This window comes from Salmo salar, chromosome ssa15 (genome assembly GCF_905237065.1).
Source record: "Salmo salar chromosome ssa15, Ssal_v3.1, whole genome shotgun sequence".
Classification (NCBI taxonomy): domain Eukaryota; kingdom Metazoa; phylum Chordata; class Actinopteri; order Salmoniformes; family Salmonidae; genus Salmo; species Salmo salar.
In genome coordinates this window covers 18623348-18911705 of record NC_059456.1, presented here as the reverse complement: position 1 = coordinate 18911705, position 288358 = coordinate 18623348, and the positions used below count along the sequence as shown (strand labels likewise).

The 288358-nt window shown below is 43.7% G+C and overlaps 6 protein-coding genes, 1 long non-coding RNA gene and 1 other non-coding gene across 20 annotated transcripts in view; 6 read left to right on the top strand and 2 right to left on the bottom strand.

Moving 5' to 3' along the window:
• LOC123727231 (uncharacterized) overlaps positions 1-48 on the top strand; it is a 4407-nt gene extending 4359 nt beyond the window's left edge. Inside the window, exon 2 of the long non-coding RNA XR_006759131.1 lies at positions 1-48. This exon is cut by the window's left edge and continues 431 nt beyond it. This is a non-coding gene — a long non-coding RNA (uncharacterized lncRNA).
• Positions 49-7728: 7680 nt separating this feature from the next.
• Positions 7729-34159, top strand: LOC106571016 (translation initiation factor eIF-2B subunit delta). Of its 2 annotated transcripts, XM_014143638.2 has the most exons (14): positions 7729-7862; positions 8842-8879; positions 9031-9193; positions 9427-9645; positions 12056-12138; positions 14146-14172; positions 16264-16355; positions 18875-18989; positions 26088-26164; positions 30178-30280; positions 30397-30524; positions 31588-31765; positions 32866-33046; positions 33361-34159. In XM_014143638.2, exons 1-14 carry the CDS (start codon positions 7841-7843, stop codon positions 33564-33566), a joined length of 1632 nt encoding a protein of 543 aa, XP_013999113.1. In that variant the 5' UTR covers positions 7729-7840; the 3' UTR covers positions 33567-34159. The 2 variants fall into 2 exon arrangements, with proteins under 2 accessions (XP_013999113.1, XP_013999116.1); XM_014143641.2 differs by lacking the exon at positions 14146-14172 and having other exon boundaries at positions 7731-7862.
• Positions 34160-35863: 1704 nt separating this feature from the next.
• apr3 (Apoptosis-related protein 3) lies at positions 35864-48462 on the bottom strand. The gene is given in 7 exon segments (NM_001141009.1): positions 35864-36229; positions 36462-36562; positions 37302-37423; positions 37592-37663; positions 37759-37827; positions 38118-38254; positions 48281-48462. Coding segments are annotated over 7 exon segments (699 nt in total). The 5' UTR covers positions 48374-48462; the 3' UTR covers positions 35864-36124.
• Positions 48463-57375: 8913 nt separating this feature from the next.
• LOC106571015 (sorting nexin-17) lies at positions 57376-121725 on the top strand. Of its 9 annotated transcripts, none has more exons than XR_006759129.1 (15): positions 57378-57974; positions 80120-80194; positions 85925-86042; positions 94156-94220; positions 96384-96494; positions 97409-97499; positions 103590-103677; positions 107221-107290; positions 109529-109621; positions 110544-110747; positions 116577-116679; positions 117577-117756; positions 117866-117943; positions 118318-118392; positions 118947-118988. XR_006759129.1 is itself a non-coding variant. In XM_045695520.1 (15 exons), exons 1-15 carry the CDS (start codon positions 57915-57917, stop codon positions 119528-119530), a joined length of 1452 nt encoding a protein of 483 aa, XP_045551476.1. In that variant the 5' UTR covers positions 57383-57914; the 3' UTR covers positions 119531-121725. The 9 variants fall into 9 exon arrangements, 6 of the variants coding, with proteins under 6 accessions (XP_045551478.1, XP_045551476.1, XP_045551477.1 ...); XR_006759128.1 differs by lacking the exon at positions 116577-116679 and adding an exon at positions 119429-121725 and having other exon boundaries at positions 57380-57974; positions 117577-117763; XM_045695520.1 differs by lacking the exon at positions 116577-116679 and adding an exon at positions 119429-121725 and having other exon boundaries at positions 57383-57974.
• Positions 67096-67171, top strand: trnap-ugg (transfer RNA proline (anticodon UGG)). The gene has a single exon. It is a non-coding gene; the product is annotated as a tRNA-Pro (tRNA).
• A 4575-nt stretch (positions 121726-126300) lies between the features above and the next one.
• On the bottom strand, positions 126301-148537 carry LOC106571014 (zinc finger protein 513). Of its 2 annotated transcripts, none has more exons than XM_014143635.2 (5): positions 148412-148537; positions 147567-147704; positions 145439-145576; positions 130755-131552; positions 126301-127746 (listed from the first exon to the last, which is right to left on the bottom strand). In XM_014143635.2, exons 2-5 carry the CDS (start codon positions 147604-147606, stop codon positions 126821-126823), a joined length of 1902 nt encoding a protein of 633 aa, XP_013999110.2. In that variant the 5' UTR covers positions 147607-147704; positions 148412-148537; the 3' UTR covers positions 126301-126820. The 2 variants fall into 2 exon arrangements, with proteins under 2 accessions (XP_013999110.2, XP_013999111.2); XM_014143636.2 differs by lacking the exon at positions 148412-148537 and adding an exon at positions 147873-148296.
• A 404-nt stretch (positions 148538-148941) lies between these two features.
• On the top strand, positions 148942-213278 carry LOC106571013 (E3 ubiquitin-protein ligase RNF19A). Of its 3 annotated transcripts, none has more exons than XM_045695518.1 (10): positions 148942-149229; positions 162148-162455; positions 165479-165981; positions 170304-170509; positions 173727-173874; positions 189460-189622; positions 189992-190106; positions 202246-202377; positions 210915-211170; positions 212304-213278. In XM_045695518.1, the coding sequence occupies exons 2-10, from the start codon at positions 162303-162305 to the stop codon at positions 212608-212610; spliced, it is 1983 nt and encodes a 660-aa protein (XP_045551474.1). In that variant the 5' UTR covers positions 148942-149229; positions 162148-162302; the 3' UTR covers positions 212611-213278. The 3 variants fall into 3 exon arrangements, with proteins under 3 accessions (XP_045551474.1, XP_045551475.1, XP_013999108.1); XM_014143633.2 differs by having other exon boundaries at positions 148944-149229; positions 210894-211170; XM_045695519.1 differs by lacking the exon at positions 202246-202377 and having other exon boundaries at positions 210894-211170.
• A 7901-nt stretch (positions 213279-221179) lies between these two features.
• arh (Low density lipoprotein receptor adapter protein 1) lies at positions 221180-287958 on the top strand. Its single transcript, NM_001146411.1, is given in 4 exon segments — positions 221180-221422; positions 275211-275353; positions 280381-280493; positions 287313-287958. Coding segments are annotated over 4 exon segments (465 nt in total). The 5' UTR covers positions 221180-221337; the 3' UTR covers positions 287437-287958.
• Positions 287959-288358: the final 400 nt, after the last annotated feature.

The following is a 288358-nucleotide window of genomic DNA, read 5'->3' as shown; positions in this document are numbered from 1 at the left end:
ATTTTTATGTTGTGTTTCAAAAATAAAGAATTAAAGATGTGACCGTGATTTTATCTCTGTCATATTTACATTGGGTTGCTGTGCTATAAGTTGCTGGGTATTAGCCAAGGAATGAAACTATTACATTCCCTGTATTAACCAAGGAATGAAACTATTACATTCCCTGTATTAACCAAGGAATTAAACTATTACATTCCCTGTATTAACCAAGGGATAAAACTATTACATTCCCTGTATTAACCAAGGAATTAAACTATTACATTCCCTGTATTAACCAAGGAATGAAACTATTACATTCCCTGTATTAACCAAGGGATAAAACTATTACATTCCCTGTATTAACCAAGGAATTAAACTATTACATTCCCTGTATTAACCAAGGAATGAAACTATCAAATTCCCTGTATTAACCAAGGAATGAAACTATTACATTCCCTGTATTAACCAAGGAATGAAACTATTACATTCCCTGTATTAACCAAGGGATGAAACTATCAAATTCCCTGTATTAACCAAGGAATGAAACTATTAAATTCCCTGTATTAACCAAGGAATGAAACTATTAAATTCCCTGTATTAACCAAGGAATGAAACTATCAAATTCCCTGTATTAACCAAGGGATGAAACTATCAAATTCCCTGTATTAACCAAGGGATAAAACTATTACATTCCCTGTATTAACCAAGGGATAAAACTATTACATTCCCTGTATTAACCAAGGGATAAAACTATTACATTCCCTGTATTAACCAAGGGATAAAACTATTACATTCCCTGTATTAACCAAGGGATGAAACTATCAAATTCCCTGTATTAACCAAGGAATTAAACTATCAAATTCCCTGTATTAACCAAGGAATGAAACTATTACATTCCCTGTATTAACCAAGGAATGAAACTATTAAATTCCCTGTATTAACCAAGGAATGAAACTATTAAATTCCCTGTATTAACCAAGGAATGAAACTATTACATTCCCTGTATTAACCAAGGGATAAAACTATTAAATTCCCTGTATTAACCAAGGAATGAAACTATCAAATTCCCTGTATTAACCAAGGAATGAAACTATTACATTCCCTGTATTAACCAAGGAATTAAACTATTACATTCCCTGTATTAACCAAGGGATAAAACTATTAAATTCCCTGTATTAACCAAGGAATGAAACTATTACATTCCCTGTATTAACCAAGGGATAAAACCATTCAATTCCCTGTATTAACCAAGGGATGAAACTATTAAATTTCCATTTCAACGTAGGGCCTACATTAGCTAAAAATATAACTCCAATGTTGCCAGTAATGTTAAATTCTTAGCTATGCCTAATTAAACACATGATCCAGTACTTTGGCAACTAGTAAGTATTTTATAAATCTCCCGCTTTGGGCTGGATGTGTCAATGTGTACTTCCTGCATGCATAATCTATGAGCAGAATTAGTGTTTTACCTCAATTAACCATGAAATCCCTAGTTTGAAGGGGACTGTTTCTGGAAGATGTGCTGTGCCCTCCCAAAGCCCCCTAGTAATTTGAGTTCCAGCCAATAAGATTCAGCCCCCTCACCATTTGAGTGACAGCTAGCCAGAATCCCTCACAGCAGAGGGAGAGAGCTGCGAGCAGTGAGTGTTGCACATATGGGATGTAGGACGGAATTTTCGGGGACCACTTTAGCACTACTTTTAGGAACTGTTGGCTAAAAAGTAAACCAAAGTACCGGATAATCCCTTTAACACAAGCCTCCAGTCACCAAGATGTTTGTCATTGGATAATAGAAGGTTTGCTCATAACATGATAATATTGTCATAGTTTGACTTAAATTTGCGACCATCGCATATGCTTCTACATTTTTGCTCTACGCAGTAGAAACATTTTCACCCGGGTAATACATCGAATGGCAACAATTATATTTGTTACGTTTGTGGTTTCATGTCCAGTGCTCTCCGGCTGTTGTTACATTTGTGCTGTTGTGATCCTCGCTATATAAGTCGTGTTACAAGTTCCATCAAGTGGGTTAACCCTATTTGTTTGCCTTTTACGCCAGCACCCCGGGTTTGCTTCCCTGCCCCACCGTTTGCTAAATTGGTGTCAGAAGAGGCCATTCGGGAACGCATGGCCCGAATGTGTGAAGGGGCTGAGTAGTCGAAGCTAGGGGATGTGCCTTCCCATTTGGAGGGGGACAGTGTAGCGATCCTTGCTATATGAGCCATATTATTGATTGCCTACGGAGCTGTGAAGGGAACGGCACCTCCATACCTTCAGGCTCTGATCAGGCCCTACACCCAAACAAGGGCACTGCGTTCATCCACCTCTGGCCTGCTGGCCCCCCTACTTCTGAGGAAGCACAGTTCCCGCTCAGCCCAGTCAAAACTGTTCGCTGCTCTGGCACCCCAATGGTGGAACAAGCTCCCTCACGACGCCAGGACAGCGGAGTCAATCACCACCTTCCGGAGACACCTGAAACCCCACCTCTTTAAGGAATACCTAGGATAGGATAAAGTAATCCTTCTAACCACCCCCCCCACCTTATAAGATTTAGATGCACTATTGTAAAGTGGTTGTTCCACTGGATATCATAAGGTGAATGCACCAATTTGTAAGTCGCTCTGGATAAGAGCGTCTGCTAAATGACTTAAATGTAATGTAATGTAAATGTAAATATTACAATTCCCACCAAGTTGACAAGATAAATAGGGTGGTTGCCTTTCACGCGAACCAGGTTCACTTCCCTGCACAGTTGTTCGCTACAGTATCATATTTACAGTGTGAGAAATGTTGTAACATTTCACTATATAAAGTCTACACCTAAGTCCAGTTTGGGTAAAAAGTGAAGGAGGCTTTTATATTTTTCTAAATCGTCTCCTATTGGTCAGATTTTGGCAATTTATTTACCAATCACGGTTTGTGTTGTATTCCCATTGTGATTGGTCCCTGAATTTTGAAATAAAAGCCTGTTTCAGGTGTCCATTCTCCAAAAAAACTGACGAAGGCTGAGGGTTTTACTTTAACCTCTACGGGATCGTCGTCGTCGTCGTTGTCCACCCACCCCACAACGCGGGACGGTTGAGCTAATGTGCGCTAATGTGATTAGCATGAAACTGGAATAATACATTGTGGCCTTTCTCTTGCATTTAAAAAAATGTAAATAAAATGTTTTTTTTCTTTGTATTATCTTTTACCAGATCTATTGTGTTATATTCTCCTACATTAATTTCACATTTCCACAAACTTCAAAGTGTTTCCTTTCAAATGGTATCAAGAATATGGATATCCTTGCTTCAGGTCCTGAGCTACAGGCAGTTAGATTTGGGTATGTCATTTTAGGATATTTTTTTTTTTTTAAAAGGGTCCGATCCTTAAGAGGATTTATACAATCAAGACCTCATCTGAGAGAACCATGAGTACGTGGAAGTCCGATGACTGACACTATATTTTTTTTATTCTAAAGAACAAGCCTTCAACATAGTCCAAAGGCCAGCAGATGGTGATATTGAGTTCATCTTACCGTCCAAATGCATTGTATACAGCCGGCAATACACTCGTATCCCCCGTCCTAAAACCTTCTCCATTCAGGCTGCAATTCGATTTCATCCTTAACTGGATTTAATGGCAAGAAGGCAGAAAACAAATGGGGACAATGTGCTTTCCTTATGAAACACCATTTTCCTCCACCATGCTAAAGTGGCTAAATGCTAATCCCGGGATGTTGCATATCATGTGAATGTGGGGTGCACCCTCAGGAAATAGCATTCTTAGGGGTTAGCCATTCTAGCATATTTAAACCCATTTTTTCCAGCCTAAAAAAAGTTAAGGATGAAATCGAATTGAAGCCTGAATGGAGAATATTTTAGGCAATGTGCAAATTACGGGGGCTCAGTTCCCTTGAATGAGACGCTATCTCTCCTAAATGCAACAAAAGTCCAACTTTGAGGGGGGGGTGACGATCGTCAAAAGGAGTAGACCAAGGTGCAGCGTGGAAAGTGCTCATATTTATTGTAATTGAGAACACTCAAACAACGTTCACGTTCTGCATGCTTACTGAGCTGACAAAAACAAGATCCCACACAGAAGGAGGGCAAAAGGGCTGCCTAAGTATGATTCCCAATCAGAGACAACGATAGACAGCTGCCTCTGATTGGAAACCATACCCAGCCAATCAAAGAAGAAAAACAACATAGAAATATGACACATAGAATGCCCACCCCATGTCACACCCTGACCTAACCAAACAGAGAAAAACTTATCTTCTCTAAATACTGCTAATTTAGCCATTTCCTTGTTGGTTTAAAATGTATATGTTTTACAGTGGTGTATATGAAAATAAAAACTAATATCCCCACCTCTCTGTCATGGTTTAAGTTTAAACCATTTCTTTCTATGTGGTGGCGCTGTCCAATCAGTACTGCTGAATTTCAGCCTCAGCTAAGCTCCTTTGAGCATAGATTTTCCTTTGTGCTTCCTAATTTTTGCTATTTGTTTGCCATGCGTCCTTGATAAAAAATTTTTTTTAAATGCATTACATTTATTAATTGATTTATCATTGTTTTGCTTTTCCAAGTCAGCTGTTTAAAGCGCTCATTGCTTTGTTTTCCAGGTGCACCGTGGGTATTGGTGTTCTCCGTGTCATCCGTGACCAGAAGTAGTAGACCATTTATTTAGCTTTATTATTTACTTTCTTTCCTGGTCAGCTGAGGATGGTTGACAATATCACTAGACAACTAGCCTACATCTAGCCATACAATCCATCCAACAAGTAGGCTATACGTTAATGACAGTAGGCCAATAAAGTGACTCATTCAAATAGAAGAGATTAATGTTCGGTTAGAAGGATTCGATTTTGCAGTGGCCTAGGCTTACATTGTGGATTTGTGTTCCCACGAGAACTGTTTTCACGGCAAAACAAAATGAAATATTACGTAGGCATAGTTACACTTACAGTGCATAGCCAAGATCCATGATTTGAAGAGGGTGCCTTTCCTGCAGTCAAATGATCAAATCGCCCTCTAGTGGCCTCATGGGTGGAATGTTATCAATATTTTTGGGGGGCCGAAAACCCACTGCTTCTATTTCAAACGGTTTTGTAATATTTCAGTCTTCTGTGATGTACAGCGCATTCTGAAAGTATTCAGATCCCTTGACATTTTGTTGCGTTACAGCCTTACTCTAAAATGGATTAAATATATTTTTTCTAATCAATCTATACACAATACCCAATTAAAGACAAAGTGAAAACAGGTTTTTAGAATGTTTTATTTTATTATTAAAAATAAAAAACAGACATACCTTGTTTTCATAAGTATTCAGCCCCTTTGCTATGACACTCGAAATTGAGCTCAGGTGCATCCTGTTTACATTGATCATCCTTGAGATGTTTCAACAGCTAGATTGTAGTCCACCTGTGTTAAATTTAAATGATTGGACATGATTAAGAAAGTCACACACCTGTCTATATAAGGTCCCCCAGTCGACAGTGCATGTCAGAGCAAAAACCAAGCCATGAGGTCGAAGGAATAATCCGTAGAGCTCAGAGACAGGATTGTGTCGAGGCACAGATCTGGGGAAGGGTACCAAAACATTTCTGCAGCATTGAAGGTCCAAGAACATAGTGGCCTCCATCATTCTTAAATGGAAGAAGTTTGGAACCACCAAGACTCTTCCTAGAGCTGACCACCCAGCCAAACTGAGCAATAGAGGGAGAAGGGCCTTGCAAAAGGACAACCATCTCTGCACCAAACAGGCCTTTATGGTAGAATGGCCAGATGGAAGCCACTCCTCAGTAAAAGGTACATGACAGCCTGCTTGGAGTTTGCCAGAAATAACCTAAAACTTTCCGACCATCAGAAACAAGATTCTCTGGTCTGATGAAACCAAGATTGAACTCTTTGTCCTGAAAGCCAAGCGTCACTGTCACACTGTATAATGATAGGAGGCAGGCACAGGAATATGTCATTGGGGGGTTTATTTCTCCACTGAAAATAAAGTATGTCATGAAAACGACGGGGACGAAGCCCAAAACAAACACGTGTGTGTGTGTGTGTGTGTGTGTGTGTGTGTGTGTGTGTGTGTGTGTGTGTGTGTGTGTGTGTGTAACCCAAACAAAAGAGTGAGGTGAAAACCGCTAAATAATGCGCAGGACGAGACCTGTAATAACAAGTGCACAATAACACGTAGCACGAAAGCCGATAAAACAGAGCATAGGTACTGACAAGACCAATGGACATGGTAACAATAACCGACAATGACAATGAGGAACACATACTAATCAGGGGAAATGGGAACCAGGTGTGCGTAATGGGACAAGACAGTCCGGGGTTGGTGGTAATGAATCCAGTTCAGCGACGCCTAGAAGGCCGCTGACGTAGACCTCCAGAGCTGGTGAACGGAATGAGCATCAGTACCAGGGGGATCCGTGACAGTCACGTCTGGAGGAAACCTGCCACCATCCATACGGTGAAGCATGGTGGTGACAGCATCAAGCTGTGGGAATGATTTTCAGCGGCAGGGACTGGGAGACTAGTCAGGTTTGATGGACAGTTGAACGGAGAGATCCTTGATGAAAACCTGCTCTAGAGCACTCAGGACTGCAGACTGGGGTAAAAGTTTACCTTCCAACAGGAAAACAACCCTAAGCACACAGCCAAGACAACACAGGAATGGTTTCAAGACAAGTCGGGGCAGCAGGTAGCCTAGTGGTTAGAGTGTTGGGCCAGTAACCGAAAGGTTGCTAGTTTGAATCCCCGCACTGACAAGGTAAAAAGCTGTCATTCTGCTCCTGAACAAGGCAGTTAACCCACTGTTCCTAGGCCGTCATTGTAAATAAGAATTTGTTCTTAACTGACTTGCCTAGTTAAATAAAGGTTTAAAAAATATATTATTATAAAAAGTCTCTGAATGTTGTTAAGTGGCCCAGCCAGAGCCTGGACTTAAACAGGATTGAACATCTCTGGAGAGACCTGAAAATAGCTGTGCAGTGATGCTCCCCATCCAACCTGACAGAACTTGAGAGGATCTGCAGAGAAGAATGGGAAAAGCTCCCCAAATACAGGTGTGCCAAGCTTGTAGCGTCATACCCAAGAGGACTCGAGGCTGTAATCTCTGCCAAAGGTGCATCAACAAAGTACTGAGTAAAGAGTCTGAATACTTATGTAAATCTCATATTTCAGTTGTGTAAAATTGCCTTGGCTGAGGGTAGGCTATCAACAGTGGTGTAGGCCTATTGGAGGATAAACGTAAGTAAACGTTGTTTACCCACCTTTTTCAGAAAAATGCGTTGAAAGTAGTGAGTGTTACTTTTATTTATTTAGAGACCGGAAATCTGAGTTTACCCAGCATTTTTTTTTTTACCACTACATCACTGGGTACCGGTAGACCTATTTAAAGTTCATGGTAATGCACATTGCAGGGCCGGAGCCAAAACTGGCCTTTTTTTCATTGGTGTTATACTAAAGACCACCTTTGTCCAAGAGAGATTTACTCACGGTAATTCTACACAAAACAATAGCCCTTACTTATTAAGTGTTTCTAAAATCCCCTATGGGATAAAATGAATGGTGGGAAAACGATTGGAACCATTTCTCTGTTTTACCGCTAGGTTTTAAGGGTATTATAACTCATACTGTGGTACTCTATTGCCGGCTGCATACAATGCATTTGGACGATAAGATGAACTTAATACCCCCATCTGCTGGCTTTTGGGGCTCCCCTCAACAAATACCTCATTTGTAGGCACTTCGGAGCCTCGTTTATCTACAATCGCAAGAGGGCACTGTGAGTTTTCTGCCAGCCCAGTTCTGACACGTTTCCATTGCCTTGTTAACTTCCTGCTGAAGTTACCGTAAACATGGCGGACTGTAGAGAAACAGGTGAGTCTGAAATGACAGCTGTCAACATACTTTAAATAAAAAAAACACTATAGTTACAGCTCTGACTACAATATCACGGAGTAAACTAACGTGGCAGCTCGTCTGCGGTGAATGTTGTTCAGGTACAGCAGAGTAACGTTAGCGATGGGTGATGGGCTGGTAGCTAACGTTAGCCTGCGAAGTGATGGGCTGGTAGCTAACGTTAGCCTGCTAGCTAATGTTAGCCTGCGAAGTGATGGGCTAGTAGCTAACGTTAGCCTGCTAGCTAATGTTAGCCTGCTAGCTAACGTTAGCCTGCGAAGTGATGGGCTGGTAACTAACGTTAGCCTGCGAAGTGATGGGCTGGTAGCTAACGTTAGCCTGCGAAGTGATGGGCTGGTAGCTAACGTTAGCCTGCGAAGTGATGGGCTGGTAGCTAACGTTAGCCTGCGAGGTGATGGGCTGGTAGCTAGCGTTAGCCTGCTAGCTAACGTTAGCCTGCGAAGTGATGGGCTGCTAGCTAACGTTATTCATAGTGTGGCTTCGCTGTTGCATCATTCATATTGGTTGTTACTTGAACCAACATAGCTAAATACGTTTTTACTCGTTGACTAGTTTTAGGCTGGGTTTCTGTACAGCACTTTTTGACATCAGCTGATCTAAGAAGTGCTTTATAAATACATCTGATTGATTGATTGATTGATTGATTTGTTTATGCACACTAACGTTAGATACCCGAGCCAGTTAACGTTAGTAGCTAGCTAACTAGCCTGGCTGGTGTATATTTAGCCATGTAACGTTAGTAGCTAGCTAACTAGCCTGGCTGGTGTATATTTAGCCATGTAACGTTAGTAGCTAGCTAACTAACCTGTCTGATGTCTATCTTTAGCCAGTTAAAGCTAGATAGTTAGCTACCTACCTGGCTAGTTAGCTAGCAAGACCGCACTGTCAGCTGGATGCAAATACAACTTCGTCGTTATCACGACACTGTGTGTTACAGATGGACCTGAGAAGAAAGATGAAATCGTACGCGCTAAAGTAAGTATCCTTCTAAACCAAAAGTTACTCAGTCTTTCCAAAATGACAACAAAAAATGAAAATGGACATTATTGTCCATACCATATGGTCCACTGTCCCAACGCGCTAACCAGCTTTTCTTCCTGTCATTAAAATCCACATCATTTTTTAGAATGAAGGGAAGGAGTTGACCAAAGAGGAGAAGCAACGGCTGAGGAAAGAGAAGAAACAACAGAAGAAACAGAAAGATGAGAAGGGCCCGTCAGAAAGAGCGAAGGAAAAGAAACCTGTCGCTGCATCACAACCTGTAGCAACACAACCCCCGACACAGAAAGGTGTTCTAGCCATGGTTCCATAATGTAACCTCCATGCTATAGCCTTCTCTTCTACTGTTGACATCATGTCTTAAATGTTCCGCTTGTGCTCTGATTGTATCATTTTATATCTTTAGAAAAACAAATACCAGTAGTTGTTTACTAGTGCTAGCTTTGTCATTGGTCCATTTACCTATGAATCCTATCCAGCATCCACTTCATTGGTCAATGCACCTGTCTGTCTCTGTCCCCAGCTCCCACAGTGTTACCTGCCTCTGCACCAATGCCTGTGCCTGCCTCAGGTGCTCCCTCCCACTCCTCTCCTGCGCCCTCCCCAGCAGACAAGCCAGCCAAAAGCAGAGCTGAGCAGAAGGCAGAGAGGAGAGCAAGGCAGGAAGCTGATAGAGCCTCTAAACAACAGAGCTGCTCGTCCAGCAGCAAGACCAAGGCCCCTCCAAGTGAACTAAACCCAGGTACAACACAACATCTGCTGGTGGATCTGTGGAGCACCTTGTTGACTTGTGATATGATATATCTTATTGTCCTAGAGGGTAAATTACTTGGACAATTAAAGAGTGCTGCTGCTTTCATAGACATGCATACAATCAACCTATAATAACCCTCCCATTACCCCCTCCCCTCATCACACACCCTCCCCTCATCACACACCCCTCCCCTCATCACACACCCCTCCCCTCATCACACACCCTCCCCTCATCACACCCCCTCCCCTCATCACACACCCCTCCCCTCATCACACACCCCTCCCCTCATCACACACCCCTCCCCTCATCACACACCCCTCCCCTCATCACACACCCCTCCCCTCATCATACCCCCCTCCCCTCATCACACACCCTCCCCTCATCACACACCCCTCCCCTCATCACACACCCCTCCCCTCATCACACACCCCCTCCCCTCATCACACACCCCTCCCCTCATCATACCCCCCTCCCCTCATCACACACCCCTCCCCTCATCACACACCCCTCCCCTCATCACACACCCCTCCCCTCATCACACACCCCTCCCCTCATCACACACCCCTCCCCTCATCATACCCCCTCCCCTCATCACACACCCCTCCCCTCATCACACACCCCTCCCCTCATCATACCCCCCTCCCCTCATCACACACCCCTCCCCTCATCATACCCCCCTCCCCTCATCACACACCCCTCCCCTCATCACACACCCCTCCCCTCATCATACCCCCTCCCCTCATCACACACCCTCCCCTCATCATAACCCCTCCCCTCATCACACACCCCTCCCCTCATCACACACACCCCTCCCCTCATCACACACCCCTCCCCTCATCACACACCCCTCCCCTCATCACACACCCCTCCCCTCATCACACACCCTCCCCTCATCACACACCCCTCCCCTCATCACACACCCCTCCCCTCATCACACACCCTCCCCTCATCACACACCCCTCCCCTCATCATACCCCCCTCCCCTCATCACACACCCCTCCCCTCATCACACACCCTCCCCTCCATCATACCCCCCCTCCCCTCATCACACCCCCCTCCCCTCCATCACACACCCCTCCCCTCCATCACACCCCCCTCCCCTCATCACACACCACTCCCCTCATCACACTCCCCTCTCCTCCATCACACCCCCCTCCCCTCCATCACACTCCCCTCCCCTCCATCACACCCCCTCCCCTCATCACACCCTCCCCCCAATCACCCCTCCTCATCTTAACCCCTCCATACTTCCCCATACACACAAAAGTGAATGAGTTGATGCCAGGACAGGTTGTGACTAGGGGACAGTTCCACATGATGAAGACCTACAGGACAGGTTGTGACTAGGGGACAGTTCCACATGATGAAGACCTACAGGACAGGTTGTGACTAGGGGACAGTTCCACATGATGAAGACCTACAGGACAGGCTGTGACTAGGGGACAGTTCCACATGATGAAGGTCTACAGGACAGGCTGTGACTAGGGGACAGTTCCACATGATGAAGGTCTACAGGACAGGCTGTGACTAGGGGACAGTTCCACATGATGAAGACCTACAGGACAGGCTGTGACTAGGGGACAGTTCCACATGATGAAGACCTACAGGACAGGCTGTGACTAGGGGACAGTTCCACATGATGAAGACCTACAGGACAGGTTGTGACTAGGGGACAGTTCCACATGATGAAGGCCTACAGGACAGGTTGTGACTAGGGGACAGTTCCACATGATGAAGGCCTACAGGACAGGCTGTGACTAGGGGACAGTTCCACGTGATGAAGACCTACAGGACAGGTTGTGACTAGGGGACAGTTCCACATGATGAAGGTCTACAGGACAGGTTGTGACTAGGGGACAGTTCCACATGATGAAGACCTACAGGACAGGTTGTGACTAGGGGACAGTTCCACATGATGAAGGCCTACAGGACAGGCTGTGACTAGGGGACAGTTCCACATGATGAAGGCCTACAGGACAGGTTGTGACTAGGGGACAGTTCCACATGATGAAGGCCTACAGGACAGGCTGTGACTAGGGGACAGTTCCACGTGATGAAGACCTACAGGACAGGTTGTGACTAGGGGACAGTTCCACATGATGAAGGCCTACAGGACAGGTTGTGACTAGGGGACAGTTCCACATGATGAAGGCCTACAGGACAGGTTGTGACTAGGGGACAGTTCCACATGATGAAGGCCTACAGGACAGGTTGTGACTAGGGGACAGTTCCACATGATGAAGGCCTACAGGACAGGCTCCAGTCCATTCGTCTCCCTAATCTTCCTCTGACTTCCTTTAAGGGTATCCCCTATTGAAAAACACATTGGACTTTTACAAGGTGATATATTGAAGTAGTAAGTCTCATGTATTCAAAGATTGCTTCCTGTCCTTGTTAGTGGTGAAGAGACTTCCGGAACATGTCCAAGTGGACGACCCTGCAGTGGTGAAAAAACTGGCCAAGAAGTTGGAAAGACAACAGGTTTGTGGCAATGTTATTGACATTATACAATATGCTGCTGTCTGTCCTCAAGGTATTGCTTGACTAACAGATGCTCCTATCCAAAATGACTTACAGGAGTAATTAAGGTTAAGTGCCTTGCTCACATTCAGATTTTTTTGTTGTTGTTGTTGCCCTAGTTGGGTCAGGGATTTGAATCAGCAACCTTTCGGGTTAGTGACCCAACGCTCTCAACCGCTAGGCTGTCTGCCACCCCTAACTTGCTAGTACCAACTGAAATTCGTCATCTCAGTACAGATTTACATTGTCAGTGTTTCCCCTGGATTCATTTCCAGCCAAGGCGTTACACCACCCCACATCAACATCCAGTGTGTTTTTATAACCAGCGTTTTATAAAGCTATATAATGGTATGGGGGAAACATTTGTATTAGTTATACATGAAAATATAAACTCAGCAAAAAAAAGAAACGTCCTCTTTTTCAGGACCATGTCTTTCAAAGACAATTGGTAAAAAATCTAAATAACTTTACAGATCTTCATTGTAAAGGGTTTAAACACTGTTTCCCTATGTTTGTTCAATGAACCATAAACAATTAATGAACATGCACCTGTGGAACGGTCGTTAAGACACTAACAGCTTACAGACGGTAGGCAATTAAGGTCACAGTTATGAAAACTTCGGACACTAAAGAGGCCTTTCTACTGACTCTGAAAAACACCAAAAGAAAGATGCCCAGGGTCCCTGCTCATTTGCATGAACGTGCCTTAGGCATGCTGCAAGGAGGCATGATGACTGCAGATGTGGCCAGGGCAATAAATTGCAATGTCCGTACTGTGAGACGCCTAAGACAGCGCTACAGGGAGACAGGATGGACAGCTGATCGTCCTCGCAGTGGCAGACCACGTGTAACAACACCTGCACAGGATCGGTACATCCGAACATCACACCTGCGGGACAAGTACAGGATGGCAACAACTGCCCGAGTTACACCAGGAACGCACAATCCCTCCATCAGTGCTCAGACTGTCTGCAATAGGCTGGGAGAGGCTGCACTGAGGGCTTGTAGGCCTGTTGTAAGGCAGGTCCTCACCAGACATCACCGGCAACAACGTTGCCTATGGGCCAAACCCACCGTCGCTGGACCAGACAGGACTGGCAAAAAGTGCTCTTCACTGACGAGTCGTGGTTTTGTTTCACCAGGGGTGATGGTCGGATTCGCCTTTATCATCGAAGGAATGAGCGTTACACCGAGGCCTGTACTCTGGAGCGGGATCGATTTGGAGGTGGAGGGTCCGTCATGGTCTGGGGCGGTGTGTCACAGCATCATCGGACTGAGCTTGTTGTCATTGCAGGCAATCTCAACGCTGTGCATTACAGGGAAGACATCCTCCTCCCTCATGTGGTACCCTTCCTGCAGGCTCATCCTGACATGACCCTCCAGCATGACAATGCCACCAGCCATACTGCTCGTTCTGTGCTTGATTTCCTGCAAGACAGGAATGTCAGTGTTCTGCCATGGCTAGCGAAGAGCCCGGATCTCAATCTCATTGAGCACGTCTGGGACCTGTTGGATCGGAGGGTGAGGGCTAGGGCCATTTCCCCCCAGAAATGTCTGAGAACTTGCAGGTGTCTTGGTGGAAAAGTGGGGTAACATCTCACAGCAATAACTGGCAAATCTGGTGCAGTCCATGAGGAGGAGATGCACTGCAGTACTTAATGCAGCTGGTGGCCACACCAGATACTGACTGTTACTTTTGATTTTGAACCCCCCTTTGCTCAGGGATATATTATTCCATTTATATTAGTCACATGTCTGTGGAACTTGTTCAGTTTGTCTGTTGTTGAATCTTGTTATGTTCATACAAATATTTACACATGTTAAGTTTGCTGAAAATAAACGCAATTGACAGTGAGAGAGGATGTTTCTTTTATTTGCTGATTTTATAAGGATATAACAAGCAGTAAGCTAAACTTCACAGCACTAACTACCTGTGCTTCTATTCTGTGCATCGCATTTTTTTTTCAGACGCGACCGCACGGCGCCACTATAAAGGTACTTGGTCTCAAGGTTCACTTTGTGTGAGGTTAAGGTTTGATTTTTACCGTCTGTTTTTACCGTTTTGTTTTGGTCAAGGCTGTTAAATGTCGTCAGCACCCGTCATCTTACCTACCTTCCTGAGATAATGACACTGGTGTGTCTGTCTTTATACTTGACAGTAGAAAGAGAAAGAGAGAGAGAGAAAAACATGTTGATACATGAATCCAGGGTGCTGTACAACACTGTTCCAGTAGGTAGTGCTGTACAGCACTGTTCCAGTAGGTGGTGCTGTACAGCACTGTTCCAGTAGGTGGTGCTGTACAACACTGTTCCAGTAGGTGGTGCTGTACAGCACTATTCCAGTAGGTGGCGCTGTACAACATTGTTCCAGTAGGTGGCGCTGTACAACATTGTTCCAGTAGGTGGCGCTGTACAACACTGTTCCAGTAGGTGGCGCTGTATGGCACTGTTCCAGTAGGTGGCGCTGTACGACACTGTAGATGTTCCAGTATTTTCTTGTTTTGTGATTAGCTCTGCTGCCTTACAGCACACAGTCTGCTTGCTGTGCAGGATTTGATATGTTGTACATTTTATTGTAGAGACGGTGCAATCGGAAAGGATTCACAACCTTTTACTTATTCCATATTTTGTTGTGTTACAATTAAAATTTATTTAATTTCAATCTACACAATGTCAATCTACACAAAATACTCTTGTCAAAGTGGAAAAAAAACTCTTAACATTTAAAAAAAAAAAAAAAAAAATGTGAATAATAAAACACTAATATATATTGATTAGATAAGTGTTCAACCCCCTGAGTCAATACATGTTAGAATCACCTTTGGCAGCAAGTACAGCTTTGAGAGCTTTGCACATCTGGCTGGAACAATATCATCAAAAGAAAATTCAAGCTCTGTAAAGTTGGCTGTTAATCATTGCTGCACAGCCATTTTCAAGTCTTGCAACAAAAAAAATTCAAGTTGATTTTAAGTCAAACTATAACGAGGCCACTCAGGAAGATTAAATGTCATCTTGGTAAGCAACTCCAGTGTAGATTTGTTCAGCTGAAAGGTGAATTTGTCTCCCAGTGTCTGTTGGAAAGCAGACTGAACTAGGATTTTGCCTGTGCTTAGCTCTATTCCGTTTCTTTTTATCACCCCCCAAAAAACTCCCCAGTCCTTGGCGATGACAAGCATACACATAACATGATGCAGCCACCACCATGCTTGAAAATATGGAGAGTGATACTAAGTGATGTGTTGGATTGGATTTCCCCCTAACATAATGCTTTTTATTCAGGATATACAGTTAAATTCTTTGCCACATGTTTTGCAGTTTTACTTTAGTGCCTTATTGCAAACCGGATACATGTTTTGGAATATTTGTATTCTGTAAAGGCTTCCTTCTTTTCACTCTGTCATTTAGGTTAGTATTATGGAGTAACTACAATGTTGTTGATCCATCTTCAGTTTTCTCCTATCACAACCATTAAACTCTGTAACTGTTTTAAAAGTCACCATTGGCCTCATGGTGAAATCCCTGAGGAGTTTCCTTCCTCTCTGGTAACTGAGTTAGGAAGGACGCCTTTGTCTTTGTAGTGACTGGGTGTACTGATACCACCATCTAAAGTGTAATTAATAACTTCCCCATGCTCAAAGGGATATTAGGTAGGCTGTCATTGTAAATACGAATTTGTTCTTAACTGACTTGCCTAGTTAAATAAAGGTTAAATAAATAAAAAAAATATATAAATACATATATTCTGTTGGTAAACCTCCCTGCACGATGGAGGGACCTTACAGTTATCTGTATGTGGGGTACGAAGATGAGGTAGTCATTACAAAAATCCTGTCAAACACTATTATTGCACACAGTGAGTCCATGCTATTTATTATGTGACAAAGGGGTTTGAAACTTATTGACTCAAGACATTTCAGCTTTTCATTTTTAATTCATTTGTAAACATTTAAAAAAAAAAAAACATTATTCCACTTTTGACATTATGGGGTATTGTGTGTAGGCCAGAGACGCAAACAAAATGTGGAACAAGTCAAGGGATGTGAATATTTTCTGTATGATATATTTGTGTGTGTGTGTGTGTTTCAGATCCCCCTACGATCTGACTATGGCTACAAAGTCAGCCTGTTCTCTCACCTGCACCAGTACAGCCGCAAAGCCCCGCTCACCCAGCAACTCAGGTAACTACCTACCTGCCCCTACCCAGAGCACCCCTCACCCAGCAACTCAGGTAACTACCTACCTGCCCCTACCCAGAGCCCCCCTCACCCAGCAACTCAGGTAACTACCTACCTTCCCCTAACCAGAGCCCCCCTCACCCAGCAACTCAGGTAACTACCTACCTGCCCCTACCCAGAGCTCCCCTCACCCAGCAACTCAGGTAACTACCTACCTGCCCCTACCCAGAGCCCCCCTCACACAGCAACTCAGGTAACTACCTACCTTCCCCTACCCAGAGCTCCCCTCACCCAGCAACTCAGGTAACTACCTACCTGCCCCTACCCAGAGCCCCCCTCACCCAGCAACTCAGGTAACTACCTACCTTCCCCTACCCAGAGCTCCCCTCACCCAGCAACTCAGGTAACTACCTACCTTCCCCTACCCAGAGCTCCCCTCACCCAGCAACTCAGGTAACTACCTACCTGCCCCTACCCAGAGCCCCGCTCACCAAGCAACTCAGGTAACTACCTACCTTCCCCTACCCAGAGCCCCGCTCACCCAGCAACTCAGGTAACTACCTACCTGCCCCTACCCAGAGCCCCGCTCACCCAGCAACTCGGGTAACTACCTACCTTCCCCTACCCAGAGCCCCCCTCACCCAGCAACTCAGGTAACTACCTACCTGCCCCTACCCAGAGCCCCCCTCACCCAGCAACTCAGGTAACTACCTACCTGCCCCTACCCAGAGCACCCCTCACCCAGCAACTCAGGTAACTACCTACCTGGCCCTACCCAGAGCCCCCCTCACCCAGCAACTCAGGTAACCACCTACCTGCCCCTACCCAGAGCCCCCCTCACTCAGGTAACTACCTACCTGCCCCTACCCAGAGCACCCCTCACCCAGCAACTCAGGTAACTACCTACCTGCCCCTACCCAGAGCCCCGCTCACCCAGCAGCTCAGGTAACTACCTACCTGGCCCTACCCAGAGCCCCCCTCACCCAGCAACTCGGGTAACCACCTACCTGCCCCTACCCAGAGCACCCCTCACCCAGCAACTCAGGTAACTACCTACCTGCCCCTACCCAGAGCCCGCTCACCCAGCAACTCAGGTAACTACCTACCTGCCCCTACCCAGAGCCCCCCTCACCCAGCAACTCAGGTAACTACCTACCTGCCCCTACCCAGAGCCCCGCTCACCCAGCAACTCAGGTAACTACCTACCTGCCCCTACCCAGAGCCCCCCTCACCCAGCAACTCAGGTAACTACCTACCTGGCCCTACCCAGAGCACCCCTCACCCAGCAACTCAGGTAACTACCTACCTGCCCCTACCCAGAGCCCCCCTCACCCAGCAACTCAGGTAACTACCTACCTGCCCCCTTCTAGCTTCTAGTTGGCACGTTGGGGTTTTTGTCTCAACCATCTGAAGTTGAAGCTGAGCCAATCAAGAGGACTTGGGCGAGGAGAACAAATCTCTAGCACTCCTCTCCGGCTCACCCCCCTGTAGTCATAGTACTGATTTCCTACAGCTGGATGGCAGCTCTCCGCTCCGGCTCACCCCCCTGTAGTCATAGTACTGATTTCCTACAGCTGGATGGCAGCTCTCCGCTCCGGCTCACCCCCCTGTAGTCATAGTACTGATTTCCTACAGCTGGATGGCAGCTCTCCGCTCCGGCTCACCCCCTGTAGTCATAGTACTGATTTCCTACAGCTGGATGGCAGCTCTCCGCTCCGGCTCGCCCCCCTGTAGTCATAGTACTGATTTCCTACAGCTGGATGGCAGCTCTCCGCTCCGGCTCTCCCCCCTGTAGTCATAGTACTGATTTCCTACAGCTGGATGGCAGCTCTCCGCTCCGGCTCTCCCCCCTGTAGTCATAGTACTGATTTCCTACAGCTGGATGGCAGCTCTCCGCTCCGGCTCTCCCCCCTGTAGTCATAGTACTGATTTCCACATAAAGACGCCTATTAATTAGAATAATCATTACCTCTAAATTGAATTTAGAAAATGTGAAAGTGTCATTGAGACCACCTCCAAGTCATTTATGAACAAACACCAGACTGCTGTGTTGGCTACAGCTAAACGCTAAATGCTCCAACTTCCTGAGGGGAAAGTTGACTGCCCCCCCCCTCCAGACCTCCCTATTCCCCAAAGCTCGGCCTACATCAGCACCACCTCGTCAGAATACCTTAGGGAGAACTCTGGGGTGTATTCAATCCGCAAATATGTTGCAAAACGTTTCTTAAACGGAAGCAAACTGAGCATAATGTGGAGGCCTGCTCTTAGACTTACCTGAATTTGTCAAATAGAAGTTTGTTTTAGTTGCAAAACGTTCCTGTTTGGATGATTTACTGATGATAGTTGCTTCTAACACTACATACATACATACATACATACATACATACATACATACATACATACATACATACATACATACATACATACATACATACATACATACATACATACATACATACATACATACATACACTGATAGCTTGTACCTTTTTGATGGTATCTGTAATTGTTCTGTCCGTCAGTATTCCCTCGACAGTGATCCACCCTTCCATTGTGCGGTTGGGTCTGCAGTACTCCCAGGGTATCGTGGTGGGATCCAACGCTCGCTCTGTAGCCCTGCTCCACGCCTTCAAACAGGTACAGTACTACTGACCCCAGGCCTGCTCTTTGTTCTAATCCGCCTCGACTCTATATCTGAAGTAGCCAAACGGGTACAGTACTACTGACCCCAGGCCTGCTCTTTGTTCTAATCCGCCTCGACTGTATATCTGAAGTAGCCAAACGGGTACAGTACTACTGACCCCAGGCCTGCTCTTAGTTCTAATCCGCCTCGACTGTATATCTGAAGTAGCCAAACGGGTACAGTACTACTGACCTCAGGCCTGCTCTTAGTTCTAATCCGCCTCGACTGTATATCTGAAGTAGCCAAACGGGTACAGTACTACTGACCCCAGGCCTGCTCTTAGTTCTAATCCGCCTCGACTGTATATCTGAAGTAGCCAAACGGGTACAGTACTACTGACCTCAGGCCTGCTCTTAGTTCTAATCCGCCTCGACTGTATATCTGAAGTAGCCAAACGGGTACAGTACTACTGACCCCAGGCCTGCTCTTAGTTCTAATCCGCCTCGACTGTATATCTGAAGTAGCCAAACGGGTACAGTACTACTGACCTCAGGCCTGCTCTTAGTTCTAATCCGCCTCGACTGTATATCTGAAGTAGCCAAACGGGTACAGTACTACTGACCCCAGGCCTGCTCTTAGTTCTAATCCGCCTCGACTGTATATCTGAAGTAGCCAAACGGGTACAGTACTACTGACCCCAGGCCTGCTCTTAGTTCTAATCCGCCTCGACTGTATATCTGAAGTAGCCAAACGGGTACAGTACTACTGACCCCAGGCCTGCTCTTAGTTCTAATCCGCCTCGACTGTATATCTGAAGTAGCCAAACGGGTACAGTACTACTGACCCCAGGCCTGCTCTTAGTTCTAATCCGCCTCGACTGTATATCTGAAGTAGCCAAACGGGTACAGTACTACTGACCTCAGGCCTGCTCTTAGTTCTAATCCGCCTCGACTGTATATCTGAAGTAACTTCCTCCCTTCGTTCTTTTCTTCCTTATAAGCTGGTTACTGACATTTTAAATGGTCTTACAAGTCAATTCACTGTTTTACCACTTTGGTCGTGATCCCTGTAACTTCCTCTCTGTCCCGTCCATACAGGTGATTAGGGACTATACTACTGTAACTTCCTCTCTGTCCCGTCCATACAGGTGATTAGGGACTATACTACTGTAACTTCCTCTCTGTCCCGTCCATACAGGTGATTAGGGACTATACTACTGTAACTTCCTCTCTGTCCCGTCCATACAGGTGATTAGGGACTATACTACTGTAACTTCCTCTCTCTGTCCCGTCCATACAGGTGATTAGGGACTATACTACTGTAACTTCCTCTCTCTGTCCCGTCCATACAGGTGATTAGGGACTATACTACTGTAACTTCCTCTCTGTCCCGTCCATACAGGTGATTAGGGACTATACTACTGTAACTTCCTCTCTGTCCCGTCCATACAGGTGATTAGGGACTATACTACTGTAACTTCCTCTCTCTGTCCCGTCCATACAGGTGATTAGGGACTATACTACTGTAACTTCCTCTCTGTCCCGTCCATACAGGTGATTAGGGACTATACTACTGTAACTTTCTCTCTCTGTCCCGTCCATACAGGTGATTAGGGACTATACTACTGTAACTTCCTCTCTCTGTCCCGTCCATACAGGTGATTAGGGACTATACTACTGTAACTTCCTCTCTGTCCCGTCCATACAGGTGATTAGGGACTATACTACTGTAACTTCCTCTCTCTGTCCCGTCCATACAGGTGATTAGGGACTATACTACTGTAACTTCCTCTCTCTGTCCCGTCCATACAGGTGATTAGGGACTATACTACTGTAACTTCCTCTCTCTGTCCCGTCCATACAGGTGATTAGGGACTATACTACTGTAACTTCCTCTCTCTGTCCCGTCCATACAGGTGATTAGGGACTATACTACTGTAACTTCCTCTCTGTCCCGTCCATACAGGTGATTAGGGACTATACTACTGTAACTTCCTCTCTGTCCCGTCCATACAGGTGATTAGGGACTATACTACTGTAACTTCCTCTCTCTGTCCCGTCCATACAGGTGATTAGGGACTATACTACTGTAACTTCCTCTCTCTGTCCCGTCCATACAGGTGATTAGGGACTATACTACTGTAACTTCCTCTCTGTCCCGTCCATACAGGTGATTAGGGACTATACTACTGTAACTTCCTCTCTGTCCCGTCCATACAGGTGATTAGGGACTATACTACTGTAACTTCCTCTCTGTCCCGTCCATACAGGTGATTAGGGACTATACTACTGTAACTTCCTCTCTCTGTCCCGTCCATACAGGTGATTAGGGACTATACTACTGTAACTTCCTCTCTGTCCCGTCCATACAGGTGATTAGGGACTATACTACTGTAACTTCCTCTCTGTCCCGTCCATACAGGTGATTAGGGACTATACTACTGTAACTTCTCTCTCTGTCCCGTCCATACAGGTGATTAGGGACTATACTACTGTAACTTCCTCTCTCTGTCCCGTCCATACAGGTGATTAGGGACTATACTACTGTAACTTCCTCTCTGTCCCGTCCATACAGGTGATTAGGGACTATACTACTGTAACTTCCTCTCTGTCCCGTCCATACAGGTGATTAGGGACTATACTACTGTAACTTCCTCTCTCTGTCCCGTCCATACAGGTGATTAGGGACTATACTACTGTAACTTCCTCTCTCTGTCCCGTCCATACAGGTGATTAGGGACTATACTACTGTAACTTCCTCTCTGTCCCGTCCATACAGGTGATTAGGGACTATACTACTGTAACTTCCTCTCTGTCCCGTCCATACAGGTGATTAGGGACTATACTACTGTAACTTCCTCTCTCTGTCCCGTCCATACAGGTGATTAGGGACTATACTACTGTAACTTCCTCTCTCTGTCCCGTCCATACAGGTGATTAGGGACTATACTACTGTAACTTCCTCTCTGTCCCGTCCATACAGGTGATTAGGGACTATACTACTGTAACTTCCTCTCTCTGTCCCGTCCATACAGGTGATTAGGGACTATACTACTGTAACTTCCTCTCTGTCCCGTCCATACAGGTGATTAGGGACTATACTACTGTAACTTCCTCTCTCTGTCCCGTCCATACAGGTGATTAGGGACTATACTACTGTAACTTCCTCTCTCTGTCCCGTCCATACAGGTGATTAGGGACTATACTACTGTAACTTCCTCTCTCTGTCCCGTCCATACAGGTGATTAGGGACTATACTACTGTAACTTCCTCTCTCTGTCCCGTCCATACAGGTGATTAGGGACTATACTACTGTAACTTCCTCTCTCTGTCCCGTCCATACAGGTGATTAGGGACTATACTACTGTAACTTCCTCTCTGTCCCGTCCATACAGGTGATTAGGGACTATACTACTGTAACTTCCTCTCTGTCCCGTCCATACAGGTGATTAGGGACTATACTACTGTAACTTCCTCTCTGTCCCGTCCATACAGGTGATTAGGGACTATACTACTGTAACTTCCTCTCTGTCCCGTCCATACAGGTGATTAGGGACTATACTACTGTAACTTCCTCTCTGTCCCGTCCATACAGGTGATTAGGGACTATACTACTGTAACTTCCTCTCTGTCCCGTCCATACAGGTGATTAGGGACTATACTACTGTAACTTCCTCTCTCTGTCCCGTCCATACAGGTGATTAGGGACTATACTACTGTAACTTCCTCTCTCTGTCCCGTCCATACAGGTGATTAGGGACTATACTACTGTAACTTCCTCTCTGTCCCGTCCATACAGGTGATTAGGGACTATACTACTGTAACTTCCTCTCTCTGTCCCGTCCATACAGGTGATTAGGGACTATACTACTGTAACTTCCTCTCTCTGTCCCGTCCATACAGGTGATTAGGGACTATACTACTGTAACTTCCTCTCTGTCCCGTCCATACAGGTGATTAGGGACTATACTACTGTAACTTCCTCTCTGTCCCGTCCATACAGGTGATTAGGGACTATACTACTGTAACTTCCTCTCTCTGTCCCGTCCATACAGGTGATTAGGGACTATACTACTGTAACTTCCTCTCTCTGTCCCGTCCATACAGGTGATTAGGGACTATACTACTGTAACTTCCTCTCTCTGTCCCGTCCATACAGGTGATTAGGGACTATACTACTGTAACTTCCTCTCTGTCTTGTCCATACAGGTGATTAGGGACTATACTACTGTAACTTCCTCTCTCTGTCCCGTCCATACAGGTGATTAGGGACTATACTACTGTAACTTCCTCTCTCTGTCCCGTCCATACAGGTGATTAGGGACTATACTACTGTAACTTCCTCTCTCTGTCCCGTCCATACAGGTGATTAGGGACTATACTACTGTAACTTCCTCTCTGTCCCGTCCATACAGGTGATTAGGGACTATACTACTGTAACTTCCTCTCTCTGTCCCGTCCATACAGGTGATTAGGGACTATACTACTGTAACTTCCTCTCTCTGTCCCGTCCATACAGGTGATTAGGGACTATACTACTGTAACTTCCTCTCTGTCCCGTCCATACAGGTGATTAGGGACTATACTACTGTAACTTCCTCTCTGTCCCGTCCATACAGGTGATTAGGGACTATACTACTGTAACTTCCTCTCTCTGTCCCGTCCATACAGGTGATTAGGGACTATACTACTGTAACTTCCTCTCTGTCCCGTCCATACAGGTGATTAGGGACTATACTACTGTAACTTCCTCTCTGTCCCGTCCATACAGGTGATTAGGGACTATACTACTGTAACTTCCTCTCTCTGTCCCGTCCATACAGGTGATTAGGGACTATACTACTGTAACTTCCTCTCTGTCCCGTCCATACAGGTGATTAGGGACTATACTACTGTAACTTCCTCTCTCTGTCCCGTCCATACAGGTGATTAGGGACTATACTACTGTAACTTCCTCTCTCTGTCCCGTCCATACAGGTGATTAGGGACTATACTACTGTAACTTCCTCTCTCTGTCCCGTCCATACAGGTGATTAGGGACTATACTACTGTAACTTCCTCTCTCTGTCCCGTCCATACAGGTGATTAGGGACTATACTACTGTAACTTCCTCTCTCTGTCCCGTCCATACAGGTGATTAGGGACTATACTACTGTAACTTCCTCTCTGTCCCGTCCATACAGGTGATTAGGGACTATACTACTGTAACTTCCTCTCTGTCCCGTCCATACAGGTGATTAGGGACTATACTACTGTAACTTCCTCTCTCTGTCCCGTCCATACAGGTGATTAGGGACTATACTACTGTAACTTCCTCTCTCTGTCCCGTCCATACAGGTGATTAGGGACTATACTACTGTAACTTCCTCTCTGTCCCGTCCATACAGGTGATTAGGGACTATACTACTGTAACTTCCTCTCTGTCCCGTCCATACAGGTGATTAGGGACTATACTACTGTAACTTCCTCTCTGTCCCGTCCATACAGGTGATTAGGGACTATACTACTGTAACTTCCTCTCTGTCCCGTCCATACAGGTGATTAGGGACTATACTACTGTAACTTCCTCTCTGTCCCGTCCATACAGGTGATTAGGGACTATACTACTGTAACTTCCTCTCTCTGTCCCGTCCATACAGGTGATTAGGGACTATACTACTGTAACTTCCTCTCTCTGTCCCGTCCATACAGGTGATTAGGGACTATACTACTGTAACTTCCTCTCTCTGTCCCGTCCATACAGGTGATTAGGGACTATACTACTGTAACTTCCTCTCTCTGTCCCCTCCATACAGGTGATTAGGGACTATACTACTGTAACTTCCTCTCTGTCCCGTCCATACAGGTGATTAGGGACTATACTACTGTAACTTCCTCTCTGTCCCGTCCATACAGGTGATTAGGGACTATACTACTGTAACTTCCTCTCTGTCCCGTCCATACAGGTGATTAGGGACTATACTACTGTAACTTCCTCTCTGTCCCGTCCATACAGGTGATTAGGGACTATACTACTGTAACTTCCTCTCTGTCCCGTCCATACAGGTGATTAGGGACTATACTACTGTAACTTCCTCTCTCTGTCCCGTCCATACAGGTGATTAGGGACTATACTACTGTAACTTCCTCTCTGTCCCGTCCATACAGGTGATTAGGGACTATACTACTGTAACTTCCTCTCTCTGTCCCGTCCATATAGGTGATTAGGGACTATACTACTGTAACTTCCTCTCTCTGTCCCGTCCATACAGGTGATTAGGGACTATACTACTGTAACTTCCTCTCTCTGTCCCGTCCATACAGGTGATTAGGGACTATACTACTGTAACTTCCTCTCTGTCCCGTCCATACAGGTGATTAGGGACTATACTACTGTAACTTCCTCTCTGTCCCGTCCATACAGGTGATTAGGGACTATACTACTGTAACTTCCTCTCTCTGTCCCGTCCATACAGGTGATTAGGGACTATACTACTGTAACTTCCTCTCTGTCCCGTCCATACAGGTGATTAGGGACTATACTACTGTAACTTCCTCTCTGTCCCGTCCATACAGGTGATTAGGGACTATACTACTGTAACTTCCTCTCTCTGTCCCGTCCATACAGGTGATTAGGGACTATACTACTGTAACTTCCTCTCTCTGTCCCGTCCATACAGGTGATTAGGGACTATACTACTGTAACTTCCTCTCTGTCCCGTCCATACAGGTGATTAGGGACTATACTACTGTAACTTCCTCTCTGTCCCGTCCATACAGGTGATTAGGGACTATACTACTGTAACTTCCTCTCTGTCCCGTCCATACAGGTGATTAGGGACTATACTACTGTAACTTCCTCTCTCTGTCCCGTCCATACAGGTGATTAGGGACTATACTACTGTAACTTCCTCTCTGTCCCGTCCATACAGGTGATTAGGGACTATACTACTGTAACTTCCTCTCTCTGTCCCGTCCATACAGGTGATTAGGGACTATACTACTGTAACTTCCTCTCTGTCCCGTCCATACAGGTGATTAGGGACTATACTACTGTAACTTCCTCTCTGTCCCGTCCATATAGGTGATTAGGGACTATACTACTGTAACTTCCTCTCTGTCCCGTCCATACAGGTGATTAGGGACTATACTACTCCTCCTAATGAAGAGCTGGCCAGAGACCTGGTCAACAAGCTCAAGCCCTATATCAGGTACAGAATCTACGGTCCTTTTCTCAAATCATCATCTCCAGGGCTCCACATTAACCTTCTCTTGTCCAGGACAAGTTTAAAAAATATATATATATGATGTACATTGTACATGCGGCATTTAGCGCAAGTGGTTAGAGCGTTGGACTAGTAACCGAAAGGTTGCAAGATCGAATCCCTGAGCTGACAAGGTAAAAATCTGTTGTTCTGCCCCTAAACAAGGCAGTTAACCCACTGTTCCTAAGCCGTCATTGTAAATAAGAATTTGTTCTTAACTGACTTGCCTAGTTAAATAAAGGTTAAATAAATGTAAAAAAAATAATATAATGCACATAAATAAATAAGACTATAGGTTAAAGTAAAGGTGATATGCATATTGTCTATAGCCTCATGTCCAACCGATGAGGGAATAGCCAGAAAATGTATCAAACTTGAATGAGACTTTTAATTAGATAAATATTGGCTAAACGCTAGTCATGTTTGACAAATATAATGAAGGATAATTAACATTAATGTCTTAACATTATGTCGACGTACTTGAGGCACGGTTTGTTCAGATCAAATACACAAGACCGGAGAATGCACATCACCCACCTTGAATCTGAGCAGAGGCGGTCAGCATTTTCAAACTATTTAACCATAAACTTAATTGTTTAAAACATGGATGTTTTATGTCATTTTATGAAGCATGGCTTGCCTTGTTTCAAAGTAGCCTAGCCAAAATACAACCACAGAAGTGTTGAAGGATTTTTTTTATAAACACTTAATATCCCATTGAAACCAGCATTTCTCTAAATGTTCTTTTGCTTTTCAAATCAACATTTATTTTATTGTCCAGCAGCCAAAGGCACAATCCCAGTCATATTAGTAAACCATGCTAGTCTATTGATAATCCCAGTCATATTAGTAAACCATGCTAGTCTATTGATAATCCCAGTCATATTAGTAAACCATGCTAGTCTATTGATAATCCCAGTCATATTAGTAAACCGTGCTAGTCTATTGATAATCCCAGTCATATTAGTAAACCGTGCTAGTCTATTGATAATCCCAGTCATATTAGTAAACCGTGCTAGTCTATTGATAATCCCAGTCATATTATTAAACCATTTCGGGCGACAGGTAGCCTAGTGGTTAGAGTGTTGGACTAGTAACCGAAAGGTTGCAAGATCGAATCCCCGAGCTGACAAGGTACAAATCTGTCATTCTGCCCCTGAACAAGGCAGTTAACCCACTGTTCCTAGGTCATCATTGAAAATAAGAATTTGTTCTTAACTGACTTGCCTAGTTAAATAAAGGTAAAATAATTTAAAAAAATCAAAAATGATAATCCTGGTCTTATTAGTAAACCGTGCTAGTCTATTGATAATCCCAGTGTCGTGTCTTTGGGGTACCATTAAACTGAAGACATGTTTATCAATTAACTCCCTGTAATTATTATCACGCGATCAAACTGATTCATCGTTTAATTGTAATTAACTAGGAGATCGGGGCACCAAGGAAAATATTCAGATTACAAAGTTATAATTTTCCTAATATAACTTTCCTATATTATAACATTATATATTATATTCTATTATAGTATAGGCCGATTATCTTCTGGTTTAAATGGTGTATTTTACCTCGCGTCCAGTCTCATTCCAAACGTCGTAAATTGTTGTATCTGCACGAACCCAGTCTTTACTAAGAGTCATCCATACATCAATTGTCTTAAAATCATTTATTTACTAAACTAATTAATTCACAGAAAGTATACAAACAGTAATTATCATCACAAAGAATTGGTAGAGTAATGTGCCCTAGTGGGCTAAAACAGGCATGGCTGGTCTGTTAGACAATGGGTCATAAAGGGCAGCTGAGAAGACCCTACAGAGTTCATTAATATTAACAATTGACAATTGAACGCTCACTCATTCGAGAACAATTGCAATCAATATATATTTACGCTCAGTGTGTCGTCGGGATCCTTGTTGGAGCGTCGTTCTGATGGAGAGTTCTTTCTTTCTCTCCCTCTCTCTCTCTCTCTCTCTCTCTCTCTCTCTCTCTCTCTCTCTCTCTCTCTCTCTCTCTCTCTCTCTCTCTCTCTCTCTCTCTCTCTCTCTCGGTTAGATGGATCTTTCAAAGCGACATTCATTAATGTCGTCATAGAATGGATGTTTCGTTGGTCTTCGCGTTCAATGATATAATTTACTTAGCTGCAGACTAATAATTAATATCAAAGACTTGTTCTTATTCTGTCGGTATCGATAGTCTAAAAGTTAACCACGTGGTATAGTTCACTTTCAGTAGAGTACTTGGATGGTCAACCTATTGGCCAACTCGCAATGGAGTGGAGGCCGGGTCTGAAGAAAGTAGATCAGGCTATGGTTTTATAGTGAACATGTCACATGACACCTGGTCCTGTCTGTGTCCCTGGGGCGTGCCGATGACTGAGTTAAGCTTGGTACAGAAATATAATTCTATCACATTAACATCAGTACATAGCATCTCAATGTATTACAAATAGCTTTATCCTTATTAATACATTCTATACAACCATGTGGATGCAAGTCTCAAGGCTGAGGCTATTATATAAACCGTTTTATGGTAATATGGCTATATTGTCTCTTCTGAGTATCACAAAATTGTACCAAGCGGACCAGTTCGTAGCTGGATTCTTCACCAATCTTCCATACCTTCTCCAGAACACAAATGTCATTCGGTTCCCCAATTCTTTGAGTTGGAAGAATTTCCTGTGTCTCTCTATGGGACCCCTCTGTGTCTCAACTGGGCCATGTGGTTGTAAGATTCTCCTCTGGAATTTTACAACCCTTTCACACAGGGCCTGGGTGGGGGGAGGTAGGTTGGGGGATGGTGCAAGGGGGAGGGGGTCAACTGTCCTCCCTGTACTCAAAGAGGCCAACGTCATGACACCAGTCATATTAGTAAACCGTGCTAGTCTATTGATAATCCCAGTCATATTAGTAAACCGTGCTAGTCTATTGATAATCCCAGTCATATTAGTAAACCGTGCTAGTCTATTGATAATCCCAGTCATATTAGTAAACCGTGCTAGTCTATTGATAATCCCAGTCATATTAGTAAACCGTGCTAGTCTATTGATAATCCCAGTCATATTAGTAAACCATGCTAGTCTATTGATAATCCCAGTCATATTTGTAAACCGTGCTAGTCTATTGATAATCCCAGTCATATTAGTAAACCGTGCTAGTCTATTGATGCATCTTTAGATCTCACCTCTTAATTTCAAACAGATATTTTAATCTATGTCACATGAAACTGCTTGCATGTTTGAGAACGGTGTTTTCCCTGTAATTGCATTTTGGAACATTTGTGCGTAGCTTACAGCCATGTTAACCTTTTTATAATATGAGGTAATAAAACTTGATCAACATTTTAAGATAAATGTTCTGATCTGTTGCATCAGCCTCATTTGCTTTTAAAAAAAAATGTTTTAATGTACAGTGGTTGTATGAATTGTGGATCTGTCGTCCCAGAATTGTTCCAGTCTGTTTTGAACCATAGACGTATTTTTCTATTGTCCCCGGGACAACGGGATGCCCTTAATTTCGATCCCTGGAGGGAATTTATTTTATAAAAACATAAAAAGTATTTGGTTGTAATTGTAATATTGCAATATTTTATAGGCTACCAAGGGGGGCCAATCATCCTCCAGGAGAGCCTTAAAGGGGCAGTGTTTGTATTTTGAAACAGGCTTGACTATGCAGAGAAGCCATAAGACAGAGTGTAGCCTACATTTCTGTCTGATTCTGTGGTAAAAAGATAGTCGAGCATTTTGTTTTTGTAAAGTGGTTCCTTGCGTCATACAATGATGGAAAACTGGTGTTACAGACCGTTGTTTTGGGGGGGGGGGACAAATTACTTGAGCTTTTGTCATACTTGTCCTGTGGACAAATGGCTACAAAAGTTAACGTCAAACCCTGATTTAATATGAAGCTGATTGAAGAAATCATGCCAAACATTTTGTGTATTTTACTTTGTTTTTGTTTTTGCAGTTTTCTCAATCAATGTCGCCCCTTGTCGGCGAGTATGGGCAACGCAATCAAGTACATCAAGAAAGAAATCTCCAATATTCCTAGTCAGTTCAAAGAAGAGGAGGTGAGTTTCAGAATACAGTTTCAATTCTGTGTGTTAAAAGGTCAGTTTCAGTTTCTGGTCACATTTTAACTCATGTCCATTTTTATGGCAACAACCATTTTCTCTCTCTTTTCTAGGCGAAGACCAAACTGCAGACGTGTATAGACCGTTACATAGATGAAAACGTAGTTCTGGCAGCCAAGGCGATCTCTAAATGCGCCATAGAGAAGATCAGTGACGGAGACGTCATTCTAGTTTATGGATGGTGAGATCTAACGTCTGTCAGTAGCCTTCCATTTTATCTGACAGAACATGGAAGTGGATAGGTTGCCACACTACCACCCAGCCACTCTGCATGAAGCACAGAGAAGCTCTCCCTGTAACCATCCCTTTTGCTTGAATTGATTCCTATCTTCTCAGATCTACAAGAGGGGTGTAAGGGGTCAATTTGGAACTAAGAAGTAACTGAGAAAGACGTGTTCCAGTCAAGAGGCCTGAGTCTCTTGGGGTAATGGCTAAGGTTGGACTGAGTCAGTCGGTCTCTTGGGGTAATGGCTAAGGTTGGACTGAGTCAGTCGGTCTCTTGGGGTAATGGCTAAGGTTGGACTGAGTCAGTCGGTCTCTTGGGGTAATGGCTAAGGTTGGACTGAGTCAGTCGGTCTCTTGGGGTAATGGCTAAGGTTGGACTGAGTCAGTCGGTCTCTTGGGGTCAGTCGGTCTCTTGGGGTAATGGCTAAGGTTGGACTGACAGTCACAGGGACGCGGGTTCAGGTCCTGGTCGGAATACCCCCCCCCCCCCCAAATTCACTACAACATGTAATTGTCCTGTCTCTCTCCTCGTTAAACCTATCCAATCCTCTCAGCTTTACAGTAGTGCCTAGAGTGTGGGGGTCTGTTTACAATCCAGTAGTGATCATGTCCCTTCTCCTCCGCTGTAGCTGATCTGAGATCAGGCTAGGTGTCAGTAAGGAAGGCATCCGTTATTGAGATCTCATGTCCCTTCTCCCCCGCTGTAGCTGATCTGAGACCAGGCTAGGTGTCAATAAGGAAGGCATCAGTTATTGAGATCTCATGTCCCTTCTCCCCCTCTGTAGCTGATCTGAGACCAGGCTAGGTGTCAATAAGGAAGGCATCAGTTATTGAGATCTCATGTCCCTTCTCCCCCTCTGTAGCTGATCTGAGACCAGGCTAGGTGTCAATAAGGAAGGCATCAGTTATTGAGATCTCATGTCCCTTCTCCCCCTCTGTAGCTGATCTGAGACCAGGCTAGGTGTCAATAAGGAAGGCATCAGTTATTGAGATCTCATGTCCCTTCTCCCCCTCTGTAGCTCGTCCCTGGTGAACCACATCCTTTGCGAGGCATATGATAAGAGCAGGAAGTTCCGTGTGATCGTTGTGGACAGCCGGCCTCGTCTGGAGGGAAGGGAGGCTCTGAGACGCCTCGTACAGAGAGGCATCAGCTGCACCTACGTCCTCATCTCTGCCCTCTCATACATACTACCTGAGGTAACCTAGTGCTCATCTCTCATACATACTACCTGAGGTAACCTAGTGCTCATCTCTTCCCTCTCATACATACTACCTGAGGTAACCTAGTCCTCATCTTTCATACATACTACCTGAGGTAACCTAGTCCTCATCTCTCATACATACTTCCTGAGGTAACCTAGTCCTCATCTCTCATACATACTACCTGAGGTAACCTAGTCCTCATCTCTCATACATACTACCTGAGGTAACCTAGTCCTCATCTCTCATACATACTACCTGAGGTAACCTAGTCCTCATCTCTCATACATACTACCTGAGGTAACCTAGTCCTCATCTCTCATACATACTACCTGAGGTAACCTAGTCCTCATCTCTCATACATACTACCTGAGGTAACCTAGTCCTCATCTCTCATACATACTACCTGAGGTAACCTAGTCCTCATCTCTCATACATACTACCTGAGGTAACCTAGTCCTCATCTCTCATACATACTACCTGAGGTAACCTAGTCCTCATCTCTCATACATACTACCTGAGGTAACCTAGTCCTCATCTCTCATACATACTACCTGAGGTAACCTAGTCCTCATCTCTCATACATACTACCTGAGGTAACCTAGTCCTCATCTCTCATACATACTACCTGAGGTAACCTAGTCCTCATCTCTCATACATACTACCTGAGGTAACCTAGTCCTCATCTCTCATACATACTACCTGAGGTAACCTAGTGCTCATCTCTCATACATACTACCTGAGGTAACCTAGTGCTCATCTCTCATACATACTACCTGAGGTAACCTAGTGCTCATCTCTGCCCTCTCATACATACGACCTGAGGTAATTCCAAAACAGATGACCGCGCCTTGGGGGACTGGAGGTGTCATTGCACTGTGGAATTTAGAATGTAGGCTTTTGGATGTTTTAGACATGAGTTGATTTAATCGCAAATGTTGTTGACCTCTTGTAGAAAATCCAAACAGTGATTTATATTTTTCCTCCAATGCTTCTCAGTTTAACCCTCTTTCTTCCCTGTCCTTTTTTTTGTTGTTGTAACAAATCTCCAATATATTTAATGTCTATGTGTAATCATTAAACTCCCCCTCTCCCAGGTATCTAAGGTGTTCCTGGGTGCCCATGCTCTGCTGGCTAATGGCTACGTGATGTCTCGTGTGGGCACATCTCAGATAGCTTTGGTAGCCAGGACCTTCAACGTGCCAGTTCTGGTCTGCTGTGAGACATACAAGTTCTGCGAGAGAGTGCAAACTGACTCCTTCGTCTCAAACGAGCTTGGTAATGTGGGAGTTATTTGGCCTCGTTGACTTTATTACGACATGTAAAGAGCTAGCGTATGGGGTTATCTTTCTGGAGATAATGAAGTAATCTACTTTATGTAAAGCAAGTCATTTCCATTCTGCTTCTAGTCAACACCGATAAGGATGTGCAAATGTGATTTTAACTTCGATAGACAAACTTATCCACATTTTAAATTCTATTCTACTTCTAAACTGACTAGAATTGAAACAGCATTGACACAAACTGTAGTAAGCATTAGCAGTAAGACTTTCACTAAACCTCGCCTTCGACCAATCACTTTCTTTCCTCAGATGACCCCGATGACCTGATGGTGACCCGGAAGGGGAAGACCCAGCTGGAGAACTGGCATGATGTCAGCTCCCTGGGGTTGTTGAATCTGGTCTACGACGTAACGCCACCAGATTTTGTTGACCTGGTCATCACAGACCTGGGCATGATCCCCTGTACCTCTGTTCCTGTTGTACTCCGGGTCAAAAACTTGGAAAGAGGGGAGTAGGGGATGACGTGGGAGGTCTGATACAGACAGATGTCGCAGACTTGTTCTGACTGTGTTCTAGAAGAAGTGCTTGTCTGGCAAGTTATAGGCTGTCTCAAATGGCATCCTATTCCCTATATAGTGCACTACATTAGAACAGGGCCCTATGGCACCCTATTCCCTATATAGTGCACTACATTAGAACAGGGCCCTATGGCACCCTATTCCCTATATAGTACACTACTTTTGACCAGGGCCGTAAGGCTCCAGGGCCCATAGGTCTCTGGTCATCTGGTCAAAAATAGTGCATTACAAAATGCCAACCCTATATAAAGCACTATGTTCCAATGTCCAGTCTAGCATCCGGCTTACAATGCATAGATTCTACCTGATAAATTGCTTCATTCTTAGTAGCATGCCAGTGTGGATGTTGGAACGGGGCTTTAGACACAGTCTCTCCCTGCCTCAGTCTTTCTACATGCTAGGCTACACCCACTGTGATGTCTGGCCCAAGTCAGATGACAGAAGTGCCAAACAGCGAGTTTGCTCTGCGCATACATTCACACCTGTGCTTTTGGCATTAAATAAATGTACATCTGAAATGGCTTTTTAAACAGAGTTCCTGTGTGTTTTTTGGTAAGGCCTGAAGCTGGTAAGGGGATCAGAGTGTGGGGAAGTGGGCCTGAAGCTGGTAAGGGGCCAGAGTGTGGGGAAGTGGGCCAGAGTGTGGGGAAGTGGGCCTGAAGCTGGTAAGGGGCCAGAGTGTGGGGAAGTGGGCCTGAAGCTGGTAAGGGGCCAGAGTGTGGGGAAGTGGGCCTGAAGCTGGTAAGGGGCCAGAGTGTGGGGAAGTGGACCTGAAGCTGGTAAGGGGCCAGAGTGTGGGGAAGTGGGAACAGCACTTTACATGTTGCATTTATATTTTTGTTCAGTGTATGTTGTCAGTATCATAATAAATATATATATATATCAGTATATCATGTCTATACTAAATAAAAATATAAACGCAACAATTTCAAAGTTCATATAAGGAAATCGGTCAATTGAAATGTATGAATTAGACCCTAATCTATGAGTTCCACATGACTGGGCAGGTGAGGGGCGCAGCCAATCAGAATGAGTTTTTCACCACAAAAAGGCTTTAATACAGACAGAAATACTCCTGTTTCATCAGCTGTCCGGGTGGCTGGTCTCAGACAATCCCGCAGGCGAAGAAGCCGGATGTGGAGGTCCTGGGATGGCGTGGTTATACATGATCTGTGGTTGTGAGACCAGTTGGACGTACTGCCATCTTCTCTAAAATGACGTTGGATGCGGCTTATGGTAGAGAAATTATCATTAAATTCTCTGGCAACAGCTTTGGTGGACATTCCTGCAGTCAGCATGCCAATTGCACACTCCCTCAAAAGTTGAGACATCTGTGGCATTGTGTTGTGTGACAACTGCATATTTGAGTGGCCTTTTATTGTCCCCAGCACAAGGTGCACCTGTGTAACGATCATGCTGTTTAATCAGCTTCTTGATATGCCACACCTGTCAGGTGGATGGATTATCTTGGCAAAAGAGAAATGCTCACTGACAGGGATGTAAACAAATGTATGCACAACATTTGAGAGAAATAAGCTTTTTGGTGCGTTCGGAAAATTTCTGGGATCTTTTATTTCAGCTCATGAAACATGGGACAAAACACTTTACATTTTCTTTTTATATTTTAGTTCAATAGACAGTATATTGTCAGTATATCATATCTATATTGTCAGTATATAATATCTGCTTTAATCCAAGATTAAATACAAAAGGCAACCAACAGCAAAAATGTATTATTATTATATGAACAATCTGAACATACAACAGTCCAACATCTGCAGTACTCTCTGCAAACAATGTTTTGCTCATGTATAACGTAATTAATTAATAACGTAATTATAACTATAACGTAATTAATTAATCAATATCTTCATATGTCAGTTTTCCTAAAAATGAGGGGGGGGGGCTAATGCAACTTTATACTGCATATTATTGCTTCTACTACAATTAATGCTTCATTGATCAAGTTTAAGGGCCAGTTTCCCGGACACAGATTGACCGTAGTGCTGAACTAAAAAAACATGCTCGATGGAGAATCTCTATTGAAATAGATGTTTTAGTCCTGTACGAGAGGCTTTAGTCTATGTCTGGGGAAACTGGCCCCAGGCATCTTAGTAAACTTTTTATAGACATGATGTGGCACATACTGTAGGCTATAAAGTGAATGTATTGTCTTGCAACACAATCTCTTAGATACCATGTTGGTCTAGGGAATTTTTTTTTTTTTAAATTTTGAAGGCTACAACAAATTGCAACATCTGTGTCGATAAAACAAAGATTTAACAACCCCGTCAAAACAGATGATTAAAACTAGAAAGGTCCATTGCATGATACAACCGTCGCCATAGAATACACTGACTTTCCACGCTAAAGTCAGTTTTAAAATGTTCACATATTTTCCCCCTGTCTCTTCATGTCAGCATCACTGGAAAACAAGTGTTTTCCAACCATAGAGTCCCAGGGCCAGGCCTCAGACCAGGGGAGTGGGTACAAACTCAGACAGATTTCACCTTGCGTCTCTGGGTGACCCATAGCAGGATGGAGACCAAGACTGTAGAGGCTCCTAGAAGCCCGAACACCTTGACTATAGGGAATTTCCCCTGTCAACAACAGAGACGGACAACAACAATATGTTACCATAGCACTTAAAACAACCAAAACCACATTGTGGTGTGTTTGAAAGGCTGCGAGTTCCCTCGGCAATTAATGAACGTTCATTCCTGTCTTCAACAATCAGAGATTGGATATGATATGATATGTTGTTGATGATAAAGTTAAAGCCATATTGTCTTGACAAAACTAATACATGGATGATGTGGTGAACTGACTGACCTCTCGAAGACACTTGTATCCATGGAAGTCGTCTATACAGCTACACTCAAAGAAGCCCGGACCGTACGCTGCACAGAGGGAGTTCTCAGGGCAATTCAACGCTGTAGAAAGGGGGGGGGATACCTAGTCAGTTGTACAAATGAATGCATTCAACTGAAATGTGTCTTCAACATTTAACCCAGCCCCTCTGAATCAGGGGGGGGGTGCTGCCTTAATCGACATCGGGGAACATTGGGTTAAATGTCTTGCTCAGAAGCAATGTTATCGGGGAAAAAGCATAGTCTCTATGATACTTTATAAACCGATATTATGACAGTAATGCCGCAATGCCAACTATAATACTGATGGCAGATCACTGTATTCAGAATCACAGCTAAGTTGACGCGGACATTTTAATTTCCCAAAGTGAGTTTAAAGAGGGCAATCTGTAATTGGCACATACATTTTTGAACTTCTTAAATTAATGACATATAGCACACTGATTATTGAAGAATATAACTTATAAATGCCTCATTAGCTTTGTTCAACTTTGGCCGTCATTAGAACAAAATATATGCATTTTTTAACCTCCATTGATAGTAAACAAAGTAATTGCAAACAAACACTGTATTGCCTCAAAATGTGGTTAAAACTATAATTTGATATCATGGATGGTCAGTCATTCCATCCATAGCTTTGTCTATGAATTTGAGAGTGGTTACATTTCCCCAGCCCTATCCTTCTATTTACCAAAACAGTAGTGGGGTGTTCACTTTGTTTTTTGTCCTTTAAACTACATTAAACTTTATTAAACACAACAACAAGGATCATGCAACAACAAAAAACTTGACAGTGACTTACACAGATGTCCAGTCTGGTTGCAGATGTCCTTCTGTCCTTCACAGTGACGTGTCTCTCCTTTGACCTCCACTTTATCCCATGACGCATTGCCTCCTGGACAGGCCAGGTTGACAGGCAGAAACCTAACAGAAAGGAGATAGGCTCATTAAAATGTGTGAATTCTATTCTAATAAAGAACTGATTTGACATTCAAATATGTGTGAATTCTATTCTAATAAGGAACTGATTGGACATTAAAATGTGCATTGCAAGGTTGGACTTGGTAACACAGCTCAGTGAGTTGTACTTACAGGTTATCCAACTGGATGAAGCCTTGAAACAGTGAATTGTTCAGTTGAACTATGGGGTTCAGTGAGATATCTCTGTGGAAGAACAGAGAAAGTACCACAGGCTATAGAAAAATAGGAACAAACTGATCATGTTTGTAGCCTAAATGTAAACGGTCTGTTTAACATACATCATTGCAGCTGTTGATGCCTCTTGGAGGTCCTCGACATGACTTAGAGAACAGTTTGATAGGTCCAACCTGAGTGTGAAAACAGAGTGGGATAAATAACGTTTTTAGGGAAATAAACAACATAATGTAACATAATGACAATAAGACATTGGCTACAAGACAAGTAATCAGTTGGTATATTTTACTAAACAATTGTTACATGTTATTATAGTTGTTGAATGTTCCTAAATGGGTTATTACATCAAGTGAACAATCATTGAGTATGTTGTCCTATGGGCAATTCACTGGGACCACCAGGTTATCAACTGCCCAAAGGTTACAAAACAACGCCTGGTGTTGTCAACAACACAACTTCCTACCCGATGATGTAGTCCGCATTGCTGGTGTTTTCCTTTCGCAGCAGGCAGCAGCATCCGTCAATCAAACCCGCAGACGCGGAACAGAACTGACCCAGAGCGGTGCTATTCTGCACTGTTCCGTTGCAGAGGTGGCATACCTGTTTGTTCAGCAGAAATTTACAACGCCTTTATCAACATCAACAACTTTCTTCAACAACTGATTAAGAAGAAGAAAAAAAACTATAATTTCAATCCACAAATCTCTGTCAATGTATCAGGCAGGCAGGCTAGCAGCAGACAAGTTATTTATACCCCGTTTACATCGTAACGTATTTCATTACGCCGTAGGTAATCTTCACGGAGTCCTGCACCGCTTCTGAACCGACACGTGTAGTGTTTGTAATATGGAGGAGAGGCTGTGTTTTTTTTTATTTAACTAGGCAAGTCAGTTATGAACAAATTCTTATTTACAATGACGGCCTAGGAACACTGGGTTTAACTGCCTTGTTCAGGGGCAGAACAACAGATTTGTACCTTGTCAGCTCAGGGATTCAATCCACCAACCTTTCGGTTACTGGTCCAACGCTCTAACCACTAGGCTACCTGTCGCCCCCGTGTCTCGTCAGAGATCGCATTTATTTCGGGAGATTTGCAAAATATGACCTTTTCATTCAAGATAGGATAAATATATTGTTTCAGGTGATAATAAAAACGTGTTTTGTTTGGTTACATTTTCCTCAACTTGTTTCTCTAACTTTATAGCAAGTCAAGCTAGCTTACACTGCCAAGCTAAAAGCTAGGCTAGGTTGAAAGTACAACTGTAGATAGCTAAAAGCTAGGCTAGGTTGAAGATACCACTGTAGCTAGCTAAAAGCTAGGCTAGGTTGAAGATACCACTGTAGCTAGCTAAAAGCTAGGCTAGGTTGAAGATACCACTGTAGCTAGCTAAAAGCTAGGCTAGGTTGAAGATACCACTGTAGCTAGCTAAAAGTTAGGCTAGGTTGAAGTTACCACTGTAGCAAGCTAAAAGCTAGGCTAGGTTGAAGATACCACTGTAGCTAGCTGAAAGCTAGGCTAGGTTGAAGATACCACTGTAGCTAGCTAAAAGCTAGGCTAGGTTGAATATACCACTGTAGCTAGCTAAAAGCTAGGCTAGGTTGAAAATACCACTGTAGCTAGCTAAAAGCTAGGCTAGGTTGAAGATACCACTGTAGCTAGCTAAAAGCTAGGTTAGGTTGAAAATACCACTGTAGCAAGCTAAAAGCTAGGCTAGGTTGAGGATACCACTGTAGCTAGCTAAAAGCTAGGCTAGGTTGAAAATACCACTAGCTAGTGACCTCCACCTAATAGTTATCATCAAAAACAAACACCATTACCCTCACCAACTTAAACGGAAGGCAACAGTCGTATAAATATATTGGCTTAACAGCCTTTGTGTATTATTTAACATTACCAGTAGTGTGGTGTGGGGGTAAAATCACTTGGGAAGCCCAGCCAGAATATTTATTGATTTAGAACCATGGAGAATTTACCGCAAGTCGCAAAGAAAACAGGAGCTGCCTCCACTATTCCAGCACCATTTCAACTTCAACATTTCAACATCATCAAATCACTTATTTTTATTTATTTTATTTCACCTTTATTTAACCAGGTAGGCAAGTTGAGAACAAGTTCTCATTTACAATTGCGACCTGGCCAAGATAAAGCAAAGCAGTTCGACAACATACAAAAACACAGAGTTACACATGGAGTAAAACAACATACAATCAATGATGCAGTAGAATAAAAAAAAAAAATAATAATAATAATTAAAAAAAAAAAAAAATAAAATAAAAAATAAAAAAAATAAGACTATATACAATGTGAGCAAATGATGTGAGATAAGGGAGGTAAAGGCAAAAAAAGTGCCATGGTAGCAAAGTAAATAAAGTATAGCAAGAAAAACACTGGAATGGTAGATTTGTAGTTTGAAGAAAGTTCAAAGATAAAATATAAATAATATGGTGCAAAGGAGCAAAATAAATAAAATAAATAAATACAGTAGGGGAAGAGGTAGTAGTTTGGGCTAAATTATAGATGGGCTATGTACAGGTGCAGTGATCTGTGAGCTGCTCTGACAGCTGGTGCTTAAAGCTAGTGAGGGAGATAAGTGTTTCCAGTTTCAGAGATTTTTGTAGTTCGTTCCAGTCATTGGCAGCAGAGAACTGGAAGGAGAGACGACCAAAGGAGGAGTTGGCTTTAGGGGTGACCAGAGAGATATACCTGCTGCTTATGCTTCGTCTAATACAGTGACAACTAAAAAGATACCGAAAACAATTTAGTCCAATCATCATAAGCTAAATACGATGTGGCTGTCCATGGTTCTGATTTCGGTGTGTGTGTGTGCGTGCAAGTAAAAAAACATGTTGACTCACCCTACTTGTAGAGAAAGGCCAATGCCATCCTCCTCACTTTCATGTTGACGAAACGGTCTATGACTCTGTCATACATTACATTTTATTATAGTATTTGTTGTCCGTGGCTACCTGGCTAAAATGCTTGCTCGCTAGCCTAACTTCCATTCATGGGCAACGTTAGCTAGTTAACGTTAGCCTTCTACATCTAGCTACATATTGAACTTCCATCCTCTCAGGCCAGAGGCACAATGTATGAATTAATGGTTAGATCAGAATTGCCATTATAATCATTGGCCAGTACGGAGAACTAGGTAAAACTACAAGTCAAAATCCCTTTCTCCATTCATGGCTAATTTAGAAAAGGGCCAATTTTAGCTAGCCACCAGAGGTCAATAACACAATGAGATGCAACAATTTAAGTTGTTTCTGTCAATGACGTAAGCTCTCGATGCGATGTGATAGGAGTGAAGCCAAACCCAAACTGGCTTCCCTTGACAAATTTTTTTGGGGTGTGTCACGACCATTCACAGTTGAGTTCACTCACTTTAGCTCAACGCTGATTGGCTATTTTATACTTTTTTTATCAAGGGAGGCAAAATACTCACTGGCTTCCCTTGCATTCAATTATCAGGGGCAGCAAACAATGTCATACTTTTTTGGGCCAGACATCATCGAATAGATGGCCTACACATACAGAGACAGAGGGGCGCTGTTTCGCTCGCTTTCTTCGGTAAGATACATTCAGCCTCTTGGATATTGAAGGAAAATTATGAAACATAGAGAGACGAAAGATAAATCATTTTCTTTTTTCTTGGTAAATTTTTTGGGGAAGCCTGGCTTCACTTGGCACCCATGAATATATGTCACTGAACACAACTATTCAAATAGTACTTATAGGAATTCATCAGGATTTTCAAGGTGCTAGATATCCCATAAAGCCACCACCAAAAACACATATTTTCATCTAGATCTTCTACTGAAGATGACATAAAGTTTTTAAAATGTCAAAGTATGTGGCATCCGCATCACAACGGAGCCTTCTTCGGGGCGTTGCGATTCCACTCCGTTGTGGACGTCCCCATTGAAATTGTCAAGGGTGAGCATACCCTTGACCGAGCCAGACCCGGTCCCCTGGTGCGAACACCGGGGACTCACTGCGGTGATGGTCTGTGCTGGTCTTTTGGCGCAGCACAGCCTGCTGGAGCTGACCATGGGCGGCTTCCCATGTCTCCTCCGCGCGCCTGAACCAATTGTCCACCGCAGGAGCCTCGGTCTGACTCTGATGCCACGGTGCCAGAACCGGCTGGTACCCCAACACACACTGAAAGGGGGAGAGGTTAGTGGAGGAGTGGAGGAGCGAGTTCTGGGCCATCTCTGCCCTGGGCACGAACGCCGCCCACTCCCCCGGCCGGTCCTGGCAATAGGACCGCAGAAACCTTCCCACATCCTGGTTCACTCTTTCCACCTGCCCATTACTCTCGGAGTGAAAACCTGAGGTGAGGCTGATCGAGACCTCCAGACGTTCCATGAACGCCCTTCTGACTCTCGAAGTGAACTGGGGACCTCGATCAGGCACTATATCCTCAGGCACCCCGTAGTGTCGGAAGACGTGTGTAAACAGGGCCTCCGCAGTCTGTAGGGCCGTAGAGAGAACAGGCAGAGGGAGGAGACGACAGGACTTAGAGAAACAATCCACAACAACCAGGATCGTGGTGTTTCCATGTGAGGGAGGAAGATCCGTCAGAAAATCCACCGACAGGTGTGACCAAGGCCGTTGTGGAACGGGTAAGGGGTGTAGCTTCCCTCTGGGCAGGTGCCTAGGAGCCTTACACTGGGCGCACACCGAGCAGGAGGAAACATAAACCCTCACGTCCTTAGACAAGGTGGGCCACCAGTACTTCCCAGTCAGACAGCGCACCGTCCGACCGATCCCCAGATGACCAGAGGAGGGTGACGTGTGGGCCCAATAGATCAACTGGTCATGGACAGCAGACGGAACGTACAGACACCCGACAGGACACTGGAGGGGAGCGGGCTCTGTACGCAACGCCTGCTAAATTTTACATTACATTACATTTAAGTCATTTAGCAGACGCTCTTATCCAGAGCGACTTACAAATTGGTGCATTCACCTTATGATATCCAGTGGAACAACCACTTTACAATAGTGCATCTAAATCTTTTAAGGGGGGGTTAGAAGGATTACTTTATCCTATCCTAGGTATTCCTTAAAGAGGTGGGGTTTCAGGTGTCTCCGGAAGGTGGTGATTGACTCCGCTGTCCTGGCGTCGTGAGGGAGCTTGTTCCACCATTGGGGTGCCAGAGCAGCGAACAGTTTTGACTGGGCTGAGCGGGAACTGTGCTTCCTCAGAGGTAGGGGGGGCCAGCAGTCCAGAGGTGGATGAACGCAGTGCCCTTGTTTGGGTGTAGGGCCTGATCAGAGCCTGAAGGTATGGAGGTGCCGTTCCCTTCACAGCTCTGTAGGCAATCACCATGGTCTTGTAGCGGATGCGAGCTTCAACTGGAAGCCAGTGGAGAGAGCGGAGGAGCGGGGTGACGTGAGAGAATTTGGGAAGGTTGAACACCAGACGGGCTGCGGCGTTCTGGATGAGTTGTAGGGGTTTAATGGCACAGGCAGGGAGCCCAGCCAACAGCGAGTTGCAGTAATCCAGACGGGAGATGACAAGTGCCTGGATTAGGACCTGCGCCGCTTCCTGTGTGAGGCAGGGTCGTACTCTGCGAATGTTGTAGAGCATGAACCTACAGGATCGGGTCACCGCCTTGATGTTAGTGGAAAACGACAGGGTGTTGTCCAGGATCACGCCAAGGTTCTTAGCACTCTGGGAGGAGGACACAAGGGAGTTGTCAACCGTGATGGCGAGATCATGGAACGGGCAGTCCTTCCCCGGGAGGAAGAGCAGCTCCGTCTTGCCGAGGTTCAGCTTGAGGTGGTGATCCGTCATCCACACTGATATGTCTGACAGACATGCAGAGATGCGATTCGCCGCCTGGTTATCAGAAGGGGGAAAGGAGAAGATTAATTGTGTGTCGTCTGCATAGCAATGATAGGAGAGACCATGTGAGGATATGACAGAGCCAAGTGACTTGGTGTATAGCGAGAATAGGAGAGGGCCTAGAACAGAGCCCTGGGGGACACCAGTGGTGAGAGCGCATGGTGCGGAGACAGATTCTCGCCACGCCACCTGGTAGGAGCGACCTGTCAGGTAGGACGCAATCCAAGCGTGGGCCGCGCCGGAGATGCCCAACTCGGAGAGGGTGGAGAGGAGGATCTGATGGTTCACAGTATCAAAGGCAGCAGATAGGTCTAGAAGGATGAGAGCAGAGGAGAGAGAGTTAGCTTTAGCAGTGCGGAGAGCCTCCGTGACACAGAGAAGAGCAGTCTCAGTTGAATGCCCAGTCTTGAAACCTGACTGATTAGGATCAAGAAGGTCATTCTGAGAGAGATAGCAGGAGAGCTGGCCAAGGACGGCACGTTCAAGAGTTTTGGAGAGAAAAGAAAGAAGGGATACTGGTCTGTAGTTGTTGACATCGGAGGGATGTCCGCGTCCAGCTCCCACACGACCGGCGGTACCAGGCAGGAAGCCAGGAGTATGGGAGTCTGATCCATGGGCCGTTCCTTTGTGTCATACAGCCGGGACAGTGTGTCTGCCTTCATATTCTGGGAACCTGTTCTGTAGGACAGGGTAAACACAAAACGGGTAAAGAACATGGCCCACCTTGCCTGATGAGGATTCAGTCTCCTCGCTGCCCGGATGTACTCCAGGTTGCAGTGGTCAGTCCAGATGAGGAAAGGGTGTTTAGCCCCCTCAAGCCAATGTCTCCACGCCTTCAAAGCTTTAACCACAGCCAACAACTCCTGGTCCCCCACATCATAGTTCCGCTCCGCCGGGCTGAGCTTCTTTGAGAAGAAAGCACAGGGGCGGAGCTTTGGTGGCGTGCCCGAGTACTGAGAGAGCACGGCTCATATCCCAGCCTCGGACGCGTCCACCTCCACTATGAACGGCAAATCTGGATGGGCCAGCACGGGAGCCGAGGTAAACAGAGCTCTTAGGTGCCCAAAAGCCCTGTCCACCTCAACCGACCACTGCAGACGTACAGGACCCCCCTTCAGCAGTGAGGTAATGGGAGCAGCCACCTGGCCCGGATAAATCTCGGGGTGGTTATTAGGCAACCCCTAAAATTCGGTCACTCTCCATCTCCACCCCTGATGTGGAAATGCGGTACCCTAGGAAGGAGACGGCCTGCTGGAAGAACAGGCATTTCTCAGCCTTGATGTACAGGTCATGCTCCAACAGTCGACCAAGTACCCTGCGCACCAAGGACACATGCTCGGCGCGTGTAGCGGAGTATATCAGAATGTCATCGATATACACCACTACACCCTGCCCGTGCAGGTCCCTGAAAATCTTGTCTACAAAGGATTGGAAGACTGATGGAGCATTCATCAACCCGTACGGCATGATGAGGTACTCATAATGCCCTGAGGTGGTACTAAACGCCGTCTTCCACTCGTCTCCCTCCCAGATACACACCAGGTTGTACGTGCTCCTGAGATCCAGTTTGGTGAAAAAGCATGCCCTGTGCATTGACTCAATCACGGTGGTGATAAGAGGTAGCAGGTAACTGTACCTCACCGTGATTTGATTTAGACCTCGATAATCAATGCACGGCGCAGACCTCCATCCTTCTTCTTCACAAAAAAGAAACTCGAGGAGGCAGGTGAAGTGGAGGACCGAATGTACCCCTTAATGTACCGCTTGCGACAGGTGATACACGTGACTCCTGGGAAGTGCAGCGTCTACCAGGAGATTTATCACACAATCCCCCCGTCGATGGGCTGGTAATTGAGTCGCCTTCTTTTTACAGAAGGCGAGAGCCAAATCGGCATATTCTGGGGGGATGCGCACGGTGGAGACCTGGTCTGGACTTTCCACCGTGGTAGCACCAACGGAAACTCCTACACACCTCCCCGAACACTCTCGCGACCACCCCATGAGAGCCCGCTGTTGCCATGAAATGGTGGGGTCATGACGAGCTAACCAGGGAAGGCCTAGTACCACGGGAAACGCAGGAGAGTCAATGAGGAAGAGACTGATTCTTTCCTGGTGACCACCCTGCATCACCATGGCCAGGGAGATAGTGGCTTCCCTGATTAGCCCGGACCCTAATGGTCGACTATCCAGAGCGTGTACCGCGTGTAACCACAGGAATAATGGGGATCCCTAAACTAAGGGCGAGCGCTCTGTCGATAAAATTCCCAGCTGCGCCTGAATCGACGAGCGCCTTATGCTGGGAATGCGGGGAAAACTCAGGAAAACAAACAGGTACAAACAGTTGGACAACTGAGGACTCTGGATGAGAGTGGTGCAGACTCACCTGGGGTGACGCCAGAGTGCCCTGCCTGCTGCCTCGACTCCCAGAGGGACCAACCTGGCACCGACCGGCAATGTGCCCTCTGCGGCCACAGATGGTGCACGTGAAAGCCCCTCCTCCAGCCTCCCTACGCACGGCCCCTCCTAACTCCATGGGCACGTGAGCGGGGGTGCTGGAAGATGGAACCGACAGAGCCCTCTCTGGACGTCCGCGGGTGACTAGCAGGTTATCCAACCGGATGGTAGATCCACCAGTTGGTCAAAAGTGATGGTGGCATCCCTGCAGGCCAACTCCCGTCGGACGTCCTCGCGCAGGCTGCATCGGTAGTGGTCGATAAGGTCCCTGTTGTTTCATCCTGCTCCGGCGGCCAAGGTCCGGAATTCCAGGGTGAACTCCTGGGCGCTCCTCGTCCCCTGCCTCAAGTGGAAGAGCCGTTCCCCCGCCACTCTACCTTCGGGCGGATGGTTGAAGACGGCCCCGAAGCGGCGGGTGAACTCCTCGAAGTGGTCCAACACCGCGTCTCCTTCTCCCCACACGGCTTTTGCCCACTCCAGAGCTCTCCCCAAGTGGCATGAGATGAGAGCGGACACCCTCTCCCTTCCCGAGGGAGCTGGGTGAACGGTGGCCAGGTATAGGTCCAGCTGTAATAGGAACCCTTGGCACCGTGCTGCCGTCCCATCATACTCCCTGGGAAGGGAGAGACGCATGCCACTGGGACTGGATCCAGGAGGGACGGGTAGAGGTAACCCCGGTTGCGCTGGTCGAGGTGCTGGAGAGACTTCCTGTCTTTCCCAGCGGTCCATGGTCTGGACAACGCGATCCATCATGGCACCGAGATGTTGTAGCATTGCCGAGTGTTCCTGGACGCGTTCCTCGACTCCTCTGACCGGGGTACCTGCTCCTGCTGACTCCATGGGTGGTGTGATATTCTGTCAAGGGTGTGCGTACTGGTAGCGAAGTCAGGTGCAGGAGAACAGAGATTTGTGAACAGGCGCACACTTTATTGAGGCAGGAGAAACCAACAGACAGACGCAACTGCGTCAAAACCTCCAGCCAATTGGCAAAAGTGCAAAACGCGCAAACAGTCACAATATTTATGTTCAAACAAATAAACATACTTCGTGAAACACCACGGAATATACGAACACCAGGCTGGCGAGTCAACAAATGACACGTAACACAAACAATATCACACAAAGACATGGAATAAATACATGCAGTGTGATTGGGGAATGTAAACCAGGTGTGCAGGGAACAAGACAAAACAAATGGATCAATGAAAAATGGAGCAGCGATGGCTAGAAAGCAGGTGACGTCGACCGCCGAACACCACCCGAACAAGGAGAGGAGACGACTTCAGCGGAAGTTGTGACAGAAATTCATGACATCTGGCATAACATGCTTATGTGTAACGTGAACAAGGCGCCGGATATCATCCATGTCGATGGGGACGTCCACAACAGAGTGGAATCACACCGCCCGCTTGTGGTTGAAGGATCTGTGTGCGAGATGGATGCCACTTTACGACATTTTCAGTCCAGGCAGAGTCCGTAGAAGAACAGGAGGTTACCAAACCACAGAAGAAGATGAAAATATGTGGTTTTCGGTGTTGGCTTTATGGGATAGCTAGTAACTTGTAAACAATTACCGATTCATATAAGTGCCATTTTAATAGTCATGTTAAATAATACACATTGGCTGTTAAGCCAATTTGATTATATGACTTTTGCCTCCCGTTTTAGTTTATTGTGACTCTAATGTCGTTTGTTTTTTATGCTAATTATAAGGTTGAGGTGGCTAGCTACAGTGGTATCTTCAACCTAGCCTAGCTTTTAGCTCAGCACTGTAAGCTAGCTTGACTTGCTATAAAGTTAAGAGAAACAAGTTGAGGAAAAAGTAACTAAACAAATCATGTTTTTATTATCACCGGAAACAATATATTTATCCGGTCTTGAAAGAAAAGGTCATATTTTGGTCATAAATCTCCCAAACTAAATGCGATCTATGACGAGACAGGCTCTTCTCCATGTTGCGGTTACAAACACTGCAGATGTCCCCTCACTAGTGGGGCAAGACGATGACCGTACCGCCTAATGAAATATGTCAAGATGTAAACGGGTTAATAACAACAATGAGTGTAGCCAAGTAGCATAGTAATTACAATGTAACAATACAATGTAACACATCCGAGTGTATAAACAATGTAACAACTGTACTCTTGAGTGTAGCAGCAGCTACAATGTAACAACACTTCTGAGTGTTGCCTTCTAGCAGCAGTTACAATGTAACAACACTTCTGAGTGTTGCCTTCTAGCAGCAGCTACAATGTAAATAACCGGTTATGGCGAGCTGCGCAGCATTCCTGTATAGCATGGAGCTGAAGCAGACCCTTACCTGTAACTCAGTCAGTTGATAACTCCCATATAAATATAAATGAATGATTAATAAGACCCCTGCTGCATTCTGCTGGCTGGATCCAGCTGTCATTTTTGAACGCGATAGTCATATGATCAATACAAGATAAACATGTAAGCGACTAAAATCACTGCCGCTTCACTCGCATGTCTCCTTGTTTCGTTTCCTTTGTATCACTGTCTGATCTCTACAAGACCTGGATTGGTTAAATCACAGTATGGTAACGTGGGGACATCCGGTATTGCTAGTTCTATTATCAGGTTATCAATCTTTTCACATGAATTAATTACAAATTGTACGACTGAGACGAGGGAAAAAGAAAGAAACCCCCATCCGTGTTTGAAAGCAGCCAGTGCTTCATAGCATTTCAAATTGTGAGACATTTTTGCACAGTCCAGCCTATATAGAGGATCTCATATTCAAAATATTGTACACCAATATGAAATGTGTTGCATTATTCATTGGCCATATTTATTTCTGTCTTGCCTTCAAAACAAAGAAAATGGACAGGCCTACCTGGCCAAAATACCTAATTTCATTTTTTTTTCCTCTCACAATTTCATTTATAGTAATGATGTTATAAAGAAAACATTTTCAAGTTGATTTTGGAAGTTCGCCAGATGACCGTGCTCCAATTCACGGTCACTTGACCATCCCGACACTCTGAAATATACCATTACAGCAGAGGGGTCAGAAGACGATGAGAAATAATATACGTAAGTGATTTGCAGCTGTTGTTAGAAAACATAATATATAGCCTATGTTATGTATGTCTTGTCTACAGACTAAAATACATGTATGTTATTCGTGGAAATTCCTAGAAAAAAATGTGGCACATAGTTGTTTTGTAATGTTTAAAATAAATGCGGTCCCCTCTACTAAAAATGGTTTGGGCCAGAGGACTGTCGCAACGCTTCTTGAAGAGCGATTTGATACATGTTTGTTACATTGTTGCTTAACGGCTACAATGTAGTCCGTTTTCTTGGGATTTGTATCACATTTGGTCTGTTTCCTGAACTGCTTGCTCCGCCAACCAATGAAACCTATTTTTGGATAACTTCAAGACGCAGAAAGAGGCAACAAATATAACACACCAGTGCTTGTTTCCCCTGTTTTCCCTCTCTCTCAATCATACCAGTGTGTCGAGCACAACATTACCGTGAGCAACAGTAGTGGAATCAGCGGTTCGCCTTCAAAATCAAAGTCCCCCATTGAAACTGACGCAAACGGATAAAAATAGTGGTGTCATGCAACAATTGGACTAAATCATGCTAAAACAAGCTTTGAATGTAGTTACATATTCAACAAAAAGACAATTATTAGTTAATTTGACCAAAAAAATGTAAAGTGTTTCATGAGCTGAAATAAAAGATCCCAGAAATGTTCCATATGCACAAAAAGCTTATTTCTCTAAAATATTGTGAACAAATGTGTTTACATCCCTGTTAGTGAGCATTTCTTCTTTGCCAAGATAATCCATCCACCTGACAGGTGTGGCATGTCAAGAAGCTGATTAAACAGCATGATCATGACTGACTCGCCTAGTTAAATAAAGGTAAGAAAATAACAATAAAAAAGTACACAGGTGCACCTTGTGCTGGGGACAATAAAAGGCCACTCTAAAATGTGTAGTTTTGTCACACAGCCATTGATGTCTCAAGTTTTGAGGGAGCATGCAATTGGCATGCTGAATGCAGGAATGTTTACCAGAGCTGTTGCCAGAGAATTTAATGTTCATTTCTCCACCATAAGCTGCCTCCAACGTCGTTTTAGAGAATTTGGCGGTACGTCCAACCAGCCTTGGAACTGCAGACCACGTGTCACCACACCAGCCCAGGACCTCCACATCTGGCTTATTTTTAAAATATTTGTTATATTTTATTTAACCTTTATTTAACTAGGCAAGTCAGTTAAGAACAAATTCTTATTTACAATGATGGCCTACCCTGGCCAAAACCCAACCCGGACAACACTGGGCCAATTGTGTGCCGCCCTATCGGACTCCCAATCACGTCCGGTTGTGTTACAGCCTGGAATCGAACCAGGGTCTGTAGTGACGCCTCTAGCACTGAGATGCTAGAGGCTGTGCCACTGGGGAGCCCCAATTGACTGATTTCCATATATGAACTGTAACTCAGTAAAATCGCTGAAATTGTTCCATGTTGCGTTTATATTTTTGTTCAGTATAGTTTTATTAATCTAAATAAAATTAGGCGTGTTGGAAGGTGTAGCCTGGACTCCGACTTGCAGACTGAAGTAGAACAGCAAAGTTATTTTTAATCTGAGTTTTATTCATAATAAAAATATATTTCACTGCCTGTAGATGTAAAAATGACTGTATGGATGAGTTAAACCAACAGCTTGTATTTGGAAACGTACAAACATTTCCAATAGCTACACTCACTGAATACTGGAGGGATTCTAGATCTTTCTGTGCATCAGGTTTATTAAACTGGACCTCCGGTTTTATGGTTCTTGCATGGGTTGTTATTCAGGAAAACTATTTTGGATTTCTTAGCAGGTGGACCTTGAGAAGACCTACGGAGGAGCTTAGGTGGCCGGTTTGTTTTCTGCTATGTTTCTATCATGTGTCTGCCATGTTTCCACCATGTTTCTGTCATGTTTCCGCCATGTTTCTGCCATGTTTCTGCCATGTTTCTGTCATGTTTCTGCCATGTTTCCGCCATGTTTCTGTCATGTTTCCGTCATGTTTCTGTCATGTTTCCGTCATGTTTCTGTCATGTTTCTGCCATGTTTCCGTCATGTTTCCGCCATGTTTCCGTCATGTTTCTGCCATGTTTCTGCCATGTTTCTGCCATGTTTCCGTCATGTTTCTGCCATGTTTCTGCCATGTTTCCGTCATGATTCTGCCATGTTTCTGCCATGTTTTCGTCATGTTTCTGCCATGTTTCTGCCATGTTTTTGCCATGTTTCCGTCATGATTCTGCCATATTTCTGCCATGTTTCCGTCATGTTTCTGCAATGTTTCTGCCATGTTTCTGCCATGTTTCTGCAATGTTTCTGCCATGTTTCCGTCATGATTCTGCCATGTTTCTGCCATGTTTCCGTCATGATTCTGCTATGTTTCTGCCATGTTTCCGTCATGATTCTGCCATGTTTCTGTCATGTTTCCGTCATGATTCTGCCATGTTTGTGGCTGTGTAAATAGTTTTTTTGATAGCTTCTTCTGGATCTGATCTATGTTTTTAATATTCATAGTATAACATCTTAGTATTTTTAAACATCGCCTCACTCACTGCTGTGCTTTTTTTGATTCTGACTTGATTTTGAAGGATACTGACGAGAATCTCTGTAAATGTCCTGTCATAAAGTCAAACCATATTGGGATTACAGGAAGGAAATTAGTTTATAAACTTTTGTCCACAGTACTGTTTTTTTTTTTTTTTATCAGTGCAATGAACAATGTCTTCGAGGGCCTGCTTCCTGATTTTTTTCAAAACACTCACTGAATGGTGATTTAGCTTTTTCCTCAAGTGCTTAAGTCCTCCTCGGAGTTATCAGACTCCAAAACATCCATGTTGTCTTGTTTTTCCTCTGGAATTGAGTTCAATTTGTCTATTTGACTCTGTGGTTTATCTAAGCTGACCTTCACCAATATTAAGTTACTTATTTTGATTTTTTATTTATTTTTTATTTCACCTTTATTTAACCAGGTAGGCAAGTTGAGAACAAGTTCTCATTTCCAATTGCGACCTGGCCAAGAATAAAGCAAAGCAGTTCGACACATACAACAACACAGAGTTACACATGGAGTAAAACAAAACATACAGTCAATAATACAGTAGAAAAATAAGTCTATATACAATGTGAGCAAATGAGGTGAGATAAGGGAGGTAAAGGCAATACTATGTAATAGGTACTTATGCTATCAAGAACTATGCAAATATCATACACAATGGATTTAATGTCATCTTGAATTGGTAGAGTTCAACAGTAAACTGAAAATGTACACGCCCATCTTATACCTTATATCATCCTTACCTCTGTACTGTGACTTACAAAGTTCACTAGCCTGCCGTATTAAATGACTTGTACATGCCCGTGTAGAGAAATATAGATCTGTTTTAGTGGCCACTCCAGTAACTATTTTCCAACAGTGCTGCAATTAATGTCTTCACTGTGTCCCTAGTAAAGACTTTCATACCTGCTATGGATCTACCAATAGTGCAGGTTATGTGTTGCTGGGAAACACTTCCTTCTCTTTCTATTGCATTCAGAAATTGCTCAACTGTGTGTGTGTGTGTTCCTCAGTCAGCATAAATACCACAGGAATACAATATATTGGGTTTAGATTAAGTAGAAACTGCAATTTCATATAGCCAAACATTTTTGTTGTTCACTTTAGATGTGATTTTACCACCCAGGGGTGCAACTTTCACTAGCGATGTTGGTGTCATGTCCCTCCCAAATTCTGAAATTGCATTTTTTGTCCTACCCAGTTTTATCATTGCAATGTGATACAAAAAACCCCAGCAAATGGTGTGCTTTAGGACCATGCGGATGCCTCAGAGTGGTCAGCTGAATTTAGGACCAAAGGCTGTCAGGCAAAGCTTCTGGAAGGATGGCTGGACCAGCGCAAAAGAGCATAGCTCAGTGTGTATGTGTTGCGCTCTTTCACCAAGTTGTAAAAGCAAGCAGAGCAGAAAACTGGCTACTCTTTAGTTTACTGATGTACAGTACCAGTCAAAAGTTTGGACACATCTACTGATTCCAGGGGTTTTCTTTATTTTTACTATGTTCTACATTGTAGTATTATAGTGACGACATCAAAACTATGAAATAACACATATGGAATCATGTAGTAACCAAAAAAGTGTTAAACAAATCAAAATGTATTTTATATTTGAGATTCTTCAAAGTAGCCACCCTCTTGGTATTCTCTCAACCAGCTTCATGAGGTAGTCACCTGGAAATTAATTTGTGGAAATTCTTTCCTTCTTAATGTGTTTGAGCCAATCATTTGTGTTGTGACAAGGTAGGGCTGGTATACAGAAGATAGCCCTATTTGGTAAAAGACCAAGTCCATATTATGGCAAGAACAGCTCAAATAAGCAGTCCATCATTACTTTAAGACAGGGATGGGCAACTCCAGTCCTCGACGTCCTGATTGGTGTCACACTTTTTCTACATCCTTAGCAAACACAGCTGATTCATCAAATTGCATTCTAAACTGAAGATCAGGATTAGGTGATTATTGGAGTCAGGTGTGTCAGCTGGTGCTGGGGTAAAACTGTGACACCAATCAAGCCCTCGAGGACTGTAATTGCCCACCCCTGCTTTAAGACATGAAGGTCAGTCAGTACAGAACATTTAAGACCTTTGAAAGTTTCTTCAAGTGCAGTCACAAAAACCATCAAGCTCTATGATGAAACTGGCTCTCATGAGGACCGCCACAGATAAGGAATACCCAGAGTTACCTCTGCTGTAGAGGATAAGTTTATTAGAACAACCAGCCTCAAATTGCAGCCCAACTAAATGCTTCACAGAGTTTAAGTAACAGACACATTTCAACATCAACTGTTCAGAGGAGATTGCGTGAATCAGGCCTTCATGGTCGAATTGCTGCAAAGAAACCACTACTAAAGGACACCAATAATAAGAAGAGACTTGCTTGGGCCAAGAAAAATAACCAATGGACATTAGACCCGGGGAAATCTGTCTTTTGGACTGATGAGTCCAAATTTGAGATTTTTGATTCCAACAGCCATGTCTTTGTGAGACGCAGAGTGTGGTTCCCACTGTGAAGCATGGAGGAGGAGGTGTGATGGTGCTTTTCTGGTGACACTGTCAGTGATTTATTTAGAATTCAAGGCACACTTAACCAGCATGGCTACCACAGCATTCTGCAGCGATACGCCATCCCATCTGGTTTGCGCTTAGTGGGACTTTTTGTTTTTCAACAGGACATTGACCCAACACACCTCCAGGCTATGTAAGGGCTATTTGACCAAGAAGGAGAGTGATGGAGTGCTGCCTCAGATGACCTGGCCTCCACAATCACCCGACCTCAACCCAATTGAGATGGTTTGGGATGAGTTGGACCGCAGAGTGAAGGAAAAGCAGCCAACAAGTGCTCAGCATATGTTGGAACTCCTTCAAGACTGTTGGAAAAGCATTCCTCATGAAATCTGTTGAGAGAATTCCAAGAGTGTGCAAAGTAGTCATCAAGGCAAAGGATGGCTACTTTGATCAATCTAAAATCTATTTTGATTTCTAAAACACATTTTTGGTTACTACATGATTCCATATGTGTTGTTTCATAGTTCTGATGTCGTCACTATTATTCTACAATGTAGACAATAGTAAAAAAATTAAGCCTTGAATGAGTAGGTGTGTCTAAACTTTTGGCTGGTGCTGTATATTGGTAAAAGTCACCTTGTCTGAGAGAGATTTCCATGGTTATCAAAACATCACACCAGGGTAATTCTACACGAAACACAGCCCTTATTTTTTATTTATTTTTCTAAAATCCTCTATGGGGAAAAATGAATGGTGGAAAAAATTATTGGAACCATTTCCCTGTTTGACCGTTAGGTTTTATGGGTATTATGACACTGTGGGGCTATATTAGTCTCATAGGTGAAACAGTGCATGAGGATGGCCTGGAAATAGCAGATTAAAACCCCATCAAAATATGTTGATGTACACTGCATGGCCATAAGTATGTGGACACGCCTTTAAATTAGTGGAAATTAGAGGCTATTTCAGCCACACTTGTTTTTATTTATTTATTTTACCTTTATTTATACAGGTTTTTCTCATTGAGATAACATCTCTTTTCCAAGAGAGACCTGGTCCAATAGCAGCAAGGGGAACAAAATTTCAGACAAAACAACTTACATACACTAACACAACATTAAACAAAACTATAACACACATACAGTACAACAATTACATATTACGTTAAAAACACGAAAGTCTTGACTAAAAACAGTTGTCCTATAGACAGCTACACTCTTCTATAATATATACATCGATCAGGTGTTTGAACTTCACCAACGAAACTAGATCATCACATTTTAAAATGTTCAGGATAGATTTCCAGGACCACGGAGCTGAGTAACTAAAACAATTTCTACCATGACCTGTTCTAATTTTTGGTACTGCTAGAAGCAAATGAGAATGGGACCGTAATTTATATTTATTTACCAATCTGACTAAAAAAGAACAGAGATAAAATAGCATTTTACCCAATATGGCCTTATAAATCAGTGTATACCAGTGTTTAAGCCTACTCAAGTCAATGACGACCAGCCAACAGCGCTGTAGAGATCACAATGATGTGTTATATTTTTTTGATTTGTAATGAACCTGAGGGCTGCATGATACACTGAATCAAGTGCTCTCAGGGTAGTGGTTGAGGCCTGCATATATATATATATAACATCACTACAATCTAAAACCGCCAGTAATGTACATCGTACCAGCTCCTTCCTGGTCTCAAAAGAAAAACAAGCCTTATGCTGACAGGTGTATAAAATGAACACACAGCCATGCAGTCTCCATAGACAAACATTGTCAGTAGAATGACCCGTACTGAGATTTTCAACATGGCTCCACCATAGGATGCCATCTCCCCAACAAGTCAGTTCGTCAAATTTCTTCCCTGCTAGAGCTGCCAACTGTAAGAGCTGTTATTGTGAAGTGGAAACGTCTTGGAGTAACAACGGCTCAGACACAAAGTGGTAGGCTACACGAGCTCACAGAACGGGACTGCCGAGTGCTGAAGCGCGTAGCGTGTAAAAATCATCTGTCCTCGGTTTCCATTACTCAGCCGCACACAAGCCTAAGATCAGCATCATCTGGAGTGGTGTAGAGCTCGCCATCATTGGACTCTGGAGAAGTGGAAACGCATTCTCTGGAGTGATGAATCACGCTTCACCATCTGGCAGTCCAATGGATGAATCTGGGTTTGGCGGATGCCAGGAGCACGCTACCTGCCCCAATGCATAGTGCCAACTGTAAAGTTTGGTGGAGGAGGAATAATGGTCTGGGGCTGTTTTTCATGATTCGGGCCTCTTAGTTCCAGTGAAAGGAAATCTTAACGCTACAACATACAATGACATTCTAGACGATTCTGTGCTTCCAACTTTGTGGCAACAGTTTGGGGAAGGCCCTTTCCTGTTTCAGAATACCAAGGCCCCCGTGCACAAAGCGAGGTCCATACAGAAAGGGTTTGTCGAGATTGGTGTGGAAGAACTTGACTGGCCTGCACAGAGCCCCGACCTCAACCCCATCTTTGGGATGAATTGGAATGCCGACTGCGAGCCAGGCCTAATCGCCCCACATCAGTGCACGACCTCATTAATGCTCATGTGGCTGAATGGAAGCAAGTCCCCACGGCAATGTTCCAACATCTAGTGGAAAGGCTTCCCAGAAGAGTGGAGGCTGTTATAGCAGCAAAGGGGGGACTGACTCTATGTTAATGCCCATGATTTTGGAATGAGATACTTTTGACCATATAGTGTGTGTCGATTAAGTGTGTATAGAGTACACTTCTGGATAAACATAATTCAGTTTTTCCTCCAGGTGTTCTTCAAATTTATTCAATGTTGCCAACTAGCTAGCTTACGACACAACTTTCATTCAATCAGAAATCTTGCTGCTGGGAGCCAGCAGACCATTCAAACCATTTTTGCAGACCATTCAAACCATTTCTGCAGACCATTCAAACCATTTTTGCAAATACAAAATTCAACAGACCTCTAAAAGAGGCGTGACAGCAACTTAATAATGGCGGTATGGCAACGCGAGACTACTGAATAGGCTGCCCCATTTCATGCCCCCAATGCAATTCACATGCATCCACAGTGCGATTTCAACTGATTTTAACTTTTTTGAGGGTGCAGCCTACTCCACTTTTATTAACTAATAATTGTATTTCGTTGAATTTAACCACATTCCAACCTGGTTTATCATTATCTAGTCCAAATGATGGCATGTTTCCACTATTTGTTTATCCGTTTGTATCAGTTTCAATAGGGGCCTTTTATTTTGAAGGCGAGCCGCCAGTTCCACCTACTGTTGTTCACGGTAATGTTGTTCACGACACACACACCTCAGACGTTTATACAATTTAGGGAAGTGACGGGGGTTGTCAGAAGCTAACTGCGCCCTTTCATCCGAAAGTTCTAATGAGAAAGCAAATGAATGGAATCGTCGGTACGGATTGAGAACGGATCGTTATAACAGGGTCAACGGTAACGGGGACTGGTTTTGGACCTCCACACACAGTCGACGAATAAATAGCTATTTAAAAAAAAAAATTTTTACAGCCAACAATGAATGTGCAATTACCTTCATCTGCAACATGGCTGCTAGGAGGACGCTAGTGGGAAAAGTTTAGAGTACTGACGTGGGACAAGTTTATACTAATCCAGTCCGGTGCAGCAGAAACTGTTGGATAAACAAAACAAATATTTTTCTTCTTCTTTCTATCGCCTCGGATTGAACAAACGAACGGAACACTGGATTACCGAGTAAATGCAGAGGAGTGCAAGACCACTTTGGCAATAGACTTTACCTTGTAGATTTGTGGTGAACCTTTTCATCCAAACTAGCGGACCTGTCGTCCAGTGGGCCATCATCTAAAATGCATTTCTCCATTCCCGAAACGGAGGTTCGTTCGGGAGAAAATGGATCAACATATGTGGTGAGTTCCGAGTTATTTTACTGCAGATTCCCAGCATGTGAAATCCATTCCAGTGATTTTAATTCTTCCTTTTATTATTTAAAATCACCCCCATCAGACTCTTGTGATATGACTTTAGAGGTTGGTCCGGTTACTAGTAAACAATTTGACAGGACTTTCACTGTCTGTCATAATACCTCACAAGGCATTGCCATTTTGTCATACAATGTAAGTTAACCCCCTTATTCCTTGGGGGGAATCATACATGATTGACACTTCCAGGCAATACATTGTGGATCAGTAGGCATCGATCCACATCAATATAAAGTTACCCTGTAATAAAATCATATTGGGACTGCAATATCATTTCCCAATGCCGATAGAAAACCACAGCAATTCCATCATAGGTGATTATTGGACAATAGGTGGCAATGCGTCACACTGTAAGAATACTGTCTCTGAATGCCAGGTGTTGCTATCACAACAAACCCATTTGGCACCGTTTTATAGATCTTATCTTTCAAGGCAAATATCTTACAAGTTTTATTAGTTATATGTACAGGATACACGTGGTATATACACTGTTCAACCAAATGCATACTTGCAGGTTCCTTCTCCACAATGCAACAATAATAAGAAATAATACAAGCTAAGAATACAAAACATAAAGTAAATGTCTCAGAATAGAACAAACATTTAATATATATATATATTAATACAATACAGGAAGGCACAATTTATTGTCCAATATTTACATGTGTTTTGGTTGAAGATGGACGGCAAGTGTTTCAATTGTGCAGTATTTAGCAATCACAATAAGAGGTGTGTGTGTGTGTGTGTGTGTGTGTGTGTTAAGGTGCAGAGAGTCAGAGCAGGTGGTCAGTCCAGTTCAAGTGTTAGACAGCTGTCTAATGGCTTGTAGATAGAAACTGTCTCCGAGTCAGTTTCTATCAAACCTCTTGGTCTGGTACCGTCTGCCTGACGGTCAGGGGGTGAACAGCTCGTGGCTGAGGTGTGTGGGGTCCTTGATGATGCTGCGGGCCTTCTTCGGGCACTGTTTCAACTAGATGTCCTGGATTGACAGGAGCGTGTGAAATGGCTAGTTAGTTAGCGGTGGTGCGCGCTAATAGCGTTTCTATCGGGTGACGTCACTCGCTCTGAGACCTTGAAGTGGTTGTTCCCCTTGCTCTGCAAGGGCCGCGGCTTTTGTGGCGCGATGGGTAACGATGCTTCGTGGGTGTCAGTTGTTGATGTGTGCAGAGGGTCCCTGGTTCAAGCCCAGGTTGGGGCGAGGAGAGGGACTGAAGCTACACTGTTACATGTGGTCCCAGTGAGGTACTGGGCTGTCTTCACCACCCGCTGGAGGGCCTTGCGGTTGTGGACGGAGAAAGTCTCGTACCAGGCCGTGATGCAACCGGTCAGGATGCTCTCGATGGTGCAGTGGACCTGTATTTGGAGAGGACCCGGGGTGGCATGCCAAATTTCTTCAGCCGCCTTAGGATGTAGAGACTCTGCTGCTCCCTTTTGACCAGAGTGGTTGTGATGTCGGTCCGTGTCAAGTCCTCAGTGAGTCCTCAGTCCTCAGGACGCAGAGGAACTTAAAACTGCTGACTCTCTCTACTGTCGTCCTGTTGATTTGGATCGGGGTGTGTTCCCTCTGCTTCCTGAAGTCAACAATCAACTCCTTACTTTTGCTGACGTTGAGGGAGAGGTTGTTGTCCTGGCAACATGTTGAAGGTGTGTTCTGACCAAGTGCTATGTCAGTGCAATGAACTACACTAAGGAGGTTGTGAAATGTTTTGTTCTTTCAAGTCCTATTTAAACCGAAATATTTTAGGAACACCCAGCCCCCCTACAGTACACCCAGCCCCCCTACAGTACACCCAGCCTCCCTACAGTGCACCCAGCCCCTACAGTGCACCCAGCCTCCCTACAGTGCACCCAGCCTCCCTACAGTGCACCCAGCCTCCCTACAGTGCACCCAGCCACACCCAGCCTCCCTACAGTGCACCCAGCCTCCCTACAGTGCACCCAGCCTCCCTACAGTGCACCCAGCCCACCCAGCCCCCCTACAGTACACCCAGCCCCCCCTACAGTACACCCAGCCCCCCCTACAGTACACCCAGCCCCCCCTACAGTACACCCAGCCCCCCTACAGTACACCCAGCCCTCCTACAGTTTACCCAGCCCCCCTACAGTACACCCAGCCACACCCAGCCCCCCTACAGTGCACCCAGCCCCCCTACAGTGCACCCAGCCACACCCAGCCTCCCTACAGTGCACCCAGCCACACCCAGCCCCCCTTACAGTGCACCCAGCCCCCCTACAGTGCACCCAGCCCCCCTACAGTGCACCCAGCCCCCCTACAGTGCACCCAGCCCCCTACAGTACACCCAGCCTCCCTACAGTACATCCAGCCCCCTACAGTACACCCAGCCACACCCAGCCCCCCTACAGTACACCCAGCCCCCCTACAGTACACCCAGCCCCCCTACAGTGCACCCAGCCTCCCTACAGTACACCCAGCCACACCCAGCCTCCCTACAGTGCACCCAGCCACACCCAGCCTCCCTACAGTGCACCCAGCCACACCCAGCCTCCCTACCGTACACCCAGCCCCCCTACAGTACACCCAGTCCCCCTACAGTGCACCCAGCCCCCTACAGTGCACCCAGCCCCCCTACAGTGCACCCAGCCCCCTACAGTACACCCAGCCACACCCAGCCCCCCTACAGTACACCCAGCCACACCCAGCCCCCCCTACAGTACACCCAGCCCCCCTACAGTACACCCAGCCCCCCCTACAGTATACCCAGCCACACCCAGCCCCCTACAGTACACCCAGCCCCCCTACAGTACACCCAGCCACACCCAGCCTCCCTACAGTAGCCACACCCAGCCTCCCTACAGTGCACCCAGCCACACCCAGCCTCCCTACAGTGCACCCAGCCCCCTACAGTGCACCCAGCCCCCCTACAGAACACCCAGCCCCCCTACAGTACACCCAGCCCCCCTACAGTACACCCAGCCCCCCTACAGTGCACCCAGCCCCCCCTACAGTACACCCAGCCACACCCAGCCCCCCTACAGTGCACCCAGCCCCCCTACAGTACACCCAGCCCCCCTACAGTACACCCAGCCCCCCTACAGTACACCCAGCCCCCCCTACAGTACACCCAGCCACACCCAGCCTCCCTACAGTGCACCCAGCCACACCCAGCCTCCCTACAGTACACCCAGCCACACCCAGCCTCCCTACAGTGCACCCAGCCACACCCAGCCTCCCTACAGTGCACCCAGCCCCCCTACAGTACACCCAGCCCCCTACAGTACACCCAGCCCCCCCTACAGTACACCCAGCCCCCTACAGTACACCCAGTCCCCCTACAGTGCACCCAGCCCCCTACAGTACACCCAGCCACACCCAGCCCCCCTACAGTGCACCCAGCGCCCCTACAGTGCACCCAGCCCCCCTACAGTGCACCCAGCCCCCCTACAGTACACCCAGCCTCCCTACAGTACACCCAGCCTCCCTACAGTACACCCAGCCACACCCAGCCTCCCTACAGTACACCCAGCCTCCCTACAGTACACCCAGCCACACCCAGCCCCCCTACAGTACACCCAGCCTCCCTACAGTACACCCAGCCTCCCTACAGTACACCCAGACCCCCTACAGTACACCCAGCCTCCCTACAGTGCACCCAGCCCCCTACAGTGCACCCAGCCCCCCTACAGTACACCCATCCCCCCTACAGTACACCCAGCCCCCCCTACAGTACACCCAGCCCCCCTACGGTACACCCAGCCCCCCCTACGGTACACCCAGCCCCCCCTACAGTACACCCAGCCCCCCTACAGTACACCCAGCCACACCCATCCTCCCTACAGTACACCCAGCCCCCCCTACAGTACACCCAGCCACACCCGGTACACCCAGCCTCCCCTACGGTACACCCAGCCCCCCTACGGTACACCCAGCCCCCCTACGGTACACCCAGCCTCCCTACAGTACACCCAGCCCCAGACAGTCTATGCTCACTCATCTAGAATGATGTAAAAATGCTCAGTGTTGCTGGACAAAGTATAGCTTAGCTTAGTTATATGGCCCTGTGAGCTCCTTGCTTGACCACAGAGTACAATGTCACCTTTTATTTGAAAGCAGATTACGTGAGCAGTTAAATCCCCTCTCAGATCTGAGGTTTGTCACCAAGATATGACAATCTGACCTGTTTTTCAACTTTAAAAGCATCACCAGGTGTTGCCACTTGGTTTGCCGCCCAAGCTCACAGAACAGGACCGCCGAGTGCTGAAACGGGTAGAGTGTAAAAGTCCTCTGTCCTCGGTTGCAACACTCACTACTGAGTTCCAAACTGCCTCTGGAAGCAACGTCAGCACAATAACTGTTCGCCGGGAGCTTCATGAAATGGGTTTCCGTGGCCGAGCAGCCGCACACAAGCCTAAGATCACCATGCGCAATGCCAAGCGTCGGCTGGAGTTGGACTCTGGAGTGATGAATCACGCTTCACCATCTGGCAGTCCGACGGACAAATCTGGGTTTGACGGACACCAAGTGAACGCTACCTGCCCCAATGCATAGTGCCAAATGTAAAGTTTGGTGGAGGAGGAATAATGGTCTGGGGCTGTTTTTCATGGTTCGGGCCTCTTAGTTCCAGTGAAGGGAAATCTTAACGCTACAGCATACAATGACATTCTAGACAATTCTGTTCTTCCAACTTTGTGGCAACCGTTTGGGGAAGGCCCCTTTCCTGTTTCAGCATTACTTATACCTCTGTGCACAAAGCAAGGTCAGTACAGAAATTTGTTTGTTGAGATTGATGTGGAAGAACTTGACTGTCCTGCACAGAGCCCTGACCTCAACCCCATCGAACACCTTTGGGATGAATTGGAACGCCAACTGCAAGCCAGGCCTAATCGCCCAACATCAGTGCCCAACCTCACGAATGCTGGTGGCTGAATGGTAGCAAGTCCCCGTAGGCATGTTCCAACATCTAGTGGAAATCCTTCCCAGAAGAGTGGAGGCTGTTATAGCAGCAAAGGGGGGACCAACTCCGTATTAATGCCCATGATTTTGGAATGAGATGTTCGATGAGCAGGTGTCCACATACTTTTGGTCATGTAGGGTACATCGCTCATACTGATATTTCTTCATTTCTTTCTTTTTATTTTGGGGGATTTGTCTGTGTATTGCTAGATATTAATACTGGAGCTAGAAACACAAGTATTTCCCTGCACCTGCAATAACATCTGCAAAATACTACTGTGTGTACACGTCAAATGCAATTTTATTTGATTTTGAGTGACTGCCTCTACACAGTCCGTATCAAACACAGGCTCAGATGTAGCCTGCAGCAAAATGTGCCGGTGTCTTGCTGTCTGTCTGACAACTTGGCTGAGGAGGATTCATAGTAGAGGTCACTCGATGACTCTTGCAGCCAATGAGACGAACACTATAAGTACACTATAATATCTACAGTGAATTCGGGGAAAGTATTCAAACCCCTTGACTTTTTCCACATTTTGTTACTTAACAGCCTTATTCTAAAATGTATTAAATAAAACATTATCCTCATCGTTCTACACACAATACCCCATAATGACATCACAATACCCCATAATGACATCACAATACCCCATAATGACAAAGCGAAAACAGGTTTTGAGAGATTTTTGCAAAATGTAAAAAAAGTGTTATATAAGCTATTTACATAAGTATTCAGACCCCTTTGTTATGAGACTCAATTGAGCTCAGGTGCATCCTGTTTCCATTGATCATCCTTGATGTTTCTACAACTTGATTGGAGTCCACCTGTGGTAAATTCAATTGATTGGACATGATTTGGAAAGGCACACACCTGTTTTATATAAGGTCCAACAGTTGACAGTACATGTCAGAGCAAAAACCAAGCCATGAGGTTGAAGGAATTGTCCGCAGAGCTCCAAGACAGCATTATGTCGGCACAGATCTGGGGAAGGGCACCAAAAAAAATCTGCAGCATTGAAGGTCCCCAAGAACACAGTGGCCTCCATCATTCTTAAATGGATGAAGTTTGGAACAACCAAGACTCTTCCTAGAGCTGGCCACCCGGCCAAACTGAGCAATCGGGGGAGAAGAGTTCCTCTGTTGAGATGGGAGAACCTTCCAGAAGGACAACCATCTCTGCAGCACTCCACCAATTAGGACTTTATGGTCGAGTTGCCAGACCGAAGCCACTCATCTGTAAAGTGTTTGGGAATGTTTTTCAGCGGCAGGGACTGGGAGACAAGTCAGGATCGAGGCAAAGATGAACGAAGCAAAATACAGATCCTTGATGAAAACCTGCTCCAGAGCGCTCAGGACCTCAGACTGGGGTGAAGGTTCACCTTCCAACAGGACAACGACCCTAAGCACACAGCCAAGACAACACAGGAGTGGCTTCGGGACAAGTCTCTGAATGTCCTTGAGTGTCCCGGCCAGAGCCCAGACTTGAACCCGATCGAACATCTCTGGAGAGACCTGGAAATAGCTGTGCAGCAACGCTCCCCATCCAACCTGACAGAGCTTGAGAGGATCTGCAGAGAAGAATGGGAGATACTCCCCAAATACAGGTGTGACAAGCTAGAAGCGTCTTACCAAAGACTCAAGGCTGTAATCGCTGCCAAAGATACTTCAACAAAGTACTGAGTTAAGGGTCTGAATACTTTATGTAAATGAATGGAATCAAAATATATTTATTTTGATTCCATTCATGTTGTCAATACGAAAAGTGACACATCCTCTCCAACCTGGCATTAATTAATTTGTTGAGTTAATATTTATAAGTAATAACTTGAAATAATAATGAAATGCCATGGTAACCAAGTGTAATGTCTAGTTTTCAAATACATTTTTTTTATTATTAAGAAGCTTATCCATGTAAACAACTAGTCACAGCACCACAGCTAGTAGTCGCCGCAGCCCCACAGCTAGTAGTCGCCGCAGCCCCACAGCTAGTAGTCGCCGCAGCCCCACAGCTAGTAGTCGCCGCAGCCCCACAGCTAGTAGTCGCCGCAGCCCCACAGCTAGTAGTCGCCGCAGCACTACTGGGCTACGTTCCCAATTGCACCCTATTCCCTACATAGTGCACTACATTTGACTAGAGTGCACTGTGTAGGGAATAGGGTGGTTATGGGCCCTAGTCTAAAGTAGTGCACTAGGTAGGGAATAGGGTGACATGGATTAGGCCAGCGCTGTATCTTAACGCAGAGGGACTGTCTGTGTACCTTGGAGCCGTAGCAGAGTCTGAACCCCATCAGACAGCACAGGGACTTTAGGAAAACTATGTCTGCCTTTCAAATGGTGGAATTCTTTTGGCCTTCTCTCACTTCCTGTGGGCTCGGAATAGACAACATACTTCCTGTCTATTAAATATGGGCTCTATATGTGCAGGCTGGTATTAGAGGTGACAACGTGTGTGTGTGTGTGTGTGTGTGTGTGTGTGTGTGTGTGTGTGCAGTAATTGATAGTCTGTCTTGTTTAGTTGGTGCTTTGGTATCATCTGCTGGGTATGCCCTGGGTTTATTACTGTGAGGTTCCACTGGGTATGCCCTGGGTTTATTACTGTGAGCTTCCACTGGGTATGTCCTGGGTTTATTACTGTGAGGTTCCACTGGGTATGCCCTGGGTTTATTACTGTGAGCTTTCACTGGGTATGCCCTGGGTTTATTACTGTGAGCTTCCACTGGGTATGCCCTGGGTTTATTACTGTGAGCTTCCACTGGGTATGTCCTGGGTTTATTACTGTGAGCTTCCACTGGGTATGTCCTGGGTTTATTACTGTGAGCTTCCACTGGGTATGTCCTGGGTTTATTACTGTGAGCTTCCACTGGGTATGTCCTGGGTTTAGTACTGTGAGCTTCCACTGGGTATGTCCTGGGTTTATTACTGTGAGCTTCCACTGGGTATGTCCTGGGTTTATTACTGAGATTCCACTGGGTATGTCCTGGGTTTATTACTGTGAGCTTCCACTGGGTATGCCCTGGGTTTATTACTGTGAGCTTCCACTGGGTATGCCCTGTGTATTGTTACATACAAGTACTTCCCAATCCAATGTGAATCCCTGGGAATGTCCTTTGATCTAGGGTATAGTCCAATAAACTCATTCTCAGAACTTGTTCCACGTGACTTTGTTCCAAGAAGCATCAAGTGAACTCATTGTGCGCTTAAATGAGTTGTTATTGCCACAATTGGCTTGCATGTGTTGAGAAACTTTGAAGACTGCAGTTCCCATGAACCTCTAGCCCTGGAACTCTCTCGTCCCGAACGTGTGCAGAATGATTTCCAAAGGTCCAAACCTCTACATTTTCATAATTTAGAAAGCATCTGAATTAATCTCTGTTCTTTGGAGCAAACTATGCATCTCCCATGTCTCTTTATGGACTGAAAACTACCCTGAGATATGTATCAACAACTGTCTTTTCACTTTAATCATGCTTTACGTTAATGAAGAGGCATACATTTTAATGAAAACGCTTCCATTTAATGTAAGACCCAATCACTTTTTGGGACTTATCAATTCAGTTATTCAATTCACTTATCTATTCAATTCACTTATTCAATTCACTTATTCAATTCACTTATTCAATTCACTTATTCAATTCACTTATTCAATTCACTTATTCAATTCACTTATTCAATTCACTTATCAATTCATGATATCTACCCATTTGATTCTTAAAGAAACCTTAACTTAGAAGTGCCCCGTGAGTTCAGTTCAACTGTCGTACCCTGGCAGAAGCCAAAATAGAAGCTTGTTTGTTTTCATTTACATTGTTTACAAACACTGTAGCTACAGAACGAGGTTAAAACTACAATAGAATGGATGGTCAGTCCTTGCATCCATAGCCCTGTCTATGAGTTTCAGAGTGGTTACATTTCTCAATCTCTATCCATCAGCTTTTTACTGGAATGGTGGGCGGGGAGTAGCCTACGCTTTATTGTTTCTACTGCTGATTGCTGCTTTAAAGGCCACGTTTCAAGTTTAAATTTGCCAATATAAATAAACTATACACCCCTTTTGTAGATAGCTTTATTTATTTGTTTTCTTTAGCAGCGTGTGCTAGTAAGTCACCCCCCCCCACCCCCAAGTGCATGACTTAGCCTGGTCCCGTGTGGCTCAGTTGGTAGAGCATGGTGTTTGGAACGCCAGGGTTGTGGGTTCGATTCCCACGGGGGGCCAGTACGGGGAAAAAAATGTAATGTATGCATTCACTACAGTAAGCCGCTCTGGATAAGAGCGTCTGCTAAATGACTAAAATGTAAATGTAAAAATGTTAGCCTGGGATATTGCCTGTGACGTTGGTTCAGGTGAAGTCTATGGAGCTGACTGGGGACAACCATCTGATGAAGACTATGGAGCTGACTGGGGACAACCATCTGATGAAGACTATGGAGCTGACTGGGGACAACCATCTGATGAAGACTATGGAGCTGACTGGGGACAACCATCTGATGAAGACTATGGAGCTGACTGGGGACAACCATCTGATGAAGACTATGGAGCTGACTGGGGACATCCATCCATCTGGTGAAGACTATGGAGCTGACTGGGGACAACCATCCATCTGGTGAAGACTATGGAGCTGACTGGGGACAACCATCTGATGAAGACGATGGAGCTGACTGGGGACAACCATCTGATGAAGACGATGGAGCTGACTGGGGACAACCATCTGGGGAAGACTATGGAGCTGACTGGGGACATCCATCCATCTGGTGAAGACTATGGAGCTGACTGGGGACAACCATCTGATGAAGACGATGGAGCTGACTGGGGACATCCAACCATCTGGGGAAGACTATGGAGCTGACTGGGGACATCCATCCATCTGGTGAAGACTATGGAGCTGACTGGGGACATCCATCCATCTGGTGAAGACTATGGAGCTGACTGGGGACATCCATCCATCTGGTGAAGACTATGGAGCTGACTGGGGACAACCATCTGATGAAGACGATGGAGCTGACTGGGGACAACCATCTGGGGAAGACTATGGAGCTGACTGGGGACAACCATCTGATGAAGATGAAGGTTCTACAAACGAGTAGCTATTACTTCTCAGCCTGAAGTCCTTGAATAAAACTAACGTGATCTGCTTGAATTTAAAATGTTCTACATGTACATGAGTTGTGTTGGTAAAAAATAACAACCTCAATTTGACATTGCTAGCTGGCTTCTGACTTATTCATGCTACTTTTATTAGCAACTGGCAAGCTGTATCAGGCAGCTTTTAGATGCTAAGCTATCCATCTGATTTGATTGTTAAAATGTCATTAGCTAGCAAGCTAGCTTGAAACTGGTGGGAGAAGTTAGCGAAGATGGTGAACGTTACCTGTCTAAGTAGACTGTAATTGTTTTTTTTTTTTTAAATGCCCCTCTTGATTTCACTGCAAATAGGCTGTGTTGTTTTGGTATAATTTGGCTGAATAGGCTTGTGAACATTTACATTCAGTGTTTCATTAGTTCAGTCCAATCAATCAAATTTCAAATGTATTTATAAAGCCATTCTTACATCAGCTGATGTCCACAAAGTGCTGTACAGAAACCCAGCCTAAAACCCCAAACAGCAAGCAATGCAGGTGTAGAAGCACAGTGGCTAGGAAAAACCTCCATAGAAAGGCCAGAACCTAGGAAGAAACCTAGAGAAGAAACAGGCTATGAGGGGTGGCCAGTCTTCTTCTGGCTGTGCCGGTTGGAGATTATAACAGAACATGGCCAAGATGTTCAAATGTTCATAGATGACCAGCATGGTCAGATAATAATAATCACAGTGGTTGTAGAGGGTGCAACAGGTCAGCACCTCAGGAGTAAATGTCAGTTGGCTTTTCATAGCCGATCATTGAGAGTATCTCTACCGCTCCTGCTGTCTCTAGAGAGTTGAAAACAGCAGGTCTGGGACAGATAGCACGTCCAGTGAACAGGTCAGGGTTCCATAGCCGCAGGCAGAACAGTTGAAACTGGAGCAGCAGCACGGCCAGGTGGACTGGGGACAGCAAGGAGTCATCAGGCCAGTTAGTCCTGAGGCATGGTCCTAGGGCTCAGGTCCTCCGAGAGAGAGAATTAGAGAGAGCATACTTAAATTCACACAGGACACCGGATAAGACAGGAGAAATACTCTAGATATAACAGACTGACCCTAGCCCCCCAACATAAACTACTGCAGCATAAATACGGGAGGCTGATTAGTTAACTACATTACTGACTGACTAGACAAATTGTCTTCATGTTTTTGTTTCATTTCAGATGAAGAGAGCATTAGATCACTAGAAAGCAGCAGGCAGACAGGCAGACAGACCAGGGCAGCAGGCAGACAGACCAGGGCCCGTATTTACAAAGCATCTGAGTAGGAGTACTGATTATTATTTATTTATTTATTTTAGGATCAGTTTTGACTTCTATATCACAATGAATATGATTACATTGACAAGAGGGTGCTGGTCCTAGATCACAAGTCCTACTCTGGAGAGCGTTGTGAATACGGCCCGGGAAGAAAGCTGTTGCCCTACACCTTGCACAGCAGTCTTTCACCACAGGACCCTAGAGGTAGTACAGTCAATGCTTATGAACTGAATATCTGTATGTGAATTTCCATATCAATGACATTTAACAAAAGGGTTGAATTGTTCAGAAACGTGTGCGGTGAACATGGCTTTGGTGATGAAAGGTACATCATATATTTGTCATCCCCCCCCCCCCCTAGCAGGCCACTGCGTGCTGTGACATGGGCTTGGATGGTGACACATCATCTTCAAGCTTCCTGTCTGAATACTGGGGGACTTCAGGGGTTCTGGTAGCAAGGGCCTTACCTGAGAGTACAGCAACAATCTCTCTGTTTCACAGCCATTCTGTCAACATGTACTGTATGTAACCACTAAGTCATACAAACTGCTACGGACGCAAGCACTGACTTATATTCAAATTGGTGAATGCAATGGTAGCTAGTTAACCTAACAGCTAATAAATATGCCCGCCTTCCTTCCTTCCTGTCTTCCTTCCTGTCTTCCTTCCTGTCTTCCTTCCTGTCTTCCTTCCTGTCTTCCTTCCTGTCTTCCTTCCTGTCTTCCTTCCTGTCTTCCTTCCTGTCTTCCTTCCTGTCTTCCTTCCTGCCTTCCTGCCTTCCTGCCTTCCTTCCTGCCTTCCTTCCTTCCTTCCTGTCTTCCTTCCTTCCTGTCTTCCTTCCTTCCTGTCTTCCTTCCTTCCTTCCTTCCTTCCTTCCTTCCTTCCTTCCTTCCTGTCTTTCTTCCTTCCTTCCTGTCTTTCTTCCTGTCTTCCTGTCTTCCTGTCTTCCTTTCTTCCTGTCTTTCTTCCTTCCTGTCTTTCTTCCTTCCTGTCTTTCTTCCTGTCTTTCTTCCTTCCTTCCTGTCTTCCTTCCTTCCTGTCTTCCTTCCTGCCTTCCTTCCTGCCTTCCTTCCTTCCTGCCTTCCTTCCTTCCTGTCTTCCTTCCTTCCTGTCTTCCTTCCTTCCTTCCTGTCTTTCTTCCTTCCTGTCTTTCTTCCTTCCTGTCTTTCTTCCTTCCTGTCTTCCTTCCTTCCTTCCTTCCTTCCTTCCTTCCTTCCTTCCTTCCTTCCTTCCTTCCTTCCTTCCTTCCTTCCTTCCTTCCCACTGTCGTGTCTTTGGCTATGCCGGATTAAGTGATATGACATGCTAACCTATAAAATTCTTTCTCTAATTAATATTACCTGATTAAGCTAGAAAGTCGGGGCACCACGGAATAACGTTTATAGAGCCGTTATCTTCCGAATAAACTCTTAAAATACTTAGTAATATTTTACATCGATAGCAGTCAATATTAACCCTTATCTTATTTTCAGTCTCATAATGAAAGTTGTAAATTCTTGGCTATCTTCACGAACCCTGGCTAACAAGTTGAATCAGCAATACAAAATTGGGTTTAATTATTTATTTACTAAATACCTAAACTAATCACACAGAATTACAAATACACCGAATACAAATGATGTCATACATGACGGCTGGTTACACAAAGGAAAGGGGGTTGGGCTTGAATGAAAGAGCGGGAAGACTTAGGAACAAAGAAACAGCAGCTATGCTATCGTAAATACATTATCTTATGCATTCTAAATTACCGCCCATTTGGAAAAGGAAAATGCAATAAATATTTACTCTGAGCTGCGCTTCGGTAGATTGGTCGTAGATGCTGGCCGGGTTGGCCAACAGATCTTCTTGTAAACTCGGAAGAATGTCTCTGGTGGTAAATTGGATACGTGGTGGTATCTTCGTCCGTCTGTTAGACTGGATCCGTCGTCCGTCCTTTCCTAGCCCCCGTCTACAGCGGCCGCTGCTAACTCAACGGCTAGGAAGTATCACTTCTGTAGTGAATAAGCTCAAAGTTCATACCATTCGCCACCAAAGCTCACGCCGAGGTTGGCTTAGTTCTGTTCTTGACATGTGTGTCCTTCTAACATAGAGGCTGCAGACCTCACGTACTGGAACAACCTGGTTATCTTTTCATCAAAGGCTTATATAGTGGAGAGGGGGGGAAGGATGTGTTTCATCGTTTATAACCCCTCCTCTTCACAGGGGTGGGCCACTGATCAAGCAGGGCACTTTCCTTATGAAAACCCAATTCTCTCATTTGGAAGCTAAAATTACATTTAATCTCCTAACAAACAATTCCAATATCAAACATTTCAATTGCATAACAATTCCATGTTACTCTGATAACTAGAGGGTGTATACTTTCTCAGGTACAGTTTATGTCGTCCTGTCATCAGTCATAATGTCTCAGATAACAACGAACTTTACATACATACTCATTACATTCCCAAGCATATTTCCAACTGGTTTTATTACCAAAATATGGTTCCTTTTCCCCATTTGTTTGATGTTCCCAGACTCTCTATATTTAACACAGGCTATTCAAGTCCTTCAGTAGGGTCAGAGAGGGGAAGGGAGAAAGGTATTTATGGGGGGGGTCATAAACCTTACCCACAGGCCAACGTCATGACACCACCTTCCTGCCTTCCTTCCTTCCTTCCTGTCTTCCTTCCTTCCGTCCTGTCTTCCTTCCTTCCTTCCCGCCTTCCTTCCTTCCCGCCTTCCTTCCTTCCTTCCTGCCTGCCTGGTGCCATTTAAGACACTTGTCTTTTTTGTCTTCTGTCATAATTATTCCTTACTCATGCTTCCTGCCTGTGTGAACATTTTTTTGTTCTACAAGTGCATCTTTCGCTATTCTTTCATTCTACAGTATGCTTCTCTTGTCCTGTGATTGACCCCTGTGTTTAGATTTTGGTACATTCCTGTTCCAGTTGACCATGTTTAGCCTGGAGGAAGCAACCACCTGCATCCTTAAAGTTGGGGGTCATTATCAGAAACGAGTTGTTTAGACAGATGACATGGCATCTTGTTGACTGGTCATATTCATACCAGTGAATGAACAGACTGACGGACAGACGGACTAACAGACAGACACATGGATGGACAGAGAGACGGAATCTCTGTATCACATCCGGCCGTGATTGGGAGTCCCATAGGGTGGCGCACAATTGGCCCAGCGTCGTCCAGGTTTGGCCGGTGTAGGCCATCATTGTAAATAAGAATTTGTTCTTAACTGACTTGCCTAGTTACATTTTTTGAAATAAATCTTATGCTTATTATTTTTGTCTATAGTTGAGTCTATAATGCTTTCTGAAGACAGTCATTCAGTCAATCAATCAAATGTATTTATAAAGCCCTTTTTACATCAGCTGATGTCACAAAGTGCTGTACAGAAACCCAGCCTAAAACCCCAAACAGCAAGCAATGCAGGTGTAGAAGCACGGTGGCTAGGAAAAACTCCCTAGAAAGGCAGGAACCTAGGAAGAAACCTAGAGAGGAACCAGGCTATGAGGGGTGGCCAGTCTTCTTCTGGCTGTGCCGGGTGGAGATTGTAACAGAACATGGCCAAAATGTTCAAATGTTCATAGATGACCAGCAGGGTCAAATAATAATAATCACAGTGGTTGTAGAAGGTGCCACAGGTCAGCACCTCAGGAGTAAATGTCTGTTGGATTTTCATAGCCGATCATTCAGAGTCCAAAACAGCGGGTCTGGGACAAGGTAGCACGTCCAGTGAACAGGTCAGGGTTCCATAGCCACAGGTAGAACAGTTGAAACTGGAGCAGCAACACAACCAGGTGGACTGGGGACAGCAAGGAGTCATCAGGCCAGGTAGTCCTGAGGCATGGTACTAGGGCTCAGGTCCTCGCCCCCAGACACAAACTATTGCAGCAAAAATACTGGAGGTTGAGACACGAGGGAGATACTGTGGCCCTGTCCGAAGATACCCCAGGATATAACCCCACCCACTTTGCCAAAGCACAGCCCCCACACCACTAGAGGGATATCTTCAACCACCAACCTACTACCTGAGACAAGGCAGAGTATAGCCCACGAAGATCTCCCCCTCGGCATGAACCCGAGGGGTGTGCCAAGCCGGACAGGAAGATCACGTCGGTGACTCAACCCACTCAAGTGATGCACCCCTCCTAGGGACGACATGGAAGAGCACCAGTAAGCCAGTGTAATAGGGTTAGAGGCAGAGAATCCCTGTGGAGAGAGGGGAACCGGCCAGGCAGAGACAGCAAGGGCGGTTCGTTGCTCCAGAGCCTTTCCGTTCACCTTCACACCCCTGGGCCAGACTACACTCAATCATAGGACCTACTGAAGAGATGAGTGTTCAATATAGACTTAAAGGTCGAGACCGAGTCTGCATCTCTCACATGGATAGGCAGACAATGCCATAAAAAATTTAGCTCTATTGGAGAAAGCCCAACATCCAGCTGTTTGTTTAGAAATTCTAGGGACAATTAGGAGGCCTGCGTCTTGTGACTGTATCGTACGTGTAGGTATGTACGGCAGGACCAAATCGGAAAGGTAGGTAGGAGCAAGCCCAAGTAATGCTTTGTAGGTTAGCAGTAAAACCTTGAAATCAGCCCTTGCCTTAACAGGAAGCCAGTGTAGAGAGGCCAGCACTGGAGTAATATGATCACGTTTTTTTGGTTCTAGTCAAGATTCTAGCAGCCGTGTTTAGCACTAACTGAAGTTTATTTTGTGATTTATCCCGGTAGCCGGAGAGTAGAACATTGCAGTAGTCCAATCTAGATGTGACAAAAGCATTTTTTTCTGCATTTTTGGACAGAAAGTTTCAGATTTTTGCAATGTTACCAATATGGGAAAAAAGCTGTCCTTGAAATATTCATGATATGTTCGTCAAAAGAGAGATCAGGGTCCAGAGTAACACCGAGGTCCTTCAGTTTTATTTGAGATTACTTGTACAACCATCAAGATTAATTGTCAGATCCAACAGAAGATCTTTGTTTCTTGGGACCTAGAACTAGCATCTCTGTTTTTGTCTGAGCTTAAAAGTAAAACATTTGCTGCCATTCACTTCCTTATGTCTGAAACACAGGCTTCTAGTGAGGGCAGCTTTTAGTGAGTTTGGTACACATCCGGTGGATAGAGAGACGTTTATTATGTTCAACATAGGAGGACCAAGAACAGGAAGCAGCTCTTTCAGTAGTTTAGTTGGAATAGGGTCCAGTATGCAGCTTGAAGGTTTAGAGGCCAAAACTATTTTCATCAATGTGTCAAGAGTTATAGTATTAAACTTCAGTGTCTCCCTTGATCCTAGGTCCTGACAGTGTTGTGCAGATTCAGGACAACTGAGCTTTGGAGAAATACGCAATAATTTGCTTTCTAATGATGATGATCTTTTCATCAAAGAAGTTCATGAATTTATTACTGCTGAAGTGAAAGCCATCCTCTGCTGCTTTTTAGTTAGCTTTGCGACAGTATCAAAAATACATTTTGGATTGTTCTTATTCTCCTCAATTAAGTTGGAAAAATAGGATAATTGAGCAGCAAGTGAGGGCTCTTCGATATTGCACGGTACTGTCTTTCCAAGCTAGTCGGAAGACTTCCAGTTTGGTGTGGCGCCATTTCTGTTCCAATTTTCTGGAAGCTTGCTTCAGGGCTCGGGTATTTTCTGTATACCAGGGAGCTAGTTTCTTACGACAAATGTTTTTTGGTTTTTAGGGGTGCGACTGCATCTAGCGTATTACGCAAGGTTAAGTTTAGTTTCTCAGTTAGGTGGTTAACTGATTTTTGTACTCTGGCGTCCTTGGGTAGGTGGAGGGAGTCTGGAAGGGCATCTAGGAATCTTTGGGTTGTCCGAGAATTTATAGCACGGCTTTTGATGATCCTTGGTTGGGGTCTGAGCAGATTATTTGTTGCCATTGCAAACGTAATAAAATGGTGGTCCGATAGTCCAGGATTATGAGGAAAAACCATTTAAGATCCACAACATTTATTCAACGGTTCAAAACTAGGTCCAGAGTATGACTGTGGCAGTGAGTAGGTCCAGAGACATGTTGGACAAAACCCACTGAGTCGATGATGGCTCCGAAAGCCTTTTGGAGTGGGTCTGTGGACTTTTCCGTGTGAATATTAAAGTCACCAAAAAGGTGAATGTTATCTGCCATGACTACAAGGTCCGATAGGAATTCAGGGAACTCCGTGAGGAACGCTGTATACGGCCCAGGAGGCCTGTAAACAGTAGCTATAAAAAGTGATTAGGCTGCATAGATTTCATGACTAGAAGCTCAAAACGATGAAAACGTAGTCTTTTTTTCCCATTTTGTTTTTTTGTAAATTGAAATTTGCTATCGTAAATGTTAGCAACACCTCCGCCTTTGCGGGATACGCGGGGGATATAGTCACTAGTGTAACCAGGAGGAGAGGCCTCATTTAACACAGTAAATTCATCAGGCTTAAGCCATGTTTCAGTCAGGCCAATCACATCAAGATTATTATCAGTGATTAGTTCATTGACTACAACTGCCTTGGAAGTGAGGGATCTAACATTAAGTAGCCCTATTTTGAGACGTGAGGTATCACAATCTCTTTCAATAATGACAGAAATGGAGGTCTTTATTCCAGTGAGATTGTTAAGGTGAACACCGCCATGTTTAGTTTTGCCCAACCTAGTCTAGGCCTAGATCATATGCTTTCTGAAGACAGTCTAGGCCTATACGAGATGCTTTCTGAAGACAGTCTAGGCCTAGATCATATGCTTTCTGAAGACAGTCTAGGCCTAGATCATATGCTTTCTGAAGACAGTCTAGGCCTAGATCATATGCTTTCTGAAGACAGTCTAGGCCTATACGAGATGCTTTCTGAAGACAGTCTAGGCCTATGCGAGATGCTTTCTGAAGACAGTCTAGGCCTATACGAGATGCTTTCTGAAGACAGTCTAGGCCTATACGAGATGCTTTCTGAAGACAGTCTAGGTAGTTCCAGGTCCCTCAAGGCCAACAATAGAACCACTTTATTTTGATAACCAGGCAGACTGAAGTCAAACTTGAAGTAACTTCCCCTGAGGTCACAGAAGTCTGTTTGTCATTTTCTACACAGTATACAGTAGTTCTGGACTGTTGTTGAATTGACACATTGCCAGATGCTCTGTCTGCAACTCTGTATAGAGTTCCTCTGATGTGTTGTATTAATAAAGAAACGTAGATCATATCTATGTCTGATTTTAAAGTAGGGCTGATGCAAGATTGTGTCATAAGTTGGTGTGGTGTTGAACTCGTGGACAGAACACGGATTTCCTCCTACAAAAACAGTTTTTATCAGTTAGGCTTAGGGGTCCATTGCTGGCTGTAAAACAGTAGAGGGGGAGAGGCAAACCTGGCTCTCAGAAGACAGCCTATGTGCACACTGCCCACAAAAGGAGGTGGAAACTGAGCTGTACTTCCCAACCCCCTGCCAAATGTGTGACCATATTAGAGAGACATATTTCCCCGAGATTACACAGACCCACAAAGAATTAGAAAACAAACCCAATTTAGATTAACTCCCATATCTATTGGGTGAAATACCAGTGTGACATCACAGCAGCAAGATGTGTGACCCATATTTATGTTTATTTATTTTCCCTTTTGTACTTGAACTATTTTCACATAATATGACATTTGAAATGTCTTTATTCTTTTGGTACTTCTGTGAGTGTAATGTTTACTGTTTATTTCACTTTTGTTTGATCTATTTCACTTGCTTTGGCATTGTAAACATGTTTCCCATGCCAATAAAGCCCTTAAATTTAATTGAGTTGAGAGAGAGAGACGGGGGTTGGCTGTGTGCCTGTTGAGGAGAGAGGGAGAGAGACGGGGGTTGGCTGTGTGCCTGTTGAGGAGAGAGAGAGACGGGGGTTGGCTGTGTGTCTGTTGAGGAGAGAGAGAGACGGGGGTTGGCTGTGTGTCTGTTGAGGAGAGAGAGAGACGGGGGTTGGCTGTGTGTCTGTTGAGGAGAGGGAGAGACGGGGGTTGGCTGTGTGTCTGTTGAGGAGAGAGAGAGACGGGGGTTGGCTGTGTGTCTGTTGAGGAGAGAGAGAGACGGGGGGTTGGCTGTGTGTCTGTTGAGGAGAGAGAGAGACGGGGGGTTGGCTGTGTGTCTGTTGAGGAGAGAGAGAGACGGGGGTTGGCTGTGTGTCTGTTGAGGAGAGGGAGAGACGGGGGTTGGCTGTGTGTCTGTTGAGGAGAGAGAGAGACTGGGGTTGGCTGTGTGTTTTATCATACCAAACCCCTCAGTGTTCCAAGAAGAAATGTAATTTTAATGAAGCCTTTCACAATGGAAAACAGTGGTTCACGTTAGCTTTGCCTGCGATTGGGCTCTACATCGGACACCACTGATTGGCTTTTGTTGATTCCAAACATTACTGTTGCGTAGGAGGAGCCTGGTAGCTCTAGTCAAAACAAACCGGGCAGTTGAGCCAACAAGTTAACACCATTCATGACTTTAAATCCCCAACAGTGTGTTATTGGGTCACTGCATAACACAAGAAACATCTGTGGGTAAAATACCTTTATGTTAGTCTGTGCAATGTATTCCCAGAGCAGAGCAACACTTAATTAATGTAGTTTGTGTCCGAAATGGCACCCTATTCCACATACTGTATAATGCAGACCCTGCTATAATTAATAATAACCATATGGGCCCTGGTCTAAAGTAGTGCACTATATAGGGAATAGGGCTCTGGTCTATAGTAGTGCACTATATAGGGAATAGGGCTCTGGTCTATAGTAGTGCACTATATAGGGAATAGGGCTCTGGTCTAAAGTAGTGCACTATATAGGGAATAGGGCTCTGGTCTAAAGTAGTGCACTATATAGGGAATAGGGCCCTGGTCTATAGTAGTGCACTATATAGGGAATAGGGCTCTGGTCTATAGTAGTGCACTATATAGGGAATAGGGCTCTGGTCTATAGTAGTGCACTATATAGGGAATAGGGCTCTGGTCTAAAGTAGTGCACTATATAGGGAATAGGGCTCTGGTCTAAAGTAGTGCACTATATAGGGAATAGGGCCCTGGTCTATAGTAGTGCACTATATAGGGAATAGGGCTCTGGTCTAAAGTAGTGCACTATATAGGGAATAGGGCCCTGGTCTATAGTAGTGCACTATATAGGGAATAGGGCCCTGGTCTATAGTAGTGCACTATATAGGGAATAGGGCTCTGGTCTATAGTAGTGCACTATATAGGGAATAGGGCTCTGGTCTATAGTAGTGCACTATATAGGGAATAGGGCCCTGGTCTAAAGTAGTGCACTATATATCGAATAGGGCCCTGGTCTAAAGTAATGCACTATATATCGAATAGGGCCCTGGTCTAAAGTAGTGCACTATATATTGAATAGGGCCCTGGTCTAAAGTAGTGCACTATATAGGGAATAGCGCTCTGGTCTATAGTAGTGCACTATATAGGGAATAGGGCCCTGGTCTAAAGTAGTGCACTATATAGGGAATAGGGCTCTGGTCTATAGTAGTACCACTATATAGGGAATAGGGCTCTGGTCTAAAGTAGTGCACTATATAGTGAATAGGGCTCTGGTCTAAAGTAGTGCACTATATAGGGAATAGGACTCTGGTCTAAAGTAGTGCACTATATAGGGAATAGGGCTCTGGTCTAAAGTAGTGCACTATATAGGGAATAGGGCTCTGGTCTGAAGTAGTGTACTACATAGGGAATAGGGCTCTGGTCTAAAGTAGTGCACTATATAGGGAATAGGGCTCTGGTCTAAAGTAGTGCACTATATAGGGCTCTGGTCTGAAGTAGTGCACTAAATCAAATCAAATGCTATTGGTCACATACACATGGTTAGCAGATGTTAATGTGAGTGTAGCGAAATGCTTGTGCTTCTAGTTCCGACAGTGTAGTAATATCTAACAATTCCCCAACAACTACCTAATACACACAAATCTAAAGGGGTGAATGAGAATATGTACGTATAAATATATGGATGAGTGATGGCCGAGCAGCATAGGCAAGGTACAATAGAGGGTATAAAATACAGTATATTCATATGAGTAATGTAAGAGATGTAAAACTTATTGAAGTGGAATTGTTTAAAGTGACTAGTGATCCGTTTATTAAAGTGTCCAGTGATTGAGTCTCCATGTAGGCAGCAGCCTCTCTGTGTTAGTGATGTCTGTTTATCAGTCTGATGGCCTGGAGATAGAAGCTGTTTATCAGTCTGATGGCCTGGAGATAGAAGCTGTTTATCAGTCTGATGGCCTGGAGATAGAAGCTGTTTATCAGTCTGATGGCCTTGAGATAGAAGCTGTTTAGCAGTCTGATGGCCTGGAGATAGAAGCTGTTTAGCAGTCTGATGGCCTGGAGATAGAAGCTGTTCTTCAGTGTTTCGGTCCCAGCTTTGATGTACCTGTAATAGGGTGCCATTTCGGGAAGCTCCCTAGTTTCCGTGATGAAAATTGAACACCGTGTGAGCCGAGTAGCACTAAATAATACCCTTTTAGACGGACCTTACGGTGTGTTATAAAATAAAATCTGGCCATGATTTTTAGAACCCAATTTTTCTATCTCCCGTGCACATGCCGTTTTATTTTAATAAATCCATTGAATATAGGATACACCCTCGCAAAGTAATTCATTCTTAATTTGTTTTTTGAAGGCAGGTCCTAAGAAACATTATAAGACTAATTAAAAAAATGTATTTTCAAAAAATGAACAGAATGACATTTTGAGTTTTATTCATCTTACTGGTCTGTGCAGCCTATATGCTAGAGATTAAGTGCCCAGTAAAGAATTTATTCTCATCTCTTCTACAGGCCTTCAACATCCATGTGAATAGTGTTCTGCACTGTCAGGTACGCTATAGCCAGCTGCTTGGCCTACACCAACAGGTAAGATGACAACATCCATGCATTGCTTTCAGAAAGTATTCAGACCGCTTGACTTTAAAAAAAAATATATATATATTTACGTTTTACTAAAATGGATTAAAAATATATATTTCTCATCAATCTACACACAATACCAATAATGACAAAGCAAAAACAGATTTGTAGAACTTTTTGCACAAAAACAAACTGAAATATCACATTTACATAAGTATTCAGACCCTTTACTCAGTACTTTGTTGAAGCACCTTTGGCAGCGATTACAGCCTTGCATCTTCTTGGGTATGACACTACAAGCATGGTACACCTGTATTTGGGGACTTTCTCCCATTCTTCTCTGGAGATCCTCTCAAGCTCTGTCAGGTTGGATGGGGAGCGTCGCTGCACAGCTATTTTCAGGTCTCTCCAGAGATGTTCAATCAGGTTCAAGTCCGGGCTCTGGCTGAGCCACTCAAGGACATTCAGAGACTTGTCCCGAAGCCACTCCTGTGTTGTCTTGGCTGTGTGCTTAGGGTCGTTGTCCTGTTGCAAGGGGAACCTTTGCCCCAGTCTGAGGTCCTGAGCGCTCTGGAGCAGGTTTTCATCAAGGATCTCTCTGTATTTTGCTCCGTTCATCTTTGCCTCGATCCTGACTAGTCTTCCAGTCCCTGCCGCTGAAAAACATCCCTACAGCTTGATGCTGCCACCACCATGCTTCACCGTAGGGATGGTGCCAGGTTTCTTCCAGAAAAAAACGCTTAGCTTTCAGGCCAAAGATTTCAATCTTGGTTTCATCAGACCAGAGTCTTGTTTCTCATGGTCTGAAAGTCTTTAGGTGCCTTTTGGAAAACTCCAAGCGTGCTGTCATGTGCCTTTTACTGAGGAGTGGCTTCTGTCTGGCCACTCTGCCATAAAGGTCTGATTGGTGGAGTGCTGCAGAAATGGTTGTCCTTCTGGAAGGTTCTCCCATCTCCACAGAGGAACTCTGGAGCTCTGTCAGTGACCATCGGGTTCTTGGTCACCTCCCTGACCAAGGCCCTTCTCCCCTGATTGTTCCGTTTGGCCGGGCGGCCAGCTCTAGGAAGAGTCTTGGTGGTTCCAAAACTTCATCCATTTAAGAATGATGGATGCCACTGTGTTCTTGGCGACCTTCAATACTCTGGAAATGTTTTAGTACCCTTCCCCAGATCTGTGCCTCGACACAATCCAGCTCTACGGACAATTCCTTCAACCTCATGGCTTGGTTTTTGCTCTGACATGCACTGTCAACTGGGGGACCTTATATAGACAGGTGGGTGCCTCTCCAAATCATGTCCAATCAATTCAATTTACCACAGGTGGACTCCAATCACATTGTAGAAACATCTCAAAGATGATCAATGGAAACAGGATGCACCTGAGCTCAATTTTTGAGTACCATAGCAAAGGGTCTGAATACTTATGTAAATAAGGTATTTGTTTTTTATTTTGAATAAATTTGCAAACATTTCTAAAAAAAAAAATGTCATTATGGTGTACTTTGTATAGATTGCCGAGGAAATAGTTTTATTGAATCCATTTTAGAATAAGGCTGTAACGTAACACAATGTGAGAAAAGTCTGAATACTTTCCCAAGGCATTATGTGCAGATTCAAAACAAATTGGTGATCAAGAATATGGAGTTTACTTTTCTCACCAGCAATGGAGAATCAAGCAACAATTACTAGCATATGCCTACTGGTCTTTTGGTATGTCAAAATTGCTTGATATTGACAAATTTGCTTATGAAGCTTGCATTTTGAAATCGTTGTTAAAATTAGTTATTACATTATCAACATGTGTTTTAGACATTTAAAAATGAGAAGGGCTGTCCTGTAGCCTCAATAAATAAACAACGATCTGTAGTTGAACATAACCGGGCTGTAACACAACCGTCCGTGATCTGGAGTCCCATAGGACGGCGCACAATTGACCCAGCGTCGTCCGGGTTAGGGGAGGGTTTGGCCGGGGTAGGCAGTCATTGTAAAATTAGAATCTGATCTTAACCTGTCTGGGCGACAGCCAGTGGAATCGCGTGGCGCGAAATACAAATACCTCAAAAATGCTATAACTTCAATTTCTCAAACATATGACTATTTTACACCATTTTAAAGACAAGACTCTCGTTAATCTAACCACATTGTCCGATTTCAAAAAGGCTTTACAGCGAAAGCAAAACATTAGATTATGTCAGGAGAGTACCCTGCCAAAAATAATCACACAGCCATTTTCAAAGCAAGCATATATGTCACAAAAACCAAAACCACAGCTAAATGCAGCACTAACCTTTGATGATCTTCATCAGATGACACTCCTAGGACATTAGGTTAAACAATACATGCATGTTTTGTTCAATCAAGTTCATATTTATATCAAAAACCAGCTTTTTACATTAGCATGTGATGTTCAGAACTAGCATACCCACCGCAAACTTCTGGAGAATTTACAAAATTACTCATGATTAACGTTCACAAAATACATAATTATTTTAAGAATTATAGATACAGAACTCCTTTATGCAATCGCGGTGTCAGATTTTAAAATAGCTTTTCGGTGAAAGCACATTTTGCAATATTCTGAGTACATAGCCTGGCCATCACGGCTAGCTATTTTGACACCCACCAAGTTTGGCCCTCACCAAACTCAGAATTACTATTAGAAAAATTGGATTACCTTTGCTGTTCTTTGTCAGAATGCACTCCCAGGACTTCTACTTCAACAACAAATGTTGTTTTGGTTCCAAATAATCCATAGTTATATCCAAATACCTCCGTTTTGTTCGTGCGTTCAGGTCACAATCCGAAGGGTGGCGCGCGAGCACATTTCGTGACAAAGAATTTCAAAATATTCCATAACCGTACTTCGAAGCATGTCAAACGCTGTTTAAAATAAATGTTTATGCGATGATTTTTCTCGTAAAATAGCGATAATATTCCAACCGGGCGACGTTGTATTCATTCAAAGACTGAAAGAAAAAAATTTAGAATTCTCATGAACACGCATCTCCAGTGTCACTGTTCCATGGCTGACCACTCACAAATTCTCCTGCTGTTCTTCACCCAGAGACAGCAGACACCCCATTACACTTTCTGGCGCCTTCTGAGAGCCAATGGAAGCCTTAGAAAATGTCACATTACAGCAGAGATGCTGTATTTTTCGATAGAGATGCTCCAGAAGGACAACAAATTGTCAGACAGGGCACTTTCTGTATGGAATCGTCTCAGGTTTTGGCCTGCCATATGAGTTCTGTTATACTCACAGACACCATTCAAACAGTTTTAGAAACTTTTGTGTTTTCTATCCAAATCTACTAATTATATGCATATTCTCGTTTCTGGGCAAGAGTAGTAACCAGTTTAAATCGCGTACGTTTTTTATCCGGCCGTGCAAATACTGCCCCCTAGCCCCAACAGGTTAACAGATTTGCCTAGTTAAATAAAGGTTAAATAAAATAACTTGAGACTTGACTTGCTCTTAGAATACACGACTTGGACTCGACTCGAGACTCAACCTGTTCTACTTGGGACTCGACTCGAGACATGGACCATGTGACTTGAGACTTGCTTGTGACTCGAATAACAGTGACTTCTGTGTCTATGCCAGCCCATATATTTTTCCCAGCCTCATCTGTAGTGTAGTCACGGTGTAGTCACGGGGGGTAGTCACGGTGTAGTCACTAAACCCATGAGCACAAACCCCTTCCTAAGGGAATGTTCTTACAGGTGCTGGTGAAACTACTGGGTTGTTAAATGGAGTGTTATTGGTAGTGACAGCTGAGCAGAAAGCCCGTGGGACTTTGTAGCTTCATCTACATTTTAGAGGGCCAATAATTCTAATCTATCACAGAGGTTGTATCCCTAATAGCATTCTGGTTGTATTCCACTGTGTTGGAGAGAGGTTTCCATTTCAGATGCCGCCAGTGTAGGAGAGAGGTTGCCATTTCAGATGCAGCCAGTGTAGGAGAGAGGTTGCCATTTCAGACGCAGCCAGTGTAGGAGAGAGGTTGCCATTTCAGACGCAGCCAGTGTAGGAGAGAGGTTGCCATTTCAGACACAGCCAGTGTAGGAGAGAGGTTACCATTTCAGACGCAGCCAGTGTAGGAGAGGTTGCCTGTGGATACTGAGCGTGTATCCAGCACAGCACCCTAGTCTGCTTCTTCCTCTACACCATCATTACATTACGTAGAAATTAAAAGTACCTTGCTGCTTTTCACTACGATTCTGTTCCAAATGACTACCTATTCCCTTTAAAGTGCACTACTTTTGACCAGGGCCTATAGGGTAGGACCCATAGGGCTCTGGTTAAAAGTAGATAACAGGGTGCCATTTGGGACACAGACTATATTCTGTCTTTGAAAACAGATCTGAATTAAAACACCAGTTTGTTCTTGGGGTCCGACAGGCCTTTAGTTGAAAAATGTTGTTTAAAGCCTGAGATCTTCTGATGATGAAGTCCCTGAGTTCAACAGGAATGAGTGAGTGTGAGATGCTTTTAAGGAGCTAAATCAACTCAGCCTGGCTAGACAGTAGAAACAAGACGTCTGCTGCCTGGCTGTGTTTTACATGGAAACTATCCACATATCTACCGGACTGACTGGCTTTGAAATAAACCTGTGATTCATTCTCAAACTGCACATAAGTTATACCAAGTTTTCCAAAGAGCTTCAGATGAGGGAACCACTTGTATCCATGTTTTCTGGCTTAACTTTGGCCTGGGGGAACCCTTTTGTGTCCATGTTTTCCTCTCAACCCATTACTCCTATTATAAAGACTGAATAAAATGTTTAGAATTGAACTTTTTTAAGTAACCAACTATTTAAAGATATTGTAGCAGGCACTACATTGTTCACATACTCTTTCTTTATCTTGGGACTGAAATCTGGGTCCAGCGACTGTCAAACCAAACCTTTTGAGTAGGTGTTAGTTGTTACATTACCCTCTGCCTTTTGGGAGAGCTTGTCCACACACTTCTCTATACCAAGTCCCTCATGGACACACCTCTCCAATGGCCTGACGGGGCGACATCCCACTTCAGACACCAATGTAGCGAATTTAGGGGTAGCCCCGACCGGGACTCAAACCCAGGTCCAGCGATTGTCAAGCCAACGCCTTAACCGTTACGCCAAGAGGTCTGAACTGTTTTGGCTAGGTTGCAAGGTGTTGGGTTCAAGGAAGAGTTTATTTTTTATTTTTTTTCAACAAAATAATTGAAGCTGGTGTTGGTGTTTCCTTTATTTTGGCAGTTACCTGTAGCAGCAGGCTACACGGAGAATGGAACAGCTGGATGTGGGGAAACATCTCGAGTCGCACAAAACAGAATATAACAGTTCGGAATGTCAATGTCATTATGTGTACAACATCTAAAAACCTGTATCACTATACTGAGATCTTTGCCATTTCTAAACGGACGTATTTGGGTGTTTTTAAACAAAAATCTTTGTTAATGTTTTTTTTCAGGGCCCCCGTAGTACACAAGTGATTTGCTGTTTCTAAAAGAAAAATGTGAAATCACATAAAAGGAGTCTGGACCTTTTTCTAACATGCCATTTACAACAAAAATATAGATTTGGTTGTAAAAAAATAATTTCTCCTTAAAGGTTGCTACTATATGATCTGTATCAGAGTAGTTCAAACTATTATTATTATTATTATTAATATAACATGCTCAATCTTTTTCAGACTAGTCCTTTCTTCCCATTGTCTTCAGACCTTGAACTTGTTTTTATTTTCCTCCCAGATAAAGAAAGAGTATGGGAACAACGTGGTACCTGCTTTCCCCCCAAAGAAGATATTCACGCTGACGCCGGCTGAGGTGGAGCAGAGACGAGAACAGCTGGAGAAATACATGCAAGCTGGTGAGATCACATTTTCAGTTCTGGGTCCTGTATTTGAGGTTAGGGTCAATTCCATTGCAATTCACTTAATTCAGAAGATGAATTGAAATTCCAATTCCAGTATTGTTATTTTCTACACGGGTGTTATGAATTTTCATTCAAATCTAATTTAACTCGACTAAATTGAACTAGAAGTGACCTCCATCTTTCCCATGGGGAGGAGGGTATAGTAGAAAAGGCAGTAGCCGACTCATTAAAGGGCAGTGTAGTAGAACAGGCAGTAGCCGACTCATTATAGGGCAGTGTAGTAGAACAGGCAGTAGTCGACTCATTAAAGGGCAGTGTAGTAGAACAGGCAGTAGTCGACTCATTAAAGGGCAGTGTAGTAGAACAGGCAGTAGCCGACTCATTAAAGGGCAGTGTAGTAGAACAGGCAGTAGCCGACTCATTAAAGGGCAGTATAGTAGAACAGGCAGTAGTCGACTCATTAAAGGGCAGTGTAGTAGAACAGGCAGTAGCCGACTCATTAAAGGGCAGTGTAGTAGAACAGGCAGTAGCCGACTCATTAAAGGGCAGTGTAGTAGAACAGGCAGTAGCCGACTCATTAAAGGGCAGTGTAGTAGAACAGGCAGTAGTCGACTCATTAAAGGGCAGTGTAGTAGAACAGGCAGTAGCCGACTCATTAAAGGGCAGTGTAGTAGAACAGGCAGTAGTCGACTCATTAAAGGGCAGTGTAGTAGAACAGGCAGTAGCCGACTCATTAAAGGGCAGTGTAGTAGAACAGGCAGTAGCCGACTCATTAAAGGGCAGTGTAGTAGAACAGGCAGTAGCCGACTCATTAAAGGGCAGTGTAGTAGAACAGGCAGTAGTCGACTCATTAAGGGGCAGTGTAGTAGAACAGGCAGTAGCCGACTCGATAAGGGGCAGTGTAGTAGAACAGGCAGTAGCCGACTCGATAAGGGGCAGTGTAGTAGAACAGGCAGTAGCCGACTCGATAAGGGGCAGTGTAGTAGAACAGGCAGTAGCCGACTCGATAGGGGCAGTGTAGTAGAACAGGCAGTAGCCGACTCGATAAGGGGCAGTGTAGTAGAACAGGCAGTAGCCGACTCGATAAGGGGCAGTGTAGTAGAACAGGCAGTAGCCGACTCGATAAGGGGCAGTGTAGTAGAACAGGCAGTAGCCGACTCGATAAGGGGCAGTGTAGTAGAACAGGCAGTAGCCGACTCATGACCAGAATGACCAATCCATGTAGCAGAATACCTTGTTAGCCTCTGTCTACTTTAGCCTATTGTGGTATTGGTGTGGGCAGTAGCGTACAGGCTCTGACTGGACCGCACACACTAGGTTTGGACGGTATCCATATCGTCCCGGGATTTATGCATAAAAGCCCATTGGGCGTCTATTACCAGAATGCTAACAAAAATAGCACAAGTAATAGCAAATTTCCTTGCAGACTGCTAGCTAAATATGCTAACGAGCGCGAACTCATTGCAAAGACCGGCAATCCAGCTCATAAAGATATACAGTGTGCAAGAAAAAGTATGAACTCTTTGGAATTACCTGGATTTCTGCATAAATTGGTCATAAAATTTGATCTGATGTTCATATAGGTCACAACAATAGACAAACGCAGTCTGCTTAAACTAATATCACACAAACAATTATACGTTTTCATGTCTTTATTGAACACATCGTGTAAACATTCACAGAGCAGGGTGGGAAAAGGATGTGAACCCTTGGATTTAATTACTGGTTGACCATCCTTTGGCAGCAATAACCTCAACCAAACATTTTCTGTAGTTGCGGATCAGACCTGCACAACGGTCAGGAGGAATTTTGGACCATTCCTCTTTACAAAACTGTTTCAGTTCAGCAATATTCTTGGGGTGTCTGGTGTGAACTGCTCTTGAGGTCATGCAACAGCATTTTAAATCGAGTTGAGGTCAGGACTGGGCCACGTTTGAAGGCGTATTTTCTTCTGTTGAAGACATTCTTTTGTTGCTTTACTTCTGTGTTTTGGGTTGTTGTCCTGTTGCATCACCCAACTTCTGTTGAGCTTCAATTGGCGGACAGATAGCCTAACATTCTCCTGTAAAATGTCTTGATAAACTTGGGAATTCATTTTTCCGTCGACGATAACAAGCTGTCCAGGCCCTGAGGCAGCAAAGCAGCCCCAAACCATGATGCTCCCTCCACCATACTTTATAGTTGGGATGTCGTTTTGATGTTGGTGTGCTGAGTCTTTTCTCCACATAGTGTTGTGTGTTCCTTCCAAACAACTCAACTTTAGTTTCATCTGTCCACAGAATATTTTGCCAGTAGCGCTGTGGAACATCCAGATGCTCTTTTGCAAACTTCAGACGTGCAGCAATGTTTTTTTGGACAGCAGTGGCTTCTTACGTGGTGTCCTCCCATGAACACCATTCTTGTTTAGTGTTTTACGTATCGTAGACTCATCAACAGAGATGTTAGCATGTTCCAGAGATTTCTGTAAGTCTTTAGCTGACACTAGGATTCTTCTTAACCTCATTGAGCATTCTGCACTGTGCTCTTGCAGTCATCTTTGCAGGATGGCCACTCCTAGGGAGAGTAGCAACAGTGCTGAACTTTCTCCATTTATAGACAATTTGTCTTACCGTGAACTGATGAACATCAAGGCTTTTAGAGATACTTTTGAAACCCTTTCCAACTTTATACATGTCAACAATTCTTAATCTTAGGTCTTCTGAGATCTCTTTTGTTCGAGGCATGGTTCACATCAGGCAATGCTTCTTGTGAATAGCAAACTCAAATTTTGTGATTTTTTTATAGTGCAGGGCATTGTTGTGACTAAAATGAAGATCAGATCAAATTTGATGACTAATGTATGCATAAATCCTGGTAATTCCAAAGGGTTTACATACTTTTTCTTGCCACTGTACATCCAGTGCATTCGGAAATTATTCAGACCCTTTGACTCCACAGACTTATTCTAAAATGTATTAAATTGTTTTTGCCCTTATCAATCTACACACAATACCCCATAACGACAATGCAAAAACAGGTTTTTAGACATTTTTGCAAATGTATTTAAAATAAAAACTAAAATATTTCATAAGTCTTCAGTCCCTTTACTCAGTACTTTGTTGAAGCACCTTTTGGCAGTGATTACAGCCTCAAGTCTTTTTGGGTATGAAGCTGGAAGCTTGGCACACCTGTGTTTGGGGAATTTCTCCCATTCTTCTCTGCAGACCCTCTCAAGCTCTGTCAGGTTGGAGGGGGAGCGTTGCTGCACAGCTATTTCCAGGTCTCTCCAGAGATGTTAGATCGGGTTCAAGTCCGGGCTCTGGCTGGGCCACTTAAGGACATTCAGAGACTTATCCTGAAGCCACTCTTGCGTTGTCTTGACTGTGTGCTTAGGGTTGTTGTCCTGTTGGAAGGTGAACCTCCGCCCCAGTCTGAGGTCCTCAACACTCTGTCGCAGGCTTTTATTAAGGATCTCGCTGTACTTTGCTCCGTTCATCTTTCCCTCTATCCTGACTAGTCTCCCAGTTCCTGCTGCTGGAAAAACATCCCCACAGCATGATGCTGCCACCACCATGCTTCACTGTAGGGATGGTGCCAGGTTTCCTCTAGACGTGACACTTGGCATTCAGGCCAAAGATTTCGATCTTGGTTTCATCAGATCAGAGAATCTTGTCTCTCATGCTCTGAGTCCTTTAGGTGCATTTTGGCATTTTGGCTGTCATGTGCCTTTTACTGAGGAGTGGCTTCCGTCTGGCCACTCTACCATAAAGGCCTGCTTGGTGGAGTGCTGCAGATATGGTTGTCGTTCTGGAAGGTTCTTCCATCTCCACAGAGGAACACTTGAGCTCTGTCAGTGACCAAGACCTCCCTGACCAAGACCCTTCTCCCTGATTGCTCAGTTTGGCCGAGCGGCCAGCTGTAGGAAGAGTCTTGGTGGTTCCAAAACTTCATCCATTTAACAGTGAGTGGCCAGAGTGTTCCGGTGGTAGAAAAGTACCCAATTCTCATTCTTGAGTAAAAGTAAAGGTACCTTAATAGAAAATGACTCAAGTGAAAGTCACGCAGTAAAATACTACTTGAGTAAAAGTCTAAAATAATTTGTTTTTAAATATATTTAAGTATCAAATTGTAAAAGTATAAATAATGTATAATTCCTTATATTAAGCAAACCAGGTGGCACCTTTTTTTCTTGTTTTAAAAATGTATGGATAGCCAGGGGCACACTCCAACACTCAGACATCATTTACAGATAGCCAGGGGCACACTCCAACACTCAGACATCATTTACAGATAGCCAGGGGCACACTCCAACACTCAGACATCATTTACAGATAGCCAGGGGCACACTCCAACACTCAGACATCATTTACAGATAGTCAGGGGACACACTCCAACACTCAGACATCATTTACAGATAGTCAGGGGCACACTCCAACACTCAGACATCATTTACAGATAGTCAGGGGACACACTCCAACACTCAGACATCATTTACAGATAGTCAGGGACACACTCCAACACTCAGACATCATTTACAGATAGCCAGGGGCACACTCCAACACTCAGACATCATTTACAGATAGTCAGGGGACACACTCCAACACTCAGACATCATTTACAGATAGCCAGGGGCACACTCCAACACTCAGACATTAATTACAAAGAAAGCATTTGTGTTTAGTGAGTCCTCCAGATCAGAGGCAGTAGGGATGACCAGGGATGTTCTCTGTTTAGTGAGTCCTTCAGATCAGGGCCAGTAGGGATGACTAGGGATGTTCTCTGTTTAGTGAGTCCTCCAGATCAGAGGCAGTAGGGATGACCAGGGATGTTCTCTGTTTAGTGAGTCCTCCAGATCAGAGGCAGTAGGGATGACCAGGGATGTTCTCTGTTTAGTGAGTCCTCCAGATCAGAGGCAGTAGGGATGACCAGGGATGTTCTCTGTTTAGTGAGTCCTCCAGATCAGAGGCAGTAGGGATGACCAGGGATGTTCTCTGTTTAGTGAGTCCTTCAGATCAGGGCCAGTAGGGATGACCAGGGATGTTCTCTGTTTAGTGAGTCCTCCAGATCAGAGGCAGTAGGGATGACTAGAGATGTTCTCTTGATAAGTTTATGAATTTGACCATTTTTCTGTCCTGCTAAGCTTTCAAAATGTAACTAGTACTTTTGGGTGACAGGGAAAACGTATGGAGTAAAAAGTACATTATTTTCTTCAGGAATGTAGTGAAGTAAAAGTAGTTAAAAATATTAATAGTAAATTACAGATACCCCCAAAAACGACTTTAATACTTTAAAGTATTTTTACTTAAGTACTTTACACCACTGCTGTGTTCTTGGGGACCTTCAATGCTGCAGAAATGTTTTAGCACGCTTCCCCAGATCTGGGCCTCAACACAATCCTGTCCCGGATCTCTACAGACGGTTCCTTCTACCTCATGGCTTGGTTTTTGCTCTGACATGTACTGTCAACTGTTGGACCTTGTATAAACAGGTGTGTGCCTTTCCAAATCATGTCCAATAAATTTACCACAGGTGGATTCCAATCAAGTTGTAGAAACATCAAGGATGATCAATGTAAACAGGATGCACCTGAGCTCAATTTCAAGTCTCATAGCAAAGGGTCTGAATACTTATGTAAATAAGGTATTTCAGTTTTTTATTTTTAATACCTTTGCAAAAATGTCAAACTGTTTTCGCTTTGTCATTATAGGGTATTGTGATGACATTATGGGGTATTGTGATGTCATTATGGGGTATTGTGTGTAGATGGATGAGGATAATGTTTTACTTAATCCATTTTAGAAAGCTGTTACGTAACAAAATGTGGAAAAAGAGAAGGGGTCTGAATACTTTCCAAATGACCTGCTTATAGGTATGAGCTAGCGAATGTAATGTTTGGTGATGTTGGACATTTTACAAGAGAATGTGAATCAGAGACATTGTTCAAATGAACTAAGTTTTGACGCATGCTTATCTGACGCATGCTTGTCTGAAGGAAGAACAGTTATTTCTCCCATTGTGCTATTTACAAACAAACATATGACTGGCTCAACTGTTCTGGGGAACTACGGTAAGCTTCATAATGTGACAGGTCAAATGAAGAACGTGATCTGGTTCAACGGTATTGAGGGTATTGGGGGGGGGGAAAAAACCATACCCATGACTATTTCCAAATACCCCGGTATAGAGTATACCGCCTAACACACGCACACACTGAGCACGATAGTAGTCGAGGCTAAGGCCTCTTGGCTGTTGTCCTGACTACCAGAGATCCTTTCTGTTCTCTTCAGATCCATTCATAATGTTATCAGCACTAATAATCTGAAAGTTTGATACATTTGTTTTGGTGAAATAAGCAGCCAGAGATACTGTCCAGGATTGAGCACAGCCAAAGTTTCAGCGCTCCCTCAGTTGGTCCTTGTCGGGAACATTTTATTTTCTTTGTCAGCTAATTCCTCAAGTTACAGGTCCAAGGGGATGGTAGGCTATGTCCGTCCCACACCCACCACCAAGCCTCAGCTTTGGCCAGACACTTCCCCAAGCAGGTCAAAGGTGAACTGAGGCCATGTACACACTGCCACGCACGCACACACAGAGCAACATACAAAGAGAAGAACTGAATTAAATTTATCTGGCAGCGGTGTTGAGCATTTTGTTTTAATCTTCTGAAAGTTACCACAGAACAAACTGAGCCTTGTTGAGGCATATCATTAGTCTGTAAACACACACACACACACACACACACACACACCGAGTCTTCCTGCCTGACCGACCGCTTGCTGGGAGGATGGTACATGATGGTTTTAACATGGTTATGGAAAATCTACCGCCTCAAAACACAATCTGTTCTCCCTCGTCCCCGAACACTGTGTGTGTGTGAGACATGGGCTCAATCCACCACAGGAATTATGTCTGTCTCTGTCTGTGTCTGTGTGTGCCCTTTTTAAGGGCACTTTTAATTGAGTGTACACTCTACTTAGGGGTGAGTATTACAGCACCCGCCCACATACTGCGCTTTCATTGCGCCGTACAATACAATCAACCTAAGCTTTGTAAATGGACGACACGAAAATAAGTCACTGTAGAGATTAACTGGTTAAGTAAATAAGCCGCTGTAGAGATTGCCTGGTTAAGTAAATAAGCCGCTGTAGAGATTCACTGGTTAAGTAAATAAGCCGCTGTAGAGATTGCCTGGTTAAGTAAATAAGCCGCTGTAGAGATTGCCTGGTTAAGTAAATAAGCCGCTGTAGAGATTCACTGGTTAAGTAAATAAGCCGCTGTAGAGATTCACTGGTTAAGTAAATAAGCCGCTGTAGAGATTCACTGGTTAAGTAAATAAGCCGCTGTAGAGATTCACTGGTTAAGTAAATAAGCCGCTGTAGAGATTCACTGGTTAAGTAAATAAGCCGCTGTAGAGATTGCCTGGTTAAGTAAATAAGCCGCTGTAGAGATTGCCTGGTTAAGTAAATACGCCGCTGTAGAGATTGCCTGGTTAAGTAAATACGGCGCTGTAGAGATTGCCTGGTTAAGTAAATAAGCCGCTGTAGAGATTGCCTGGTTAGTCACATCTGGAGATGTCAGGTTGAATTGGCTCCTGCTCTTTGATGATTTACAGATTGTTGAAGCCACGTCAGAAGACCTTCTCGGCTCATTGTAGATATATCCTACTACTACAGACTGATGAGGTCCATGTAGATATATCCTACTACTACAGACTGATGAGGTCCATGTAGCTATATCCTACTACTACAGACTGATGAGGTCCATGTAGATATATCCTACTACTACAGACTGATGAGGTCCATGTAGCTATATCCTACTACTACAGACTGATGAGGTCCATGTAGCTATATCCTACTACTACAGACTGATGAGGTCCATGTAGATATATCCTACTACTACAGACTGATGAGGTCCATGTAGATATATCCTACTACTACAGACTGATGAGGTCCATGTAGATATATCCTACTACTACAGACTGATGAGGTCCATGTAGATATATCCTACTACTACAGACTGATGAGGTCCATGTAGATATATCCTACTACTACAGACTGATGAGTTACAAATGTAAGCGTTGATGTGGCCCTCTAACATCTCTCTCATCTTCTCTCTCTCTCCACCACAGTACGACAGGACCCCATGCTCGGAGCCAGTGAGGTGTTCAACAGCTTTCTAAGGAAAGCCCAGCAGGTTGGTAGTGGAGCTAGTTAGCATGTCTTCCACCCTGGCTGTGTAGCTAGCATGTCTTCCACCCTGGCTGTGTAGCTAGCATGTCTTCCACCCTGGCTGTGTAGCTAGCATGTCTTCCAGCCTGGCTGTGTAGCTAGCATGTCTTCCAGCCTGGCTGTGTAGCTAGCATGTCTTCCAGCCTGGCTGTGTAGCTAGCATGTCTTCCAGCCTGGCTGTGTAGCTAGCATGTCTTCCAGCCTGGCTGTGTAGCTAGCATGTCTTCCAGCCTGGCTGTGTAGCTAGCATGTCTTCCAGCCTGGCTGTGTAGCTAGCATGTCTTCCAGCCTGGCTGTGTAATTGTTGTGTAGCTTAGCATGTCTTCCACCCTAGCTGTGTAATTGTTGTGTAGCTTAGCATGTCTTCCACTCTGTGTTTTGTTCTACATAGGCTTTCTCATCCGTGTGTGTGTGTGTGTGTGTGTGTGTGTGTGGTGCGGGTGTGTCAGTTCTGTTCTACGTAGAATGTGTCTCATCAGGAGGTGTGGCGTGTTGTGCATCAGTTGTTCTATATAGGCAGATTCCTCAGCAAGCTGCTGCTGCTCTGTGATTCAGTGTGTTGTGTCTCTGCTCTGCGATTCAGTGTGTTGTCTCTGCTCTGCGATTCAGTGTGTTGTCTCTGCTCTGCGATTCAGTGTGTTGTCTCTGCTCTGCGATTCAGTGTGTTGTGTCTCTGCTCTGCGATTCAGTGTGTTGTGTCTCTGCTCTGTGATTCAGTGTGTTGTGTCTCTGAGCCTGCGGTAATACGTTCAGCCACGGTGGGACTTTGAGGTGGTAGTTTCTGATGCGTCTTGACATTGAGATCCAGCATTTAAAAGAATGCTACTGATTTGGTCCAATGAACTGAAATGTGTGAGACACATCAGAGAGGAAGAGGTGAAGTGAGGATGACTGGGCCCAAAATCTGTCTCGTTTAGCAAGTGGCTTACCAAGCCAGAAGTGTTTGTACAGAGGTAAATGAGAGAGTTGAATTTTAACAAAAAAATTATGACTTATTTGCTCCGTGTAGTTTGCTTGATCTAATAGAACAGGGTTCTATAACATACCTAGTAGTAAACCTGTCATTGTCCAATAGGAGACCCAGCAGTAAACCTGTCATTGTCCTATAGGAGACCTAGTAGTAAACCTGTCATTGTCCAATAGGAGGCCCAACAGTAAACCTGTCATTGTCCAATAGGAGACCCAGTAGTAAACCTGTCATTGTCCAATAGGAGGCCCAACAGTAAACCTGTCATTGTCCAATAGGAGGCCCAACAGTAAACCTGTCATTGTCCAATAGGAGGCCCAACAGTAAACCTGTCATTGTCCAATAGGAGACCCAGTAGTAAACCTGTCATTGTCCAATAGGAGACCCAGTAGTATACCTGTCATTGTCCAATAGGAGACCCAGCAGTAAACCTGTCATTGTCCTATAGGAGACCCAGCAGTAAACCTGTCATTGTCCTATAGGAGACCCAGCAGTAAACCTGTCATTGTCCAATAGGAGACCCAGCAGTAAACCTGTCATTGTCCAATAGGAGACCCAGCAGTAAACCTGTCATTGTCCAATAGGACACCCAGCAGTAAACCTGTCATTGTCCAATAGGAGGCCCAACAGTAAACCTGTCATTGTCCAATAGGAGACCCAGCAGTAACCTGTCATTGTCCAATAGGAGACCCAGCAGTAAACCTGTCATTGTCCAATAGGAGACCCAGTAGTAAACCAGTCATTGTCCAATAGGAGACCCAGTAGTAAACCTGTCATTGTCCAATAGGAGGCCCAACAGTAAACCTGTCATTGTCCAATAGGAGGCCCAACAGTAAACCTGTCATTGTCCAATAGGAGGCCCAACAGTAAACCTGTCATTGTCCAATAGGAGGCCCAACAGTAAACCTGTCATTGTCCAATAGGAGACCCAGTAGTAAACCTGTCATTGTCCAATAGGAGACCCAGTAGTAAACCTGTCATTGTCCAATAGGAGACCCAGTAGTAAACCTGTCATTGTCCAATAGGAGACCCAGCAGTAAACCTGTCATTGTCCAATAGGACACCCAGCAGTAAACCTGTCATTGTCCAATAGGACACCCAGCAGTAAACCTGTCATTGTCCAATAGGAGGCCCAGCAGTAAACCTGTCATTGTCCTATAGGAGACCCAGCAGATTCCAACAGAAGAGGTACCTCTGGAGATCTACCTGTCTAAGAGGCAGAAGGTCACAGTCAACATCCTGACCTCGGACCAGACAGAAGACGTCCTCGAGGTAAGCTGTATGTGTGTTTGCCAGCCAGGACACATGCTGATTTAAAACGCTCTTCATTTTCGGTTCAGTTTTATTATCACCATATTATCGTGGAAATTATGAGTGACAATAATTGATCTATAAATCCACAACACTAATGTTCAGTTGGTGTCCTACAAGGAATATCAGTGTTAGGAAACCTGCAGGGAGAGGGATGAAATGGAACCAGAGAATGTTTGCCAGAACCGGAGAACCAGAGAATGTTTGCCAGAACCAGAGAATGTTTTCCAGCACCAGAGAACCAGAGAATGTTTTCCAGCACCAGAGAACCAGAGAATGTTTTCCAGCACCAGAGAATGTTTGCCAGCACCAGAGAATGTTTTCCAGCACCAGAGAACCAGAGAATGTTTTCCAGCACCAGAGAACCAGAGAATGTTTTCCAGCACCAGAGAACCAGAGAATGTTTGCCAGCACCAGAGAACCAGAGAATGTTTGCCAGCACCAGAGAATGTTTGCCAGCACCAGAGAATGTTTGCCAGAACCAGAGAATGTTTGCCAGCACCAGAGAACCAGAGAATGTTTGCCAGCACCAGAGAATCCATCCATTCTTGACACTAGTTGACCCATAAGTGAATGCAGTACATTCTATCAGATAGAAAGATAGAAGTTGTAACGCCACACAAACAGCTGCTCTTTGTTCCTGTAACTACTACAACTGTAAACTAGTCTGGTGTTCTTCATAAACTGTTACCACCAGAAGGACCATAGACCTCTCTCTCTCTCTCTCTGGGATATTTCAATAGGTTCAAGGCTGTATAACTGTCAGTGAATAAAATATTTGTTTGTTTTATGAGTCAGAGGAAATAGGAGTTGTGGATTCATTCAACCACAGAAAAAGATGACAGAAGATGATCTGTCTGTCTTCTGATTTGCAGGCTGTTGCGTCGAAGCTGGACCTTCCAGATGACCTTGCTGGTTACTTCAGTCTCTTCCTGGTTCGGGAAGGAGTGGACGGGGGCTTAACGTGTAAGCACTGACTTTTAACCTTCGGCCCTTAACCCTTAACCATCCCATAACCATATCGAGGACAGTTGGGAATGAAATATATTGATAATTTCTGAGAGGTTATCATATATGACAGATATTGTTTTGATAGACCGCTCGAGGGACTTGTTTTGACAGACCGCTCGAGGGACTTGTTTTGACAGACACGAGGCCGAACCAATATATCATGACCTTGAATGCTCCTTAGCCAATCAGCCTGAACTATCGGTCCTATAAAATCATCACATGATGTCCTTGAATTGACATCGTTTGTTGACGGTCTCTCTAGTGTCTCCTGTTGTTGACGGTCTCTCTAGTGTCTCCTGTTGTCGACGGTCTCTCTAGTGTCTCCTGTTGTCGACGGTCTCTCTAGTGTCTCCTGTTGTTGACGGTCTCTCTAGTGTCTCCAGTTGTTGACAGTCTCTCTAGTGTCTGCTGTTGTTGACGGTCTCTCTAGTGTCTGCTGTTGTTGACGGTCTCTCTAGTGTCTCCTGTTGTTGACGGTCTCTCTAGTGTCTCCTGTTGTTGACGGTCTCTCTAGTGTCTCCTGTTGTTGACGGTCTCTCTAGTGTCTCCTGTTGTTGACGGTCTCTCTAGTGTCTCCTGTTGTTGACGGTCTCTCTAGTGTCTCCTGTTGTTGACGGTCTCTCTAGTGTCTCCTGTTGTTGACGGTCTCTCTAGTGTCTGCTGTTGTTGACGGTCTCTCTAGTGTCTCCTGTTGTTGACGGTCTCTCTAGTGTCTCCTGTTGTTGACGGTCTCTCCTGTTGTTGACGGTCTGTCCTGTTGTTGACGGTCTCTCCTGTTGTTGACGGTCTCTCCTGTTGTTGACGGTCTCTCCTGTTGTTGACGGTCTCTCTAGTGTCTCCTGTTGTTGATGGTCTCTCTAGTGTCTCCTGTTGTCGACGGTCTCTCTAGTGTCTCCTGTTGTCGACGGTCTCTCTAGTGTCTCCTGTTGTCGACGGTCTCTCTAGTGTCTCCTGTTGTCGACGGTCTCTCTAGTGTCTCCTGTTGTCGACGGTCTCTCTAGTGTCTCCTGTTGTCGACGGTCTCTCTAGTGTCTCCTGTTGTCGACGGTCTCTCTAGTGTCTCCTGTTGTTGACGGTCTCTCTAGTGTCTGCTGTTGTTGACGGTCTCTCTAGTGTCTCCTGTTGTTGACGGTCTCTCTAGTGTCTCCTGTTGTTGACGGTCTCTCTAGTGTCTCCTGTTGTTGAAGGTCTCTCTAGTGTCTGCTGTTGTTGACGGTCTCTCTAGTGTCTCCTGTTGTTGACGGTCTCTCCTGTTGTTGACGGTCTCTCTAGTGTCTCCTGTTGTTGACGGTCTCTTCAGTGTCTCCTGTTGTTGACGGTCTCTCCTGTTGTTGACGGTCTGTCCTGTTGTTGACGGTCTCTCCTGTTGTTGACGGTCTCTCCGGTTGTTGAAAGTCTCTCTAGTGTCTCCTGTTGTTGACGGTCTCTCTAGTGTCTCCTGTTGTTGATGGTCTCTCTAGTGTCTCCTGTTGTTGACGGTCTCTCTAGTGTCTCCTGTTGTTGACGGTCTCTCTAGTGTCTCCTGTTGTTGACGGTCTCTCCTGTTGTTGACGGTCTCTCTAGTGTCTCCTGTTGTTGACAGTCTCTCTAGTGTCTGCTGTTGTTGACGGTCTCTCCTGTTGTTGACGGTCTCTCTAGTGTCTCCTGTTGTTGACAGTCTCTCTAGTGTCTGCTGTTGTTGACGGTCTCTCTAGTGTCTCCTGTTGTTGACGGTCTCTCTAGTGTCTGCTGTTGTTGACAGTCTCTCTAGTGTCTGCTGTTGTTGACGGTCTCTCCTGTTGTTGACAGTCTCTCTAGTGTCTGCTGTTGTTGACGGTCTCTCTAGTGTCTGCTGTTGTTGACGGTCTCTCTAGTGTCTGCTGTTGTTGACGGTCTCTCTAGTGTCTGCTGTTGTTGACGGTCTCTCTAGTGTCTGCTGTTGTTGACAGTCTCTCTAGTGTCTCCTGTTGTTGACGGTCTCTCTAGTGTCTCCTGTTGTTGACGGTCTCTCTAGTGTCTGCTGTTGTTGACGGTCTCTCTAGTGTCTGCTGTTGTTGACGGTCTATCTAGTGTCTGCTGTTGTTGACGGTCTCTCTAGTGTCTCCTGTTGTTGACGGTCTCTCTAGTGTCTCCTGTTGTTGACGGTCTCTCTAGTGTCTCCTGTTGTTGACGGTCTCTCTAGTGTCTCCTGTTGTTGACGGTCTCTCTAGTGTCTCCTGTTGTTGACGGTCTCTCTAGTGTCTCCTGTTGTTGACGGTCTCTCTAGTGTCTCCTGTTGACGACGGTCTCTCTAGTGTCTGCTGTTGTTGACGGTCTCTCTAGTGTCTCCTGTTGTTGACGGTCTCTAGCAAACCCCCGAGATGAATATGAGTTGTTTTTCCCGAGGCAGCCGATAGTCCATGAGCACCCATGGATAGGCTAATGAATTGTCTAAAACCAAGTGGTCCTCTGTTACTCGTCCTCATCAATATATAAAAACAGATACGTCACTTACACTTAGTAGTAGTAAACACGTTAGGCTTCTGATTATGGGCTGGCATTTCAATAGATATCTAGCTAGCTAGCTAGCCTAACGTTTAGCCTAATAATAGCTAGTGAGTTGAGAGCTAGCTAGTTAACAACTGGCTAGCTAGCTAGAGATGTTACAGCAACCCACAATCAGATTTATTTTCCTGTTGTACAAAGTTAGCTTTTTGGATGGCATCCTTTAACAGAATAGACATCTTTTGCTAAGCCTTCCAGACACTGAGTGGAAAACAGAATGATAGCTGGCTAGCAGATTAGCTAGACAAGTAACACATTGACGTTACCTGAAGTGAAATGTTGCCAGACCTTCATAGCAGTGATCACGTTGCCATGTTGTCCTGATTCAACGAAACCCAACAACACAGCACTCAACCCTTAGCTACCCATAGGAGCTAAAGTTAGCTAGATAAACTTGTTGTTGTAGCTTTACGGCAGACGAGACGCTTTGTGGCGTATTTCTGCCTTTCACAGGTCGGAGTGGAAATTACACATTTGGGACACAGAAAGAGGGGAGAGGGGAAAGGGGGGCTAGCTACAACTTGTTAACGGTGCTCACTGAAATCAGTAACAACAAACTCGCGCCACGCAACAGGAAGTGGTCAGGGGCCAAGATTCAACATAGCCACATTTCAGGAATTTTACTAAACAAAAAACGTCTGTAAGGGGACTAACACACTTAAATGGAAAGGAACTATGCGGGGAACTATGCGGGGAACTATGCAAGGCAATGAAGGCCTACAAATGAAGGCATGGACATGTTAGTTTGTTTTTTGCTGATTTTGTTCCTAAAATCTCCCACTCGGAAAGGAATTGAGGAGTTGACGTGGCACCAGTGCAAAAGATTAGCTAATCACTTGGACTGTGTCCCAAATGGGGCACCCTATTCCCTATACACACCTATGGGCCCTGTTTTAAAAGTAGTGCACTACATAGGGGAATAGGGTGCCATTTGGGACTTAACCTAATTACCTTGATAACTGAATGAGTGAGATTTAGTGAGAGAGCTGCCAAACCTCCTTCCTCTGTTGGCTCCGTCCAGTGGGGCCCTGTCTCCTTCCTATTTTCCCTCTTCTTCCTGCTAAACCCTCTTTCTCTCACACTCAAACAACACCAACAGAAGAAAGATTGCCTCTGTCGATAGAATCCACCTATTTCTGTTGGAATCGAACTGGGCTGGCAGGGTTCTGCTGAATGAAGGAATGGGTAGAACTATTGAATATGGGCACGTTTCCCTAAAGATTTATTTCATGTCCGTTTCAAGGCTCCCAGAGGAACTGTTCTGTTCTGAACTCTCCAAGCTATATAAACCAATAGTCCTGTTCTGAACTCTCCAAGCTATATAAACCAATAGTCCTGTTCTGAACTCTCCAAGCTATATAAACCAATAGTCCTGTTCTGAACTCTCCAAGCTATATAAACCAATAGTCCTGTTCTGAACTCTCCAAGCTATATAAACCAATAGTCCTGTTCTGAACTCTCCAAGCTATATAAACCAATAGTCCTGTTCTGATCTCTCCAAGCTATATAAACCAATAGTCCTGTTCTGAACTCTCCAAGCTATATAAACCAATAGCCCTGTTCTGAACTCTCCAAGCTATATAAACCAATAGCCCTGTTCTGAACTCTCCAAGCTATATAAACCAATAGTCCTGTTCTGTTCTGAACTCTCCAAGCTATATAAACCAATAGCCCTGTTCTGAACTCTCCAAGCTATATAAACCAATAGTCCTGTTCTGAACTCTCCAAGCTATATAAACCAATAGTCCTGTTCTGATCTGAACTCTCCAAGCTATATAAACCAATAGTCCTGTTCTGAACTCTCCAAGCTATATAAACCAATAGTCCTGTTCTGATCTGAACTCTCCAAGCTATATAAACCAATAGTCCTGTTCTGATCTGAACTCTCCAAGCTATATAAACCAATAGTCCTGTTCTGAACTCTCCAAGCTATATAAACCAATAGTCCTGTTCTGATCTGAACTCTCCAAGCTATATAAACCAATAGTCCTGTTCTGATCTGAACTCTCCAAGCTATATAAACCAATAGTCCTGTTCTGATCTGAACTCTCCAAGCTATATAAACCAATAGTCCTATTCTGATCTGAACTCTCCAAGCTATATAAACCAATAGTCCTGTTCTGAACTCTCCAAGCTATATAAACCAATAGTTGTGATCTGAACTCTCCAAGCTATATAAACCAATAGTCCTGTTCTGATCTGAACTCTCCAAGATTTACAAACCAACAATTACCGTGAGACTGGCAGTCTGTTTTGCATGACATTAACCGGCTGACAATATGTAATGACCGCCACAGTCCTAAATGTAGCTGGTATTGCTAAAAGGGAACTGGACAGAACTCAACAGCAGGCTGTGTCCCAAATGGCACTGTTTTCCCTATATTTTGCACTACTTTTGACCAGAGCCCTATGGGCCACTATGTAGGGAATAGGGTGCCCATTTAGGATGCATGCTACTCTCTCCAGACAGCTGCTGTGATCTCCCTGTTCCCCCTGGAGAGTAAGTCTCAACGAAACAGCTGCAGTTAGTACACTCACACAGACACATGGTTACTGGACCCTGCTGGGTTCTGTCCAGATGGACTGTCCTCATCTCTCTCTGTTACTGGACCCTGCTGGGTTCTGTCCAGGTGGACTGTCCTCATCTCTCTCTGTTACTGGACCCTGCTGGGTTCTGTCCAGATGGACTGTCCTCATCTCTCTCTGTTACTGGACCCTACTGGGTTCTGTCCAGATGGACTGTCCTCATCTCTCTCTGTTACTGGACCCTGCTGGGTTCTGTCCAGGTGGACTGTCCTCATCTCTCTCTGTTACTGGACCCTGCTGGGTTCTGTCCAGGTGGACTGTCCTCATCTCTCTCTGTTACTGGACCCTGCTGGGTTCTGTCCAGATGGACTGTCCTCATCTCTCTCTGTTACTGGACACTGCTGGGTTCTGTCCAGATGGACTGTCCTCATCTCTCTCTGTTACTGGACCCTACTGGGTTCTGTCCAGATGGACTGTCCTCATCTCTCTCTGTTTGTTTTCATCTTTGTTGTTATCTAAATCAGATCAGGCTGTACTGCTCAGCCCTCCTTTTGACTCACTCTCTCCTTCTCCCTCTTCTCTCCTCTCTCTTTTTTGTCCTCTCTTCCTCTTTCTCTCGCTCTCCTCTCTTTCTCTCTCCTTCTTCCTCTCTCTCTCCTCCTCTCTTCCTCTTTCTCTCTCACGCTCTCTCCCTCTCTCTCCCTCTCTCTCCCTCTCTCTCCTTCTCTCTCCCTCTCTCTCCTTCTCTCTTCCTCTCCTTCTCTCTTCCTCTTTCTCTCTCTCTCCTCTTCCTCTCTCTCCTCTCCTCTCTTTCTCTCTCCTTCTTCCTCTCTCTCCTCCTCTCTTCCTCTTTCTCTCTCGCGCTCTCTCTCTCTCTCCCTCTCTCTCCTTCTCTCCTCTCTTTCTCTCTCTCTCCTCTCTCCTCTCTTCCTCTCTCTCTCCTCTCTTTCTCTCTCCTCCTCTCTCTCTCTCTTCTCTCTCTCTCTCTCTCTCTAGTTGTGAGGAAGCTGCAGGATTTTGAGCTGCCATACGTATCAGTCACCAGTTTACGGAGCTTGGAGTTCCACATCGCCCTTCGTAAAAGGTATGATACCTCTACACAAACGTTAACAATCTTTGGCTGTTTGACTGATGCTTCCCCACTCTGTTAGACTGATGCTTCCCCACTCTGTTAGACTGATGCTTCCCCACTCTGTTTGACTGATGCTTCCCCACTCTGGATTCCTTCAATGAGTTAATTGGCTCCGATTTACCCCTGGTGTATATATTGTTTATGTCGGCCTGTTTTATATACAGTTGAAGTCGGAAGTTTACATTCACCTTAACCAAATACATATAAACTCAGTTTTTCACAATTCCTGACATTTAATCCTAGTAAAAATTCCCTGTCTTAGGTCAGTTAGGATCAACTCTTTATTTTAAGAATGTGTAATGTCAGAATAATAGTAGAGAGAATGATTAATCTCAGATTTTATTTCTTTCATCACATTCCCAGTGGGTCAGAAGTTTACATACACTCAATTAGTATTTGTTAGCATTTCCTTTAAATTGTTTAACTTAGGTCAAACGTTTCAGGTAGCCTTCCACAAGCTTCCCACAATAAGTTGGGTGAATTTTGGCCCATTCCACCTGACAGAGCTGGTGTAACTGAGTCAGGTTTGTAGGCCCCCTTGCTCGCACACGCTTTTTCAGTTCTGCCCACAAATTTTCTATAGGATTGAGGTCAGGGCTTTGTGATGGCCACTCCAATACCTTGACTTTGTTGTCCTTAAGACATTTTGCCACAACTTTGGAAGTATGCTTGGGGTCATTGTACATTTGGAAGACCCATTTGCGACCAAGCTTTAACTTCCTGACTGATGTCTTGAGATGTTGCTTCAATATATCCATGTAATTTTCCTACCTCATGATGCCATCTATTTTGTGAAGTGCACCTGTCCCTCCTGCAGCAAAGCATCCCCAGAACATGATGCTGCCACCCCTGTGCTTCACGGTTGGGATGGTGTTCTTCGGCTTGCAAGCCTCCCCCTTTTTCCTCCAAACATAACGATGGTTATTATGGCCAAACAGTTCTATATTTGTTTCATCAGACCAGAGGACTTTTCTCCAAAAAGTACGATCTTTGTCCCCATGTGCAGTTGCAAACCTTAGTCTGGCTTTTTTTATGCCGGTTTTGGAGCAGTGGCTTCTTCCTTGCTGAGTGGCCTTTCCGGTTATGTTAATATAGGACACGTTTTACTCTGGAAATATATATACCTTTGTACCTGTTTCCTCCAGCATCTTCACAAGGTCCTTTGCTGTTGTTCTGGGATTGATTTGCACTTTTCACACCAAAGTACGTTCATCTCTAGGAGACAGAACGCGTCTCCTTCCTGAGCGGTATGATGGCTGTGTGGTCCCATGGAGTTTATACTTGCGTACTATTGTTTGTACAGATGAACGCGGTACCTTCAGGCGTTTGGAAATTGCTCCCAAGTATCAATCAGACAATCAGGTCTACAATTTTTTTTTCTGAGGTCTTGGCTGATTTCTTTTGATTTCCCCATGATGTCAAGCAAAGAGGCACTGAGTTTGAAGGTAGGCCTTGAAAAACATCCACAGGTACACCTCCAATTGACTCAAATGATGTCAATTAGCCTATCAGAAGCTTCTAAAGCCATGACATCATTTTCTGGAATTTTCCAAGCTGTTTAAAGGCACAGTCAACTTAGTGTATGTAAACTTCTGACCCACTGGAATTGTGATACAGTGAATTATAAGTAAAATAATCTGTCTGTAAACAATTGTTGGAAAAATTACTTGTGTCATGCAAAAACTATAGTTTGTTAACAAGAAATTTGTGGAGTGGCTGAAAAACGAGTTTTAATGACTCCAACCAAAGTGTATGTAAACTTCCGACTTCAACTGTAAGTTAGCCATATGTTACATTAGATAAAAGTAGAGACTCAGAGCTAGAAAATTGTATATCATACACTACAGTTGAGGAACAACGGGAAAATAATTCTGCTTTGAATGTTGATGAACTTGTAATCTCATTTTTTAGAAAATGGCCCGTGAATGTTTTGGTACCTACTGGAGCGCTCTTCTTTGTCTACACCCATTCAGCATTGTTCACACCCTCTTAAGCCTTAGCCCCACCCATCTCTTTAAGGATTCACATGTGAGGCCATGTACTAAACAGCCAAAGATTTCAAAACTGAAGAAGGCTGGTTTATACTACGGTTGTGTTCGAAAATTTAATCTGGAGTGCTCTGGGCGTTCATCATCTCAGAGCGTTGTCAGATTGTTCGTTTGGAAATTCAGAGCGTTTCGCTCTTGGAGCGTTCAGACCGAGGAGTAGGGTTGATCTGAGTGTTCTGACCTAACAGCAGTCGAGCACCCAAGCTAACATGGCTAACGTTGGCTAGCTACTTCCAGACACATAATGAGAGAACACCTCACTCTGCCCATTTTACTCTCCCTAGCAGAGCTGGTTAGGCTTTTTTCATGTTATCCAGAGCGTTGGTAACTGTGCTGCTGGCAACTATTTCATTACGCTTTTTTGTCAACGTTTACTGACATCGGCCAGATTCAGCGGGTGTTGAGTGTTAGTAAATTCATCAGTTATTCTGCGCTCTGGTACACTCAGACGAGGGTGCTCTAAAATGTTTTGCAGGAAATTACACAATGCTCTTATGGGGGGGGGGGGGGTCCAACTGATTTGAATTTCTAATTGAAATGCAGACTGAAGTATCAGAGTTCAAAACATTCAGTGCTGCCATTGGACGTGACGCAACGTGAGCGCCACACAGGCAGTATAGCAGCTTTCATTGATTTCAAAGAATCACAGTGGCTGATGGCAATGCCTGTTTGTAGCAGGGTCGTTACAGGCTGTAGTGAGAACAACACATGGCCGTGATGTCTGTAGTGAGAACAACACACGGCCGTGATGTCTGTAGTGAGAACAACACACGGCCGTGATGTCTGTAGTGTAGCAGGGTCGTTACAGGCTGTAGTGAGAACAACACACGGCCGTGATGTCTGTAGTGAGAACAACACACGGCCGTGATGTCTGTAGTGAGAACAACACACGGCCGTGATGTCTGTAGTGAGAACAACACACGGCCGTGATGTCTGTAGTGTAGCAGGGTCGTTACAGGCTGTAGTGAGAAGAACACACTCTCTTTTCTGCAGCCACAACAGTATATTGGACATCCGTTCTTGACTGCTATCCAAATTGTTTGTGTTCATTGAAATTCAAGCATTGTGAGTGCTGATAACCAATACTCTGTCTGTCTTTCTGGTCTCTCTCTCTGTCTCTCTCTCTGTCTCTCTCTCTGTCTCTCTCTCTGTCTTTCTGGTCTCTCTGTCTCTCTCTCTGTCTCTCTCTCTGTCTCTCTCTCTGTCTCTCTCTCTGTCTCTCTCTCTGTCTCTCTCTCTGTCTCTCTCTCTGTCTCTCTGTCTCTGTCTCTGTCTCTGTCTCTCTCTCTGTCTCTCTCTCTGTCTCTCTGTCTCTCTCTCTGTCTCTCTGCTCTCTCTCTCTCTGTCTCTCTCTCTGTCTTTCTGGTCTCTCTGTCTCTCTCTCTGTCTCTCTCTCTGTCTCTCTCTCTGTCTCTCTCTCTGTCTCTCTCTGTCTCTCTCTCTGTAGTTACTGGGACACGGCGTATGACACTGATGTAATGGACAACAGAGTGGGACTAAACCTACTATACACTCAGGTGAGTTCTGAACCTACTATATATATATATATATACACACACACACATACTACCGTTCAAAAGTTTGGGTCACTTAGAAATGTCCTTGTTTTAGAAGAAAAGCAAAAAAAATTGTCCATTTTAAAATAACATCACATTGATCAGAAATACAGTGTCAGACTATTCTTGTTCTGAGAAAGGAAGGTTATTCCATGCGAGATATTGCCAAGAAACTGAAGATCTCATACAAAGCCTCTGTACTACTTGTGGTGGCTAATTTCTGCATTACCAAATGAGGAGAGTTACAAACTTCACACACCAGTCAGAGTTATACTTAAAACTACATCTTTAATAATTAAGATGCTTTTGCAAAAGCACTTTGACTTTCAATGATGTGCTATCTCTAATGAACCATTTGAAAAGTGACTACACAAAAGTACAAAAATCTTTTATAGCCAAGATACACCCCTCTCAACGTACATGACGAACCACAGACACATAGAATGGGTCACAAGGTTAAGATTTGTATGAAAGATATCTATAAAACATAGCAGACAGCAACTGCTTTATCAACAGTGTTCATTGTACAGACCAGTGTCTGGTCCTCCAACTCCAAACTGGAACAGTCTCTCCCTGGTACGGTACAGAACAGAACCATTAGCTCATCCAATGGCATAAATCAATTGACAACTCTAGATACTCCCATCTCAAGTAAACCCCCTCTTGACTCCACTCCTGGACAAGCTCACTGAGGGGAGTGAGCCTCTAGGTCATACACTATCCCAGGATAAGTGCAACATCAGAGAGGACATACAATGTTTCCAGACACTGCCATACACCTTCCCCCAATGCCAAAGGAGGGAGTGACTTGCGCACAGACATTGTGGAGACAAGTAATTGGTTCCCCATTAATCACGCCATCCATTCACATGGTTTAACAGATACATTCACATATGACAAGAATCTCACATAAGCATACTATGCAAATAAAACATCTTAATTATCTATGTTACCCAACTAATTCGGATTCATCCGCCACATACTCCCTTCACAGAACAGCGCAAACTAGCTCTAACCAGAATAGAAAGAGGAGTGGGAGGCCCCGGTGCACAACTGAGCAAGAGGACAAGTACATTAGTGTCTAGTTTGAGAAACAGATGCCTTACAAGTCCTCAACTGGCATCTCCATTAAATATTACCCACAAAACACCAGTCTCAACGTCAACAGTGAAGAGGCGACTCCGGGATGCTGGCCTTCCAGGCAAGAGTTCCTCTGTCCAGTGTCTGTGTTCTTTTGCCCATCTTTAATTTTTTTTTTTTATTGGCCAGTCTGAGAGATGGCTTTTTCTTTAGAACCCCCACCTCGTCACTAATAGTAATATTTTTAACAGTTTACTGTCCTCATTTTTCAAATGTAATGTTATTTCCTGCTTCCCTTCTCCTCTCCTCCTCCTACTCTGACCCCTCCTCTGCAACCCTGGTCCCTTCCATTATCCAATGAGGTTGTCAGGGAGGTGTGGCATCTTCAACCCATGGTTGTGCCCCAAATGGCACCCTACTCTCAAATTACTGCACTACTTTTTACTATGGCCCATAGTCCTCTGGTCCAAATTACTGCACTACTTTTTACTATGGCCCATAGTCCTCTGGTCCAAATTACTGCAATACTTTTTACTATGGCCCATAGTCCTCTGGTACAAATTACTGCACTACTTTTTACTATGGCCCATAGTCCTCTGGTCCAAATTACTGCACCATATAGGGAGTAGGGTGCCATTGGCAACAGAGCCCGCCCTCTATGCAGACACACACACACACACACACACACACACACACACATTCAGCAGCAACAACATGCTGTTGTTTTCTTATGCTGATTTGATTAGAATCTGCCTGCTGGCTCAGCATTCCGTGTGTGTGTGTGTGTGTTTGGCAGGCTGTTGACTCAGTGCTCCATCTGTGTGTGTGTGTTTGGCAGGCTGTTGACTCAGTGTGGGGGCATAGCTAATGTTACGGGCCAAAGAATGCAATCTTTTCTTGGAAAGAGAATCAACTCTGTGTGTGTGCGCTTGCCATTTTGTGCAACTTGTGTGTGTCATTTGACTTGTGTGTATGTGTGTGTTTAATTCTACTTGAACAAAACAACAGTGGAATAGTTTGTTTTGGACTTAGAATTCAAATGTGTTTCTCGGGTTTTAAGTAAAGCCTCTCCAAGAATGGTTTAGAGCAGAAAGATGATTGTCTCTCTTCTCTCCCTAGACGGTGTCTGACATAGAGAGAGGCTGGATCCTCGTTAACAAGGACCAACACAGACAGCTCAAATCACTGCAGGAGAAAGGCTCCAAGAAAGAAGTAAGATAGCCCATCGTCCTGATCCTTTTAACGCAACACTGTGTCCGCCAGCTGTAACCGTGTCCGCCAGCTGTAACCGTGTCCGCCAGCTGTAACGGTGTCCGCCCGCCAGCTGTAACGGTGTCCGCCCGCCAGCTGTAACGGTGTCCGCCCGCCAGCTGTAACGGTGTCCGCCCGCCAGCTGTAACGGTGTCCGCCCGCCAGCTGTAACGGTGTCCGCCCGCCAGCTGTAACGGTGTCCGCCAGCTGTCTAGTGGAGAAGAAGCTAACATTCCACACCTTGTACTCTTTGTTATGTCACAGGGGCATTGTCATGCTGAAACAGGAAAGGGCCTTCCCCAAACTGTTGCCACAAAGTTGGAAGTACAGAATCGTCTAGAATGTCATTGTATGCTGTAGTATTAAGATTTCCCTTCACTGGAACTAAGAGGCCCGAACCATGAAAAACAGCCCCAGACCATTATTCCTCCTCCACCAAACTTTACAGTTGGCACCATGCATTCTCCTGGCGTTTCCAGTGAGTCCAATGGCGGTGAGCTTTACACCACTCCAGTCGACGCTTGGCATTGCGCATGGTGATCTTAGGCTTGTGTGCGGCTGCTCGGCCACGGAAACCCATTTCATGAAGCTCCCGGCGAACAGTTCTTGTGCTGACGTTGCTTCCAGAGGCAGTTTGGAACTCATTAGGGAGCGTTGCAACAGAGGACAGACTGACTGTCAGCAACAGGGGTGGCTGAAATAGCTGAATCCACAAATTTGGAGGGTTGTCCACATACTGCTGTGTGTGTGTGTGTGTGTGTGTGTGTGTGTGTGTGTGTGTGTGTGTGTGTGTGTGTGTGTATGTATATATATGTGTGTGTATATATATATATATATCTCAAATGATTTTCCAGTGCTTCATGTTCTCTACGTCTCTCTCCAGTTCATTAGGCTATGCCAGACGCTGAAGTACTTTGGCTACATCCAATTTGATCCATGTGTGACAGACTTCCCGGAGAAAGGCTGTCACGCAATCGTCTCCGCTGGGAACAACGAACTCAACTTCCAGGTCAAGCTGCCCAATGAACAGATGAAAGAGGGGAGCTTCAAGGTCACTCGCATGCGGTGCTGGCGGGTCACGTCTTCTGTAAGTAACCCCCCCCCCAACATAAAGTTATTCTATTCTTCTCTATAGTGATGGTGCTCCTAGAGGAGACACTGATCTATGGTTACTATAGTGATGGTGCTCCTAGAGGAGACACTGATCTATGGTTACTATGGTGACGGTGCTCCTAGAGGAGACACTGATCTATGGTTACTATAGTGATGGTGCTCCTAGAGGAGACACTGATCTATGGTTACTATAGTGATGGTGCTCCTAGAGGAGACACTGATCTATGGTTACTATGGTGACGGTGCTCCTAGAGGAGACACTGATCTATGGTTACTATAGTGATGGTGCTCCTAGAGGAGACACTGATCTATGGTTACTATAGTGACGGTGCCCCTAGAGGAGACACTGATCTATGGTTACTATGGTGACGGTGCTCCTAGAGGAGACACTGATCTATGGTTACTATAGTGATGGTGCTCCTAGAGGAGACACTGATCTATGGTTACTATAGTGATGGTGCTCCTAGAGGAGACACTGATCTATGGTTACTCTGTGTTCCAGGTAAATGTCTTTATTCCCTGCCAGACACTCTTTTCTCCACCTCTCCTCTGTTCTCCTCTCCTCTATTCTCCGCTGTTCTCTTCTCCTCTTTTCTCCTCTGTTCTCCTCTCCTCTGTTCTCCTCTCCTCTTTTCTCCTCTATTCTCCTCTCCTCTTTTCTCCTCTATTCTCCTCTCCTCTGTTCTCCTCTCCTCTGTTCTCCTCTCCTCTTTTCTCCTCTGTTCTCCTCTCCTCTGTTCTCCTCTGTTCTCCTCTCCTCTGTTCTCCTCTCCTCTTTTCTCCTCTGTTCTCCTCTCCTCTGTTCTCCTCTGTTCTGTTCTCCTCTCCTCTTTTGTCCTCTGTTCTCCTCTTTTCTCCTCTCCTCTTTTCTCCTATCCTCTGTTCTCCTATCCTCTGTTCTCCACTGTTCTCCTCTCCTCTATTCTCCTTTGTTCTCCTCTCCTTTGTTCTCCTCTCCTCTGTTCTCTTCTGTTCTCCTCTCCTCTTTTCTCCTCTGTTCTCCTCTCTGTTCTCCTTTGTTCTCCTCTCCTCTGTTCTCCTCTCCTCTATTCTCTGTTCTCCTCTCCTCTATTCTCCTTTGTTCTCCTCTCCTCTGTTCTCCTCTCCTCTGTTCTCTTCTGTTCTCCTCTCCTCTGTTCTCCTCTTTTCTCCTCTCCTCTGTTCTCCTCTTTTCTCCTCTCCTCTGTTCTCCTCTCCTCTATTCTCCTCTTCTCCTCTTTTCTCCTCTGTTCTCCTCTCCTCTTTTGTCCTCTGTTGTCCTCTGTTCTCCTCTCCTCTGTTCTCCTCTCCTCTGTTCTCCTCTCCTCTTTTGTCCTCTGTTCTCCTCGTTTCTCCTCTCCTCTTTTCTCCTCTTTTCTCCTATCCTCTGTTCTCCTCTGTTCTCCTATCCTCTGTTCTCCTATCCTCTGTTCTCCTATCCTCTGTTCTCCTCTCATCTGTTCTCCTCTCATCTGTTCTCCTCTCCTCTGTTCTCCTCTCCTCTATTCTCCTTTGTTCTCCTCTCCTCTGTTCTCCTCTCCTCTGTTCTCTTCTGTTCTCCTCTCCTCTGTTCTCCTCTTCTCTGGGGAAACTGCTGAGCACTACACCATCATTGTTTTCATCAGACCACTTACCCTAATACATAGCCCTGACTCACACACAGATTCCCACCTATGTGTTATCTCTTTATCGACCCACTGCCTCCTCTCAGAGAGCCCAATCCTTTACTGTAATATATATATACGGCTGAAGCTAATTCTAAGGCATGTTAGGGTACAGTGCAGGGGAGGACATAAAAAACCACTGCAGTTTTAACTGTCAATCTTCTCCACACACCTCTATAAATGTAGACTTCTCTTGAAGGGATAGAGATTGATAACATAATGAGTTAATCTGACTATAGCAGGGGTTTCTTTTTTAATCCATATCAATGTATTACAACAGACCTATTAAAGAGGTGAACTGTAGCAGCTGTAGCATCCAGATGCTAACAGGGAACATTGTTCAGTTCTGTCTTTGGTACAACACAGCACCTCTAAGAGACAGCTGGGACTGAAACTAACCATCAAAAGCCTGTAAATGGACCAGTATCTAACTGGACCACTACTAAACCCAGCGGCTAACTGGACCGCTACCAAACCCAGCGGCTAACTGGACCGCTACTAAACCCAGCGGCTAACTGGACCGCTACCAAACCCAGCGGCTAACTGGACCGCTACCAAACCCAGCGGCTAACTGGACCGCTACCAAACCCAGCGGCTAACTGGACCGCTACCAAACCCAGCGGCTAACTGGACCGCTACCAAACCCAGCGGCTAACTGGACCGCTACCAAACCCAGCGGCTAACTGGACCGCTACCAAACCCAGCGGCTAACTGGACCGCTACCAAACCCAGCGGCTAACTGGACCGCTACCAAACCCAGCGGCTAACTGGACCGCTACCAAACCCAGCGGCTAGCTGGACCGCTACCAAACCCAGCGGCTAGCTGGACCGCTACCAAACCCAGCGGCTAGCTGGACCGCTACCAAACCCAGCGGCTAACTGGACCGCTACCAAACCCAGCGGCTAACTGGACCGCTACCAAACCCAGCGGCTAGCTGGACCGCTACCAAACCCAGCGGCTAGCTGGAGCACTATGCAGATATCGTTCAGGCACTTTCTGGTTGCTAAAATCCTACTAGTTCACCTAATTTCAGTTTGTGACAAAACATGCAAGTGTAGAGAATCATTATATCTTCTAAACCGCTGTGAAATATATTTTCCATAACTGAAAATGTTCAGCTATTTGAACCTGGTGAACAAAACCGAAAGTAAAAGACGCAAAACAACGACATTTAAGAACGGGAAGCATAGAAATAGCCCTCATAGAACAGATATACCGCTTTTTAGACATTCTTTCAAAAAGAATGACAGATCCATAACACATATTTCTTGGTGAATTTTTGTCGGATCGTCCCAGAAAAGTGACATTTCAGCTTTAAGCTAGAGATCTGTTTTTATTTTGCTTTGAGCTGCATCTCAATTCACCGCATCCGCCAGCCTTCCGCATCAGTTGTGGAAAGTTGCATAGCTACAGCGGTTTTTGTCAGACCAGGAGACATCCCGAAAATCGGTCTTCTCACAAAAACTTCAGTACCGTCCGAACGGTTTGGGCTAGAAAATAATATGCCCACAAGGAATGTAACGATTTCACCCGATATGCATCGGTCCTCGATTCCAACGGGACACCAAACCAATCCAAATGTACCATGCATCGGTCAGATAATCGATTCAAAAGTTACCAATAGCCGGTTCTCTAAAATGTTTTTGCTCAAATTACTTTCTACCTTCCGAAAATACCTTTTCTTTTGTGACCACTGTGTCGTCTCCTTCAGTGTGGAAACTAAGTATGTTATTGTTGTGCCAGTCATTGAGCTACAAGTCATTTTGAATGCCGAGGAACACCAGACATTACCAGTAGCCTAGTCAAACTGCACACTGTGTCCAATGAGAGGTAGGCCTATTCCTGATCTGGTACATCTGCAGGTCACTTTCAGCATTCAAATGTTTGTAAAAATGTGTTGCTGCTTTGCTATGTTGTTGTCTTAGGTCTCTTTTATGTAGTGTTGTGATGTGTGTTTTGTCCTATATTTATATTTTATGTTATTATTTAATTTTTTTTATCCCAGGCCTCCGTCCCCGCAGGAGGCCTTTTGCCCTCTGGTAGGCCGTCATTGTAAATAAGAATTTGTTCTTAACTGACTTGCCTAGTTAAATAAAGGTAAAAAATAAGCTAACAATAAAGAGACTGCATGGTTGGAATGGGAGAAGAAGAGACGCTCACTCAGAGTTGGAGGACTTCATGAGACCTGACCCGGGCCTGATTTGGGTTTCGGGTCTGATATTCTAACTTGTCCCTCCGATCCGGGTCGGGTCCTGTCTCATTGTCATCGGTTCTCTAGTCTATGGAACTAGAGCTGATAGACTCCAGTGACCGTGGCTCTGCATAGCCTATGGCATATTTATTTTACGCTAATGAGGTGAATTTATTTATTTATAGAAGACCTAGCAAACATGTAAAGACCTATTTGTTAACCAGAAGAAAAACCTGGCTGATTTAATAACCTTTTTTCTGTCACTCAGATCCAATCTGGTCTGGACCCGTACCCGTTACGGGATGGGTCTAGGTCGAGTTCCCCCTGTGGTCAATTCGATTGTTCTCGAGTCCGTTTGGGTCCGGTTCCCCATTTTTCAACAAAATTATTGGGTCAATTCGGGCCAGGTCTGATTGTTCCTGGGTCCGTTCGGGTCTAACTTTTTGGACCCGTGAAAAGATCTCTACTCCGAGTCCGTCAACTTCCAAACAGTCTAAACCATTTGATTAGGAGATGGGTGAAATCCAAAGTTCTGCTATACACTGAGTAGACAAACCATTGGGAACACCGTCCTAATATTGAATTGCAGCCCGTTTTGCCCTCAGAACAGTCTCAGAAGAATTCCACAGGGGATGCTGGCCCATGTTGACTCCAATGCTTCCCACAATTGTGTCAAATTGGCTAAATGTCCTTTGGGTGGTGGACCGTTCTTGATACACACGGGAAACTGTTGAGTGTGAAAAATCGAACAGCGTTGCATTTCTTGACACAAACCGGTGCGCCTGGCACCTACGACTAAGACTTTGTCTTCAACGATGGCCGTCTGACTGAAGTAAGTAGAGGACATAGAGCAGTAGAGTTTCAGCCTACATACACACACCTCTATAGTGTGTGTGTGTGTGTGTGTGTGTGTGTGTGTGTGTGTGTGTGTGTGTGTGTGTGTGTGTGTGTGTGTGTGTGTGTGGTGTGTGTGTGTGTGTGTGTGTATATATATATATATATATATATATATATATATATATATATATATATATATATATATATATATATATATATTATAATCTACACACCACACAGAAGGCAGCTCAGTCAGCAGTAGAGTTGTCAGCCTACATACATTTTACATTTACATTTTAGTCATTTAGCAGACGCTCTTATCCAGAGCGACTTACAGTAGTGAGTGCATACATTTATATTAAAAAAATATATATTCCTCCCAAACTGGTCCCCCGTGGGAATCGAACCCACAACTCTGGCGTTGCAAACACCATGCTCTACCAACTAATATATATATATATATATATATATATATATATATATACACAACACACAGAAGTCAAGCTCAGTCAGCAGTAGAGTTTAATTGTAGAATGGAAAATAATCATATCGCACCCGAATCGATTCGTTCCTTTGATAAAACCGAATTGCAGTGAATCGTTTCAAACTAAAACTTTATCATTCCCTGTGTCGTATCGGAGCCTATGTTATCTAGATCGGTATCGAATGGCCTTGAAATGATGCACATCCCAATGACCACCCCTCTGTGGAAAGACGAGACTCTCAGAAACACGATGGTGTTCTCCGTTATTTTCCTCATGAAACCCACCAGCATCACGGGACTTGTCTGAAGTTGGAACCGCCGATCTGTCAACTTCTGTGTGTAACAGCCAACCGGTTTGAGCTGCACACAAACAAGTTGTTTTCCTCTAGAACGCCCACAAGCCTATGGAAGTACTTTAGTGACAACAACAAAAAAAAGGACTTAAATATGGGGTAAAAAGAAAGTATTAATAAAAATCCAGAGATCTGTGTAGGACAGACACTTCAAAACATACTTGTACATATCTGTTTTGCCATATATGAATGTTATTCAATGTGTTTCCATAGGCTAATAGCAGTAAGGGCAAAATTAAAGTCTCATCTAATAATTACAAATAAATAATAATTGCTGTCCCAACTGACCAACAGCAGACTAGAGGACCCTTGGAGAGGCACTGTACAAACAGACTGCTATTGAGAGGCCCTGTGTCTGCCTCAAGGGAGGCTGGGCAGAACATCCTGCTAACGAGGGGTTGGTAATAACATCCTGCTAACGAGGGGTTGGTAATAACATCCTGCTAACGAGGGGTTGGTAATAACATCCTGCTAACGAGGGGTTGGTAATAACATCCTGCTAACGAGGGGTTGGTAATAACATCCTGCTAACGAGGGGTTGGTAATAACATCCTGCTAACGAGGGGTTGGTAATAACATCCTGCTAACGAGGGGTTGGTAATAACATCCTGCTAACGAGGGGTTGGTAATAACATCCTGCTAACGAGGGGTTGGTAATAACATCCTGCTAACGAGGGGTTGGTAATAACATCCTGCTAACGAGGGGTTGGTAATAACATCCTGCTAACGAGGGGTTGGTAATAACATCCTGCTAACGAGGGGTTGGTAATAACATCCTGCTAACGAGGGGTTGGTAATAACATCCTGCTAACGAGGGGTTGGTAATAACATCCTGCTAACGAGGGGTTGGTAATAACATCCTGCTAACGAGGGGTTGGTAATAACATCCTGCTAACGAGGGGTTGGTAATAACATCCTGCTAACGAGGGGTTGGTAATAACATCCTGCTAACGAGGGGTTGGTAATAACATCCTGCTAACGAGGGGTTGGTAATAACATCCTGCTAACGAGGGGTTGGTAATAACATCCTGCTAACGAGGGGTTGGTAATAACATCCTGCTAACGAGGGGTTGGTAAGGAAGGGGGCTTTGGAGGATACAGGTTACAACATGTCTACAGACTGCCTGATATCCCGTTGAGCGTATAAGCAATAGGGATGACTGAATCATTCATTTCTATGAGGAGTTGGAAAGATGATGATGACTGTGGGGCAGCAGGGAGTGGAAGATGCAGGAGACGATGATGATGATGATGATGATGCCAGCCATAGTAACCCCCTCCCTCCCCTCTACAGCAGGTCCCAGTAGCCAACGGAACAGCCTCCCCCCCCCCTCTACAACAGGTCCCAGTAGCCAACGGAACAGCCTCCACCTCCCCCTGCTCCTCAGCCCAGTGTGAGGTGAAGTTGGAGCTGGCCTTCGAGTATCTGATGAGCAAAGACCGTCTCCAGTGGGTCACCATCACCAGCCCACAGGTCAGGGGTCAGTCTGGGGGGGGTCACGGAGAGTTTGTGACCTCCAGTGTCTCTCTAGAGTTACTGTTTTTGTGTGTCTTGTATCTAAATCCCTGGTTTGTGTCTTCAGGCAATCATGATGAGCATCTGTCTACAGTCGATGGTTGATGAGCTGATGGTCAAGAAGTCAGGAGGCAGCATCAAGAAGGTCTGCGTGTCTGTCTCTCTGCGTGTCTGTCTCTGTGTGTGTGTGTCTGTCTCTGTGTGTGTGTGTCTGTCTCTGTGTGTGTCTGTCTCTGTGTGTGTGTGTCTGTCTCTGTGTGTGTGTGTCTGTCTCTGTGTGTGTCTGTCTCTGTGTGTGTCTGTCTGTCTCTGTCTGTCTCTGTCTGTGTCATTTTCCTGTGTGTGTGTGTGTGTGTGTGTGTCATTTTCCTATGTGTGTCTGTCTCTGTCTGTCTGTCTGTCTGTGTCATTTTTGTGTGTGTGTGTGTGTGTGTGTGTGTGTGTGTGTGTGTGTATGTGTGTATGTGTGTGTGTGTGTGTGTGTGTGTCATTTTCCTGTGTGTGTGTTATCTCTGGCAGATGCTGCGGAGACGTCCCAACGGCTCCCTCCACCGGTCTGAAAGTCAGCAAGCTGTGAAATCCCCCCCTCTACTGGTGAGACACGGAACTGCACTGGGCTTCGATCAGAAAATAGGCATTTTGTTAGCTTGAAATTCAGAACCTGTTTTGTGCTAACATTCCACTCCTTGTACTCCGTGTCATACCAAACATTTGGCTTGACAAGAAGTGGAATTATAGCTAAACAGACTGGAACCCAGGCTAACAGTTGGCTGTTTGAAGTGGAAGGATCGGGTGTTTTTAATGTTCTGTATTGGAACATTCACAATACATTTCGTCTTGATATTCTGGTGTCACTCAGGCAGTTTAGAGTATTGATTGGGGACTTATTTGTGGAGGAATGTAACTGTTTTTCTGGGTGATTTGTGCTTCCAGTGACGACTGTTTTTATATTTTAATGTAGGTATCTATACAGATGACCATTTTTTTGTGTGTGTGTGTGTGTGTGTGTGTGTGTGTGTGTGTGTGTGTGTAAAAATACAAAAACACAGTCACGGGAAGCAGAAATAAAATATGCAATATGTCTTCCCTGTTAAAATAAAAGACGTTTTGAGATGTTTGACATTGTTTTTCCGTCTTGTCCTCTGCAGGACTCTCCTGACCCAGACCGAGAACAGATAGTCAAACTCTCAGTGAGTAACGCTTATGCTTTGATCTCCAAAAGCCTTGGGTTGAATGTTGAGTCCAAAAATCACATATAGAATCGTCATTTAACAATGAATCAGAATCGTCATTTAACAATGAATCAGAATCGTCATTAACAGTGAATCAGAATCGTCATTAACAGTGAATCAGAAATCAGAATCGTCATTTAACAATGAATCAGAATCGTCATTAACAGTGAATCAGAATCGTCATTAACAATGAATCGTCATTAACAGTGAATCAGAATCGTCATTAACAGTGAATCAGAATCGTCATTAACAGTGAATCAGAATCGTCATTAACAGTGAATCAGAATCGTCATTAACAGTGAATCAGAATCGTCATTATCAGTGAATCAGAGGATATGTATAAAGTCTGCTTTAGGTGTCTGCTGCTCTTCTCTCTCTCTCTCCATATCTCCTCTCAGACCAAGCTGAGCTCTGTGTCACTCAGAGGGACCAGCGACGTCGGCGGCAACGATTTCCATGGCAACTACGCCTTTGAGGGGATCGGGGACGATGACCTGTAATATTCAACCCCCTTCCTCCCCCTGACTAACGCGACCCGCAAAGATTCCAAGCCGAGCTGAGCCAGGCAGAAATGAGTTTTGTCGTGTGGTTTCTGGTTGTAGCCCTTCCTGAGGGTCTGCTACCAACCATATGTTCTCCTTTCATCCTCTTCATAAAAGGCTGCATCCCAAATGACACTCTGTTTACTTTCACAGTATGGTACTTTTGAGCAGAGTCCCGTTGGCCATTTGGCGACACAGCCAAAACTGCCATCTATCTCAGTGTTTTCCCAACCTTTATTTGAACCGTGGCACACTTTAAAAAATCTATATATATTTGGCACACCTAAAATATCCCTATTGATTTGTTTTAGTGGTAATGACCTGCAACGTACTGCAAATCATCTATTTTCTGTGACAAATGTGTTTTATAGATTTTAAATAGGGTTAATTTGAACTGTTTTTCATAGTTCTTTACTCATGATGGTTAATTTGTGTGTACCCCTTTAAGAGAACCCATGACTCTGTACTATAATTCGTATTATTTCTTTCTGGTAAAATAGGTATTTTTATTGTTAAAGGTTTGAGCTACAGACGAGTGGTTTTCTGCATTGTAGAAGTGCAAACACAGACACGAGCCATGCTCCATAAGAAATAACTGACTTTGGCTAAACCTAATCAGACTTGCCTGTACAAATGTTTTTTACAGACAAATCTAATGATTTTCACTGCCCATCCTCTTGTTCATCAATCAACTCATTGTTTCTCTTATGTTCTTAATAAATGTCAATAATATTTAGAGGGGAAAAAAAATCTCAAACTGCAGTCTTAAGGTGAAAGTGGTTTAAACGAGGACATTGCAAATGTCATTTTTGAACGTGTTATTATAATAAGCATAATTATCCATGAGTGGACAATGGATGTTTTGAACTTCTAGACTATGTAGCAGTCTTCATAGATTTACGTTCTTCTGTAAAAAATGAGGACATTCCGTAGGTCGAAAAGGAGCCTCGTCTTCATCACAGTGTCATTCTAAGTGTGTAATTTTTGTGTTTTCTTTTAGTGTGTTTATTCTGTCACATCAGAAATCCAAGGTACAAACCAGATAGCTGATTTTGTAAAAAAAAAGAAGGGGTGTCAGATCTCACTCAGAGCTATGTCTTCTTCAGATGGGGTCTTCTTCCTTTTGACAAACCAAGACGAGACAGAAGTCAGGCAGAAAGGCTTTAACACAGTGATAATGAAATGTGTTATTCATTTGGAGTTACTGCTTAGTGATATTACTTACACACACAATTTAATAACTGTTCAAATTTGCCAAAAAAGTGTTTTTCAGGAACGTATTTTGAAGGGTACATTTGTTATTTTTCTCCCCTATTACTCACACCAGCGCTGTTGTAGTGAAGATTAGTGGGAATGTTAGACTACATAGGTTGTTGACTACAATGCTCATTTCCTGTAAGATTTATAATTTAACGCCTTAATTTTGCCTGTTGCCTCTAGTCCACCAAAATCCAGTGTTGGGTTGCCTTTGGTCAACTTACCAACCATGTATCAGCCTTAGCTTGCACTTCCCGAACCAATCATTTTGCACAGTATTATGCCGCGTTCGCGTACTAGTGGGAATTAGGAAACTCTGAAATGACTGACTTGGTTGTAGTTATACACCAGCTGCGTTCAACCAGTTAGCAAGTCGGACATTTCAGAGTTTCCTTGTTCTGACTAGTACTTGAATGTGGCAATACAGATGGACGACGGATATTTATTAAGTAATGTGGAGCACGAAAAAACGTCATGGGGCTTAGTCTCAAAAGGCACCCTATTCCCTATATAGTGCACTACTTTTGCCTAGAGGTTTGACCAGCGGTATAGGGAATAGGGTGCCTTTTGGGACTCAGCCATAGAATATTTCCAAGGGGGTTGTGAAACTCCCTTGGAAACTTTCCCTTTTTTGTTTCAGCCAATTTTTTTTTTGCCTCATAAAAGCCAAAATTATAGTTTACTAAAGCATTTTGCACAAAATAACATTTAAAAAAAAACACATGGTATGACGTCACTTTGTATAAGAAAAATCATTGTGAACATTTACTAATAATAACTGTATCATCCATAGTTTATTACAGAGCCATATATTTAGAGACTTAGGCCAAATATTATAATGTTTTATATTGTTCTGATTCTAGACATTCAGGTACATAGCATTGTATAAATATTCCCCATGTAATGTTAATGGGGTTCTAACATGGCTGCTATAGAATGTTGTAGTGTCATGTTAATGGGGTTCTAACATGGCTGCTATAGAATGTTGTAGTGTCATGTTAATGGGGTTCTAACATGGCTGTTATAGAATGTTGTAGTGTCATGTTAATAGGGTTCTAACATGGCTGCTATAGAATGTTGTAGTGTCATGTTAATGGGGTTCTAACATGGCTGTTATAGAATGTTGTAGTGTCATGTTAATGGGATTCTAACATGGCTGTTATAGAATGTTGTAGTGTTAATGGGGTTCTAACATGGCTGTTATAGAATGTTGTAGTGTCATGTTAATAGGGTTCTAACATGGCTGCTATAGAATGTTGTAGTGTTAATGGGGTTCTAACATGGTTGCTATAGAATGTTGTAGTGTCATGTTAATGGGGTTCTAACATGGCTGCTATAGAATGTTGTAGTGTCATGTTAATGGGGTTCTAACATGGCTGCTATAGAATGTTGTAGTGTCATGTTAATGGGGTTCTAACATGGCTGTTATAGAATGTTGTAGTGTCATGTTAATAGGGTTCTAACATGGCTGCTATAGAATGTTGTAGTGTCATGTTAATGGGGTTCTAACATGGCTGTTATAGAATGTTGTAGTGTCATGTTAATGGGGTTCTAACATGGCTGTTATAGAATGTTGTAGTGTCATGTTAATGGGGTTCTAACATGGTTGCTATAGAATGTTGTAGTGTCATGTTAATGGGGTTCTAACATGGTTGCTATAGAATGTTGTAGTGTCATGTTAATGGGGTTCTAACATGGCTGCTATAGAATGTTGTAGTGTCATGTTAATGGGGTTCTAACATGGCTGTTATAGAATGTTGTAGTGTCATGTTAATGGGGCTCTAACATGGCTGCTATAGAATGTTGTAGTGTCATGTTAATGGGGTTCTAGTATGAATGTTGTAGTGTCACCCTCAATGGCCGGACTTTCTAAACACATGGCTCTGATTTATTGTAATCAAACCTATTCTAAACTGTATAAAAATAAAGTACATTTATCATTGTTTACAGACTTGTTGGGGGAAATTAGTTAAATGATTTACAAATCTCACTTCTGATTTGTCTTATTTTGAAGAACAAAGGTTTGTGGAAAATTGTGTTGCGTTCATTTGGTAAATTTCAATGTGGCAATCATCTCAGAGAAGAGGATTGTGATGAAGGTGAATAAAACAGAGATTAGTCTGTAGGAATTAAAAAAAAAAAAAAGTATTTCCACCATTTTGTTAACCATTCCACAGTAATTCCCATTTGTAAGCGTCAACATAACCACCAGGCGTTTTCCTCTTGTTGACTTGTGGTAACAGACTAGTGAAAGTTGACAGAGGAAGCTACAGGAACATAGCCTGGTCCAAACCCTATGGTCATTGAGCTATACAGATCTGGGAGGACCAGGCTGCTGAATTAAATGCTATCTCAACCACATGAATGCAAACCTATTGACTGTGCTCTTCTAGGTCAGCTGGAATGGATGTATGTTCGATCATTTCCTAAATGGCACCCTATCTAGTGCACTACTTCGACCAGAGCACCTATGGGGCCTGGTAGAAAGTAGTGCACTAGATAGGGGATATGATGCCATTTGCCCTGGTAAAAAGTAGTGCACATGATGCCATTTGGGACACAAACATTTAAATGTTTCTCGCGTTAGCGGCTAAGATCTTTTGGGTCCCAAATGGAGCACTACTTTTGACCAGAGCAGTATTATAATACACCCTTGAGTATCAATATGAAGCCTATCAGGACAAGTGTGTTTTCATTGCTGTATTATTACTGTTAAAGAACATAAATAAAATGTATAGTTGCCAAATTAGCAACAAGTGTCAGTGTTTGTTATTAGCCTGGAATGTTGGTGCCAATTACTTTAACACGAATGCAATCCCCCACCAAGTACAATGAGCTTGTCGACAATAGGCCTTTTGATTTGAATCACGGGCTAGTTCAGACTTGAGAGAATGATGCCCTCCTGTGTCAGTGATGGGGAAATGTCTCTGGTTCCTTCAGTCAGAAGGACCAATAAGCGTAAAGAAAGTACAAGAGCAGTCTAATCTCCACACTGAGTGAACAAAGTCCATGTTTATTTCAAAGTACTTAAGGCAATTATGAAACCACTGCATAAGAACAATAGTTACACTCAGGGACTATGTAGGTAGTAATAATTCACGGTCCTTGTATATTTGTCCCATATAACAAACTTAGCCTTAATAAAAGGAAAGGTTCACCTATTGACTTTTTTTGTTTGCATCTGAGCGATGTTCTGACTCAACTCGTCATACCGGCCATATTTCTACAGCTTGAATAACGTCGCTCAAACAATGACGTTCAAAATGAGTGAATCTTTCCTTTTTAAATCGCTACACACGAGACATGGCTGTAATTCTGCCAGGGTTGGGATTGAAATGTCAAATTATCCTGGTTTTTAAATGAAGGGAACTTCATTTTACTGCCTGAATTGAAAATGGACTAAAACAAACAGTTTCTATTGGTCGAAACGTTTTGCAACAGAATCAGCGGAATGAATACACCTGTCTTCTACAAACACAGAACATTTCCCTACACTAGACATGGTGCTTCAAACTATTTTCCATCATTTCTTTTAAAACTACAATTTTTTTTTTTTTACTGCATATAGTCGTAGTAATTGATAAGATTTGTAAAAAAATCATGGTCCTTGTATATTTGTCCCATTTATAACAAACTTAATGCCACTGAAAACGTCACATTCTTCGAGATGGGGGGGGGGGACGACTAAGTTCATATATTATTAAAATTAAAATATGCACTTCTAATGAGGAAATACAATCACATAAAAAAAAAGCTATATACTTAGTTCATGCTTCAACTTTACACGTCGTCTTGGGTTCCATCTCAAATGGCACCCTCTTCCCTTTATAGTGCACTGTTTAAACAGGGCCCATAGGGAGCCGTTCCCTTTATAGTGCACTGTTTAAACAGGGCCCATAGGGAGCCGTTCCCTTTATAGTGCACTGTTTAAACAGGGCCCATAGGGAGCCGTTCCCTTTATAGTGCACTGTTTAAACAGGGCCCATAGGGAGCCGTTCCCTTTATAGTGCACTGTTTAAACAGGGCCCATAGGGAGCCGTTCCCTTTATAGTGCACTGTTTAAACAGGGCCCATAGGGAGCCGTTCCCTTTATAGTGCACTGTTTAAACAGGGCCCATAGGGAGCCGTTCCCTTTATAGTGCACTGTTTAAACAGGGCCCATAGGGAGCCGTTCCCTTTATAGTGCACTGTTTAAACAGGGCCCATAGGGAGCCGTTCCCTTTATAGTGCACTGTTTAAACAGGGCCCATAGGGAGCCGTTCCCTTTATAGTGCACTGTTTAAACAGGGCCCATAGGGAGCCGTTCCCTTTATAGTGCACTGTTTAAACAGGGCCCATAGGGAGCCGTTCCCTTTATAGTGCACTGTTTAAACAGGGCCCATAGGGAGCCGTTCCCTTTATAGTGCACTGTTTAAACAGGGCCCATAGGTAATAGGGTGCCATTGGGGATGCAGTCTTGCTTCAAGTAAAAACAGACAGAAGGACGTAACAATGGGCGAACTTCACAGTTAATATGATCACAGCGAGCGTTTCCAAAGCAACACACTACACTAGCCTGGTCCCAGATCTGTTTGTGCCGTCTTGACAACTCCTATGGTCATTGACCATAGTAGTTGGTCATGAAGAAAAGCACAAACAGATCTGTGACCAGGCTAAATCCACACACCGTTAGAGCGCCTTAACGGAGCCAGGTTCAGTAGCCAAACATTGCAGAAAGAAATACCATGGATAGAGCCGACATGATAACTTATTCTACATACATTGTGTCCTGCTGAACGTGCCCCAAGAAGTAACAGTAGATGTGTTATTATGGGGAGGGAGGGGGGAGATTGAGGGTTATTATGGGGAGAGGGGGGGGGTTGAGGGTTATTATGGGGAGAGGGGGGGTTGAGGGTTATTATGGGGAGAGGGGGGGTTGAGGGTTATTATGGGGAGAGGGGGGGGGTTGAGGGTTATTATGGGGAGAGGGGGGGTTGAGGGTTATTATGGGGAGAGAGGAGGGTTGAGGATTATGGGGAGGGGGGGTGAGGGTTATTATGGGGAGGGGGGGTTATTATGGGGAGAGGGGGGGTTGAGGGTTATGGGGAGAGGGGAGGGTTATGGGAGAGAGGAGGGTTATGGGGAGGGGTTGAGGGTTATTATGGGGAGAGGGGGTTATGGGGAGAGAGGGGGGTTGAGGGTTATTATGGGGAGAGGGGGGTTATGGGGAGAGGGGGGGTTGGGGGTTATTATGGGGAGAGGGGGGTTATGGGGAGAGGGGGGTTGAGGGTTATTATGGGGAGAGGGAGGTTATGGGGAGAGGGGGTTATGGGGAGAGGGGGGTTGAGGGTTATTATGGGGAGAGGGGGGTTATGGGGAGAGGGGGTTGAGGGTTATTATGGGGAGAGAGGAGGGTTATGGGGAGAGGGAGGGTTGAGGGTTATTATGTGGAGAGGGGGGTTATTATGGGGAGAGAGGGGGGTTTGAGGGTTAGGGTTATTATGGGGAGAGAGGGGGGTTTGAGGGTTAGGGTTATTATGGGGAGAGAGGGGGGGGTTATGGGGAGAGTGGGGGGTTGGGGGTTATGGGGAGAGAGGAGGGTTATGGGGAGATACCTAGTTAATAGGACAACTGAAATGTGGGTTGTAAGGCATAATGTAAATTAAGTTAGGATATGTACGGCACTGTTGGTATGTGTTGGGGGGAGAGAACGGCATATGGTGGACAATGCAGGCAGTATTTAGTTGCGGACGTTAAAGTAGAACCCTCATCCCAGTCCATTCGTCTGGCAACACAGCAGCAACCTTCCTTCACCCTCCTTACTTTCTGTCCAAAAGGCATCAAACATTTCCAAAAATAATCACCATGTTCTAGAATTGTGCATGATTCTACATAGCAGCTGCAGAAAAATCATTGACAAAAAAAAACCCACAAAAAAAAGTCTAGGATTTTGCTGGTAGCTTAGCTGTCATTTCCTCATCTCATATTCTGTGGTACAGCTCTGTTCCTCTCCTATCTGGACATATACTGCATCATCGCCTCTTCCTCTTTCCTCTGCGGCTGTCCCGCCACCCTTTCTTCCTCATCCTCTTCCTCGTGGGCGCCGGACATCTGAACTTTGACCCATCCGTCGGTGGCGAGGCCATGTTTCTTCTGGTGTCGTTTGTAGTTGTCCCAATGTCCTGTGGTGTATCCACACTGCTGGCACTTATAAGGCTTCTCTCCCGTGTGTCTCAGCATGTGTCTCTTCAGATTCATACTCTGGTTACAGCTGTAGCTACACACTGCGCACTGGAACGGCTTGGCGCCCGAGTGGACCCGCTGGTGGCGTTTTAAGTTAGCCAGGTTCCCACAGGCGTAGTCACACAGGTGGCACTTGTACGGCTTCTCGCCCGTGTGCACGCGGTGGTGGCGTTTCAGGTTGTCGAAGTGGGCGGAGGCGTAGTCGCACTGAGGGCACTTGTACGGCTTCTCTCCGCTGTGCGTCTTCATGTGTCGCGCCAGGTGGTTGGGGTAGTGGGTGAGGAAGGGACAGGCACTGCAGGTGTAGACCTTGTCCCCACGCTCCCCGGGGCTATTGGGGCCAGATGACTCCTTGGTCAGCATGTCCAGGGTGCATTTGGCACAGATCTGGGCAGTAGAGCCATCCTCATCCTCCAGGGGGATACCACAGAGACGACAGGTAAAGGGGAAGAGCAGAGGAAGGAGAGAGTCTCTGTGTGTGTCCTCTGACTTCACTCCCACCACAGCTCTGACTCCAGGCCCAGACTTAGTGCTAGTCAAACACCTTGCTAAAGTCCCAGCCCCGACCCGAGCCCCAAGTCCAGGCCCCTCAAAAAGTCTCGGGGGCTGTTGCTCCAGTGGTGGTGGTAACCTTAGTCTGTTGTAGCGTGGCAGGTAGTCTCTGTTGTGGAGGTTTAGATCAGACCTCACCACTTCTGAAATCAGAGCAGAGGTGGCCCAAATTAGTCATCACACACACAGGGTTTTTCTTTATTTTTACTATTTTCTACATTGTAGAATAATAGTGAAGACATCAAAATTATGAAATAAGACATATAGAATCATGTCTCAAGCTAAAAAAAAAGTAGCCACCCTTTGCCTTGATGACAGCTTTGCATTCTCTCAACCAGATTCATGAGGTAGTCACCTGGAATACATTTTAATTAACAGGTGTGCCTGGTTAAAAGTTCATTTGTGGAATTTCTTTCCTTCTGATTGGCTAAAACACATTAAGTTGTGTTGTGGTAGGGTTGGTATACAGATTATAGCCCTATTTGGTAAAAGAGCAAGTCCATATTATAGCAAGAACAGCTCAAACAAGCAAAGAGAAACAACAGTCCATCATTACGTTAAGACATGAAGGTCAGTCAATACGGAAGACTAAGAACTTTGAACGTTTCTTCAAGTGCAGTCGCAAAAACCATCAAGCGCTATGATGAAACTGGCTCTCATGAGGACCACCACAGGAAAGGAAGACCCAGAGTTACCTCTGCTGCAGAGGATTAGTTCATTAGAATTACCAGCCTCAGAAATCTGCAATTAACTGCACCTCAGACTGGCAGCTTCATTAAATAGTACCCGCAAAACACCAGTCTCAAGGTCAACAGGCAGCGTTGCAAAGAAAAAGTCATATCTCAGACTGGCCAATAAAAATAAAAGATTAAGATGGGCAAAAGAACACAGACACTGGACAGAGGAACTCTTGCCTGGAAGGCCAGCATCCCGGAGTCGCCTCTTCACTGTTGACGTTGAGACTGGTGTTTTGCGGGTACTATTTAATGAAGCTGCCAGTTGAGGACTTGTGAGGCATCTGTTTCTCAAACTAGACACTCTAATGTACTTGTCCTCTTGCTCAGTTGTGCCCCGGGGCCTCCCACTCCTCTTTCTATTCTGGTTAGAGCCAGTTTGCGCTGTTCTGTGAAGGGAGTAGTACATGGCGTTGTACGAGATCTTCCGTTTCTTGGCAATTTCTCGCATGGAACAGCCTTCATTTTTCAGAACAAGAATAGACTGAGTTTCAGAAGAAAGTTCTTGGTTTCTGGCCATTTTGAGCCTGTAATCGAACCCACAAATGCTGATGCTCCAGATACTCAACTAGTCTAAAGAAGGCCAGTTTTATTGCTTCTTTAAATCAGCACAACAGTTTTCAGCTGTGCTAACATAATTGCAAAAGGGTTTTCTAATGATCAATTAGCCTTTTTAAAATGATAAACTTGGATTAGCCAACACAACGTGCCATTGGAACACAGGAGTGATGGTTGCTGATAATGGGCCTCTGTACGCCTATGTAGATATTCCATTAAAAAAACAAACTCTGACGTATCCAGCTATAATAGTCATTTACAACATTAACAATTTCGACACTGTATTTCTGATCAATTTGATGTTATTTTAAAAATAAACAACATTTTTTTTTTTTCCTTTCAAAAACAAGGACATTTCTAAGTGACCCCAAACTTTTTGAAAGGTAGTGTAATTGTATGAAAATATACATGAACACATCTTTAAAGTATTCCAAATGGTGTAACTGAAGAACTGATACAGGCCTAAATTTTCAGTTAACATTTTTCATGAGCTGAAATAAAAAGATCCCAGAAATGTTCCACACACACAAAAAGCTTATTTCTCTCAAAATGTTGTGCACACATTTGTTTACATCCCTGTTAGTGAGCCTTTGCCAAGATAATCCATCCACCTGACAGGTGTGGCATATCAAGAAGATGATTAAACAGCATGATCATTGAACCTTGTGCTGGGGACAATAAAAGCCCACTGTAAAATGTGCAGTTTTGTCATACTAATTGCAGGAATGCCCGCCAGAGAATTGAATGTTCCTTTTTCTACCATAAGCCGCCTCCAACGTTGTTTTAGAGGATTTGGCAGTACGTCTAACCGGCCTCAGAACCGCAGATCACGTGTAACCACACCAGCCCAGGACCTCCACATCCAGCTTCTTCAGCTGCGCGGTGGTCTGAAACCAGCCACCCAAACAGCTGATGAAACTGTGGGTTTACACAACCAAAGAATTTCTGCACAACCTGTCAGAAACCATCTCAGGGAAGCTCATCTTCGTGCTCGTCGTCCTCACCAGGGTTTTGATCTGACTGCAGTTCGGCTTCGTAACCGACTTCAATGGGCAAATGCTCACCTTCGATGGCCACTGGCACGCTGGATAAGAGTGTGCTCTTTATAGATGAATCATGGTTTTAACTGTACCGGGCAGATGGCAGGCAGCGAGTACGGCGTCATGTGGGCGAGCGGTTTGCTGATGTTAGTGTTGTGAAAAGACTGCCCCATTGTGGGGTTATGGTATGAGCTGCAGGCATAAGCTACGGACAACGAGCACAATTGCATTTTATCGATGGCAATTTGAATGCACAGAGATACCGTGACGAGATCCTGAGGCCCATTGTCGTGCCATTCATCTGTCTCCATCACCTCATGTTTCAGCATGATAATGCACGGCCCCATGTCACAAAGATCTGTACACACTTCCTGGAAGCTGAAAATGTCTCAGTTCTTCCATGGTCTAGATACTCACCAGACATGTCACCCATTGAGCATGTTTGGGATGCTCTGGATCGACATGTACGAAAGCCTGTTCCAGTTCCCGCCAATATCCAGCAACTTCGCAGAGCCATTGAAGAGGAGTGGGACAACATTCCACAATCAAGAGCCTGATCAACTCTATGTGAAGATGTGTCGCTGCATGAGGCAAATGGTGGTCACACCAGATACTGACTGGTTCTCTGATCCATAGCCCTACTTTTTATCTGTATATCCAACAGATGCATATCTGTATTCCCAGTCATGTGAAATCCATAGATTAGGAGCTAATGAATTTATTTCAATTGACTGGTTTCCTTACATAAACTGTAACTCAGTAAAATCTTTTAAACTGTTGCATGTTGCGTTTATATTTTTCTGTGTAATTGAAAAATACCTTCAGCTGAAGCACTGGGCTCCTCCTTCTTCTTAAGACCATGCCCACTAGCAGGAGGCCCAATAGGAGGAGGGCCAACAGCAGGAGGGCCAACGGCAGAGGGATCAATAGGAGATACGCAGGCAGGTCTGACTGCTTCCTGTCCCGCCCCCTGTCCCGGCTGTCCAACCACATGCATCCTCTGATGCCTCTTCAGGTTGCCTAGGGAACTGCAGGCGAAGGAGCAGCGGTCACACCTGTATGGTTTCTCTCCAGTGTGAATCCTCAGGTGTCTCTGCAGGTTGACCAGCTGGGCTGAGGCGTAGGTACACAGGGGACAGTGGTACGGCTTCTCCCCGTTGTGAGTCTTCATGTGCCTCTTGACGTGATTGGCATAGCGTGAGGAGAACCCACACAACTGGCAGGAGTGGAGCTTGGAGTTGGGACCGTCGTCACCCATTATGGAGTTGTCGTCCGTTACGTCCCCTCCTTCCTCGCTATCGTCCGCTTGTGACCGCGAACCGGAGCGAAAGCCACCGAACGCACCGCTGAATTCCCCTCCTCCTCCTCCTCCCTTGCAACAGCGGTGGCAGTAGGGTCCCACCAGATCCAGGCCGCAGCCCCGACAGGACAGGTAGGAGGGGAAGGGGGGCTCGAGGTCGGGCTGGGAGGTTGGACCATCCTCCTGGTCCCTGCAGCTCTCGGTGGCGGTGCGGGGCTCATCTGCGTCACTCTCCATACTGAGACGGCTGAAGGCACAACTCTCTTCCTCATCCCCCAGAGGGTACACAGAGAAGCCGATCTCAGCTGCTACAGAGTCTGAAAGGCAGATAAAAAGCTGTTATGATGAATCCTCACAGTCACAGGGTTAAATAAACTATCAATAGAAATGTTACAGACTGAGAACCCATCCACACAACAGGAGGAGAAGTGGAGACGGGAGACAAGAACGACGAGTCTACACAGTAAGGGGCGACAGATAAACTTATTTTTTTCTTCATATTTACTTTTTGTGGGTGAAGTCTGATTCTTTTTACCAAAAAAAACATTCTACATTTAAACAATTGTTAAATTCTTTAGATCAACAATGGACCTCTCATCAAAAGACATCCATGTGAACACTGTACAGAAAGTACGTTTTTTTTTAAAAACCTCTCCTTTCTATTCTGTAGGCCAAAAATAACAAGCAATCCTCTTTCTCCTATTAGGGATGTAACCAATGATGGATATAAACCCTGGATTGATAAGGCTTTGAATCCACCGGTCGGCCATGTTGGCACTCCCCAGTAGGAGCAGTCCTGCATCGGAATTAATGGAATTCTACAGTATTTCAATTAAAAAGGACAAAATGACATACATTTAAAAATAATAATAATTGTAGTGGGGACAGTAGCAATAGTAATCCATAAAAATGATACTTTAAGGAAAATGTTTAGCTCACATAATGTATGTCTGTAATAGAATAAAATGTGGCAAAAACAAAATGTAGACATTAAATGCATTTCTATATCTTCCTAAATCTTTTTTACATTGTTAAGGGAGAGCCAAGATGGAGGCACAGTGGCTTCAACACAATGGTGAGGGAGAGCCAAGATGGAGGCACAGTGGCTTCAACACAATGGTGAGGGAGAGCCAAGATGGAGGCACAGTGGCTTCAACACAATGGTGAGGGAGAGCCAAGATGGAGGCACAGTGGCTTCAACACAATGGTGAGGGAGAGCCAAGATGGAGGCACAGTGGCTTCAACACAATGGTGAGGGAGAGCCAAGATTATTTACCTTTATTTATTTAACTAGGCAAGTCAGTTAAGAACAAATTCTTATTTTCAATGATGGCCTAGGAAAAGTGGGTTAACTGCCTTGTTCAGGGGCAGAACGACAGATTTTTACCTCGTCAGCTCGGGGATTCGATTTTGCAACCTTTCGGTTACTGGCGCAACGCTCTAACCACTAGGCTACGCTGCCGCCCCACAAAATGGAGGCAAGGTCGGCTTCAAAACAGTGCCCCGTATAAGGTATCTAGTGTATGTATAAATCATTGGATGTGAGAAATTGATCATTTTTAAACTGTCAATAAGAAAAATTCCCAATGCAGCTACAAGCAACGGTTAGGGTCAACGGTTAAAGCACTGCACCTATACTACCATTACTGCACCTATACTACCATTACTGCACCTATACTACCATTACTGCACCTATACTACCATTACTGCACCTCACTGTACCTCACTACCTTACTGTACCTTACTGTACCCCACTACCATTACTGTACCTCACTACCTTACTGTACCTTACTGTACCCCACTACCATTACTGTACCTCACTACCTTACTGTACCTTACTGTACCCCACTACCATTACTGTACCTCACTACCATTACTGTACCTCACTACCATTACTGTACCCCACTACCATTACTGTACCCCACTACCATTACTGTACCTTACTGTACCCCACTACCTGGGGTCCCGTGTGGCTCAGTTGGTAGAGCATGGTGTTTGCAACGCCAGGGTTGTGGGTTCGATTCCCACGGGGGACCAGTACGGAAAGAAAAAAAATGTATGAAATGTATGTATTCACTACTGTAAGTCGCTCTGGATAAGAACGTCTGCTAAATGACTAAAATGTAAATGTACCTTACTGTATCTTACTGTACCCCACTACCTTACTGTACCCCACTACCTTACTGAATCTTACTGTACCCCACTACCTTACTGAATCTTACTGTACCCCACTACCTTACTGTACCTCACTGTACCCCACTACCTTTCTGTACCTCACTGTACCCCACTACCTTACTGTCTCACTGTACCCCACTACCTTACTGTCTCACTGTACCCCACTACCTTACTGTACCCCACTACCTTACTGTACCCCACTACCTTACTGTACCCCACTACCTTACTGTACCCCACTACCTTACTGTACCCCACTACCTTACTGTACCTCACTACCTTACTGTACCTCACTGTCTCACTGTACCCCACTACCTTACTGTACCCCACTACCTTACTGTACCCCACTACCTCACTGTACCCCACTACCTCACTGTACCTCACCTCGCAAAGTTTGCATTTCCTTCTCAAAATATTGCCATACAGGACTTCACTGCTGTCGCTAGCCTTTCTCTGCCATTTTCCCAACTTAACGACAACGACGGAGTGGGGGAGAGTCAACTCCAAAATAATTGATTACACGTCAACTCCCATTGGTGAGTGTCAAGATTCGACTCCTAAGATTCAGTATTTTAGGAATAGAGGTGACGGATTAGTTGCAGTAATTCTGAGAACACAAACAATCACAAAACATGTTTTTTTGGTTAGGGATTTTTCTTAACGTTAAGGATCCCAATTTTGTTTAAACGTTTACATCCCTATATCCTATCAAGAGTGAAATAGCCAAACCTCCAAACCCAATAACCCATAGCAGATGTGCTGACAATACTTAGTGTTAGACAGGTCAGACTAAACAGACAAGTATGCATCCCAACTGGCACCCTATTCCCTTTATAGTGTACTACTTTTGATTAGGGCCCATAGGGCTCTGGTTAAAGTAGTGCACTTTAAAGGGAAAAGGGTGCCATTTGGGACAGAAAAGAATCTGACAGACCTGCATTTGATTAAACCCTCAACAGAACAATTTTAAAAGACCTACTGTGAAACAGTGTCTTTCGAATCCTGGCTAAGACTGCATGCCCTAGACTCCAAAGAACATTTCAGTGTTCACAAGAAAGTATCTGGCTCCATCTATGAAGTTAGACAAGACTACATTCAGAAGGTATCTGGCTCCATCTCTGAAGTCAGACTAGACTACATTCAGAAGGTATCCATCTCCATCAAACCAATTCAAAAGGCAAATACAATCTCTGTTCTAGCAAATAATCATTTATAGCTCTACGTAGATAGTGTTTCATACTCACAGTGCTGGCAGCTTGTATTACCGCTATGCTGTTTGCAGTATTTACCCAAATAATAAGGGGTGAAAGATGCCTCTGTTGCAGTAGGCCTCCTCCCCAAAAAACAAGAAGAAAGAACAGGCAGTTTGGCTAGGCCTCTGTTCTCTCCCTCTTCTTCCTCCTTCTCTAAATCCTTCGTTCTCCGTCTCTTTTTCACTCCCTTTATCTCGGTCTGTGAAAACAGCCTTCTCTGACCTAGTCGTGGCTAGGCCTCTTTAGTATTTTTCTTCTCGCTCAGTCTCTCTCCTTCTTTCTGGCCTTATCTCTCTCTCTCTCTCTGAACTAAACCTAGCAGCAGTGAGGAATGGGAGATAAACCTCCTTCTCCCAGCCAGGCAGAGAGAGACTGTGAGCAGGGTACGAGTCTGGTACAGCCTTTTATTGAGCTTGTCTGTCCCTGCTCTGCTAGAAACTGCCTGCTGGATGATTACCAAGCCTAATGATGATGACTATAATGGCAGTGGCTGATGGTGATGATAATGATGATGATGATGATGATGATGACGATGACAGCGGGGGAGCGGGAGGCAGACAGGAGATGATGATGATGATGATAAATAAATGGTTTCCAGGGTAATGGAGTCCTTGATGGTAATGGAGTCCTTGATGATAATGGTGTCCTTGATGATAATGGCACTGCGTCTTTTTATGACCCTTATATAATAATGGCGGCGGCTTGCCACTGCTCTTTTTTTTTAATATTTTCCTTTGCCATTTTTCAGATTGTTCTTTCTGACAAAGAGGCCACAGAGGGAGGGGAGGGAGAGGAGGGAGTGGGAGGGAGGGAGGGAGGGAGAGGGACAGGGAGGGAGGGAGAGGAGGGAGAGGGACTGGGAGGGAGGGGGACTGGCGAGGGAGGGAGAGAGGGAGGGAGAAATGTCCCTCAGCAGCACCCAACCAGCAGCGGGTTCATTTCTCTCTCTCTGCCTGTCATACTAAAGAGGCTGTCACCAACAGAGAGATAGACAGCTCAATGTGTAGTCAAATGCTTTTATGCAAATATTGTTCATGGCACATTGCTTTAGTAAAACTAATCAAGGATTCTGAAAGAATTTTCAGAAATATATTTTTACTGCTGGTTATGAACTTTGTGCAAAAAACAATCTCACAAAATAGCCACGGACCTAATAAAATATAAATATAAAAATGAATGGTAAAATGTAGGCAAGCGTTTAGTTTTCCAACAGACACTGCATTTTTCTTTGTCTCTATTTTATAAGTGATAAACACCACTGACTACAGCGTTAGCTCGCTAACACCCCTACAGCGTTAGCTCGCTAACACCCCTACAGCGTTAGCTCGCTAACACCCCTACAGCGTTAGCTCGCTAACACCCCTACAGCGTTAGCTCGCTAACACCCCTACAGCGTTAGCTCGCGAAATACCCTACAGCGTTAGCTCGCGAAATACCCTACAGCGTTACCTCGCAAAAGACCTACAGCGTTACCTCGCAAAAGACCTACAGCGTTACCTCGCAAAAGACCTACAGCGTTACCTCGCAAAAGACCTACAGCGTTACCTCGCAAAAGACCTACAGCGTTACCTCGCAAAAGACCTACAGCGTTACCTCGCAAAAAAACTACAGCATGTGAAAGGGGCATACTCATAATGGGAAAAATAAATTGGCCCCCACAGGCACAACCAGTGTTACACAATCTCTATGTCAGGCAGTGTCAGAGGAAGGCCCCCAAAAAAATCCAAGACTCCAGCAACCCAAGCCATAGACTCTCCTACCATCCGGCAAACTCTACCGGAGCATTGGCTTTTGGACCAACAGGCTCCGAGACAGCTTCTACCCAGAAGCCATAAGACTGCCATAAATAGCCATAAAACCGCTAAACACCGACCGTGGGGGGATAGAAGGACGACGCTGGATTAGCGCACATTCAAGACATCTGCTGTAACAATGTGGATATTCGTCAAATCCGTCATGATTGATGTAAAAGGCCCACAATGTGGTTACTAAAGTCCGATTTTGATATATGTGGCTGTTTTTGCAGCATAACATTTAGAAGGTGACTGCTAAATGCTAACTCCCGTTTGAATCAGCTGTTAGCATAGCTAGCATACAGAAATCGGTGGTGGTGGTAAATTGTTTTTAACTGTAAATGCAGTTGATTGATGACATGAACTTGTATTGGGGGTTGACATCCATACAAGCATTATACTACAATTTTTACCTCAATATAGTGGGAAATACAAATGTAGGCAAATTTTGCTGGGGAGAGATTGGGATATTTCCGTGGCGTTTTCATGGTTTTGGTTGACCTTTTTACCGCATCTATGGAAACGGAAACTTGCCACAAGAAGTGGAGGCCGTTGCGGGCCAAGTTCGTAAAACCAAAAAAATATATATAATCCAAAAGGTTGAAATGGAGATGCATGTGGGAAAAAAATCGCCTTTTTACTTGATGCCATCTTGGCTGAGCTCCTATGTCAAGCACACAGAAATTGGGAGTCCAACATCTCAAAAAGTTGTAAGGTATTCTTTCGTTCAGCCAGTTGCTTGTAATTAGCTGGCTGGCTATAGAGATTAGCCCCGAAACACAATAGGTATGAATGCTCTTAACTTTTGCGGAGGCCACGTTACTGTAAATGCTGTACGACCACTGCAGATGCTGGATTGACCGTAACATCGTTCACACACACAGCCTCCCCCTCCCTAATAGCCTACAGCTGCTAGCTCCCTCCCTCTCTCAAATCAAATCTTATTTATCACATGCGCCAAATACAACTAGTTATATACAGGGAGTACCATTACCAGATCAATGTGGAGCAACAGTACCAGTCAAAAGTTTGGACACACCTACTCATTCAAGGGTTTTTCTTTATTTATTACTGTTTTCTACATTGTAGAATAACAGTGAAGACATCAAAACTATGAAATAATACATATGGAATCATGTAGTAACCAAAGAAAGTGTTAAACAAATCTAAATATATTTTAGATTCTTCAAAGTAGCCACCTTGACAGCTTTCCACACTCTTGGCATTCTCTCAACCAGCTTATCCTTCTTGGTCAAATAGCCCTTACACAGCCTGGAGGTGTGTTGGGTCATTGTCCTGTTGAAAAACAAATGATAGTCCCACTAAGAGCAAACCAGATGGGATGGCGTATCGCTGCAGAATGCGGTGGTAGCCATGCTGGTTAAGTGTGCCTTGAATTCTAAATCAATCACAGTGTCCCCAGCACCCCCACACCTCCTCCATGCTTCACGGTGAGAATCACACATGCGGAGATCATCCGTTCACCTACTCTGCGTCACGAAGACACGGCGGTTGGAACCAAAAATCTCAAATTTGTACTCATCAGACCAAAAGGACAGATTTCCACCGGTCTAATGTCCATTGCTCGTGTTTCTTGGCCCAAGCAAGTCTCTTCTCAGTAGTGGTTTCCTTGCAGCAATTCGACCATGAAGGCCCAATTCACAGTCTCCTCTGAACAGTTGATGTTGAGATGTGCCTGTTACTTGAACTCTATGAAGCATTTATTTGGGCTGCAATTTCTGAGGCTGGTAACTAATGAACTTGTCCTCTGCAGCAGAGGAAACTCTGGGTCTTCCTTTCCTGTGGCGGTCCTCGTGAGAGCCAGTTTCATCATAGCGCTTCATGGTTTTGCGACTGCACTTGAAGAAACTTTCAAAGTTCTTTGAATTTTCCGGATTGACAGACCTTCATGTCTTAAAGTAATGATGGACTGTCATTTCTCTTTGCTTATTTGAGCTGTTATTGCCATAATATCAACTTGGTCTTTTACCATATAGGGCTATCTTCTGTATACCACCCCTACCTTGTCACAACACAACTGATTGGCTCAAATGCATTAAGAAGGAAAGACGGGCCTCCTGAGTGGCGCAGGGGTCTAAGACACTGCATCGCAGCTCTAGCTGTGCCACTAGAGATTCTGGGTTCGAGTCCCCAGCTCTGTCAAAGCTGGCCGCAACCGCACAATTGTCCCAGCGTTGTCTGGGTTAGGGGAAGGTTTAGCCGGTAGGGATATCCTTGTCCCATCGCGCACTAGCGACTCCTGTGGCGGGCCGGGCGCAGTGCACGTTGACACGGTCGCCAGGTGTACAGTGTTTCTCCCGAGTCCGTACGGGAGTTGCAGCGATGAGACAAGACTGTAACTACCAATTGGATACCATGAAATTGGGGAGAAAAAGGGCTAAAAATAAATAGAAAGATCCCCCCCCCCCCCAAAAAAAAAAATGTAAGGAAAGAAATTACACAAATTATCTTTTAACAAGGCACACCTGTTAATTGAAATGCCTTCCAGGTGACTACCTCATGAAGCTGGTTGAGAGAATGCAAAGTGTTCAAAGCTGTCATCAAGGTAAAGGGTGGCTACTTTGAAGAATCTCCAATATAAAATATAGTTAGACTTCTTTAACACCGTTTCGGTTACTACATGATTCCATGTGTTATTTCATAGTTTATGTCTTCACTATTATTCTACATTGTAGAAAACAGTAAAAAATAAAGAAAAACCCTGGAATGAGTAGGTGTGTCCAAACTTTTGACTGGTACTGTATGTCAGCTGTTATGACAGATTATGACATGGTTATGACCGTGTTACGACACTGAGTGTCAAGTAAAGTGTTACCTAAAAATAGTTTTTCATGCCAGGAGAGGCAGGCCTACCGCATCAGGCCAAATGGGTTCCGGAACGAAACAGTCAAAAACAGAGAGGAGCTAGATCCTGTTCTGGCAGGATACAGCTCAAATTAAGCACTGGATGCATCGTTAAAACACTCAAACCCTAAATTCCATCGCTATCGGGAAACCAGGCCCAGGCCATTAACGAGGGCTGTTATGAAGTTTGGTAGACTACCCATCAGCGCCATTTATTTGCACAGTTTTGGATCGGATTACTTTGAAAAACGGTCACAGGGAATTTGACTGCGGTCATGACTTGTGACTGCCGTTGTGGCGGTAATACAGTCACCACAACAGCCCTTAGCCTGCTGGTAGCAAACAGCCGCATCATACCTGACATGATAAAGGAGCCGTCTAAAACCCAACAAGGCTAAAACCCAACAAGGCACCAGTATAAAACCCAACAAGGCACCAGTCTAAAACCCAACAAGGCTAAAGCCCAACAAGGCACCAGTCTAAAACCCAACAAGGCACCAGTCTAAAACCCAACAAGGCTAAAGCCCAACAAGGCACCAGTCTAAAACCCAACAAGGCACCAGTCTAAAACCCAACAAGGCACCAGTCTAAAACCCAACAAGGCTAAAGCCCAACAAGGCACCAGTGTAAAACCCAACAAGACACCAGTCTAAAACCCAACAAGGCACCAGTATAAAACCCAACAAGGCACCAGTCTAAAACCCAACAAGGCTAAAACCCAACAAGGCACCAGTCTAAAACCCAACAAGGCACCAGTCTAAAGCCCAACAAGGCACCAGTCTAAAGCCCAACAAGGCACCAGTCTAAAGCCCAACAAGGCACCAGTCTAAAGCCCAACAAGGCACCAGTCTAAAACCCAACAAGGCTAAAACCCAACAAGGCACCAGTCTAAAGCCCAATAAGGCACCAGTCTAAAGCCCAACAAGGCTAAAACCCAACAAGGCACCAGTCTGAAACCTAACAAGGCTAGTATGCAGGTTATGCAGATAACTCAGGCCTCAAGACCTTGACATAGGACTGGGTGAGGACTTGCCTACCTGGTTAAATAAAGGTGAAATAAAAAATAAATAAAATAAAACATAGGACTGGGTGATACGGCCAATATATAATTTTACAATATTTTTCTAATTTTTGGCAGTATTTGAATAATGAAAGTTCTAAATATGTTTTATGAGTAGTGCTGTGCATGACCCTAGAATGGCAACAAATTCATCCTAAGTGGTTTTAATTGGCTTTCTCCAATCTGATGGTTACATACTCAACCAAACTAGGACCGAACTGACAGTGAAGTAGTCCAATTTGTAGAACTTTTCATTTACAGTGCCTTGCGAAAGTATTCGGCCCCCTTGAACTTTTCGACCTTTTGCCACATTTCAGGCTTCAAACAAAGATATAAAACTGTAATATTTTGTGAAGAATCAACAACAAGTGGGACGCAATCATGAAGTGGAACGAAATTTATTGGATATTTCAAACTTTTTTAACAAATAAAAAACTGAAAAATTGGGCGTGCAAAATTATTCAGCCCCTTTACTTTCAGTGCAGCAAACTCTCTCCAGAAGTTCAGTGAGGATCTCTGAATGATCCAATGTTGACCTAAATGACTAATGATGATAAATAGAATCCACCTGTGTGTAATCAAGTCTCCGTATAAATGCACCTGCTCTGTGATAGTCTCAGAGGTCCGTTTAAAGCGCAGAGAGCATCATGAAGAACAAGGAACACACCAGGCAGGTCCGAGATACTGTTGTGGAGAAGTTTAAAGCCGGATTTGGATACAAAAAGATTTCCCAAGCTTTAAACATCCCAAGGAGCACTGTGCAAGCGATAATATTGAAATGGAAGGAGTATCAGAACGCTACAAATCTACGAAGACCCGGCCGTCCCTCTAAACTTTCAGCTCATACAAGGAGAAGACTGATCAGAGATGCAGCCAAGAGGCCCATGATCACTCTGGATGAACTGCAGAGATCTACAGCTGAGGTGGGAGACTCTGTCCATAGGACAACAATCAGTCGTATACTGCACAAATCTGGCCTTTATGGAAGAGTGGCAAGAAGAAAGCCATTTCTTAAAGATATCCATAAAAAGTGTCGTTTAAAGTTTGCCACTAGCCACCTGGGAGACACACCAAACATGTGGAAGAAGGTGCTCTGGTCAGATGAAACCAAAATCGAACTTTTTGGCAACAATGCAAAACGTTATGTTTGGCGTAAAAGCAACACAGCTCATCACCCTGAACACACCATCCCCACTGTCAAACATGGTGATGGCAGCATCATGGTTTGGGCCTGCTTTTCTTCAGCAGGGGCATGGAAGATGGTTAAAATTGATGGGAAGATGGATGGAGCCAAATACAGGACCATTCTGGAAGAAAACCTGATGGAGTCTGCAAAAGACCTGAGACTGGGACGGAGATTTGTCTTCCAACAAGCCAATGATCCAAAACATAAAGCAAAATCTACAATGGAATGGTTCACAAATAAACATATCCAGGTGTTAGAATGGCCAAGTCAAAGTCCAGACCTGAATCCAATTGAGAATCTGTGGAAAGAACTGAAAACTGCTGTTCACAAACGCTCTCCATCCAACCTCACTGAGCTCGAGCTGTTTTGCAAGGAGGAATGGGCAAAAATTTCAGTCTCTCGATGTGCAAAACTGATAGAGACATACCCCAAGCGACTTACAGCTGTAATCGCAGCAAAAGGTGGCGCTACAAAGTATTAACTTAAGGGGGCTGAATAATTTTGCACGGCCAAGTTTGAAATATCCAATACATTTCGTTCCACTTCATAATTGTGTCCCACTTGTTGTTGATTGTTCACAAAAAATTACAGTTTTATATCTTTATGTTTGAAGCCTGAAATGTGGCAAAAGGTCGAAAAGTTCAAGGGGGCCGAATACTTTCGCAAGGCACTGTAATTCAGCACTGCATCAAAATACCGTTATAGACGATATTGTAAAAAAAATTCATACCAGTATGTATATTACCCAGCCATACCTTGACCCCGACTGTTCTAGGTTTGGTGCTCTCCAGAACATCTCAAATGTGTCTGTCAATGCAAGAGTAATTCAGCGGTAACTTTTTGACCTCCATGACATGCTTCTATCACGGAACAGGTCTCGGTTATAAAAATAGATTTGAGGTATCAAGGTATCAAGGTATGACATTTACATTACATTTTAGTCCTTTAGCAGACCCTCTTATTCAGAGCAATTTACAGTAGTCAGTGCATACCTTTCATACTTTTTGTTGTAGTGATTAAGGCCTTGATTTAGGCCTAACATTTTGTCTAGTTAAGTGCTCCACATCTCAAGTTATATTTCCGTCCAACAAAACCAACCTGTCTGAATAAAGCTATAATGCATTTAGTACCAACCTGTCTGAATAAAGCTGTAATACATGTAGTACCAACCTGTCTGAATAAAGCTTTCATACATTTAGTACCAACCTGTCTGAATAAAGCTTTAACCCCTGTGCGGCCTCGGACATCCAGCGAAAAATCCTATCGCTATTAGCATAACAAAATTTAATAATTTTTTTTCTCATTTTTTTTTTCCAAATTATATCGTTTTATAGATACACCTCTCCTGAATCGAACCACGTTGTCCGATTTCAAAAAGGCTTTACAGCAAAAGCAAAACATTAGATTATGTTAGAGGAGTATATCGTAAAAGTAGCCACATAGCCATTTTCCGACCAACCACATGCATCACAAATAACCAAAAAACTGCTAAATGCAGCACTAACCTTTGACAATCTTCATCAGATGACACACCTAGGACATCATGTTACACAATACATGCATTCTTTTGTTCGATAAAGTTCATATTTATATATAAAAACAGCATTTTACATCGGTGCGTAACGTTGACTAACTATTTTCCCTCAAATGCATCCGATGAAACAGCGCTACAATTTACTAAATTACTATTCTAAAACATTTTTAAAATGTAATATTGTCATTCAAAGATTTATAGATGAATATCTCTTGAAAGCACCTGTAATGCCAGATTTAAAAATAACTTTACTGGGTAATCACACTTTGCGATAAAAGGGGATGCGATACTCAGAACAATAGGCTACCTTTACAGGTCAGCGCCATCTTGGAACAATCGCATATCAAATCTAGTCTTGTATACTATTGTCAATAATCCCTTACCTTTGATTATCTTCATCCTTAGGCACTTCCAGGAATCCCAGGTCCACAACAAATGTATTTTCGTTCGAAAAAGTTCATCCTTTATGTTCCATTAGCTTGTTGTTGTTAGCGCGTTCTGAAGGCTGCACCAAAAGCTCCGCGGGTGCGTGACTATTCTTTCAACAAAATGCATTTTTTTCTTATTTAGGTTCGTTCAAACATGTCAAACGTTGTATAACATAAATCTTTAGGGCCTTTTTCAACCAGAGCTCCAATAAGATTCAAGGGGGACGATTGCATTGTCTTTATAAACGTTTCGAAAGGGGAGGGTAGCCAGGGGGGCCGGCGTCATAATGGTGATGGCCCTCATGTGACCACGTTCCACAGCGTCTCATTCATTTAATTTTCACAGTAGGAGACTCAAATCACTTTGTAAAGACTGGGGACATCTAGTGGAAGCAATAGGAAGTGCTCAATGAACCATTGCTCACGGTGTGATTAATAGGCAACGAGATGAAGTTGAGTCCGCAATTCAGAATTCCACTTCCTGTTTCGATCTGTCTCGGGGTTTTGACTGCCATATGAGTTCTGTTATACTCACAGACACCATTCAAACAGTTTTAGAAACCTTAGGGTGTTTTCTATCCACAAGTATTACTTGTATGCATATCCTAGCTTCTGAGTTTGAGTAGTAGGCCATTTAAAATGGGCACTAATTTTTTTCCAAAATGCGCTGTGGCGCCCCCTATCCTAGGCGACCGTCAAGAGGTTTAATACATTTAGTACCAACCTGTCTGAATAAAGCTATAATACATTTAGTACCAACCTGTCTGAATAAAGCTATAATACATTTAGTACCAACCTGTCTGAATAAAGCTATAATACATTTAGTACCAACCTGTCTGAATAAAGCTATAATACATTTAGTACCAACCTGTCTGAATAAAGCTTTAATACATTTAGTACCAACCTGTCTGAATAAAGCTATAATACATTTAGTACCAACCTGTCTGAATAAAGCTTTAATACATTTAGTACCAACCTGTCTGAATAAAGCTTTAATACATTTAGTACCAACCTGTCTGAATAAAGCTATAATACATTTAGTACCAACCTGTCTGAATAAAGCTTTAATACATTTAGTACCAACCTGTCTGAATAAAGCTATAATACATTTAGTACCAACCTGTCTGAATAAAGCTTTAATACATTTAGTACCAACCTGTCTGAATAAAGCTATAATACATTTAGTACCAACCTGTCTGAATAAAGCTATAATACATTTAGTACCAACCTGTCTGAATAAAGCTATAATACATTTAGTACCAACCTGTCTGAATAAAGCTTTAATACATTTAGTACCAACCTGTCTGAATAAAGCTTTAATACATTTAGTACCAACCTGTCTGAATAAAGCTATAATACATTTAGTACCAACCCGTCTGAATAAAGCTATAATACATTTAGTACCAACCTGTCTGAATAAAGCTATAATACATTTAGTACCAACCTGTCTGAATAAAGCTTTAATACATTTAGTACCAACCTGTCTGAATAAAGCTATAATACATTTAGTACCAACCTGTCTGAATAAAGCTATAATACATTTAGTACCAACCTGTCTGAATAAAGCTATAATACATTTAGTACCAACCTGTCTGAATAAAGCTTTAATACATTTAGTACCAACCTGTCTGAATAAAGCTATAATACATTTAGTACCAACCTGTCTGAATAAAGCTATAATACATTTAGTACCAACCTGTCTGAATAAAGCTTTAATAGATTTAGTACCAACCTGTCTGAATAAAGCTATAATACATTTAGTACCAACCTGTCTGAATAAAGCTATAATACATTTAGTACCAACCTGTCTGAATAAAGCTATAATAGATTTAGTACCAACCTGTCTGAATAAAGCTTTAATAGATTTAGTACCAACCTGTCTGAATAAAGCTTTAATAAATGAAATACCAACCTGAGTACTTGTCGTCCAAGCCTAGGATCTTGTCATGGCCAGGGTCACCAAACTCAAGGTCGTGTCCCAGAAGGAAATCTGCCTTCAAGTTCAGGCTTCCAGGAGCTCCAATGGTTAATACACCATCTTCAGAATCCACTGAAACACAAAGCAACAGTTAGATATAGCATAAATTACAATACAAGGTCAGGCTTCCTGGAGCTCCAATGGTTAATACACCATTTTCAGAATCCATCATCACACAAAACAACCTTTATTTATATTAGTCAGGGAATTAATACATCTAGTATAATAAAAATAGAGTTTGCTAGAAAATAGCTTTACATGAAGGTTAGAAGTCATAAGGATGTCAGAAAGTATGAATATTAAATCAAGCCATGTTTTTCTAGCCTTACTGACAGAAATGCTCATTGCTCCAAGTTAATGTAAAAAAAACACCCTTGACACACAGCTATGAATATTCAATAGTCAAAGACACCAGCTGCCTGTAATTTCCAAGACATTCTGCCACATTTAAAGCGATACTTCGGGATTTTGTCAATGACTGGAAGTCTACAGGTATTTTTCTTTTTACCTTTATTTAACTAGGCAAGTCAGTTAAGAACAAATTCTTATTTACAATGACGGCCTACCCCGGCCAAACCCGGACGACGCTGGACCAATTGCATGCCGCCCTATGGGTCTCCCAATCACGGCCGGTTGTGATTCATTATGTATTAGGTAGGTATGGATTAAGTATGTAGACTTCCAGCCATTGACTTCCAGTCATTGTGCTAACGCTAATTAGCATTGGCTCGGGAAGGTACCGCTAAATTCCTTCAATACTGGACACAGAGACATGAATATTGTATCCACAAGTTCATCTGACTCGGGTTAGTAGTGCCAAAATCCTAAAGTATCCCTTTAAAGGCCTTCTGAGTGAACTAATACTCTGCTGTCCTCTAGTGGAGAATGTGATGCATGACAGTACATGAGTCAGTGGCTGCATCCCTGTATAATTCACTACTTTTGACGAGAGCCATATGGGGCCCTGGTCAAAAGTAGTGAACTATCTAGGGAAGAGGGTTTGCCTAGCTATCCAGACTCCTTGCTCGGGCCAAACGCTACACCACGCTCACGGACGTCAGTTTCTTGTCCACAATGAGTGAATCCCCAAGCTGACAAGGTAAAAATCTGTCGTTCTGACCCTGAGCAAGACAGTTAATCCACTGTTCCCCGGGCGCCGAAGACGTGGATTAAGGCAGCCCCCCACACCTCTCTGATTCAGAGAGGGTTGGGTTAAATGAGGAAGACACATTTCAGTTGGACAACTGACTAGGTATCTCCCTTTCCGAGTGCCTTCCCCGACCCTTCACCGAATGCGAACATATTCGAGGCCGTCTGATTTCTCCAGAAACCAATGGGTTGGGCCAGAGCCAGTCACACAGGTGGGTAAAGCTGTGGTTTTTTTAAAATCAGTCATTGGCTTTGACACTCTGATTGGTTAGAGACGACCAAAAGCGTTGAGGACTTTGTTTTGTACAAAACGGCCCTCGTGTCCCTCAAAACCACAAACGACTTCAATGACGTCAGGCTCAGACTGAAGTACGAAGCGAACGACAGCAACAAAAATAATTTAGTGTGAGTCGTCAGGCTAGAATAGGGTACCATTTGAGACGTAACCTTAATTGGTCTTTGACCATTGGAGAGTAGGACTGTAGTTACGGCAGTAGCCAATGTTAATGACAAGATCCCATCTGCTGCCATCGATGAGAACCAAGACGCCTGGTAAAGTGTTTCTATGACGTAGTCGAGGACATTTCCTGTATCTTAAATCATATTCAAATCACTGGCTTTCTTAATTCACCTTTCCTCAATTCCCCATCTCCTTCTCAAAAGACATTGGAAGGAAGGGCCGCTGACATTTTTTCTTCAATATGGTTGAGGAGGCGAGGAGATCGGTTGTGAGTAATCACAGGAAGACAAATTGGGACAGAGCCACTTCCGGCATCTTACTTAATAAGTAATTTCCTGATAGTTTGTATCTTTAAAAAAAAAAAAACATATACAACATATGAAAAACATATACAGGCCCAATGCATATAACAGTGGCTTACAGTTATAGGAATGTGACAATTTGAGCCCTTACACTTGACAGGTTGAGGATTCTGTTGTTTTCTTCTTGGCATCTTCCGGTCAGCCTCTCTCTTCTGCCACCTCTTCTGAAAGACCTCTGGAACTATCAGCTCATTCTGTTTTTATCCATGAAACTGCTTCTCCAGTAGTTCTAATAGTCACACAAACACAGACAAATAGCGATGTCAATCAACCAGATATGACAATGCATTTTTCAAGCAAATCAGGCATAATTGGCCCAAGCTATCTCTATTACCCTGGTATAGGCATTTACTAGTTAGCTAACTAGCTAGCAAACCAAAACGTGTGATACACGGACCTGCCAGCTCCACAGCAATGCATAAAATGGCACTTTAAATAACGAACGCTAGTTAGCGAGCTAACGTTAGATGGCTTGCTAAGTCGAGTATCATAATGCAGACAGATCGAATCGCTGGCTATCGTTCGGATGTTGTTGCAGCTTGCTCCTGGTCCTTAATGATCCTTTGTAGACAGCTAGCCAGCTAGTAAATGATGTTAGCTAGCTAACATGAACGACTGCACAACGTTACCAGGCTAATTTGTCTGAAAGAGCAAACAAAAGAGTAACGAAAGAATTATAGCTAGCTAATGTTAGATATTCATGTCCGGTTTGTTATATATGGAGTACTCTGAAAGCTTGATAGTTAAGGATAGCGCGCAGGTTAACATTAGTAGCTAGCTAGCTAAACAGCAAGTACAGTATGTGCTAAATTAGCCAGCTAGCTAACGTTAGCTATCAAGCTACCGTTTATTTACAAAGCTACATTTAGCAAATAAACCTCTTGACTGTAGCCAGTAAAACTCCATGTACCCGTGCATAAACGAAACCTAAATTACCGTGTCTATATATCCGCCATTTCTTTATCTGCAGCGGCGACAAAGAAAGGCAATTAATATTGTTTTTCATAACTTAATTGATTTTTTGATTTCCATTGTATACATTCGCTTCCGCTGTTGAACGTGTTTCCGCTTCCTAAATTAATTTCCAGTCGTCTGTGTCATGGTACTTGTAGTTCTTTTCTGTTTCTAATCATTTTAGCCATGTGAAATGTATATTTTTTGTGTATTTCATGTGCTGTGACAGGAGAAGAAGACGTTATTCTATTCTTATACATTCTTATTCAATGTCTGTTTCGGAATTTATCAAGATCGCACATTTTAACCTATTTTATGGAGAAATTTGAGGTTAAGCCTATTGATTGCAGACTTCTACGCTTCATTTTTGGGCAATTGCGTGACACTTAATGTTTAACCCATTTGTAAATTAAGGAACGAGGCTGTGTTGTAACGTTTGACGAGGCTGAGATATTTATGAATCGGAGAGTGATCCCATCGGTCTATGTCACTGGAGCGTGCCACCCGCAGGCAGGCGGACGGTTGCACCCACCCTACCCAAAATGAATTAACAGGCGCCTGCGAGTGAAATAACGGGGAATCTCGCTCTACAAAGGGTAGAGGGGATCTCCTCCGCAGCGTCATACGCTACAATTTCTCCCGATCGTGGGATCCTGTGAAATTCACTCTTGAACATATTTTGTAGCTAAGCTTTGATGTCCAGATATGATTTAGAACAGCGGGAAGGTTCGCGTTACTGTCCTGTACGAGGGGACGAGTTAGTTGTTGATTCTCGAAGACAACACGCTGGAGAGAGAGAGGTAAAGGTGCCGTTTTTACTCATTAGAAATATATTGGCGATGTGCGTAATGTTAATGTCACTCGTTTTGAGTAGAACGAACCAGAAACCGTTATGAAGTATGCATGCTTATAACCGGATGAATGTAACATTTTTAAAAACTTTTTTTTTTTAATGAGGTGGAATATGTAATAAACTCGCCACTCCCTGCACTGCTGCCTTGGTCAGAATCACTAATTAATAATAGACCGGCGGTGTGATGATACGGTGTTTAGCCTATAAAACGAGGCGTTGAATGGTTCAATATGATATCGCTTTCGATGCGTCTCAAAGGGTTTCTTTAATAAGTTTTGACTTTTCTCCCCGCAAAATTTCCCCCCGCAAAAATGTTCAGGATATAATCTTAAATAATATAATATGTTTTATAGGCAATTGATTATTGTCTCTAAAACGGACCAACATCAACAGTTTTGTCGTGTCATTTTAAAAAGGGGCAAACATATGTTTACCCAACTCTCTGTCCATAACCTACTGCATATAACAGGGTTGGTTATGTATTGAGATGTTTATGTATTCCGGTTGGTTGAATTTACATATCAATGAGGTTTTATGCCATTGGTCGTGCTTGCAGATAAGGGGAGAGATCAAGATATATATATATACTGCTCAAAAAAATAAAGGGAACACTTAAACAACACAATGTAACTCCAAGTCAATCACACTTTTGTGAAATCAAACTGTCCACTTAGGAAGCAACACTGATTGACAATACATTTCACATGCTGTTGTGCAAATGGTATAGACAACAGGTGGAAATTATAGGCAATTAGCAAGACACCCCCAATAAAGGAGTGGTTCTGCAGGTGGGGACCACAGACCACTTCTCAGTTCCTATGCTTCCTGGCTGATGTTTTGGTCACTTTTGAATGCTGGCGGTGCTTTCACTCTATTGGTAGCATGAGACGGAGTCTACAACCCACACAAGTGGCTCAGGTAGTGCAGCTCATCCAGGATGGCACATCAATGCGAGCTGTGGCAAGAAGGTTTGCTGTGTCTGTCAGCATAGTGTCCAGAGCATGGAGGCACTACCAGGAGACAGGCCAGTACATCAGGAGACGTGGAGGAGGCCGTAGGAGGGCAACAACCCAGCAGCAGAACCGCTACCTCCGCCTTTGTGCAAGGAGGAGCAGGAGGAGTACTGCCAGAGCCCTGCAAAATGACCTCCAGCAGGCCACAAATGTGCATGTGTCTGCTCAAACGGTCAGAAACAGACTCCATGAGGGTGGTATGAGGGCCCGACGTCCACAGGTGGGGGTTGTGCTTACAGCCCAACACCGTGCAGGACGTTTGGCATTTGCCAGAGAACACCAAGATTGGCAAATTCGCCACTGGCGCCCTGTGCTCTTCACAGATGAAAGCAGGTTCACACTGAGCACGTGACAGACGTGACAGAGTCTGGAGACGCCGTGGAGAACGTTCTGCTGCCTGCAACATCCTCCAGCATGACCGGTTTGGCGGTGGGTCAGTCATGGTGTGGGGTGGCATTTCTTTGGGGGGCCGCATGTGCTCGCCAGAGGTAGCCTGACTGCCATTAGGTACCGAGATGAGATCCTCAGACCCCTTGTGAGACCATATGCTGGTGCGGTTGGCCCTGGGTTCCTCTTAATGCAAGACAATGCTAGACCTCATGTGGCTGGAGTGTGTCAGCAGTTCCTGCAAGAGGAAGCCATTGATGCTATGGACTGACCCACCCGTTCCCCAGACCTGAATCCAATTGAGCACATCTGGGACATCATGTCTCGCTCCATCCACCAACGCCACGTTGCACCACAGACTGTCCAGGAGTTGGCGGATGCTTTAGTCCAGGTCTGGGAGGAGATCCCTCAGGAGACCATCCGTCACCTCATCAGGAGCATGCCCAGGCATTGTAGGGAGGTCATACAAGCACGTGGAGGCCACACACACTACTGAGCCTCATTTTGACCTTTTTTAAGGACATTACATCAAAGTTGGATCAGCCTGTAGTGTGGTTTTCCACTTTAATTTTGAGTGTGACTCCAAATCCAGACCTCCATGGGTTGATATATTGGATTTCCATTGATTATTTTTGTGTGATTTTGTTGTCAGCACATTCAACTATGTAAAGAAACAAGTATTTAATAAGATTATTTCTTTCATTTAGATCTAGGATGTGTTGTTTAAGTGTTCCCTTTATTTTTTTGAGCAGTATATATACACTCATAAGTGGACAAAACATTAAGAACAACTGCTCTTTCCATGTCATAGACTGACCAGGTGAATCCAGGTGAAAGCTATGATCCCTTATTGATGTCACTTGTTAAATTCGCTTCAACAAATAAAAATATAATTTTATTTGACACGTGTGCGGAATACAACAAGTGTAGACCTTATTATTGTGAAATTCTTACTTACAAGCCTTTAAACAACAGTGCAGTTCAAGAAGAAAAGTGAAGAAATATTAACCAAATAAACTAAAGTAAAAAATTATAAAAAGTAACACAATAATGAGGCTATATGTGCAGGGGGTACCGGTTAGAGGTAATTTGTACATGTAGGTAGGCGTGAAGTGACTATGCATAGATAAACGGCGAGTAGCTACAAAACAAATGGGGGGGGGTCAATGTAATAGTCCAGTGGCCATTTGATTAATTGTTCAGCAGTCTTATGGCTTGGGGGTAGAAGCTGTTTAGAAGCCTCTTGGTCCTAAACTTGGAGCTCTGGTACCGCTTGCTGTGGGGTAGCAGAGAGAACAGTCTATGGCTAGGGTGGCTGGAGTCTTTGACAATTTTATGGGCTTTCCTCTGACACCGCCTGGTATAGAGGTCCTGGTTGGTAGGAAGCTTGGCCCCGGTGATGTACTGGGCCGTACGCACTACCCTCTGTAGTACCTTACAGTCAGATGCCGAGCAGTTGCCATACCAGGCGGTGATACAACCGGTCAGGATGCTCTCAATGGTGCAGCTGTAGAACTTTTTGAGGATCTGGGGACCCATGCCAAATCTTTTCCAGTCTGCTGAAGGGGAAAAGGTGTAGTCGTGCCCTCTTCACGACTGTCTTGGTGTGTTTGGACCATGATAGTTTGTTGGTGATGTGGACACCAAGGAACTTGAAACTCTCGACCCGCTCCACTACAGCCCCGTTGATGTTAATGGGGGCCTGTTCGGCCCGCCTTTTCCTGTAATCCATGATCAGCTCCTTTGTCTTGCTCACGTTGAGGGAAAGGTTGTTGTCCTGGCACCACACAGCCAAGTCTCTGACCTCCTCCCTATAGGCTGTCTCATCGTTGTCAGTGATCAGGCCTACTACCACTGTTGTGTCATCAGCAAATTCAATGATGGTGTTGGAGTCGTGTTTGGCCACGCAGTCAAGGGTGAACAGGGAGTACAGGAGGGGACTAAGTACACACCCCTGAGGGGCCCCAGTGTTGAGGATCAGCGTGGCAGACGTGTTGTTGCCTACCCTTACCACCTGGGGGCGGCCCGAGAGGAATTCCAGGATCCATTTGCAGCTTCAGTGATTTTTGCAGTTCGTTCCAGTCATTCCATTCCAGAGAACTGGAAGGAAAGGCAACCAAAGGAGGAATTGGCTTTGGGGGTGCCAGTGAGATATACCTGCTGGAGCGCGTGCTACAGGTGGGTGCTGCTATGGTGACCAGTAAGCTGAGATAAGGCGGGGCTTTACCTAGCAGAGACTTGTCGATAACCTGGAGCCAGTGGGTTTGGCGACGAGTATGAAGCGAGGGCCACCAACAAGAGCGTACAGGTCGCAGTGGTGGGTAGTGTATGGGGCTTTGGTGACAAAACGGATGGCACTGTGATAGACTGCATCCAATTTGTTGAGTGGAGTGTTGGAGGCTATTTTATAGATGACATCGCCAAAGTCGAGGATTGGTAGGATGGTCAGTTTACAAGGGTATGTTTGGCAGCATGAGTGAAGGATGCTTTGTTGCGATATAGGAAGCCGATTCTAGATTTAACTTTGGATTGGAGATGCTTAATGTGAGTCTGGAAGGAAAGTTTACAGTCTAACCAGACACCTAGGTATTTGTAGTTGTCCACATATTCTAAGTCAGAGCCGTCCAGAGTAGTGACGCTGGACGGATTAGTGATGAGCTTCGTGGGTACTATGGGGTTGAACGCAGAGCTGTAATCAATGAACATCATTCTCACATAGGTGTTCTTTTTGTCCAGGTGGGAAAGGGGAGTACGATTGAGATTGTGTCATCTGTGGATCTGTTGAGGGCTGTATGCGAATAGGAGTGGGTCTAGAGTATCCGGGAGGATGCTGTTGATGTGAACCATGACCAGCCTTTCAAAGCGTTTTATGGCTACAGACATGAGTGCTACCGGGCGTTAATCATTTAGGGGAGAAGACAGGTTAAAGAAGGATTTTTAATTATTGAGACATGGATTGTGTATGTGTCATTCAGAGGGTGAATGGGGAAGACAAAATATTTAAGTTCCTTTCAGCAGGGTATGGTAGTAGGTGCCAGGCGGTTTGGGTCAAGAACTGCAACGCTGCTGGGTTTTTCACAGTCAAGTTTCCTATTTGTTTCAAGAATGGTCCACCATCCTAAAGGACATCCAGCCAACTTGACACAACTGATGAAAGTATTGGAGTCAACATGGGCCAGCATTCCTGTGGAACGCTTTCAACACCTTGTGTGTATTGTTGTGAACTGTTACAGTGAGGGGAAAAAGTATTTGATCCCCTGCTGATTTTGTACGTTTGCCCACTGACAAAGAAATGATCAGTCTATAATTTTAATGGTAGGTTTATTTGAACAGTGAGAGACAGAATAACAAAGAGACAAAACACAGAACATCCAAAAATGGTTTATAAAATGATTTGCATTTTAATGAGGGAAATAAGTATTTTATATCATATCATTTCTTTGTCAGTGGGCAAACGTACAAAATCAGCAGGGGATCAAATACTTTTTTTCCCTCACTGTTAGATATTACTGCATTGTTGGAGCTAGAAACACAAGCATTTCGCTACACCCGCAATAACAACTGCTAAACAAATACAATTTGATTTGATTTAGAGTCCATGGCACGACATGTTGAGGCAAAAGGGGATGTTCTTTTGTGTGTTATTGCTGTAAGACCGAGTTGGCTAGCATGCTCTAATTATGATGGTCACATTAGCTCCTTGCTAATTCATAGTTATTTCCATGCCAACAGATGAATCACGAATTACAACCATCAACATACTGTTGGCCTGCGCACATCTAATGTGCTTCCTTATGTCTATAGTCAGAATGAACTTCAATCAACTGGGACCGCTGGCTGGACACTCTTTATAAAACACAACACTAGAGAGATCACATCTCTTACACAGCCTATATCTCTCTATTCTGCCCTAAAGCCTTGATAAGAAGGCAAAGTTGGCCATCATTTTATTTAATTTAATTTATCATTTTAACAGGCTATACCTTTTAATGAGCCCTTTGTCGTGCCACTTTAAAAAAAAAAAAGGGGGCGAACATAATTTGGACAGTTGCTTGTTATGTAATAACCCATCTGTCATTCTGTCATTAACATTACGTGGGTCATCGTTAAAGCTAGTCCCATAGCCTCCTGACATTACGTGGGTCATCGTTAAAGCTTGTCCCGTAGCCTCCTAACATTACGTGGGTCATCGTTAAAGCTAGTCCCATAGCCTCCTAACATTACGTGGGTCATCGTTGAAGCTAGTCCCATAGCCTCCTAACATTACGTGGGTCATCGTTAAAGCTAGTCCCATAGCCTCCTCACATTACGTGGGTCATCGTTAAAGCTAGTCCCATAGCCTCCTAACATTACGTGGGTCATCGTTAAAGCTAGTCCCGTAGCCTCCTAACATTACGTGGGTCATCGTTGAAGCTAGTCCCGTAGCCTCCTAACATTACGTGGGTCATCGTTGAAGCTAGTCCCGTAGCCTCCTAACATTACGTGGGTCATCGTTGAAGCTAGTCCCATAGCCTCCTCACATTACGTGGGTCATCGTTAAAGCTAGTCCCATAGCCTCCTAACATTACGTGGGTCATCGTTAAAGCTAGTCCCATAGCCTCCTAACATTACGTGGGTCATCGTTAAAGCTAGTCCCATAGCCTCCTAACATTACGTGGGTCATCGTTAAAGCTAGTCCCGTAGCCTCCTAACATTACGTGGGTCATCGTTAAAGCTAGTCCCGTAGCCTCCTAACATTACGTGGGTCATCGTTAAAGCTAGTCCCATAGCCTCCTAACATTACGTGGGTCATCGTTAAAGCTAGTCCCATAGCCTCCTAACATTACGTGGGTCATCGTTAAAGCTAGTCCCATAGCCTAGCACATTTTCTATGATATGAATCGGTTAGTGAGGTTGTAATGGTAAACCATGTACTGTATGTCTAAAAGTAACAATACCTGTGTCCCAAATAGCACCCTATTCCCTATATAGTGCACTACTTTTGACCAGAGTCTCATAGGCCCTGGTCAAAAGTAGTGCACAAAATGTGAAATAGGGTGCTGTTTCAGACAAAGCCTATCTGTTATCTGACAATAATGTCTACTGTATCATATTTCGATCTGCAGTGTGTAACGTGTTTGCTTTATTACGTAACTGCAGTGTAAAGAAGGGTTTCTCTGGCGTGATATCACTGCAGACTTCGTAAAGTCTCACGGTCTCATGCCTATTCTGCTGGAGGTCAAATGTCATGCCCCAGTATCACTCTCACAACTACAGAGGTGTAAACAAAACGTCACACCTCCGTTTTTACTAGGGTAGGAAGAGCACACGGAAGTAAGGTGTCATCGAAAGACAGCAATGTGAGTTTTAAAGCATTATGACAGAGAGAGTTAATGGCACTCCCTTTGGCTGATTAAGATGGCCCCATTACTAATGCTTATTATGGCTTATTATGGCTTATTAAGATGGCCCCATTACTAATGCTTATTATGGCTTATTATGGCTTATTAAGATGGCCCCATTACTAATGCTTATTATGGCTTGTTATGGCTTATTTTCTCTGGTTGGTTTCCAGACTGTAATTGGGTTGTTTTCAGCAACAGCATGGTTTTTAAATAGCTAATTTCTATTTAACCCACTGAGGTGTGTGTGTGTGTGTGTGTGGTGTGTGTGTGTGTGTGTGTGTGTGTGTGTGTGTGTGTGTGTGTGTGTGTGTGTGTGTGTGTGTGTGTGTGTGTGTGTGTGTGTGTGTGTGTGTGTGTGTGTTTGCTCTATAAATAAGCAGTCCCCAGTGTAGTGTATTCCCAGTGCTCCTCGTCAGGAATCAGAAAATGACATTATAACCCGTCTCTCTGAGGGATACCTAAGTATGTGTGTGTTTTGTCAGGAGGAATCAGAACATTGCTGTGAAACACTTCTCTTTGAGGGATAACTAACTAAAGATGTTGATGGGGAAACTGGAACGGAAGCACAGCAACCAGGAAGAGTTGAGTTAATATTGTCTCCCTGGTCAAATGGCACCCTATTCCCTGTTCAAATGGCACCCTATTCCGTATGGGCGCTGGTCAAAAGTAGTGCACTATATAGGGCAGGGGCGTCAAACACATGTTTCCCCAGGGGCCGCATTCGGACTTCAACGAGGTCCAGAGGGCCGCACTGAAAATGTGTTATATTTCCTCGCCATCAAAATGTGTATATTATAAATTGTCCTCTATCCATGGTTTTGGAATTTTTCTGATGCTCCCTGACTGTCTAGCTTTCATTTCAGCGATTATTAATCGAAACTGTATGAATTATAATTTCTACACAGTTTCGATTTGGTTTTAGTCATTTTAAAGTATAAAGTAAAATAAAATAATAATAATACATGTATGTATTTATTGAATTAAACATTTTAAAACACAAACCACCCACGGGCCATATGTTTGACACCCTGACATAGGGAGCAGTGCGGTGATGAGAGGGAGAAAACAATACGGAGAGAGTCTATGGTTGAAATAATGTTTACATGAACACTAACAATAACAATGACATATTGTGGTGGTTAATTTCTGTATTATCAAATGAGGAGAGACAAACTTATCACACAAGTCAGAGTTATAAGTAAACGGAATCCTTTTATTCGTGAGAGCTTTGCAATAGCGGTGGCTTGTCGACGAATCGACCTCAGATGATTCGTTGACAGAGCCCCAACACAAAGGCTACTGAGATATTTTATAGCAAAGATCCACCCCCCTAGTCGACATAACAAACCACAGATATAAGGAACAGTTCACAAAGTGAGACATTATAAATGAGAAAGGAGTATCCCGTAGCCAGATAGCATTCGCTATAAATTATCGTTCAGTTTGGCCCCTAAGACGAGATTGCTATCTTGTTCCTGTTACTCCTAGCACAAAAACACCAACTCGACCAATGGCATAAATCAATTGTCAACTCTAGACACTACCACACACATCCCAAAGGAGGGAGTGACTGGCACACAAACATTGTGGAAACCAGTAATTGGTTCCCCATTAATCACGCCATCCCTTCACATGGTTTAGAATGGGTAAAGACACATTCACATATGAAGACAATGTTCCATCCTGCCCTCTTCCCTTCCTGATATTCTGCATAGCACCAGGGACATGTAAAAGACAAGTCTGACCTCTCCCCTCTCTGGGCCCCAGGTGACTGAGCCCCAGCTGAGGGAAGAAGTGCAACTGCCAACACCTGAGTCCAAAGGGATACATTCTAATAACAAGTATATCACATAAGCATATTATGCAGATAAAACATCTTAATTATCTATGTTACCCAATTAATTCTGATTCATCCACCACACATATTAAACTGATTTTACAGGACGAGTATGAAAACAGTCACATAAACACCTTAGTCTGCTCACGGCATCATAAACATTAAGAGATTTCCCACTGTTTTCTTGTTTTTTCAAGTCCAATGTATTTTATTAAAGGAGTATGCTTGCTTAGAGTTCTGCTAGGAGCAAACCTGAACCTATGTTCGACTTTATGTGCGAGTGGAAGTGAGTTTGGAAAAAACAAAAAGTATACGTCTTAGAAATTGTTGTCACAAACGTTTTATATGTCCGAACTCCGAATAATCAAATAAGCTTCACCAAAATAATATGGTCAATGTGGTAGAGCGTTTTATTTTGATTGGAGATTTTTCTGCATTTTTATCAAATGTCATATTTGAAATCGGGCTACCTGATGGGTCATCTAAACAGGATTATTAGGGAAATCGTTCTTGTTGCATAGGAAAGGGGGGATACCTAGTCAGTTGTACAACTGAATGTATTCAACTGAAATGTGGCTTCTGCATTTAACCCAACACCTCTGAATCAGAGAGGTACGGGGGCTTTGTGCACGGGGGAATTGTCATGCTGAAAAAGGAAAGGCCCTTCCTCAAACTGTTGCCACAAAGTTGGAAGTACAGAATCGTCTAGAATGTCATTGTATGCTGTAGTGTTAAGATTTCCCTTCACTGGAACTAAGGGGCCTGAACCATGAAAAACAGACCCAGACCATTATTCCTCTTCCACCAAACTTTACTGTTGGAACTATGCATTTGGGCAGGTAGTGTTCTCCTGGCATCCGCCAAACCCAGATTCGTCTGTCAGACTGCCAGATGGTGAAGTGTGATTCATCACTCCAGAGAATGTATTTCCACTGTTCCAGAATCCAATGGTGCCGAGCTTTACACCACTCCAGCCGACGCTTGGCATTGCGCATGGTGATCTTAGGCTTGTGTGCGGCTGCTCGGCCATGGAAACCCATTTCATGAAGCTCCCGACGAACAGTTCTTGTGCTGACGTTGCTTCCAGAGTCAGTTTGGACCTCGGTAGTGAGTGTTGCAACCGAGGACAGACGAGCCATTGTTGCTCCTAGACGTTTCCATTTCACAATAACAGCACTTACAGTGGCCCGGAGCAGCTCTACCAGGGCATAAATTGAACTGACTTGTTGGAAAGGTGGCATCCTATGACAGTGCCACGTTGAAAGTCACTGAGCTCTTCAGTACAGGCTATTCTACTGCCAATGTTTGTCTATGGAGATTGCATGGCTGTGTGCTTGATGTTATACACCTGTCTGCAACGGGTGTGGCTGAAATAGCCAAATCCACTAATTTGAAGGGGTGTCCACATATGTTTGTGTGTATACAGTTGAAGTGGGAAGTTTACATACACTTAGGTTGGAGTCATTAAAACTCGTTTTTCAACCACTCCACAAATTTCTTGTTAACGAACTATAGTTTTGGCAAGTCGGTTAGGACATCTACTTTGTACATGACATAAGTAATTGTTCCAACAATTGTTTACGGACAGATTATTTCACTTCTAATTCACTGTATCACAATTCCAGTGGGTCAGAAGTTTACATGCACTAAGTTGACTGTGCCTTTAAACAGCTTGGAAAATTCCAGAAAATTATGTCATGGCTTTAGAAGCTTCTGATTGACTCAAATGATGTCAATTGAGTCAATCAGAGGTGTACCTGTGGATGTATTTCAAGGCCTACCTTCAAAATCAGTGCCTCTTTGCTTGACATCATGGGAAAATCAAAAGAAATCAGCCAAGACCCCAGAAAAAAAATTGTAGACCTCCATAAGTCTGGTTCATCCTTGGGAGCAATTTCCAAATGCCTGAAGGTACCATGTTCATCTGTACAAATAATAGTACGCAAGTATAAACACCATGGGACCACGCAGCCATCATACCGCTCAGGAAGGAGATGTGTTCTGTCTCCAAGAGATGAACGTACTTTGGTGTGAAAAGTGCAAATCAATCCCAGAACAACAGCAAAGGACCTTGTGAAGATGCTGGAGGAAACGGGTACAAAAGTATCTATATCCAAAGTAAAAAGAGTCCTATATCGACATTACCTGAAAGGCCGCTCAGCAAGGAAGAAGCCACTGCTCCAAAACCGGCATAAAAAATGCCAGACTACAGTTTGCAACTGCACATGGGGACAAAGATCGTACTTTTGGAGAAATGTCCTCTGGTCTGATGAAACAAAATATGTGGATGTGGATATATTGAAGCAACATCTCAAGACATCAGTCATGGAAATTAAAGCTTGGTCACAAATGGGTCTTCAAAATGGACAATGACCCCAAGCATACTTCCAAAGTTGTGACAAAATGGATTAAGGACAACAAAGTCAAGGTATTGGAGTGGCCATCACAAAGCCCTGACCACAATCCTATAGAAAATGTGTGGGCAGAACTGAAAAAGCGTGTGCGAGCAAGGAGGCCTAGAAACCTGACTCAGTTACACCAGCTCTGTCAGGAGGAATGGGCAAAAATTCACCCAACTTATTGTGGGAGCTTGTGGAAGGCTACCCGAAAAGTTTGAGCCAAGTTAAACAATTTAAAGGCAATGCTACCAAATACTAATTGAGTGTATGTAAACTTCTGACCCATTGGGAATGTGATGAAAGAAATAACACCTGAGATAGATAATTCTCTCTACTATTATTCTGACATTTCACATTCTTAAAATAAAGTGGTGATCCTAACTGACCTAAGACAGGGAATTTTTACTAGGATTAAATGTCAGGAATTGTGAAAAACAGAGTTTAAATGTGTTCGTCTAAGGTGTATGTAAACTTCAAACTTCAGCTGTATATAGTGTACTATCAGATTCCAAATGGGTGCATTAGTAACCAAAAAAGTGTTAAACAAATTAAAATATATTTCAGATTCTTCAAAGTACCAACCCTTTGCCTTTGCACACTCTTGGCATTCTCTCAACCACCTCAATTTCGATTCTCATAGGAAAGGGTCTGAATTCTTATCTAAATAAAGTATCTCAGTTATTGTTTTATTTTTTTAATTTGGGAAAAATTATGAACAACCTGTTTTCGCTTTGTCATTATGGGGTATTTTGTGTAGATTGAGGAAATTGGTTTATTTCATCCATTTTAGAATATGGCTGTAACGTAAGAAAATATGGAAAAAGTCAAGGGGTCTGAATACTTTCCGAATGCTCTCTATGTGCTATTGCTCGACTAAAAACAATCTTGGTCGACCAACAGCCTATCGACAATTCGACTAATTGAGGTCAACCCTAATGTTAAACCATCATTTTCATCCGTGTTTTTTTGTTGGCGTATCTCCAGCCTTTGTGTATTTCTGTTGGAAGGGGATGAACACACTGAAAGCGTTGAAAGCCACTAGTGGTTTTCTCCCTTCCAAAATATCTCTTCCTCCTTCTCGCTCTCTCTCATCCTCTCTCTGTCAGTTATCCTCTGCTCATCCATCCATCTGTCTTTTCTGCCGTGTCATCGTAAGACAACACCTTAGAGTGGTCATTACATCACCGTCAACATGTATTGTCTTTGTGTTTTGTCTTAGGGCGCATCCCAAATGGCACCCTATTTCCCAACAACGTGCACTACCCTATGGGTCCTGGTGAAAAGAAGTGCACATTAAAGGGAATAGGGTATAATTTGCCTTAGGTAGCCCTTCCCCCAACATTCCACCTCTCAGCCCTAACGAACTGTCACCAGCCGTCAATCATTTCTCAGCCTTTGCTGTGAGTGCGCTGCCTTTTCCCCACAGATGGTTGTTCCAACACAGTGGTATTAAATACATCCTGTGTCCTGTGAAGCGTGAACATGGCCTTGCATTCTTTCCTCTGTGTCTGCGTCCCAAAATGGCACCCTATTCCCTAAATAGTCCACTTACTTTTGATTAGAGCCCTGGTCAAAAGTAGTGCACTATATAGGGGAAAAAGGGTGCCTGTGAGTGAGTGTTAGTTTGTAATATTGTAATCTATTTTCTTTCCGCACGGAGAGAGGTGCCACTCCCTCCCTGAGAGAGCGATGAAGGTCAGTCTGTCCCAGACTGACTGAGAAGGAGGGAGCAGCACAGGAAGAGGAAGAGATCAAGGATTACCTCCTCACATTATCCGGATGTTTCTCTCTCTCTCTCTTTGTCTCTCTCTCTCTCTCTTCCTCCATCGTCAACGTCGTTCACAGCTGCGGCTCTACGGCTCCTAGACTCTGAGCCGTGAAGGGGCTCTACACAGACGACCCACACACACGACCCACACACTGTTTTGTGTCTCTACTGCTGATGCTGGGTATCCTGCCTGGCTGCCTGCGCGCTCCATCCCCAGCTCCAGGCCCGGACCATGAAGAGGCCCAAACAGCAGACTCAGCCCCTTAGCTTCCTCTCCTTCTTCAGCCGGAAGCCTAAATCAGACCCCAGGCTTGAGAGGCCTGCTGGGGCCCTCAACAAGGAGGAGGTTTCCATCACACTCACGCCCAGCGAACATGCAGAGCAGGTGAGGAAGACAGTCCCCCATGTAGTGTCTCTGGTCAACATTAGAATTAAGGTGTAATTCTACTGTAGTAGTACACTAGGGAATAGGTTACCACCTTCCACCTCTACCCTGGGCGGCAGGGTAGCCTAGTGGTTAGAGCATTGGACTAGTAACTGAAAGGTTGCAAGATCGAATCCCTGAGCTGACAAGGTACAAATCTGTCGTTCTGCCTCTGAACAAGGCAGTTAACCCACTGTTCCTAGGCTGTCATTGAAAATAAGAATTTGTTCTTAACTGACTTGCCTAGTTAAATAAAGGTAAGATAAAATTTTAGGCCTCTTGTAGATGTCAAGGCATCATTGATATCTGCACAGCTAAAATTAGGGTCATGGTGTCGGAGTGGTAACCCATGGATACACTGAGGGTGGGTCCCAGATGACACCTTCTTCCCTATGTAGTGCACTACTTTTGACCGGAGCCCATAGTTAATAGGGGGCCACCTTGTTCCCTATTTGACCGGAGCCCATAGTTAATAGGGGGCCACCTTGTTCCCTATTTGACCGGAGCCCATAGTTAATAGGGGGCCACCTTGTTCCCTATTTGACCGGAGCCCATAGTTAATAGGGGGCCACCTTGTTCCCTATTTGACCGGAGCCCATAGTTAATAGGGGTCCACCTTGTTCCCTATTTGACCGGAGCCCATAGTTAATAGGGGGCCACCTTGTTCCCTATTTGACCGGAGCCCATAGTTAATAGGGGTCCACCTTGTTCCCTATTTGACCGGAGCCCATAGTTAATAGGGGTCCACCTTGTTCCCTATTTGACCGGAGCCCATAGTTAATAGGGGTCCACCTTGTTCCCTATTTGACCGGAGCCCATAGTTAATAGGGGGCCACCTTGTTCCCTATTTGACCGGAGCCCATAGTTAATAGGGGGCCACCTTGTTCCCTATTTGACCGGAGCCCATAGTTAATAGGGGGCCACCTTGTTCCCTATTTGACCGGAGCCCATAGTTAATAGGGGGCCACCTTGTTCCCTATTTGACCAGAGCCCATAGTTAATAGGGGGCCACCTTGTTCCCTATTTGACCGGAGCCCATAGTTAATAGGGGGCCACCTTGTTCCCTATTTGACCGGAGCCCATAGTTAATAGGGGGCCACCTTGTTCCCTATTTGACCGGAGCCCATAGTTAATAGGCGGCCACCTTGTTCCCTATGTAGTACCCTACTTTTGACCAGAGTGCCCTATAAGGAGCAGGGGCCCATTTCAGACAGCCTGTATGATGATAGTACCGTGTGAGAATTTGACTCTTGATTTACTAATGAATTGTTGTTTTTAGCAGCCTGGTATGTACAGTATCTAGACCAGTCCCTTCCTCACCCGCTGGGACCCTGCAGAGGGTTTGTTGACTGTTATTTAAAGTGTCTCCTCCTGCATTCTGTTACCAAGAAACAGAGTAGCTTACGTCAACGCTCTACTCTACCCCTCATATATACACAGACACTCTACCCCTCATATACACACACTCTCTACCCCTCATATATACACACACACACACACACACACACACACACACACACACACACACACACACACACACACACACACACACACACACACACACACACACACACTCTACCCCTCATATACACACAGACACACTCTCTACCCCTCATATACACACAGACACACACTCTACCCCCCATATACACACACTCTCTACCCCTCATATACACACAGACACACACTCTCCATCTCTACCTCTCTCTCTTTAACAACAGTCCCTTTCTCTCTACCTCTCTACCTCTTTAACAACAGTCCCTTTCTCTCTACCTCTCTACCTCTTTGACAGCAGTCCCTTTCTCTCTACCTCTCTACCTCTTTGACAACAGTCCCTCTCTCTCTCTCTCTCTCTCTACCTCTTTAACAACAGTCCCTTTCTCTCTCTCTCTCTCTCTCTACCTTTTTGACAACAGTCCCTTTCTCTCTACCTCTGCCTTTTTGACAACAGTCCCTTTCTCTCTACCTCTACCTCTTTGACAACAGTCCCTTTCTCTCTACCTCTCTACCTCTTTGACAACAGTCCCTTTCTCTCTCTCTCTCTCTCTACCTCTTTGACAACAGTCCCTTTCTCTCTACCTCTCTACCTCTTTGACAACAGTCCCTTTCTCTCTACCTCTACCTCTTTAACAACAGTCCCTTTCTCTCTCTCTCTCTCTCTCTACCTCTTTGACAACAGTCCCTTTCTCTCTACCTCTCTACCTCTTTAACAACAGTCCCTTTCTCTCTACCTCTACCTCTTTAACAACAGTCCCTTTTCTCTCTCTCTCTCTCTCTCTCTCTCTCTCTCTACCTCTTTGACAACAGTCCCTTTCTCTCTACCTCTCTACCTCTTTGACTACAGTCCCTTTCTCTCTACCTCTCTACCTCTTTAACAACAGTCCCTTTCTCTCTCTCTCTCTCTCTCTCTCTACCTCTTTGACAACAGTCCCTTTCTCTCTACCTCTACCTCTTTGACAACAGTCCCTTTCTCTCTCTCTCTCTACCTCTACCTTTTTGACAACAGTCCCTTTCTCTCTACCTCTACCTTTTTGACAACAGTCCCTCTCTCTCTCTCTCTCTCTACCTCTTTGACAACAGTCCCTTTCTCTCTACCTCTACCTCTTTAACAACAGTCCCTTTCTCTCTCTCTCTCTCTCTACCTCTTTGACAACAGTCCCTTTCTCTCTACCTCTACCTCTTTGACAACAGTCCCTTTCTCTCTACCTCTCTACCTCTTTAACAACAGTCCCTTTCTCTCTCTCTCTCTCTCTCTACCTCTTTGACAACAGTCCCTTTCTCTCTACCTCTCTCTCTTTGACAGCAGTCCCTTTCTCTGCTTTCTCCTATAACTTCAGATCTGGGTGATTCTACAAATAAAATGACTACATCCACTGGAGAAATGGAGCACACTGTCACAACTCATGAGCTACATTCAACTTGATGATAGTTAAACGTATGATACATGTTTACTAATGCTGCCCTTCCTGTCTCCCATCCCACAGGACCAGAACATCACAACCCAAGAGGGCGGAGACTCGGGGGTCGGAGGAACGGAAGGAGGCGGCATCGGGGCGGCATCATCGGGGACAACAGGCGACGAAGGTGGAGCCACAACGGCAGCAGAATGCTGCAGCGAGGGCGGAGCCAACTGCGGTTCCACAGGGGTCCTATCCCTCTCCTCCTCCAGCCAGGACCAGCCATTGGATGATCACCACTTGGAGGAGTGTCCTCTGTGTCTCCTCAGCCAACCACGATGCCAGTTCCCCCGTCTCTCTTCCTGTTCTCACCGAGCCTGCTATGACTGCCTGGCACAGTACCTGAGGATGGAGATCTCAGAGAGCCGTGTGGGCGTGGCTTGTCCTCAGTGCCCCGAGGCTCTGGCGCCACCTGACGTAAGGGCCATCCTGGATGACCGGGCGCTGCTGGAGAGATTGGAGGAGTACCAGCTGAGGAGGTTCCTGGCTGCCGACCCAGACACACGCTGGTGTCCTACACCCGACTGCAGGTAGAGACACCGAGTCATTCAATTCGTTCTACTGATTCAGAATCATTTGATTAGATTCAGAAGCACCATATCCAAAGAGGGGGAGTCCTCTCCATACATTCAGAGTCAGTTGCATAACAGCACATCAAACAATAGAACCAGCTGACCAGGTTTTTTTGGCTGCCGACCCAAACACCAGGTGATCTCATCTGACTGCAGGTGAACGGTGGAGAGAGCCACGGAGCATCCCATGCTATGGATTCATTCTGACAATCCCATGCTATAGATTCATTCTGACAATCCCATGCTATAGATTCATTCTGACAATCCCTGCTATGGATTCATTCTGACAATCTCATGCTATAGATTCATTCTGACAATCCCATGCTATAGATTCATTCTGACAATCCCATGCTATAGATTCATTCTGACAATCCCATGCTATTGATTCATTCTGACAATCCCATGCTATAGATTCATTCTGACAATCTCATGCTATAGATTCATTCTGACAATCCCATGCTATGGATTCATTCTGACAATCCCATGCTATGGATTCATTCTGACAATCCCATGCTATGGATTCATTCTGACAATCCCATGCTATGGATTCATTCTGACAATCCCATGCTATGGATTCATTCTGACAATCCCATGCTATGGATTCATTCTGACAATCCCATGCTATGGATTCATTCTGACAATCCCATGCTATGGATTCATTCTGACAATCCCATGCTATGGATTCATTCTGACAATCCCATGCTATGGATTCATTCTGACAATCCCATGCTATGGATTCATTCTGACAATTCCATGCTATGGATTCATTCTGACAATCCCATGCTATGGATTCATTCTGACAATCCCATGCTATGGATTCATTCTGACAATCCCATGCTATGGATTCATTCTGGCAATCCCATGCTATGGATTCATTCTGGCAATCCCATGCTATGGATTCATTCTGGCAATCCCATGCTATGGATTCATTCTGGCAATCCCATGCTATGGATTCATTCTGGCAATCCCATGCTATGGATTCATTCTGGCAATCCCATGCTATGGATTCATTCTGGCAATCCCATGCTATGGATTCATTCTGACAATCCCATGCAATAGATTCATTCTGACAATCCCATGCAATACATTCATTCTGACAATCCCATGCAATACATTCATTCTGACAATCCCATGCAATACATTCATTCTGACAATCCCATGCTATGGATTCATTCTGACAATCCCATGCTATGGATTCATTCTGACAATCCCATGCTATGGATTCATTCTGACAATCCCATGCTATGGATTCATTCTGACAATCCCATGCTATAGATTCATTCTGACAATCCCATGCTATAGATTCATTCTGACAATCCCATGCTATAGATTCATTCTGACTGCAGGTGAACGGTGGAGAGAGCCACGGAGCATCCCATGCTATGGATTTATTCTGACTGCAGGTCAGGTTAGATTCAGATTCTGAAGCATTTCAGTAGATTCTGAAGCGAGTCACTGGCAACTCCATTTCATAGGGAGTCATTTCATAACAGGTTGTAACCAGAGAACAATGGCGGTCTCTATCTGTAAGGCTGTTGTTGAGGACACTACCGTGACAGAGTACGTACATCCTCTATCTGTAAGGCTGTTGTTGAGGACACTACCGTGACAGAGCACGTACATCCTCTATCTGTAAGGCTGTTGTTGAGGACACTACCGTGACAGAGCACGTACATCCTCTATCTGTTGGCTGTTGTTGAGGACACTAGTGTGACAGAGCACGTACATCCTCTATCTGTAAGGCTGTTGTTGAGGACACTACCGTGACAGAGTACGTACATCCTCTATCTGTAAGGCTGTTGTTGAGGACACTACCGTGACAGAGCACGTACATCCTCTATCTGTTGGCTGTTGTTGAGGACACTAGTGTGACAGAGTACGAACATCCTCTATCTGTAAGGCTGTTGTTGAGGACACTACCGTGACAGAGTACGAACATCCTCTATCTGTTGGCTGTTGTTGAGGACACTAGTGTGACAGAGCACTCTTTCATACTTTTTCTTGTGTGCCTTGTCATTTTTTCCCCCCGTTAATGTTACGACCGCGGAAATGTTTGAAATGACCTGTCAAACACACCTGGCTGAAATGGGCTCAGTGGAATACATCGTCTTTCTGTTGTATCTATAAGAACTCTACAGTTTTGTCGGGGATTAAATACATCTCGACACTTAATTACATCACAAGAAAGAGAAGAAATCCAACTTTATTTTGATGGGTGTTCATTTGTTGTGGAATTTAAACAAAGTAATCCTCTCCCCTGTAACTGTTCCCCAGGTCGTTAATTTACCTGGTCAAATAAAATAAGAATACAGTCTAAATGTTTCCAAATGAGATGATCACAGCTTGATGAGGTGGAATTATTCCTGCCTGTTTCAACCAGATTAGATGCGCTGAAATGAAAGCAACTTCCAAAAATAAACACTCAGATTATAGTGATATTATGTCTAATCTGGCAAACAATGTAAAGTATGTTTAGATAGGTTGTAATCTAGAGTCAAGAGTGTTGATTTTTTAATCTGAGGGTATCCTGCTAGTGACACACTTTGTTTAATTATGCAACAGAACGTGACCACAACAGTAATTAACGAGGCAGTTCTAGACAGTGTAGGTGAGTGCAGGTAGGACCTAGAGACGGATCAAATTGTCGGTGGTTGTGGCCCTGTTCCACCCCTTTTTATGTTGATTTATTCAGCCAGTGTATTTATGCAAATTAGGCCCATGTAAATGTTCTTTTAACACAACCTATTTAAAATATATATCTTATACCATTACAAAATGTATATGAGTGAATTCTGTCACGTCTTCTTGCTCCAACGCGCTGGCGCTCGACGTCGCCGGTCTACTAACCACCGGTCCTGGCAACCCATTATTACCCACACCTGGCAACCCATTATTATTCACACCTGGCAACCCATTATTACCTACACCTGGCAACCCATCATTATCTACACCTGGCAACCCATCATTACCCACACCTGGCAACCCATCATTACCCACACCTGGCAACCCATCATTACCCGCACCTGGCAACCCATCACTACCCACACCTGGCAACCCATCACTACCTACACTTGGCAACCCATCATTACCCACACCTGGCAACCCATCATTACGTATACCTGGCAACCCATCATTACGTACATCTGGCAACCCATCATTACGTACATCTGGCAACCCTTCATTACACACACCTGGCAACCCATTATTACCCACACCTGGCAACCCATCATTACCCACACCTGGCAACCCATCATTACCCACACCTGGCAACCCATCATTACCCACACCTGGCAACCCATCATTACCATACCTGGCAACTTTCATTACCTACACCTGGCAACTTTCATTACCCCCCACCTGGCAACTTTCATTACCCCTCCACCTGGCAACTTTCATTACCCCCTACCTGGCAACTTTCATTATCCCCCACCTGGCAACCCATCATTACCCACACCTGGCAACCCATCATTACCCACACCTGGCAACCCATCATCATCATTACGCACACCTGGCAACTTTCATTACGCACACCTGGACTTCATCACTAGGCACACCTGGACTTCATCACTTCCCTGATTACTTCCCCCTTTATTTATCCCTCTATTGTCATCAGTCCTTAGGTGTTATTGGTTTCTTCTCACGTTCAGTACGCTTCCCATGTTTGTTCTTTTGTATCTGTTCAGTATTAAACCTTCTGAACTTGCTCTCTGACTCAGTATACGTAACAGATTCTTAGAAAAAAACGATGGAAAGCTGACAATAAATTGAATACCTGAATTCCCACCAAAATCCCTGAATTCCATTTAATTTTGTCCATTCCAGTAAAATATTGTATGTTCTTTAAGTCAGTCCATATCTGATGGATTATACACATTGTAAAGTTTGGAGTATCTTCATTCTTCATTCATTGTCCAACTGGTGCATTTATTAGAATTTTGTTTTAAAACCTTTTAAACTATTTTGATGACCTTCTGGTGATTCCTGGTGACCTTCTGGTGATTCCTAGCCGTCGCGACCTCCATGTCTCCAACATACACACATTCCACAAGGTCTTAGTGACTGAAGCTTAGTAGAAGTGCCTCGAAAGGAGATTAGCAATTTGTTAAACACATGTTTTATTTGACTGTATGTGTGGTTCAGTGTGATCTATATTTTTGTTGTGATCTTTCTGTCTCTCTCTCACTGGAGTGATCTGTCTCTGTCTTACTGTAGTGATGTCTCTGATGTGGTGATAGCTTACTGTCTATCAATCTATTCTCATCTTCTCTCTGTCTCCCCAGGTTTGCGGTGATAGCGTACGGCTGTGCGGAGTGTCCTAAATTAAGCTGTGGGCGTGAGGGCTGTGACACAGAGTTCTGCTACCACTGTCGCCAGCTGTGGCACCCCGATCAGACGTGTGACCAGGCCCGACGCCAGTGGGCACACCACACCTGGAGGGGCAATGATGCCTCCACACTATATGTGTTGAATGAGGAGCCTGGAGGAGGTAGCCTAGACCAGGAGGAGGTGGCCTAGACCAGGAGGAGGTGGCCTAGACCAGGAGGAGGTGGCCTAGACCAGGAGGAGGTGGCCTAGACCAGGAGGTGGTAGCCTAGACCAGGAGGAGGTAGCCTAGACCATTTGGAGGCTGGATGAGGTAGCCTAGACCAGGAGGAGCCTGGAGGAGGTAGCCTAGACCAGGAGGAGACTGGAGGAGGTAGCCTAGACCAGGAGGAGACTGGAGGAGGTAGCCTAGACCAGGAGGAGCCTGGAGGAGGTAGCCTAGACCAGGAGGAGCCTGGAGGAGGTAGCCTAGACCAGGAGGAGCCTGGAGGAGGTAGCCTAGACCAGGAGGAGCCTGGAGGAGGTAGCCTAGACCAGGAGGAGACTGGAGGAGGTAGCCTAGACCAGGAGGAGCCTGGAGGAGGTAGCCTAGACCAGGAGGAGCCTGGAGGAGGTAGCCTAGACCAGGAGGAGCCTGGAGGAGGTAGCCTAGACCAGGGGGAGAGCCTGGAGGAGGTAGCCTAGACCAGGAGGAGCCAGGAGGAGGTAGCCTAGACCAGGAGGAGGTGGCCTAGACCAGGAGGAGCCTGGAGGAGGTAGCCTAGACCAGGAGGAGCCTGGAGGAGGTAGCCTAAGCCACACAGGGACACAGCATAGCCATGACATTCACATAGTACAGAGGACGTGGGGAGACACCTACTCATTCAAAGGTTTTTCTTTATTTTTACTATTTTCTACATTGTAGAGTAATAGTGAAGACATCAAAACTATGAAATAACACATATAGAATCATGTACTAATCCAAAAAGTGTTTAACAAATGGAAATATATTTTAGATTCTTCAAAGTAGACACCCTTTGCCTTGATGACAGCTTTGCACAGTCTTGGCATTCTCTCAACCAGCTTCATCTGGAAGGCTTTTCCAATAGTCTTGAAGGATTTCCCACATATGCTGAGCACTTGGCTGCTTTTCCTGAGAGCCAGTTTCATCACAGCTTTTGATGGTTTTTGCGATAGCACTTCAAAAAACGTTTAAAGTTCTTGACATTTTCTGGACTGACAGACCTTCATGTCTTAAAGTAATGATGGACTGTTGTTTCTCTTTGATTATTTGAGCTGTTCTTGCCATAATATGGACTTGGTCTTTTACCAAACTGTCACGTCCTGACCAGTAAAAGAGGTTGTTTGTTATTGTAGTTTGGTCAGGGCATGGCAGGGGGTGTTTGGTTAGAGTGTTTCGGGGTTTGTTGGGCTATGTTCTTTGTTAGTCTATTTCTATGTTAGTTCTAGTATGTCTATTTCTATTTGGTGTTTATTGGGTTGACCTTCAATTGGAAGCAGCTGCTCCTCGTTGCTTCTAATTGAAGGTCCTATTTAAGAGGGGTGTTTTTTCTTTGGGATTTGTGGGTAGTTATTTCCTGTTTTGTGTTCGTGCACCTGACGGGACTGTTTAGTGTCGTTTGTTGTTTTTGTATACGTGTTTCTTTTGTTTTACTTCTTTAATAAAATAAGAAGATGAGTTTACACGTTCCCACTGCGTCTTGATCCAATCGCTACGACACCCGTGACACAAACAGGGCTCTCTTCTGTATACCATCCCTACCTTGTCACCACACAACTGATTGGCTCAAATGCATTAAGAAGGAAAGAAATTCCACAAATTAACTTTTAACAAGGCACACCTGTTAATTGAAATGCATTCCAGGTGACTACCTCATGAAGCTTGTTGAGAGAATGCCAAGAGTATGCAAAGCTGTCATCAAGGAAAAGGGTGGCTGCTTTGAAGAATCTCAAATATAATTTATATTTTGATTTGTTTAACACTTTTTTTGGTTACTACATGATTCCATATGTGTTATTTCATAGTTTTGATGTCTTCACTATTATTCTACAATGCAGAAAATAGTAAAAATAAAGAAAAACCCTGGAATGAGTAGGTGTGTCCAAACATTTGACTGGTACTGTATTTGTGTATTTAGTCAGAGTATATACAGTACACATACTAGTCATGATAGACATACATGCACTACATGTAACCAGTGTGAAATGGCTAGCGAGTTAGCGGTGCACGCTAGTAGCGTTTCAATCGGTGACGTAATTCGCTCTGAGACCTTGAAGTAGTTGTTTCCCTTGTGGCTTTTTTTTGTGGAGTGATAAGTAACGATTCTTCGTGGAAGGCCGTTGTTGATGTGTTCAGAAGGTCCCTGGTTAGGGCAAGGAGAGAGAAGAAAGCAACACTGTTCCACATGTACAGAGGAGGTAGCAGCCTACCACACATGGGAACAGTCTTAGTGTACTTCATACACATAATAGTCATATGAAATAGATTGTACGGAGGAGGTAGGGAGACAGACAGTAATCCTGTATGTAGCTAGTCAAACTCTTGTCACATGCTTCATGTTGTTGTTGTTCTTTTATTTAAATTTTATGTAACCTTTTATTTAACTAGGGAAGTCAGTTGAGGGGAAATTCTTATTTACAGTGACGGCCTACCAGAAGGCAAAAGGCATCCTGCAGGGACGGGGGCTGGGATTAAAATAACAAAATATAGGACAAAACTCACATCACGACAAGAGACAACACTACATAAAGAGAGACCTAAGACAACAACACAGCAAGGCAGCAACACAACAGGACAACAACAGGGCAGCAGCACAACATGGTAGCAGCTTAAAACAGGGTACAAACATTATTGGGCACAGACAACAGCACAAAGGTCAAGAAGGTAGAGACAACATCACGTGAAGCAGCCACAACTGTTAGTAAGAGTGTCCATGATTGAGTCTTTGAATGAAGAGATTGAGATAAAACTGTCCAGTTTGAGTGTTTGTTGCAGCTCGTTCCAGTCGCTAGCTGCAGTGAACTGAAAAGACAAGCGACCCAGGGATGTGTGTGCTTTGGGGACCGTTAACAGAATGTGACTGGCAGAACGGGTGTTGTATGTGGAGGATGATGGCTGCAGTAGATATCTCAGATAGGAGGCAGTGAGGCCTAAGAGGGTTTTATAAATAAGCATCAACCAGTGGGTCTTGCGACGGGTATACAGAGATGACCAGTTTACAGAGGAGTATAGAGTGCAGTGATGTGTCCTATAAGGAGCATTGGCGGTAAATCTGATGGCAAAACCTTCTTGTTGTTGTTGTTCTTGATCTTGTTGTTGTTGTTGTTGCTCTTCTTCTTGCCTCTGTGTGTCACACTAGCACCTGCGTGTCTCCTTCCAGAGTCAGAGGAGATTAAGGCGTGTCCTCGTTGTGGGGCCTACATCATGAAGACCAACGATGGCAGCTGTAACCGGATGAACTGTACCGTGTGTGCTTGTCAGTTCTGCTGGCTGTGTATGCAGGAGATCACCGACGTGCACTACCTCAGGTAGCTATAGCCACTGTTACTAACGGTTACCACTACCTCAGGTAAGTAACAGTGGCTATAGCTAACGGTTACCACGACCTCAGGTTAGTAACAGTGGTTATAGCTAACAGTTACCACTACCTCAGGTTAGTAACAGTGGCTATAGCTAACGGTTACCACTACCTCAGGTTAGTAACAGTGGCTATAGCTAACGGTTACCACTACCTCAGGTTAGTAACAGTGGCTATAGCTAACGGTTACCACTACCTCAGGTTAGTAACAGTGGCTATAGCTAACGGTTACCACTACCTCAGGTTAGTAACAGTGGCTATAGCTAAGGGTTACCATTACCTCAGGTTAGTAACATTGGTTATAGCTTACGGTTACCACTACCTCAGGTTAGTAACAGTGGCTATAGCTAACGGTTACCACTACCTCATGTTAGTAACAGTGGCTATAGCTAACGGTTACCACTACCTCAGGTTAGTAACAGTGGCTATAGCTTACGGTTACCACTACCTCAGGTTAGTAACAGTGGCTATAGCTAACGGTTACCACTACCTCAGGTTAGTAACAGTGGCTATAGCTAAGGGTTACCATTACCTCAGGTTAGTAACATTGGTTATAGCTTACGGTTACCACTACCTCAGGTTAGTAACAGTGGCTATAGCTAACGGTTACCACTACCTCATGTTAGTAACAGTGGCGATAGCTAACGGTTACCACTACCTCAGGTTAGTAACAGTGGCTATAGCTTACGGTTACCACTACCTCAGGTTAGTAACAGTGGCTATAGCTAACGGTTACCACTACCTCAGGTTAGTAACAGTGGCTATAGCTAACGGTTACCACTACCTCAGGTAGTAACAGTGGCTATAGCTAACGGTTACCACTACCTCAGGTTAGTAACAGTGGCTATAGCTAACGGTTACCACTACCTCAGGTTAGTAACAGTGGCTATAGCTAACGGTTACCATTACCTCAGGTTAGTAACAGTGGCTATAGCTAACGGTTACCACTACCTCAGTTACATAATAGCCACTGTTACTAATAGTTACCACTACCTCAGGTAACTTTAGACACTGTTACTAACATTTACCACTACCTCAGGTACCTATAGACACTGTTACTAATAGTTACCACTACCTCAGTTACAATACCAGTCAAAAGTTTGGACATACCTACTCATTCAAGGGTTTTTCTTTTTTTTTTTTTACTATTTTCTACATTGTAGGATAATAGTGAAGACATCAAAACTATTAAATAACACATCTGGAATCAGGTAGTAACCAAAAAAGTGTTCAACAAATCAAAATATATTTTAGATTCTTCAAAATATAAGTAGCCACCACGTTGATGAACACTTTACTCTTGGCACTCTTGGCATTCTCTCAACCAGCTTCACCTGGAATGTTTTTCCAACAGTCTTGAAGTAGTTCCCACATATTCTGAGCACTTGTTGGCTGCTTTGCCTTCACTCTGCGGTCCAACTCATCCCAAACCATCTCATTTGGGTTGAGGTCGGGTGATTGTGGAGGCCAGGTCATCGCTCTACTTCTTGGTCAAATAGCCCTTACACAGCCTGGAGGTGTGTTGGGCCATTGTGCTGTTGGAAAACAAATGATAGTCCCACTATGCGCAAGCCAGATGGGATGGTGTATTCGCTGCAGAATGCTGTGGTAGCCATGCTGGTTAAGTGTGCCTTGAATTCTAAATAAATCACTGACAGTGTCACCAGCAATGCACCCCCACACCATCATACATCCTCCTCCATGCTTCACGGTGGGAACTACACATGTGGAGATCATCTGTTCACCTACTCTGCGTCTCACAAAGACACGGCGGTTCGAACCAAAAATCTCAAATTTGGTCTCATCAGACCAAAGGACAGATTTCCACTGGTCTAATGTCCATTGCTCGTGTTTCTTGGCCAAAGCAAGTCTCTTCTTCTTATCGGTGTCCTTTAGTAGTGGTTTCTTTGCAGCAATTCGACCATGAATGCCTGATTCACGCAGTCTCCTCTGAACAGTTGATGTTGAGATGTGTCTGTTACTTGAACTCTGTGAAGCATGTATTTGGGCTGTAATTTCGAGGCTTGTCACTCTAATGAACTTATCCTCTGCAGCAGAAGTAACTCTGGGTCTTCCTTTACTGTAGCGGTCCTCATGAGAGACAGTTTCATCATATCGCTTGATGGTTTTTGCGACTAAACTTTAAAAGTTCTTGACATTTTCCGGATTGACTGACCTTCATGTCTTAAAGTAATGATGGACTGTCATTTCTCTTTGCTTATTTGAGCTGTTCTTACCATAATATGAACTTGGTCTTTTACCAAATAGGGGTATATTCTGTATACCAACCCTACCTTGTCATACAACACTGATTGGCTCAAACGCATTAAGAAGGAAAGAAATTCCACAATTTAACTTTTAATTAGGGCTAGGGGTCCCGCTAGCGGGACAACTTCCGGTGAAACTGGAGGGCGCGCAATTCATATAAATAATCATAAATAATATGGATTTTAAAATTCATGTACATATAAGTGTCTTATATCGGCTTAAATTCTTGTTAATCTAACTGCACTGTCCAATTTACAGTAGCCGTTACCGAAACATGCCATGCGATTGTTTGAGGACGGCTCCCCACATCAAAATATTTTTCCACCGGCACAGGTTTCATACATTCTCAAATAACGAATAAATATTCACTTACTTTAAAAAAATCTTCCTCTGATTTGTCATCCAAAGGGTCCCAGCTATAACATGTAGTGTCGTTTTGTTAGATAAAATCCTTCTTTACATCCCAAAAAGTCTGTTTAGTTGGCGCCATTGATATGAGTAAGCCACTCGTTCTACATACAGAGAAAGGAATCCGAAAATCTATTCCTAAACTTTGTTTCTACAAGTCAAAATACGTTACTTTATACTCCTTACTCCCCTAGTCAAACTATAATATTTCTTACGGAAAGAAGTATGTTCAATAGGAAACTGATTTTAGCAGGTGCGTAATTTCTTCAGGGCGTGCGTAAACACAAATTTCCAAGACGTGTCCTTCTGCTAAAACGTATATTTCTTATTCGTTTTTGAAGTTACAAGCCTGAAACCTTGAACATAGACTGCTGACACCCTGTGGAAGCCATAGGAATTGCATCCAGGGAGCTAATTCTCAATATGACCTTTCTCTTGCATATCTAAGAGGATGGTCTCTCCAAAAAAATCTGGTTGGTTTTTCTTTGGATTTTCTCCTACCATATCTATTGTATTATATTCTCCTACATTATTTTAACATTTCTACAAACTTCAAAGTGTTGTCTTTCCAATGGTGACAATTATATGCATATCCTGGCTTCAGGGGCACGTCATTCAGACAGAAAGTGGAGAAAAAAGGGGCCTAGCCCTATTAACAAAGCACACCTGTTAATTGAAATGCATTCCAGGTGACTACCTCATGAAGCTGGTTGACAGAAATGCCAAGAGTGTACAAAGCTGTCAAGGCAAAGGGTGGCTACTTTGAAGAATCTCAAATATACAGTTGACTGGTACTGTACATATAGCCACTGTTACTAACAGTAACCACTACCTCAGGTAGCTATAGACACTGTTACTCACAGTTACCACTACCTCAGGTAGCTTTAGCCACTGTTACTAACAGTTACCACTACCTCAGGTAAATATAGCCATTGTTACTAACAGTTACCCCTACCTCAGGTAGCTTTAGACACTGTTACTAACAGTTACCCCTACCTCAGGTTGCTTTAGACACTGTTACTAACAGTTACCCCTACCTCAGGTAGCTATAGCCACTGTTACTCAGTTACCACTACCTCAGGTAGCTTTAGACACTGTTACTAACAGTTACCCCTACCTCAGGTAAATATAGCCATTGTTACTAACAGTTACCCCTACCTCAGGTAGCTTTAGACACTGTTACTCAGTTACCACTACCTCAGGTACATAATAGCCACTGTTACTAACAGTTACCACTACCTTAGGTAGCTATAGACACTGTTACTAACAGTTACCACTACCTCAGGTAGCTATAGACACTGTTACTCAGTTACCACTACCTCAGGTAGCTATAGACACTGTTACTAATAGTTACCACTACCTCAGGTAGCTATAGACACTGTTACTAACAGTTACCACTACCTCAGGTAGCTATAGACACTGTTACTAATAGTTACCACTACCTCAGGTAGCTATAGACACTTTTACTATCAGTTACCACTGCCTCAGGTAGCTATAGACACCACTACTACAGGTACCTAATGGTTACCAGCTGTTGGATACACACTGAGTGTACAAAACAACACTAGGAGCAACTGCTCTTTCCATGGCATATTGAATTGAATTTATTTTGGGCAACAGACAACAAAATGCACATTGTGGACCTAGAGGATATCACTTGAAAGTATTAATTAAAACTCTTGTTTCCAAAGTGGTCCTCGATGATAAAAACAATAATATATATATTATATATATCCTTCCCTGATACCAGTATGGCTGAGTCATCAGCATAAAGCAGGACTTTGCACTTTACTGTATCTGGCATATCATTAACGTATATAAGAAATAAGAGAGGCCTTAAAATGGATCCCTGTGGTACTCCACAGGATATTTCTTTGGCCTCTGACAGAACATCATACTTGTGTTCTGTTGGTCAGATAAGACCTAAATCAAATTCACTGCTACATCATTTAGACCTGTGCATTTCAGTTTCATCAGGAGAATATCATGATCCACAGTGTCAAAAGATTTCTGCAAGTCTAACATGATCATACCTGGTATAGTTCCCCTTTCTCACTTTCCTGCTTATTGTGGTCAAAAAGGTGGATAAGGCAAGTAATCAGTGGAATGAGCTGTTCTAAAGCCATACTGGAGTTCATAAAGACGTTTGCGCTCGTGAAGGTATCCCTCAAGTTGATTAAAAACGAAATCTCTCAACAACTTTGGATAAGGTGCTGAGGATTGACACAGGTCTATAGTTTCCTATACTTGTTTTACTGCTCTTCTTGTGGAGCGGAACCACCCGGGCTGTTTTGAGATCCTTGGGAAATGTATCACTACTAAGTGAAAGGTTTATAATATGAGTTATCATTTTAGCAGTGACACAAGCACTATGCCTTATGAATATTGCAGTTAGGTTATTGAGCCCAGTTGCTTTGTTTGTGCTCATTAAGCATAGTAGATTGGAAACTGCTGCGCTTTGGTTGCTCATGATGAAATGTATTTTAACTCAGAACACTAAAGGAAAAATAACAAAGAGAAAACAAAAGCATACAGTTCTGTCAGGTACATCAACTAAACAGAAGACAACTACCCACAAACACAGGTGGGAAAAAAACCCTACTTAAGCATGATCTCCAATTAGAGACAACGAGGACCAGCTGCCACTAATTGGCGATCATCCCAAAACACAACAACATAGAAATAGAAAACTAGAACTTAAACATAGAAATATTAAACATAGAAAAACACAAAACACCCCCTGTCACGCCCTGACCTACTCTACCATAGAAAATAACATCTTACTATGGTCAGGACGTGACAAGTAGATTGGAAACTTTGTCCTCTGTTATCATGCACAGCTCACATAAATAATTTGTGATACCTTTGCTATGGTAAATGTTGTTAATGAAAGACTGGCCATAGTGTCCAGAGAAGATGGGTAACCTTTTAACCAGAAATGAGGCTATAGTGGTAAAAAAATGTGTTTACATGAAAATGCCTGGTCATAACATAAAACATCATCAATATTCAGGCCAATAGTACATGACTTATGGGGAGTTTTTGAGCCAATGTCCTACAGTTTACAAGGCTGATGTAAGTAGTCATTAACAGCATCTATATAATTACATTTACATTATAGTCATTTAGCAGACACTCTTATCCAGAGCGACTTACAGTAGTGAATGCATACATTTCAATTCATTCATCTTTTTTTTCCTTTTTTTTGTACTGGCCCCCCGTGTGAATCGAACCCACAACCCTGGCATTGCACACACCACGCTGGCGTTGCAAACACCATGCTCTACCAACTGAGCCACAGGGAAGAATGTTGTGATTTGACCATATCCATTTTGTATCTTGCCTGTTTTCTACAGTTAATATAACTGTGATACTCTTGTTGTAGATTTGTCCATCTGAATCTGGCCAGGTATCGATCCCTTTTCCTGATGTCGTCTCAGATCTCAGGAAGTGATCCATTTCCCTGACTGCTGTTTGATTCTAATTTGTTTCATCGGAGCCAGAGTCGAGTGTAAACAGAACTTTAAAAAGACACCAAGCTTGATCAACATCATCACGAGACCAATCCCCCCAAAAAATTCCAAGTCCTGCTACAAAACATTATTTTGAGTATTGTTTCATTAGACCGTACCTTCATCTGTTTATTACCTGGCTCTAGTAGCATAGACTGACCCAGGTCATTTTCATGTCAATTGGGTCAGACTGTCAAAGACAATGGAATTTTAAAGACACCTTGATCACAGCAAACATATTGATTTATGACATGATACTCCCCTCATTTGTGCATCCCAAATGGCACCATATTCTCTATGTAGTGCACTACATCTGACGAGGTCCCATAGGATCCTTGTCAAAACTAGTGCACAATTTTTTATTTATTTAACCAGGAAAGTCAGTCAAGAACAATTTCTTATTTACAATGACGGCCTAGGAACAGTGGGTTAACTGCCTTCTTCAGGGGGCAGAACAACAGATTTTTACCTTGTCAGCTCAGGGATTTGATCTAGCAACGTTTTCGGTTACTGGCCCAACGCTCTAACCACTAGGCTACTTACCGCCCCACTGCAGTTTAAAACAGAGACAGATAATAGCCTAGAGATAGCTGGTTTGCTCCTCTCTGGACCACTAACCTCTATCTCTAGGCTATTATTTGTCTGTTTTAAACTGCAGTGGTTTAACATGGGAGTGGTTTAACATGGGAGTGGTAGTGGTTTAACATGGGAGTGGGAGTGGTTTAACATGGGAGTGGTAGGGGTTTAACATGGGAGTGGTAGGGGTTTAACGTGGGAGTGGTAGTGGTTTAACATGGGAGTGGTTTAACATGGGAGTGGTAGTGGTTTAACATGGGAGTGGTAGTGGTTTAACATGGGAGTGGTAGTAATTTAACATGGGAGTGGTAGTGGTTTAACGTGGGAGTGGTAGTGGTTTAACATGGGAGTGGTTTGCTAAGTCAAACGACACCGCTGGTCCTGCTCACACTGCCCTACCCTGTGCTTTGACCTCTTTCTCCCCTCTCTCTCCAGATGAAATCTCGCGTCTTGTGACGGCCGGCCGCCCAACAACCTGCCCACTTGACCCTATCCCCTCCTCTCTTCTCCAGACCATTTCCGGAGACCTTCTCCCCTACCTCACCTCGCTCATCAACTCATCCTTGACCGCTGGCTACGTCCCTTCCGTCTTCAAGAGAGCGAGAGTTGCACCCCTTCTGAAAAAACCTACACTCGATCCCTCCGATGTCAACAACTACAGACCAGTATCCCTTCTTTCTTTTCTCTCCAAAACTCTTGAACGTGCCGTCCTTGGCCAGCTCTCCTGCTATCTCTCTCAGAATGACCTTCTTGATCCTAATCAGTCAGGTTTCAAGACTGGGCATTCAACTGAGTCTGCTCTTCTCTGTGTCACGGAGGCTCTCCGCACTGCTAAAGCTAACTCTCTCTCCTCTGCTCTCATCCTTCTAGACCTATCTGCTGCCTTTGATACTGTGAACCATCAGATCCTCCTCTCCACCCTCTCCGAGTTGGGCATCTCTGGCGCGGCCCACGCTTGGATTGCATCCTACCTGACAGGTCGCTCCTACCAGGTGGCGTGGCGAGAATCTGTCTCCGCACCATGCGCTCTCACCACTGGTGTCCCCCAGGGCTCTGTTCTAGGCCCTCTCCTATTCTCGCTATACACCAAGTCACTTGGCTCTGTCATATCCTCACATGGTCTCTCCTATCATTGCTATGCAGACGACACACAATTAATGTTCTCCTTTCCCCCTTCTGATAAGCAGGCGGCGAATCGCATCTCTGCATGTCTGTCAGACATATCAGTGTGGATGACGGATCACCACCTCAAGCTGAACCTCGGCAAGACGGAGCTGCTCTTCCTCCCGGGGAAGGACTGCCCGTTCCATGATCTCGCCATCACGGTTGACAACTCCCTTGTGTCCTCCTCCCAGAGTGCTAAGAACCTTGGCGTGATCCTGGACAACACCCTGTCGTTCTCCACTAACATCAAGGCGGTGACCCGATCCTGTAGGTTCATGCTCTACAACATTCGCAGAGTACGACCCTGCATCACACAGGAAGCGGCGCAGGTCCTAATCCAGGCACTTGTCATCTCCCGTCTGGATTACTGCAACTCGCTGTTGGCTGGGCTCCCTGCCTGTGCCATTAAACCCCTACAACTCATCCAGAACGCCGCAGCCCGTCTGGTGTTCAACCTTCCCAAGTTCTCTCACGTCACCCCGCTCCTCCGCTCTCTCCACTGGCTTCCAGTTGAAGCTCGCATCCGCTACAAGACCATGGTGATTGCCTACAGAGCTGTGAAGGGAACGGCACCTCCATACCTTCAGGCTCTGATCAGGCCCTACACCCAAACAAGGGCACTGCGTTCATCCACCTCTGGCCTGCTGGCCCCCCTACCTCTGAGGAAGCACAGTTCCCGCTCAGCCCAGTCAAAACTGTTCGCTGCTCTGGCACCCCAATGGTGGAACAAGCTCCCTCACGACGCCAGGACAGCGGAGTCAATCACCACCTTCCGGAGACACCTGAAACCCCACCTCTTTAAGGAATACCTAGGATAGGATAAAGTAATCCTTCTAACCCCCCCCTTAAAAGATTTAGATGCACTATTGTAAAGTGGTTGTTCCACTGGATATCATAAGGTGAATGCACCAATTTGTAAGTCGCTCTGGATAAGAGCGTCTGCTAAATGACTTAAATGTAAATGTAAATGTAAATGTGGTAGTGGTTTAACATGGGAGTGGTAGTGGTTTAACGTGGTAGTGGTTTAACGTGGGAGTGGTAGTGGTTTAACATGGGAGTGGTAGTGGTTTAACGTGGGAGTGGTAGTGGTTTAACGTGGGAGTGGTAGTGGTTTAACATGGGAGTGGTAGTGGTTTAACGTGGGAGTGGTAGTGGTTTAACGTGGGAGTGGTAGTGGTTTAACATGGGAGTGGTAGTGGTTTAACATGGGAGTGGTAGTGGTTTAACGTGGGAGTGGTAGTGGTTTAACGTGGGAGTGGAGAGGTAGTGGTTTAACATGGGAGTGGAGAGGTAGCAGCCTTTGATTTTAATCAGATGAATTTGCTTCCATGTGTGTCCCAAATGGAACCCTATTCTAAATCCTATTCCCTATATAGTACAGTACCTTTGACCAGACCCATATGAGTCCTGGCCCCTACCTAATCCAGCCCAAGTCTACCTAATCCAGCCCAAGTCTACCTAATCCAGCCCTAGTCTACCTAATCCAGCCCAAGACTACCTAATCCAGCCCAAATCTACCTAATCCAGCCCTAGTCTACCTAATCCAGCCCTAGTCTACCTAATCCAGCCATAGTCTACCTAATTCATCCCAAATCTACCTAATCCAGAAACTGATTAGTTTAATTTAAAGGAAAGCCTTGTTCTACTGATTTGGTGCAGAGAGAGAGAGAGAGAGAGAGAGAGAGAGAGAGAGAGAGAGAGAGAGAGAGTATGGTGGAGAAAGTACAGGGTGTTTGTTTGTCCTCGTTGCTTGTCTCTCCAAATCCCAAACCCTCCTAAGTGGCCAGTATTGAATCCCCTCCTTATGGATAACTCCCATCTCTCCTCCACTCCTCTCCTTCCTGAACCCTACAGACAGAAAGCTGTTAGTGTCAAAACATGACACATTAAACAGCTTCAACAAACATCACTCTAATATTTCTCCTGAATTCCCCATAATGGATTTAGCACCAGAGTTACAGGTCCATTGCGGACGTTTTTATCTCACTATCAATATCAAGTACTTTACTAACCAGGTTTCCCACCTAACATTTTGTATTTGTGTAAAGTGCATGTCGGATACAAAATGTCAAGACAGGTCTGATGGAAAAGCAAATTTGGCAGTAAACTTTCCAAATGTCGATAAATGTAACGGGCGTCGTATGAAGTGGACCAAGGCACAGCGGGTTGAGTGCTCATTTTAACTTTTATTTGAACACTGACAAGACAAAACAAGAAAACTAATGAACGCACAGTATTGCAGGCTACACACACAGCTATGCAAAAACAACTTCCCACAAAAGACAGGTGAAAAAAAGGGCTACCTAAGTATGACTCCCAATCAGCAACAACGATGTACAGCTGTTCCTGATTGAGAGCCAAACAAAGAAATACACAACATAGAAAAACCATAGAAATAGAAAATATAGAACAATACCCAAAAACCCCGGAACACATAAAACAAACACCCCTCTTACATAAGAACATATCCCAACAAACCCCGGACCACATTAAACAAACACCCCCTGCCAGGTCCTGACCAAACTACAATAACAAATAACCCCTTTACTGGTCAGGACGTGACAATAAAACAAAATACGCAAGACATGGTGGGATCTTTTTGTGTCTGTAAAATGTATTATGCGAGAAATGGCGGTGGAAACATTGTTTTATGAACACACATATTAATATACTGTAATAACCATCGTATAGAAGTAAACTTGGAGTCATGCCATGATATGTTGTGTGATCCTCCCACTACGACTCAGGAAAGCATGCAGTTTATTAGGCTGCAGATGAAATAAATTATGATGAACTTCACAAGGTGGTGAATGTGTATGACGATGAATTTGATGCTCCTTTCGATAAATGTATATCGAGGCTGCCATTTTGACAAATTTTTTAATAATCTCGCACTTTTGTCCATAATAACCTCATTTACATCTCAGTCATTTAGCAGACGCTCTTATCCAGAGCGACTTACAGTAGCGAATGCATATATTTCATAAATGTTTTCTCCATACTGGTCCCCTGTGGGAATCGAACCCAGAACCCTGGCGTTGCAAACACCATGCTCTACCAACTGAGCCACACGGGCCTCATGTACTGTAGTAGGCTATATAGTAGGCTATATCTGCACTTTGTCTACAATTTGTTGGCTAGAGCGACCATGTCAATACCAGAGTGGGTTTATTTGCTCTACCTATAATGTATTTTCAGTGACAAAACCATCAGTAGACCTACAAACTGAAAAGGCCATGGAAACCCATTTTTTTTACTAGTATTTTTCTGTGCACTACGTATTTATGCACAGCCTTTTATCCGCAACAAGTCAATTTGATGAAAACATCTCTGGTGGGGAAAATGCGCTTGTTATGTTGATGCAGATTTGACAATATTTGCTTGAAAATCTGTCGTCCATTAGGATGGAAACCTAACTGCTGTGATTGTTTTCAATTAAAACGGTCAAAAAGAAACAAGCCACTAGACGTCAATTCGACATCTATTCCATGTTGGTTCAATGTAATTTCATTGAAATGACATGGAAACAACATTGATTCAACCAACCTGTACGTGCCCAGTGGGGAAAAATAGCTTCTTAGCAAAGAACAATATCTCAAGCAAGAATTTTGCTCGGACTGTCTGGGAGTGGTGTGAGTGTTGGGGTGTAAAACTAGCTGTTATTGGCAGAGAGGTTTGGGAACTCTCTTTCTCATTGGTCTATTAACTAATTTACTACATGCTAATGTCACCATGGAAAGGCCAAAGCTCCATCCCACCAATACAGGCAGAAATGTCAGGTGGTCTTTTCAAACATCTCTTACACTAAAAGGGCTTTACCAACCTTTATTGTGTGGAAATGTATATAAAACACAAGAAAATCACGTTTTTGACTGCTCTGGGCCTTTAAGGAGCTGACTTTTTGTTGTGATTAAAATAACTCATATTTAACGTTTTAGCATATGACATCCCAAAGGAGCCAGTTGTGTTGAAGTGTTGTTTCAGCCAGACCTGTAGGTATTAGAACCTCAGGAACACTGGGTTGTCCTTCAGCCAGACCTGTAGGTATTAGACCCTCAGGAACACTGGGTTGTCCTTCAGCCAGACTTGTAGGTATTAGACCCTCAGGAACACTGGGTTGTCCTTCAGCCAGACCTGTAGGTATTAGAACCTCAGGAACACTGGGTTGTCCTTCAGCCAGACCTGTAGGTATTAGAACCTCAGGAACACTGGGTTGTCCTTCAGCCAGACCTGTAGGTATTAGAACCTCAGGAACACTGGGTTGTCCTTCAGCCAGACCTGTAGGTATAAGAACCTCAGGAACAATGGGTTGTCCTTCAGCCAGACTTGTAGGTATTAGAACCTCAGGAACACTGGGTTGTCCTTCAGCCAGACCTGTAGGTATTAGAACCTCAGGAACAATGGGTTGTCCTTCAGCCAGACCTGTAAGTATTAGACCCTCAGGAACACTGGGTTATCCTTCAGCCAGACCTGTAGGTATTAGGCCCTCAGAAACACTGGGTTGTCCTTCAGCCAGACCTGTAGGTAGTAGACCCTCAGGAACACTGGGTTGTCCTTCAGCCAGACTTGTAGGTATTAGACCCTCAGGAACACTGGGTTGTCATTCAGCCAGACCTGTAAGTAATATAACCTCCTATTTGCAGTGTTGTCAGGAGAGGCACTCTGTCATTCAGCCACAACACCAAGTTCTGACATCCAGAGGTGCGAAACAGACCAGGCTGGGTTTGGGGTTTGAGAAGTCAATGAGAGAAGTCAAAAAAAATCTTGCTCAGTTAATTTTCTCAATCTAAAAGAACAACCTAGTTTCCAGACGATGTTTTAAGTAGTTGAACATGTTATTACTCCACTCTGACACATTTTCTTTCTTTGTCAAAAACAATCTTCAGACAGGGCAGCCGGTATCCTCTCCTGGATACTTTGATCAGGCAGGGCAGAGAGCCGGTATCCTCTCCTGGATACTTTGATCAGACAGGGCAGAGAGCCAGTATCCTCTCCTGGATACTTTGATCAGACAGGGCAGAGAGCCAGTATCCTCTCCTGGACACTTTGATCAAACAGGGCAGAGAGCCAGTATCCTCTCCTGGACACTTTGATCAGGCAGGGCAGAGAGCCAGTATCCTCTCCTGGACACTTTGATCAGACAGGGCAGAGAGCCGGTATCCTCTCCTGGACACGTTGATCAGACAGGGCAGAGAGCCGGTATCCTCTCCTGGACACTTTGATCAGACAGGGCAGAGAGCCGGTATCCTCTCCTGGACACTTTGATCAGGCAGGGCAGAGAGCTGGTATCCTCTCCTGGACACTTTGATCAGGCAGGGCAGAGAGCCAGTATCCTCTCCTGGACACTTTGATCAGACAGGGCAGAGAGCCGGTATCCTCTCCTGGACACTTTGATCAGGCAGGGCAGAGAGCTGGTATCCTCTCCTGGACACTTTGATCAGGCAGGGCAGAGAGCCAGTATCCTCTCCTGGACACTTTGATCAGACAGGGCAGAGAGCCGGTATCCTCTCCTGGACACTTTGATCAGGCAGGGCAGAGAGCCGGTATCCTCTCCTGGACAATTTGATCAAACAGGGCAGAGAGCCGGTATCCTCTCCTGGATACTTTGATCAGACAGGGCAGAGAGCCGGTATCCTCTCCTGGATACTTTGATCAAACAGGGCAGAGAGCCGGTATACTCTCCTGGATACTTTGATCAGACAGGGCAGAGAGCCAGTATCCTCTCCTGGACACTTTGATCAGGCAGGGCAGAGAGCCAGTATCGTGTCCTGGATACTTTGATCAGACAGGGCAGAGAGCCAGTATCCTCTCCTGGACACTTTGATCAGACAGGGCAGAGAGCCGGTATCCTCTCCAGGACACTTTGATCAGACAGGGCAGAGAGCCAGTATCGTGTCCTGGATACTCCGTTCTTCCTGAGTATTAGACTACAAAATCAACATTTCTCTCTCTCTCTCTCTCTCTCTTTCTCTCAATTCAGTTAAATTCAAAGGGCTTTATTGGCATGGGAAACATATGTTTACATTGCCAAAGCAAGATGTAAAAGAATATAATGTAGACATTTCAAATGTTATTTATTATTGGGTATGTACTCTCTCTTTCTCTCCCCGTGTTGAAGTGCAAACTCTCCCCATTAAGCAGTAGACTTTATCACGGTGACATCTAGTCTGGTTAATCAGGCTGTAATGCACATTAATTGGTAGCCTATATACAGCCTGACACCAATGCCTGTAAAATTGTGTGAATTTGCAATGTTTTTGAAGATTGAAATCTGTCGATTTGTTCTCCAACATTTACACGATTTAGCATTAGTGTCAGGCTGTACATACCAATGAATTGTCTATAACAGCCTGGTTAGACTAGGTTATTACCATTTATTACAAGTTATTTCTAATCTAGGCTGCTATCCTACTCTAAATAATGTCAAATGGGATGGAACAAATTGGCTACGTTAACTCATGCCAGCAACATGTGATACAGCTGGCCGGTGAAGCAAGTGCTGCCCAGTGGGAAGAAACAGTGAGAAGCACCTCGATACAACAGCGTTGCTGGTCGTTCACACAGGCTTGTTGTTTAAAAAAAAAATCTAATTGGCATGTCAAGGTTACATTCATATTCCAGATGGTGACCAATACTACAAGTTATTTCTCCCTCTCTCATTAAAATAAACATCACTTCCTTTTACAAGTTTTAACTAGTGCCATGCTGCTGTTTTTGCCAGCTAGCCTGAACAAACTAGCTAGCTGGGAAGGGCTCATCAGGATGACTGACTGAACTAGCTAGCTGGGAAGGGCTCATCAGGATGACTGACTGAACTAGCTAGCTGGGAAGGGCTCATCAGGATGACTGACTGAACTAGCTAGCTGGGAAGGGCTCATCAGGATGACTAACTGAACTAGCTAGCTGAGAAGGGCTCATCAGGATGACTGACTGAACTAGCTAGCTGGGAAGGGCTCATCAGGATGACTGACTGAACTAGCAAGCTGGGAAGGGCTCATCAGGATGACTGACTGAACTAGCTAGCTGGGAAGGGCTCATCAGGATGACTGACTGAACTAGCTAGCTGGGAAGGGCTCATCAGGATGACTGACTGACTGAACTAGCTAGCTGGGAAGGGCTCATCAGGATGACTGACTGACTGAACTAGCTAGCTGGGAAGGGCTCATCAGGATGACTGACTGAACTAGCTAGCTGGGAAGGGCTCATCAGGATGACTGACTCAACTAGCTAGCTGGGAAGGGCTCATCAGAATGACTGACTGACTGAACTAGCTAGCTGGGAAGGGCTCATCAGGACGGCTGACTAAACTAGCTAGCTGGGAAGGGCTCATCAGGACGGCTGACTGAACTAGCTAGCTGGGAAGGGCTCATCAGGACGACTGACTGAACTAGCTAGCTGGGAAGGGCTCATCGGGATGGCTGACTAAACTAGCTAGCTGGGAAGGGCTCATCAGGACGGCTGACTGACTGAACACAATCCATTCATTTTCACTCGACTCTCAACTATGCGACATACGTCATCAATTTGGGCACCAGGCGTGTCCGTATAGCCTCTCCCTGGCTGTACGTTCTGTTGATCCATCCTCTAAACTCTTCCTCTGTGTCCAGTCCCTCAGGCTGTACGTTCTGGGGAAAGAAGCCATGGTCTCAGACCCGGAAGGTGCTGTGGCAGGTGGGCATGCTGCTGGGCGCCCCAGTAATCATCTCTCTCGTCGCTGGCATCGCCATCCCCGTCATCATGGTGGGCATTCCTATCTACATGGGCCGCAAGGTACGAGGAGATATTGTCCCCCTAACCTTTAACCCCTAGCCCTAACCCATCTACATGGGCCGCAAGGTAGGAGGAGATATCAACCTTTAACTCCTAACCCTAGCCAAAGAACCTAGCCATAGCTACTACTCCCTAACCCCTACTCCCTAGCCACTCCTGCAGATCACAGAGGATTGGATAGGTGGAAGCAACATTTATGCCTAGCTAATCAGAAGGCAAGAAAAGCTTACATCCAATTCAATCATCTCACATACAGGAGTGCCTACGGTGTGACATGCTTTAAAGAACAAAGGATCCCAAATGTGTCGATGGTCAAGTTAAACCGTTTTACAAGATGTGTGAAATAATGATTCTCTTTCCCCTTGCCAGGTCCACGGTCGCTGGAAGAAGAAGAACATGTCGGGTAGCAAACATTACCTAACAGTGGCCAGTGGCGTCATGATGTCCGTGTTCGTGTCGCCCGTCATAGCTGCTGTCACTGTGGGTAAGGACAACAAACAACAACATATTGTCCATTTGAACACTATTATACAACTTCTATTGCTGTCGGTGTCACACTGTGTTGCTGTCAAATAGTACATGTTATTTTTATGTGCTACATAGAAGCTATTTTGACAGCAACAAAGTTATAGTACATGCTAGGCTGTCTGTTGAATAGGGTTGCTATCAAACTACACGTAACTGCCAAAATAAAGGAAACACTTGAGTAAATGAGGGTTCTCCGTTATGGTTGGTGTTTCCTGGCGTGTCTTGGTCTACTCAATCCCTTAGTGTAATGTGGTGAGGTAGGATCCAAGAGAAGAGAACCAGACGAGGAACAAGTGGTTTAGAATAAACGTAAATACTTCACTGGGGTGTCCTGGCGTGTGTAGGTTCACTTAGAGTGCGAGGTAAACACCAATAAATACACAGCCATTCTGAGTGATCACCTTCAACCTATGGTGAAGCATTTATATCCTGACGGGAGGGGCCTCTTCCAGGATGACAACGCCCCCATCCACAGGGCACAAGGGGTCACTGAATGGTTTGAAATGAAAACAGCATGAAAACGATGTAAACGTTATGCCACGGCCGTCTCAGTCACCAGATCTCAACCCAATTGAACACTTATGGGAGATTCTGAAGAGGCGTCTGTCTGAGACAGCGTTTTCTACCACCGTCAACAAAACACCAAATTATGAAATAATGGTGTTGCTTCGATCCAATAGACTTCCGGACACTTGTAGAATCTACGCCAAGGTGCATTGAAGCTGTTCTGGTTGGTGGTGGCCCAACACCCTATTAAGACACTTTATGTTGGTGTTTCTTTTATTTTGGCAGTTACCTCTATGTTGCTATCAAATGGCACATCCATACTAATTTTTTTGGGGGGGAAAGACTGTATGTATCCTTATGTGATACATACAGGAAAGCTTTTGGCAGTGGAAGACACTCTATTGTCAGTTGAATGGTGTTGCTACTGACTACCACACTATGTTCAGAGTCTATTGTCAGTTGAATGGTGTTGCTACTGACTACCACACTATGTTCAGAGACTATTGTCAGTTGAATGGTGTTGCTACTGACTACCACACTATGTTCAGAGTCTATTGTCAGTTGAATGGTGTTGCTACTGACTACCACACTATGTTCAGAGACTATTGTCAGTTGAATGGTGTTGCTACTGACTACCACACTATGTTCAGAGTCTATTGTCAGTTGAATGGTGTTGCTACTGACTACCACACTGTGTTCAGAGTCTATTGTCAGTTGAATGGTGTTGCTACTGACTACCACACTATGTTCAGAGTCTATTGTCAGTTGAATGGTGTTGCTACTGACTACCACACTATGTTCAGAGTCTATTGTCAGTTGAATGGTGTTGCTACTGACTACCACACTATGTTCAGAGTCTATTGTCAGTTGAATGGTGTTGCTACTGACTACCACACTGTGTTCAGAGTCTATTGTCAGTTGAATGGTGTTGCTACTGACTACCACACTGTGTTCAGAGTCTATTGTCAGTTGAATAGTGTTGCTACTGACTACCACACTGTGTTCAGAGTCTATTGTCAGTTGAATAGAGTTGCTACTGACTACCACACTGTGTTCAGAGTCTATTGTCAGTTGAATAGAGTTGCTACTGACTACCACACTGTGTTCAGAGTCTATTGTCAGTTGAATAGTGTTGCTACTGACTACCACACTGTGTTCAGAGTCTATTGTCAGTTGAATAGTGTTGCTACTGACTACCACACTGTGTTCAGAGTCTATTGTCAGTTGAATAGTGTTGCTACTGACTACCACACTGTTGCCATAAAATGTTACCTGCGGTCCTCTGGGGGGAAACTGCTACCTGGACAGTCTGTGGAACACTAATAAAATGTGACAGACCGCCTTGATTCGGTCTTATGTAGCAAAATTTGAAATTGTATATATATATTTTTTTTTACATTGGATAAAAGCAGAGACAAAGAGCTACAAAATGGTATTTCAATACACTGTATTAATCAAATCAAATCACATGTATTTATATAGCCCTTCTTACATCAGCTGATATCTCAAAGTGCTGTACAGAAACCCAGCCTAAAACCCCAAACAGCAAGCAATGCAGGTGTAGAAGCACGGTGGCTAGGAAAAACTCCCTAGAAAGGCCAAAACCTAGGAAGAAACCTAGGAAGAAACCTAGCTATTAGAGGGACAGTGGGAAAGTAATTCTCTGCTTTGAAAGTTGATAAACTTGTAAACCTCACTTTTGAGAAAATGGCCGTTGAATGTTTTTGTACCCTACTGGAGAGCTCTTCTTTGTCTACACCCATTCAGCATCGTTCACACGCTCTTGAGCTTTAGCCCCACCCATCTCTTTAAGGGTTGATTGAACATTCTGTCCTAACAACAACAACAGTCAAGCACCCAAGTTAACTTGCTAACGTTGGTTAGCTTGCTAGCTACTTCTTCACACAAATGAGAGAGAAAATAACTGACCATTTTACTCTCCCTAGCAGAGCTGGTTAGGATGTTTTCATGTTATCTAGAGCGTTGGTGACCGCAACTGGCAACAATTTACGCTTTTTTTTGCCAACGTTTCCTGACACTGGCCATATTCAATGGGTGGTGAGCGTTCGTAAATTTGTCAGTTGTTCTGCGCTCTGTCACTTTCAGACGGGAGTGCTCTGAAATCGGAGTAGATAGCCAGAGCGAATTTACCTGCTACGTATATCAACAGTTGTCACAGTGACATTCTATTGAAAGGGTTTTTGCATAGTGGAGTCTTTTTTTTTAAAGACATAGCTAGCTAGCTAAACAATTAACAATAATCCCAACTCATGACGTTACTACCCTGCATGAATCTGCAGGTAGCTAACCAACCAGGTTCAATGTTAGCTTGCTAACATTAGGCTAATAACTAGCAAAGCAAATGGCTCTGAGATACGAATAATAAGATCACACACGTAATGTTAGCTAGTGAGCCAGCCAGCTAACGTTATCTAGCTAGCTAACAGTACACTTTAACTTGAAATGAAAACAACTTTCTGTCAAAATTAGAAATGTGTAATATCTGAAAATGTAGCTAGCTAGACTATCTTACCTGTATACGGTAATAGATGCTTCTCCCTGTGTTAGACAGGATTACCTACACATACTGACCAGCTCAAATAGACATAGGTGTGCTACATGGCAGACCAATCCGAACCCATCTCTCTGAATGTCCAGCCCGCTCATTATCTTAGCCAATCATGGCTAGTGGGAAGTTTGCTGTATTTTTCTGTGGCTAAACCAACTAGGCTCGTAATTTATCAATCGTATTCGTATTTACAGATGGCATACAAGTTTATTATTATTAAGGCACATGAAAATTCACATGTTCCAGAAGGCCAAAAAAAAATGCAAAAGTCACAAATATGGAACTCAATATAGTAACCTCCAGGCCATAGAGCTTGGCTTGCATCCCAAATGGCCCTATGGGCCCTGATCAAAGGTAGTGCACTACGTAGGGAATAAGGTGTTATTTGGGACTCGGTCCTTGACATCTTACTGTGGGAGAGAGAGATGGGTGTTTCTGGTCTGAAGTGATGACTCCGCAAGAGAGAGAGAGAGAGAGAGAGAGAGAGAGAGAGAGAGAGAGAGAGAGAGAGAGAGAGACTTTCATTTAAAACTCACCACCCAACCTCCCCCTTAAAAATAAAACCAAAAATACATCCTGTAATGCATACATGTACCATACTCACCTTTCCAGCAACCACATGATACAAGCCAACATCACAATACTCAAGACAATACCCACTCCTACAACCGTATATCCAAAACATCTTCCCCAGCTATACAGACAGCCCCCCAACACACCATATCTCCTGAAACATCTCCACACTTTTTATCATTTTATAGAACTCAAACTCAACCCTAAGGCGCGCAGAGACCATCCCATTAAACAATAATAAAGGGTCTGTTATCCCCCCACCTTTGACCCTGTTCCTCCTTGTTAGCCAAATAGCTAACTTTGCCTGAGCAAACAGAAAATTCAACAAAACACATTTTTCCTTCTCCTTACTTGAATACCTGTATCCCATTATGAACACCCCAACAGTAAAGACCACCCCCAACCTCTCACACAGACATTCCAACAGAGACATTAATGGCATTAATCTGGTGCACACAGAAAACACATGAATCACAGTTTCTTTCATTTTACAGAAATGACACTCCTGCCCGACTCCCGGTTCAACCCGTGCCAACCAGCTGTTAGTGGCCAGGGCTCCATGTAGAACCCTCCACTGGAGGTCCCCTGACCTCTTTGGTACTGGGGGTTTGTAGAGCCCCCTCCATCTAAAACCCACCATACTCTCCACCCCACATACCCCCTGCCACTGATGTGCCTTCACTCCTGTTAGGCTCCTAATGTTCCTCACCTTAACACAGAGGTTGTAGAGGGCTTTACCTCCCACCCCTTCAAACTCCCCCAGGCTCGGAGTGTTAAAATCTAACAAGTCCTCCAGACCCCCTTGCCAGTCTCCAGTCTCTGCCGTCACCTGCAGTGGCGGAAACATTGGTGGCCCCTCTCCCTTTGGCTGCTCAAACATCCCCCTTACCGGCTCAGACAGTGCCTCCTGGACCTCCTCCAGGAATCTCTCCAGCAGCCTAAGAGACGTTATTCCTGTTTGCTGTGCCAAGACTTCCGGGCTTTTCCACCCCTCCTCTCCCAGGAGTCTCAAGTCACCCAGCCTTTTTACACCCCCTGCCATCAGTTGCCTCTGCAGGGTGGCCGACTGGACCGATCTCAAAGGGATGGCTGGGTTGTGGAAGATAGGCTCCTCCCACACCCACAGCCCAGGCTCCACACCCCCTTCTCGTGTGTGCCTTAGCAGCTGCCAGGCCCTCAGCACCGCAGAGTAAAAATCGGAGAGACCTGCTGTACTCAGCCTCTCCAGCTTCATGAGGAACAGCTGCCGGTCCAACCCTAAATCTCCAGCTCTCCTCAGCAGCGCGCATGCTGGTTCCCTCCAGCCAACATCAGTATGGTACAGCAGTCTCTGTGCCGCCTTTAGCCGGAAAGCAGCCATCCTGCTCTCCAGTTCCACCAGGCCCTGTCCTCCTTCGTGGACGGTCATATACAACACCGCCGCCCTCAGCCAGTGATGGCCCGACCAGAAGAAGTCCACCAGCTTGCGTTGCAGGTCTGCGAGCAGACCGGCGGGGGGTTGAGGACAGCCAGTTTATGCCACAGGGAGGATGCCACCAGGTTGTTAATTATCAGCACCCTCCCTCTATATGACACTTGGGACAGGAGCCACCTCCACCTGGCCAGTCTTGACACCACTGCCTGTGACAGCCCCTCCCAGTTCTTCCTGACCCACCTCTCCGAGCCCAGGTACACCCCCAACACTTTAAGCCCTTCACAACCCCACTGCAAACCCCCTGGAAGCAGAGGAGGAGCCCTATCCCCCCATGCCCCACATAACAGAGCTTTGCTCTTGCCCCAGTTTACCTTAGCTGATGAAGCTCCCTCGTACACCTTCAGACTGGTCTCCAGTGCCTGCATATCTTGACCATCCCTGACCATCACAGAGACATCATCTGCATATGCTGACACTGCTATGCCTGTCACCACACCCATACCTGTCCAGCACACTCCCTGCAGTCTCCTGCGTAGCAGGCCTAAAAAAGGCTCAATGGCTAATGTGTATAACTGCCCAGATAGAGGGCATCCTTGTCTAATGCCCCGTCTCACCCAGACTGGCCTACTGAGCCCCCCTCCCACCTTAACCATACATGATGCCCCAGCATACAACAGCTTCACACAGGTCAAAAAACTCCTCCCAAACCCAAACACAGACATCACATTAAACAGATATTCATGGTCCACTCTGTCAAAAGCCTTCTCTTGATCTAAAGAGACCAGTCCAAAGTTCACATTAGAACCTCTCGACAAGTCCAACATGTCCCTAATTAAGAACAGGTTGTCCGTGATTGAGCGTCCCGGTACACAATATGTTTGGTCCTTATGTACTATCGAGTCCAAGTGGGACTTCAGTCTGTTAGAGAGGACCTTGGCAAATATCTTGTAGTCCGCACAGAGCAATGCCACAGGCCTCCAGTTCTTAAGTTCACACAAGTCCCCTTTTTTGGGCAGGAGAGTCAGAGCCGCCCGACGGCAGCTCATCGGCAACTCTCCTACCCCGATGCATTCACGCAACACGCAAAAGAAGTCCTGTCCAATTATTCCCCAGAATTTTTTATAAAACTCCACTGGGAGTCCATCGACCCCCGGTGCACGACCGGGGACATCTGGGTTACGGCCTCTGCCAGTTCATGGGACAACAGAGGAACGTCCAAATCGTCCCTCTGTGCCAGAGAGAGTTTAGGGAGTTCTGTGAACAAGACCTGAGCACACAAAGGATCACACTCTTCTGCCCTATACAATTCAGTATAAAACTCCACAGTCCGCTCCCGCATCTCACCCACCACAGAGGTCACCCGCCCATCAGACAGCCGTAGACAATGCATACCCTTGGCTTCACTGCTCTGTCTTTCCAAACCAAAGAAGAAGGAGCTGGGAGCATCCATCTCCTTGAGCATGGAGAATCTAGCTCTTACAAGTGCTCCCTTTGCTTTAACCTGGAAAAAACTGCCCAGGTCCCTGCGTAATTCAGCTAAATTAGCCTGGAGGCCTACATTGCCTTGCCCCACCATCTCTACCTCCATCTCACTAATACACCGCTCTAGTTCCCCCAATACTCTCCTAGCCTCTGAGGATGAGAGAGCTGTGTATTGTTGACAGAAAAGCCGAATTTGGATTTTCCCCACATCCCACCATTGGCTCAGAGACTCATACTCCTCTATTTGCTGCCTCCACCTTTCCCAGAAGGTCTGGAAACCTGCGCAAAAAGTGGCATCTTGTAAGAGCTTTACATTGAATTTCCAATAGGATGCCTGCCGGGGCCCTGGTGAAATAGACAGCCGAGCCATGGTTATGTGATGATCGGAAAACCCCACCGGGAGAATGGTAGCGCCCAACAGCCTATTGCTCCGATTCCTAGACATATAAAACCGATCAAGTCGGGCTGCACTCACCCTAGCCCCAAAAACCTTCACCCATGTGTACTGTCTTGTGTTCGGATGTTTAGTTCTCCAAACATCCACTAAGTCGAACTGATTAATAATGTCCCTTAACACTCCCACTGACACTGAATGAGGCTCTTCCCCATTTCTGTCTTTTGTAAAATCCATTGTGCAGTTCCAGTCCCCTCCGACCACCAGTGTCTCCTCAGGCGCTACCTGTGAGAGTTCCTGTCTAAGACTCCCAAATAGAACCCCTCTTTCTCTCCCTGTGTTAGGCGCATACACATTTATAAAGACAAAACCCATGTTGTTAATTTCTGCTTTAACAACAAGGAGCCTACCCCTACACACCTCCTTTGAGGAGCACATTTTTACAGACAGACCCGGTGCAAAAAGGACTGCCACTCCTGCACTAAGATTTGTCCCATGGCTCAACACACTTGCCCCTTTCCACCAGAGCCCCCAATCGACTTCATTCAACACATCACTATGTGTCTCCTGCAGAAACAACACCTGTACTTTTTTTTGTTTTACATATTCACCCAACACACTCATCTTTCCCGCATCTCTGGCGCCATTTATATTGAGCGAGCCTACCCGTAGAGTCTCCATAAGAAGTGGGAGAAAAGCCAGCAGAGAAAAAAGACCAATAGCAAAGCTCAAAAGTCCCAGTGTCAGAAAGAAAGTATACATCTAAACAGTGTCCGAAGGTAAACCCTTACGCACTGTTGTGACCCACTTCCTCAACCTAAACCGTTTCCTGGGTGAGAGGACACCATGCCCCTCATTTTTCACAGCATGTTGTACTGATCGTACAAACTTTCTTGAATCAGGGAAAAAAGCCTCAAGATTAACTTTTTTCCCTTGGTCTCATTCAGGAACCTTGTCAGTTCTCTCAATGTGTACTTAGACCCCTCTGCTTGACTGGCTGTCAGCTCCGGGCCTATTGAAGAGGAGTCTGAAAAAATATCTCCTCATCCTCTTCCTCAGACTCACTTTCCTCCTCATCTCTATCTCCCACCCTGACCACCTGCTCTTCCTCTCTGGTCATGGCATCTCCCACAGCAACAGGCAAAATTTCCATTGTGCCTTTAACCACACCCTTTTTCCTTTTCCGCTTGGCACCCTCCTCCTCCCCCCTAGTCTCTTACACTTCCCCACTATACTCTCCTCATCCACTAGCATAACCTGACTAGACCTAGCATCCTCTACACCACCCTCCATAGCATGACTAGGCCCAGCATCATTCACACCATCCTCCATATCATAGCTAAGCCCAGCCTCAGCTACCCCACCATCTCTAGCCTGACTAGGCTTAGCCTCCACTACCCCACCATCTCTAGCCTGACTAGACCCAGCCTCCGCTACACCACCATCTCTAGCCTGACTAGACCCAGCCTCCACTACACCACCATCTCTAGTCTGACTAGACCCAGCCTCCTCTACCCCACCATCTCTAGTCTGACTAGACCCAGCCTCCGCTACCCCACCATCTCTAGCCTGACTATGCTTAGCCTCCACTACCCCACCATCTCTAGCCTGACTAGACCCAGCCTCCACTACACCACCATCTCTAGTCTGACTAGACCCAGCCTCCTCTACCCCACCATCTCTTGCCTTACTAGACCCAGCCTCAGCTACCCCACCATCCCTGGTATGACTAGGCCCAGCCTCTGCTGTCTGCATCTCATTTCCCCCTGCACTTTGACCTCGATTTCCCCCACCGGCGCTTGTACCCTCACTTTGTCTACGGCCTTTATGTGGGCACGCAAAGCTCTTATGCCCCAAATCCCCACACTCAAAACACCGTAGACTGTCTGTGCTGGCAAACCCTGCATAGAGCCCCTCCCCATGCCTCACTTTAAAATGCACATTTAGCTGTTGCTCATTGTTGTTCAGGAACATAAACACTTGCCTCCGGAACGAAACAACGTGCTTAACAGCAGCTGCCTGAAAACCTGCCGACAGTACACGAAACCCGCTAGCAAACTTACCAAAACGACTCAGCTCTTTCCTGATTTGATCGTCCGTAATAAACGGAGGTAAATTTGCAACAACTACTCTTGTCGAAGGGGTAGAAAGAGGTAAAACTGGCACCAACACATCCCTTACAAATATTCCGCTAGCAATTAGCCTACCAACCAAATTTTCTCTTTTCATGAACACCACCATCGCTTTGTTCATTCTAGAAGCAGAATGTATAAATTCAGCTCCTACCTGTTCGCTGACCGCGAGCAGAACCTCCTCCACCTTAACTCCATTCTCAGGAACACACCTGAATCCATGCCGTATCGACAGCGTCTCCTCCGCGCTAGGCTGAGAAGCCATCGCGCATACCACACCTTGCAAACCCCAGAAACCTTACTCTGTCTTCTTCCACCCTAACTCTGAAAAAAAACGGTGGATACCGCTAAAACAAATATTGCATTAACCCTCCACCATAGAAAAAAAAATGTAAGAAAAAGATCAAGAAAAGAGTCTAGAAAGTTAGTTAGGACAGAGTCCTCCGCACCAAACACTCAAACTCCAAAAAACTCCCAGCATGCAGAGAGAGAGAGAGAGAGAGAGAGAGAGAGAGAGAGAGAGAGAGAGAGAGAGAGAGAGAGAGAGAGAGAGAGAGAGAGAGAGAGAGAGAGAGAGAGAGAGAGAGAGAGAGAGAGAGAGAGAGAGAGAGAGAGAGAGAGAGAGAGAGAGAGAGAGAGAGAGAGAGAGAGAGAGAGAGGGGCCTGGCGCGCACACACACACACTCCATTGGCCAGCTGACTATCTCCTTATGGCTCTACTCGCAATCTGAGGAAAAGCTGACATGAACAAGAACCCAGCCTTCCAGCCTTCAGTGGAGAGGAACAGGAAGAGAGGAAGGGGAGGAGGAGGGGGACAGGAGGAAGAAGGGGGTTGATAAGAGGACCAGAGGACTACAGTGCAGCTAATGTGCAGAGTCCAACCTTCAGTTCAACAGCGTGGTGATGGTAGTGACACCTCAGAGGTGGCAGGGCCAAACACACACACACACACACACACACACACACACACAAAAAACACACACAAGAGAGAGAGGCAGGGCAAGACAGACAAGCAGGCTGCAGTAAGCTTCCATGGCCCAGGTTTCTGCCAGAAAGACAAGGGTTCAAATAGTATTGGTTGCATTTCATCATCCCACTGAAGGCTGGGGGGGAATCTGCACATTAGCTGCACTGTGGTCCTCTCTGCTCTTCCCCCTCTTTCCTCCTCCTCCACACATCCCCCTCTCTCTCCCTATGAAAGGACTTGTTTGTTCTCCTGGACTTTAGCGCTGACCCCTGTCTCTCTATCTATCTCTGTCTCTCTCTCTCTCTGTCTCACTCTCTCTCTCTCTCTGTCTAAATTCAATTCAAGGGGCTTTATTGGCATGGGAAACATATGTTAACATTGCCAAAGCAAGTGAAGTAGATAATATACGAAAGTGAAATAAACAATAAAAATTAACAGTAAACATTACACTCACAGAAGTTCCAAAAGAATAAAGACATTACAAATGTCATATTATGTATTTATATACAGTGTTTTAACGATGTGCAAATGGTTAAAGTACAAAAGGGAAAATTAATAAACAGAAATATAGTTTATATTTACAATGGTGTTTGTTCTTCACTGGTTGCCCTTTTCTGGTGGCAACAGGTCACACATCTTGCTGCTGTGATGGCACACTGGTATTTCACACAATAGATATAGGAGTTTATCAAATTGGATTTGTTTTAATTCTTTGGGTCTATGTAATCTGAGGGAAATATGTGTCTCTAATATGGGCATACATTTGGCAGGAGGTTAGGAAGTGCAGCTCAGTTTCCACCTCATTTTGTGGGCAGTGTGCACATAGCCTGTCTTCTCTTGAGAGCCAGGTCTGCCTTCTGCAGCCTTTTTCAATAGCAAGGCTATGCTCACTGAGTCTGTACATAGTCAAAGCTTTCCTTAAGTTTGGGTTAGTCACAGTGGTCAGATATTCTGCCTCTGTGTACTCTCTGTTTAGGTCCAAATATCATTCTAGTTTGCTCAGTTTTTTTGTTAATTCTTTCCAACGTGTCAAGTAATTATCTTTTAGTTTTCTCATGATTTGGTTGGGTCTAATTGTGTTGCTGTCATGTGGCTCTGTGGGGTCTGTTTGTGTTTGTAAACAGAGCCCCAGGACCAGCTTGCTTAGGGGACTCTTCTCCAGGTTCATCTCTCTGTAGGTGATTGTAGAAATTAACGTCTCTTTTCTGGATTTTGATAACTAGCGGGTATCGGCCTAATTCTGCTCTGCATGCATTATTTGTTGTTTTAAGATGTACACAGAGGATATTTTTTGCAGAATTCTGTATGCAGAGTCTCAATTTGGTGTTTGTCCCATTTTGTGAAATCTTGGTTGGTGAGCGGACTCCAGACCTCACAAACATAAAGGGCAATGGGTTCTATAAATGATTCAAGTATTTTTAGCCAGATCCTAATTGGTATGTTGAATTTTATGTTCCTTTTGATGGCATAGAAGGCCCTTCTTGCCTTGTCTCTCAGATCGCTCACAGCTTTGTGGAAGTTACCTGTGGCGCTGATGTTTAGGCCGAGGTATGTATTGTTTTGTTTTTTTGTGTGTGCTCTAGGGCAACGGTCTCTCTCTCTCTCTCATCCGCCCCCATGCACTGGTTTCACCCTGTCTGTGGGTCATTGATGTGTGTTCCAGTGTTGTGTTAATGTCAACGAGATAGCCTTTTGTTTGTGATAACACCAACTTGGTTTGATGTTGTCTGATGCAGCTCTCTACCCTGAGATCTTTGTACATCAGGTTAGGTTCATAGCAGGTGAGGAGGAGTTTGATGTACTGGGGTAGAGGGTACAAATCCCACATAGTACATAGTGTAATTTTGTAAATGTATTGTTAATTCTTCATATTATGGCCTAACAATCACATACATACATGCATACATGCATACATACATACATACATACGTACATACGTACATACATACATACATACATACATACATACATACATACATACATACATACATACATACATACATGTTTAATATCAGGAATGTCACAATCATCTGTCTCTTACTTCCTGTGTCCTGTAGGGGTTGGCGTCCCGTTGATGTTGACGTATGTTTACGGTGTCGTCCCCATGTCGCTCTGTCGGAACGGATTGTGCCGACCGCGTAATGAGCCTCCGGAAACACACACGATACAACTGGAAGACCTGGCCAGCTGTAAGGGTTCTTACTATATTGTATAGGTCACTATAATGTATATACAAAAGTATGTGGACACCCCTTCAAATTAGTGGATTCGGCTATTTCAGCCACACCCATTGCTGACTGGTTTATAAAATCGAGTACACCGCCATGCAATCTCCATAGACAAACATTGGCAGTAGAATGGCCTTACTGAAGAGCTCAGTGACTTTCAACGTGGCACCGTCATAGGATGCCACCTTTCCAACAAGTCAGTTTGTCAAATTTCTGCCCTGCTAGAGCTGCCCCCGGTCAACTGTAAGTGCTGTCATTGTGAAGTGGAAACGTCTAGGAGCAACAACGGCTCAGCCGCGAAGTGGTAGGCCACACAAGCTCACAGAACGAGATCACTGAGTGCTGAAGCGCGTAGCGCATAAAAGTCCTCTGTTGCAAAACTCACTACCGAGTTCCAAACTGCCTCTGGATGCAATGTCAGCACATTAACTGTTAGTCAGGAGTCTAATCGCCCAAGATCAGTGCCTGACCTCACTGCTCTTGTGGCTGAATGGAAGCAAGTCCCTGCAGCAATGTTCCAACATCTATAGGAAAGCCTTCCCAGAAGAGTGGAGGCTTTTATAGCAGCAAAGGGGGGGACCAACTCCATGTTAATGCCCATGATTTTGGAATGAGATGTTCGGGGAGCAGGTGTCCACATACTTTTGGTCATGTAGTGTATATACTAGATATATACTGTATATTATTACTAATTATAAACTAGGTGGTTCAAGCCCTGAATGCTGATTGGCTGACAGCCGTGGTATATCAGACCGTATACCATGGGTATGACAACCATTTATTTTTACTGCTCTAATTACGTTGGTAACCAGTTTATAATAGTAATAAGGCACCTTGGGGGTTTGTGGTATGTAGCCAATATACCACGGTTAAGGGCTGTGTCCAGGCACTCCGCGTTGCGTCTTGCATAAGAACAGACCTTAGCCGTGGTATATTAGCCCTATACCACACCTCCTCTGGCCTTATTGCTTAACTATAATCCATTTTCTAATTCAAATACTTGTTTCGACCTATCATTTGGGGGGGGGGGGTTTCACTAAAGACTGCATACTGTCAGAATTACCAATCAAAAACATCTGTTGGAGGCAAACTCTCCCACCCTCTGGTTATTCTCGCTTCTCTTCCTCATGAAGTCACTAGTCTAGCTCTCCCGCTCACAAGCGAACAACAGCTGCTGAGCGTAAGTCTTCAGAACATGTCGAGAGATTTAGTACTAACCCGGAAAGTTTTTTTGTTTTCGAGTAGAAATTCAAACGTCTACTTCTCAGTCTCCATTGGTAGCTAGCGTCACTGCTAGCTATTGAGACTCGGTTAGCCCACGCTGCAAGGCTAACTTGGCTAGCTCCCTGAGAGCCAGCTTACCTCACTAGCATACCCTACTTGCAACACGGTAGCTTTGCTAGCTCCCATCTAGTCTAGTTAACCTACTTTCACTCGGTTTCCTTCAACCAGCACTGAGCTAGCCACGGCACACCTGTTAGCTAGCTAACGCCCCAGTAGCCTCGCGGCTATAGCATTATACAGTGTTCAATATTGCTAGCTGTTAGCCACAAGGCTCCTAACTACCTTGCCCCACTAGCCTGGGGCTTTAGCCGTTATACAGTGCTCAATATTGCTAGCATTAGCCACAAGGCTAACTAGTTAGCTTGGTTTGTCATTTACACTAGCAACTTTTTTGTTAGCCACCAGCAGCAGGCCTTCTAACTAGCTAGGCCACGCCATCTGCAGGTTGTTCTTTCAACAGGCATTGCTCGGTTCCCTAGCCTTGTCCCAAGCACTGGCCACTGCTATCCCATTCCAGGACGAGCCTAGATGAGCCTAGCACAACCCCTATGTTCTTGTGCTTGCTGCTCCATGATAGCGGGGAAATATTCCCACAGGCTATAAATTAATTGCTTGGGTAGGGAACATGCCCAAGAGGCGCTTCTATCTTGTTCATCCCTCTTGCCTCTGAGCCAACAGATACAGCTGAGGCTCAGCTCTGTTCAACTGAGCCCAGTTGGGCTGAGGTTATGGATACCTCGACTCTCCCCACACTGTCTGACGACGTAGTGTCAGGGGAAGGCAAGTTAGGGGATGACGATGGGATCAAGTCCTTGAGATAACGCAGGAGTTGGGAACTTACAACCCTATTCTCCCACCCTCTGACTCGACATTGAGTGGCTGTCTTCTGTAGGGACTCCAGTCCCACACAGCCCTATAAAGGAACTGCTTCCACCAGCATTAGCTTGCTCATGGGATAAACCCCTCACTAGCAGAATTATTGCTAAGGGTACCCCAAGCCTGGATATGCACCATATGGAGGAATCTGGAATTGGCAACACGTCACTGACTCACCACCTCAGCCACTCTCGCCGTGTTACTAACGACACCAGCCATGTTACTAACGACACCAGCCGCGTTACTAACGACACCAGCCGCGTTACTAACGACACCAGCCGCGTTACTAACGACACCAGCCGCGTTACTAACGACACCAGTCGCGTTACTAACGACACCAGCCGCGTTACTAACGACACCAGCCGCGTTACTAACGACACCAGCCGCGTTACTAACGACACCAGTCGCGTTACTAATGACACCAGCCGCGTTACTAACGACACCAGACACGTACTTGGCCTTAGCCCAAGCAATTAGAGCCCTCAACGTGACCTCTTTTATTGATGTGTTATTAGGCTGAGCTACTGGAGGGGAAGCAACTGAACTAGCCTGGGTTACTGGAACGGGAAGGGAAGCAACTGGACTAGCCTGGGTTACTGGAACGGGAAGGGAAGCAACTGGACTAGCCTGGGTTACTGGAGCAGGGAGAGAAGCAACTGGACTAGCCTGGGTTACTGGAGCAGGAGAGGAAGCAACTGGACTAGCCTGGTTTACTGGAGCAGGAGGGGAAGCAACTGGACTAGCCTGGGTTACTGGAGCAGGAGGGGAGCAACTGGACTAGCCTGGGTTACTGGAGCAGGAGGGGAAGCAACTGGACTAGCCTGGGTTACTGGAGCAGGAGGGGATGCAACTGGACTAGCCTGGTTTACTGGAGCAGGAGGGGAAGCAACTGGACTAGCCTGGGTTACTGGAGCAGGAGGGGAAGCAACTGGACTAGCCTGGGTTACTGGAGCAGGAGGGGAAGCAACTGGACTAGCCTGGGTTACTGGAGCAGGAGGGGAACCAACTGGACTAGCCTGGGTTACTGGAGCAGGAGGGGAAGCAACTGGACTAGCCTGGGTCACTGGAGCAGGAGAGGAAGCAACTGGACTAGCCTAGGTTACTGGAGCAGGAGGGGAACCAACTGGACTAGCCTGGGTTACTGGAGCAGGAGGGGATGCAACTGGACTAGCCTGGGTTACTGGAGCAGGAGGGGAGCAACTGGACTAGCCTGGGTTACTGGAGCAGGAGGGGAAGCAACTGGACTAGCCTGGGTTACTGGAGCAGGAGGGGAAGCAACTGGACTAGCCTGGGTTACTGGAGCAGGAGGGGAAGCAACTGGACTAGCCTGGGTTACTGGAGCAGGAGGGGAAGCAACTGGACTAGCCTGGGTTACTGGAGCAGGAGGGGAAGCAACTGGACTAGCCTGGGTTACTGGAGCAGGAGGGGAAGCAACTGGACTAGCCTGGGTTACTGGAGCAGGAGGGGAAGCAACTGGACTAGCCTGGGTTACTGGAGCAGGAGGGGAAGCAACTGGACTCAGACACCCTTTTTTTTACCCCTTTTTTTCTCCCCATTTTCGTGGTCTTGTTTGATCGCTGCAACTCCCATATACGGATTCGGAAGAGGCGAAGGTCGAGAGCCATGCGTCCTCCGAAAAACAACCCAACCAAGCCGCACTGCTTCTTGACACAATGCACATCCGACCCGGAAGCCAGCCGCACCAATGTGTCGGAGGAAACACCGTACACCTGGCGACCTGGTCAACGTGCACTGTGCCCGGCCCGCCACAGGAGTCGCTAGTGTGCGATAAGACAAGGACATCCCTGCCGGCCAAACCCTCCTTAAATCGGACGACGCTGGGCCAATTGTGCGCCGCCCATGGGCCTCCCGGTCGTGGCCGGCTGCGACAGAGCCTGGGCTCGAACCCAGAATCTCTGGTGGCACAGCTAGCACTGCAATGCAGTGCCTTAGACCACTGCACCACCCGGGTAGACCCAGATGCTTGATAGGAGATCTGTATGATTACAAACCTGAGCCTCCCTGCTTCCCGTAGTGCCATCCAAAGCCGTGGTCGTACCATGAACCTAGGGTGGTAGGAGAAAGGGAACTTTGGCTACTCTTATCCAGCTTAACCCCCTAGTCTATTGATGCACCTGTGGGTCAATCTAAGTAACATAATAAAAATAAATCACCATCAAAATCTGTCAGTTAGAGATATCGTTTTGTTGTTGTTGTTGTTGTATGGGCGTCTCAATCCACTGCATCCGACTAGGTCACCCTTCCGCGTCTGTGGTGGAAAGTGGCCGAGCTACAGAGCTGTTTGTCAGACCAGGAGACATTCACGAAAACGTCTGTAGCATCAGAACTAACTAATATGACCACTCTGTAGAAAGGTGAGACTCTCAAGAATATGAAGGTGTTCTACGCTTTGCTCTACAACAACCACAAGTGTCACGGGAATCGTCTAACGGTAACTGATAGAAATGAATGGAAGTATGGAGGTAGTTTACTGCCAATAACAATACGGGGTTAAATATGTGTTTAAAAAAAAACATTTCCTGAGATTTCCTATACAGTGCCTTCGGAAAATATTCGAACCCCTTGACTTTTTCCAGCCTTTTTCTAAAATGTATTAAATTGTTTTTGTCCCTCATCATTCTACACCCAATACCCCATAATGATGAAGTAAAAACAGGTTTTTAGACATGTTTGGTAATTTATTAAAAATAAAAAACGGAAATGTTATATTTACATAAGTATTCAGACCCTTAACTCAGTACTTTGTTGAAGCACTTTTGGCAGCGATTACAGCATTGAGTCTTCTTGGGTATGACGTTACAAGCGTGGCACACCTGTATTTGGGGAGTTTCTCCCATTCTTCTCTGTAGATCCTCTCAAGCTCTGTCAGGTTGGATGGGGAGAGTTGCTGCGCAGCTATTTTCAGGTCTCTTCAGAGATGTTCGATCAGGTTCAAGTCCGGGCTCTGGTTGGGCCACTCGAGGACATTCAGAGACTTGTCCCAAAGCCACTCCTGCGTTGTCATGGCTGTGTGCTTACGGTCGTTGTCCAGTTGGAAGGTGAACCTTCACCCCAGTCTGAGGTCCTGAGCGCTCTGAAGCAGGTTTTCATCAAGGATCTCTTTGTACTTTGCTCCGTTCATCTTTCCCTCGATCCTGACTAGTCTCCCAGTCCCAGCTGCTGAAAAACATCCCCACAGTAAGATGCTGCCACAACCATGCTTAGGGATGGTGACAGGTTTCCTCCAGACGTGACACTTGGCATTCGGAAAAATAGTTACATCTTGGTTTCAACGGACCAGAGGATCTTGTTTCTTTTAGGTGCCTTTTGGCAAACTCCAAGCGGGCTGTCATGTGCCTTTTACTGAGGAGTGGCTCAACACAGTCCTGTTTCGGAGGTCTATGGAAAATTCCTTCGGCCTCATGGCTTGGTTTTTGCTCCGACATGCACTGTCAACTGTGGGACCTTATATAGACAGGTGTGTGCCTTTCCAAATCATGCCCGATCAATTGAATTTACCACAGGTGGACTGCATTCAAGTTGTAGAAACATCTCAAGGATGATCAATGGAAACAGGATGCACCTGAGCTCAATTTCGAGTCTCATAGCAAAGGGGCTGAATATTTATATGTAAATAAGGTATTTCTGTTTTTTTATTTTTAATAAATGTGCAGACATTTCTAACAACCTGTTTTCTCTTTGTCATTAAGGAGTATTGTGATGTCATTATGGGGTATTGTGATGTCATTATGGGGTATTGTGATGTCATTATGGAGTATTGTGTGTAGATTGATGAGGATCCTTTTTTTATTTAATCCATTTTAGAAAATGGCTGTAATGTGAAAACGGTATACACCGATCCGGTTCTCCAGGCAGAGGGTGCTGCTACTCTGTAAAAAGGCAAGGGGGAACCTTAAACCACTTCGCCCTACGGGAGGACAGGATTCCAGGGTTCACTGGGAAACCCCCTCAGCCCTTTTTAGGATTCTGAGGGGTGTTTTTGTTCCTCCATTTGGCAAAAATGACTTGGTTAGGTTACGGAGAACACTCCATTGAGCTAGACATCAGTCGGAGGGGGGGTGTCAGAGCCTCAGACGGGTATCTGGTACTCCAGAGTCCACAAAGCCTCGGCTTATCCTCGTCCCCTTTTTTACTGTGATTGGTTCACACATCCGGGCCACTGCCTGCTCTACCTCCCTATGTCACGGGAGCGAGCGGCTGACAAACTATCTTTGCTCTTGAATTCTGTCCTCCATTGATCAGGGCCAAGACATACCAGTGATGTGGCTGTCCTACTGAGCATGATTAGGAATATTGAACTGCAGTTGCTTCCTTCTTCCTATTTTACATCATGGCACTGGCTGCTCTGTTCCCGAGAGCCCGCTTCCCGCATATATCAATCCTGACTTACTGCATCCTGGTAGACGTGACAATCTGATAGGGAGAGACCCCATCCGCTAACACGGTGACCAGGCCGTTTGGGGTTGAAAGAGCTGACTCACCCAGGCAAAGTGGGTGGTTCCGTATGCTTTCCCTCCTCATCTTCGAGCCCCTCCATGACAAATAATTTTCCAGTTTGGCAGTTTTACAACCCTGCTTATGACCAGTTCTTGCAGCTATCGTCACACGGAACATAATACTTCTTCATCCTCCCCCAGATGCTTTAGCCCTTGGTGCATAGCCGGTGAGCAAGACTAAAAATATATATATTTTTAAATTACAACAGAAAAGAGACTGGTATGAGTGGACTGTGATCTACCAGCCACTGTTCGCGGCAACAGTCTGCCCAGGGGTTTGTTTTTCCAGGTTAATGTACCTGAACCCATCTTTGGCCAGGGTCAACTTTTTCAATAGTCGCACCTTGAAACCTATGGCTTTTTCACCTGTCGCCTTCCCTTGAAGTACGTCCCCGTCCTTATCCAGTGTGTGTGATTAGCTTCCACTTGGATTGTAGGAGAGATCGGGCAAGGGTATCTTGCTCTTCGCTCACTGGGTTACCACCCTTGGAAGAGGGTGGGACTTTCTCTTCTCTTCGCTCACTGGCTTACCACCCTTAGAAGAGGGTGGGACTTTCTCTTCTCTTCCCTCACTGGGTTACCACCCTTGGAAGTGGGTGGGACTTTCTCTTCTCTTCGCTCACTGGGTTACCACCCGTGGAAGAGGGTGGGCCTTTCTCTTCTCTTCGCTCACTTGGTTACCACCCATGGAAGAGGGTGGGCCTTTCTCTTCTCTTCGCTCACTGGGTTACCACCCATGGAAGAGGGTGGGCCTTTCTCTTCTCTTCGCTCACTGGGTTACCACCCATGGAAGAGGGTGGGCCTTTCTCTTCTCTTCGCTCACTGGGTTACCACCCCTGGAAGAGGGTGGGCCTTTCTCTTCTCTTCGCTCACTGGGTTACCACCCATGGAAGAGGGTGGGCCTTTCTCTTCTCTTCGCTCACTGGGTTACCACCCCTGGAAGAGGGTGGGCCTTTCTGTTTCCCACTTCACCCTGCCGGATCATGGAGACCATTTTAGATGTATTTATAATGGCGAGGTGGATAGCTGTCTCATTATGCTGAAATTTGAGCCACGTATTAATCTGTCCCTCCCATAGTTAAGAAGATTTTCCTTAGGGGTTGTCTCTGCACCTTCTTGGTGCGTACTCCTTTTCGTTTCGGGACCTCTGACCTATGAATCCCTACATGACCCTAATCTAATGCTATATCAGTGTCTTGTTCTAAATAATCTCAAATTAATAAAACCTACAGATTGATTTATGGATGGTGAATGAGAATATTGAGGTACTGTAATACTGTTGTATGACGGTTTCCTATTCTGATACTAACTGTTTCCTGGTTTCCTAATCTGATGCTGAGTGTTTGCCGGTTTCCTAATCTGATGCTGACTGTTTCCTGGTTTCCTAATCTGATGCTGACTGTTTCCTGGTTTCCTAATCTGATGCTGAGTGTTTGCTGGTTTCCTAATCTGATGCTGAGTGTTTCCTGGTTTCCTAATCTGATGCTGACTGTTTCCTGGTTTCCTAATCTGATGCTGAGTGTTTGCTGGTTTCCTAATCTGATGCTGACTGTTTCCTGGTTTCCTAATCTGATGCTGACTGTTTCCTGGTTTCCTAATCTGATGCTGAGTGTTTGCTGGTTTCCTAATCTGATGCTGAGTGTTTGCTGGTTTCCTAATCTGATGCTGAGTGTTTCCTGGTTTCCTAATCTGATGCTGAGTGTTTGCTGGTTTCCTAATCTGATGCTAACTGTTTGCTATTCTGATGCTGTCGGTTTCTTGGTTTCCTAATCTGATGCGGTTTCTGAACTTCTCTTGAAGATCTTCTATTCTCTCATGTAGTCAGCGACCACTGGCCGGAACTGGGCGGCCAGACCAACCCCACTCTCAGCAACACCAGTGTCCAGGAAGTCCTGCAGGATGTTAGGATCAGCGTACAGGAAGTCTGTGTACTCCCCAACACCTGCAGTGCCGCCACGACCTCGAAACCAGACACCTGCGTGGGATTGGATGAGCAACAGGACAGCCAATCAGACTGTGAAGGAGCTGGGGTTGGGGGTGCTGGGATGCTGCATGACTCAAACGCATTCTCCTTGCGGTGAGTGAATCTTGTCATATATTTTTCGATTATTTATTTAATGAGCCTATTTTCTTTTTTTTAAATGTTTCAATACAGGTCAGTTCGATACAAATTAATGTATCCCCTCAGTTAAGAGAAACCAGTCAGTTCAATACAAATTCAATCGATTACAGAGACGGAATACAATATGGAAGTTTATTGAATAGTTTGGGGGTAGACGTCGTCTCCGAGGTGCTGATGACAGGTTGCCCTATTCTGGGCAGCTGGCATCGAAACCCCCACACACTGGCCTGAATGCCAAGCGTCACGTCTGGAGGAAACCTGGCACCATCCCTACAGTGAAGCATGGTGGTGGCAGCATCATGCTGTGGGGATGTTTTTCACCTGCAGGGACTGGGAGACTAGGCAGGATCGAGGGAAAGATGAACGGAGCAAAGTACAGAGAGACTCTTGATGAAAACCTGCCACAGAGTGCTCAGGACCTCAGACTGGGGCGAAGGTTCACCTTCCAACAGGACAACGACCCTAACCACATAGCCAACACAACACAGGAATGGCTTCAGGACAAGTCTCTGAATGTCCTTGAGTGGCCCAGCCAGAGCCCGGACTTGAACCCGATCGAACATCTCTAGAGAGACCTGAAAATAGCTGTGCAGCGACGCTCCCCATCCAACCTCACAGAGCTTGAGAGGTTCTGCAGAGAAGAATGGGAGAAACTCCCCAAATACAGGTCTGCCAAGCTTGTAGCGTCAAACCCAAGAAGACTTGAGTCTGTAGTCGCTGCCAAAGGTGCTTCAACAAAGTACTGAGTAAAGGGTCTGAATACTTATGTAAATGTGATATTTAAGTTTTTTTATTTTTAATAAATATGCGAACATTTCTAAAAACCTGTTTTTGCTACATCGTTATGGAGTATTCGGTGTAGAATGAGGGCAGGGAAACAATTTTATCCATTTTAGAATAAGGCTGTAACGTAACAAAATGTGGAAAAAGTCAAGGGGTCTGAATACTTTCTGAATGCACTGTAGATATCATTTCAATATCCTTCTCTGACTCTGAGTTATTCCTTTGATGTAATCTGCCCCATTTTATATATACATTTCTGAAATGTATCAGACCCATTCTTAATGTTATTCATGTCACTGTTTTAGGGAAGGAACAAACATTGAGGTGCGTGTGGAGATCGAGGCCCAACCTCGAGGTGCCCGCCAGTCCAGCCTGAGTAGTGTCCTGTCCATCCGTAGCCTATCAGCCGAGTCCCTGGACCGTATCCACTCAATAGACCATGCACACTCGCAAGATCACCTTGGCCACTCCCACTCCAGGGAACACCTGGACTCCGCCCACTCCCAGGAATACCTGTGTGCCTCTGAACATGAAGGAGAGGGAGAAGAAGAGGGAGGAGAAGAGGAAGGAAGAGGAAGAGACAGAGGAAGCAGGGACCACCTGCCTGTTTGAGTCGGACAATATCTGTGCTCCACCTACTCTGTAGACCACACCCTGCTTCCACTACAGGCTCCTCCCGCCAGCTCCACCCTCTGAGGAAGAGAGAGGAACATGGGGCGAGAGAAGAGGGAGAAATTGAAATAGAGAATGAAAGAGAAAGTGTGTGTGTGTGTGTGTGTGTGAAAGAGAAAGTCTCTGCGTGAGGGAGGGAGAGAGAGAGAGCGAGCCACGCAAGGATGGACAGAAAACATCGACACAAACCAGATAAATGACTGAACTGTTGATTGACTAGTTTAGGTGGCTGTTAACCTCCAGTTTATTTTACTGTTGTCCTTTCAGAAGATGCTGCTTTCCCTGCTCTGACACTGGTCTATTTTAAATGATTATTACCAAAGCCCTTACCCACGTATTTATAGTGACATGTGGCCGTGTGTCTCATAGATGAGGCCCTGACCCTAGATCAGTGCTGCTACCGTGTGAGAGGCGCTTGATGAATATGTCTAATAAAACATGTAACAGGATTTGTTTAAAGGTTAGTTCTGTAAAGGGGTTAGCCATATGTAACGTGATGCTGCAACTCCTCATGTCCTGACACTGATTGAATCCCCGAGCTGGCGAGGTAAAAATCTGTCGTTCTGCCCCTGAACAAGGCAGTTAACCCACTGTTCCCCGGGCGCCGAAGACGTGGATGTTGATTAAGGCAGCCCCCCCCACACCTCTCTGATTCAGAGGGGTTGGGTTAAATGTTGAAGACACATTTTATTTAACTAGGCAAGTCAGTTAAGAACAAATTCTTATTTACAATGACAACCTAGGAAGAGTGGGTTAACTGCCTTGTTCAGAGGCAGAACGACAGATTTTTACCTTGTCAGCTCTGGGATTTGATCTTGCAACCTTTCGGTTACTAGTCCAACACTCTAACCACTAGGCTACCTGCCACCCATTTGAATACATTCAGTTGGACAACTGACTAGGTATCCCCCCTTTCCCTCCCACACTGAGAGGTGATTATTCTTTTTTAACTGTAATGGCACCTTATTCCCAATTGAAGGATAGATCCCTATGGGCCCTGGTCAAAAGTAGTGCACTATATAGGGAATAGGGGTGCCATTTCAGATATAGCCTAATGTAGGGGATTTTCCTAACAGAGTTACCAGTTACAGTTAGCGTTAACTTGACTTTATGCAAACCGTTTTAACAGAGGACACTGTGGTCTGAAATTGGCCTGACTTGTTGGCTGCAATTGATGGTCTCAGAAACTGTCAGAGCCAAACCACCTTGATCCTAAAGTTATTGACCAAGCTGATGTGTCCTGATTCCACATCTAGTGGAGGAGCTGAGGTGGATAATTTATTGGTGGGCATACATTCTCTCAGTGCTGTGAATATGAACAATTTCCAGGGGCCTGGTTGTCCTGTGACGTTTAGAGGTAGACATGTCTTACATACTCTGTCTCCATCCCTAATGGCACCCTATTCCCTACAGTGCACTGCTTTTGACCAGTACCCATTGGGAATAGGGCCCATGTAAGGAATAGGGTGCCATTTGGGAAGCACATTCTCTTAACAGAGATGCATACTGCAGTATTTCACTAACAGCAGTAGCAGCACAGCCTCTCTCTAGCTAGAGCTTAGAACAGGGCCAGGGACTCTGATACTCTGGAGCTTGAGATGGCTGTCTGCTGGCTTCTGTCTTTCAAACCAGCATCTGATTTTAGATCTGGTAAACCGTGTTTGTGTCAGACAGACAGACAGACAGACAGACAGACAGACAGACAGACAGACAGACAGACAGACAGACAGACAGACAGACAGACAGACAGACAGACAGACAGACAGACAGACAGACAGACAGACAGACAGACAGAGCTAGGGTTGGTCTGCTTTCAAAATGGCACCCTATTCACATTACATGGAACAGGGTGCCATTTGGGACAAAATCTTGACCTTCCCTGGCTTAGAATATCTATAATAAAGCTGCATGATTCTGCTCCACACTCACTGTGTATCCAGGCGTTAAACACACACACAGTCACTATTGAACTGCAGTACTATTGCTGTCGACAAACAGGAATCACCACCCAGGCCCAAACAGGAAACACAGGAAACACCACCCAGACCCAAACAGGAAACACAGGACTCACCACCCAAACAGGAAACACAGGAATCACCACCTAGACCCAAACAGGAAACACAGGAATCACCACCTAGACCCAAACAGGAAACACAGGAATCACCACCCAGACCCAAACAGGAAACACAGGAATCACCACCCAGGCCCAAACAGGAAACACAGGAAACACCACCCAGACCCAAACAGGAAACACAGGACTCACCACCCAGACCCAAACAGGAAACACAGGACTCACCACCCAGACCCAAACAGGAAATACAGGAAACACCACCCAGACCCAAACAGGAAACACAGGAATCACCACCCAGGCCCAAACAGGAAACACAGGAAACACCACCCAGACCCAAACAGGAAACACAGGACTCACCACCCAGACCCAAACAGGAAACACAGGACTCACCACCCAGACCCAAACAGGAAATACAGGAAACACCACCCAGACCCAAACAGGAAACACAGGAATCACCACCCAGACCCAAACAGGAAACACAGGAATCACCACCTAGACCCAAACAGGAAACACAGGAATCACCACCCAGACCCAAACAGGAAACACAGGAAACACCACCCAGACCCAAACAGGAAACACAGGAAACACCACCTAGACCCAAACAGGAAACACCACCCAGACCCAAACAGGAAACACAGGAAACACCACCCAGACCCAAACAGGAAACACAGGAAACACCACCTAGACCCAAAAAGGAAACACCACCCAGACCCAAACAGGAAACACCACCCAGACCCAAACAGGAAAAACAGGAAACACCACCCAGACCCTCTCATTTGATCATAGAGCAGCTCAGTTCTACAAAACCTTTCTAGATTATTAGAAAATATTACCTGAAAAAAGAACAGAAAGATTCCTGAGTGTGAAATCCCATGTGAAGATGACCCCAGTAGAGAGAGACAGCCATGGGACTGGACATCCATGGTATAATGTGTTATATGGGCCTTAACACAGCCGTGGTATAATGTGTTATAAGGGCCTTAACACAGCCGTGGTATAATGTGTTATAAGGGCCTTAAAACACAGCCGTGGTATAATATGTTATAAGGGCCTTAACACAGCCGTGGTATAATGTGTTATAAGGGCCTTAACACAGCCGTAGTATAATATGTTATATGGGCCTTAACACAGCCATGGTATAATGTGTTATATGGGCCTTAACACAGCCGTGGTATAATGTGTCATATGGGCCTTAAGACAGCCGTGAATTTGAAGAGGAAAAAAACATTAATAAAGGTTTCACCATGAAGGACAAAACTGAATGTCGTGACTATTTGTATTTTATCAGTCACCTAATCTCATTCAGGCTAGTCCTAGACTGTGTCCCAAGTTGCCCAATGGGTCCTGGTCTAACGTAGTGCACTATAGAGAATAGGGTGCCATTTGGGACATAACTTTATACCCTTCCAACTCCAGTCTGGACCTCCAAGCCAGTTCCACTACATTTCATCATTGTTCCCCTCTAATCAGGGACTGATTTAGACCTGGGTCACCAAGTGGGTGCAATTAATTATCAGGTAGAACAGAAAACCAGCAGGCTCCTGACTTGTGGTAAGGTGGAGTTGAGTATCCCTGCCCTATACTATAAATTTAGCATGAAACATTTGACTTCAATAACATATGTATTAAAACCTATTTGTTTACCTAAAGACTATAATATCGTTATTCTATTACGTTGTGACCTACATTATTTCCACTGGTCTGAACAAAGTGAAGTAGGGACAGGAACAGGGAGTCAGGTCGAGGGGGTACAGGGAACTCGTGTAATGACTGCTCATATTCAACAGAGGGCGCTGGAGCACTGATACTGATCCAGCCACTTCAGAGTAGCGGTAGAGTTTGGCAAATTTGTATTATCTACATCCAAGGACAGAACTTGATTTGGATCAAACAATTATTTAATACATTATTCTAAACGGACTGTTTTCACAAGTTTTAAGTCTTACTTTTCATTAAATATAATTTGATACATGGTATAGTTTTTATCATAGAGACCATGCTATTAGTATCCTATTATATAGTTGATGTGTACTTTGATAGATTGGGTTAATTGTTTAGTCAATATGCCTACTAGATTAAATAAATAATTATGTTTGGGTTCAGTAGGTTATGTAGCCTAGTAATAATTTCAAGAGGTGGCAGTGCTTGTATGGGTAATACAGACGAGTGAAAGAGGAAACATTTTAAGGGAAACGGTTACAGGGCACGTTCCTCTACTCAGACCTTTGCATGCAAACTGTTATGTTGTTGCGAGTTGGTCACTTGATTGACATTATTTCTGGTCAAGGGATGATTGTTTCAAATGTTTGTTTTGCTGTTTGTGACTTTGATTTTAAGAAGATTTTAGGCCCTCTAGCTTATATTTTCTTAATGTTTTAAGTAATCCAAGCTACATAGTCCGGCTATGCACAAGTTTTTATATAATTTCACAATATTTTATCAGATTTAAAGTTTTAGTTTTGGCGACCTACTCTTGTTCCATTCTAAATGTACCGCTGCCCTTTTAAAAACGTCACTCATTGCTTCAAGCCACTCCCCGGCACACCCCACCAAAGGAGCAAACGTACCTCAAAGTCTGTTCAATAACATACAAGATAGTTTGGGGAAACGTGTCGTTCAGTAGAAACCGTTCCGCAACGTAGCAAACGTTCAAGCGAATTGAACGCTCATCAAATCTACCCGCTAGCCTAGCTGTACAGCCTTGCTTTTATTCATCCACAATAGTTTGTCGTTGTCCATTTAGAAATTGAATTCCATATATAAGCTATGTCCATCAACATGGCCATAATTTAAAGTATTTTAAAAACAAACTAGCTAGATCAGGTATTGGGTAAAGCTAATGGGGGTGGGGCCACACAACATCTGAACTCCTCATGAGGGGCGCAGAAGCGCTAACATGGGCTCATTGAGTATTAGCTAACATGGGCTCATTGAGTATTAGCTAACATGGGCTAATTGAGTATTAGCTAACATGGGCTCATTGAGTATTAGCTCATTGAGTATTAGCTAACATGGGCTCATTGAGTATTAGCTCATTGAGTATTAGCTAACATGGTTCATTGAGTATTAGCTGACATGGGCTCATTGAGTATTAGCTAACATGGGCTCATTGAGTATTAGCTGACGTGGGCTCATTGAGTATTAGCTGACATGGGCTCATTGAGTATTAGCTGACATGGGCTCATGGAGTATTAGCTAACATGGGCTAATTGAGTATTAGCTAACATGGGCTCATTGAGTATTAGCTAACATGGGGCTAATTGAGTATTAGCTAACATGGGCTCATTGAGTATTAGCTGACATGGGCTCATTGAGTATTAGCTAACATGGGCTCATTGAGTATTAGCTGACATGGGCTCATTGAGTATTAGCTCATTGGGTATTAGCTAACATGGGCTCATTGAGTATTGGCTAACATGGGCTCATTGAGTATTAGCTAACATGGGCTCATTGAGTATTAGCTCATTGAGTATTAGCTAACATGGGCTCATTGAGTATTAGCTAACATGGGCTCATTGAGTATTAGCTAACATGGGCTCATTGGGTATTAGCTAACATGGGCTCATTGAGTATTAGCTCATTGAGTATTAGCTGACATGGGCTCATTGAGTATTAGCTGACATGGGCTCATTGAGTATTAGCTAACATGGGCTCATGGAGTATTAGCTAACATGGGCTAATTGAGTATTAGCTAACATGGGCTCATTGAGTATTAGCTAACATGGACTCATTGAGTATTAGCTGACATGGGCTTATTGAGTATTAGCTGACATGGGCTCATTGAGTATTAGCTCATTGAGTATTAGCTGACATGGGCTCATTGAGTATTAGCTAACATGGGCTCATTGAGTATTAGCTCATTGAGTATTAGCTAACATGGGCTCATTGAGTATTAGCTAACATGGGCTCATTGAGTATTAGCTAACATGGGCTCATTGGGTATTAGCTAACATGGGCTCATTGAGTATTAGCTCATTGAGTATTAGCTAACATGGGCTCATTGAGTATTAGCTAACATGGGCTCATTGAGTATTAGCTCATTGAGTATTAGCTAACATGGGCTCATTGAGTATTAGCTAACATGGGCTCATTGAGTATTAGCTAACATGGGCTCATTGGGTATTAGCTAACATGGGCTCATTGAGTATTAGCTCATTGAGTATTAGCTGACATGGGCTCATTGAGTATTAGCTGACATGGGCTCATTGAGTATTAGCTAACATGGGCTCATGGAGTATTAGCTAACATGGGCTAATTGAGTATTAGCTAACATGGGCTCATTGAGTATTAGCTAACATGGGCTCATTGAGTATTAGCTAACATGGACTCATTGAGTATTAGCTGACATGGGCTTATTGAGTATTAGCTGACATGGGCTCATTGAGTATTAGCTCATTGAGTATTAGCTGACATGGGCTCATTGAGTATTAGCTGACATGGGCTCATTGAGTATTAGCTAACATGGCCTCATTGAGTATTAGCTGACATGGGCTCATTGAGTATTAGCTAACATGGGCTCATTGAGTATTAGCTAACATGGGCTCATTGAGTATTAGCTAACATGGGCTCATTGAGTATTAGCTGACATGGGCTTATTGAGTATTAGCTGACATGGGCTCATTGAGTATTATCTCATTGAGTATTAGCTGACATGGGGTCATTGAGTATTAGCTAACATGGGCTCATTGCGTATTAGCTGACATGGGCTCATTGAGTATTAGCTCATTGAGTATTAGCTGACATGGGCTCATTGAGTATTAGCTAACATGGGCTCATTGAGTATTAGCTGACATGGGCTCATTGAGTATTAGCTAACATGTGCTCATTGAGTATTAGCTAACATGGGCTCATTGAGTATTAGCTAACATTGGCTCATTGAGTATTAGCTGACATGGGCTCATTGAGTATTAGCTCATTGGGTATTAGCTAACATGGGCTCATTGAGTATTAGCTGACATGGGCTCATTGAGTATTAGCTAACATGGGCTCATTGAGTATTAGCTGACATGGGCTCATTGAGTATTAGCTCATTGAGTACTAGCTGACATGGGCTCATTGAGTATTAGCTAACATGGGCTCATTGCGTATTAGCTGACATGGGCTCATTGAGTATTAGCTGACATGGGCTCATTGAGTATTAGCTGACATGGGCTCATTGAGTATTAGCTAACATGGGCTCATTGAGTATTAGCTGACATGGGCACATTGAGTATTAGCTGACATGGGCTCATTGAGTATTAGCTGACATGGGCTCATTGAGTATTAGCTGACATGGGCTCATTGAGTATTAGCTAACATGGGCTCATTGAGTATTAGCTGACATGGGCTCATTGAGTATTAGCTAACATGGGCTCATTGAGTATTAGCTAACATGGGCTCATTGAGTATTAGCTGACATGGGCTCATTGAGTATTAGCTGACATGGGCTCATTGAGTATTAGCTGACATGGGCTCATTGAGTATTAGCTAACATGGGCTAATTGATAGACTATAACTGAGGGACATTCAGTAGTGGGAAAAAGTACTCCACTTTCATACTTGAGTAAAAGTCAAGATACCTTAATAGAAAATGACTCAAGTAAAAGTAAAAGATTCCCAGTAAAATACTACTTGAGTAAAAGTCTAAAAGTATTTGGTTTTAAATAAACTTAAGTATCAAAAGTAAATGGAATTACTAAAATATACTTAAGTATCAAAAGTAAAAGTAAAAATAATTTCAAATTCCTTATAAACAAAACAAACTATTTTCTTGTTTTATTATTATTTAGGTTTGGCAAGGGCACGTTCCAACGCTCAGACATAATTTAATAGTAAAGTACAGATACCCCCCAAAACTACTTAAGTAGTACTTGAAAGTATTTTTACTTACATACTTTACACCACTGCTGACCTAACAAGAGAAACTTCAAAAGCACAACTACATTTTGAAATTGTATCTTGTGTATTATACTATTCTATTCTAGCAGGAGTTTGAGACCTGACTGATTTGATTTGATCCGAGGGCCTTTCAAAACGCGCGGTGCAGTTACCCATCCCTGAGTTTGATGATGTACACGGTGTATTTTGCGCATTGGTTTACCCCGCCCGCATCCAATGTCAGATCCCTCCAGAAATAGGTGTGGCACACATTTAATTCGTGACCGCCCCCTGTGTTCCGCCGTTCCGCTGTTCAGCAGTAGTCTACCGAAAAGCAACGGGTTAAATGGAGGCTGCGCTGCCCATGCTTTCACTTGACCCTTGTTTCACACAACGGGAGTTGGTCGGAACTAGGAAACACGGACATTTCTGACATGCGAAATGTTTGTAGTTATACACGTGCCGCGTTCAACGAATCAGTAAATCTGAGTTATCAGGGTTTCCTAGTTCCGACTAGGATGTGAACGCCGCACAAATCCTATCCCCCAGTTGCGGTTCATTCCGCGCATCACTCACTCGTAGTCGACTATTGTAGTACACTGGCTACTAGTCAGTCTACTGCTTATGTTTCGGAGCCGAAGCAAGCGGAGGTTTAAAGTAGGCTATCCACTTACCGCTGTCACAGTTTAGTTTACGCCTGCTACGTTAGGTTAGGCTACTGTCAGAGACACACCTAAAGCATGGATGCTCTGAAATCAGCCGGTAGAGCGATTATCAAGAGTCCCGGAGTTCCGCGGCACACATGGGGCACCTCCAAGCACGAAAGTAAGTGTAGTATTCATGTCTAAAGAATGGAGTTATATCGTTGCGCAGAAATGGTAACACGACAGCACAATGAAACGAGACGAGGGAAAGGAAAGCGCTGACAATAGGCTCTATCTATTCTGCTGCTGTTCTATTCTCACCTCTCTTCTTGTTGGTATAGGAAGTAAAGAACAGTTCAATTATGAGGTGTGATGGAAAATAATAAGGTGCAGTGTGACTATACATTCTTGAATTGCAACAGTGTAACGTTGTTATTATACATTATCAATACAACACCTATTGCTTTTTTATTTCTGCCCGAGTGCACCTGGGAACATGCCACATTTCTCAGGTCCTAGTGGCATTCCAATTACTTGGTTACCTAATTCCACCGTTCCCATAGTGAAAGCTCCATTGTGGGCTCATGTGTGATGAATCAGTTGTTACAGCATGTCAACCGTAAGAAAGTATTCATACCCCTTGACTTATTTTCACATTTTGTTGTGTTACAACTCAAATTCAAAATGGATTAAATATATGTTATTCTCACCCGTTTACACACAATACCCTATAATGACGAAGTGAAAACATGTTTTTAGACATTTTTGCTAATTTTTTGATAATGTAATACAGAAATATCTAATTTACATAAGTATTCACACCCATGAGTCAATGACCAGGCCAGTGACACAAAATCATTTCAAATTCAGGCTGTTACACAACAAAATGTGGAAAAAGTTAAGAGAAATTCCTTCTGGAACATGTGAACTTTCATGTGCTTTTATAACAAACTTGCATTCCATCCGTAAATACGAATACCTTTGTTAAATTACGAGCCAAGTTGGTTGGACGCCATGGAAAAATACAGGAACCTTTCCACTAGCCATGATTGGCTGAGATAATGAGCGGGCTGAATATGCCAGGAGATGAGTTTGGATTGGTCTGCCATGTTGCATGCTTCTGTCTATAACGTGAGTTGCTCAGTATGTGTTAATAGGCCTTTCTACTGCGGCATTTTTGAAAGATATGACATTAGCCATCGAGAAATACAAACATTTTTGCTACTTTTCTCAACAACATAGAGCCTGCTAAATTCAGGGCATCAATCGACAAATCAGTTGGAAAAAGTGATTGGCTACATTCTGTACACGCCACGGTCAGCGTGAACCGGAGTGACTTGATACCATGCTGGCCAAACAAGATGTAGCTACAAACAAAATGGTTCCAGTCTGCCTTGAAGCGTTCATCCATGTATAAGGATAAGAGTCTAGCTACATTTTCAAATATTATATCGTTTCTAATTTTGTCAGAAAGTAATTTTCATTGCAAGTAAAAGTGTACTGTTAACTAGCTAGCGGACGTTAGCTTGCTGGGTCGCTAGCTAACGTTTTGTGTATGATCTGTGTAGTAATATTATTCATATCTCAGAAAGTCATTTGCATTGCTAGTTATAGCCTAATGTTAGCTATCTAGCTAACATTGAACCTAGTGGGTTAGCTTTAGCTACATGCAGATTCATACTCCAGCATTTCATGCATGGTGGCTAGCTATGCCAATCTGGTTGTACTGTAGCTATGGGTTGGGATTATGGGTCATTGTTTAGCTAGCTAGCTAGCTAGACTCCACTTTGCCAGATGATTACATGACCCGTCAAGTTAGCCAGATATATCTGGGGGTGATTACGGCCATCTATTGTATTTCGTGAACATGTCTAGACAATAGTGACCCATCTACTTAGCTAGATGTGTCTGGGGGTGATTACAGCCATCTATTGTATTTCATGAACATGTCTAGACAATAGTGAACATTCCACTTAGCTAGATGTATCTGGGGGTGATTACAGCCATCTATTGTATTTCATGAACATGTCTACATGTCTAGACAATAGTGACCCATCCACTTAGCTAGATGTATCTGGGAGGGGATTACAGCCATCTATTGTATTTCATGAACATGTCTAGACAATAGTGACCCATCCACTTAGCTAGATGTGTCTGGGGGGTGATTACAGCCATCTATTGTATTTCATGAACATGTGTACATGTCTAGACAATAGTGACCCATCCACTTAGCTAGATGTGTCTGGGGGGTGATTACAGCCATCTATTGTATTTCATGAACGTGAACATGTCTAGACAATAGTGACCCATCCACTTAGATAGATGTATCTGGGAGGGGATTATAGATTTCTTTACATTTACATTTACATTTAAGTCATTTAGCAGACGCTCTTATCCAGAGCGACTTACAAAATGGTGCATTCACCTTATTATATCCAGTGGAACAACCACTTTACAATAGTGCATCTAAATCTTTTAAGGGGGGGGGTTAGAAGGATTACTTTATCCTATCCTAGGTATTCCTTAAAGAGGTGGGGTTTCAGGTGTCTCCGGAAGGTGGTGATTGACTCCGCTGTCCTGGCGTCGTGAGGGAGCTTGTTCCACCATTGGGGTGCCAGAGCAGCGAACAGTTTTGACTGGGCTGAGCGGGAACTGTGCTTCCTCAGAGGTAGGGGGGCCAGCAGGCCAGTGGTGGATGAACGCAGTGCCCTTGTTTGGGTGTAGGGCCTGATCAGAGCCTGAAGGTATGGAGGTGCCGTTCCCTTCACAGCTCCGTAGGCAATCACCATGGTCTTGTAGCGGATGCGAGCTTCAACTGGAAGCCAGTGGAGAGAGCGGAGGAGCGGGGTGACGTGAGAGAACTTGGGAAGGTTGAACACCAGACGGGCTGCGGCGTTCTGGATGAGTTGTAGGGGTTTAATGGCACAGGCAGGGAGCCCAGCCAACAGCGAGTTGCAGTAATCCAGACGGGAGATGACAAGTGCCTGGATTAGGACCTGCGCCGCTTCCTGTGTGAGGCAGGGTCGTACTCTGCGAATGTTGTAGAGTTCTTTCACATGACGCATTAATTTAACACGTGTGTCTGTATAAGCATCATCTGAAATTATTAAATATTTATGGCTAACGTTATATCTTTCAAAAAAAGACGCAGTAACAAGGAGTATCTACACATACTGAGTGGCTTTATGTTATAGACAGAAGATGAGGTAGTCATTTAATAATCATGTTTAACACTATTATTGAGTCCATGCAAATTATGTGACTAGTTAAGCACTGTTTTACCCTAACCCTTATTTGGGCTTGCCATAAAAAAGGGGTTGAATACTTATTGGCTCAAGACATGTCAGCTTTTCATTTTTAATACATTTGTAAAAAGTGTCTAAAAACATAATTCCACTTTGACATTATGGGGTATTGTGTGTAGGGCCAGTTATACAAATTCAGGTACAGTGATCGGTAAGCTGCTCTGACAGCTGATGCTTAAAGATAGAGAAGGAGAAATAAGACTCCAGCTTTAGAGATTTTTGCAATTCATTCCAGTCATTGGCAGCAGAGCTTTGCGTTGTCTTGGGTTTGTCTGTATCAGCTTTGAGTCATATTGGGTATGTCTGAATCAGCTTAGAGTTGTCTTGGATATGTCTGTATCAGCTTAGAGTTGTCTTGGATATGTCTGTATCAGCTTTGAGTCGTCTTGGGTATGTCTGTGTCAGCTTTGAGTCATCTTGGGTTTGTCTGTATCAGCGTTGAGTCATCTTGGGTTTGTCTGTAGCAGCTTTGAGTCATCTTGGGTATGTCTGTACCAGCTTTGTACACCTGGATCTGTGGATTTTCTCAAGCTCTGTTAAGTTAGATGGGGAGCGACAGTGAACAGCAATTTTCAAGTCTTTCCACAGATTTTCCATGGGATTCAAGTCTGGTCTTTGGCTGGAACACTCAAGGACAAAGTGTTGCTTTCGCTGTATGCTTGGGGTCATTGTCCTGTTGGAACGTAAATCTTCGCCCCCCCCCCAGTCTAAGGTCATTTGCACTCTGAAGCAGGTTCTCATCAAGGATTTGCCTGTATTTGGCTCCATTCATTGTTTCATCTCTCCTTACCAGTCTCCCAGATCCCTGCTGCTGTAAAGCATCCCCATAGCATGATGCTGCCACCACCATGCTTCACGGTAGGGATGGTGTTAGATGGGTGATGAGCTGTGCCTTGTTTTCTCCAGACAGGGCACTTTGCATTCAGGCCAAAGCGTTACATTTTTGTCTCATCAGACCAAGTTCCTGGGACTTCATGGTATAGTTTCTGCTCTGACCTCATGGCTTAGTTTTTGCTCTGACGTGCTCTGTCAACTGTGAGACCTTATATAAACAGGTGTGTTTCTTTCTAAATCATGTCCAAACAAATGAATTGGCTACAGGTGGACTCTAATCAAGTTGTAGTGACATTTCAAAGATGATCAAAGGAAATTGGATGCACCTGAGCTCAATTTGGACTGTCATAGCAAAGGGGTGTGAATATTTATGTAAAATAGAAATGTCAATAAATGTAGGATAAAAATGAACAGAATATAACAAATATTGTACAATCTAGGTGTGAAAAGCTTCTAGAGACGTACCCAGAAAGACTGACAGCTGTAATCGCTGCCAAATGGGATTCTAACATGTACTTATTGACTCAGGGGTGTGAATACTTATGTAAATTAGATATTTCGGTATAAAAAAATCTTATAGAATGTTTTCACTTTGTCATTATGGGGTATTGTGATGTCATTATGGGGTATTGTGATGTCATTATGGGGTATTGTGATGTCATTATGGGATATTGTGTGTCGATGGGTGAGAAAAATATTTAATCCATTTTGAATTCAGGCTGTAACACAACAAAATGTGTAATAAGTCAAAGGGTATGAATACTCTCTAAAGGGGGGCTGTATGTAAGGGTGGGTGAGTGAGTGGGAGTCGTGGGGTAAAAAAATTATTGAGAAGCAGGTGTGAAGACTCAGTGATAATAGTCACAATCAGATAGGGTTGCTCCGTTGTTTTTTCCATTCTGATGGCGCTTTTTCCTCCCCGTTGGCCATTCTTCTCCGGTCTGCTGACACAGTCATGTCCTCAAACTCAGAGGAGCGCCAGGGTGGGGAGGTTATGAAAAAATGCACAACACTGGCCATCGGGGTCTACTGGGTCTGTGTCCACATCAGACATCATGCCTTCACTTGCCCCGTTGAGATCACTGATCCTCTTCAGCAGAGAGATATTTTCACCGACTGGCCAGTGCCTGTGAAATTACAGGAAAGATATCACATTACCAGTTAATGCTTCAAAACCAACTTTATAAAAATAGGTTCTATTTGATAAAAAAATTCCATGACAGTACAGTAAGGCATTGTTGGCAGACTAGATGAATGCAGTTCAATGCATGATTAATATAATTCATCAATACATTTCTTGGTAGTCCAAAACATATTGCTATCAGGTTGTAAATTACAGCTGCCCTGGTACATTGTTTGCTGCCTCCATTCGGGATGCATTGTTTCAGTTTCAATATTTTGGAGTAAAAACGGACGAATGTAACCAAGGCTGGGAATGTCAATACAATCAAACTAGCAAAGGCAATGATCACAAGTCAGTCATAACGTGGCTAATAGGCTAGTGCACATGTGTCAAACTCAAAGCCTGAACAGGACACAGAAATGAGTATAAATGGCCCTGTCTAGACTTGACAGTTCATGCAGATTTAGTATTCTGATCAGAGAGTTCTGATCATGGAATTATGAATGCGTCATGCATCTACACCGACATTTAAATGTGTCTACCGTGTCCACAGTGTGTCCGGATTCCCTTTTCCCCACACTATATTTAAATGCCACTATGCATTCTACAAATGGTGGAATAGGCAAAATATGATAACAACACAACAACGACTGATGGCAGTAGCTAACTACTGTACTGTAGCTAACTAGCCAGCTAACCTCTGTAGCTAGCCAGCAAGCAACGCTAAAGGGATTGCAAATGGGTTAGTATAATTATTTATTTTTCTAAATATTAGCTAGCTGGGTAGCATTTATGAGGCCAGCAAACACATTCCTCACAAGCCAGAAATGTATTTCCTCCAATAGAAAGAGGAGTGGGAGGCCCCGGGGCACAACTGAGCAAGAGGACAGGTACATTAAAGTGTCTAGTTTGAGAAACAGATGCCTCACAAGTCCTCAACTGGCAGCTTCATTAAATAGTACCCGCAAAACACCAGTCTCAACGTCAACAGTGAAGAGGCGACTCCGGGATGCTGGCCTTCCAGGCAGCGTTGCAAAGAAAAAGTAATATCTCAGACTGGCTAATAAAAACAAAAGATTAAGATGGGCAAAAGAACACAGACACTGGACTGAGTTGCACGTTTTTCTGTAAAAACAAATATGTCTGGCCTGTGGGAGAAAAAAAAAATATATATATATATATGGCCCGTGCGTTGATTGAGTTTGACACCCCTGGGCTAGCGTGTCTATTTATGTAGCTAGCTATTTATTTAGCAAGCTAAAAACACAGAGCCTACAGTTAGCTAGCTAGCTATCTATTTCCTGGGAGGATGTCATTGGAGGAGTGGGTGAGTGACCAACTTTTTCCCCTTCATCGTTTTTCATTGGCTACAGCTAGAGGCAGATGTAATTTGCTTAGCTAGCAAGAAATGTGAATCGGTTCGCTAGCTAGGCAACTAGCTATGCTGAACTTGAACAACTGTTATCCACAGTTAGCATATCTCTTAGTTGTCAATCAAATTTATTTGGTATCGATCAAATGGGCTGGCAGGCAGGCAAGTTCCCATTACGTTGTCAAAACGTCGGTTGGGGGACAAACATGGATTGGTAGACAAGCTGCAGAAGACAAGCAGGCTGCTATTATTTATCAGTGCAATTTTGATGGCCAACTAGCTAAAAAAAGTTTGAGAGGGTTTATCTAATGTTCCCTTGTTAGATTCTAGCTTATTTCGTTCTGGTTAGCATTAGTAGTTGACCTTGTATTAGTTGATGTGCATAGGCAACTGAGGGAGAGAGAGAGCCTACCTTTTCATGTTTGTTTGCTTAATAGGACTGTGAAGTTCCCAAATGTAAGAGGACTCCCCTGGTATTTACATATTTGCAGAAATTTATTTATGTGGCTTTTTTTTGCGAATGTGTTCGAATGATCTAACATCGTGATGTTGCTTACAGCCTGTAAACACACTGTCAAGTTCAAAGTGAATGATGGCAGGCCCGTGTGGCAAATGGATTATTTGCATATAGGCCTACTGTAGCTCTGATTGGCTATAGCTCACCGTTCTGCAGTAGTCTCCGGTCCTGGACAAGACAGATGTTTTTATTCGGTTTTATTCACTGCAGTATCTATTAATTGTCCAAACGCATGGCCGTCTTCCCACTCTATATTGCTATAGAATTTTCACAAATGTCTTAGTATATGTCATTCCCTCCCAAACATTCTATGAATTCATGATAATGTGAAAATGACTGTATCTTAAGTGCTCACTTGTAATTATATATTTTTTTAAACAGTGTCATATTCTTTATCGGGGTTTATATGAACAGATTTGAATAAGATTTCATGTTGCTTAAAACGCTGTCAGTTCCACTTTAATCTCAGTTGATTTACCAGCAGATAGTACTCTGGTGTTGTGTGGACTGTTCTTCTTAAAACGATAAAGTAAAAAACATGAAATGAAGTTTTCTGCATGGTATTCTCACCACTATTTTCATGTAACACATTTAACAATACTAAGATAATTATCGTACAACAACTTACCCTGATTGTTTCGCTTTTGACTTTATTTTGTCTAATTCAAAGTCATAAAAAAAAAAATACAAATTTGTCCTCACTTTTCTTGCGGCTTATATTTGTCCTCCTCGCCAGTTAATATGTAGACCCCTTACTGCAGGGCTATGAAAGGGATACCTCAGGATTTTTGACATTGAGACCCTTTATATACTTCACCAGAGTCAGATGAAATCATGGATACATCTTTCATGTCTCTGTGTCCAGTATGAAGGAAGTTAGAGGTAGTTTTAGGAGCCAATAACGTCTACCTTTTGTTCTGTTTAGAGAACACTGGTGGTTTTACTGTAGCCATACCTTGCCTAACAGATTGAGAAAAAGCCCAGCTTCAGCCAAGTGAGGAAAGCACCAAATTAGCACTTACTGTTGCCATTTCTGGTGGCTGTCATCTGTCGAGGTCACAGTACTGGTCAGAACAGATAGATCTTATGACTGGCCCAGGCAGAGAGGACACAGCAGGTGGTCAGAAGAGCAAGCTGTCACCTTGGATCGTGTCAGAGGAAATAGGAGTGAGGCGACCTCTAAATGTTCCAAAAGGTCAAACCTGACCAACGACCATAGGGGACAGATAGGACTCCTCCTCGTTACATAAAGGGACAAGGCTGCTCCTTGCTATGTACAGTAGACACAGCCTTCAGCACAGCCCCAGAGGGAAGATAAAACAGGAACAGCCTTCAGCGCTGCTCCAGAGGGAAGATATAGCTGGTATGTACTAGAGGTCGACCGATTATGATTTTTCAACGCCGATACCAATTATTGGAGGACCATAAAAAGCCGATACCGATTAATCGGCCGATTGTTTTTATTCTTTTATTTATTTGTAATAATGACAATTACAACAATACTGAATTAACACTTTTATTTTAACTTAATATAATATATCAATCAAATCAATTTAGCCTCAAATAAATAATGAAACATGTTCAATTTGGTTTAAATAATGCAAAAACAAAGTGTTGGAGAAGAGAGTAAAAGTACAATATGTGCCATGTAAAAAACGTTTAAATTCCTTACTCAGAATATGAGAACATATGAAAGCTGGTGGTTCCTTTTAACATGAGTCTTCAATATTCCCAGGTAAGAAGTTTTAGGTTGTAGTTATTATAGGAATTATAGGACTATTTCTCTCTATACGATTTGTATTTCATATACCTTTGACTATTGGATGTTCTTATAGGCACTTTAGTATTGCCAGTGTAACAGTATAGCTTCCGTCCCTCTCATCGCCCCTACCTGGGCTCGAACCAGGAACACATCGACAACAGCCACCCTCGAAGCATCATTACCCATCACTCCACAAAAGCTTCCCTTGTCAACTACTCCAAGTCTCAGAGCGAGTGACGTTTGAAACGCTATTAGCGCGCACCCCACTAACTAGCTAGCCATTTCACATCGGTTACACCAGCCTAATCTTGGGAGTTGATAGGCTTGAAGTCATAAACAGCGCAATGCTTGAAGCATTGCGAAGAGCTGCTGGCAAACACACGAAAGTGCTGTTTGAATGAATGCTTACGAGCCTGCTGCTGCCTACCACCGCTCAATCAGACTGCTCAATCAAATATCAAATCATAGTCTTAATTATAACATAATAACACACAGAAATACGAGCCTTAGATCATTAATATGGTCAAATCCGGAAACTATCATCTCGAAAAAACAAAACGTTTTTCCTGTCAGTGAAATACGGAACCGTTCCGTATTTTATCTAGCAGGTGGCATCCCTAAGTCTAAATATTCCTGTTACATTGCACAACCTTCAATGTTATGTCATAATTATGTAAAATTCTGGCAAATTAGTTCGCAACGAGCCAGGCGGCCCAAACTGTTGCATATACCCGACTCTGCGTGCAATGAACGCAAGAGAAGTGACACAATTTCCCTAGTTTAATATTGCCTGCTAACATGAATTTCTTTTAACTAAATACGCAGGTTTAAAAATATATACTTCTGTGTATTGATTTTAAGAAAGGCATTGATGTTTATGGTTAGGTACAGTCGTGCAACGATTGTGCTTTTTTCGCAAATGCGCTTTTTTATAATCACCCCCGTTTGGCGAAGTAGGCTGTCTTTGTTAGGAAGAAATAGTCTTCACAGTTTGCAACAAGCCAGGCGGCCCAAACTGCTGCATATTCCCTGATTCTATTGCACAGAACGCAAGAGAGGTGACACAATTTCCCTAGTTAAAAGAAATTCATGTTAGCAGGCAATATTAACTAAATATGCAGGTTTAAAAAATCAACCATGTCTAGTTGTGATTATGTCAAGATTGATTGTTTTTTATAAGATATGTTTAATGCTAGCTAGCACCTTACCTTGGCTCCTTGCTGCACTCGCATAACAGGTAGTCAGCCTGCCACGCAGTCTCCTCATGGAGTGCAATGTAATCGGCCATGATCGGTGTCCAAAAATGCCGATTACCAATTGTTATGAAAACTTGAAATCGGCCCTAATTAATCGGCCATTCCGATTAAGTGGTCGACCTCTAGCATGTACAGTATATGTCTTTAGGCAAAGAGAAGGAACCCAGCAGATTGTCTTCTAAGAGAAGGAATCCAGCATTGTCTTCTTGAATGTAGTCTCATTTGAGCTCAGCTGCAGCTGCAGCCGCAGCTCAGTTCTTTTCAGTCTTTAGGTACACTATCCCCTCAACAAGCAATACAATACAGCTAGGAGAGGAAGCTAGCACACCAGGGTATGGAAGACACCTGGAGTGATCTGATCTGAAATAATAGTTGGACTCAGACATGATTATCTGTCATTAGATCAGAATAGAGGGAACTGCGGGTATAATGGTGATATCCTGTCGCTCTGAAGGTCGAAGAGAGAAAAGGATAAAATGGTCCATGTACTGCCTGGTGGCAGAATGGTCTTGTTGCTCACATTGTCATTCTCCCAATTACCAAGTGGATTGGAAACACACACACAGCTTAGTTTACCTCCACATACTGTGTACATTCTCACAAATAAAGCAAACGTGCACACACAAATTGCCTGCATAGGGATCTGGTCAAAGGGATCTGGTCAAAGGGATCTGATCAAAGGGATCTGATCATAGTGATCTGATCATAGTGATCTGATCATAGTGATCTGGTCAAAGGGATCTGGTCAAAGGGATCTGATCATAGTGATCTGGTCAAAGGGATCTGGTCAAAGGGATCTGGTCAAAGGGATCTGGTCATAGGGATCTGGTCAAAGGGATCTGGTCATAGGGATCTGGTCAAAGGGATCTGGTCAACAGTAGTCCACCATAGTGAATAGGGTGCTACTGTATTAGGGACACAGCATATTCCCATTCATCTTTGACAACCATTGCAATCCAATATGTCTGCCGAGCTTCAGCGTATGACATTGTTGAATTTTAAGAGGTCCTATCTGAGATCTGTCAGGGCATTATTCATATTCAACATCAGCCAGACAACCCTCTGTAGTGCCGTGCGGTCAGAGGCAGAGCAGTTGCCATACCAGGCAGTGATGCAACCAGTCAGGATGCTCTCGATGGTGCAGCTGTAGAACCTTTTGAGGATTTGAGGACCCATGCCGAATCCTTTCAGTCTCCTGAGGGGGAATAGGCTTTGTCGTGCCCTCTTCATGACTGTATTGATGTGTGTGTGGACCATGATAGTTTGCAGCCCCGTCGATGAGAATGGGGGCGTGCTCTGTCCTCCTTTTCCTGTAGTCCACAATCATCTCCTTTGTCTTGATCACGTTGAGGGAGAGGTTGTTGTCCTGGCACCACACGGCCAGGTCTCTGACCTCCTCCCTATAGGCTGTCTCATCGTTGTCGGTGATCAGGCCTACCACTGTTGTGTCATTCTAGAAAACAGGGAGTACAGGAGGGGACTGAGAACGCACCCCTGAGGGGCCAACGTGTTAAGGATCAGCGTTGTTTCTAATGAGTTTTATAGACTGATAGAATGATACGTTGGTTCGAATTAAGCAATAAGGGCCGAGGGGTTGTGGTGTATGGCCAATATACCACGGCTAAAGGCTGTTCTTAAGCACGATGCAACGCAGAGTGCCTGGATACAGCCATTTGAAGTGGTACATTGGCCATAACCCCTGAGGTGCCTTATTGTTGTTATAAACTGGTTACTAAATTAATTTGAACAGTAAAAAATAAATGTTTTGTCATACCTGTGGTATATAGTCTGAGATCAGCATTCAGGGCTCGAACCCCCCAGTTTATGAGTTTTCTAGAATGATACGTCGATTCGAATGAGTTTTCTAGAATGATACGTTGGTTCTAATGAGTTTTCTAGAATGATACGTTGGTTCTAATGAGTTTTCTAGAATGATACGTTGGTTCTAATGAGTTTTCTAGAATGATATGTTGGTTCTAATGAATTTTCTAGAATGTTACGTTGGTTCTAATGAGTTTTCTAGAATGATACGTTGGTTCTAATTAGTTTTCTAGAATGATACGTTGGTTCTAATGAATTTTCTAGAATGATACGTTGGTTCTAATTAGTTTTCTAGAATGATACGTCGGTTCTAATGAGTTTTCTAGAATGATACGTTGGTTCTAATGAGTTTTCTAGAATGATACATTGGTTCTAATGAGTTTTCTAGAATGATACATTGGTTCTAATCAGTTTTATAGAACGATAGAACAATATGTTGTTTGTAATGAGTTTTATAGACTTTTATAGGTGCTGTGGAGACAGGTTTCTTGTCTGCAGAGTGAAATCCAGGAGGTATCCAAGTGGTTCCCAAACTTTTCGAAGCTGTGATCCGTAGAGAGTGCCCCCAGCTTTATTCTGAGACCCGGGAGAGGAGCTACCCTTTAATGGGTTTCAACTCACCATTGGATTTGGAAGACACTGACTTCCACCCTGATATGAAGTTTGTGACAGGAATGCAGATATGGTTGGTGTAGTCTTTTATTTAACTTTTGTTTATCCAGGAAGTCCCATTGAGTTCAGAAGATCTGTTTTACAAGAGAGACCTGGCCAACTGAGCAGCTCAATAAAATAGTGTACCTGTTGCCAACATTCTATTTCCTCCCTGCTCTTAGTTACAAATAAATCTGATAGGGTTTGACATGTATAGTACGGTACTGACCATCTCCCCTAGCACTGTTTTATTACAGACTGGCACATGGCACCCTATTCCCGATATACTACCCTATGGGCCCTGGTCAAAAGTAGTGCACTACTACCCTATGGGCCCTGGTCAAAAGTAGTGCAATACTACCCTATGGGCCGTGGTCAAAAATAGTCCACTACTACCCTATGGGCCGTGGTCAAAAGTAGTGCACTATGTATGGAATAGGGTGCATTTGGGATGCAGTCTGGGACTCAATGTACTCCCTGTTCCATTGCAGCTTTATGTAGTTGAATGGACAACGAAAAAGAGAGAAGGTTTTATTTTTAGCACTTGGCCTTTTGACTCTCTTTACTTTGACAGGAGAGGAGAGAGGAGCTGAGATTTCCGGGAATGTGTGATTTAGTTAGATTAGCGTCAATTGGGAACAGCGGCTAGCTGACAGCTAGCACTGCATTGACTCAACTTTCTCTGGTCTCCTGCTTTTTAACGGAGATGAACTTTGTTGTTTTCCTGTTTTTCCACTTTTATTGGATTGGCATGTATTCAGACTAAATTCAGTGGTAGATAATTGATGTAGAATACAAAATATTACAGAGAATACATACTTTCTGGAATGTAGCTTTTGTACAAAAATTTTGAGAGAACCTTTGTATTATTTCCTTTTTCTCATACTTGATGCGTTATGATTATGACATTAGTTAGTAAGCTACTCAAATCAAATCAAATTTATTTTTATATAGCCCTTCGTACATCAGCTGATATTCTCAAAGTGCTGTACAGAAACCCAGCCTAAAACCCCAAACAGCAAGCAAAGCATGTGAAAGAAGCACGGTGGCTAGGAAAAACTCCCTAGGAAAAACTCCCTAGAAAGGCCAAAAACCTAGGAAGAAACCTAGAGAGGAACCAGGCTATGAGGGGTGGCCAGTCCTCTTCTGGCTGTGCAGGGTGGATATTATAACAGAACATGGTCAAAATGTTAAAATGTTAAAATGTTCATAAATGACCAGCATGGTCAAATAATAATAATCATAGTAGTTGTCGAGGGTGCAACAAGCACGTCCGGTGAACAGGTCAGGGTTCCATAGCCGCAGGCAGAACAGTTGAAACTGGAGCAGCAGCACGGCCAGGTGGACTGGGGACAGCAAGGAGTCATCATACCAGGTAGTCCTGAGGCATGGTCCTAGGGCTCAGGTCCTCCGAGAGAAAGACAGAAAGAGAGAAAGAGAGAATTAGAGAGAGCATATTTAAATACACACAGGACACCGGATAAGACAAGAGAAATACTCCAGATGTAACAGACTGACCCTAGCCCCCGACACATAAACTACTGCAGCATAAATACTGGAGGCTGAGACAGGAGGGATCAGAAGACACTGTGGCCCCATCCGATGATACCCCGGACAGGGCCAAACAGGCAGGATATAACCCCACCCACTTTGCCAAAGCACAGCCCCCACACCACTAGAGGGATGTCTCCAACCACCAACTTACCGTCCTAAGACAAGGCCGAGTATAGCCCACAACGATCTCCGCCATGGCACAACCCAAGGGGGGGCGCCAACCCAGACAGGAAGACCACGTCAGTGACTCAACCCACTCAAGTGACGCACCCCTCCCATGGACGGCATGGAAGAACACCAGTAGGCCAGTGACTCAGCCTCTGTAAAAGGGTTAGAGGCAGAGAATCCCAGTGGAAAGAGGGGAACCGGCAAGGCAGAGACAGCAAGGGCGGTTCGTTGCTCCAGCCTTTCCGTTCACCTTCACACTCCTGGGCCAGACTATACTTAATCATAGGACCTACTGAAGAGATAAGTCTTCAGTAAAGACTTAAAGGTTGAGACTGAGTCTGCGTCTCTCACATTGGTAGGCAGACCATTCCATAAAAATGGAGCTCTATAGGAGAAAGCCCTACCTCCAGCCGTTTGCTTAGAAATTCTAGGGACAATTAGGAGGCCTGCGTCTTGTGACCGTAGCGTACGTGTAGGTATGTACGGCAGGACTACTCCAATGTCATCTTGTGAAATCAGTGTATATAATATTTTAAAAGCTTGTTTTCTACCACTTTTATCCTTCCAAATCAAATGTAGACTAGCTAGCAGTGGTGTAAAAAACTTAAGTACAAATATTTTAAAGTACTACTTAAGTAGTTTTTTGAGTAATCTGTACTTTACTATGATTATTTTTGACAATTTTTACTTTTACTTCACTTTATTCCTAAAGAAAATAATGTACTTTTTACTCTATACATTTTTCCCTGACACCCAAAAGTACTCGTTACATTTTGAATGCTTAGCGGGACAGGAAAATGGTCCAATTCACACACTAATCAAGAGAACATACCTGGTCATTCCTACTAGCCTCTGATCTGGAGGACTCACTAAACAGAGAACATCCCTGGTCATTCCGGATGCCTCTGATCTGGTGGACTCACTAAACAGAGAACATCCCTGGTCATCCGTACTGCCTCTGATCTGGAGGACTCACTAAACAGAGAACATACCTGGTCATCCCAATTGCCTCTGATCTGGAGGACTCACAAAACAGAGAACATCCCTGGTCATCCCTACTGCCTCTGATCTGGTGGACTCACTAAACAGAGAACATCCCTGGTCATCGCTACTGCCTCTGATCTGGAGGACTCACTAAACAGAGAACATCCCATGTCATCGCTACTGCCTCTGATCTGGAGGACTCACTAAACAGAGAACATCCCTGGTCATCCCTACTGCCTCTGATCTGGTGGACTAACTGGACTAACTGATGGACTGTCCCCAGTCCACCTGGCCGTGCTGCTGCTCCAGTTTCAACTGTTCTGCCTGCGGCTATGGAACCCTGACCTGTTCACCGGACGTGCTTGTTGCACCCTCGACAACTACTATGATTATTATTATTTGACCATGCTGGTCATTTATGAACATTTTAACATCTTGACCATGTTCTGTTATAATATCCACCCTGCACAGCCAGAAGAGGACTGGCCACCCCTCATAGCCTGGTTCCTCTCTAGGTTTCTTCCTAGGTTTTTGGCCTTTCTAGGGAGTTTTTCCTAGGGAGTTTTTCCTAGCCACCGTGCTTCTTTCACATGCTTTGCTTGCTGTTTGGGGTTTTAGGCTGGGTTTCTGTACAGCACTTTGATATATCAGCTGATGTACGAAGGGCTATATAAAAATAAATTTGATTGAAATTTGACTAACTAAACACAAATGCATATTTTTTAATTATTTCTGAGAGTTGGAGCGTGCCCCTTGCCTATTCATAAATAAATAAAAACTAGAACATGCTTTACTTAATGTAAGGAATTTGAAATTATTTATTTGTGTAGTTTTATTTTTGATACTTCAGTATATTTAAAACCAAATACTTTTAGACTTTTACTCAAGTAGTTTTTTACTGGGTGACTTTCACTTAAAAAAAAAGAATGTTTTATTGAATATTTAAAACATACAATATACTTGCAGTGAAGATGCTCAACAACTACATCACATTAGTCATCTAACAGACTCCCATCCAGAGCGACAGACACACAGAAGCAACCAGGGTCAACGCCTTGCTCAAGGGCACGTCGACAGATCTCACACAAAGTGAAAAACGAGGAACCGAAAGAGTGATCTTCAGCCACCCGGCCCAAGCTCCCAACATCAAGGCCACTAGCCCTCCAAGACCCCCCCACACAGTTCCCCAAGCGCTGCCCCTCAACCATCTGCAACTCCACTCCCACTTGTCACCAATTCTACATCCCAACCCCCAGCTTCTCTCAGCCCATCCCATCTATCTCTCTCCTGGCCAACCTCTTCGGATTTCTACTCAACACATATCTTTCAACTATGCTGTGATGTTTAACATACAATTTTAATCTATCTAATCGAATAGAATCCACAGATTGCGAGTTTAAGATAAATACTTTTACTAAGAGTATTAGTATATTAGTAATTGACTGACCCGGTCTCTCCAGATCTCCTGACAGTACTATTTTTAGGGTCAATTTTAGATCAATGTTATGCATTTTCAGCCATTCCTGAACCTGAGACCAGGAACAAGCTACCTGAGGGCAAAACAAATGGTCTATTCATTCTGTATCCTTACAACAAAATTTGCAGAGCTTTGATTGTATGCCCCAAATATTCAACATTTTGTTGATGGCAAGAATTCTATATAATAATTTTAGCTGAAAAGCATGACTTTCACTTTTACTGAGTCATTTTCTATTAAAGGTATCTTTACTTTTACTCAAGTATGACAATTGGGTACCTTTTCCACCACTGCTAGCTAGCCTGTCTAGGGAAAGAGAGTTCTGCTTCACTTGTCTTTCCCCATCCATCAGACAGTGTCTTTCCCCATCAGACATTGTCTCTCGTGTCATTGTGACTCAGACTTGTTTATGTACAGGGAACATAGTCAATGTCAGCATGTTTCCTCTTGCTATTTGTCTATGCCCTCTATGGGCCCCGATCAAAAGTATTGTACTATATAGGAAATACGATGCAATTTGGGACACAGGCTGCGTCTCTCTCTCTCCATCGCTCCCTGGAGATTTCAATCTCTGTCTGGGTTTCTGACATGAAAGTTCTCTCTCGCTTTGTCTGTCTGTCTCTCTCTCTCCTCTCTCTCTCTCTCTCTCTCTCTCTCTCTCTCATCTCTGCCTTTCTATCATCTGTCTTTCTCTCATCTCTGTCTTTCTCTCATCTCTCTCTCTCTTTTTCTTTTTCTCTCTCTCCCCATGTTAATCTCTGGAGGGGGAATAAAGATATGAATAATAGAAAGTAAATATTTGTATATTCTCATCCCTTCCTTCTCAGGTCTGCGTTTAAGACCCAATCAAAGCTTAGAAGGAGCCTGCCTTTCTGTCTGTCTGCCTGCCTTTCTCTCTGCCTTTCTGTCTGTCTGCCTGCCTTTGTCTGTCTGCCTGCCTTTGTCTGTCGGCCTGCCTTTGTCTGTCGGCCTGCCTGCCTGCCTGCCTGCCTGTCTGTCTGTCTGTCTGTCTGTCTGTCTGTCTGTCTGTCTGTCTGTCTGTCTGTCTGTCTGTCTGTCTGTCTGTCTGTCTGTCTGTCTGTCTGTCTGTCTGTCTGTCTGTCTGTCTGTCTGTCTTCCCGTTTCAGGAAACTAGGCATATGTCGCGGGTCACTACTTCACACGAGAGCCGTTTGAACGTAATCAAAATGTGTTTTTTTGGACGAAATGCCTTCTGGAAGGTGAACTGTCATGTGCCTTAATAACACAGTTGTATGCCATCTGTAAATATGTAAATATGAATAAAATGGTTAAATTACGAGCCTAGTTGGTTTAGCCACAGAAAAAGTCAGTAACCTTCCCGCTAGCCATGATTGGCTGAGATAATGAGTGGGCTGGACATGCCGAGAGATGAGTTTGGATTGGTCTGCCATGTAGCACGCTTCTGTCTATATGAGCTGGTCAGTATGTGTAGGTAATCCTGTCTAATGTGGCATTTTTTATATATATATATATATATATATATCTCTTAGTAGAACTGCATAAGTGTTGCTCTCCACTTTCTGGAGGACTGAGTTTTGAAATCAGTGGAATTAGAGTATGATAGCTAAGGAGATGGAGAAAACACCTATCTCCGGATTACATCTTCAAACTAAGGGCAACCATGGCATCCGTGACAGAGGGAGAAACGTCCAGCCATGATGTATACGGGTAAGATAGCCTAGCTAGCTACATTTTCAGATATTACACATTTCTAATTTTGACAAAGTTGATTTCATTTGAAGTTAGTGTACTATTAGCTAACTAGCTAAAGTTAGCTAGCTGGCTCGCTAGTTAAGGTTATGTGTATGATCTTATTATTCGTATCTCAGAGCCATTTGCTTGGCCAGTTATAGCCTAATGTTAGCTAGCTAACATTGAACCTGGTTGGTTAGCTACTTGCATATCATGCAGGGTAGTAACACCATGAGTTGGGATTATGGTTCATTGTTTAGCTAGCTAGCTACATGTCTTAACAAAATACTTCACTATGCAAGTAACCATTTCGGATGCGTTCATAAATTCAGTCTGGCCATCTACTCCGATTTCAGAGTACTCTCGTCTGAGTGTGCCAGAGCGCAGAACAGCTGATGAATTTACGAACACTCAACAACCATTGAATATGGCCAGTGTCAGTAAACGTCGGCAATATTTTGGGCAGCAGCACAGTTAGTCAGCAACGCTCTGGATAACATGAAAACCAGCTCTGCTAGGGCGAATAAAATGGTCAGAGTGGGGTGTTCTCTCATTTGTGTCTGGAAGTAGCTAGCAAGCTAGCCAACGTTAGCTAGTTAACTTGGGTGCTTGAATGCCGTTGTAAGGTCAGAATGCTTGGATCAACCTTACTCCTCGGTCCGAGGGTGCAGTGAATGCTCTGAGAGTGAAATTCTCAGAAGTTTTGAACGGAAAATCTGATATATATATATATATTGAAGTCTGAAGTTTACATACACTTAGGTTGGAGTCATTAAAACGCGTTTTTCAACCACTCCACAAATTTATTGGTAACAAGTCAGTTAGGACATCTACTTTGTGCATGACACAAGTCATTTTTCCAACAATTGTTTACAGACAGATTATTTCACTTCTAATTCACTTTATTACAATTCCAGTGGGTCAGAAGTTTACATACACTAAGTTGACTGTGCCTTCAAACAGCTTGTAAAATTCCAGAAAATGATGTCATGGCTTTAGAAGCTTCTGATAGGCTAATTGACATAATTTGAGTCAATTGGATGTGTACCTGTGGATATCTTTCAAGGCCTACCTTCAAACTCAGTGCCTCTTTGCTTGACATCATGGGAAAATCAAAAGAAATCAGCCAAGAACTCAGAAAAAAATTGTAGACCTCCACAAGTCTGGTTCATCCTTGGGAGCAATTTCCAAAAGCCTGAAGGTACCACATTCATCTGTACAAACAACAGTACGCAAGTATAAACACCATGGAACCACGCAGCCGTCATACCGCTCAGGAAGGAGACACGTTCTGTCTCCTAAAGATGAGCGTACTTTGGTACGAAAAGTGCAAATCAATCCCAGAACAACAGCAAAGGACCTTGTGAAGATGCTGGAAGAAACAGGTACAAAAGTATCTATATCCACAGTAAAAACGAGTCCTATATCGACATAACCTGAAAGGCTGCTCAGCAAGGAAGAAGCCACTGCTCCAAAACCGGCATAAAAAAGGCAGACTACGGTTTGCAACTGCACATAGGGACAAAGATCGTACTTTTTGGAGAAATGTCCTCTGGTCTGATGAAACAAAAATAGAATTGATTGGCCATAACGACCATCGTTATGTTTGGAGGAAAAAGGGGGATGCTTGCAAGCCGAAGAACACCATCCCAACTGTGAAGCACGGGGGTGGCAGCATCATGTTGTGGGGGTGCTTTGCTGCAGGAGGGACTGGTGCACTTCACAAAATAGATGGCATCATGAGGAATGAAAATGACGTGGATATATTGAAGCAACATCTCAAGACATCAGTCAGGAAGTTAAAGCTTGGTCGCAAATGGGTCTTCCAAATGGACAATGATCCAAAGCATACTTCCAACGTTGTGGCAAAATGGCTTAAGGACAGCAAAGTCAAGGTATTGGAGTGGCCATCACAAAGCCCTGACCTCAATGCCTTAGAAAATTTGTGGGCAGAACTGAAAAAGCGTGTGCGAGCAAGGAGGCCTACAAACCTGACTCAGTTACATCAGCTCTGTCAGGAGGAATGGGCCAAAATTCACCCAACTTATTGTGGGAAGCTTGTGGAAGGCTACCCGAAACGTTTGACCCAAGTTAAACAATTTAAAGGCAATGCTACCAAATACTAATTGAGTGCATGTAAACTTCTGACCCACTGGGAATGTGATGAAAGAAATAAAAGCTGAAATAAATAATTCTCTCTACTATTATTCTGACATTTCACATTCTTAAAATAAAGTGGTGATCCTAACTGACCTAAGGCAGGGAATTTTAAATAGGATTAAATGTCAGGAATTGTGAAAAACTGAGTTTAAATGTATTTGGCTAATGTGTATGTACATTTCCGACTTCAACTGTACATACTGTACCACAGACAGAATGAGAGACCGAGTGGCACAGGGGTCTAAGGCACTGCATCGTAATGCTAAAGGTGTCACTACAGACCCGGGATCGATCACGGCCATCGGGAGTCCCATAGGGCGGAGCACAATTGTCCCAGTGTCGTCCGTGTTAGGGGAGGGATGGGCACAGGGTAGGCTGTTGTTGTAAATAAGAATTTGTCCTTAACTGACTTGCCTAGTTAAATAAAGGTTAAATAAATGAGTAGAATGGACATTCCCATCTGAAACAGTGTTAGTTTGGGTGAACAGCAAGTAACCTCTTTTCACAGGATTGAGCTGGTCCCTCCCTGGATTTAGTGTTAAACACTCTACAACAATGCTTTCTTAATGTCCAACAAGTTTTCTCTGCCCTTAACCTTGTTCTGAACACCTCCAAAACAGAGGTCATGTGGTTTGGTAAGAAGAATGCCCCTCTCCCCACAGGTGTGATTACTACCTCTGAGGGTTTAGAGCTGGAGGTAGTCACCTCATACAAGTACTTGGGAGTATGCCTAGACGGTACACTGTCCTTCTCTCAGCACATATCAAAGCTGCAGGCTAAAGTTAAATCTAGACTCGGTTTCCTCTATCGTAATTGCTCCTCTTTCACCCCAGCTGCCAAACTAACCCTGATTCAGATGACCATCCTACCCATGTTAGATTACGGAGATATAATTTATAGATCGGCAGGTAAGGATGCTCTCGAGCGGCTAGATGTTCTTTACCATTCGGCCATCAGATTTACCACCAATGCTCCTTATAGGACACATCACTGCACTCTATACTCCTCTGTAAACTGGTCATCTCTGTATACCCATCACAAGACCCACTGGTTGATGCTTATTTATAAAACCCTCTTAGGCCTCACTGCCTCCTATCTGAGATATCTACTGCAGCCCTCATCCTCCACATACAACACCCGTTCTGCCAGTCACATTCTGTTAACGGTCCCCAAAGCACACACATCCCTGGGTCGCTCCTCTTCAGTTTTCTGCAGCTAGCGACTGGAACGAGCTGCAACAAACACTCAAACTGGACAGTTTTATCTCCATCTCTTCATTCAAAGATTCAATCATGGACACTCTTACTGACAGTTGTGGCTGCTTTGTGTGATGTATTGTTGTCTCTACCTTCTTGCCCTTTGTCTTGTTGTTTGTGCCCAATAATGTTTGTACCCTGTTTTGTGCTGCTACCATGTTGTGCTGCTGTCATGTTGTGTTGCTGCCATGTTGTTGTCAAGTTGTGTTGCTACCATGCTGTGTTGTCATGTGTTGCTGCCTTGCTATGTTGTTGTCTTAGGTCTCTCTTTATGTAGTGTTGTGGTGTCTCTCTTCTCGTGATGTGTGTTTTGTCCTATATTTTATTATTTTTTAAAATCCCAGCCCCCGTCCCCGCAGGCCTTTTGACCTTTTGATAGGCTGTCATTGTAAGTAAGAATTTGTTCTTAACTGACTTGCCAAATTAAATAAAGGTAAAATAAATACAATTAACAGGCCATGTATCTCCGACATAACTCCTGTTATCCTTATATATGCATTCTGAGATGGAGACCCCCCGCCCCAAAAAAAATAAAAAAAATAATCCAATGTGATTGGATCTTCTTTGAACTATTGACCCTAAGAAAGCTCCTCCCTCAACCCCAAGGCAAACCCCTCCTAGCCATGATCTATGCCCCTTCTAGGAATTCTATGGACTATGCAATCTCTGTACATACTTTTCAGCAACATGTCCACATGTAAAACAGGGGTTTCCCAAACTCTGTCTTGGGGCCCACCCTGGGGGCACATTTTGTTTTTTTGCACTAACACTACACAGCGTATTCAAATAATCAACTCATGGTGAAGCTTTGATTATTTGAGTCGGCTGTGTAGTGCTAAGGCAAAAAACAAAACGTGCATCGACGGGGACGGGGGACGGACCGAGTTTAGGAAACCCTGGTCTAAAGCACTCTTGCCATTGCAGTGGAACTGTTGGCCTGGTTACATGGCCGCCCTTCAGACGTTCTTTGAGACTGTTGGCCTGGTTACATGGCCGCCCTTCAGACGTTCTTTGGGACAGTAACGTTCGAAGTCTGAGTGAATTAGCATCTGAAAAACATGAATAATTCAGTCAGATGGTGTAGAAGACTAGAAAGTACTGTAAGTACAGTAACATAATATATTCTCTGTATTTAAAAGTCATACTAGCTAATACATTGACTTGTAGTTGAAAAAATATATATACCGTCTCACTATTCATCTTTAACCTCATGTACTTTGTTACAATAAAAATGCCTTTAAATAGCTAAATGAAGCATAAACCAGTACAGCCATCTCACTACTGTGCCAGCTAGCGGTAGCCGCTAAGCTAATAGCGACCCTACAGGCTGTAATATAGAAGACATGTGTGGGGAAATGTCAAGGCCTAGACCATATAAACGGAGTAGAAAACAAAATCACAATATTACCTTAGAAGCTATACATCAATACATTTTTTAAACCAGAATATTATCTGCCATCATTTTTTCATATGTCATTCCATGCGCTAACCTTGCTTAGCCGCAAACCCAGTAAATCCCTATGTCAAGATAGCTAAGAGTTTTCACTCGATCGTTTTACACCTTTTAAATGTACAATTTCAACATAAAAAAAGTAAGTATCACACAAACAACTATTTTTTTTCGACTGTAACATGTTCTATAGATAATATGCTTGTGTACAACACATACCTGAGAACAAAGAAAATAGAGACAGGAGGAGAGATGGTCGAGTGGTCACAGGCGTCTTCTTCCAGTGTTGTTGAGGGGAGACGCAAACCGCTGTGCTGCCTTCGATAGCACGTGGTCGTTCATTATATTCCAGAGAACGCATAGCCCCTCGTTGATTATCCATTACGTATTAAATGATGATGTAGCTATATTCGCCTGCGGATACATTCAGACAGCACGGGTATCATTTTCAAACTGCGCGCAGTAAACCGTTGTTTTTTTTTCCGCATATCCAACCAATTAAGATGAGTCCTCGATAAGGACTGTCTCAGATGATTGAATGAGGCAACTGTATAATTGATAATTCATAAGAAGATATCTAAACTGTGCCTGCCTGTGTGTGTCATCATTCATGTCATCCACTGGAGATCAGCTGATTAAATCTATGTCGGGTCGGGGGCACCCCGCCTAGAGAATAATGTAGGGGAAACACTATCATACAAATTTTTTTTTTTTTTTTTTTATACCTAACCCTTTCAAATGTATTCAAATGTAATACTAGTGTACGGTACCTTTTTTTTCCCCCCTCATATGTTCCTACCAGTCTCCCAGATATAGTCAGCTTTAATTAACCCCTTCATTACCATAAAACCCCTGGAGATTAGAGACATGTCCATCCGACTGTGTCCAACAGCATCCATCAGTCAGTCAGTCAGAAAGAGAGAGAGAGAGAGAGAGAGAGGAGGAAAGTAGAGGGAAAGAAGGATGAGGCTCTATCTCATTAGAAGGGATTCCCTTGGGGACCCCAGTCCCCTCATATATTAAATGGGGTGCAGACAGAGGCACTCTCTCTGTGAAGAGGGTGGAAGTGGTTGAAAGAGGATTGCCTCCTCAGTGTGATAATGGTTCAGGCGACTAATGGTTTTCTTAGGTAGGGGTTTTGCTGAGCTTGTTTTTTTTTGCTGTACCATGTCTTTCTGCTTACAATATAACTGATTTTGACATTATTTTAACTGGTCTTTGTAATGGAATGGATCTCTAATTTTAATAGATCTTTGTATTGGAATGTATCTCTAATTTTAATAGATCTTTGTAATGGAATGTATCTCTAATTTTAATAGATCTTTGTAATGGAATGTATCTCTAATTTTAATAGATCTTTCTAATGGAATGGATCTCTAATTTTTATAGATATTTGTAATGGAATGTATCTCTAATTTTAATAGATCTTTGCAATGGAATGTGTCTCTAATTTTAATAGATCTTTCTAATGGAATGGATCTCTAATTTTATAGATATTTGTAATGGAATGTATCTCTAATTTTAATAGATCTTTGTAATGGAATGTATCTCTAATTTTAATAGATCTTTGTAATGGAATGTGTTTCTAATTTTAATAGATCTTTGTAATGGAATGTATCTCTAATTTTAATAGATCTTTGTAACAGAAATGTGTAGATGTTGCTTCAGATATCCTAGTATGCTACTTAAGATCTAATACAATCCCTTTCTTGCACATCCTGTAATTACACCAAAGGTATGAAATGACTGACATTGGACTGAATATGTAATTGGTCTGAATGAATGGACTGTAAAATATCCTAATAGGATTATTTTGCCCACTAGGCTAGATTAGACTGTAAAATATCCTAATAGGCTTGTTTGGCCCGTACTGTGAGGAAGCCCATATGGTATAATATAATATCGTGTCCTATACATGAACATATAGTGTGTGACAGAAGAACCATTTGGTAATTTATGAAGTCTGCTTTCAGGGAACATTTGCTTTGAGTGCAGTCTCCATAGTTAATGTGCTTCGACGTTTAGTAGTTGCCAATAAACCAATTATCAAGAGATGGTGAAAGGGAGTTTTTTTCTTATTTTTCTTTTAGATATTATACGATTTTTCTCCTCTCATCTAGGCATGAATAATTGTCAGAGAGAGAGAGAGAGATAGAAGAGAGAGAGAACCATCCGCGTGTGTTTGCTTATTCGCCAGTTTGCATCTATTCTTAATCGACCTTTCACTGTTGTTCTATCGCTTAATTGCAAAGACGGAACTTACCTCGTTCTTGGCTTGATGTATTTACCTCAGGTCAATTAATGGGGATATCAAAGGAGTCAGCTAACAAGGATTTAATAGTCTTTATTAAACTAAAGACGAGGTATTGATTGAAGAAACTAAAGCAACTAATTAACAGCCTTGGACAGCTTCATGGTGAGAGACGAACGAACGAACAAAACCAGGAAGTTGACAGGAAATTAGAAATGCTCTTAACAGTGACCTTTGTGTTGGCGGTCATCACCACAAGACTGCCCCAAATGGCACCCTATACCTTCTGAAAGTATTGACACCCCTTGACTTTTTCCACATTTTGTTGTGTTACAGCCTGAATTTAAAATGGATTAAATTGAAAAATATTTTTGTCATTGGCCTGCACACAATTCCCCAGAATGTCAAAGTGGAATTATGTTTTTTTTTCTTCTTTTTTTTGTACAAATTAATTAAAAATGAAAAGCTGAAATGTCTTGAGCCAATAAGTATTCAACCGGAGTAAATATTTATTTTAACACGTCACGTAATACGTTGCATGGACAATAATAGTGTTTAGAAAAGTTTGTGGTCATACACACATCGTTAAAAATGTAGGTGCTAGGCTAATAACGAATACATGTACAGAACAGGAAGGCCCAAACACTGTTTATGAAGATCCGTTCTGTTTTTCAAACCTCGCGGTCAAACACAGAAATGTATTTAACCTTTATTTAACTAGGCAAGTCAGTTAAGAACAAATTCTTATTTACAATGACAGCCTAGGAACAGTGGGTTAACTGCCTTGTTCAGGGGCAGAACAACAGATTTTTACCTTATCAGCTCAGGGATTTGATCTTGCAACCTTTCAGTTAATAGTCCAACACTCAAACCACTAGGCTACGCTGCCGCCCAAGTTGGTCCCATTTCTTTTTCATGTAAAGAACAGGAAGGTCCGCTCTGTTTATGCTTCAAATTCACCACTTTATTGACAACGTCAGGTCAAACAGACTGAGTGCTACACATCCCAAAATGTACACATTTCACCTCACATGTCTGTTACTCACACGACGCATGGGTGTGGAAATAATTCAAATCCCTTTGGTTCATAGCCAATCATAATTCATCCCAGAGGTACATACGGTCATAAAAGATGATATGCATACAAATGGTTCATTTTAAAACCTAGGCAACAGTAAAAAAAAATTAAGATTACGTTGGAAACTGTTGGAATATGACCATATGACCATATGACCATAACGCGCAGGATGCGCGGTGGCTGGAGATGTAATTACAGTGACCTATTTTCAAAAAACAACTTGCGTAGCCCTAGTAATTTGATATCAATGAGATGGGCACATGTCATAGTTTACAGAAAAATCGAATATATATGTAGAAAATGACTAACTGTCGACCTGGAAGGCAGGACAAACCAACGTGACATATTCATGTGAGGAATGGTCTGATATCAGACTCTTGGCTCAGACCTTTAGGAGACCTGCATGGCAGGACAAACCAACGTGACATATTCATGTAAGGAATGGTCTGATATGAGATTCTTGGCTCAGACTCTTGGCTCAATGTGACATACAGTATTCATGTGAGAAATGGTCTGAAAACCAGACTCTTGGCTCAGACCTTTAGGAGACGTGGCGGAAAAAACAGTGAATCCAATGCAATAGATTATCAGTATCTCCCCCCTCCTAGGAGTCTTAACATGTTCGATACCAACGTATCTCAGAGAGCTGATGTTGTGACGAGCCTCCATGAAATGTACAGCCACAGGGTTTCTCTGGTCAAGGGTTCTGATATTACTGCTGTGTTCTGCTATCCTTGTTTCTCTGGTCAAGGGTTCTGATATTACTCCTGTGTTCTGCTATCCTTGTTTTCAAAACTGGTTTTGTTTTTCCTACATAGCATAGACCACAAATGTGACCCACCACCTGGATCCGGTCTTATGTAGCAACATTTGAAATGGTGTTTGAAAGTTGATAAACTTGTAACCCCACTTTTGAGAAAATGGCCCGTGAATGTTTTGGTTCACTTACTGGAGAGCTCTTCTTTGTCTACACCCATCCAGCATTGTTCACACCGTCTTAAGCCTTAGCCCCACCCATTTCTTTAAGGATTCACATGTGAGGCCATGTACTAAACAGAGGGAGTAGAGTAGTAAACAACCAAAGATTTCAAGACTAAGCGTGTTGAAGGTAGTAGCAAAAATGATTAGTAAAAATACACTATCTAGTCCTTGACCTATATCCTCATCTGACTTTGGTGCAGGTCATGTTGTTTTTCACATTACTGTCTATGGTAAAGTTACACTATATCACATTAAATCTATGTTTATTTGTCACATGCAGAGGATCTAATTGACATCATTTGAGTCAATTGGATGTGTACCTGTGGATGTATTTCAAGGCCTACCTTCAAACTCAGTGCCTCTTTGCTTGACATCATGGGATAATCAAAAGAAATCAGCCAAGACATCAGAAAAAAATGGTAGACCTCCACAAGTCTGGTTCATCCTTGGGAGCAATTTCCAAATGCCTGAAGGTACCACGTTCATCTGTACAAACAATAGTACGCAAGTATAAACACCATGGGACCACGCAGCCGTCATACCACTCAGGAAGGAGACGCATTCTGTCTCCTTGAGATGAGCGTACTTTGGTGCGAAAAGTGCAAATCAATCCCAGAACAACAGCAAAGGACCTTGTGAAGATGCTGGAGGAAATGGGTACAAATGTATCTATATCCACAGTAAAATGAGTCCTATATCGACATAACCTGAAAGGCCACTCAGCAAGGAAGAAGCCACTGCTCCAAAACCGCCATAAAAAAGGCAGACTACGGTTTGCAACTGCACATGGGGACAAAGATCATACTTTTTGGAGAAATGTCCTCTGTTCAGTTGAAACAAAAATAGAACTGTTTGGCCATAATGACCATTGTTATGTTTGGAGGAAAAGGGGGAGGATTGCAAGCCGAAGAACACCATACCAACCGTGAAGCACAGGGGTGGCAGCATCATGTTGTGGGGTTGCTTTGCTGCAGGAGGGACTGGTGCACTTCACAAAATAGATGGCATCATGAGGAAGAAAAATTATGTGGATATATTGAAGCAGCATCTCAAGACATCAGTCAGGAAGTTAAAGCTTGGTCACAAATGGGTCTTCCAAATGGACAATGATCCAAAGCATACTTCCAAAGTTGTGTCAAAATGGCTTAAGGACAACAAAGTCAAGGTATTGGAGTGGCCATCACAAAGCCCTGACCTCAATCCTATAGAAAATTTGTGGACTGAAAAAGAACTGAAAAAGCGTGTGCGAGCAAGGAGGCCTACAAACCTCACTCAGTTACACCAGCTCTGTCAGGAGGAATGGGCCAAAATTCACCCAACTTATTGTGGGAAGCTTGTGGAAGGCTACCTGAAACGTTTGACAAAAGTTAAACAATTTAAAGGCAATGCTACCAAATACTATTTGAGTGTTGTAAACTTCTGAGCCACTGGGAATGTGATGAAAGAAATAAAAGCTGAAATAAATAATTCTCTCTACTATTATTCTGACATTTCACATTCTTAAAATAAAGTGGTGATCCTAACTGACCTAAGACAGGGAATTTTTACGAGGATTATAAATGTCAGGAAATTTGAAAAACTGAGTTTAAATGTATTTGGCTAAGGTGCATGTAATCTTCCGACTTCAACTGCACCTACCTAGCTAGCTAGCTAAACAATGAACCATAATCCCAACGCTAATACCGCATTCAAAACAACAGGGAACTAGGAAATCTCTGACTTCCGCGAGTTCTAAACAACTTGGAACTCAGGAAATGTTTTTACTCCGACCGGGAAAAGTCTATTTGAACGGTCAACTCAGAATTCCAACTCGGGAACTCTTTCTAGAGGTTCGACTTTCCAACCTGAAGATCACTGAAGTCATAATTCGACTTTTTTTCTGGGTTCCCAGTTGTTTTGAATGTGGCAATACTACCATTCATGAATCTACAGGTAACTAAAGCTAGCCAACTAGGTTAAACTAGCTACACTACATTACCAAAAGTATGTGGATACCTGCTCATGGAACATTCATTCCAAAATCATTAGCATTAATATGAAGTTGGACCCCCTTTTGCTGCTATAACAGCCTCCCCTCTTCTTGGAAGTCTTTCCACTAGATGTTGGAACATTGCTCCAGGGACTTGTTTCCATTCAGCCACAAGAGCATTAGTGAGGTCGGGGCACTGGTGTTGGACAATTAGACCTGGCTCGCAGTCGGCGTTCCAATTCATCCCAAAGGTGTTCGATGGGGTTGAGGTCAGGGCTCTGTGCAGGCCAGTCATAGTCTACCACACCGACCTCAACAAACAATTTCTGTATGGACCTCGCTTGTGCACAAGGGCATTGTCATGCTGAAACATGAAAGGGCCTTCCCCAAACTGTTGTCACAAAGTTGGAACCACAGAATTGTCTAGAATGTCATTGTATGCTGTAGCATTAAGATTTCCCTTCACTGGAACTAAGGGGCTTAGCCCGAATCATGAAAAACAGCCCCAGACCATTATTCCTCATTCCAGATGGTGAAGTGTGGTTCATCACTCCAGAGAACGCGTTTCCACTGCTCTAGAGTCCAATGGTGGCGAGCTTTACACCACTCCAGCTGACGCTTGGCATTGCGCATGGTGATCATAGGCTTGTGTGCGGTTGCTCGGCCATGGAAACCCATTTCCTGAAATTCCTGATGAACAGTTCTTGTGCTGACGTTGCTTCCAGAGGCAGTTTGGAACTTGGTAGTGAATGTTGCAACTGAGGACAGACAATTTTTACGTGCAACACGCTTCAGCACACGGTGGTCCCGTTCTGTGAGCTTGTGTGGCCTACCACTTCGCGGCTGAGCCGTTGTTGCTCCTAAACGTTTCCACTTCACAATAATAGTGCTTACAGTTGACCGGGGCAGCTCTAGCAGGGCAGAAATTGTACAAACTGACTTGTTGGAAAGGGGGTATCCTATGACTGTGCCACGTTGAAAGGTACTGAGCTCTTCAGTAAGGCCGTTCTACTGCCAATGTTTGTCAAGCATTACCATAAATGTTACACTACAGGAAGAGTCTCATGAATAGAATGAAGGTAATAATATAGCTGGGTACAATGTTCAACTGTCTGTTTGTCCGGAAAACAGATTCTCAAAGCCTCTTTTTAGCTGGGAATCAATGAGACCCTGTCAAAATGGGAAAACTCTTTGTTAGAGTTTGTTAAACAGGTTCTCGTGTGAAAAAAATCTATCCAATTTGCTTGTCCTTTTTTTTTCATTCTCATCTCTCATGCTATAATATGATCAAATAAATCATTTAAATATTTCCGCTTATAAGTGGTATTTTATGATAATGTTGATGATCGTTATTTTTTATATCGTCATATGGTTAGTTAGTGGTTGACGTTATATTTAATTTAGAAGTTTTAACGTTGTGTTTTCAAAAGCAAGTCAATCCAGGTCAAGCCTTGTTTAGTTGTCTTTAGAAAAGTCTTGCTGGGCCAACAAGCCAGAAAGCCTCCCTACACACTTTATATTATAGACATGATAAAAACATAACACTGCAAACATAACACATGGCCTGAGTCCCAAATGGCTCCCTATTCCCTTTTTAGTGCACTGCTTTTGTCCAGAGTCCTATTCCCTTTCTAGTGCACTGCTTTTGACTAGAGTCCTATTCCCTTTATAGTGCACTGCTTTTGACGGTTTGACCAGAGTCCAATTCCCTTTATAGTGCACTTCTTTTGTCCAGAGTCCTATTCCCTACATAGTGACCCTATTGACCCTGGTCAAAAGCAGTGCACTAAATAAAGAATTGGGTACCATTTGGAACACAGCCATGTTCTGAAAGCTTTGGATCCCTTTGGGGCAGCTGTTGTCAAACTGCATCTGATTCTCAACATTGTGTTATTGTTGTTTGTGATGGGAACTCATTAAAACCCTTCTTTCTAAAAACAATAACCATGTCACCCATGATCCACTTCAGAATGTCTGCATCCCATTAGGCACCCTATGCACTATGTAGTGAAGTGTTTTTGATCATACTATATAGGGATATATTGGTGTAATTTGGGACGCATTCATTGTCTGAAAATATGTCTGGTCTGGAACACGGCAAAAGTCAGATTGTGAATTATAAAGAAAACACTGAATTACTTTGGAGACTTCAGATTTCCCTTTTAATTTCCCCTTTTAAACCTAAAGCCCATTTCTTCTTGTGTCCTGCATAACACTGACTACAGCTTTACACTCACACATATATACACATATACACACACACATATACACAAACACATATATACACATATACACTCACACATATACACACACACATACACATATACACTCACACATATACACACACACATATACACAGACACACATATACACACACACATATATACACATATACACTCACACATATACACTCACACATATACACACTTTGATAGCTCTTACTTTAATTAACATCAACAACAGATAGGGCTTTAATTAACATCAACAACAGATAGGGCTTTAATTAACATAAACAACAGATACAACAGATAGGGCTTTAATTAACATCAACAACAGATAGGGCTTTAATTAACATTAACAACAGATACAACAGATAGGGCTTTAATTAACATTAACAACAGATACAACAGATAGGGCTTTAATTAACATCACCAACAGATAGGGCTTTAATTAACATCAACAACAGATACAACAGATAGGGTTTTAATTAACATCAACAACAGATAGGGCTTTAATTAACATCAACAACAGATAGGGCTTTAATTAACATCAACAACAGATAGGGCTTTAATTAACATCAACAACAGATAGAGCTTTAATTAACATAAACAACAGATAGAGCTTTAATTAACATAAACAACAGCTACAACAGATAGGGTTTTAATTAACATCGACAACAAATAGGGCTTTAATTAACATCAACAACAAATACAACAGATAGGGCTTTAATTAACATCAACAACAGATAGGGCTTTAATTAACATCAACAACAGATAGGGCTTTAATTAACATCAACAACAGATAGGGTTTTAATTAACATCAACAACAGATAGGGTTTTAATTAACATCAACAACTTATAGGGCTTTAATTAACATCAACAACAAATACAACAGATAGGGCTTTAATTAACATCAACAACATCAACAACAGATAGGGCTTTAATTAACATCACCAACAGATAGGGCTTTAATTAACATCAACAACAGAAAGGGCTTTAATTAACATCAACAACAGATAGGGTTTTAATTAACATCAACAACAGATAGGGTTTTAATTAACATCAACAACTTATAGGGCTTTAATTAACATCAACAACAAATACAACAGATAGGGCTTTAATTAACATCGACAACAAATAGGGCTTTAATTAACATCAACAACAAATACAACAGATAGGGCTTTAATTAACATCACCAACAGATAGGGCTTTAATTAACATCAACAACAGATACAACAGATAGGGCTTTAATTAACATCAACAACAGATAGGGCTTTAATTAACATCAACAACAGATAGGGCTTTAATTAACATCAACAACAGATAGGGCTTTAATTAACATCAACAACAGATAGGGTTTTAATTAACATCAACAACAGATAGGGTTTTAATTAACATCAACAACTTATAGGGCTTTAATTAACATCAACAACAGATAGGGCTTTAATTAACATCAACAACAGATAGGGTTTTAATTAACATCAACAGATAGGGTTTTAATGAACATCAACAACAGATAGGGCTTTAATTAACATCAACAACAGATAGGGCTTTAATTAACATGAACAACAGATAGGGCTTTAATTAACATCAACAACAAATAGGGTTTTAATTAACATCAACAACAGATAGGGCTTTAATTAACATCAACAACAGATAGGGCTTTAATTAACATCAACAACAGATAGGAATTTAATTAACATAAACAACAGATACAACAGATAGGGCTTTAATTAACATCAACAACAGCTACAACAGATAGGGCTTTAATTAACATCAACAACAGATAGGGCTTTAATTAACATCAACAACAGATACAACAGATAGGGCTTTAATTAACATCAACAACAGATACAACAGATAGGGCTTTAATTAACATCAACAACAGATAGGGCTTTAATTAACATCACAACAGATAGGGCTTTAATTAACATCAACAACAGATACAACAGATAGGGCTTTAATTAACATCAACAACAGATACAACAGATAGGACTTTAATTAACATCAACAACAGATAGGGCTTTAATTAACATCAACAACAGATACAACAGATAGGGCTTTAATTAACATCAACAACAGATACAACAGATAAAGTTTTAATTAACATCAACAACAGATAGGGCTTTAATTAACATCACCAACAGATAGGGCGTTAATTGACATCAACAACAGATACAACAGATAGGGTTTTAATTAACATCAACAGCAGATAGGGCTTTAATTAACATCAACAACAGATAGGGCTTTAATTAACATCAACAAGAGATACAACAGATAGGGCTTTAATTAACATCAACAATAGATACAACAGATAGGGCTTTAATTAACATCAACAACAGATAGGGCTTTAATTAACATCAACAACAGATACAACAGATAGGGCTTTAATTAACATCAACAAAATATAGGGCTTTAATTAACATCAACAACAGATAGGGCTTTAATTAACATCAACAACAGATACAACAGATAGGTATTTAATTAACATCAACAACAGATAGGGCTTTAATTAACAACAACAGATACAACAGATAGGGCTTTAATTAACATCAACAACAGATAGGGCTTTAATTAACATCAACAACAGATACAACATATAGGGTTTTAATTAACATCAACAACAAATAGGGCTTTAATTAACATCAACAACAGATACAACAGATAGGGCTTTAATTAACATCAACAACAGATATAACAGATAGGGCTTTAATTAACATCAACAACAGATAGGGCTTTAATTAACATCAACAACAGATATAACAGATAGGGCTTTAATTAACATCAACAACAGATACAACAGATAGGGCTTTAATTAACATAAACAACATATACAAAAGATAGGGTTTTAATTAACATCAACAACAGATAGGGCTTTAATTAACATCACAACAGATAGGGCTTTAATTAACATCAACAACAGATACAACAGATAGGGCTTTAATTAACATCAACAACAGATACAACAGATAGGACTTTAATTAACATCAACAACAGATAGGGCTTTAATTAACATCAACAACAGATACAACAGATAGGGCTTAAATTAACATCAACAACAGATACAACAGATAGGGTTTTAATTAACATCAACAACAGATACAACAGATAGGGCTTTAATTAACATAAACAACAGATACAACAGATAGGGCTTTAATTAACATCAACAACAGATACAACAGATAAAGTTTTAATTAACATCAACAACAGATAGGGCTTTAATTAACATCACCAACAGATAGGGCGTTAATTGACATCAACAACAGATACAACAGATAGGGTTTTAATTAACATCAACAGCAGATAGGGCTTTAATTAACATCAACAACAGATAGGGCTTTAATTAACATCAACAAAATATAGGGCTTTAATTAACATCAACAACAGATAGGGCTTTAATTAACAACAACAGATACAACAGATAGGGCTTTAATTAACATCAACAACAGATAGGGCTTTAATTAACATCAACAAAGATAGGTTAATAACAACAACAGATACAACAGATAGGGTTTTAATTAACATCAACAACAGATAGGGCTTTAATTAACATCAACAACAGATACAACATATAGGGTTTTAATTAACATCAACAACAGTTAGGGCTTTAATTAACATCAACAACAGATACAACAGATAGGGCTTTAATTAACATCAACAACAGATATAACAGATAGGGCTTTAATTAACATCAACAACAGATACAACAGATAGGGCTTTAATTAACATCAACAACAGATAGGGCTTTAATTAACATAAACAACAGATACAAAAGATAGGGTTTTAATTAACATCAACAACAGATAGGGCTTTAATTAACATAAACAACAGATACAACAGATAGGGCTTTAATTAACATCAACAACAGATAGGGCTTTAATTAACATCAACAACAGGGCTTTAATAAACAACAGATAGGGCTTTAATTAACATCAACAACAGATAGGGTTTTAATTAACATCAACAGATAGGGCTTTAATTAACATCAACAACAGATAGGGCTTTAATTAACATCAACAACAGATAGGGTTTTAATTAACATCAACAACAGATAGGGCTTTAATTAACATCAACAACAGATAGGGCTTTAATTAACATCAACAACAGGGCTTGGTGTGACAGGGGGCAGGGCTTGGTGTGACAGGGGGCAGGGCTTGGTGTGACAAGGGGCAGGGCTTGGTGTGACAGGGGGCAGGGCTTGGTGTGACAGGGGGCAGGGCGTGGTGTGACAGGGGGCGTGGTGTGACAGGGGGCAGGGCTTGGTGTGACAGGGGCAGGGCTTGGTGTGACAGGGGGCAGGGCGTGGTGTGACAGTGGGCAGGGCGTGGTGTGACAGGGGGCAGGGCGTGGTGTGACAGGGGGCAGGGCGTGGTGTGACAGGGGGCAGGGCTTGGTGTGACAGGTGGCAGGGCTTGGTGTGACAGTGGGCAGGGCGTGGTGTGACAGGGTGCAGGGCGTGGTGTGACAGGGGGCAGGGCGTGGTGTGACAGGGGGCAGGGCGTGGTGTGACAGGGGGCAGGGCGTGGTGTGACAGGGGGCAGGGCGTGGTGTGACAGTGGGCAGGGCGTGGTGTGACAGGGGGCAGGGCGTGGTGTGACAGGGGGCAGGGCGTGGTGTGACAGGGGGCAGGGCGTGGTGTGACAGGGGGCAGGGCGTGGTGTGACAGGGGCAGGGCGTGGTGTGACAGGGGGCAGGGCGTGGTGTGACAGGGGGCAGGGCGTGGTGTGACAGGGGGCAGGGTGTGGTGTGACAGGGGGCAGGGCGTGGTGTGACAGGGGGCAGGGCGTGGTGTGGGAAGCTGCATGCATCAGGAGTAAACTATAAAAATGGACTTTACAGTCGCCGGATGTTGTGTATCACATTTAACAAACCAAATATTGAAATACTATTATAGAAGGTATAATAGAAACCCAAACCGGTCTGTGGATCAATCCCGGGATATGGTAATATACAGCATACCGCCCAACCCTATGCTGAATGCGTTTCGTGCCTGAGACATAATTCTCTGTCAGGACTGCAGATATGATCTTAACTAAAATTAGTTTGTGTGTTTGTGCTTCAGGGATTGCTCTGCTAGGCGGCGGACATTTTGTTAGTTTAAGTCATTGTCAAAGCTGCCTCACAGCAGGAGTAGAATGAAGCTGGAACAAAGACAAACCCAAGACAAAAACACACACAGACACACACACACACACACACACACACACACACACACACACACACACACACACACACACACACACACACACTGTGTGTTGTTGTTGCAATAGATGTTGCACACTCCCAAGATAGGAAGAATTGATTTATTTGAATGATCAATCATTTCTGATATATTATATTATGTTTAGTTTAAACAACACAATTCATTTAGATAAAGATCCATTTACATCACATAATATTTAAATCAAATCATGATCAGAAGTAAAGAATAGAATAATTGAACTGCCTGCCTTTGGCCTCCTTCCTTCTCATGCTTTCAGAGGTGTGCAGTTATTTCCTGATAACTCAGTCTGTTGTGCGTTTTTTGCTTACGACAGCTAGGGTCACAGTGAACCGTTATCCTGACACTCTGTTTATTTTAGCACATATTTGAGAGACAGACAGACACAGGCAAGGTGCTTGGTGATGCAATTTAGTTGCCCCTTCCCCCCTATGATGGGATAATGGCAATGGTTGCCTAGCAACCTCCTCTGATACCTTGATGCCATATTTGCATCCTGTTGTTGTAGTGTGTTGTTAGGAAAAGTGTCTCAGAGATGGGTATTGAGAAAGGATGAATGAATGTCCCTTTTCAAAGTGAACCTTTCAGGCTGGGCCTTTACAATGTTGTATAGAGCAGCTCTCTGACCTCTGCTCTCTTTCTCTCCTCTCCTCCTCCTCTCTCTGTCCATGCTCTCCTTTTTTTGTTGTCAAGGTGCTGTCCTAGATTCTCTCATGGATGGGTTTAGGACAGAAAATCAATTTGTGTGAATACCTAGTGTAGTGCAATAGTGTTTCATTGAATCGTGAGTAGTTGCAGCTGGTACCATGTCAGTGTGTTAAACCACCTGAGGAACAATGCCCTATTTCTTTATCCCACGTTCTCTATCTATCTCTTTCTCTCTCTCTCTCTCTCTCTACATCTATCTCTGTCTATCTCTCTCTTTCTCTATTTATCTCGGTCCCGTGTGGCTCAGTTGGTAGAGCATGGTGTTTGCAACACCAGGTTGTGGGTTTGATTCCCATGGGCGTCCAGTACAGGGGGGAAAAAAATGTATGAATTGTATGCATTCACTACTGTAAGTCACTCTGGATAAAAGTGTCTGCTAAATGACTAAAATGTATCTCAATTAAGTTCAATTCAAGGGGCTTTATTGGCATGGGAAACATATGTTAACATTGCCAAAGCAAGTGAAGTAGATAAAATAAAAAAGTGAAATTAACAATAAAAATGAACAGTAAACATTACACTCACAGAAGTTCCAAAATAGTAAAGATGTTACAGTTGAAGTTGCAAGTTTACATACACTTTCATACACATTTCTTGTTAACAAACTATAGTTTTGGCAAGTCGGTTTGGACATCTACTTTGTTCATGACAAAGTAATTTTTCCAACAATTGTTTACAGACAGATTATTTCGCTTACAATTCACTGTATCACAATTCCAGTGGGTCAGAAGTTTACACTAAGTTGACTGTGCCTTTAAACAGCATGGAAAATTCCAGAAAATGATGTCATGGCTTTAGAAGCTTCTGATAGGCTAATTGACATCATTTGAGTCAATTGGAGGTGTACCTGTGGATGTATTTCAAGGCCTACCTTCAAACTCAGTGCCTCTTTGCTTGACATCATGGGAAAATCAAACGAAATCAGCCAAGACCTCGGAAAGAAATTGTAGACCTCCACAAGTCTGGTTCATCCTTGGGAGCAATTTCCAAATGCCTGAAGGTACCAGATTCATCTGTACAAACAATAGTACGCAAGTATAAACACCATGGGACCACGCAGCCGTCATACCGCTCAGGAAGGAGACTCGTTTTGTCTCTTTGAGATGAACGTACTTTGGTGTGAAAAGTGCAAATCAATCCCAGAACAACAGCAAAGGACCTTGTGAAGATGCTGGAGGAAACAGGTACAAAAGTATCTATATCCACAGTAAAACGAGACCTATAATCGACATAACCTGAAAGGCCGCTCAGCAAGGAAGAAGCCACTGCTCCAAAACCGCCGTAAAAAAGGCAGACTACGGTTTGCAACTGCACGTTGGGAGAAAGATCGTACTTTTTGGAGAAATTTACTCTGGTCTGATGAAACAAAAATGGAATTGTTTGGCCATAATGACCATCATTATGTTTGGAGGAAAAGGGGGAGGCTTGCAAGCCGAAGAACATCATCCCAACCGTGAAGCACGGGGGTGGCAGCATCATGTTGTGGGGGTGCTTTGCTGCAGGAGGGACTGGTGCACTTCACAAAATAGATGGCATCACGAGGAATGAAAATTATGTGGCTATATTGAAGCAACATCTCAAGACATCAGTCAGGAAGTTAAAGCTTGGTCGCGAATGGGTCTTCCAAATGGACAATGACCCCAAGCATACTTCCAAAGTTGTGGCAAAATGGCTTAAGGATGACAAAGTCAAGGTATTGGAGTGGCCATCACAAAGCCCTGACCTCAATCCTATAGAACATTTGTCGGCAGAACTGAAAAGGCATGTGCGAGCAAGGAGGCCTACAAACCTGACTCAGTTACACCAGCTCTGTCAGGAGGAATGGGCCAAAATTCACCCAACTTATTGTGGGAAGGTTGTGGAAGGCTACCCGAAACGTTTGACCCAAGTTAAACAATTTAAAGGCAATGCTACCAAATACTAATTGAGTGCATGTAGACTTCTGACCCACTGGGAATGTGATGAAAGAAATTAAAGCTGAAATAAATCATTCTCTCTACTATTATTCTGACATTTCACTTTCTTAAAATAAAATGGTGATCCTAACTGACCTAAAACAGGGAATTTTTACTAGGATTAAATGTCAGGAATTGTGAAAAACTGAGTTTAAATGTATTTGGCTAAGGTGAATGTAAACTTCCGACTTCAACTGTGTATACATTGTTGTAATGGTGTGCAAATGGTTAAAGTACAAAAGGGAAAGTAAATTAACGTAAATATGGGTTGTATTCACAATGGTGTTTGTTCTTCACTGGTTGACCTTTTCTTGTGGCAACAGGTCACAAATCTTGCTGCTGTGATGGCACATTGTGGTATTTCACCCAGTAGATATGGAGTTTATCTAAATCGGGTTTGTTTTCTAATTCTTTGTGGATCTGTGTAATCTGAGGGAAATATGTGTCTCTAATATGGTTACATTTGCACACTGCCCTCATTTTGTGGCCTGTCTTAGCCTGTCTTCTCTTGAGAGCCAGGTCTGCCTACGGCGACCTTTTTCAATAGCAAGGCTATGCTCACTGAGTCTGTACATAGTCAAAGCTTTTTCTTTAAGTTTGGGTCAGTCACAGTGGTCAGGTATTCTGCCACTGTGTACTCTCTGTTTAGGGCCAAAAAGCGTTCTAGTTTGCTCTGTTTTTTGTTAATTCTTTCCGATGTGTCAAGTAATTATCTTTTTGTTTTCTCATGATTTGGTTGGGTCTCATTGTGTTGCTGTCCTTTGGCTCTGTGGGGTCTGTTTGTGTTTGTGAACAGAGTCCCAGAACCAGATTGCTTAGTGGACTCTTTTCCAGGTTAATCTCTCTGTAGGTGATGGCTTTTTTCATCTCCGTCTATCTCTTTGTTTCTATCTCTGTCTATCCATCTCTAACTCTGTCTATCTCTGTCTATATACAGTGCATTCGGAAAGTATTCAGACCCCTTGAATTTTTCCACAATTTGTTACATTACAGCATTTTTTTCTAAAATTGATGACATTTTTTCTCATCAATCTACACACAATACCCCATTTAAAAAAAATTACATTTAAAAAAAAACGTATTTACAAAAGTACTCTGACCCTTTGCTTGATTCAAATTGATTGAAGTCCACCTGCGGTAAATTCAATTGATTGGGTCTGAATTCTTATGTAAATGTGATAATTCAGTTCTTTATTTTTAATAAATGTGGAAAAAATGTCTAAAAAACAGTTTTTGTTTTGTCATTATGGGGTATTGTGTATAATTTCTTTTTAATCAATTTCAAATTATGTCTGTAACATAACATGTAGTGTATATAGTGTGTATATAGTGTGTATATAGTGTGTATATGGTGTGTATATAGTGTGTATGTAGTGTATATAGTGTGTATATAGTGTGTATGTAGTGTGTATGTAGTGTATATAGTGTGTATATTGTGTGTATATTATGTGTAAATTGTGTTCATATAGTGTTCATATAGTGTGTATATAGTGTGCATATAGTGTGTGAATATAGTGTGTGAATATAGTGTGTATATAGTGTATATAGTGTGTATGTAGTGTATATAGTGTGTATATTGTGTGTATATAGTGTGCATATAGTGTGTATATAGTGTGTATGTAGTGTGTATGTAGTGTATATTGTGTGTATATAGTGTTCATATAGTGTGTATATAGTGTGCGTATAGTGTGTATATAGTGTGTGTATATCGTGTGTGTATAGTGTGTATATAGTGTGTGTATAGTGTGTATATAGTGTGTATATAGTGTGCGTATAGTGTATATATAGTGTGTATATAGTGTGTGTATATTCAGTGCCGTGGAAAAAGTACTTTCCCCCTTTCTATTTATTTTAGGCAGGTCTAAAGAAACATTATGGTATGAAGGAAATGTATTTCAGAAGAACAGAATATGAGTTGGCCTACTGTATGTTATCTGGCTAACATACAGTAGGTCATGCCATAGGGCTGTAGGCTTGTTCATTTATCAGACTAGACACTGTAGACTTGTTCATTTCAGGCTAGCCTCTTAAAGCGCTCATCCCGCATGCCGGATCAACATCCAGCGAAAAATCATATCGCCATATTCATAACCGAACCATAACAAAATGTAATATTTTTTTTCTTCTCAAACATAGGACTATTTTATACCGTTTTATAGATACACCTCTCCTGAATCGAACCACGTTGTCCGATTTCAAAAAGGCTTTACAGCAAAAGCAAAACATTACATTATGTTAGAGGAGTACATCGTCAAAGTAGCCACATTGCCATTTTCCAACCAACCACATGCATCACAAATAACCAAAACACAGCTAAATGCAGCACTAACCTTTGACAATCTACATCAGATGACACTCCTAGGACATCATGTTACACAATGCATGCATTCTTTTGTTCGATAAAGTTCATATTTATATATAAAAACAGCATTTTACATCGGCGCGTGACGTTGAGAAAATATTTTCCCTCAAATGCATCCGGTGAATCAGCGCTACAATTTACTAAATTACTATTCGAAAACATTTTTTAAATGTAATATTGTCATTCAAAGAATTATAGATTAACATCTCGTGAATGCAACCGCATTGCCAGATTTAAAAATAACTTTACTGGGAAATCACACTTTGCAATAAAAGGGGACGCTATGCTCAGAACAATAGGCTAGGCGATACAGGTTAGCGCCATCTTGGAACAATCTAATATCAAATATACTCTTGTATACTATTGTAAATATTCCCTTACCTTTGATTATCTTCATCAGAAGGCACTTCCAGGAATCCCAGGTCCACAACAAATGTAGTTTTGTTTGAAAAAGGTAATAATTTATGTCCCAATAGCTTCTTCTTGTTAGCACGTCCCGAAGGCATATTCAAGGGGGACGATTGCATTGTCTTACTAAATGTTTCGAAAGGGGAGGGTAGCCAGGGGCGCCCGCGTCATAATGGTAATGGCCCTCCCCCTATGACCAAGTTCCACAGCCTCTCATTCGGTCAGTTTGTACCATAGAAGACTCAAACCACTTTGTAAAGACTGGTAATATCTAGTGGAAGCCCTAGGAAGTGCTCAATGAATCCTAACTCACGGTGTATTTTATAGGCAAAGTGCTGAAGGTGAGTCCACAAATCAGATTTCTACTTCCTGTTAGGATCTGTCTCGGGGTTTTGACTGCCATATGAGTTCTGTTATACTCACAGATACCATTCAAACAGTTTTAGAAACTTTAGGGTGTGTTCTATCCACATCTACTAATTATATGCATATCCTAGCTTCTGAGTTTGAGTAAGAGGCCGTTTAAAATGGGCACATATTTTTTTCAAAACTCGCAGTTCCCTATCCTTAACGTGCGTTAAGAGGCTGATACTGTATGTTATCTGGCTATGATATAGACTGTAGGCTTGTTCATTTAGCAGACTAGATACTGTATGTTATCTGGCTATGCTCTATGATATAGACTGTAGGCTTGTTCATTTATCACACTAGATACTGTATGTTATCTGGCTATGCTCTATGATATAAACTGTAGACTTGTTAATTTATCAGACTAGATACTGTATGTTATCTGGCTATGCTCTATGATATAGACTGTAGGCTTGTTCATTTATCAGACTAGATACTGTATGTTATCTGGCTATGCTCTATGATATAGACTGTAGACTTGTTAATTTATCAGACTAGATACTGTATGTTATCTGGCTATGATATAGACTGTAGACTTGTTCATTTATCAGACTAGATACTGTATGTTATCTGGCTATGATATAGACTGTAGACTTGTTCATTTATCAGACTAGATACTGTATGTTATCTGGCTATGATATAGACTGTAGACTTGTTCATTTATCAGACTAGATGCTGTATGTTATCTGGCTATGCTCTATGATATAGACTGTAGGCTTGTTCAATTATCAGACTAGATACTGTATGTTATCTGGCTATGATATAGACTGTAGACTTGTTCATTTATCAGACTAGATACTGTATGTTATCTGGCTATGATATAGACTGTAGACTTGTTCATTTATCAGACTAGATACTGTATGTTATCTGGCTATGATATAGACTGTAGACTTGTTCATTTATCAGACTAGATACTGTATGTTATCTGGCTATGATATAGACTGTAGACTTGTTCATTTATCAGACTAGATACTGTATGTTATCTGGCTATGATATAGACTGTAGGCTTGTTCATTTAGCAGACTAGATACTGTATGTGTGTATATAGTGTGTAGTACGGGGAAGAAAAAAAAATGTATGAAATGAAAATGAAATGTATGCATTCACTACTGTAAGTCGCTCTGGATAAGAGCGTCTGCTAAAAATGACAAAAAAAATAAATAAATAAATAAAATGTTATCTGGCTATGCATCATGCCATAGGGCTGTAGGCTTGTTCATTTAGCAGACAAGATACTGTATGTTATCTGGCTATGCGTCATGCCATAGGGCTGTAGGCTTGTTCATTTAGCAGACAAGATATGCTCATACGTCCCGTACCATTAGTTTATATTATATGATTTTATGTTAAAAATAAGTATATCTGAATAAAATAGAAAGGATATTTTTTTTCTATTCCAGAGCGATTGTGCATATGAAGTGTTGAGCGTAAATGTGATCATTTGAAACAGGTCCTATACTCTGGATTTACAGTTATTTGGAAACTTTAGATTTGAATTATACAAACTTTAGAATGTCTTAGAAATGCCAGGGTGACCGGGAGCCTAGTGGTTAGAGCGTTGGGCCAGTAAACGAAAGCTTGCTAGATCAAATCCCCGAGCTGATCAAGGTAAAAATCTGTCGTTCTGCCCCTGAACGAGACAGTTAACCCACTGTTCCTAGGTCGTCATTATAAATAAGAATTTGTTCTTAACTGACTTGCCTAGTTAAATAAAAACATATATGGGCCTATTGAAGATTTGAGAAAGTTACAAAAAAAGATTTCTCTGTTCCTTGCCTCAGGCTGCACACGCTGTTCTCTCATGGTGATTATTTTCACCCATCAAACTATTCACAATTTAATCTTGTCTTTAACTAATATGTCAAATTTGTTTAGATCTATCTGCTCAATATCAAATGGGCAGATAGAGGGACAGGAGGAAAAAATATGTCATCTGTATGCGAATGGAGGCCTCTTTTCTGCTGGTTCCTTTTTCAATCATGCTGGTAGGCTGCTTTGGTTATTTCGCTCCAAGCATCAACCACTGTTTGAGGAGCATGTAGCTTCTCGCTGCTAGACAATTGATATTCCGCCCAAACTCTGTATGTCATGGGTCCTCCAACCCTGTTCCTGCAGCTACCCAGTACTCTGTATGTCATGGGTCCTCCAACCCTGTTCCTGTAGCTACCCAGTACTCTGTATGCCATGGGCTCCTCTACCCTGTTCCTGTAGTTACCCAGTACTCTGTATGCCATGGGCTCTCCTACCCTGTTCCTGCAGCTACCCAGTACTCTGTATGCCATGGGCTCTCCTACCCTGTTCCTGTAGTTACCCAGTACTCTGTATGCCATGGGCTCTCCATCCCTGTTCCTGTAGCTACCCAGTCCTCTGTATGCCATGGGTTCTCCTACCCTGTTCCTGCAGCTACCCAGTACTCTGTATGCCATGGGCTCTCCTACCCTGTTCCTGCATCTACCCAGTCCTCTGTATGCCATGGGCTCTCCTACCCTGTTCCTGTAGTTACCCAGTACTCTGTATGCCATGGGTCCTCATAAGTCCCATACCATTATTTTATATTATATGATTTTATGTTAAAAATAAATATATCTGAATAAAATAGAAAGGATATTTTTCCTATTCCTGGCACCACACTGCCAAGTCTTTGACCTCCTTGTAGGCTGTCTCATCGGCGTCGGTGATCAGGCCTACCACTGTTGTGTCGTCAACAAACTTAATGATGGTGTTGGAGTCATGCATGGCCACACAGGTGTGGGTGATAAGGGAGTACAGGAGGGGACAAAGCACGCACCCATGAGGGGCCCCCGTGTTGAGGGTCAGCGTGGTGGAGGTGTTATTGCCGGAGGTACCTACGAACGTCAACAAATGCTTCTCTTCCCTTGATGTAGTAATGTGTTGGTTTAATTACCTCTCCAGCAGCGTAATGCCTGGGTGCCTGAGTGTCACACAGCATTAATGAAAACAATGTTAATGATGACACAGCGTTACTTTTTTACCTTTATTTAACTAGGCAAGTCAGTTAAGAACAAATTGTTATTTACAATGACGGCTTAGGAACAGTGGGTTAACTGCCTTGTTCAGGGGCAGAACAACAGATTTTTACCTTGTCAGCTCAGGGATTCAATCTAGCAACCTTTCGGTTACTGGCCCAACGCTCTAACCACTAGGCTACCTGCTGCCCTACAGCATTAATGAATATGCAGCATTGATGAAGACACAGTGTTATTGAAGACACAGTGTTATTGAAGACACAGTGTTAATGAAGACACAGCGTTAATGAAGACACAGTGTTAATGAAGACACAGCGTTATTAGAGACACAGCGTTAATGAAGACACAGCGTTAATGAAGACACAGCGTTACACAGCGTTAATGAAGACACAGCGTTAATGAAGACACAGCGTTATTAGAGACACAGCGTTAATGAAGACACAGCGTTAATGAAGACACAGCGTTCGTTAATGAAGACACAGCGTTAATCAAATCAAATCAAATGTATTTATATAGCCCTTCTTACATCAGCTGATATCTCAAAGTGCTGTACAGAAACCCAGCCTAAAACCCCAAACAGCAAGCGATGCAGGTGTAGAAGCATGGTGGCTAGGAAAAACTCCCTAGAAAGGCCAAAACCTAGGAAGAAACCTAGAGAGGAACCAGGCTATGAGGGGTGGCCAGTCCTCTTCTGGCTGTGCCGGGTGGAGATTATAACAGCACATGGCCAAGATGTTGAAATGTTCATAAATGACCAGCATGGTCAAATAATAATAATCATAGTAGTTGTCGAGGGTGCAACAAGTCAGCAACTCAAGAGTAAGTGTCAGTTGGCTTTTCATAGCCTATCTTTGAGAGTATCTCTACCGCTCCTGCTGTCTCTAGAGAGTTGAAAACAGCAGGTCTGGGACAGGTAGCACATCCGGTGAACAGGTCAGGGTTCCAGCAGGTCTGGGAAAGCAGGTCTGGGACAGGTAGCACGTCCGGTGAACAGGTCAGGGTTCCAGCAGGTCTGGGACAGGTAGCACGTCCGGTGAACAGGTCAGGGTTCCATAGCTGCTGGCAGAACAGTTGAAACTGGAGCAGCAGCACGGCCAGTTGGACTGGGGACAGAAAGAAGTCATCATGCCAGGTAGTCCTGAGGCATGGTCCTAGGGCTCAGGTCCTCCGAGAGAGAGAAAGAAGGAAAGAGAGAATTAGAGAGAGCATATTTAAATTCACACAGGACACCGGATAAGACAAGAGAAATACTCCAGATGTAACAGACTGACCCTAGCCCCCCGACACATAAACTACTGCAGCATAAATACTGGAGGCTGAGACAGGAGGGGTCAGGAGACACTGTGGCCCCATCCGATGAAACCCCCGGACAGGGCCAAACAGGCAGGATATAACCCCACCCACTTTGCCAAAGCACAGCCCCCACACCACTGGAGGGATATCTCCAACCACCAACTTACCATCCTGAGACAAGGCCGAGTATAGCCCACAAAGATCTCCGCCACGGCACAGACCGAGGGGGGGGGGGCAACCCAGACAGGAAGACCACGTCAGTGACTCAACCCACTCAAGTGACGCACCCCTCCCAGGGACGGCATGGAAGAACACCAGTAAGCCAGTGACTCAGCCCCTGTAATAGGGTTAGAGGCAGAGAATCCCAGTGGAGAGAGGGGAACCGGCCAGGCAGAGACAGCAAGGGCGGTTCGTTGCTCCAGCCTTTCCGTTCACCTTCACACCCCTGGGCCAGACTACACTTAATCATAGGACCTACTGAAGAGATGAGTCTTCAGTAAAGACTTAAAGGTTGATACTGAGTCTGCGTCTCTCACATGGGTAGGCAGACCATTCCATAAAAATGGAGCTCTATAGGAGAAAGCCCTGCCTCCAGCTGTTTGCTTAGAAATTCTAGAGACAATTGTCTTGTACGCTACGGTCTTGTGACCGTAGCGTACGTGTAGGTATGTACGGCAGGACCAAAGTATGTACGGCAGGACCAAATTGGAAAGATAGGTAGGAGCAAGCCCATGTAATGCTTTGTAGGTTAGCAGTAAAACCTTGAAATCAGCCCTTGCCTTAACAGGAAGCCATTGTAGGGAGGCTTGCACTGGAGTAATATGATCAATTTTTTTGGTTCTAGTCAGGATTCTAGCAGCCGTATTTAGCACTAACTGAAGTTTATTTAGTGCTTTATCCGGGTTGCCGGAAAGTAGAGCATTGCAGTAGTCCAACCTAGAAGTAACAAAAGCATGGATACATTTTTCTGCATCATTTTTGGACAGAAAGTTTCTGATTTTTGCAATGTTACGTAGATGGAAAAAAGCTGTCCTTGAAACAGTCTTGATATGTTCTTCAAAAGAGAGATCAGGGTCCAGAGTAACGCCGAGGTCCTTCACAGTTTTATTTGAGACGACTGTACAACCATCCAGATTAATTGTCAGATTCAACAGAAGATCTCTTTGTTTCTTAGGATCTAGAACAAGCATTTCTGTTTTGTCCGAGTTTAAAAGTAGAACGTTTGCAGCCATCCACTTCCTTATGTCTGAAACACAGGCTTCTAGTGAGGGCAATTTTGGGGCTTCATCATGTTTCATTGAAATGTACAGCTGTGTGTCATCTGCATAGCAGTGAAATTTAACATGTTTTCGAATGACATCCTCAAGAGGTAAAATATATAGTGAAAACAATAGTGGTCCTAAAACGGAACCTTGAGGAACACCGAAATTTACAGTTGATTTGTCAAAGGACAAACCATTCACAGAGACAAACTGATATCTTTCCGACAGATAAGATCTAAACCAGGCCAGAACTTGTCCATGTAGACCAATTTGGGTTTCCAATCTCTTCAAAAGAATGTGGTGATCGATGGTATCAAAAGCAGCACTAAGATCTAGGAGCACGAGGACAGATGCAGAGCCTTGGTCTGACGTCATTAAAAGGTAATTTACCACCTTCACTAGTGCCGTCTCAGTGCTATGATGGGGTCTAAAACCAGACTGAAGCGTTTCGTATACATTGTTTGTCTTCAGGAAGGCAGTGAGTTGCTGCGCAAAAGCTTTTTCTAAAATCTTTGAGAGGAATGGAAGATTCGATATAGGCCGATAGTTTTTTATAATTTCTGGGTCAAGATTTGGCTTTTTCAAGAGAGGCTGAATTACTGCCACTTTTAGTGAGTTTGGTACACATCCGGTGGATAGAGAGCCGTTTATTATGTTCAACATAGGAGGGCCAAGCACAGGAAGCAGCTCTTTCAGTAGTTTAGTTGGGATAGGGTCCAGTATGCAGCTTGACGGTTTAGAGGCCATGATTATTTTCATCATTGTGTCAAGAGATATAGTACTAAAACACTATAGTGTCTCCCTTGATTCTAGGTCCTGGCAGAGTTGTACAGACTCAGGACAACGGAGCTTTGGAGGAATACGCAGATTTAAAGAGGAGTCCGTAATTTGCTTTCTAATGATCATGATCTTTTCCTCAAAGAAGTTCATGAATTCATTACTGCTGAAGTGAAAGCCATCCTCTGCTGCTTTTTAGTTAGCTTTGCGACAGTATCAAAAATACATTTCGGATTGTTCTTATTTTCCTCAATTAAGTTGGAAAAATAGGATGATCGAGCAGCAGTGAGGGCTCTTCGATATTGCACGGTACTGTCTTTCCAAGCTAGTCGGAAGACTTCCAGTTTGGTGTGGCGCCATTTCCGTTCCAATTTTCTGGAAGCTTGCTTCAGAGCTCGTGTATTTTCTGTATACCAGGGAGCTAGTTTCTTATGACAAATGCTTTTAGTTTTTAGGGGTGCAACTGCATCTAGGGTATTGCGCAAGGTTAAATTGAGTTCCTCAGTTAGGTGGTTAACTGATTTTTGTCCTCTGACGTCCTTGGGTAGGCAGAGGGAGTCTGGAAGGGCATCAAGGAATCTTTGGGTTGTCTGAGAATTTATAGCACGACTTTTAATGCTCCTTGGTTGGGGTCTGAGCAGATTATTTGTTGCGATTGCAAACATAATAAAATGGTGGTCCGATAGTCCAGGATTATGAGGAAAAACATTAAGATCCACAACATTTATTCCATGGGACAGAATTAGATCCAGAGTATGACTGTGGCGGTGAGTAGGTCCAGAGACATGTTGGATAAAACCCACTGAGTCGATGATGGCTCCGAAAGCCTTTTGGAGTGGGTCTGTGGACTTTTCCATGTGAATGAAGACACAGCGTTATTAGAGACACAGCGTTAATGAAGACACAGCGTTAATGAAGACACAGCGTTAATGAAGACACAGCATTATTAGAGAAACAGCATTAATGAAGGCACAGAGTTAATGAAGACAGTGTTATTGAAGACACAGCATTATTGAAGACACAGCGTTATTAGAGACACAGCGTTAATGAAGACACAGTGTTATTGAAGACACAGCGTTAATGAAGACACAGCGTTATTGAAGACACAGCGTTATTAGAGACACAGCATTAATGAAGACACAGCGTTAATGAAGACACAGCGTTAATGAAGACACAGCGTTATTAGAGACACAGCGTTAATGAAGACACAGTGTTATTGAAGACACATTGTTATTAGAGACACAAACTTCTTCAGAGTATGTCTACTGTTTCTTTGGTAATCTACAGATCACCTTGTACACAGTGATACACACACACACACACACACACACACACACACACACACACACACACACACACACACACACACACACACACACACTGACGCAAAAACACACTTGCACCCACACATTCTGACACAGATTGACACACACACACTTTCACACACACTCACACACACACTCTCACTCTCTCTCACACACACACACACACACACACACACACACACACACACACACACACACACACACACACACACACACACACACACACACACACACATCAAATAATGCAGTGCTGTGTTGTTCCATGTCATTTCAGCATACAGGACACTCCTCCCTAAAACTCTGAATCCTTCATATGCCTCCCAGCTGAATCCTTCATTTCTTCCTTCCCTCGCTCCCTCGCTCCCTCGTTCCCTCGCTCCTGCCACTCATCGTATCTGACACATACACGGGCACGACGACACGGTTATGAAATATTTATTAAGCAGCCCGTCTCTCATATCTCTTGGGAGGTAAAATATATTTGAAAAAGCCTGAAGCACTGTTAAATACTGTGTTTACTGTACTGTATGTGACCTAGTGGAGATACAGTATATATGATTCTCAACCAGATGGTCCCTGGGAGAGAGAGATTTGCTACTGTCAGCTCTTTTGATCTGGTTGGTGAGATGTGGTGTGAACTGAATGCATCCCACTACGCTTCGGGGCTGGTAGGGTTTAAGGTGTGTGGGAAGGAGATTATCCGTTGAGCCAGTAAGGAACTGAAACGTTGGTTTATTTTTCTATTATTTGTTTCTCACCGTCTCTCTCTACTTTTTACTTTAATAGTGGAAGGTACTAACCAAGACAACATGTAAACAGACTGTTTTACTATTAAGATTAATCATTTAGAAGTTTAGATGGATCAGGAGGGAGGGTGGGAGGGTGGAAGAAAGAGAGAGGGAGAGAGGGAGAGAGGGAGAGAGAGAGATGGGTCGTGAGAGAGAGATGGGTCGTGAGAGAGAGATGGGTCGTGAGAGAGAGATGGGTCGTGAGAGAGAGATGGGTCGTGAGAGAGAGATGTAGATGAGGGAGAGAGGGAGGACAGAAAGGAGGAGGACAGAAAAGAGAGAGGGCGGTAGAGAGGCGTTGTGTGTTCTCACAAACTGCTGATGTGGCTCTGTGACAGATGGCTCAGCCTGCATGGAGCGCTCCAATGGTACAGGACAGCAGCATGTTATAACCCTCTCTGCATTTCTGGAGAGATGTAACCCTCTACTGTCATCTCTCTGGAGCGCTCCAATGGTACAGGACAGCAGCATGTTAGAACCCTCTACTGTCATCTCTCTGGAGGGCTCCAATGGTACAGGACAGCAGCATGTTAGAACCCTCTACTGTCATCTCTCTGGAGGGCTCCAATGGTACAGGACAGCAGCATGTTAGAACCCTCTACTGTCATCTCTCTGGAGCGCTCCAATGGTACAGGACAGCAGCATGTTAGAACCCTCTACTGTCATCTCTCTGGAGGGCTCCAATGGTACAGGACAGCAGCATGTTAGAACCCTCTACTGTCATCTCTCTGGAGCGCTCCAATGGTACAGGACAGCAGCATGTTATAACCCTCTACTGTCATCTCTCTGGAGGGCTCCAATGGTACAGGACAGCAGCATGTTATAACCCTCTACTGTCATCTCTCTGGAGCGCTCCAATGGTACAGGACAGCAGCATGTTAGAACCCTCTACTGTCATCTCTCTGGAGGGCTCCAATGGTACAGGACAGCAGCATGTTATAACCCTCTACTGTCATCTCTCTGGAGCGCTCCAATGGTACAGGACAGCAGCATGTTAGAACCCTCTACTGTCATCTCTCTGGAGGGCTCCAATGGTACAGGACAGCAGCATGTTAGAACCCTCTACTGTCATCTCTCTGGAGCGCTCCAATGGTACAGGACAGCAGCATGTTATAACCCTCTACTGTCATCTCTCTGGAGCGCTCCAATGGTACAGGACAGCAGCATGTTAGAACCCTCTACTGTCATCTCTCTGGAGGGCTCCAATGGTACAGGACAGCAGCATGTTAGAACCCTCTACTGTCATCTCTCTGGAGCGCTCCAATGGTACAGGACAGCAGCATGTTATAACCCTCTACTGTCATCTCTCTGGAGCGCTCCAATGGTACAGGACAGCAGCATGTTAGAACCCTCTACTGTCATCTCTCTGGAGCGCTCCAATGGTACAGGACAGCAGCATGTTAGAACCCTCTACTGTCATCTCTCTGGAGCGCTCCAATGGTACAGGACAGCAGCATGTTAGAACCCTCTACTGTCATCTCTCTGGAGCGCTCTCTCTCCCTCTTTTTGCATATGTCTTTCTCTCCCCCCTTTCTCTCTCTCTCTCTCTCTCTCTCTCTCTCTCTCTCTCTCTCTCTCTCTATGCATTTCTCTCTCCCCCTTCCATCTCTCCCCCTCGCGCCATCTCTCTCTAACCCTCGCACCATCTCTCTCTCCCCCCTCGCTCGCTCTCTCTCTCCCCATTCTCTCTCTCGGTCTCTTTCCCCCTCTCCCCCTCTCTCGCTCTCTTGCTTTCTCTCTCTCCCCCTCCTCTCATTCTCTCTCTTTCTCTCTCTCTCGCTCTCTCCCCCTGTCTCTCACTCTGCATCTATATCTATCTCTCTCCACTCTCTCGCTCTCTCTTGCTCTTTCCCCCTTTTTGTATGGTGCATTTAATTTGCTACCTGTTTGCCAGTAAATCAGCTGGTTTATCAAACTACCTGTAATAAACATGTAATAAACATTTATTGAAAGCGAATTACTCTTGATGCTACAGCATACAATGACATTATAGACAATTCTCCAACTTTGTGGCAACAGTTTGGGGAAGATCCTTTCCTGTTTCAGCATGACAATGCCCCCGTGCACAAAGCGAGCTCCATACAGAAATGGTTTGTCGAGATCGGTGTGGAAGAATTTGACTGGCCCGCACAGAACCTTAACCTTAATCCCATTTTTGGGACGAATTGGAACGCCGACTGTGAGCCAGGCCTAATCGCCCCACATCAGTGCCTGAACTCACTAATGCTCTAGTGGCTGAATGGAAGCAAGTCTCTGCAGCAATGTTCCCACATCTATAGGAAAGCCTTCCCAGAAGAGTGGAGGCTGTTATAGCAGCAAAGGGGGGACCAACTCCATATTAATGCCCATGATTTTGGAATGAGATGTTCGACGAGCAGGTGTCCACATACTTTTCGTGATGTAGCCTATCTAGGGGAAACCCACTCCACAATATATCTAACCTACAGTATCTATCTAGGAGAAACAATACTTTTAACGTTTTGGACATTTTGCCCAATTACAAATTAGCCTTTCAGCCTTTCATCCAATCACATCCTACTAATTGTGCACCTGTTGTGTTTTCTGTCCAATCAGAGCTGCCAGAGAACTGGACAGACACCAAGGAGACCCTATTGGAAGGGATGGTTTTCCAGGTCAAGTACCTGGGGATGACTCTGGTGGGACAGCCTAAAGGAGAGGACATGGCTGCTGCTGCTATACACAGGATAGTCTCTACGGTGAGTTAGGGTGTGTGTGTGTGTGTGTGTGTGTGTGTGTGTGTGTGTGTGCGTGCTCAGAGTAGTATGATAGTCTAGTTTATTCACAAAGAAAGATTCACACGGTGTACTCATTCTTTTTGCTGACCAAATGACTTCCTGTGCTGTTTTTATTCATTGACTCATGATACTCTTAATCAAAACACTTTGTGTTCTAGACTGACTGATCCTGACAGTATTGCAATATTACCTTTATCATGAAGGTCAATTAATCCAGGATGATTTGTTACTGTTATCATGAAGGTCAGGTAATCCAGGATGATTTGTTACTGTTATCATGAAGGTCAGTTAATCCAGGATGATTTGTTACTGTTATCATGAAGGTCAGGTAATCCAGGATGATTTGTTACTGTTATCATGAAGGTCAGTTAATCCAGGATGATTTGTTACTGTTATCATGAAGGTCAGTTTAATCCAGGATGATTTGTTACTGTTATCATGAAGGTCAGTTAATCCAGGATGATTTGTTACTGTTATCATGAAGGTCAGGTAATCCAGGATGATTTGTTACTGTTATCATGAAGGTCAGGTAATCCAGGATGATTTGTTACTGTTATCATGAAGGTCAGTTAATCCAGGATGATTTGTTACTGTTATCATGAACGTCAGTTTAATCCAGGATGATTTGTTACTGTTATCATGAAGGTCAGGTAATCCAGGATGATTTGTTACTGTTATCATGAAGGTCAGTTAATCCAGGATGATTTGTTACTGTTATCATGAAGGTCAGGTAATCCAGGATGATTTGTTACTGTTATCATGAAGGTCAGGTAATCCAGGATGATTTGTTACTGTTATCATGAAGGTCAGGTAATCCAGGATGATTTGTTACTGTTATCATGAAGGTCAGGTAATCCAGGATGATTTGTTACTGTTATCATGAAGGTCAGTTAATCCAGGATGATTTGTTACTGTTATCATGAAGGTCAGGTAATCCAGGATGATTTGTTACTGTTATCATGAAGGTCAGTTAATCCAGGATGGTCTATCAGTATGATGTGTGTGTGTGTGTGTGTGTGTGTGTGTGTGTGTGTGTGTGTGTGTGTGTGTGTGTGTGTGTGTGTGTGTGTGTGTGTGTGTGTGTGTGTGCGTATGTGCATGCGTGTGTGCGTCCGTTACCTCACAGTCCTGTAGAAAACACACAGTACCAGTCAAAAGTTTGGACACACTTACTCATTCAAGGGTTTATCTTTGTTTTTACTATTTTCTAGATTGTAGAATAATAGTGAAGACATCAGAAATATGAAATAACAAATATGGAATCATGTAGTAACCAAAAAAGTTTTAAACAAATCAAGATATTTGAGATTCTTCAAATAGCCACCCTTTGCCTTGATGACAGTTCGCACACTTTTGGCATTCTCTCAACCAGCTTCATGAGGTAGTCACCTGGAATGCATTTCAATTAACAGGTGTGCCTTAATTTGTGGAATTCCCTTCCTTAATACGTTTGAGCCAATCAGTTGTGTTGTGACAAGGTAGGGGTGTTATACAGAAGTTAGCCCTACTTGGTAAAGGACCATGTCCATAATATGGCAAGAACAGTTCAAATATAAATGACAGTCCATCATTCCTTTAAAACAAGAAGGTCAGTCAATCTGGAAAATTTCAAAAACATTGACAGTTTCTTCAAGTGCAGTCGCAAAAACCATCAAGTGATATGATGAAACTGGCTCTCATGAGGACCGCCACAGGAAAGGAAGACCCAGAGTTACCTCTGCTGCAGATGATAAGTTAATTAGATTTACCAGCCTCAGAAATTGCAGCCCAAATAAATGCTTCACAGACTTCAAGTAACAGACACATCTCAACATCAACTGTTCAGAGGAGACTGCGGGAATCAGGCCTTCATGGCCAAATTGCTGCAAAGGAACCACTACTAAAGGACACCAATAAGAAGAAGAGACTTGCTTGGGCCAAGAAACAAGCGCAATGGACATTAGACCGGTGGAAATCTGTCCTTTGGTCTGATGAGTCCAAATTTGAGATTTTTGGTTCGAACCGCCGTGTCTTTGTGAGACGCGGTGTGGGTGAATGGATGATCTCCACATGTGTAGTTCCCACCGTGAAGTATGGAGGAGGAGGTGTAGCATGGCTACCACAGCATGGAGGAGGTGGTGTGATGGTTTGGGGGTGCTTTGCTGGTGACACTGTCTGTGATTTATTTAGAATTCAAGGCACACTTAACCAGCATGGCTTCCACAGCATTCTGCAGCAATATGCCATCCCATCTGGTTTGGGCTTAGTGGGAATTACATTTGTTTCTCAACAGGACAATGACCCAACACACCTCCAGTCTGTGTAAGGGCTATTTGACCAAGAAGGAGAGTGATGGAGTGCTGAATAAGATGACCTGGCCTCCACAATCCCCCGACCTCAACCAAATGGAGATGGTTTGGGATGAGTTCTACCACAGAGTGAAGGAAAAGCAGCCAATAAGTGCTCAGCATATGTGGGAACTCCTTCAAGAGTGTAGGTAAAGCATTCCAGGTGAAGCTGGTTGAGAGAATGCCAAGAGTGTGCAAAGCTGTCATCAAGGCAAAGGGTGGCTATTTGAAGAATCTCAAATATATAATATATTTCGAAAGGTTTAACACTTATTTGGTTACTACATGATTCCATATGTGTTATTTCATAGTTTTGATGTCTTCACTAATATTCTACAATTTAGAAAATAGTAAAAATTAAGAAAAACCCTTGAATGAGTAGGTGTTCTAAAACTTTTGACCGGTAGTGTATATATAATATACAGTTGAAGTCGGAAGTTTACATACACCTTAGCCAAATACATTTAAACTCAGTTTTTCACAATTCCTGACATTTAATCCTAGTATAAATTCCCTGTTTTAGGTCAGTTAGGATCACCACTTTATTTTAAGAATGTGAAATGTCAGATTAATAGTAGAGAATGATTTATTTCAGCTTTTATTTATTTCATCACATTCCCAGTGGGTCAGAAGTTTACATACACTCAATTAGTATTTGGTTGCATTGTCTTTAAATTGTTTAACTTGGGTCAAACGTTTTGGGTAGCCTTCCACAAGCTACCCACAATAAGTTGGGTGAATTTTGGACAATTCCTCCTGACAGAGCTGGTGTAACTCAGGTTTGTAGGCCTCCTTGCTCGCACACGCGTTTTCAGTTCTGCCCACAAATTTTCTATAGGTTTGAGGTCAGGGCTTTGTGATGACCACTCCAATAGCAATTGTCCTTCAACCATTTTTACACAACTTTGGAAGTATGCTTGGGGTCATTGTCCATTTGAGACCAAGCTTTAAATTCCTGACTGATGTCTTGAGATGTTGCTTCAATATATCAACATAATTTTTCTTCCTCATGTTGCCATCTATTTTGTGAAGTGCACCAGGCCCTCCTGCAGCAAAGCACCCCCACAACATGATGCTGCCACCCCCGTGCTTCACGGTTAGGATGGTGTTCTTTGGCTTGCAAGCCTCCCCCTTTTTCCTCCAAACACAATGATGGTCATTATGGCCAAACAATTCTATTTTTGTTTCATCAGACCAGAGTAAATTTCTCCAAAAAGTACGATCTTCGTCCCCATGTGCAGTTGCAAACCGTAGTCTGGCTTTTTTATGGCGGTTTTGGAGCAGTGGCTTCTTCCTTGCTGAGCGGCCTTTCAGGTTATGTTGATATAGGACTCGTTTTACTGTGGATATAGACACTTTTCTACCTGTTTCCTCCAGCATCTTCACAAGTTCCTTTGCTGTTGTCCTGGGATTGGTTTGCACTTTTCACAACAAAGCACGTTCATCTCTAGGAGACAGAACGAGTCTCCTTCCTGAGCGGTATGACGGCTGCGTGGTCCCATGGTGTTTATACTTGCGTACTATTGTTTGTACAGATGAATGTGGTACCTTCAGGCGTTTGGAAATTGCGCTCTGGGTGAACCAGACTTGTGGAGGTCTACACATTTTTTTCTGAGGTCTTAGCTGATTTCTTTTGATTTTCCCATGATGTCAAGCAAAGAGGCACTGAGTTTGAAGGTAGGCCTTGAAATACATCCACAGGTACACCTCCAATTGACTCAAATGATGTCAATTAGCCTATCAGAAGCTTCTAAAGCCATGACATCATTTTCTGGAATTTTCCAAGCTGTTTAAAGGCACAGTCAACTTAGCGTATGTAAACTTCTGACCCATTGGAATTGTGATACAGTGAATTATAAGTGAAATAATCTGTTTGTAAACAATTGTTGGACAAATTACTTGTGTCATGCACAAAGTAGATGTCCTAACCGACTTGCCAAAACTACAGTTTGTTAACAAGAACTTTGTGGAGTGGTTGAAAAATTAGTTTTAATGACTCCAACCTAACTGTATGTAAACTTCAGACTTCAACTGTATACATAGAATGGCCGCAGAAGGTAGACCTGGCTCTCAAGAGAAGACAGGCTATGTGCACACTGCTCACAAAATGAGGTGGAAACTGAGATGAACTTCCTAACCTCCTGCCAAATGTATGACCATATTAGAGACACATATTTCCCTCAGATTACACAGATCCACAAAGAATTTGAAAACAAACCCGATTTTGATAAACTCCCATATCTACTGGGTGAAATACCACAGGGTGCCATTACAGCAGCAAGATTTGTGACCTGTTGCCACAAGAAAAGGTCAACGAGTGAAGAACAAACACCATTGTAAATACAACCCATATTTACTTTCACCATTTGTACATCGTTACAACACTGTATATAGACATAATTTGACATTTGTTATGTCTTTATTCTTTTGGAACTTCTGTGAGTGTAATGTTTACTGTTAATTTTTACATTTTTACTGTTACTGTGAAATCACTTTTGTATTTTGTCTACACTTGTTTTGGAAATTTTACCATATGTTTCCCATGCCAATAAAGTCCCTTGAATTGAATTGAGAATTTATATAGGGAGTAGGATACCATTGTTGACGTATCTATGAGCTTATAAATCTAATTTTAAACTGTTGTGTGTTTCCTATCCCAAGGCCCGGGCCAGTGCTAAGAAGTTCCGTAAGGTGACCTTGACCATCTCTCCTAAAGGAATCATCATCACAGACACAGAGACACAGGACCTCATAGAGAACGTTTCCATATACAGGTAAACAATATGACATCATAGAGAACGTCTCCATATACAGGTAAACAATATGACATCATAGAGAACGTCTCCATATACAGGTAAACAATATGACATCATAGAGAACGTCTCCATATACAGGTAAACAATATGACATCATAGAGAACGTCTCCATATACAGGTAAACAATATGACATCATAGAGAACATCTCCATATACAGGTAAACAATATGACATCATAGAGAACGTCTCCATATACAGGTAAACAATATGACATCATAGAGAACATCTCCAATACAGGAAAAATATGACATCATAGAGAATGTCTCCATATACAGGTAAACAATATGACATCATAGAGAACGTCTCCATATACAGGTAAACAATATGACATCATAATGACCTCATAGAGAATGTCTCCATATACAGGTAAACAATATGACATCATAATGACCTCATAGAGAATGTCTCCATATACAGGTAAACAATATGACATCATAATGACCTCATAGAGAATGTGTCCATATATAGGTAAACAATATGACATCATAATGACATCATAGAGAACGTCTCCATTTACAGGTAAACAATATGACATCATAATGACCTCATAGAGAACGTCTCCATTTACAGGTAAACAATATGACATCATAATGACCTCATAGAGAATGTCTCCATTTACAGGTAAACAATATGACATCATAATGACCTCATAGAGAATGTCTCCATATACAGGTAAACAATATGACATCATAATGACTTCATAGAGAATGTCTCCATATACAGGTAAACAATATGACATCATAATGATCTCATAGAGAATGTCTCCATATACAGGTAAACAATATGACATCATAATGACCTCATAGAGAATGTGTCCATATATAGGTAAACAATATGACATCATAATGACATCATAGAGAACGTCTCCATTTACAGGTAAACAATATGACATCATAATGACCTCATAGAGAACGTCTCCATTTACAGGTAAACAATATGACATCATAATGACCTCATAGAGAATGTCTCAATTTACAGGTAAACAATATGACATCATAATGACCTCATAGAGAATGTCTCCATATACAGGTAAACAATATGACATCATAATGACCTCATAGAAAACGTCTCCATATACAGGTAAACAATATGACATCATAATGACCTCATAGAGAATGTGTCCATACATAGGTAAACAATATGACATCATAATGACCTCATAGAGAATGTGTCCATACATAGGTAAACAATATGGCATCATAATGACCTCATAGAGAATGTCTCCATATACAGGTAAACAATATGACATCATAATGACCTCATAGAGAATGTCTCCATATATAGGTAAACAATATGACATCATAATGACCTCATAGAGAATGTCTCCATATATAGGTAAACAATATGACATCATAATGACCTCAAAGAGAATGTGTCCATATTGTGTCGTTTTACTTTGTATACGTGGCAGCTAAAAGCTGAATTGCGTATGCAAAAGCACATCACAAACTACATCAAATACAAAACAATAACATTGTAACACGATAAGGAAGTCAGGGACTACAAGGATGATGAATTGAAGCAGTTATAATGACATTGAGAGCGGAGGAACTTCAGGCATGGATGGTCATGGAGGAGGGAGCCGGTCAGTGAGACAGTTGGGTCCGTAGCCTCAGCAGCGCAACTCGCTGTCCTGTCCCCAACATCCGTGCTCCGGGCTTTTTACCTTGATGGTTAGCGAACTGGCTAGTTAGCTACTCTTCTCCACAAATTCTGTGTAGCACCCACACAGGAGATGCTTCTGCTGCCACAGAGTGCTGAAAGCTCACCACACATAATTAACAGTTAGGAGTGTCTTCATAAGAACAAGCCATTTCCGTACGCAGTCCTCCATTTCGATGATCACATCAAGTCGGTGTTGTGATGTTCAAATCCAATGTCCATTTAGTCCACAACGTTAGCTAGCTATCTGCTAGCAAGGTAAGTCTAACAGTACAACATCAGTCTTGAACCTCTGTCAAGAAGACTAATTACAACAAATTCAAAAGAGCAATCAAAAACGTGAAGGCAGATGGAAGAAGTTTATTCAAAAAACATAATGACGTCATAATGACTGGCCAATGAACCCTTCCGTATACAGGTAAATAATAACATCATAATGACTGGCCAGAGAACCGCTCCGTATACAGGTAAATAATGACGTCATAATGACTGGCCAGAGAACCGCTCCGTATACAGGTAAATAATGACGTCATAATGACTGGCCAGAGAACTGCTCCGTATACAGGTAAATAATGACATCATAAAGACTGGCCCAGAGAACCGCTCCTTATACAGGTAAATAATGACATCATAAAGACTGGCCAGAGAACTGCTCCGTATACAGGTAAATAATGACATCATAATGACTGGCCAGAGAACCGCTCCGTATACAGGTAAATAATGACATCATAAAGACTGGCCAGAGAACCGCTCCGTATACAGGTTAATAATGACATCATAACGACTGGCCAGAGAACCGCTCCGTATACAGGTAAATAATGACGTCATAATGACTGGCCAGAGAACCGCTCCGTATACAGGTAAATAATGACGTCATAATGACTGGCCAGAGAACCGCGCCGTATACAGGTAAATAATGATGTCATAATGACTGGCCAGAGAACTGCTCCGTATACAGGTAAATAATGACGTCATAATGACTGGCCAGAGAACTGCTCCGTATACAGGTAAATAATGATATCATAATGACTGGCCAGAGAACCGCTCCGTGTACAGGTAAATAATGATGTCATAATGACTGGCCAGAGAACCGCTCCGTATACAGGTAAATAATGACATCATAAAGACTGGCCAGAGAACCGCTCCGTATACAGGTAAATAATGACATCATAATGACTGGCCAGAGAACCGCTCCGTATACAGGTAAATAATGACATCATAATGACTGGCCAGAGAACCGCTCCGTATACAGGTAAATAATGACGTCATAATGACTGGCCAGAGAACCGCTCCGTATACAGGTAAATAATGACATCATAACGACTGGCCAGAGAACCGCTCCGTATACAGGTAAATAATGACATCATAATGACTGGCCAGAGAACCGCTCCGTATACAGGTAAATAATGACGTCATAACGACTGGCCCAGAGAACCGCTCCGTAAACAGGTAAATAATGACGTCATAATGACTGGCCCAGAGAACCGCTCCGTATACACGTAAATAATGACGTCATAACGACTGGCCAGAGAACCGCTCCGTATACAGGTAAATAATGACGTCATAATGACTGGCCAGAGAACCGCTCCGTATACAGGTAAATAATGACATCATAATGACTGGCCAGAGAACCGCTCCTTATACAGGTAAATAATGACATCATAAAGACTGGCCAGAGAACCGCTCCGTATACAGGTTAATAATGACATCATAATGACTGGCCAGAGAACCACTCCGTATACAGGTAAATAATGACATCATAATGACTGGCCAGAGAACCGCTCCGTATAGAGGTAAATAATGACGTCATAATGACTGGCCCAGAGAACTGCTCCGTATACAGGTAAATAATGACGTCATAATGACTGGCCAGAGAACCGCTCCGTATACAGGTAAATAATGACGTCATAACGACTGGCCCAGAGAACCGCTCCGTATACAGGTAAATAATGACGTCATAATGACTGGCCAGAGAACCGCTCCGTATACAGGTAAATAATGACATCATAATGACTGGCCAGAGAACCGCTCCGTATACAGGTAAATAATGACATCATAATGACTGGCCAGAGAACCGCTCCGTATACAGGTAAATAATGACATCATAATGACTGGCCAGAGAACCGCTCCGTATACAGGTAAATAATGACGTCATAACGACTGGCCAGAGAACCGCTCCGTATACAGGTAAATAATGACGTCATAACGACTGGCCAGAGAACCGCTCCGTATACAGGTAAGTAATGACATCATAATGACTGGCCAGAGAACCGCTCCGTATACAGGTAAATAATGACGTCATAATGACTGGCCAGAGAACCGCTCCGTATACAGGTAAATAATGACGTCATAATGACTGGCCAGAGAACCGCTCCGTATACAGGTAAATAATGACATCATAACGACTGGCCAGAGAACCGCTCCGTATACAGGTAAATAATGACATCATAATGACTGGCCAGAGAACCGCTCCGTATACAGGTAAATAATGACATCATAATGACTGGCCAGAGAACCGCTCCGTATACAGGTAAATAATGACGTCATAATGACTGGCCAGAGAACCGCTCCGTATACAGGTAAATAATGACATCATAACGACTGGCCAGAGAACCGCTCCGTATACAGGTAAATAATGACGTCATAATGACTGGCCAGAGAACTGCTCCGTATACAGGTAAATAATGACATCATAAAGACTGGCCAGAGAACTGCTCCGTATACAGGTAAATAATGACATCATAAAGACTGGCCAGAGAACCGCTCCGTATACAGGTAAATAATGACGTCATAATGACTGGCCAGAGAACCGCTCCGTATACAGGTAAATAATGACATCATAAAGACTGGCCAGAGAACCGCTCCGTATACAGGTTAATAATGACATCATAATGACTGGCCAGAGAACCGCTCCTTATACAGGTAAATAATGACATCATAATGACTGGCCAGAGAACCGCTCCGTATACAGGTAAATAATGACATCACAATGACTGGCCAGAGAACCGCGCCGTATACAGGTAAATAATGATGTCATAATGACTGGCCAGAGAACTGCTCCGTACATAGGTAAATAATGACATCATAATGACTGGCCAGAGAACTGCTCCGTATACAGGTAAATAATGATATCATAATGACTGGCCAGAGAACCGCTCCGTGTACAGGTAAATAATGATGTCATAATGACTGGCCAGAGAACCGCTCCGTATACAGGTAAATAATGACATCATAAAGACTGGCCAGAGAACCGCTCCGTATACAGGTTAATAATGACATCATAATGACTGGCCCAGAGAACCGCTCCGTATACAGGTAAATAATGACATCATAATGACTGGCCAGAGAACCGCTCCGTATACAGGTAAATAATGACATCATAATGACTGGCCAGAGAACCGCTCCGTATACAGGTAAATAATGACATCATAACGACTGGCCAGAGAACCGCTCCGTATACAGGTAAATAATGACGTCATAATGACTGGCCAGAGAACCGCTCCGTATACAGGTAAATAATGACGTCATAATGACTGGCCAGAGAACTGCTCCGTATACAGGTAAATAATGACATCATAAAGACTGGCCAGAGAACTGCTCCTTATACAGGTAAATAATGACATCATAAAGACTGGCCAGAGAACTGCTCCTTATACAGGTAAATAATGACATCATAATGACTGGCCAGAGAACCGCTCCGTATACAGGTAAATAATGACATCATAAAGACTGGCCAGAGAACCGCTCCGTATACAGGTTAATAATGACATCATAATGACTGGCCAGAGAACCGCTCCTTATACAGGTAAATAATGACATCATAATGACTGGCCAGAGAACCGCTCCGTATACAGGTAAATAATGACATCATAATGACTGGCCAGAGAACCGCGCCGTATACAGGTAAATAATGATGTCATAATGACTGGCCAGAGAACTGCTCCGTATATAGGTAAATAATGACATCATAATGACTGGCCAGAGAACTGCTCCGTATACAAGTAAATAATGATGTCATAATGACTGGCCAGAGAACCGCTCCGTGTACAGGTAAATAATGATGTCATAATGACTGGCCAGAGAACCGCTCCGTATACAGGTAAATAATGACATAATAAAGACTGGCCAGAGAACCGCTCCGTATACAGGTTAATAATGACATCATAACGACTGGCCAGAGAACCGCTCCGTATACAGGTAAATAATGACATCATAATGACTGGCCAGAGAACCGCTCCGTATACAGGTAAATAATGACGTCATAACGACTGGCCAGAGAACCGCTCCGTATACAGGTAAATAATGACGTCATAATGACAGGCCAGAGAACCGCTCCGTATACAGGTAAATAATGACGTCATAATGACTGGCCAGAGAACTGCTCCGTATACAGGTAAATAATGACATCATAAAGACTGGCCAGAGAACTGCTCCTTATACAGGTAAATAATGACATCATAATGACTGGCCAGAGAACCGCTCCGTATACAGGTAAATAATGACATCATAAAGACTGGCCAGAGAACCGCTCCGTATACAGGTAAATAATGACATCATAATGACTGACCAGAGAACCGCTCCGTATACAGGTAAATAATGACATCATAATGACTGGCCAGAGAACCACTCCGTATACATGTAAATAATGACATTATAATGACTGGCCAGAGAACCACGCCGTATACAGGTGTCATGACGTTGGCCTCTTTTGGTACAGGGAGGACAGTTGACCCCTCCCTTTTGCACACAATCCACCCTGTGTGTAAAGGGTCGTAAAAACTCTAAAATTCCAGGAGAGTCTCTGGCCACATGGCCCATAGAGAGACACAGGAAATTCTTCCAACTCATAGAATTGGAGAGCCAAGCGACATTTTGTGTTCTAGAGAAGGTATGGAAGATTGGTGAAGAATCCAGCTACGAACTGATCCGCTTGGTACAATTTTGTGATACTCAAAAGAGACAATATAGCCATATTACCATAAAACTGTTTATATAATAGCATCATAATGGTTGTATAGAATTTATTAATAAGGATAAAGCTTTTGTAAGACATTGAGATGCTATGTACTGATGTAATGTGATAGAATTGTATTTCTGTAACCAAATCTAACTCAGTCATAGGCATGCCCCCAGGGACCCATACAGGACCAGGCGTCATTTGACAAGGCTGTTCAATGGGCACTATAAAACACCCCCGGATTTACATTTCTTCAGACCAGGCCTACACTCCGTTGGCTAATAGGTTTTACCTTCCAATTCCTCTACTGAAGGTGAACCATACCACGTGGTTAACTTTTAGACTATTGATACCGACAGAATAAGAACAAGTCTTTGATATTAATTATTAGTCTGCAGCTAAGTAAATTATATCATTGAACGCGAAGACCAACGAAACAACCATTCGATGACGACATTAATGAATGTCGCTCTGAAAGATCCATTCTAACCGAGAGAGAGAGAGAGAACGCGGACAAAACTCCCCAACAGAACTACTCTCCAACAAGAATCAGAACGACACACTGAGCGTAAATATATATTGATTGCAATTGTTCCCGAATGAGTGAGCCTTCAATTGTCAATTGTTAATATTAATGAACCCTGTGTAACTTCTCAGCCGACCTTTTATGATCCATTGTTCAACAGGCCGACCTGCCTGTTTAGCCAGTAGGGCACATTACTATATCAGTCCTTTGTGACGATAATTACTGTTTGTATGTTTTTCTGTTAATTACTTAGTGTAGTAAATAAATGATTATAAGACAATTGATGTATGGATGATTTTAGTAAAGACTGGGTTCGTGCAGATACAACAATTTACGACGTTTGGAATGAGACTGGACTAGAGGTAAAATACACCATTGAAACTAGAAGATAATCAGCCTATACTATAATAGAATAGAATATTATAGTACAGGAAAGTTATATTAGGAAAATTATAGCTTTGTAATCTGAATATTCTCCTTGGTGCCCCGATCTCCTAGTTAATTACAATTAAACGATTAATCAGTTTAATCGCGTGATAATAATTACAGGGAGCTAATTGATAAACATATCTTCCGTTTAATGGTACCCCCAAAGACACGACACAGGTTAATAATGACATCATAATGACTGGCCCAGAGAACCGCTCCGTATACAGGTAAATAATGACATCATAATGA

Excerpts from the sequence above, each read along its gene's own strand:
- LOC106571016 (XM_014143638.2), top strand. The coding sequence starts at position 7,841 with ATGGCGGACTGTAGAGAAACAG. Across the intron at positions 8,880-9,030 it reads ATGAAATCGTACGCGCTAAA|AATGAAGGGAAGGAGTTGAC; the intron begins GTAAGTATCCTT and ends ATCATTTTTTAG. Across the intron at positions 12,139-14,145 it reads AGAAGTTGGAAAGACAACAG|ACGCGACCGCACGGCGCCAC; the intron begins GTTTGTGGCAAT and ends TTTTTTTTTCAG.
- LOC106571015 (XM_045695520.1), top strand. The coding sequence starts at position 57,915 with ATGCATTTCTCCATTCCCGAAACGGAGGTTCGTTCGGGAGAAAATGGA. Across the intron at positions 94,221-96,383 it reads TTCTAAGGAAAGCCCAGCAG|GAGACCCAGCAGATTCCAAC; the intron begins GTTGGTAGTGGA and ends ATTGTCCTATAG. Across the intron at positions 107,291-109,528 it reads TAAACCTACTATACACTCAG|ACGGTGTCTGACATAGAGAG; the intron begins GTGAGTTCTGAA and ends TTCTCTCCCTAG.
- LOC106571014 (XM_014143635.2), bottom strand. The coding sequence starts at position 147,606 with ATGCCAAGAAGAAAACAACAGAATCCTCAACCTGTCAAGT. Across the intron at positions 145,577-147,566 it reads GAATCCTCAACCTGTCAAGT|TGGATTCTGAAGATGGTGTA; the intron begins GTAAGGGCTCAA and ends TTTGTGTTTCAG. Across the intron at positions 127,747-130,754 it reads GCCCAGTGCTTCAGCTGAAG|AAGTGGTGAGGTCTGATCTA; the intron begins GTATTTTTCAAT and ends CTCTGATTTCAG.
- LOC106571013 (XM_014143633.2), top strand. The coding sequence starts at position 162,303 with ATGAAGAGGCCCAAACAGCAGACTCAGCCCCTTAGCTTCCTCTCCTTC. Across the intron at positions 170,510-173,726 it reads GAATGAGGAGCCTGGAGGAG|AGTCAGAGGAGATTAAGGCG; the intron begins GTAGCCTAGACC and ends GTCTCCTTCCAG. Across the intron at positions 190,107-202,245 it reads CATAGCTGCTGTCACTGTGG|GGGTTGGCGTCCCGTTGATG; the intron begins GTAAGGACAACA and ends TGTGTCCTGTAG.